The sequence below is a fragment of the Pseudophryne corroboree genome, chromosome 4, assembly GCF_028390025.1.
Source record: "Pseudophryne corroboree isolate aPseCor3 chromosome 4, aPseCor3.hap2, whole genome shotgun sequence".
In the NCBI taxonomy this organism is placed as follows: Eukaryota; Metazoa; Chordata; class Amphibia; order Anura; family Myobatrachidae; genus Pseudophryne; species Pseudophryne corroboree.
Window position 1 is genome coordinate 887,881,470 of NC_086447.1, and position 288,358 is coordinate 888,169,827.

The window sequence follows — 288,358 nt, forward strand, 5'->3', positions numbered from 1 at the left end:
AATAGGCTCCAAACAGCACATGATGCAAAGAAGAAAAAGAGGTGCAATGAGGTAGCTGCGTGACTAAGCTAAGCGACACAAGTGTGCGGCACAAACAACATGGGACGTGCTGGATTTTACCCAGATAAAATACACGCACAATATTGGTGGCACAGGAGAGCGTACCCCTAAATCACCCACACACACACACGGCAAAGCCTGTAAAATTAATTTGGATAATAATAACCCTTTTATTTGGCAGCACAGGCGAGCGTACCCCTACACCACACAGGGCAAACCCTGTAAAAATTATTTGGATAATAATATAAGTAATGTATATAACCCTTTTATTTGGAGTAAATAATATACAGCACAGGTCACCACCACTGGACTGATGCAGCACCACTGGATTGAACTTATACAGCAGTACCCGTGGACTTATACGGCAGTACCCCTGTAGTTGTATGGCAGTGTCAGACAGGATGGCACTTTAAAAAACTAGTCCCCAAACAGCACATGATGCAAAGAAGACAAAGCGGTGCAAGATGGAATTGTCCTTGGGCCCTCCCACCCACCCTTATGTTGTATAAACAGGACATGCACACTAACAAACTAATCATTTCAATGACAGGGTCTGCCACACGACTGTGGCTCAAATGAGTGGTTTGTTTGGGCCCCCACCAAAATAGAAGCAATCAATCTCTCCTTACACAAACTGGCTCTACAGAGGCAAGATGTCCACCTCATCCTCATCCTCCGATTCCTCACCCCTTTCAGTGTGTACATCCTCCTCCTCACAGAGTATTAATTCGTCTCCACTGGAATCCATCATCACAGGTCCCTGTGTACTTTCTGGAGGCAATTGCTGGTAAAGGTCTTCCTGGAGTAATTTATAATTCATTTTGATGAACATCATCTTCTCCACATTTTCTGGAAGTAACCTCCTACGCCGATCGCTGACAAGGTGAGCGCTGCACTAAACACTCTTTCGGAGTACACACTGGAGGGGGGGCAACTTAGGTAAAATAAAGCCAGTTTGTGCAAGGGCCTCCAAATTGCCTCTTTTTCCTGCCAGTGTCTGACATGCCTACTTGGATGCGGTCACTCATATAATCCTCCACCATTCTTTCAATGGTGACAGAATCATATGTAGTGTCAGTAATCGTTTGCAGGTTCTTCAGTCCGGACCAGATGTCAGCACACGCTCCTGACTGCCCTGCTTCACCGCCAGCGGGTGGGCTAGGTAATCTTATCCTTTTCCTCGCAGCTCCAGTTGCGGGAGAAAATGAAGGAGGAGTTGTTGACGGGTCACGTTCCGCTTGAGTTGACAATTTTCTCACCAGCAGGTCATTGAACCTCTGCAGACTTGTGTCTGCCGGAAAGAGAAATACAACGTTGGCTTTAAACCTAAGATCGAGCACGGTGGCCAAAATGTATTGCTCTGATTTCAACAGATTGACCACCCTTGAATCCTGGCAAAGCAAATGAAGGGCTCCATCCACAAGTCCCACATACTTTGCGGAATCGCTCCATCTTAGCTCCTCCTTCAATTTCTCCAGCTGCTTCTGCAAAAGCCTGATGAGGGGAATGACCTGACTCAAGCTGGCAGTGTCTGATCTGACTTCACGTGTGGCAAGTTCAAAGGGTGGGAAAATCTTGCGCAAGATGGAAATCATTCTCCACTGTGCTTGAGTCAGGTGCATTACCCCTCCTTTGCCTATATCGAAGATGGATGTATAGGCTTGAATGGCCTTTTGCTGCTCCTTCATCCCCTGAAGCATATAGAGGGTTGAATTCCACCTCGTTACCACCTCTTGCTTCAGGTGATGGCATGGCAGGGCAGGAGTGTTTGCTGGCGCTCCAGTCTTCGGCACGCGGTGGCTGAATGTCCAAAGTGGGACGCAATTTTTCGGGCCACCGACAGCATCTCCTGCACGCCCCTGTCATTTTTAAAAAAATTCTGCACCACCAAATTAATTGTATGTGCAAAACATGGGACATGCTGGAATTTGCCCATATGTAATGCACGAACAATATTGGTGGCGTTGTCCGATATCACAAATCCCCAGGAGAGTCTAATTGGGGTAAGCCATTGTGCGATGATGTCCCTCAGTTTCTGTAAGAGGTTGTCAGCGGTGTGCCTCTTATGGAAAGCGGTGATACAAAGCGTAGCCTGCCTAGGAATGAGTTAGCATTTGCGATATGCTGCTACTGGTGCCGCTGCTGTTGTTGTTTCTGCGGGAGTCAATACATCTACCCAGTGCGCTGTCACAGTCATATAGTCCTTAGTCTGCCCTTTTCCACTTGTCCACATGTCCGTGGTTAAGTGGACACTGGGTACAACTGCATTTTTTAGGACACTGAGGAAACTTTTTCTGACGTCTTTGTACATTCTCGGTATTGCCTGCCTAGTGAAGTGGAACCTAGATGGGATTTGGTACCGGAGGGACACTACCTCCATCAAATTTCTAAGTCCCACTGAACTATGGCGGATACCGGACGCACGTCTAACACTACCATAGCTGTCAAGGCCTCAGTTATCCGCTTTGCAACAGGATGACTGCTGTCATATTTCATCTTCCTCACAAAGGACTGTTGGACAGTCAATTGCTTAGTTGAAGTAGTACAAGTGGTCTTCCGACCTCCCCTCTGGGATGACGATCGACTCCCAGCAGCAACAACAGCAGCGGCAGGAACAGCAGCAGTAGGCGTACCACTCAAGGATCCTCCGGAAGAATCCCGGTTAGGAGAGGACTCCTCAGTCTTGCCAGTGACATGGCCTGCAGGACTACTGAGGTTCCTGACTGAGAAGGAAGTTGACAATGAGGGAGTTGGTGGTGTGGCTTGCAGGAGCTTGGGTACAAGAGGAAGAAGGGATTTAGGTGTCAGTGGACTGCTTACGGTCTTACCCAAAGTTTCACAACTTGACACTGACTTCTGATGAATGTGCAGCAGGTGACGTATAAGGGAGGATGTTCCTAGGTGGTTAACGTCCTTACCCCTACTTAATACAGATTTACAGAGGCAACACATGGCTTGACACCTCTTGTCCGGATTTGTGGAGAAATAATTCCAAACCGAAGAGGGGGCTTTTTAGGTATTTTGCCCATGCATTACAATGGGCTTATTCATGCCACGGACAACAGGTGTCTCCCCCGGTGCTTGATTAAAACAACCCACATCACCATCAGAATGCTCTTCGTCAACTTCCTCCTCAGTGCCAGCAACACCCATATCCTCATCCTGGTGTACTTCAACAGTGACATCTTCAATTTGAATATCAAAAACTGGACTGTGGGTGCTACTTACAGCACTTGCAGAGGGTGTGCAAATGGTGGAAGGAGCCACCTCTTCCCATCCAGTGTTGGGAAGGTAAGGCATTGCAACCGCCGACACACTTGGACTCTCCTTGGGTATTTGTGATACCATCTCAGAACGCACAGTTCTTTGCTGTGCTTTTGCCAGTTTAACTCTTATCATTTTTCTAGCGGGAGGATGAGGGCTTCCATCGTCATGTGAAACTGAACCACTAGTCATGAACATAGGCCAGGACCTTAGCCGTTCCTTCTCACTCCGTGTCGTAAATGGCATATTGGCAAGTTTACGTTTCTCCTCAGACCATTTAAATTTCTTTTTTGGGGTCTTTTTACTGAACTTTGGCTTTTTGGATTTTACATGCCCTCTACTATCAGATTGGGCATCGGCCTTGGCAGACGATGTAGATGGGATTTCATTGTCTGTGTCATGACTAGTGGCAGCAGCTTCAGCACTAAGAGGAAGTGATTCTTGATCTTTCTCTATTGTATCCTCAAGATTTCTGTTCTCCATTATTTTTCTGGAGTCATATAACAATTTGCGGTACAGGAGAGCGTACCTCTACACCACACAGGGCAAACCCTGTGAAAATTATTTGGATTAAATATTAATAACCCCTTTATTTGGAGTAAATAATATACAGCACAGGACAGCACCGCTAAACTGATATGGCAGCACCACTGGACTGGACTTATACGGCAGTACCACTGGAATTATACGCCAGTACCACTGGAATTATACGGCAGTACCACTGGACATATACTGCAGTATCACTTGACTGGCATTATACGACAGTACCACTGGATTTATATGGCAGTACCACTGGACATATATGGTAGTATCACTGGATTTATACGGCAGTACCACTGAACATATACGGCAGTATCACTGGACTGGAGTTTTACGCCAGTACCACTGGATTTATACGGCGTGACCACTGGACATATACGGCAATATTACTGGAATTATATGGCAGTACCACTGGACATATATGGTAGCTTCACTGGACTGGATTTATACGCCAGTACCGCTGGAATTATACGCCAGTACCACTGGAATTATACGGCAGGATCTCTGGAATTATACGGCAGTACCACTGGATTTATACGGCAGTACCACTGGACATATACGGTAGCATCACTGGACATATACGGCAATATCACTGGACATATACGGCAGTATCACTTGACTGGATTTATACGACAGTACCACTGGATTTATATGGCAGTACTACTGAACATATACGGCAGTATCACTGGACTGGATTTTTACGCCAGTACCACTGGATTTATACGTCATGACCACTTGACATATACGGCAGTATTACTGGAATTATATGACAGTACCACTGGAGATATATGGCAGTTTCACTGGACTGGATTTATACGCCAGAACTGCTGGAATTATACGCCAGTACCACTGGAATTATACGGCAGGATCACTGGAATTATACGGCAGTACCACTGGAATTATACGGCAGTACCACTGCAGTCCAGTACAACTGGACATATACGGCAGTATCACCGGACTGGATTTATATGCCAGTACCACTGGAATTATATGGCAGCAGTGGCGTCACAAGGGGGGTGCGGGGGGTGCGGCCCGCTCCCGGGTGTCACCCGCCGAGGGGTGACACCAAAATGCCAGCTCCTGCTTAGAGACAGGAGCTATGTGCTGCACTGTTACATTATGTGCAGCACTCGGCTCCTGTCACTCTGTAGGAGCCAGCACTGCAAGCACAGCACTCCCCGGGAGTGAGCCTACACCTCCTAAACCCCCCAAGTGACAAAAAAAAAATGGGTGTCGGGACGCAAAGCTCCGCCCCTTCTCAGAAAGCACCGCCCCTTTCCAGTCATTCAAGCAGTGAAAACGGATGCCAGCCCGTGAAGCACCGCCCCTTCTCGCGAAGCCCCGCCCCCTCTTTTGCCGCCGCACCGGGTGTCCAAGAGGTGAGTGACGCCTCTGTATGGCAGTACCACTGGACTTATACAGCAGTATCACTGGATTTTTCTGGCAGTAGCGCTGGACATATACGGCAGTTTCACTGGACATATATACGGCAGTATCACTGGACTGGATTTATATGGCAGTACCACTGGACATATACTGCAGTATCACTGGATTTATATGGCAGTTCCGCTGAACATATACGGCAGTTTCACTGGACATACGGCAGTATCACTGGACATTTACAGCAGCACAGGGACACCACCACTGGACTGATGCAGGATAACACAGCATCACTGCAATGGATTGGACTTATACAGCAGCGCTGGACACATGGCAGCAGAGGACACCACCACTGTGACTGGACTGATGCAGCACAAAACACTAGCACTGTACTCAGTAGCGGATCTTGCCACGGGCAAGCAGGACTTTTGCCCAGGGGGCATCTCCTTCCGGAGGGCAAGATCCGCTGCTGTGCCCCCCGCTGCCCGCTGCCCCTGGCCTCTGTGAAGGGAAACTAGAGTTTCCCTTCGTGGAGAGGTCCTTTACTGTGCGGTGCGCGATGACGTCATCGCGCACCGCACATTAAAGGACCTCTCCACGAAGGGCTTCACAGCGGCCAGCGGTAGCGGCAGTGGGGGGCACATTTCAGAGCGCTACAGTAGTCTGTACAGGGGGCGTAAATGACCACGCCCCCTGTACGAAGCCACGCCCCACATTGCCGCCCGGGGAGCGCAAAGCCCCAGAACCGGCCCTGACTGTACTGATGCAGCACAACACAGCACCACTGGACTGGACTTATACAGCAGCACTGGACACATGGCAGCAGAGGACACCACCACTGTGACTGGATTGATGCAGCACAAAACACTAGCACTGAGGACACAGACACGTCCTCTCTCTACACTCTCCAATGCCGGAGTGAACATGTCAGGGACGTGCGGCTCCTTATATGGAATCCAAACCCCGCAAGAATCCAACAGTGGGATGATGACATTTTGCCTCGTTCTGGTTTCCGAGTCAGGCGGTAAAACCCGAGCCTGACTTGGATACGGGCTCGGGTAGTGAAGTTCGGGGGGGTTCGGTTCTCTGAGAACCGAATCCACTCATCTCTAATTAAAATGATCTAACATTTACATACAACTGGGACCTATTTTCTCCAAATCTCTCTTTCTCTCTCTGCTTCTGTGCACTGTGTAACTAACATCAGGGGATATTTGTTAAAGCTCGGACAGAGATAAAGTGGAGAGATATAAATCCCAACCAATCAGCTTCTAACCTTTTACAGGCGAGCTGATTGGTTGGTACTTAATCTTTCTCCACTTTATCTCTCTCCAAGCTTTGATAAATCTCTCTCATTGGGGTAAGTGTATACAGGGGTCTATTCATAAAGCAGTGAAAAGTGTGGAGAAGTGAGCCAGTGGAGAAGTTGGCAACCAACCAGCATTGAAGTAACATTTATAATTTGCATACTATACAATTGTACGGAGCAGCTGATTGGTTGCCATGGGCAACTTCTCCACAGACTCACTTCTCCACACTTTTCACTGCTTCATGAATAGACCCCTAAGTCTGGAGAAGGGATAAAGAAGTGATAAGTGCAAGGTGATAACGCACCAGCCAGTCAGCTCCTAACTGTCATTTTACAAATCCATAATGATTGGCTGGTGCGTTATCACTAGAGATGAGCGGGTTCGGCTCTCCGGGATCCGAACATCCCCGAACTTCACCTATTTTACACGGTTCCGAGGCAGCCTCGGATCTTCCCACTTTGCTCGGTTAACCCGAACGCGTCCGAACGTCATCATCCCACTGTCGGATTCTCGCGAGATTCGTATTCTATATAAAGTGCCGCGCGCCGCCGCCATTTTCACTTGTGCATTGGAGATTGAACGGAGAGGACGTGGCTATGTTCTCTCCCTTTAAAGCTCCGTAATCTGTGCTCAGTGTGCTGCAAATATCTGTGCTCAGTGTGCTGCAAATATCTGTGCTCAGTGTGCTGAAAATATCTACGTTCTCTGCCTGAAAACGCTCCATATCTGTGCTCAGTGTGCTACAAATATCTGTGCTCAGTGTGCTGCATTGTGGGGACTGGGGACCACCAGTATATAATAATTATAGTAGTACAGTACAGTAGGCCATTGCTGTATCTTGCAGCTCTGTGTCAAGTATACTATCTCTGTGCTGCATTATTGTGAGCAGTATATACTTAGTAGGACAGTGCAGCATTTTGGTGACCAGCAGTATACATATAGTACAGTACAGTAGGCCATTGCTGTATCTTGCAGCTCTGTGTCAAGTATACTATCTCTGTGCTGCATTATTGTGAGCAGTATATATTAGGACAGTGCAGCATTTTGGTGACCAGCAGTATACATATAGTACAGTACAGTAGGCCATTGCTGTATCTTGCAGCTCTGTGTCAAGTATACTATATCTGTGCTGCATTATTGTGAGCAGTATATAGTAGGACAGTGCAGCATTTTGGTGACCATCAGTATACATATAGTACAGTACAGTAGGCCATTGCTGTATCTTGCAGCTCTGTGTCAAGTATACTATCTCTGTGCTGCATTATTGTGAGCAGTATATAGTAGGACAGTGCAGCATATTGGTGACCAGCAGTATACATATAGTACAGTACAGTAGGCCATTGCTATATCTTGCAGCTCTGTGTCACTTCTAGTATCCTGATCAGTGCTCAATTTCTGCTGCATTGTTGTGACCAGTATGTATACTGTACTGTGCGACGTGTGTTATACACCTGGTGATTTTATACATACTGTAATCTGTACTGAGCGATGTGTGAGATACACCTGGGGATTATACACCCTGTATACTGTACTGTACAACGTTTGTGATATACCTGGTGACTATACACCCTGTATACTGTACTGAGCGATGTGTGAGAAACACCATGGGATTATACACCCTATATACTGTACTGTGTGATGTGTGAGATACACCTGGGGATTACACACCCTATATACTGTACTGTGTGATGTGTGAGATACACCTGGGGATTATACACCCTATATACTGTACTGTGCGATGTGTGTGATACACCTGGTGATTATACATCCTGTAATCTGTACTGAGCGATGTGCGAGATACACCTCATAATATCTGTGCTCAGTGTGCTGCATTGTGGGGACCACCAGTATATAATTATAGTAGTACAGTACAGTATGCCACTGCTGCATCTTGCTGCACCGTGTTACTTCTAGTATCCTGATCAGTGCTTAATATATGTGCTCAGTGTTAGTGCTGCATTGTGGTGACCAGTATACTACAGTACAATAGTCCAGTGCTGTTCTCGCTGCTCAGTGTCAGTTCTCCGTAGTATCATCAGTGATCAGTATAATCAGTTCTCAGTATAATCAGTGCGCTGTTAGACGTGTGCCCATTTTCCGCCATTAGTGCAGTGAGATTTAGACAATTGATGAAGTTATTGTGTCCCCGGTACAAAATCCCATCTAGATTCCACTTCACTAGGCAGGCGATAGCGAGATTTTACCAATTAATATCAGTGATTTATAATTATTAATTACAGTGATCTTGCCAAATAATTCCAGTGATTTTGTCATTTTCTTCCAGTGATTTGGACCAATAATACCATTGATTAGAACAAATAATTCCAGTGATTTTGTCATTTTTTTCCAATGATTTGGACCAATAATACCAATGATTAGAACAAATAATTCCTGTGATATTGAGGTGTTTGTGTCGCTTAGCTTAGCCGTCCAGCGACCACAGTGCACCTTTTTTTCTCCTTTCTTTGCATCATGTGCTGTTTGAGGCCAATTTTTTTAAGTGCCATCCTGTCTGACACTGCAGTGCCACTACTAGATGGGCCAGGTGTTTGTTCTGCCCTCTTGGGTCACTTAGCTTAGTCATCCATAGAGATGAGCGGGTTCGGTTCCTCGGAATCCGAACCCGCCCGAACTTCAGTTTTTTTTACACGGGGCCGAGCGACTCGAATCTTCCCGCCTTGCTCGGTTAACCCGAGCGCGGCCGAACGTCATCATCCCGCTGTCGGATTCTCGCGAGGCTCGGATTCTATCGCGAGACTCGGATTCTATATAAGGAGCCGCGCGTCGCCGCCATTTTCACACGTGCATTGAGATTCATAGGGAGAGGACGTGGCTGGCGTGCTCTCCGTTTATAGAGAAGAGAGTGAGACTAGAGTAGAGAGAGACACAGTATTTACTTTAGTAATTTTGGGGAGCATTAGGAGGAGTACTACTACTTGCTGAAGTGATAGTGTGACTGTATATCTGACTTGTGGGGGAGACAGTGGGGAGCAGTTAGAGTCTGAGAGCAGGAGTACATATTTTAACGTACAGTCAGTGCACACTTTTGCTGCCAGAGTGCCACACTGCCATTGTGACCACACTGACCACCAGTATATATTGTGATTGTCTGCTTAGGAGTACTACTTGCAAGTTGCTGATAGTGTGACCAGTGACCTGACCACCAGTTTAATTAATCACCACCAGTTTAATATATATATATATATATATATATAATTGTATATAATATATATATAATTGTATACCACCTACCCGTGGTTTTTTTTTTCTTTCTTTCTTCTTGATACATACTACTATAGTAGCTTACTGTAGCAGTCTGCGGTGCTGCTGAGCTGACAGTGTCCAGCAGGTCCGTCATCAGTCATTACATAATAAATATATATACCTGTCCGGCTGCAGTACTAGTGATATTATATATATATATATATATTAATTTCATCTCATTATCATCCAGTCTATATTAGCAGCAGACACAGTACGGTAGTCCACGGCTGTAGCTACCTCTGTGTCGGCAGTCGCTCGTCCATCCATAATTGTATACCACCTACCCGTGGTTTTTTTTTTCTTTCTTTCTTCTTGATACATACTACTATAGTAGCTTACTGTAGCAGTCTGCGGTGCTGCTGAGCTGACAGTGTCCAGCAGGTCCGTCATCAGTCATTACATAATAAATATATATACCTGTTCGGCTGCAGTACTAGTGATATTATATATATATATATATATATATATATATATATATATTAATTTCATCTCATTATCATCCAGTCTATATTAGCAGCAGACACAGTACGGTAGTCCACGGCTGTAGCTACCTCTGTGTCAGCAGTCGCTCGTCCATCCATAATTGTATACCACCTACCCGTGGTTTTTTTTTTCTTTCTTTCTTCTTGATACATACTACTATAGTAGCTTACTGTAGCAGTCTGCGGTGCAGCTGAGCTGACAGTGTCCAGCAGGTCCGTCATCAGTCATTACATAATAAATATATATACCTGTCCGGCTGCAGTACTAGTGATATTATATATATATATATATATTAATTTCATCTCATTATCATCCAGTCTATATTAGCAGCAGACACAGGACGGTAGTCCACGGCTGTAGCTACCTCTGTGTCGGCAGTCGCTCGTCCATCCATAAGTATACTAGTATCCATCCATCTCCATTGTTTACCTGAGGTGCCTTTTAGTTGTGCCTATTAAAATATGGAGAACAAAAATGTTGAGGTTCCAAAATTAGGGAAAGATCAAGATCCACTTCCACCTCGTGCTGAAGCTGCTGCCACTAGTCATGGCCGAGACGATGAAATGCCAGCAACGTCGTCTGCCAAGGCCGATGCCCAATGTCATAGTACAGAGCATGTAAAATCCAAAACACCAAATATCAGTAAAAAAAGGACTCCAAAATCTAAAATAAAATTGTCGGAGGAGAAGCGTAAACTTGCCAATATGCCATTTACCACACGGAGTGGCAAGGAACGGCTGAGGCCCTGGCCTATGTTCATGGCTAGTGGTTCAGCTTCACATGAGGATGGAAGCACTCAGCCTCTCGCTAGAAAACTGAAAAGACTCAAGCTGGCAAAAGCACCGCAAAGAACTGTGCGTTCTTCGAAATCCCAAATCCACAAGGAGAGTCCAATTGTGTCGGTTGCGATGCCTGACCTTCCCAACACTGGACGTGAAGAGCATGCGCCTTCCACCATTTGCACGCCCCCTGCAAGTGCTGGAAGGAGCACCCGCAGTCCAGTTCCTGATAGTCAGATTGAAGATGTCAGTGTTGAAGTACACCAGGATGAGGAGGATATGGGTGTTGCTGGCGCTGGGGAGGAAATTGACAAGGAGGATTCTGATGGTGAGGTGGTTTGTTTAAGTCAGGCACCCGGGGAGACACCTGTTGTCCGTGGGAGGAATATGGCCGTTGACATGCCTGGTGAAAATACCAAAAAAATCAGCTCTTCGTGTGGAAGTATTTCAACAGAAATGCGGACAACATTTGTCAAGCCGTGTGTTGCCTTTGTCAAGCTGTAATAAGTAGGGGTAAGGACGTTAACCACCTCGGAACATCCTCCCTTATACGTCACCTGCAGCGCATTCATAATAAGTCAGTGACAAGTTCAAAAACTTTGGGCGACAGCGGAAGCAGTCCACTGACCAGTAAATCCCTTCCTCTTGTAACCAAGCTCACGCAAACCACCCCACCAACTCCCTCAGTGTCAATTTCCTCCTTCCCCAGGAATGCCAATAGTCCTGCAGGCCATGTCACTGGCAATTCTGACGATTCCTCTCCTCCCTGGGATTCCTCCGATGCATCCTTGCGTGTAACGCCTACTGCTGCTGGCGCTGCTGTTGTTGCTGCTGGGAGTCGATGGTCATCCCAGAGGGGAAGTCGTAAGCTCACTTGTACTACTTCCAGTAAGCAATTGACTGTCCAACAGTCCTTTGCGAGGAAGATTAAATATATCAGCAGTCATCCTGTTGCAAAGCGGATAACTGAGGCCTTGACAACTATGTTGGTGTTAGACGTGCGTCCGGTATCCGCCGTTAGTTCACAGGGAACTAGACAATTTCTTGAGGTAGTGTGCCCCCGTTACCAAATACCATCTAGGTTCCACTTCTCTAGGCAGGCGATACCGAGAATGTACACGGACGTCAGAAAAAGACTCACCAGTGTCCTAAAAAATGCAGTTGTACCCAATGTCCACTTAACCACGGACATGTGGACAAGTGGAGCAGGGCAGGGTCAGGACTATATGACTGTGACAGCCCACTGGGTAGATGTATGGACTCCCGCCGCAAGAACAGCAGCGGCGGCACCAGTAGCAGCATCTCGCAAACGCCAACTCTTTCCTAGGCAGGCTACGCTTTGTATCACCGGTTTCCAGAATACGCACACAGCTGAAAACCTCTTACGGCAACTGAGGAAGATCATCGCGGAATGGCTTACCCCAATTGGACTCTCCTGTGGATTTGTGGCATCGGACAACGCCAGCAATATTGTGTGTGCATTAAATATGGGCAAATTCCAGCACGTCCCATGTTTTGCACATACCTTGAATTTGGTGGTGCAGAATTTTTAAAAAAACGACAGGGGCGTGCAAGAGATGCTGTCGGTGGCCAGAAGAATTGCGGGACACTTTCGGCGTACAGGCACCACGTACAGAAGACTGGAGCAACACCAAAAACGCCTGAACCTGCCCTGCCATCATCTGAAGCAAGAAGTGGTAACGAGGTGGAATTCAACCCTATATATGCTTCAGAGGTTGGAGGAGCAGCAAAAGGCCATTCAAGCCTATACAATTCAGCACGATATAGGAGGTGGAATGCACCTGTCTCAAGCGCAGTGGAGAATGATTTCAACGTTGTGCAAGGTTCTGCTGCCCTTTGAACTTGCCACACGTGAAGTCAGTTCAGACACTGCCAGCCTGAGTCAGGTCATTCCCCTCATCAGGCTTTTGCAGAAGAAGCTGGAGACATTGAAGGAGGAGCTAACACGGAGCGATTCCGCTAGGCATGTGGGAATTGTGGATGGAGCCCTTAATTCGCTTAACAAGGATTCAAGGGTGGTCAATCTGTTGAAATCAGAGCACTACATTTTGGCCACCGTGCTCGATCCTAGATTTAAAACCTACCTTGGATCTCTCTTTCCGGCAGACACAAGTCTGCTGGGGTTCAAAGTAGAGATGAGCGCCTGAAATTTTTCGGGTTTTGTGTTTTGGTTTTGGGTTCGGTTCCGCGGCCGTGTTTTGGGTTCGACCGCGTTTTGGCAAAACCTCACCGAATTTTTTTTGTCGGATTCGGGTGTGTTTTGGATTCGGGTGTTTTTTTAAAAAAACCCTAAAAAACAGCTTAAATCATAGAATTTGGGGGTCATTTTGATCCCAAAGTATTATTAACCTCAAAAACCATAATTTCCACTCATTTTCAGTCTATTCTGAACACCTCACACCTCACAATATTATTTTTAGTCCTAAAATTTGCAACGAGGTCGCTGGATGGCTAAGCTAAGCGACCCAAGTGGCCGACTCAAACACCTGGCCCATCTAGGAGTGGCACTGCAGTGTCACGCAGGATGGCCCTTCCAAAAAACACTCCCCAAACAGCACATGACGCAAAGAAGAAAAAAAGAGGCGCAATGAGGTAGCTGACTGTGTGAGTAAGATTAGCGACCCTAGTGGCCGACACAAACACCGGGCCCATTTAGGAGTGGCACTGCAGTGTCACGCAGGATGTCCCTTCCAAAAAACCCTCCCCAAACAGCACATGACGCAAAGAAAAATAAAAGAAAAAAGAGGTGCAAGATGGAATTGTCCTTGGGCCCTCCCACCCACCCTTATGTTGTATAAACAAAACAGGACATGCACACTTTAACCAACCCATCATTTCAGTGACAGGGTCTGCCACACGACTGTGACTGATATGACGGGTTGGTTTGGACCCCCCCCAAAAAAGAAGCAATTAATCTCTCCTTGCACAAACTGGCTCTACAGAGGCAAGATGTCCACCTCATCATCACCCTCCGATATATCACCGTGTACATCCCCCTCCTCACAGATTATCAATTCGTCCCCACTGGAATCCACCATCTCAGCTCCCTGTGTACTTTGTGGAGGCAATTGCTGCTGGTCAATGTCTCCGCGGAGGAATTGATTATAATTAATTTTAATGAACATCATCTTCTCCACATTTTCTGGATGTAACCTCGTACGCCGATTGCTGACAAGGTGAGCGGCGGCACTAAACACTCTTTCGGAGTACACACTTGTGGGAGGGCAACTTAGGTAGAATAAAGCCAGTTTGTGCAATGGCCTCCAAATTGCCTCTTTTTCCTGCCAGTATAAGTATGGACTGTGTGACGTGCCTACTTGGATGCGGTCACTCATATAATCCCTCCACCATTCTTTCAATGGTGAGAGAATCATATGCAGTGACAGTAGACGACATGTCCGTAATCGTTGTCAGGTCCTTCAGTCCGGACCAGATGTCAGCATCAGCAGTCGCTCCAGACTGCCCTGCATCACCGCCAGCGGGTGGGCTCGGAATTCTGAGCCTTTTCCTCGCACCCCCAGTTGCGGGAGAATGTGAAGGAGGAGATGTTGACAGGTCGCGTTCCGCTTGACTTGACAATTTTCTCACCAGCAGGTCTTTCAACCCCAGCAGACTTGTGTCTGCCGGAAAGAGAGATCCAAGGTAGGCTTTAAATCTAGGATCGAGCACGGTGGCCAAAATGTAGTGCTCTGATTTCAACAGATTGACCACCCGTGAATCCTTGTTAAGCGAATTAAGGGCTCCATCCACAAGTCCCACATGACTAGCGGAATCGCTCCGTGTTAGCTCCTCCTTCAATGTCTCCAGCTTCTTCTGCAAAAGCCTGATGAGGGGAATGACCTGACTCAGGCTGGCAGTGTCTGAACTGACTTCACGTGTGGCAAGTTCAAAGGGCATCAGAACCTTGCACAACGTTGAAATCATTCTCCACTGCGCTTGAGACAGGTGCATTCCACCTCCTATATCGTGCTCAATTGTATAGGCTTGAATGGCCTTTTGCTGCTCCTCCAACCTCTGAAGCATATAGAGGGTTGAATTCCACCTCGTTACCACTTCTTGCTTCAGATGATGGCAGGGCAGGTTCAGTAGTTTTTGGTGGTGCTCCAGTCTTCTGTACGTGGTGCCTGTACGCCGAAAGTGTCCCGCAATTTTTCTGGCCACCGACAGCATCTCTTGCACGCCCCTGTCGTTTTTTAAATAATTCTGCACCACCAAATTCAAGGTATGTGCAAAACATGGGACGTGCTGGAATTTGCCCATATTTAATGCACACACAATATTGCTGGCGTTGTCCGATGCCACAAATCCACAGGAGAGTCCAATTGGGGTAAGCCATTCCGCGATGATCTTCCTCAGTTGCCGTAAGAGGTTTTCAGCTGTGTGCGTATTCTGGAAACCGGTGATACAAAGCGTAGCCTGCCTAGGAAAGAGTTGGCGTTTGCGAGATGCTGCTACTGGTGCCGCCGCTGCTGTTCTTGCGGCGGGAGTCCATACATCTACCCAGTGGGCTGTCACAGTCATATAGTCCTGACCCTGCCCTGCTCCACTTGTCCACATGTCCGTGGTTAAGTGGACATTGGGTACAGCTGCATTTTTTAGGACACTGGTGACTCTTTTTCTGAGGTCTGTGTAAATTTTCGGTATCGCCTGCCTAGAGAAATGGAACCTAGATGGTATTTGGTACCGGGGACACAGTACCTCCAACAAGTCTCTAGTTGGCTCTGCAGTAATGATGGATACCGGAACCACGGTTCTCACCACCCAGGATGCCAAGGCCTCAGTTATCCGCTTTGCAGTAGGATGACTGCTGTGATATTTCATCTTCCTCGCAAAGGACTGTTGGACAGTCAATTGCTTGGTGGAAGTAGTAAAAGTGGTCTTACGACTTCCCCTCTGGGATGACCATCGACTCCCAGCAGCAACAACAGCAGCGCCAGCAGCAGTAGGCGTTACACGCAAGGATGCATCGGAGGAATCCCAGGCAGGAGAGGACTCGTCAGAATTGCCAGTGACATTGCCTGCAGGACTATTGGCATTCCTGGGGAAGGAGGAAATTGACACTGAGGGAGTTGGTGGGGTGGTTTGCGTGAGCTTGGTTACAAGAGGAAGGGATTTACTGGTCAGTGGACTGCTTCCGCTGTCACCCAAAGTTTTTGAACTTGTCACTGACTTATTATGAATGCGCTGCAGGTGACGTATAAGGGAGGATGTTCCGAGGTGGTTAACGTCCTTACCCCTACTTATTACAGCTTGACAAAGGGAACACACGGCTTGACACCTGTTGTCCGCATTTCTGTTGAAATAGTTCCACACCGAAGAGCTGATTTTTTTGGTATTTTCACCAGGCATGTCAACGGCCATATTCCTCCCACGGACAACAGGTGTCTCCCCGGGTGCCTGACTTAAACAAACCACCTCACCATCAGAATCCTCCTGGTCAATTTCCTCCCCAGCGCCAGCAACACCCATATCCTCCTCATCCTGGTGTACTTCAACACTGACATCTTCAATCTGACTATCAGGAACTGGACTGCGGGTGCTCCTTCCAGCACTTGCAGGGGGCGTGCAAATGGTGGAAGGCGCATGCTCTTCACGTCCAGTGTTGGGAAGGTCAGGCATCGCAACCGACACAATTGGACTCTCCTTGTGGATTTGGGATTTCGAAGAACGCACAGTTCTTTGCGGTGCTACTGCTTTTGCCAGCTTGAGTCTTTTCATTTTTCTAGCGAGAGGCTGAGTGCCTCCATCCTCATGTGAAGCTGAACCACTAGCCATGAACATAGGCCAGGGCCTCAGCCGTTCCTTGCCACTCCGTGTGGTAAATGGCATATTGGCAAGTTTACGCTTCTCCTCCGACAATTTTATTTTAGGTTTTGGAGTCCTTTTTTTACTGATATTTGGTGTTTTGGATTTGACATGCTCTGTACTATGACATTGGGCATCGGCCTTGGCAGACGACGTTGCTGGCATTTCATCGTCTCGGCCATGACTAGTGGCAGCAGCTTCAGCACGAGGTGGAAGTGGATCTTGATCTTTCCCTAATTTTGGAACCTCAACATTTTTGTTCTCCATATTTTAATAGGCACAACTAAAAGGCACCTCAGGTAAACAATGGAGATGGATGGATACTAGTATACAATTATGGACGGACTGCCGAGTGCCGACACAGAGGTAGCTACAGCCGTGAACTACCGTACTGTGTCTGCTGCTAATATAGACTGGTTGATAAAGAGATGTCGTAGTATGTATGTATGAAGAAGAAAGAAAAAAAAACCACGGTTAGGTGGTATACAATTATGGACGGACTGCCGAGTGCCGACACAGAGGTAGCCACAGCCGTGAACTACCGTACTGTACTGTGTCTGCTGCTAATATAGACTGGTTGATAAAGAGATGTCGTAGTATGTATGTATGAAGAAGAAAGAAAAAAAAACCACGGGTAGGTGGTATACAATTATGGACGGACTGCCGAGTGCCGACACAGAGGTAGCCACAGCCGTGAACTACCGTACTGTACTGTGTCTACTGCTAATATAGACTGGTTGATAAAGAGATGTAGTAGTATGTATGTTTAAAGAAGAAAGAAAAAAAAACCACGGGTAGGTGGTATACAATTATGGACGGACTGCCGAGTGCCGACACAGAGGTAGCCACAGCCGTGAACTACCGTACTGTACTGTGTCTGCTGCTAATATAGACTGGTTGATAAAGAGATGTCGTAGTATGTATGTATGAAGAAGAAAGAAAAAAAAACCACGGTTAGGTGGTATACAATTATGGACGGACTGCCGAGTGCCGACACAGAGGTAGCCACAGCCATGAACTACCGTACTGTACTGTGTCTGCTGCTAATATAGACTGGTTGATAAAGAGATGTCGTAGTATGTATGTATGAAGAAGAAAGAAAAAAAAACCACGGTTAGGTGGTATACAATTATGGACGGACTGCCGAGTGCCGACACAGAGGTAGCCACAGCCGTGAACTACCGTACTGTACTGTGTCTGCTGCTAATATAGACTGGTTGATAAAGAGATGTCGTAGTATGTATGTATAAAGAAGAAAGAAAAAAAAACCACGGTTAGGTGGTATACAATTATGGACGGACTGCCGAGTGCCGACACAGAGGTAGCCACAGCCGTGAACTACCGTACTGTACTGTGTCTGCTGCTAATATAGACTGGTTGATAAAGAGATGTAGTAGTATGTATGTATAAAGAAGAAAGAAAAAAAAACCACGGGTAGGTGGTATACAATTATGGATGGACTGCCGAGTGCCGACACAGAGGTAGCTACAGCCGTGAACTACCGTACTGTGTCTGCTGCGACTGGATGATAAATAATGATATAAAAAATATATATATATCACTACTGCAGCCGGACAGGTATATATATTATATAATGACGGACCTGCTGGACACTGTCTGTCAGCAGAATGAGTTTTTTATAGAATAAAAAAAAAAAACACCACACAAGTGAAGTCACACGACGAGTGTTTAACTTTTTCAGGCAATCACAATATAGTATACTACTAACTATACTGGTGGTCAGTGTGGTCAGGTCACTGGTCAGTCACACTGGCAGTGGCACTCCAGCAGCAAAAGTGTGCACTGTTTAATTTTAATATAATATGTACTCCTGGCTCCTGCTATAACCTATAACTGGCACTGCAGTGCTCCCCAGTCTCCCCCACAATTATAAGCTGTGTGAGCTGAGCACAGTCAGATATATAATATATACATAGATGATGCAGCACACTGGGCTGAGCAGTGCACACAGATATGGTATGTGACTGTCTTGTACTCCTGGCTCCTGCTATAACCTATAACTGGCACTGCAGTGCTCCCCAGTCTCCCCCACAATTATAAGCTGTGTGAGCTGAGCACAGTCAGATATATAATATATACATAGATGATGCAGGCATGCAGCACACTGGGCTGAGCAGTGCACACAGATATGGTATGTGACTGAGTCACTGTGTGTACCGTTTTTTTCAGGCAGAGAACGGATATATTAAATAAAACAACTGCACTGCTGGTGGTCACTGTGGTCAGTCACTAAACTCTGCACTCTCTTCTACAGTATCAGCCTCAGGTCAATCTCTCTCTCTCCTAATCTAAATGGAGAGGACGCCAGCCACGTCCTCTCCCTATCAATCTCAATGCACGTGTGAAAATGGCGGCGACGCGCGGCTCCTTATATAGAATCCGAGTCTCGCGAGAATCCGACAGCGTCATGATGACGTTCGGGCGCGCTCGGGTTAACCGAGCAAGGCGGGAAGATCCGAGTCGCTCGGACCCGTGAAAAAAAACATGAAGTTCGTGCGGGTTCGGATTCAGAGAAACCGAACCCGCTCATCTCTAGTTCAAAGACCTGCTGGTGAGAAAATTGTCAAGTCAAGCGGAACGCGACCTGTCAACATCTCCTCCTTCACATTCTCCCGCAACTGGGGGTGCGAGGAAAAGGCTCAGAATTCCGAGCCCACCCGCTGGCGGTGATGCAGGGCAGTCTGGAGCGACTGCTGATGCTGACATCTGGTCCGGACTGAAGGACCTGACAACGATTACGGACATGTCGTCTACTGTCACTGCATATGATTCTCTCCCCATTGAAAGAATGGTGGAGGATTATATGAGTGACCGCATCCAAGTAGGCACGTCACACAGTCCGTACTTATACTGGCAGGAAAAAGAGGCAATTTGGAGGCCCTTGCACAAACTGGCTTTATTCTACCTAAGTTGCCCTCCCACAAGTGTGTACTCCGAAAGAGTGTTTAGTGCCGCCGCTCACCTTGTCAGCAATCGGCGTACGAGGTTACTTCCAGAAAATGTGGAGAAGATGATGTTCATTAAAATGAATTATAATCAATTCCTCCGTGGAGACATTGACCAGCAGCAATTGCCTCCACAAAGTACACAGGGAGCTGAGATGGTGGATTCCAGTGGGGACGAATTGATAATCTGTGAGGAGGGGGATGTACACGGTGATATATCGGAGGATGATGATGAGGTGGACATCTTGCCTCTGTAGAGCCAGTTTGTGCAAGGAGAGATTAATTGCTTCTTTTTTGGTGGGGGTCCAAACCAACCCGTCATTTCAGTCACAGTCGTGTGGCAGACCCTGTCACTGAAATGATGGGTTGGTTAAAGTGTGCATGTCCTGTTTATACAACATAAGGGTGGGTGGGAGGGCCCAAGGACAATTCCATCTTGCACCTCTTTTTTCTTTTTTTCTTCTTTGCGTCATGTGCTGTTTGGGGAGTGTTTTTTGGAAGGGCCATCCTGCGTGACACTGCAGTGCCACTCCTAAATGGGCCAGGTGTTTGTGTCGGCCACTAGGGTCGCTTATCTTACTCACACAGCTACCTCATTGCGCCTCTTTTTTTCTTTGCGTCATGTGCTGTTTGGGGAGTGTTTTTTGGAAGGGCCATCCTGCGTGACACTGCAGTGCCACTCCTAGATGGGCCAGGTGTTTGTGTCGGCCACTAGGGTCGCTTATCTTACTCACACAGCTACCTCATTGCGCCTCTTTTTTTCTTTGCGTCATGTGCTGTTTGGGGAGTGTTTTTTGGAAGGGCCATCCTGTGTGACACTGCAGTGCCACTCCTAGATGGGCCAGGTGTTTGTGTCGGCCACTAGGGTCGCTTATCTTACTCACACAGCTACCTCATTGCGTCTCTTTTTTTCTTTGCGTCATGTGCTGTTTGGGGAGTGTTTTTTGGAAGGGCCATCCTGCGTGACACTGCAGTGCCACTCCTAGATGGGCCAGGTGTTTGTGTCGGCCACTAGGGTCGCTTATCTTACTCACACAGCTACCTCATTGCGCCTCTTTTTTTCTTTGCGTCATGTGCTGTTTGGGGAGTGTTTTTTGGAAGGGCCATCCTGCGTGACACTGCAGTGCCACTCCTAGATGGGCCAGGTGTTTGTGTCGGCCACTAGGGTCGCTTATCTTACTCACACAGCTACCTCATTGCGCCTCTTTTTTTCTTTGCGTCATGTGCTGTTTGGGGAGTGTTTTTTGGAAGGGCCATCCTGCGTGACACTGCAGTGCCACTCCTAGATGGGCCAGGTGTTTGTGTCGGCCACTAGGGTCGCTTAGCTTAGTCATCCAGCGACCTCGGTGCAAATTTTAGGACTAAAAATAATATTGTGAGGTGTGAGGTATTCAGAATAGACTGAAAATGAGTGGAAATTATGGTTTTTGAGGTTAATAATACTTTGGGATCAAAATGACCCCCAAATTCTATGATTTAAGCTGTTTTTTAGTGTTTTTTGAAAAAAACACCCGAATCCAAAACACACCCGAATCCGACAAAAAAAATTCGGTGAGGTTTTGCCAAAACGCGGTCGAACCCAAAACACGGCCGCGGAACCGAACCCAAAACCAAAACACAAAACCCGAAAAATTTCAAGTGCACATCTCTAGTCATCCAGCGACCTCGGTGCAAATTTTAGGACTAAAAATAGTATTGTGAGCTGTGAGGTGTTCAGAATAGACTGCAAATGAGTGGAAATTGTGGTTATTGAAGTTAATAATACTATAGGATGAAAATTACCCCCAAATTCTATGATTTAAGATGTTTTTGAGGGGCTTTTGAAAAAAAACACCCGAATCCGACAAAAAATTTTCAGGGAGGTTTTGCCAAAACGAGTCCGAATCCAAAACACGGCCGCGGAACCGAATCCAAAACCAAAACACAAAACCTGAAAAATTTCCGGTGTACATCTCTTGTTATCACTAGGGATGTGCACCTGAAATTTTTCGGGTTTTGTGTTTTGGTTTTGGGTTCGGTTCCGTGGCCGTGTTTTGGGTTCGACCACATTTTGGCAAAACCTCACCGAATTTTTTTTGTCGGATTCGGGTGTGTTTTGGATTCGGGTATTTTTTTCAAAAAACACTAAAAAACAGCTTAAATCATAGAATTTGGGGGTCATTTTGATCCCATAGTATTATTAACCTCAATAACCATAATTTCCACTCATTTTCAGTCTATTCTGAACACCTCACACCTCACACCTCACAATATTATTTTTAGTCCTAAAATTTGCACCGAGGTCGCTGGATGGCTAAGCTAAGCGACCCAAGTGGCCGACACAAACACCTGGCCCATCTAGGAGTGGCACTGCAGTGTCAGGCAGGATGGCCCTTCCAAAAACTACTCCCCAAACAGCACATGACGCAAAGAAAAAAAGAGGCGCAATGAGGTAGCTGTGTGAGTAAGCTAAGCGACCCTAGTGGCCGACACAAACACCTGGCCCATCTAGGAGTGGCACTGCAGTGTCAGGCAGGATGGCCCTTCCAAAAACTACTCCCCAAACAGCACATGACGCAAAGAAAAAAAGAGGCGCAATGAGGTAGCTGTGTGAGTAAGCTAAGCGACCCTAGTGGCCGACACAAACACCTGGCCCATCTAGGAGTGGCACTGCAGTGTCAGGCAGGATGGCCCTTCCAAAAACTACTCCCCAAACAGCACATGACGCAAAGAAAAAAAGAGGCGCAATGAGGTAGCTGTGTGAGTAAGCTAAGCGACCCTAGTGGCCGACACAAACACCTGGCCCATCTGGGAGTGGCACTGCAGGGTCAGGCAGGATGGCCCTTCCAAAAAATACTCCCCAAACAGCACATGACGCAAAGAAAAATGAAAGAAAAAAGAGGTGCAAGATGGAATTGTCCTTGGGCCCTCCCACCCACCCTTATGTTGTATAAACAGGACATGCACACTTTAACCAACCCATCATTTCAGCGACAGGGTCTGCCACACGACTGTGACTGAAATGACTGGTTGGTTTGGGCCCCCACCAAAAAAGAAGCAATCAATCTCTTCTTGCACAAACTGGCTCTACAGAGGCAAGATGTCCACCTCATCATCGTCCGATTCATCACCCCTTTCACTGTGTACATCCCCCTCCTCACAGATTATTAATTCGTCCCCACTGGAATCCACCATCTAAGATCCCCGTGTACTTTCTGGAGGCAATTGCTGCTGGTGAATGTCTCCATGGAGTAATTGATTATAATTAATTTTAATGAACATCATCTTCTCCACATTTTCTGGAAGTAACCTCGTACGCCGATTGCTGACAAGGTGAGCGGCGGCACTAAACACTCTTTCGGAGTACACACTGGAGGGAGGGCAATTTAGGTAGAATAAAGCCAGTTTGTGCAAGGGCCTCCAAATTGCCTCTTTTCCCTGCCAGTATACGTACGGACTGTCTGACGTGCCTACTTGGATGCGGTCACTCATATAATCCTCCACCATTCTTTCAATGGTGAGAGAATCATATGCAGTGACAGTAGACGACATGTCAGTAATCGTTGGCAGGTCCTTCAGTCCGGACCAGATGTCAGCATCAGCAGTCGCTCCAGACTGCCCTGCATCACCGCCAGCGGGTGGGCTCGGAATTCGTAGCCTTTTCCTCGCACCCCCAGTTGCGGGAGAATGTGAAGGAGGAGATGTTGACAGGTCGCGTTCCGCTTGACTTGACAATTTTCTCACCAGCAGTTCTTTGAACCCCTGCAGACTTGTGTCTGCCGGAAAGAGAGATCCAACGTAGGTTTTAAATCTAGGATCGAGCACGGTGGCCAAAATGTAGTGCTCGGATTTCAACAGATTAACCACACGTGAATCCTGGTTAAGCGAATGAAGGGCTCCATCCACAAGTCCCACATGCCTAGCGGAATCGCTCTGTTTTAGCTCCTCCTTCAATGCCTCCAGCTTCTTCTGCAAAAGCCTGATGAGGGGAATGACCTGACTCAGGCTGGCAGTGTCTGAACTGACTTCACGTGTGGCAAGTTCAAAGGGCAGCAGAACCTTGCACAACGTTGAAATCATTCTCCACTGCGCTTGAGACAGGTGCATTCCACCTCCTTTGCCTATATCGTGGGCAGATGTATAGGCTTGAATGGCCTTTTGCTGCTCCTCCATCCTCTGAAGCATATAGAGGGTTGAATTCCACCTCGTTACCACCTCTTGCTTCAGATGATGGCAGGGCAGGTTCAGGTTTTTTTGGTGGTGCTCCAGTCTTCTGTACGCGGTGCCTGCACGCCGAAAGTGGCCCGCAATTCTTCTGGCCACCGACAGCATCTCTTGCACGCCCCTGTCGTTTTTTAAATAATTCTGCACCACCAAATTCAAGGTATGTGCAAAACATGGGACGTGCTGGAATTTGTCCAGATGTAATGCGCGCACAATATTGCTGGCGTTGTCCGATGTCACAAATCCCCAGGAGAGTCCAATTGGGGTAAGCCATTCAGCGATGATCTTCCTCAGTTGCCGTAAGAGGTTTTCAGCTGTGTGCATATTCTGGAAAGCGGTGATACAAAGCGTAGCCTGCCTAGGAACGAGTTGGCATTTGCGAGATCCTGCTACTGGTGCCGCCGCTGCTGTTCTTGCAGCGGGAGGCAATACATCCACCCAGTGGGCTGTCACAGTCATGTAGTCCTGAGTCTGCCCTGCTCCACTTGTCCACATGTCCGTGGTTAAGTGGACATTGGGTACAACTGCATTTTTTAGGACACTGGTGAGTCTTTTTCTGACGTCCGTGTACATTCTCGGTATCGCCTGCCTAGAGAAGTGGAACCTAGATGGTATTTGGTAACGGGGGCACACTGCCTCAATAAATTGTCTAGTTCCCTGTGAACTAATGGCGGATACCGGACGCATGTCTAACACCAACATAGTTGTCAAGGCCTCAGTTATCCGCTTTGCAGCAGGATGACTGCTGTGATATTTCATCTTCCTCGCAAAGGACTGTTGGACAGTCAATTGCTTACTGGAAGTAGTACAAGTGGTCTTCCGACTTCCCCTCTGGGATGACGATCGACTCCTAGCAGCAACAACAGCAGCGTCAGCAGCAGTAGGCATTACACTCAAGGATGCATCGGAGGAATCCCAGGCAGGAGAGGACTCGTCAGACTTACCAGTGACATGGCCTGCAGGACTATTGGCTTTCCTGGGTAAGGAGGAAATTGACACTGAGGGAGTTGGTGGTGTGGTTTGCGCGAGCTTGGTTACAAGAGGAAGGGATTTACTGGTCAGTGGACTGCTTCCGCTGTCGCCCAAAGTTTTTGAACTTGTCACTGACTTATTATGAATGCGCTGCAGGTGACGTATAAGGGAGGATGTTCCGAGGTGGTTAAAGTCCTTACCCCTACTTACTACAGCTTGACAAAGGCAACACACGGCTTGACACCTGTTGTCCGCATTTCTGTTGAAATACTTCCACACCGAAGAGCTGATTTTTTTTGTATTTTCACCAGGCATGTCAATGGCCATATTCCTCCCACGGACAACAGGTGTCTCCCCGGGTGCCTGACTTAAACAAACCACCTCACCATCAGAATCCTCCTTGTCAATTTCCTCCCCAGCCCAAGCAACACCCATATCCTCATCCTGGTGTACTTCAACACTGACATCTTCAATTTCACTATCAGGAACTGGACTGCGGGTGCTCCTTTCAACACTTGCAGGGGGCGTGCAAATGGTGGAAGGCGCAAGCTCTTCCCGTCCAGTGTTGGGAAGGTCAGGCATCGCAACCGACACAATTGGACTCTCCTTTGGGATTTGGGATTTCGAAGAACGCACAGGTCTTTGCTGTGCTTTTGCCGCAAGTCTTTTCTTTTTTCTAGCGAGAGGATGAGTGCTTCCATCCTCATGTGAAGCTGAACCACTAGCCATGAACATAGGCCAGGGCCTCAGCCATTCCTTGCCACTCCGTGTCGTAAATGGCATATTGGCAAGTTTACGCTTTTCCTCAGACGCTTTTAATTTTGATTTTTGGGTCATTTTTTTACTGACCTTTTGTGTTTTGGATTTTACATGCTCTGTACTATGACATTGGGCATCGGCCTTGGCAGACGACATTGATGGCATTTCATCGTCTCGGCCATGACTAGTGGCAGCAGCTTCAGCACGAGGTGGAAGTGGATCTTGATCTTTCCCTATTTTTTTAACCTCCACATTTGTGTTCTCCATATTTTGCGCACAACTAAAAGCCACCACAGGTATACAATGTAGATGGATGGATAGTATAGTATTACTTATACTTATGGACGACGAGTGCACTGACGACACAGAGGTAGGTACAGCCGTGGCCTACCGTACTGCTGCTTAGTGCTTATATATATGATATACTGTATAACGGACCTGGTGGACAGTGTCAGCAGACTGCTAAACTAGTATGAAGAAAGAAAAAAAAAACACCACAGGTATACAATGTAGATGGATGGATAGTATAGTATTACTTATACTTATGGACGACGAGTGCACTGACGACACAGAGGTAGGTACAGCCGTGGCCTACCGTACTGCTGCTTAGTGCTTATATATATGATATACTGTATAACGGACCTGGTGGACAGTGTCAGCAGACTGCTAAACTAGTATGAAGAAAGAAAAAAAAAAACACCACAGGTATACAATGTAGATGGATGGATAGTATAGTATTACTTATACTTATGGACGACGAGTGCACTGACGACACAGAGGTAGGTACAGCTGTGGCCTACCGTACTGCTGCTTAGTGCTTATATATATGATATACTGTATAACGGACCTGGTGGACAGTGTCACCAGACTGCTAAACTAGTATGAAGAAAGAAAAAAAAAACACCACAGGTATACAATGTAGATGGATGGATAGTATAGTACTACTTATACTTATGGACGACGAGTGCACTGACGACACAGAGGTAGGTACAGCCGTGGCCTACCGTACTGCTGCTTAGTGCTTATATATATGATATACTGTATAACGGACCTGGTGGACAGTGTCAGCAGACTGCTAAACTAGTATGAAGAAAGAAAAAAAAAACACCACAGGTATACAATGTAGATGGATGGATAGTATAGTATTACTTATACTTATGGACGACGAGTGCACTGACGACACAGAGGTAGGTACAGCCGTGGCCTACCGTACTGCTGCTTAGTGCTTATATATATGATATACTGTATAACGGACCTGGTGGACAGTGTCAGCAGACTGCTAAACTAGTATGAAGAAAGAAAAAAAAAACACCACAGGTATACAATGTAGATGGATATATAGTATAGTATTACTTATACTTATGGACGACGAGTGCACTGACGACACAGAGGTAGGTACAGCCGTGGCCTACCGTACTGCTGCTTAGTGCTTATATATATGATATACTGTATAACGGACCTGGTGGACAGTGTCAGCAGACTGTTAAACTAGTAAGAAGAAAGAAAAAAAAACACCACAGGTATACAATGTAGATGGATGGATAGTATAGTATTACTTATACCTATGGACGACGAGTGCACTGACGACACAGAGGTAGGTACAGCCGTGGCCTACCGTACTGCTGCTTAGTGCTTATATATATGATATACTGTATAACGGACCGGGTGGACAGTGTCAGCAGACTGCTAAATTAGTATGAAGAAAGAAAAAAAAAAACACCACAGGTATACAATGTAGATGGATGGATAGTATAGTATTACTTATACTTATGGACGATGAGTGCACTGACGACACAGAGGTAGGTACAGCCGTAGCCTACCGTACTGCTGCTTAGTGCTTATATATATGATATACTGTATAACGGACCTGGTGGACAGTGTCAGCAGACTGCTAAACTAGTATGAAGAAAGAAAAAAAAAACACCACAGGTATACAATGTAGATGGATGGATAGTATAGTATTACTTATACTTATGGACGACGAGTGCACTGACGACACAGAGGTAGGTAAAGCCGTGGCCTACCGTACTGCTGCTTAGTGCTTATATATATGATATACTGTATAACGGACCTGGTGGACAGTGTCAGCAGACTGCTAAACTAGTATGAAGAAAGAAAAAAAAAAACACCACAGGTATACAATGTAGATGGATGGATAGTATAGTATTACTTATACTTATGGACGACGAGTGCACTGACGACACAGAGGTAGGTACAGCCGTGGCTTACCGTACTGCTGCTTAGTGCTTATATATATGATATACTGTATAACGGACCTGGTGGACAGTGTCAGCAGACTGCTAAACTAGTATGAAGAAAGAAAAAAAAAACACCACAGGTATACAATGTAGATGGATGGATAGTATAGTATTACTTATACTTATGGACGACGAGTGCACTGACGACACAGAGGTAGGTACAGCCGTGGCCTACCGTACTGCTGCTTAGTGCTTATATATATGATATACTGTATAACGGACCTGGTGGACAGTGTCAGCAGACTGCTAAACTAGTATGAAGAAAGAAAAAAAAAACACCACAGGTATACAATGTAGATGGATGGATAGTATAGTATTACTTATACTTATGGACGACGAGTGCACTGACGACACAGAGGTAGGTACAGCCGTGGCCTACCGTACTGCTGCTTAGTGCTTATATATATGATATACTGTATAACGGACCTGGTGGACAGTGTCAGCAGACTGCTCAACTAGTATGAAGAAAGAAAAAAAAAACACCACAGGTATACAATGTAGATGGATGGATAGTATAGTATTACTTATACTTATGGACGACGAGTGCACTGACGACACAGAGGTAGGTACAGCCGTGGCCTACCGTACTGCTGCTTAGTGCTTATATATATGATATACTGTATAACGGACCTGGTGGACAGTGTCAGCAGACTGCTAAACTAGTATGAAGAAAGAAAAAAAAAAACACCACAGGTATACAATGTAGATGGATGGATAGTATAGTATTACTTATACTTATGGACGACGAGTGCACTGACGACACAGAGGTAGGTACAGCCGTGGCCTACCGTACTGCTGCTTAGTGCTTATATATATGATATACTGTATAACAGACCTGGTGGACAGTGTCAGCAGACTGCTAAACTAGTATGAAAAAAGAAAAAAACAACACCACAGGTATACAATGTAGATGGATGGATAGTATAGTATTACTTATACTTATGGACGACGAGTGCACTGACGACACAGAGGTAGGTACAGCCGTGGCCTACCGTACTGCTGCTTAGTGCTTATATATATGATATACTGTATAACGGACCTGGTGGACAGTGTCAGCAGACTGTTAAACTAGTATGAAGAAAGAAAAAAAACACCACAGGTATACAATGTAGATGGATGGATAGTATAGTATTACTTATACTTATGGACGACGAGTGCACTGACGACACAGAGGTAGGTACAGCCGTGGCCTACTGTACTGCTGCTTAGTGCTTATATATATGATATACTGTATAACGGACCTGGTGGACAGTGTCAGCAGACTGCTAAATTAGTATGAAGAAAGAAAAAAAAAACACCACAGGTATACAATGTAGATGGATGGATAGTATAGTATTACTTATACTTATGGACGATGAGTGCACTGACGACACAGAGGTAGGTACAGCCGTGGCCTACCGTACTGCTGCTTAGTGCTTATATATATGATATACTGTATAACGGACCTGGTGGACAGTGTCAGCAGACTGCTAAACTAGTATGAAGAAAGATAAAAAAAACACCACAGGTATACAATGTAGATGGATGGATAGTATAGTATTACTTATACTTATGGACGACGAGTGCACTGACGACACAGAGGTAGGTACAGCCGTGGCCTACCGTACTGCTGCTTAGTGCTTATATATATGATATACTGTATAACGGACCTGGTGGACAGTGTCAGCAGACTGCTAAACTAGTATGAAGAAAGAAAAAAAAACACCACAGGTATACAATGTAGATGGATGGATAGTATAGTATTACTTATACTTATGGACGACGAGTGCACTGACGACACAGAGGTAGGTACAGCCGTGGCCTACCGTACTGCTGCTTAGTGCTTATATATATGATATACTGTATAACGGACCTGGTGGACAGTGTCAGCAGACTGCTAAACTAGTATGAAGAAAGAAAAAAAAAAACACCACAGGTATACAATGTAGATGGATGGATAGTATAGTATTACTTATACTTATGGACGACGAGTGCACTGACGACACAGAGGTAGGTACAGCCGTGGCCTACCGTACTGCTGCTTAGTGCTTATATATATGATATACTGTATAACGGACCTGGTGGACAGTGTCAGCAGACTGCTAAACTAGTATGAAGAAAGAAAAGAAAAAACACCACAGGTATACAATGTAGATGGATGGATAGTATAGTATTACTTATACTTATGGACGACGAGTGCACTGACGACACAGAGGTAGGTACAGCCGTGGCCTACCGTACTGCTGCTTAGTGCTTATATATATGATATACTGTATAACGGACCTGGTGGACAGTGTCAGCAGACTGCTCAACTAGTATGAAGAAAGAAAAAAAAACACCACAGGTATACAATGTAGATGGATGGATAGTATAGTATTACTTATACTTATGGACGACGAGTGCACTGACGACACAGAGGTAGGTACAGCCGTGGCCTACCGTACTGCTGCTTAGTGCTTATATATATGATATACTGTATAACGGACCTGGTGGACAGTGTCAGCAGACTGCTAAACTAGTATGAAGAAAGAAAAAAAAAACACCACAGGTATACAATGTAGATGGATGGATAGTATAGTATTACTTATACTTATGGACGACGAGTGCACTGACGACACAGAGGTAGATACAACCGTGGCCTACCGTACTGCTGCTTAGTGCTTATATATATATGATATACTGTATAACGGACCTGGTGGACAGTGTCAGCAGACTGCTAAACTAGTATGAAGAAAGAAAAAAAAAACACCACAGGTATACAATGTAGATGGATGGATAGTATAGTATTACTTATACTTATGGACGACGAGTGCACTGACGACACAGAGGTAGGTACAGCCGTGGCCTACCGTACTGCTGCTTAGTGCTTATATATATGATATACTGTATAACGGACCTGGTGGACAGTGTCAGCAGACTGCTAAACTAGTATGAAGAAAGAAAAAAAAAACACCACAGGTATACAATGTAGATGGATGGATAGTATAGTATTACTTATACTTATGGACGACGAGTGCACTGACGACACAGAGGTGGGTACAGCCGTGGCCTACCGTACTGCTGCTTAGTGCTTATATATATGATATACTGTATAACGGACCTGGTGGACAGTGTCAGACTGCTAAACTAGTATGAAGAAAGAAAAAAAAAACACCACAGGTATACAATGTAGATGGATGGATAGTATAGTATTACTTATACTTATGGACGACGAGTGACGACACAGAGGTAGGTACAGCCGTGGCCTACCGTACTGCTGCTTAGTGCTTATATATATAATATACTGTATAACGGACCTGGTGGACACTGTCAGCAGACTGCTAAACTAGTATGAAGAAAGAAAAAAAAACACCACAGGTATACAATGTAGATGGATGGATAGTATAGTATTACTTATACTTATGGACGACGAGTGACGTCACAGAGGTAGGTACAGCCGTGGCCTACCGTACTGCTGCTTAGTGCTTAATTATATATATAATATACTGTATAACGGACCTGATGGACACTGTCAGCAGACTGCTAAACAAACTAGCATGAAGAAAGAAAAAAAAAACACCACAGTGTTTTTCAGGCAGACAAACGTATACTGGACTGGTGGTCACTGTCAGCAAAACTGTGCACTGTACTCCTGCTATAACTGCTCCCCAGTCCCCACAATTAGGCAGTGTGAGCAGTGCACTCAGCACATATATTATGCAGCAGTGCAGCACACTGAGTGAGCACAGATATGGTGGAGCGTTTTTTTTCAGGCAGAGAAACAACGGATTAAACTCAAAACCCTGCACTGTACTCCCTAACAGCTGCTCCCCGTCCCCAATCCTCCCCACAATTAAAACTAAGTCACTCAGTTTTTTTTTTCTAATACAACGGAGAGGACGCCAGCCACGTCCTCTCCCTATCAATCTCAATGCACGTGTGAAAATGGCGGCGACGCGCGGCTCCTTATATAGAATCCGAGTCTCGCGAGAATCCGACAGCGGCATGATGACGTTCGGGCGCGCTCGGGTTAACCGAGCAAGGCGGGAGGATCCGAGTCGCTCGGACCCGTGTAAAAAAAAGGTGAAGTTCGGGCGGGTTCAGATTCCGAGGAACCGAACCCGCTCATCACTAGTTATCACCTTCCACTTATCACTGGTTTATCACTTCTTTATCCCTTCTCCAGGTTAATACATCTGCCCCATTGTTTGGCAATGTACAGGAGGAGGGGTAGGGACATCAGCCAGTCAGCATCTTACTGTATGTGACGGAGAGAAAACATTTTCTGTTCTGCTGACACCTATCTCTCATGTCACCTTCACACTCGCTAATTAAATCTCTAACCTACTTAATATCTGACTTATTGCTGGCACAAAAAATATTATTATAACATTGAGAGGAAACACTCAGACAACCCCTCCTTTCTTACTAACCTCGTCACTCTACTTCTTCAACTCTTGGAAAGACTTGTTTAGAATGATTACTGCCAGTATCTATTTGCAATCTTAGGTCTGGACTTCTCTCCTGTAGTAACTGTGAAACTGGCCCCAAAGCAACTCAACAGCGTTTAAGGTGTTTTCCAATTGTTTACACTCTCGTAACTCACTTTTGTTTTACTCACCTTCAACCACTAACATCTTGGATACATCTGATAGTAAGAGGTATATTTACTGAAGTGCGGGTTTCATATTGCCCACAGCAACCAACCAGATTCTGCATATCATTTAACTAGCACCTTCTAGAAGATAATAGCTAGAACCTGGTTGGTTGCTATAGGCAGGGCCGGCTCCAGGCACGTTCGACTAGAGCGGCCGTGCAGGGCGCCACCCTTAATGGGCGCCGCGCGCTGGCGCCGCCATCTTTGTGCCTGGAGCCAGCCTGCAGTGCTTCCTGGCCTGAACTCCTGCATACGCGGCTGTGCGGCGCCGGCGTCTGACGTTAGACGCCGGCGCCGGGCAGCGCGCATAGCGCGCACACAGGAGTTTTAGAAGAGCCGCCCGCGTCCTCGGCGGCACTCACCCTCCCGCCACCACCGCAGGTATAATAGTACTTTATGGATCGGGCACATTGTGGGGGCATATCTTGCACTGTGGGGGCATATCTTGCACTGTGGGGGCATATCTTCACTGTGTGGGTATATCTTGCACTGTGGGGGCATATCTTGCACTGTGTGGGTATATCTTGCACTGTGGGGGCATATCTTGTACTGTGGGGGCATATCTTGCACTGTGGGGGCATATCTTGCACTGTGGGGGCATATCTTGCACTGTGGGAGTAATTATGTATCTGGCACTGTGGGGGCATTTATGTATCTGGCACTGTGGGGGCATTTATGTATCTGGCACTGTGGGGGCATTTATGTTTCTGGCACTGTGGGGGCATTTATGTGTCTGGCACTGTGGGGGCATTTATGTATCTGGCACCGTGGGGGCATTTATGTATCTGGCACCGTGGGGGCATTTATGTATCTGGCACCGTGGGGGCATTTATGTATCTGGCACCGTGGGGGCATTTATGTATCTGGCACCGTTGGGGCATTTATGTATCTGGCACCGTTGGGGCATTTATGTATCTTGCACTGTGGGGGCATATCTTACTAACCTCGTCACTCTACTTCTTCAACTCTTGGAAAGACTTGTTTAGAATGATTACTGCCAGTATCTATTTGCAATCTTAGGTCTGGACTTCTCTCCTGTAGTAACTGTGAAACTGGCCCCAAAGCAACTCAACAGCGTTTAAGGTGTTTTCCAATTGTTTACACTCTCGTAACTCACTTTTGTTTTACTCACCTTCAACCACTAACATCTTGGATACATCTGATAGTAAGAGGTATATTTACTGAAGTGCGGGTTTCATATTGCCCACAGCAACCAACCAGATTCTGCATATCATTTAACTAGCACCTTCTAGAAGATAATAGCTAGAACCTGGTTGGTTGGTTGCTATAGGCAGGGCCGGCTCCAGGCACGTTCGACAAGAGCGGCCGCGCAGGGCGCCACCCTTAATGGGCGCCGCGCGCTGGCGCCGCCGTCTTTGTGCCTGGAGCCAGCCTGCAGTGCTTCCTGGCCTGAACTCCTGTATACGCGGCTGTGCGGTGCCGGCGTCTGACGTTAGACGCCGGCGCCGGGCAGCGCGCATAGCGCGCACACAGGAGTTTTAGAAGAGCCGCCCGTGTCCTCGGCGGCACTCACCCTCCCGCCACCACCGCAGGTATAATAGTACTTTATGGATCGGGCACATTGTGGGGGCATATCTTGCACTGTGGGGGCATATCTTGCACTGTGGGGGCATATCTTCACTGTGTGGGTATATCTTGCACTGTGGGGGCATATCTTGCACTGTGTGGGTATATCTTGCACTGTGGGGGCATATCTTGCACTGTGGGGGCATATCTTGCACTGTGGGGGCATATCTTGCACTGTGGGAGTAATTATGTATCTGGCACTGTGGGGGCATTTATGTATCTGGCACTGTGGGGGCATTTATGTATCTGGCACTGTGGGGGCATTTATGTTTCTGGCACTGTGGGGGCATTTATGTGTCTGGCACTGTGGGGGCATTTATGTATCTGGCACTGTGGGGGCATTTATGTGTCTGGCACCGTGGGGGCATTTATGTATCTGGCACCGTGGGGGCATTTATGTATCTGGCACCGTGGGGGCATTTATGTATCTGGCACCGTGGGGGCATTTATGTATCTGGCACCGTTGGGCATTTATGTATCTGGCACCGTTGGGGCATTTATGTATCTGGCACTGTGGGGGCATATCTGCACTGTGAGGGCATTAATGTATCTGGCACTGTGGGGGCATATCTGCGCTGTGGGGGCATTTATCCATCTGGAACTGTGTGGCCATTTATGTAGCTGGCACTGCTGGGGGGCATGTCACGTGTAGCTGGCACTGCTGGGGGGCATGTCATGTGTAGCTGGCACTGCTGGGGGGCATATCATGTAGTGTTCCCGCTAGGCGTCTGTGGCTGGGCAGTGTGTCTCAGTGGTCTACCTGGTGCAATGTGTCTAACGTGCTCTGCCTGGCGCAAAGTGTATAGGAGGTTCTACCTGGTGCAATGTGTATTAGCTGCACTACTGTGTGGTGTAATGTGAATTGCCACTATAATGTGGCTACGCACCTTCCCCACGAAGTAACTCCCCTAAATTTTTGCAGCGCGCCTTCGGCGCGCACTGTCCGTGCTTTAGCGTGTGGAAATGGGAACAACAAGCATTACAATATGTACATCATTTTGCCCACCTAACTTAAAAATGTGCCCTCCCTGTGATCAGCAACCTGCCCTAAAAAGTGAACACTATCATGTGTAGCTGGCACTGCTGGGAGTCATGTCACGTGTAGCTGGCACTGCTGGAGGGCATGTCATGTGTAGCTGGCACTGCTGGAGGGCATGTCATGTGTAGCTGGCACTGCTGGGGGGCGAGACCACGCCCACCTTTTCAGGAGGCCACGCCCACTTTCCCAGGAGCGCGCACGCCGAAGGCGCGCGCATGGGGGTTGAGGGGGCACTTTTAAATTTTCTCGCTCAGGGTGCTAGTAGGCCTGGAGCCGGCCCTGGCTATAGGCAACATCTCCACTTCTATAAACCTGCCTTTTAGTAAATATACATCTAAGTGCTGTCAAAGTCGAGAAATATCATAATACATGTCTTGTACTAACCCCATGCACATGCCTGCTGCTCGTGCACTCAGTCCGCCGTACGTGCACATATTGTTATGCACACCAGTGCCTGCAGGAAAGTACTGGTGTCAGGACTGTTATGCACTCCAGTGCCTGCAGGAATGTACTGGTGTTTGAACTGTTATACAAAACAAATGGACTCACAGACAGACTGGGGAATATGACATAACGTACACAGAAGGTGATAGGGTAACAAAATACACACAAAGTGAACAGAGAAGCCCAGAGGCTAAGGAACTGGGTACCTCCCTTGTATTAGAACTGCTCAGATGGGAAAAGCAAGATGTTGTGTTTTAATACGTAGAGAACCCGAAATGCTGTTGCTAAGGGCAACAGCAAAATCCTAAAGGGTTACCAACGGGTGTGGCAGTAAACTCCTTGGTCAGAGATGGAATGATAGACACAAGGAGAGTCTCCACAATCCTAATTCTCACTTGCAGTGCACAGGTTCAGCTTACTGCCACTAAACTGACCCCTGACACCTAGCACAGTGAGACAGGATTAGACAGGCAAGTCTTAGAATACAGCCGCAAACTTGCTAAGTTCACAGAGTAGTAACAGAACCGCAGCAAGCTAAACGACTGACTCCAGTCTTACTGCTAGGTCTGGATTGGCAGAGTGTAATACCAAATCCCCAGGCCTATTTGCAGTAAGCAACAAATACAAAGCTACACAGTACTGGCTAACTTTCAGAAACTGACTAACCAACAAAGATTCAGCAGCATCTGCTTACCCTGAGAAGAGGCCTTATAAAGCAGGTGCTGTCCACGCCCCACTCAGACCTCACAGACTGTGAGCACAAAAACCAGCACCGGATCCCCTGCCATGCACAGAGCCTATAACCACTGCACAGCAAAAGACCCGAACCGGAGTATCAGCTGCGCTCAGGTTACTCCGCTAGCACTTGTCTCCCGGTTGCCATGACGACGTGGCAGCACAGGGCAGGAGGCCCTAACAGTACCCCCCCTCTGACGAGGGGTCAGAGAACCCCTACCACCGGGTTTATCGGGGAACTGCGAGAAGAAAGAGCGTATCAGTCTGGGGGCATGAAGATCACAACTGCGCACCCACGACCGCTGCTCCTGGCCATACCCCTTCCAGTGCACCAAAAATGACAGCCGACCCCGAACCACCTTGGAGTCAAGAATCCTTTCAACAACAAACTCCCTCTGGCCACGTATCAGAAGAGGGGAAGGTCTTCCACTGGAAGAAGGATTACTAATCGCCCGTTTTAAAAGGGAACAATGAAATGTTTTATTGATACCCAAAGAACGGGGCAGATCTAACTGAAATTCCACCGGATTGATAACCCTGGTGATCTTATAAGGGCCGATGAACCGGGGGCCTAACTTATGAGATGGCTGTCTCAACTTCAAATTCTTGGTAGACAACCAGACGAAGTCTCCTAATTTGAAGCTGCAGGGTCTTTTCCGCTTATCAAAAACCCTTTTGGTCACTAATGACACAGACACAAGGGCTTTCTTCACTTTCCGCCAAATACCTCTAAGGACCGAAACCACAGAGGAACCACCAGGCATGGAGTCCAGGGGGTCAAAAGAATTGGCCTTAGGATGATGCCCATACACACAAAGGAAGGGAGAGATCCCTGTAGCAGAGTGAGCCACGTTGTTATAGGCAAACTCCGCCATGGACAGATGAGCAACCCAGTCAGTCTGACACTTGGAGACATAACACCTGAGGAACTGCTCCAAGGACTGGTTCACCCTTTCAGTCTGCCCATTAGACTGCGGATGGTAGCCCGACGACAAGCTGACAGAAATCTGGAGATCGGAACAAAATGCCCTCCAGAATTTGGCCACAAACTGGGATCCGCGGTCAGAGACCACATCAAGTGGCAACCCGTGGAGACGCACAACATGCAGCATAAATAATTCAGACAGGCGTCTGGCCGATGGCAGCCCAACCAGTGGAACGAAGTGCGCCATCTTCGAAAACCTGTCAACGACAACCCAGATGGCTGTCATCCCCGAGGATTTGGGCAGGTCCACCACAAAATCCATTGAAATGTGGGTCCATGGCTTAGATGGGATAGAGAGTGGATGTAATGGGCCAACAGGAACCCCTCTAGGAGTCTTATTTCGGGCACAGATGTCACATGCCCGAACCCACTGATCCACATCCTTAGCCACCGAGGGCCACCACACCGCCCTAGATAGCAACTCCCGAGTTCTGGCAATACCCGGGTGACCTGCCGACTTCTTGGCATGGAATTCCAGGAACACTCGCTGTCTTAATCTAGGAGGCACAAACAAAAGACCTACCGGAAGGTCTGGAGGAGCCTGCTCCTGTGCTCTAAGGACTAATGATAAGAGGTCCTGGGTAATGCCCACTTTAATACATGATGGGGAAACAATGGGCAACGGCTCCTCGGTGGTCTCCTGGATTGGAGCAAAACTCCGCGAGAGCGCATCAGCCTTGATGTTTTTTGACCCAGGGCGATATGTTATCAAAAAATTAAAGCGAGCAAAAGACAAAGCCCATCGTGCCTGCCTGGCATTGAGACGCTTCGTTGACTCTAAATATGCCAGATTCTTATGGTCAGTGAGAATTGAGACCACAAACTTAGCCCCCTCAAGCCAGTGTCTCCACTCCTCGAGTGCATCCTTAATAGCCAACAATTCCCGGTTACCCACGTCATAATTCATCTCGGCAGGTGAAAATTTACGGGAAAAGTAAGCACAGGGATGAAGGCGATTATCAGACACTCCCATCTGAGAAAGCACTGCCCCAATACCCATCTCAGAGGCATCCACCTCCACCACAAAAGGACGCTCTGGATCTGGGTGTCGCAGCACCTTGGCCGAAACAAATGCCCTTTTGAGACGGGCAAAAGCCGCTTTAGCCTCACAAGACCAGTGAGCAACATCCGCCCCTTTCTTAGTGAGTGCCACCAAGGGCGCCACTATAGATGAAAATCCAGCGATAAATCGTCTATAAAAATTTGCAAAGCCCAGGAAACGCTGAAGCGCCTTCAAACTAGTGGGCTGCACCCAATCCAGGACTGCCTGTACCTTGGAACCCTCCATTTGGAAACCTTCTGGGGAGATAATATATCCTAGAAATGCGATTTGCTTAACTTCAAATTCGCACTTCTCCAGCTTCGCCCCAAGCCGGTGGTCTTTGAGTTTCTGGAGGACTAAGCGTACATGCTTCCGATGTTCCTCCAGGGAATGGGAGAAGATTAGGATGTCATCTAAGTATACAACTAAGAATCTATCCAAATATTCCCTGAGCACATCATTCATGAAATCCTGGAAGACTGCCGGGGCATTACAGAGCCCAAAAGGCATCACCAAATATTCATAATGCCCTGAGTGGGTATTAAAGGCAGTCTTCCATTCATCCCCCTCTCTTATTCGGATTAGATTGTACGCACCGCGTAGGTCAATCTTAGAAAAAATGGTGGCAGTACGAAGCTGGTCAAACAAGACCGAAATGAGAGGCAGTGGGTATGAGTTTTTAATCGTGATACGGTTCAGTTCCCTGAAGTCGATGCAGGGTCGCAACGAACCGTCCTTTTTACCCACGAAGAAGAACCCCGACCCAACAGGAGACTGTGAAGGTCTGATAAATCCCTTAGCCTGAATGTACTCTGCCATAGCCTGAGTCTCAGGACGTGACAGGGAGTACAACCTGCTCTTGGGAAGCTTAGCATTTGGCAACAAATCAATGGCACAGTCATAGGGGCGATGGGGAGGTAGTACGTCTGCAACTTTTTTGGAGAACACGTCCGCAAAATCTGCATAACACCCTGGCAATCCTGGCAAACTTAGCTGCGAGAGCCTGACTGGAAGGCTCAAGCAACTCCTGAAACAATCAGTACCCCAACTAAGAATCTCCCCAGAGACCCAGTCAAATTGAGGATTGTGGGCCCTTAACCAGGGTAACCCCAACACCAATGGGGCAAAAGTACAGACAGTCACATAAAAGGACAATTTTTCAGAGTGTGTGGCTCCAATAAACAAAGAAATCTGGCTAGTGCAAGAGGTAATTTTACCTTGGGATAATGGTTCCCCGTTTAACCCACAAATCTCAATTTCCGATGCCAAGGGTACTAAGGGAACAGAGTGTTTCAGGGCGAATTGGCGGTCCATAAAAACCCCGTCGGCCCCACTGTCCACAAAGGCCTCAGTCTTGACAGTTTGACCGAGGATCTTCAAGGTCACCGGAATGATAAAAGTCTTCTTGGGAAATTCTGACTTCTGGCCTGACAGGATATTTCCCATCACCCTCAGGCCCTGAAGTTTTCCGGCTTTTCTGGGCATGATACTACCACATGACCTTTATTCCCACAGTACAAACACAACCCCTGCTGTCTCCTCCGCGTCTTCTCACGCGAGGAGAGGCGGGTAGCCCCAATCTGCATAGGCTCCTCGGAAAATTCCTCAGAGTCTGAGGTTCCCTTGGGAAGGAAGGAAATCTCAGTCTCCCTTTCAAGCCTATGCTCTCTACGCCGTCTATCCACCCGGATGGATAACTGCATGAGCTGATCCAAGCTATCAGGCAAGGGATATTGTACCAGTTGGTCCTTTATCTGGTTAGAAAGACCTCTTCGGTACTGGTGTCTCAGGGCTGGGTCATTCCACTGGGTATCATGGGCCAACCTCCGAAACTCCGTACAGTAAACCTCAACTGGCCTTCGCCCTTGCTTAAGGATCGAAATCTGAGCCTCGGCTGAGGCCGTCTTGTCAGGGTCATCATACAACATGCCCAGTGCCGTAAAAAAAGCATCAACACTTTTAAGCGACGGACAGTCAGGCTGCAACCCATATGCCCTGACCTGTGGGTCTCCTTGTAGCAAGGAAATCACTATGCCCACCCGCTGAATCTCCGACCCAGAAGACTGAGGCCTAAGCCGGAAGTATAGCTTGCAGCTCTCCTTGAAACAAAAGAACTGCGAGCGATCTCCAGAAAAACGATCCGGGAGATTTACTTTCGGCTCCTTAACCCCTGCAGGTGCTGCTGCTGCGGGAGCTCCGCCAGCAGCCTGGGAGGTGTGCATTTTAATGGACAAATCATTAAATTGTCGAGTCAGGACCTGCACCTGATCGACCACCTGTTGCAACGTATTTTGAGGGGTATGCTCCATATTCCCACAAAATTTCAACAGGAGTATTAGGCTGCTGAATATGTTATGCACACCAGTGCCTGCAGGAAAGTACTGGTGTCAGGACTGTTATGCACTCCAGTGCCTGCAGGAATGTACTGGTGTTTGAACTGTTATGCAAAACAAATGGACTCACAGACAGACTGGGGAATATGACATAACGTACACAGAAGGTGATAGGGTAACAAAATACACACAAAGTGAACAGAGAAGCCCAGAGGCTAAGGAACTGGGTATCTCCCTTGTATTAGAACTGCTCAGATGGGAAAAGCAAGATGTTGTGTTTTAATACGTAGAGAACCCGAAATGCTGTTGCTAAGGGCAACAGCAAAACCCTAAAGGGTTACCAACGGGTGTGGCAGTAAACTCCTTGGTCAGAGATGGAATGATAGACACAAGGAGAGTCTCCACAATCCTAATTCTCACTTGCAGTGCACAGGTTCAGCTTACTGCCACTAAACTGACCCCTGACACCTAGCACAGTGAGACAGGATTAGACAGGCAAGTCTTAGAATACAGCCGCAAACTTGCTAAGTTCACAGAGTAGTAACAGAACCCCAGCAAGCTAAACGACTGACTCCAGTCTTACTGCTAGGTCTGGATTGGCAGAGTGTAATACCAAATCCCCAGGCCTATTTGCAGTAAGCAACAAACAAATACAAAGCTACACAGTACTGGCTAACTTTCAGAAACTGACTAACCAACAAAGATTCAGCAGCATCTGCTTACCCTGAGAAGAGGCCTTATAAAGCAGGTGCTGTCCACGCCCCACTCAGACCTCACAGACTGTGAGCACAAAAACCAGCACCGGATCCCCTGCCATGCACAGAGCCTATAACCACTGCACAGCAAAAGACCCGAACCGGAGTATCAGCTGCGCTCAGGTTACTCCGCTAGCACTTGTCTCCCGGTTGCCATGACGACGTGGCAGCACAGGGCAGGAGGCCCTAACACATTTCCGCAAGTTGCGTAAGATCGCTCCGGCGATCGTGCGCATGATATGGGTATTTATGGCGGAGTTTGTGAGCATGTAGCGTGTTATTAGAACATAGCATATCTAACCCAAATAGTGCATATTGTAGATATAGTTCCCCTAGACCATGTCAGCGAGTATTATTAGTTTAAACCGTTCCTGGACAGAGAGATTCGCCTTTGCATGATAGGAAGGGTCAGATAAAGGTTGGAAGGTGATGTCTAGTATCCAGCTGTAGGGTATTTTGAGGGTAACATTCCGGTGTTAGTTAGAGAAAGATCACTTGCTCCTGCGTATAGTTATGTACAAAAGTAGATTATGAACATTAACTGTATTTACTGTAAATTACATATGCGGCGGGAATCCAAAGGATACCACCCACAAGAGCAGTTGGGAATGACATCGCCCACCTTTTCAAATCCACCTATGACCTTTGCTGTAATGTGGAGACATATCTCTGTGTCCAATGAACAAAGAGATTACAGTGACCATTGTATTGTGTATGCATGTTGTGTATATAATATAAGGACCATTGTTGCCTGGCCGGTCAGAAGACTCTAAACGCTATCTGTATGACCTGCGGAGGACCGAGTTTGGGTTGCGCTTGCGAAACATTCTCACATATGTATATTCTCTGTAGCCATTATTCTGTTTAGATTTACTTGTTAGTCTGTAGTGTATAACTTGTATTGTTTTACCTTTTTGGAATCAATCCACGGTCGCTTTAGAACCCTGTGGTTTAAACTACAAACGGTGTTGTGTTTTCACTTTCCTGCCTGGGCTTTAAAGTAGATTGTCACGAACCTCGGGCAGCGGCGACCGCGCTTGTCCCTGCGGGTGGCCTGGTCTGCCCGGCGCCTCTCTTCCCCTGTCAGTCTCCGGCTTCAGCGGCGGGTCGGCGCTGCTCTCCGGCGGCTTCCCGGAAGCAAGGGCGCCGCCATCACAAGCAAGGGCAAGGAGGCGGAGCAGGTCTGACGTCACCTGCCTGCTCCGCCAATCAGGCTAGGGCGGGGAATTTAAAATCAGATACCAGGCAGAGATCCGATGCCTGAGTATCTTCGTTTCTCCTGTGGAAGCTATGATCCAGAGCTCCCTCGTCCCTGCAAGCATCCTGTGCTTCCAAGCATCCTGTCCCTGCAAGCATCCTGTGCTTCCAAGCATCCTGTCCCTGCAAGCATCCTGTGCTTCCAAGCATCCTGTCCCTGCAAGCATCCTGTGCTTCCAAGCATCCTGTCCCTGCAAGCATCCTGTGCTTCCAAGCATCCTGTGCCTACAAGCAACCTGTGCTTCCAAGCATCCTGTGCCTACAAGCAACCTGTGCTTCCAAGCATCCTGTGCCTACAAGCACCTCCGTGCCTCCAGTTACCTCCGTGTCTCCAAGCACCTCGTGCCTCCAAGCACCTCCGTGCCTCCAAGCACCTCCGTGCCTCCAAGCACCTCGTGCCTCCAAGCACCTCGTGCCTCCAAGCACCTCCGCGCCTCAAGCACCTCCGTGCCTCCAGTTACCTCCGTGCCTCCAGTTACCTCCGTGCCTCCAGTTACCTCCGTGCCTCCAAGCACCTCCGTGCCTCCAAGCACCTCGTGCCTCCAAGCACCCCGTGCCTCCAAGCACCTCCGCGCCTCAAAGCACCTCCGTGCCTCCAGTTACCTCCGTGTCTCCAAGCACCTCGTGCCTCCAAGCACCTCGTCCCTCCAAACACCTCGGTGTCTCCAAACACCTCCGTGCCTCCAAGCACCTCCGTGCCTCCAAACACCTCCGTGCCTCCAAGGGTCTCCCAGCACTCCCTGTACTCCCAGTACCTCAGTGCCTTCAATACCACAGTGTCTCCAATATCTCAGTACCCCAGCCTTCATTATTTCTACAAGTCTTGTCTTACAGGAGACCTACAAGAATTCCTCTGGGCCTCCCGCCTGCCGTCTTAGTTCTGCATGAGGAAGACCTACATCCGGCCATCTCTACTACGACCCAGTGGCGGTTCCTCTTCCCGGTCATCGGAAGAAGCCCCGAGTCCACAACACTCCCAAACCAGGTCAGTGATAGTATACTCAGGCCTCATGGACTCGGGGGATCGGAACACGGACTCTAGTGCCATCCAGAACCTGGCTTCTCGAGTGCAAAGTCAGGAAGCAGCACAAGGTCAGGTGATGCAGTACCTCCAGCAGTTGTCCGGGCGTCTGGATCAGATTCAGGCGTCTCTGGCCTCAGTAATTCCGGCTCCTGTTCCAGCAGTCGCACCAGTTGCCGTTGCCAGCAATGTTCAACCATCGGCCGGTGTCACTCCACGCCTTCAGTTGCCTACTCCGTCCCGCTATAATGGGAATCCCAAAAATTGTCGTGGTTTCTTGAACCAGTGCGAGGTACATTTCGAGCTACTTGCACACAACTTTCCTACAGACCGGTCCAAGGTAGCATATATTATTTCTCTGTTGGAAGGTTCTGCTTTGGATTGGGTGTCTCCATTATGGGAACGATCTGATCCCATGGTTTCCAACTACACCAACTTCATCTCGTCCTTTCGAAGGATTTTCGACGAGCCCGGCAGAATGACCACTGCTTCTTCCGATTTGCTCCGTGTTCGGCAGGGCGCCCGTTCCGTGGGCCAGTACGTGGTTCATTTCCAGACCATTGCTTCCGAACTACGCTGGAATAATGATGCCCTGAGAGCTGCCTTCTGGAACGGTCTTTCCGACCGGCTGAAAGACGAGCTGGTTACTAGAGATCTGCCGGATCCATTAGAAGATTTGATTTCCCTTTGCGTCAAGGTGGATCTTCGGATGCAGGAGCGTGGAAGAGAACGTAACCGTTCGGATCGTTCCAGGTTCCGGAATCCTACTCCTAGGCCGGTGGCCTCACCTAGCTCAGATGAGCCCATGCAAATTAACCGCTCCCGACTGTCTCCGGAAGAACGACAGCGTCGTCGTGAGGGTAAACTCTGCCTTTACTGTGGAGCCGCAGATCATTTTCTTAAATCTTGTAAAGTCCGTCCGGGAAACGGGCAGACCTAGCTTGTTCCGGAGGAGTCAAGCTGGGAGTTACGACAAAAGCTTCTCCAACTTCGGACTGCTTGCTTCCAGTAACTCTAGTCTCCAATTCAGTCTCCAGGTCTTGTGAAGCCCTATTGGATTCCGGAGCTGCAGGGAACTTCGTTTCTTCCTTCTGTGCCCAAAGTTTGGGTTTAAAGTTACGGCCTATCGAGCGGCCAATTTCACTGACGGCTATCAACGGGACTAGAATTTCCAAAGGTCTCATAATGTGGCGCACGGGGCCAGTTAAGCTGCGGGTCGGGGCTCTACATCAGGAAGATTTGGAACTCTTGGTAATCCCAGAAATGCCCCATGATCTGGTTCTTGGAATGCCTTGGCTGAAAAGTCATAACCCCCACATCGATTGGAAGTCGTCACAAATTCTGTCCTGGAGTTCCTTTTGTCACACTAATTGTCTTACTCCTGTTTGTCCGCTCCGTGTTACCTCCAAAACGGATGAAGAGCACATTCCGGAGGCATATCAAGGGTACAAGGACGTATTTTCGGAACAAGCTGCTGACCTGTTACCACCTCACAGGCCTTGGGACTGCCCTATTGACCTTGTCCCAGGGAAGACGCCACCTCGTGGTCGCACATATCCTCTGTCTCTTCCCGAGACTCAAGCCATGTCGGAGTATATTAAGTCCAATATGCTCAAGGGATTCATTCGCCCCTCTTCCTCCCCTGCTGGTGCAGGCTTCTTTTTCGTGAAGAAAAAGGACGGGGGGTTGAGACCATGCATCGACTACCGCGGCCTAAACGACATTACTATTAAGAATAAATACCCCTTGCCACTAATCACAGAGTTATTTGATAGGGTTCGTGGTGCCCGCATTTTTTCAAAACTCGACTTGAGAGGAGCTTATAATCTTATACGCATCCGAGAGGGGGATGAATGGAAGACTGCCTTTAATACCCGAGATGGGCATTACGAATACTTGGTGATGCCGTTTGGTCTTAGTAATGCTCCCGCGGTTTTCCAGGGATTCGTCAACGAAATCTTTCGTGATATGCTGTATCAGAGCGTTGTGGTATATCTGGACGACATACTGATTTTTTCCAAGAATCTTGTCGAACACAGGACTCAAGTCAAAGAGGTGCTACACCGTTTACAAGAGAATCATCTCTACGCCAAGCTTTCCAAATGTACCTTTGAAGTAACATCTATTCCGTTCCTCGGTTATGTCATCTCGGGGACGGAGCTTCGCATGGATCCGGAAAAGTTGTCGGCCATTCGTGATTGGACTCAGCCTCTTTCCCTGAAAGCAATACAAAGGTTCCTGGGCTTTGCGAACTACTACAGGAAATTCATTAAAGGTTTCTCCACCATTGTTGCACCCATTACTGCCCTGACGAGAAAGGGTTCTAATCCTAGTTTGTGGCCTCCGGAAGCCATTGTAGCTTTTTCTCGCTTAAAGTTAGCTTTCACGACGGCTCCAGTTCTCCAACAACCAAATTTCGAGGAACCCTTCTTCTTAGAAGTTGATGCATCTTCAGTCGGGGTGGGGGCTGTCCTCTCCCAGCATTCCTCTGATAAGAAATTACATCCGTGTGGCTTCCACTCTCGTAAATTCTCTCCAGCCGAACGAAATTACTCTATTGGAGACCAGGAACTCTTGGCAATCAAATCTGCCTTGGAAGAATGGAGATATCTTCTAGAAGGGGCTAAACATGTGTTTACCATCTACACGGATCACAAGAATTTACTGTACATCAAATCCGCACAATGTTTGAATCCTCGCCAGGCGAGATGGGCACTTTTCTTTTCCCGATTCTCGTTCATTATCAAGTACCGTGCCGGGACTCTCAATATTAAAGCAGATGCGCTTTCCCGTTCACAGGTTCCCACAGACGAGGATGAACCTCCGGAGCGGGGTTTAATTCTGAATCCAGTTTCTGTCTCTGCTGCTTTAACTACTCCAGCTCCTCCTCCTGGAAGAATGTCCGTACCAGCTAGATTCCGCCCAGGAATACTACGGTGGGTCCATAACTCCAAGTTTTCCGGTCATCCCGGCGCTCAGAAGATGTACAAGTTTCTGCAAAGGTCTTACTGGTGGAACACCATGAGGAAGGATGTACAAGATTGCGTTAATTCATGTCCCCAATGTACACAACATAAATCTCCTCGTCTGCCTCCTGCAGGGTTACTTCGTCCTCTGCCTATCCCTGTGAGACCCTGGACTCACATTTCCATGGACTTCATCACTGACTTGCCCTGTTCCAAGGGTTGCAACACCGTTTGGGTTATCGTTGACCGTTTTTCGAAGATGGCACACTTTGTGCCCTTGACTGGTCTTCCGACAGCACCGAAACTGGCTCTATTGTTTATCCGAGAACATTTTCGTTTGCATGGGTTGCCACAAGAGATTGTTTCTGACCGTGGAGTACAGTTCACCGCCAGGTTTTGGAAAGCCCTTTGTTCAACTCTACACATTAAACTTAAGTTTTCGTCGGCTTATCATCCCCAAACAAATGGACAAACGGAACGAGTCAATCAAGATCTAGAGACTTTTCTTCGGTTGTATCTCTCTCCTTCACAGGACAACTGGGTGGAGTTGTTGCCTTGGGCGGAGTTTGCCCATAACCATTTGTTTCATTCTTCCACTGGGGAATCACCATTTTTCGTCAACTACGGGTTCCATCCCCGTGTTCCGGAATTTCCAAGCCTTCCGATAATAGAGGTTCCTGCTGTAGCGTCCACTCTACGACACTTTGGACAAATTTGGAGAAAGGTTCATGCTAATCTTAAGCAGGTTTCTGTTCGGTACAAGTTCTTTGCAGATAAGAAACGGCAAGCCGCACCTCAATATAAAGTTGGGGACAGGGTATGGCTGTCCACACGGAATCTCCGGTTGAAGGTGCCCACCATGAAATTCGCTCCAAGGTTCATCGGTCCTTACCCTGTGCTACAAGTCTTAAATCCTGTGGTCTGTAAACTGGGTTTGCCTGCCCATCTTCGCATACCTAACGCCTTCCATGTTTCTCTACTCCGTCCCCTCATACTGAATCGATTCCACTCAGCACTCCCAAGGCCAACGTCCGTAGTGGCAGAAGCTGGAGCGGAGTTTGAAATCAAAGCTATTCTGGACTCTCGTTATCTTCATAAAAAATTACAGTACTTGGTGGACTGGAAGGGTTATGGACCTGAGGAGAGAAGTTGGATTGGGGCTACTGAAGTAACGGCTCCTCGTCTGATTCGGATCTTCCACTCCAGACATCCGACTAAGCCCGGGAAGTGTCCAGGGGCCACTCCTGGAGGAGGGGGTACTGTCACGAACCTCGGGCAGCGGCGACCGCGCTTGTCCCTGCGGGTGGCCTGGTCTGCCCGGCGCCTCTCTTCCCCTGTCAGTCTCCGGCTTCAGCGGCGGGTCGGCGCTGCTCTCCGGCGGCTTCCCGGAAGCAAGGGCGCCGCCATCACAAGCAAGGGCAAGGAGGCGGAGCAGGTCTGACGTCACCTGCCTGCTCCGCCAATCAGGCTAGGGCGGGGAATTTAAAATCAGATACCAGGCAGAGATCCGATGCCTGAGTATCTTCGTTTCTCCTGTGGAAGCTATGATCCAGAGCTCCCTCGTCCCTGCAAGCATCCTGTGCTTCCAAGCATCCTGTCCCTGCAAGCATCCTGTGCTTCCAAGCATCCTGTCCCTGCAAGCATCCTGTGCTTCCAAGCATCCTGTCCCTGCAAGCATCCTGTGCTTCCAAGCATCCTGTCCCTGCAAGCATCCTGTGCTTCCAAGCATCCTGTGCCTACAAGCAACCTGTGCTTCCAAGCATCCTGTGCCTACAAGCAACCTGTGCTTCCAAGCATCCTGTGCCTACAAGCACCTCCGTGCCTCCAGTTACCTCCGTGTCTCCAAGCACCTCGTGCCTCCAAGCACCTCCGTGCCTCCAAGCACCTCCGTGCCTCCAAGCACCTCGTGCCTCCAAGCACCTCGTGCCTCCAAGCACCTCCGCGCCTCAAGCACCTCCGTGCCTCCAGTTACCTCCGTGCCTCCAGTTACCTCCGTGCCTCCAGTTACCTCCGTGCCTCCAAGCACCTCCGTGCCTCCAAGCACCTCGTGCCTCCAAGCACCCCGTGCCTCCAAGCACCTCCGCGCCTCAAAGCACCTCCGTGCCTCCAGTTACCTCCGTGTCTCCAAGCACCTCGTGCCTCCAAGCACCTCGTCCCTCCAAACACCTCGGTGTCTCCAAACACCTCCGTGCCTCCAAGCACCTCCGTGCCTCCAAACACCTCCGTGCCTCCAAGGGTCTCCCAGCACTCCCTGTACTCCCAGTACCTCAGTGCCTTCAATACCACAGTGTCTCCAATATCTCAGTACCCCAGCCTTCATTATTTCTACAAGTCTTGTCTTACAGGAGACCTACAAGAATTCCTCTGGGCCTCCCGCCTGCCGTCTTAGTTCTGCATGAGGAAGACCTACATCCGGCCATCTCTACTACGACCCAGTGGCGGTTCCTCTTCCCGGTCATCGGAAGAAGCCCCGAGTCCACAACACTCCCAAACCAGGTCAGTGATATAGATTAACCTGTTTAAAGTGTATAAGCATTGTTAAGGTGTACGCATTGCGGATACTTTGTATCGCCAGCGCTACTAAAGGTTTAAAGGTATAACATCGTTACAGTACTTTGCTGCCAAAGGTTTAAAGTATAAGCATATCATTACATTGTATCATTAACAAGGTTTAAAGGTTATCCATTGTGTGTGCACTCGCTGTGTGTATTCCGTACACTCAGCGCAGCATGCGTACACCACGTGCGTACCACGTGCAAGACTCTGTACGCAAATAGCGTGCAAAGTGCGTAGCACGTGCACGTAGTCTAGCGGCCATAGCGGCTCAACGGTAATAGTGTACAATTATCAGTGCACATGTCAGGAGATCATCTGGCAACAGCAATCAGGCAACACCCGATTGCCGCACCTATATCATATCTCAACTTAATGGATGAATATCATTAAACATTAATGAAGTTGTAGCTGGGACATGGGGGTATGGCTGTGGCATAACCTCAGATGATGATGTCAGACATGTGGACATGACCTCATTATAGAGGTCATGCTCCCAGTCAGCGTCTTTGTACAAAACTGTGTTTCTATGGTCATACTCACTAGGGGTACCTGCTGTGACTTGGGGATATAGCAGAGCCTCTATCCACACCAGCAGATGCCTTACAACTACAGTATGATAAAGCCCAGTTACTTAACCAGTAGAGTGGTTTTATTAAAGACTAAGCAGGTACAGCCGTACTCACTGTTATATGCACTGGTACATTGAGCGTAACTTCAGCGGAGCTGATTGTCATACAGCTCTCCAGCCGTGTATGTAGGTACTGTGTAGAGGTGCATGTTGCTGGAAGGGGCAATGGCCAGATGGGCCAGCTAGGCCACGCTGAGAGACTGGAGCCAGCCGAGCACTCCACTCAGCTGCCCTGCTCACGTAGACAGGAGCTGGTGGAGCAGCTCCACCTTCCAGCGCTCAGTTTGGCCACCCAGCATAGAGAGACACGGGGACATGCCGCAAGGCCTGGCCCCCTTGACTAGTAACACTCATGGGAGCCATGACCACGCCCCTTTTGTGCATGCACAGCTCAATGCCAGGACTGTCAGACAGCCCCAGTCCGTCCCTTACTGGTAGGATGACCCCAGTGGTGTAATAATAAGGGATACTCTGTGTTCTGGTCATAATGTACAAATGAACAGAGAATTATGTAGCTAGAGATATGCGTAGATGTCTGCCTTTTGGTACTAGTTCTAAAGCCATCTTTAAATTTTGGTATTGATCAAAAACGGGTAACAGTCAGGTCATTTTTAGCCGTTTATGTTCCCACATTTACATTGATATAAATAAAATTAATTTACAGCCATTTACAGTGAATTTTCTATTGACCACCTCACTAAACTTTTAATATTTTCACCATTTTCACCAATATCGGCTAAAGGCAGCAGCAAGTTGGCTGGCTTGAATAAACCTCATATAGTCTGAGGATTGTCCGTAAACTTAAACCATAACATCTTAACACTTAACTAGAATAAATAAAGACACGGAGACTTGAATTTGGCAGAAAATGTTATCTATTTATTTAAATAATCCATTAACTGATGAATAATTAAACTAAAGTATGGTGGCCAGAAAGAACGACTAAAACAACCCTATCCCATTAACAAAAAACCTATCTTATAAAAAAACTGACGTAAACCTTCCAACAAACAATAGATATCCGCTCAACCTCCATCTTGACTACCCACCCGTGAACGTGATGAGGCTGCCCCCGCGAAGGTGGTCCAGCAGATGTAATACCAGTCAACGAAGGAGAGCGCACCTAAATACCAACCACCAAACGACCTCCAATCAACTCCTTTAATACAAGAAAAGTTAACTTTCCGTTCTTTCCCGCCACAACAAAACCGTGACAACCCAGACCACGGAAATAGCCAACGCACACAGCACAAGAAAACAAACACAACCAGTAGGGAGGGAGGGTGGGACGATTACAGCAGAAGAGGCTGACCCAGCCCCTTTACCAGGCTTAAAAACCCTTTCTACCTACCCCCAACGTTCACTCCTATTGGCTAACAATAAACTCCCATAATGCCTTACCGTCCTGCCCCTCAGACTAGCTGAGGTTTAACCCACTCCTCTCCTATTCTGTCAATTTGTTCTCCTAAACCTCATATAGTCTGAGGATTGTCCGTAAACTTAAACCATAACATCTTAACACTTAACTAGAATAAATAAAGACATGGAGACTTGAATTTGGCAAAAATTTGTATCTATTTATTTAAATTAACCATTAACTGATGAATAATTAAACTAAAGTATGGTGGCCAGAAAGAACGGCTAAAACAACCCTATCCCATGAACAAAAAACCTATCTTATAAAAAACTGACGTAAACCTTCCAACAAACAATAGGTATCCGCTCAACCTCCATCTTGACTAACCACACGTGAAGGTGATGAGGCTGCCCCCGTGAAGGTGGTCCAGCAGATGTAATACCAGTCAACGAAAGAGAGCGCACATAAAAACCAACCACCAAATGACCTCCAATCAACTCCTTTAATACAACAAAAGTTAACTTGCCGTTCTTTCCCGCCAACAGCGAAGTTCTGCCCAACAGCAACTACGCTCCGCCACCACACCCCTAACCCAAAGAACAAACCACCGAAAACAGATCCTCAAGGAAAATACCTAGATCGCTGCCTAGTCAAATGAACCCCATCCGGTCAAAACAAGTAGAAGAACCGAGACTTGATCCGCTGGTGCCACACCACAGCACCGCCAAGAGCCACCACAAACTTAGCAACTGCGGAATTGACCTTCCGCCGAGAGACATCGATCGCCCTACAGTCCGCAACTCCACGCCAACACAACCGCGGCACTATACAGGACCAGACAAGTCTACAGCCCGGCCAAGCACCCGCGATCACCTGTAAGTCATGAACAATGGCCAAGCTAAGATTCACTGTCTTCCTCTTACCCGGGTCGTTGCCACCCAAGTGTATCACCAACAATCTGGGCAGCCCAAAATGCTTAACCTGCTCCAAAAGGGTAACCTTCAGATCCTGCCACAACATCCCCCTAACTCCTATCCACCTCACGTTATCCGACCTAACAAAGTCAGGAGCCCCCTCCGAAGCCACCAACTCGGCTGCCCAAAAAACATAGGAGTGACCAATCACCCAAACACTAAACTCATCCTTTCGCCAACCTATAAAGGAAAAAACAGACAAACAATTGTGACTATACAAAGGAAAGCAAAAACCCCAGGCCAGAACAGGAACCAACTATTAGAACGAGGATCTGCCAAAAAGAAAAATTGAATAGAGGACTATGAATTTCCTCTCGGACAAGCTTCAGGCCAATCGAAGCAACAAAAAGAAACGGAAAGAAAACTTAAAATAAGAAAAAGGGGAATTGGGGGGGGGGTTTGATAGGGAGTGGAGGTGGGGGGTATGGGGTCACACAGAATAACTCGTCTGAAGGTGAAACGTAAAAACCTGCTGAGGAAGTTGCAATTAGATGTCAATTAGCCGAATTGAATGAATTAAGCCAAATCAGTTCTTCAGTTCAGGCAAAAAATCGCAAAGCACTCCAGACCCCGACTGCCAGCAGTGGCGAGTAGCTTGCCATCCGAGTAGGGAGGACAGGGGAGACAAACAATACAAACGAACAAAGTGAACCGAAACGTAGAAACAGTATACGAACAAAATGTTAGTAGAACAAACAACTCGCTCATGCTACAACGGGCCGAATGTAACGCTTATAAGCCGCCGACTTCCAGCGGCCCAAAGCCTTCATTTCGTCCACTGCGCGTCCTGTAGCTGCTGCGGAAGTGGTGGCCCCAATTCTAAATGAATGCGAACCAAAATCCGGAGGGGAGAGGCCCAAATTGGACAGGCAGCGCCGCATAATCCAAGTAAATTGGTATTTAGTCAATGGAAACCCATCATAGTGCAGAAGCCAAGACCCTTCTAACAAGGGCCTGACCTCCGCATACCGATTAGCCAATGCCACCGGACAACAGGCTCCATTACCTGAAGGTGCCAAAGTGATCCGATGACCTCTACCCATCTGAACAGTTTTGGAGCGGCGCAGCCTGCACAGCACAGAACCCACACCCACGACAACATCCGTGCGCCGCATAATGGCATCCGACTTTTTAGAAGCCGCAACCAACTCAGAGACCCTAAACGCTCCATGGAAAGCCATGGAAAAAGCCAACTGAAACAAAAGCATTTCAAAATGGGAGTCCGCCACCACCCCCATGAGGGAAGAAAGCAGGGACGCATCGATAGGGCACCGACTATCAGGAGGCACCGGCGCAGAGCGCGCCCAACCTTTAAGCGCCTTCGTCAGCAGGAAACTCTTCGTTAAATCCAGAACACCCTTCAACTTTGAATAAAAGGATATTCCAGCGAGGTATCGAGACACCACGGCTCCTCTCAATCTACCCGTCACGAAGAGTTGCCAAACGAAGTCCAGAAACAATCCCTGACCCCTCTTACCTCTAGGCCCTTGGTCACGGGAAAAGTCTTCCCATTCCTTCCAGGCCTGACGGTATCCCGTGAGAGTGGATGGAGCCAAAAATAGCTCGGCTAGCCCTTCCAATCTGCCATGATGACCTGCCAAACATAAGAAGGGCAGGGCAAACCCGCTGAATCAGCCTCCGGGGCCAATAAACGGAACCTATCCCACTGCTCCCTGGACAATGCATCGGCGATCCCATTATCAACCCCGGGGACGTGCTGAGCCCGAAACAGAATATTACATCGCATACAAGTCAGCATGAGTCGCGACAACACCCGGAGGACCCGTAGGGCCTTAGCCCTTAGGTTGTTAACCGCGTGCACGACCCCTAAATTATCCCAGCAAAAAAGAATACTGCGATCGTGAAGGCGCTCCCCCCAAACCTCCAAGACCACCATGATGGGAAAAAGCTCCAGCAACAACAGGTCGCTGGCCAGCCCCTCCCGCGACCAACACTCGGGCCATGAAGCCGCGCACCAAGCCCTGTCGAGATACCAACCGAACCCCGACGAGCCCGCCGCGTCCGTGAACAACTGCAGGTCGAAATTGTCAACGAGCGGGGCCATCCAGATCAGCACACCATTGAAGTCCACCAGAAACTAAATCCACACAGCGAGGTCTCTCCTAATCTCAGCCGAGAAACGGACAAAATGGTGCGGCCTGGACACCCCAGCCGTGGACCGCTCCAACTTCCGACAAAAAACCCTGCCCATGGGAATCACCCGACAGGCAAAGTTCAACAGCCCGAGGAGGGATTGAGCCTCCCGCAACGTCACCTTACGCCGCTCCAAGCACCGCGCTATGGACTCCTGAAGCCTCGCAACCTTGTCCAGAGGCAGCCGGCATGCCCCAGCGACAGTATCGATCTCGATACCCAAAAAGGACAAACAGGAGAGAGGCCCCTCCGTCTTGTCCTCGGCCACAGGAACGCCAAAATGACCCAACAAGGCACGCAGCGAAAACAACAGGAAACCACAGCAAGGAGAATGCGCGGGCCCCATACACAAAAAGTCGTCAAGGTAATTCGCGATCCCGCTACCGCCGCAAGAAAACTCCACACACCAATGTAAAAAGGTGCTGAACTTTTCGAAAAAGGCACACGAAACGGAACACCCCATAGGCAGACACTTGTCTACAAAGTAGTCCTCCCCGACGCGGAAACCCATGAATCGAAACGACTCCGGGTGCAAAGGGAGCAAGCGAAAGGCCGATTCAACATCAAGCTTAGCCATGAGGGCCCCAGGGCCGCAGCCCCGTACCATGCCCAGGGCATCCTTGAAAGACTGATAAACCACCGAACAAGACTCCGGTGGAATTGCATCGTTAACCGAGGACCCCGATGGATAAGACAAATGCTGAATGAGCCAGAACTTACCCGGGGCCTTTTTGGGCACGACCCCCACTGGGGAAATAATCAAATCCTCGACAGGCGGCAGCGCAAAGGGGCCCGCATTTTCTTCCCAGGCGAACCTTCTGCTCGACCTTTTCCCGAAGCATGTCAGGGAAATCCCGAGCAGACTGCAGGTTCCTGGCGGCCCAAACTAAAACTTCCCCCTCCACCGGCAAACGAAAACCCGACGCAAAACCATCATGCAGAAATTTAGCGTCGTCTCTGTTTGGGTACCACCCCAACCATTTGAGCATGGCCCCCAAACGAACCGGGGATGGCACCCTAACTAGCGGCAACCCTCCCAGTTGGTTTTCCGAACGCACCCCCGGCTGCCTTAGCTCCCGGCCGCCCCGCGCGAAAGCAATTGGAAGCCAGGTGTGATCCATTACATCGCAAGCAAAGGTGTCGAAAACGACACCGTTGACCGAGGGGCACCCGGAATTGTTGAACGCGAAATTGTTGAACGCGAAGCACTTCCCCTTATCCGGCGCCTGCTGTGCAGAACGGGCTGCGCTCCAAGGGCGGCGCAGCGCAGCCTCAAAGGCGGGCCGGGACTGATTTGCCACCACGGTCTGAGCCACGGACCCCCCTTTTGCCACCATTTTCATATCCTGCGCCCGTGTGACCCGAAGCCATACCTCCACATCTTTGCACCCGAAGTCAATGATGTGCAGGCAATCGTGCTTCTGACGGAACTGCTTATCATAATGCAGCCATGTATCGTCCTTAGACTGACGCTGCATATCATGCACGAGGTGAATGTACCTGATGACGTTGATGTGCTCATCACGGCGATCCTCCAAGTAGCATGCCGCGAACACGCAGAAATCCGCCAACCAATTGTCGTACGAGCAAAAGGCCTCTACCCCAATACCGCCCTTCGCAAGCGCTTCCTTACCTTCCCTCTTGGTGTCCTCCGTCAATGTGAAAAGGTCAACGTATTCCCCCCGCCTAATCTTCTTCCTGCAACTTTCACGCAACCCCCGCAACACCGCCGTGTAATCGCAGCGAACTACACCCGGCAAATTACGCCGCCTCCTTTCCCTACGGGAACTACTACCGCTCTTCCTAGACTGCTTATCTCGGTGCCGCGCCTCACGCCGCGTACTTGCAAGCCCTCTTTTTAGCCTTCGTGGAGCTACTAGCTGCCGACTGCAACGAGGAAGAAGAGGAAGAAGACCTACTGGACCTACTGCCGGAAGAGGAAGAAGAAGACCCACGAGACACAGTAACTGTATCGGTGTCCCACTCACCGGTTGACCTGCTTCCTGAAGGTGAAACGTCCGCCACGACTGGCTCCTCTTCCCGATCGTCACCCGCATCCGAATCTGAAAAAGAAGGGAAAGCCGCCACGGGTGCCGAAGCCCCACCGGCGGGGATGAAAGCAGATGCCCCTGCGGGTCACAGGGCAGCGCCACCCAGCAATGCAGCGGCGGAGCCCATAGAGCGACACGCCTGGAGAAACTGCACCATGGCGGGGCCAGAAGCACCAGGGAGAACGGCCGCGTCGACCGAATCGGGAGCCACGGAAACGCCACCCGGGGACAAAGCCGACAAAAATGGTGCAAACGCCGCCGTCATCGCCGACATTGCTGCCGCAACGGCAGAGGGAGCCGCAGCCGAAGCCCTAACAGTCCCCCCGCTCCCCGGGTCTGCAGCAGGGACGGCCCTCTCGTCGCTGCCGCGCCGTCCCGGTCGGCCCCGACTGGGACCGGCGCCAGACGGCCTCCACAGACCCGCAATCTCCTGCAATGCGCCAGCCGCCCTCTCACTGCCCCGGCCCCCACTGGCCCCGCCCACCTGGGGAACCGGATGGCCACCATTCCCAGATCGCACCTCCCCTCTCTGGCCCCGCACTGTGATGACAGAAGAATCCGAGGAGCCCCGCCCGCTGGAGCGGGGAGAGCTCCCAGGAAGCACGAGTGCCAGCTGCGGGCGCACGCGTGTACGCGAAACAGGAGCCACCTGCAACCCTAAACAAAATCCCCTCATCATCTGGGGACCCTGGAGCGACTCTCAGCGGTGGAGGGCGCGGGGACCGCGCAAGTGCACGGTCCCAAGCCGCCGCAGCCGGAGAGGGATTCCCGCAAGCGGGCACCCCCACTGGCTCCCCCCTCCGACCGCCCGATCTCATCATCCGCCACCCAGCGCCCCGTCCCTCACCAGCCGCCTCTGCACCGGGAAATCCCCCGGCGCCCGCGGCACAGCCAGCGTGGGAGCAGACGCACACGCCGCCGCGCATGCCCGTGGACGGGCACCCACAGCGGCACCAGGAGACTGAGCCCCGGCCGTGAGCGCAGCGCTCAGGCCCCGGGCCCGAGACGGAGAGGGGGCAGCAGCAGCATAACATGCAGGGGTACCAGCAGAGCGGCGGGGACGGAACATGGCGGCCAGCACAAAATAACCAGGAGGTAATGGGCAACAGAAAGGGGGACACAAGGTGGGCACAATATTAAATGCACCCAGGCCAGGCAAGTGAGTAAAAGCAATAAGGGGCAAGCAGCACAAACACAGGAGAAAGGGGGGAGAGCACTCACCCCTACCACGATTACAGCAGAAGAGGCTGACCCAGACCCTTTACCAGTCTTAAAAAGCCCTTTCCACCTACCCCCAACGTTCACTCCTATTGGCTAACAATAAACTCCGATAATGCCTTACCGTCCTGCCCCCCAGACTAGCTGAGGTTTAACCCACTCCTCTCCTATTCTGTCAATTCGTTCTCCTTATTGCAACTCAACGACAATAACACATGGTGATTTATAAAGGATAAGACACGTGTGAAGTATAGTGGCCCGGCAGTGGCAGATCGGGGGGTAATTTTAGAAAAGAGCACTCATCAACAATGCCCCCCCCAAAAAAAAAAAAAAAAAAGAAGAAGAAGAAAGAAAACAAAGGAAATACAAGTAAAGGAAACTTATCTTGATCTAAAAATCAAAGTACAGGGTGGTCCATAAGTGTGGAAACACCCTTATAAAAAGGACATGAGTAAGAAAATATTAATCCAGTGTCTACCCATGTAATATGGGAGTGAGGGAAAACGCCCCAGAATGGCGGCCAATCACATGTCATACTTGCCGACTTTATGGCTGCTCCCTCCGGGAGAGAGCAGCCAGGTTGGTTCAGTAGGGGGGCGGGCAGTGACGTGACGTGCAGAGGAGGGACAGAGGTGTAATGGGGGCGTGACCGCAGATCGCATCATGTAAGCCACGCCCCCCGCTGTGTAATGCCACTATTACCGGCATTATACAGCAGGGGGTGTGGCTATGATGACGTGATTCAACAAGAATCGCGCCATCGCCTGCCCGGACCGCCCACTTTACTCGCTAAGTGGGCGACAGGGCAGGGGGAACCCCTGAAATCGGGAGACTTGCCTGCTCTTCCGGGTGGCGTGGTGGGTCACCCAATTTCTTTGTTAGTGGTTAAATATTGCACAATGAAAGTGCGTGCAATGGTGAAGGAGGAGCAGCCCCTTGCGACGGTGTGAACAGCACCTACAGGGCATGATGTACAGAATGTAGCAGGTGCGGGGGGGACTGCGGATGGGGTAGGGTGTCTGTAGATGCTGCGGGTGGAGGGGGGGCGGATGCGGGGGGGAAGCCTGGATGGGGAAGGGTCGGGAGGTGCTCCAGGTGGGGGAGGGGCAGAGGAGTGGGGGCTGCAGATGGGGGAGGGGTCTGTAGGCACTGCAGGTGGGGGAGGGGCAGGGGTGCCCCAGGTGGGGGAGGGGCAGGTGCGGGGATGTTGCGGATGGGTGAAGGGTTCCAGAGGTGCTGTGGGATGGGAAGGGGCGGGGGTGCCGGGGGTGGGGTAGGGGGTCTGGAGGTGCTGCAGGTGGGGGATGGGCAGGTGCGGGTGGTGCGGCGGATGGGGAAGGGGGTCCGGAGGTGCTGCAGGTGGTGGTGCAGGGGTGCCGTGGGGGGGGGAGGGGTGGGTGAGGGCAGGGACAGCGGATGGAGGAGGGTGTCTGCAGATGCTGCGGGTGGAGGGGGAGCAGGTGTGGGGGGAGACATATATGGGGGGTGGATGGTGGAGGGGGTCTGGAGGTGCTGTGGGTGGTGGAGGGGTGGGGGAATGGGAGCTGCGGGTGGTGTAGGGGGTCTGGAGGCACAGCGTGTGGGGGAGTGGTGGAGTGCCGCATGTGGTGGAGGGGAAGGTGCGGAGGTGTGGTGCATTGGGGAGGGGTCTGGAGGCGCTGCGGGTACTGTACCTGCCAAAAAGGTAGTTGGAGGGCATGCAGTAACAGGGCCAGGACAGGGGTGACAGGGTCAGCACAGGGGTGACGGGGCCAGGACAGGGGTGATGGGGCCAGGACAGGGGTGACAGGGCAAGGACAGGGGTGACGGGGCCAGGACAGAAATGACAGGGACAGGATAGGGGTGACAGGGCCAGGGTAGGGGCGGCAGGACCAGGATTTGGTTGACAGGGCCAGGATAGGGGTGACAGGGCCAGGATAAGGGTGACAGGGCCCGGATAGGGGTGACAGGGCCAGGATAAGGGTGAAAGGGCCAGGATAAGGGTGACAGGGCAAGGCCAGGGGTGACAGGGACATGACAGAACACAGGGCACGGGAGAGATTGGTATTAAGGACAAAACAGTGGTGACAGACAGATGTGTCTTACCGGAGTCACTGCTGCTGGTTGCTGCTGTTCCACTCCAACCTGTTGGGATCTGCTGCTGGTGGAGACTTGGCATGGCTGACTCTCTCAGGCTGGAGACCTGCTTCCTCTGCCCGTCCGCATTCTTCCCCCCCACTCCTCAGTCACACACCGCGGACCTCGCGCGGCTGCCGGACACTGTGGTAAGGGGAGACTGGGAGTGACTGGTTAGCCCCCAGGAGACACTGCGGCTGGAGGGAGGAGGGGGTCATAGCATGCACGCGGCACGGACCTCGCGGCTGCCGGGCACTGTGGTAAGGGGAGACTGGGAGTGACTGGTTAGCCACCAGGAGACACTGCGGCTGGAGGGAGGAGGGGGTCATAGCATGCACGCGGTGCGGACCTCGCGGCTGCCGGGCACTGTGGTAAGGGGAGACTGGGAGTGACTGGTTAGCTCCCAAGAGATGCTGCTGCTGGAGGGAGGAGGGGTCGGAGCTTGCAAGCAGCGCTGCCCGTCGGCTAAAGTGTGTGAAGGAGCTGGGCGCACCTCACTATTGGTGGCAGCGCTGCAGCTAGCGGTGGGGTTGCCGGGGCTGGAGATAACAGAGGCAGTATGGAACCTGCACAGCGACAGGTGCCCCACAAAACTGCAGCTAAGAAGCGTGGAGTGTGCCAGAAAGTGACGCTCCTCCGCGCCAGAGCGACCCTGCTGAGTTTGCTGATGTGGGGGGTCAAGCACACAGTGAGCTGGTGCCCGTCTGTCTGTACAGCATACCCCTTCACACAACCCCATACCTCCCAAGTGTCCCGGTTTTCGCGGGACACTCCCATTTTTTGGGGTCTGTCCCACTGTCCCACCCGCGGGCCACAGTGTCCTGCGGTGTGGGGGGGGAGTTGGGAAGCTCCTGTACTCGCTGTTCTTCTGCAGAGCAGCGGTGAATAGACGCTGTGCGCATGTGCACAGTGTCTATTTAGTGGAGGGAGAGGGGGCATCAGGGGGTACGGATTAAGGGAGTTCCGGCAGCAGAGCCGGATTAAGGGGTGGCCCAGGGGGTATGTACCGTGGGCAGCAGCCTCCCTGCTTTCTTCTGCCTGTGCGGGTGTGTAGGGCGAGCGACCACCCCCTCTGGATTTACCCCTAGCTGAGGGGCCAAAATCCCATTAAAAAAAAAACAATTCCCGGAATTTGCACAATGGGGCGTGGCCACGTGAGCCACGATTAGGCCACGCCCCCAAACCCACAGCAGGCACAGCAATGAGATAGGGCTCCCCTGTCTCAAGTGCCCTGGGCCCCCCAGACTCATAACCCGCCCCTGGGGGCATGCCAGCAGCTCACAGGGCGCTGGGCATGCCCCCTCACTGACGAAAATGGGGCGTGGCTCGCGATCGTGGGTCCTCCCGTGAAGCCACACACCCTTTGTTATTGGTTACGCCCCCTTTTTGCCACGCATCTGTCCCTCCTTCTGCCTGAAGAAAGCTGGGAGGTATGCACCCCTGTCTGCCTGAAGAAAGTTGGGAGGTATGCACCCCTGCCTGTGCCATGCCCATACCATCTGCTTCTGCTCCTAGTCTCCTATAGATTTGCCCAAATCTGTGACTCATTTGACTAACTCCGCCCAGTGTTATGACTCCGCCCAGCATTAGCAAATGAGGCACAAAGTCACAGATCTGGGCTATTATATAGGAGGTATATAATAATAATTTTATTTATATAGCGCTCTTTCTTCAATAGGACTCAAGGCGCTTAACAGATACATAGCATAATATAGTACAGAAATTATTATGGAAACACTTGAGTAAACAGGAAAGTCTTGAGTCTACTTTTGAAGGATTCTATAGTTGGGGCCTCTCGCACTGTGCGGGGAAGTGAGTTCCATAGAGTCGGAGCCGCATGACTAAAAGCTCGACCCCCAGATGAATTATGGGAGATTCTAGGTACTGCTAAAAGTCCATCATCTACAGATCGCAGTAATCGAATGAGGCAATATGGGGTCAGAAGCTGCTTCAGGTACCTTGGGCCCTGGTCATGTAGTGCTTTGAAACTCAGTAAGCCAAACTTGAAGATGATTCGCCATCCTACAGGCAGCCAGTGAAGGGAGTACCTTTATATGTTTATTTAGAATCAGTATGAGATTCCGATGATCTGGATACCTGCGGTCATAAGACCGACACCGGAATCCCGACAGGCGGGATCCGAAGGCGAGCGCAGTCTCAACAACCCTCTCCCACTCTCTTTCTAAATCACTGTGGAAAATTGCAGCAAGCATACTCTTCCCATCACGTTTCCTAGTGTAAAATGGCAGCTGTGTGGCGCAGGGGCGTAACCTTGTTCCAGTCGCACAGAGGCAAGTTATGGTTTGGTGACACCCCCCCCCCTTCCCCCTTAAAAAGTTGAAACAAATATTTTGGGCTAGATGCATCATCACTTGGAAAGTGATAAAATGGAGAGAGAAAAAGCATGAGCCAATCACCTCCTAACTGTCATTTTTTAAACCCAGCCCGTGACATGTCAGTTAGGAGCTGATTGGCTGGTACTTTCTCTCTCTCCATTTTATCACTCTTCAAGCAGCGATGACGCATCTAGCCCTCTGTGTGTATGTTGGTGTGTAAACACACGACTTACATAATTACAGTATATAGATGGAGCTATCAGCCGGTCTATAGGGATCGGAGCCCGTGGTGAATTGGCATGGTTCCAGCTATGCTGTCATCCGCAGCATGCAGAATCAACATTTACTCTCACAGCAGCGGATGCACCGTCGCTTGTAACAGCACAGACTCCCAGGACAAAGCCGATTACCTCTGCAGCAGCAGCAGCGGGTGAGTCGCAGAGCTCCTTTGGAAGAGCAGCGGTCACACTTGGATCCCGCTGTGAACCGCACAGGTGCTGCTGTACATGCAGGTGCCCCTTCAGGGTTTAGATCCCGGAGGCAGGTGTCTCCATTGCCTCTGGGAGTTACGCCCCTGGTGTGCAGGAAGAAGCAGGTTGCATGCTACCCAATACAAGCACATTTCCGGGAAAAAGTAAATTTTGCCTCATTTTCAGATGGGTTTTGGCGGGAAGATCTGGGTCCTGACTTGCTGCTACCCTGGAATACACAGAGTGGTCAGATTACTAGTAGTTTTGACTGAATAACCTTTTTCACTGCACATAAATCGTCAGTTTGTAAACAGAGCAATATAATTGTTGTTCTAAGCAGCACTTATTACACTACAGCCAGCAAGCTGCGCGGTGATGCAATAGGATCGGTGCGCCGAGTTGCACAAGTCTGCCTCATATACCGCCCAGGCTTGGGGAGCTGGCTCTCTAGTTACAGCGTATTTGGCATTAGCTCCTGCTGTGACATTTACAGCTGCTCGTATCTCCCTGATTCCACATTTGTTTTTGGGATAACATAAATACCGTTACTGATTGCAATCTTATCCGGAGTGTGTTATGAATTCTTACATCTACTGCGCAATCCTCGCTGACTGCTATAGCGTAAATTCAATTACTCTCCCTAAAGGAATGTTATACAGACTGGAAGCAGTAGGAAGCACCATCTGGCCACTCATCTCTGTGTAATGGATTACTTTACTGATAAATGTCATGTATCATAGGGTGGTCAGTAGTGTCATCAACATTCACACAGTTCACACATAACCAGAGCTAGACCATTGTGACTTCTCACTATAGCCGGCCTAGAAATCACCAGACACATATCTGTATCTCAAGCATAATTATTGTGTCCACAGCATTATTCTTATATATATATTGTTGAATGTGTGTAACATTATTGTTTGTCTTTTTTATTTTAGCACTTTGCACTTTGTACAATTTTGGTGCTCTGGTCCCTCCGTATCCACTTGGTGTCCGGGCGCACCGTGATGACGTCACTTTATCGAGCGTGGCGCGCGGACGGCGGGAGGAATGGACGGATCAGTGATGGTATAAAGGTATGTGATGTTTGTTAATGTATTATGCCCTGACGAAAATGTTGAAATAACATTGAAACGTTGGCTGATTGGAGCTGCTTATTTGTCTTTATTGCCGTGAGTGCCGCCGGACGACTTCTATACATGTGTGGGGAACCGTGCAGGTTCTTTATGGAGGGCACCGGCTGTTAATGTTTATTTCATTGGGGAAGGAGTGCCGCTTGACTGTGTTACTATTTCAGCGTTTGATCTTTGGATGAACCGCTTTTGAAGGCACCCTCCGTAATATTTTACCAGCATCAGGTTGTATTGGGTGTTTGCTGCAGCACCCATTGCTACACACTGGGACAATAGATTGGGTGTGCACGTGTGATTTCCTACACACATTCCAGCACTGTGGTTTGCCTTATCCCTGTCAGAATGTCGACTGCTGCCGACATCGATACAGATGCATTACTGGCTGGGTTTGATTTAACCCCAGGAGAGACTTTTAGTTATTCAGATAATGACGCTTTTAACATCCGTTTTAAGGATAATTTGTCAGTGACTGGAGGCAACATTGAGAACATTAATTTGTATAGAGAGCTATTGAAGCTCAAAAAGCGTGAACAAGATTATTACTATCATGGGGTGACACTGTCTGATTACCATCGGGATGGTAAAATACCATGTGGTTTCAGGATAAGGAACATTCCAACTATTGGCAGGCTTAATGCCACTTTCTGCAAGAAATGGATAGCCATTTTAAATAAGTGTTCCTATGATCTCATCTTGTTGGTGATAGAGGAGGTGACGAAAGAGTTAATGACTATCAGGTCCCAAATAGATGAGTTTGAAACCACCCACAAACCTACGTTATTGGCTGATACTACCTCCAATTGGCTGGAACAGTTATCGACACAGGTCGACAAATATCGCAAGGACCTGGTGCAATACAAACGCCTGAAATTGGAGAAGGTGAACCAAGATTACGCCAAGAAACAGGTATATCCCTGGATATCAGGCACCACCCCCTATTCAAGAGCCCCCAGAAAGCGGATGTCCAATCGGTACAATAGGGGCCAATTCGATACCGACACGTCTACAGATGGTACAGCCTCGGCTAGCGAAAATGAGCGTGGCAACATCTCAGGTCGTCACCCTTTAGGGGTTCGGACAAGAGCCCAGATTTCCGACCCAAGCGGAGGTACACGAGGAGGGGGGGCCAAAACCAGAGGTCGTGGCGGAGGACGTCCTCCAGTACAGAAGAGGAGCTGATCATCAACATTTCTGATCGAGTTCTCACTCCGAATGAAAACAAGGTACTGTCTAGAGGTTTGAACTTTGTCCCTACACAGCGGTTCGAACCATTTGGATGGAAAATCGAACGTTACAAATTGAGTAGACTACTACGTCTTAAAGAATATTTCAATTCATCTGATAAAGTGACTGTGACCAGTGACCCATTACCCAGTTTTTTGCATAAAAAATCAGTTTTTGATCCTGGTTCAACAAATGCCGCCATTAAATCCTTTTGTCGTACTATTGACATGAGCATTGATGGCATGTCGACTCCTTCTAAAAATCAGTTCAGTAATTTATCTAAGGAGGAATGGCAGGCATTAATGTTTCTTAGCAAATATGATGACGTGGTGTTCAGACCGGCGGACAAGGGTGGAGCCATAGTCGTGCAAAACACAGCAGACTATGTGTTAGAATTGAATCGTCAACTTAGTGACCATTCCACCTATTGTGTCCTGGGGTCTGATCCCACGTCATCATATAAGAAAGAATTAGATGCTATTTTGCACAAAGCTGTTCTTGATGGTGATATTTCGGTTGATGTGTGTGATGCTTTGAAGGTATCATATCCGATTGTGCCACTGTTGTATTCGATTCCCAAGATACATAAAGACAGATATGCCCCTCCAGCTCGTCCTATCATATCTGCGAGGGGATCATTATTTCAAAAAATCTCTATGTACCTTGATTTCTTTCTACAACCATGTGTGCAGACCCATGATTATTATTTAAAGGATACTACTTCACTCTTGACTAGATTGGCAGAAATTCAGACAGTTCCTCTGGGCTGTCTTTTGGTGACCATAGATGTTAAGAGCCTTTATACGTGTATTCCTCATGACGCAGGCCTGATTGCTGTACAAAAGGTGATTGATAATCATCCCCTGTATAAAGGGCCTTGTGTTGAACTATTCATTCGACTATTGCGTTTGACGTTAGAACGCAATTATTTCATGTTCAACAATGCGTATTATGTGCAGCGACAGGGCTGCGCCATGGGGAGTAATGTGTCTCCATCACTGGCTAATTGCTTTTTGTTTGGTGTAGAAGAAGAACTATTTTTCTCAAAAGAGGAGGTCAAGTCAAATGTATTGTTGTATCTTAGATACATTGATGACTTGTTGCTCTTGTGGACTGGTCCAGGAGAGCAACTGGAATTGTTGATTAAAACTCACAATGAGACCGATTCGCCAGTGAAATTCACCTATACTATGAGTACATCTAGTGTGAACTTTTTAGACGTTAATATCAGCGTCATTGATAATAAGATCCGAACTCAGTTATTCTGTAAATCGACAGATAGGAATAATATACTACTAGCTAGTAGCCATCACCCAGAACCTCTCAAAAGAGGTCTCCCTTTTTCACAGATGCTTCGGGTTCGTAGAATCATCAATGATGAAACACAACTTGAAAGTGCTCTCGATGAGATGGTCAGTAAGTTTAAGAACAGGGGATATTGTCCTAGAGAGTTAGCACGCACCATGAATCGGGTCCTTAAAATTTCCAGATCAGATTCCTTGTTGCCAGTGGCCAGAAACAGTCAGTCAAAGTTTGTTTGGGTTAGCAAATTCAATACTGCAAGCACCAAAATTAATAGGGTGACTAAAGCATTCTGGCCGGTCATTCAATCTGACCCCGCTCTCTCTAAATTACGTGATCAAAGGATAATGCCAGCCTACAAGAGGGGTAGAAATATCCGTGATTATGTGGTAAAATCTGATATTCAATTTCCATCTTCTGTAGATACACAGAATAGATCATTTTTGAATCAACAGCGTAAAGGCTGCTTTAAATGCCTAGGCTGCACTACGTGCAGCCACATGATAGCAGGCGATTCTTTTCATCACCCCTATACCGGTAAAAAGTTTAACATTCGTCACAGAGTCACGTGTAGTACGAAATTTGTGATTTATCTTCTCAGTTGCCCATGTGGGTTGCACTACGTTGGCAAAACTGAGAGTACTTTTTAGGAACGCATGGCGAACCACCGTTCATCGATAAGGGCCGCATTACTGTCAGGGAAAAGTGATTTACCGGTCCCCAGACACTTTGTAGAAGCCCGCCATTCTCTAGCGACTTTACGCCACCGGATAATAGATCATATCCCCCCGTTAAAACGTGGGGGAGATCGGGGTCTGCGTTTGTTACAGGCAGAATCCAAGTGGATTTTCCTATTGGATACTCTGTCCCCCCGTGGGTTAAACGAACAGTTAGGTTTGTCATGTTTTTTATAAAAAATGTGTTCTTGCAACCGTATTTATGATGTATATGTGTATCTTTTGGCGTCAGTTGTGCCTATTGAACATCGTTTTTATGACATAGATTTCTATTTTGCAAATATTGATGAAATCTCTTCTGTTATTATGCATTGCTAACATTAGTGTTATTATGCATTACAGGCAGGCAGCTACAGTGTATCTTGTTGAATGTGTGTAACATTATTGTTTGTCTTTTTTATTTTAGCACTTTGTACAATTTTGGTGCTCTGGTCCCTCCGTATCCACTTGGTGTCCGGGCGCACCGTGATGACGTCACTTTATCGAGCGTGGCGCGCGGACGGCGGGAGGAATGGACGGATCAGTGATGGTATAAAGGTATGTGATGTTTGTTAATGTATTATGCCCTGACGAAAATGTTGAAATAACATTGAAACGTTGGCTGATTGGAGCTGCTTATTTGTCTTTATTGCCGTGAGTGCCGCCGGACGACTTCTATATATATATATATATATATATATATATATATATATATATAAAAACACATTTTATAATAGAATACATACTCAACTTTGATAAAAAAATGTATTGAGCCTTAAAAAGTGATAAAGTGGAAACGGATAAAGAGTGGCTGGTACTTTACCAATCAGCTCCTAACTGTCATTTTTCAAACACAGCCTGTAACATGGCAGTTAGGAAGCTGATTGGCTGGTCATGTATCACTCTTTGGGGGAGATTCAAATGTTTGAAAAGTCAGTTGGGAGTCTGTTTTTTCCTATCTAATAGACAGGAAAAAACAGTCACCCAACCAACTTTTTAAACATTGGAATCTCCCCCTTTATCTGTCTCCGCTTTTTTAAGGCTTAATACATTTGGGCCCCTGAACCAATTGTTTGAGATGCACCCAGTCTTTAAAAAAATACCAATGTTGTTCAGTCCCCATCTGTCTGAGCCCTCAACTTTCCCACCCATTAGTGCTGAGGAGTTTGCTACTGCACAGATTCTATGTTGCTATTCCTCTATGGAAGTTTCATTCCCTGTACCAACATGGCCCCTGAGGCTACTACTGAGCATGTGCAGAGCCATCTCAAGACTGTGGGGCAGATGTATTAACCCGGAGAAGGCATAAGGAAGTGATAAACCAGTGATAAATCCAAGGTGATAAACGCACCAGCCAATCAGCTCCAATATGTAAATTAACAGTTAGGAGCTGATTGGCTGGTTTGTTATCACCTTGCACATATCACTGGTTTATCACTTCCTTATGCCTTCTCCAGGTTAATACATCTGCCCCTGTGTGAGAGTGCCACAGTGGAGTACAATAATCTTCCACTTACCTCCAGTAAAACCCATATTTATGCACCACTACCTGCTACCTACATACACTCATCGGCTGCTGAGCTGTATGACACTCCACTCTGCTCAAGCCCTGCTTCATCTGCAAGTGTGTATAACAGTGAGTACGGCTGTATCTGCATTATCTTTCATAAAACCAGGGCCGCCAAGAGAAATCCTGGGCCCCGGTACAACAATTTTCTGGTCCCGCCACCCCCCTGGAGGGGGTGTGACCACAGCATGCAGGGGGCATGACCACACCTCTTTGGGGGCATGTCTAGCACATCAGAAGCACCCACTCACAGAAGCATGGCATGCCTCCCAGCTAGGACAGTAGAGAGCCTGGCTGGGCCCAGCTACTTTTCAGGGGGCATGGCCAAATCAAAGGAGGCATGGGCCTGGGCCCCCACTGGGCCCCTCCATCAGACCTGGGCCCAGGTAATTTGTACCCTCTAACCCCTCTCTCGGCACCACTGAATAAAACCACTCCACTGGTTAAGTAACTGGGCTGTTTGTAGTTGTAAAGGCATCCGCTGGTGTGTACAGAGACTCTGCTACACTTGCAAGTCTGTAGACACATATTTCCAACAACAGGATTGATCAATTTCCGATCTGGATCTTGTTAATCATAACCAGTGGCATAGTTGTGAGTAAACACATCCTAATGTCAGGCGCCGTCTCAGTGTTTGTCACCAAAATTACTAATGCCGCTGGTATTTCGATTAGAGATGAGCATGGACCGTCAGTGTTTTGATTTTCTGGTTTTGCCAAAACCACCCTCAGTGTTTTGTATTTGTTTTTGGCCAAACCACCATCAAGGGGGAAATGTAACAGGGTGTGAGAATCAGAAAGTGAGAGATTTTGGTAAAATTCTCCTGTTTTTTTTAAAGTGGCAATCGTTTACATTGCAAAATCAACCTGGTTTTGCCATGTAAATGATTGCCACTTTAAAAAAAAAACAGGAGAATTTTCCTAAAATCTCTCACTTTATGATTCTCACACCCTATTACATTTCCCCTCAAGTGTTTTGGATTGAATTTGAATTTGGTTTTGAATTTCTTGATAATTGATAAAGACTATAAATGTGTGGTTTTTTTTTTTTTAGAAAACCAGGTCAAACCAAGTCCAAGCTTCCCTCGGTTCGGAACTCTGATTTAAAATCAGAATCTAAGGTTTTGAATTGCTTGTAAGTTCCTCCCTCATGAGTTCAGCTGCCATTACAGGAGAGTGTGGTCAAATTTAACTGGAAATGACTGGAAATTAATGTTATTGATGTTAATAATACTGTAGGAACAATTTTTATAAATTTGTTAAGAAATCCAAACCAAAACCAAATCCGAATCTGAACCAAAACACTTGCGGGTGCTTTTGCCTAAACCAAAAAATAAAAACAAAACACTGAGGGGGTCCGCGCATATCTGTAATAAAAACAGCTAAAATAATGTAATTTTGATTTATTTTTTCTCCTACAGTATTATCAACATCAATAACATTGAATTCCAGCCATTTCCAGTCAATTTTGACCACACTTTTCTGTGTGAAATGGCACCTGATATTATGAGGGAGGTTCTGAACTGAGGGAAGCGCCAAATCAGGACTCGGTTCTATTGGGTTTCCCTAAAGCAGGGGTGGGGAACCTTTTTTCTACCGAGGGCCATTTGGATATTTATAAAATCCTTCGGGGGCCATACAAAAATTCTCAACTTAAAAAATGACCCTGCCCCCCAGTAGGTCTGCCCCTTAGAGGCACTGTGTGTGCTCGCCGGAGGCGCGCGCACCAAAAAAATGGGTGTGGCCAATTAAAATGGGACGTGATACACATATGCCCCCAATAGTGCAGTGCCAGATCCACAATTGCCCCCACAGTGGCAGGTATACAAATGCCCCCACAGTGCCAGGTATACAAATGCCCCTCACAGTGCCAGGTATACAGATGCCCCCACAGTGCCAGGTATACAAATGCCCCCACAGTGCCAGGTATACAGATGCCCCTCACAGTGCCAGGAATACAGATGCCCCCACAGTGCCAGGTATACAGATGCCCCTCACAGTGCCAGGTATACAAATGCCCCCCACAGTGCCAGGTATACAAATGCCCCTCACAGTGCCAGGTATACAGATGCCCCCACAGTGCCAGGTATACAGATGCCCCCCACAGTGCCAGGTATACAGATGCCCCCACAGTGCCAGGTATACAGATGTCCCTCACAGTGCCAGGTATACAGATGCCCCCACAGTGCCAGGTATACAAATGCCCCTCACAGTGCCAGGTATATAGATGCCCCCACAGTGCCAGGTATACAGATGCCCCCCACAGTGCCAGGTATACAAATGCCCCTCACAGTGCCAGGTATACAGATGCCCCCACAGTGCCAGGTATACAGATCCCCCCCCACAGTGCCAGGTATACAGATGCCCCCACAGTGCCAGGTATACAAATGCCCCTCACAGTGCCAGGTATACAGATGCCCCCACAGTGCCAGGTATACAGATGCCCCCCCACAGTGCCAGGTATACAGATGCCCCCACAGTGCCAGGTATACAAATGCCCCTCACAGTGCCAGGTATACAGATGCCCCCACAGTGCCAGGTATACAGATGCCCCCCACAGTGCCAGGTATACAGATGCCCCCCACAGTGCCAGGTATACAGATGCCCCCCACAGTGCCAGGTATACAATTGCCCCTTACAGTGCCAGGTATACAGATGCCCCCCCGTCCCCGTGCTGCTTACCGCTGCTTCTTTCGGCGGGACACGGGGGAGAACGCGGCTATGTTGGCGGCGGCATGTAGGACTTGAAACCAGCCGCCGTTTCGAGAGCCAATCAGAGCTCGCGGACCGGCAGCCGCGGCTCCTGATTGGCTGCCGGTCCGCGAGCTCTGATTGGTTCACGAACCGGCGGCTGGTTTCTAGTCCTACACGCCGCCGCCGCCATCCGCCACGCTCTCCTCCTGAGTCCCTGTCCTGACAGCTGAGACACGCTGCCGCCGGACTGAGCGGTGGTGTGTCTCACAGAGAAGCGGGTGGGCCGGAGCAAACGGCTTTGCGGGCCTTATACGGCCCGCGGGCTGGAGGTTCCCCACCCCTGCCCTAAAGGGTTCCAAGCCGGGGTCTCAGTTCATCTCAGATTCCCTAAATTCGAGTGAGTTAAGATTTCTAATAAACTGAACCAAGAAAAAAACACAGTTTGTTTCCCCCAGCACCCTGAATGATAGCAGTAACCAGATATTAATCCCATACAATATCTTAGAATTCAGAGATCTCGGTTACATATATCTGCGCAAATGTATGTGTAAGCCCCCAAGCCGCGTCAAGGCTTCTCTGTATATATATTGGGGGTCCCTAGTGCTATATCTAGGTGCAGGGCATGGCACCCAAAAAAAATCAGCATAAACCAGACAGCCCAGGGCAGCATACCAGTGAAAAAAACTATAATGTTAATAGATTAGTGTTTAAGAAGCCGAAGCTATAGAGAAAGTGATACAAAAATCAGATGTAATTAAAATAAGAAATAGTGTTAAAGAAATTAGTGTTTGATAAGTGTTAATGTAAGGGTATGCTACACTAAAGCCATCCAGCTCTGCCAATTCAGGGGCACCACATCCCACACCTCCACAACCCCAATTTGGATCTATGTTTAACCAGCAAGGAGCCACATGATAATGGCTCCCTGCTACAATATATCTAAGCTAAGAGCTACCCACCTTGGAGCAACCCCATAATGCTCCATCTGGCATGTCAAGACCTGCATCTCCTCCTAATGCAATCTCCTCTCTGCCTCTCAGAACAAGCAAATATAGTGGTGGATGCTCAATTAGCTTAGTGATATCATTCAGGTGCTTGAAAGGGAGGGATATTTCTAAGCAAGAAAAAAACACAGTTTGTTTCCCCCAGCACCCTGAATGATAGCAGTCATCTCTAATTCTGATGAGCTGACAGCGTCAAAAACTGAGCCACTCATTGGCTGAAAAAAATTAGTGGCTCTCTCTCCTTCATTCATCAACTTAATTGTCTCCAACCATATCTTCAGTTTACCCACTCCTAGATTCAGTGATTGCCAGCATTAACCAGTGATTTGAACAACAGACTTGTAAACCGGTGACTGCAAAGGGATAGCTGTGGAGTTCAGTCATTGGCAGAGACAATATGAGAATCAGTCAACAAATTTAAAGTGTCTTCAGATGAGTTGAAACTGTACTCCTGTTTCCTAATGGTTGTGATGCATGTTTTTCCAAAGGTGGGACTATGTATCCTACCAGAGAGAGAGAGGGAGAGAGGCATGATTTTCTAAAAGCATTGGATCAGTCTCCAGGACAGGAAGATTTAGAAGCTCATTGCTATCCGGTGCTAAAAAGCAAGAACACCAGAATGCCAGCATTCTATGGTTCCAAAAGTCAAATCTGCTTAGAGGAGAAGGTAATATGATGTTCCCTATGTTCCTGAGAGGAAAGCTGCAGAATGCAAGCAGCAGAAGCATGAGCAGGAGACAGCAGGTGCTGGCTGTCCATTGGCAAGCATGAAGCAGTTGGGGGATAGATGGGGGAAATGATGATATGGGGGGAGATTGGTGGGGATATGGTATTGGGGAAAATTTATGAGACATGATGAGAGGGGGTTGGAAAATATGAAAAGAATTCTAGACATCTTTCTCGGGTGGTGCTAGACATCTCCAACAGGTGGTGCTAGACATCTCCCCCAAGCAGTGCTAGACATCTCCCCCAAGTTGCACTAGACATCTCCCACAGGTGGTGATAGACCTTTTCCCATTTTCTGCTAGACATCAACCCTAGGCGATGATAGACATCTTCCCCAGGGGGTGGTAGATATCTCCCCCAGGTGATGCTCAACATCTCTCCCATGCAATGCTAGACATCTCCCCCATTTGATGATAGTAATCTTCTACATGTGTTTGACATCTCCCCGAGGCAGTGCTAGACATTTCCTACAAGCAGTGCTAGACATCTCCTCAAGGCGATGATAGATATCCTCCACTGGTGGTACTCAACATCTCCCCCAGGTGGTGCTAGATATCTCCTACAGCCTGCCATCTCTTTTGGGAAGTTCCTCTAAACAGCATTCCCCCTTAGCCTTGGGATTCACATCTCCCCCAGGTACTGCTAGACATCTCCTCCAGGTGCTGATAGTCATCTTCTACAGGTAGTGCTTGACATCTCCCCAATGTGATGATAGACATCTTCCCCAGGTAGAAAAAAATAATAAACAGCGCTATTGGTATCCAATAACTACAATCAAGATATTGCAGCATACAATAGTGGCAATTTAATATTCACATATAAAGTACATTAAAAAATGAAATACAGTCTCATAATAAAAACATGTAAAAATAAGTGTATGAGTCAGTTTTAGTATAACAGATTTCTCGGCATAAACATTATAATCCCATAATGGGAAATGAGTGGATAATAAAAAAGGTCTTTACCACTGAGGGTGATAGTCCATCTTATAGGTGAATTACCCGCTCTGTGGTAAATTGCTGGGATCCAATTAGCGATGGTCTGAAACAGTAATAGTGTACAATGCAAAAAGGTATTGTATCACAGAGATTCCACCTAAGGAAATGTAATGTGTATGACTGGGACCAGATATATGTTCTTCAGACGAACAACTTCTTAGCAAATAACAATTATTTCAGATCATTGTTTCTATAAGAGCATAACAAAAATTGACTTTAAAGATCCATGACCTTAAGCAGGTTGGGCATGACTTTACATTGACATTAACCTCTATTCAGGAATGTTGATTGGTATGATGGTTGATGGTCAGGCTTATTGCATAGTTGGGTAGTAACATTAGTGTAGGCCATTAAATTTGCCAGTGGTCCCACCTATGCACCTTAAGCCTAACTGGGCCCCAATAGGATGTTGACTATAAACAATTTTGCCAAAAATGTTATTTCCCTCCAGTAATACATAGTCATGAACCACAGGTGTACATAATGCCTATCATTGTGTCTTTAGGGTATGAAACACATTAGTCATTAAAATCATTTGTTGGACTAAGCCAGTGGTTCACAATCTTTTTTTAATCACGGCACCCTAGAGTATCAGAATTTATTTAACGGCACCCCTAGGCCAAAAGTGTCTTATTGAGAAAATTAGAAAGAAATATTAAATTAAGTAAATTATGTTTATATGTCATCATTAGGTTTAACTGAGTGTTGAGGAACAAGATTTGCTTCTGTTTATCCACCAGCACTCAGCACTGGTTTTGCCAATTACATTAACCAAAAATAATTTTAATTGGTCCTGGACCACCAATACAAGGCACCCTTGCAAGTGCCCATAGGCACACCAGGGTGCCATGACACACAGTTTGAGAACCACTGGACTAAACAATGGTTCTTGAAATGAACGGTTGGACCTGTAAAACCCAGCCTGACACTACTGACCAATTATAATGATACATGATAGAATAAATCAAACCGCATTAAACAATCCAGGTGTGACTTGGATTCCTAGATGACGTCATTCGGAAATGACCTGGATTCATTATTACGCATCTATCCCTAAGTACTCAATAAAATTACAAATTCGGCTGAAATATGAATGTCTTTTTATTTGTAGCATTGGGTATTACATTCATTATTATAATAAGAGACATCTGTAGCTGGCAGCAGAGGACACAGTCATATACAGCTTGTGAATCCCTTTTATTGAATTACTGTGGGATCCCACATACCCCATTTATAACCTGGAACCTCTGAGATGTTTGGGAACATGGACGGCTGCCAGCATTTCTCTCCAGCCGGCTGCACATTCCCACCGCAGTGGCACCGTGACCTCATGCAGCCGAGGATGTAAAGAGCCTGGGACAAGATCTCTTGGGTTTATAATGAAGACTCCAAAGGACATGTTGGACCCCTGCTGGAAGTCTTCACAGAGCCAGAGAAAGCAGAGCCTGATTTATAGACAACATCTTAACATCAATGGGAACCAGTCATGAACTAACGACACCACAGTATTCTTATTACTACATAATATATCTATGGAAGAATGAATCTATCTCTTTATTACTGTGCTGCTACAAATGTCTTTTGAACTTGTCAGATGTTGGAGTAAGGCAGATGTAATTTACAAATTAACTCATGTGATGTCCGTAATTGGTAGCGGAGGACAAAAGATATTCCTGCTGGTAAGAGGTGCAGTTTCCCATTTACTCCCCACTGAAATACAATGTCATAAAATAGCCCTCACTCCATTAACCTGCTGTCTTACTGATCTAATAAAGTCCCAACACTGGTATGACAAAGTGTTCCGGTTGCTTCTTGTGAACTTGTGATGCAGAGGTCCTGGAAATAAGTTACAAGCTATATGGAGTTTAACTCCTTCACAACTGGAAGCAATGTATTTAGAGCAATTCTAATATTCTTACAGAGCCAGGGTGTGGAGTGAAGATAGGATTGCCCAGGGGTTGTCCCAAATGGGTGCAAGGGGGGAGCGACGGGAAACCAGTTTAAAGCAGCCCTTCCAATAGTTCCAGTTTTGATGGGTAAAATGGACTACTGTGTGAACCGAGGCTAATGGTGAATGCTGGTTAGAGTAACTCCCCAAAATAGACGGCAGAATGGGCTAGCAGCTGTCTCTAATTCAAGCCAACTCTCCCAGCCTTGCAAAGCTTCAAATGGTCACTGAAAACTCACCTGTTCATCAAAGCCTACCCTTTCACATAACCTAGTTTCGAGGCCACTCTCCCAACCCACCATCTCAAGCCTTGGCCATCTGTGACTTGCTCACTTCCTACCATCAGGACTTCTTCCGCTTGCTTGCGCCTCATGTCACCTGTCTTTCTCCCCCCACCCCTAGATTGTGAGCTAGTTGGAGCAGGGCCCTCTTCCCTCCTATTATCACAGCCCTCTTCTCTCACATTTCAGTTACAACTCTTTTCTAAGTAGCGAATGTCTATACCTGCATCTCCTCCCTCTCATTGCTGTTTATCTCTTCCAGTGGCTTCCTGCCCCCAGTAGTATAACGACTACTCCTTTGCTTCCGTACATCTCAGCTGTATTGTGTACTGAGAATTGTGTTGCTAATTGTTACCTGGCCTCTGTTTTAGTTTTGCTGTTACTGTAATGTTAAGTCTGTGTACCCTGTACTGCTCTAATGTCTGCACGGCTGGGAGCTTACCATGCTACCATTTGGCTTAGATGGGTAGCCAAAAAATATAGTTAATATCTGTCTCCATCTGAAGGTTTGGGAATTTAAATTCCATATAAACTGACTGAACCATTGGTGGAGCTTAGAAAGAACATCATCAGGAAAACAAACTGTTAAGGGCCCTACACACTTAAAGAATTCCCTTAACGATATGAACATTCTCGTTCATTAATGAATGAGAACTCATTCATATCATATCGTTCAGTGTGTAGGCACCACGATGAACGATGCACGGCCCCGTGCTCGTTCATCGTTGGTGCCGGGTCGCTTATGCATGCAGGCCAATATGGACAATCTCGTCCATATTAGCATGCACTGCTATGGAGCTGGGTCACCTCAATCCCCCTCCCCCCCCCCCGCCGGGTCGCCTGTCGGATGTATCCGCTGTCGGGCAGCTCGACGGCGGATTGCCGAGTGTGTAGGGGGCATTCGTTGGAAAGATATAGAGAAGCCTTGGCAGGAATTTCATTTTAATTGTTACAAGTCTACCTAGCCCAGAGATAAATTGGTCTAGAAATTTAAGGTACACTTTTACAGATGAGAGAACCCAGGGGTAATTTTCTTTGTGGAGAAATCCATAGGATTGATTGGGTAAGAGAGACACCTACTGTAAATATTACATCTTGTCAGCCTTCCAGCCAAAGTTGTAGTTAGATTTTAAAAGGTCCAATTGGGTATTTGGCACAAGAAGGGGGCAAGTCTCCATCATACTAGAATTAAGCTTATCTCCAGAAAGGTTTCCGTCCATTGCAGTGTAAAAAAACCCTACCAAAAATGTCCGCTGCCGAGGAGTAGACGGACGCTAAAGGTCACATTTGATCTCTAGCGCCTGTCTCCTCGGCGACGGGCATTTTAAGAAGGTTTTTTACACTGCTACGGACAGAAGCGTTTCCAGCGAGGCCACACCCCTTTTTGTTTTTTTGTGGGTTGCCTTGAGCAACCACCAGCACAAACATAAATCAGCACCTCTGCTTCTAAGTGTTCTGCTTTTTCTCCTAGCTAGCCCTTTTATTATATGTTCTATCCAGGGCCACTGCGACAATGTACTCAGGGGGCGTAACTGCCGGAGAGGGTGCAGCTAATGGGGGCAGTGTGTTTGAGGCTATAGGGGTATAGGGGCAGCGAGCAGTGCTGCTGAGAGGGGTGGGGACGAGTACTCCTTACCTGGACCTAAGCGGAGGCCCGTCTTTTTACCCCCATCAGGGACAGCTGTGCAGGCACTTTGGGCATAGTATATTTTTACTATGATAGTAAGGAGGGGCCCTGGCCACACCTCCCTGAGATATTATTATTATTATTAATTTTATTTATAAGGCGCTACAAGTGTTTCGCAGCACCGTACACCCGGCAGACATTAGAAGAACATTACAGGGTACACAGAACTTGACAATACAGTAACTGAAAAACTAAAACAAAGCACAGGTAACAGCACCAAAATTCTCGGTACACAATACAGCTGCAATGTAAGGAGGCAAAGACGTAATCTGCACACTACTAGGTGTGGGCAGCCGTTGGAAATGAGTGTGCGAGGTTATGGTGTCAGTGAGTGTGTGAGGTTATGGGGGCAGTGAGTGCGTGAGATTATGAGGGCAGTGAGTGTGTGAGGTTATGGTGTCAGTGAGTGTGTGAGGTTATGGGGGCAGTGAGTGTGTGAGGTTATGGGGCAGTGAGTGTGTGAGGTTATGAGGGCAGTGAGTGTGTGAGGATATGGGGCAGTGAGTGTGTGAGGTTATGGGGGCAGTGAATGTGTGAGGTTATGAGGGCAGTGAGTGTGTGAGGATATGGGGGCAGTGAAAGTGTGAGGTTATGGTGTCAGTGAGTGTGTGAGGTTATGGGGCAGTGAGTGTGTGAGGTTATGAGGGCAGTGAGTGTGTGAGGTTATGGGGCAGTGAGTGTGTGAGGTTATGGGGGCAGTGAATGTGTGAGGTTATGAGGGCAGTGAGTGTGTGAGGATATGGGGGCAGTGAATGTGTGAGGTTATGGTGTCAGTGAGTGTGTGAGGTTATGGGGGCAGTGAGTGTGTGAGGTTATGGTGTCAGTGAGTGTGTGAGGTTATGGGGGCAGTGAGTGTGTGAGGTTATGGTGTCAGTGAGTGTGTGAGGTTATGGTGTCAGTGAGTGTGTGAGGTTATTTGGGGAGTGAGTGTGTGAGGTTATGGGGGAAGTGAGTGTGTGAGGTTATGGGGGCAGTGAGTGTGTGAGGTTATGGTGTCAGTGAGTGTGTGAGGTTATGGGGGCAGTGAGTGTGTGAGGTTATGGGGGCAGTGAGTGTGTGAGGTTATGGGGGCAATGAGTGTGTGAGGTTATGGGGCAGTGAGTGTGTGAGGTTATGGAGGCAGTGAGTGTGTGAGGTTATGAGGGCAGTGAGTGTGTGAGGTTATGGTGTCAGTGAGTGTGTGAGGTTATGGTGTCAGTGAGTGTGTGAGGGTATGGTGTCAGTGAGTGTGTGAGGTTATGGGGCAGTGAGTGTGTGAGGTTATGGGGCAGTGAGTGTGTGAGGTTATGGGGGCAGTGAGAGTGTGAGGTTATGGTGTCAGTGAGTGTTTGAGGTTATGGGGGCAGTGAGTGTGTGAGGTTATGGTGTCAGTGAGTGTGTGAGGTTATGGGTGCAGTGAGTGTGTGAGGTTATGGTGTCAGTGAGTGTGTGAGGTTATGGGGGCAGTGAGTGTGTGAGGTTATGGGGCAGTGAGTGTGTGAGGTTATGAGGGCAGTGAGTGTGTGAGGATATGGGGCAGTGAGTGTGTGAGGTTATGGGGGCAGTGAATGTGTGAGGTTATGAGGGCAGTGAGTGTGTGAGGATATGGGGGCAGTGAAAGTGTGAAGTTATGGTGTCAGTGAGTGTGTGAGGTTATGGGGCAGTGAATGTGTGAGGTTATGAGGGCAGTGAGTGTGTGAGGTTATGGGGCAGTGAGTGTGTGAGGTTATGGGGGCAGTGAATGTGTGAGGTTATGAGGGCAGTGAGTGTGTGAGGATATGGGGGCAGTGAATGTGTGAGGTTATGGTGTCAGTGAGTGTGTGAGGTTATGGGGGCAGTGAGTGTGTGAGGTTATGGTGTCAGTGAGTGTGTGAGGTTATGGGGGCAGTGAGTGTGTGAGGTTATGGTGTCAGTGAGTGTGTGAGGTTATGGTGTCAGTGAGTGTGTGAGGTTATTTGGGGAGTGAGTGTGTGAGGTTATGGGGGCAGTGAGTGTGTGAGGTTATGGGGGCAGTGAGTGTGTGAGGTTATGGTGTCAGTGAGTGTGTGAGGTTATGGGGGCAGTGAGTGTGTGAGGTTATGGGGGCAGTGAGTGTGTGAGGTTATGGGGGCAATGAGTGTGTGAGGTTATGGGGCAGTGAGTGTGTGAGGTTATGGAGGCAGTGAGTGTGTGAGGTTATGAGGGCAGTGAGTGTGTGAGGTTATGGTGTCAGTGAGTGTGTGAGGTTATGGTGTCAGTGAGTGTGTGAGGGTATGGTGTCAGTGAGTGTGTGAGGTTATGGGGCAGTGAGTGTGTGAGGTTATGGGGCAGTGAGTGTGTGAGGTTATGGGGGCAGTGAGAGTGTGAGGTTATGGTGTCAGTGAGTGTTTGAGGTTATGGGGGCAGTGAGTGTGTGAGGTTATGGTGTCAGTGAGTGTGTGAGGTTATGGGTGCAGTGAGTGTGTGAGGTTATGGTGTCAGTGAGTGTGTGAGGTTATGGTGTCAGTGAGTGTGTGAGGTTATGGGGCAGTGAGTGTGTGAGGTTATGGGGCAGTGAGTGTGTGAGGTTATGGGGGCAGTGAGTGTGTGCGGTTATGTGGGCAGTGAGTGTGTGAGGTTATGGGGGCAGTGAGTGTGTGAGGTTATGGGGGCAGTGAGTGTGTGAGGTTATGGGGCAAAAGATGGTGATACCCTTGGCGACGAAAACCCGGCGGCAGGGTCTTAGTACATATATACAGTAATACCCACGAAAATGGGGGTTTTACCGCATTTTCCCTTTAGTACATCCCGCCCATGGTGTCGGTGTGTGAGGTTATGGGGGCAGTGAGTGAGGTTATGAGGGCAGTGAATGTTTGTCAAGCTATGGGGCCAGTGTGTGAGGTTATGGGGGCAGTGTGTGTGTGTGTGTGTGTGTGTGTGGCAATAGGGCCTGCAGGTGTGTGATGCTATGGGGGCAATGAGTGAGTGTGAGGCTATGGAGGCAGCGTGTGAGGCTATGGGGGCAGTGAGTGCGTGCGGCTATGGAGGCAGTGTATATGTGACACAATGCGGGCAGTGAGTGTTTTTGTGGTGGAAGCTGCAAAGGAAGTTCTCGTTCTGGGTTCCACTTGGTCTGCAACTGGTCCTGATTGAAAAGGTTGATCTTAGTAGACCTGAGTCTATCTTTAAATGTGTAACTATGAAAAGTTATAACATAGATTAATAAACTTTACACAAGAAGACTGAATAGATGTGATAGAGATCTCTAGAGATACATTGTGTAATAACCACTGGACCCTAGCTCATGCTGGATACTCTCAGGACTAGATGGCTCATTAGCAATCAATGGTTCTGGTGATTAGCACAGAAAGTAGAAGGCCTGTGGTGCAGTTACAAATGGTTTGACTTATTACTCATTAGTATAATCAAGTAAATGCACCAAAAACATCAACACTGAATACTTGCAGCGTAAGCAGGGCTGAGAGCTGACCCTTAGACGTATAATAATTTGTCTGCCCAGATTCCTGCAGAATACTCTGAGCTATAGTTCAGTTTCAGCCTTTTCCACATATCCCAAGGGACGTTGTGTCTGGGAAAAGCCTTTCTAATAGAGCCAGCGCTGACTCCGGCCATACAGGACATATCCAAGTTAGTAAATTTACCTCCCACACATAGTTCTACCTTTGTCCCTTCCCCTTAACAAACTTTTATTTGAATCCATCTCAAGAGATTTCTGAAGACCTCGTACAGTTCAGGAGAATTCTTTGTTCTTTATTAAGTGTTCTTTGCTTCTCTGTTCATACCCTAATCCCTCATTTCACTGCTGCGGTCAGCATAGATTAGGCTACAAGTTTCTGTCAAGGACGAGAACAACCAATTTCCCACTTTAATGCTGAAATGCACGCGGTCATCAAAATGCAATACAGTATATATTTATGTTTAAGCCCAGATTTAATGAGGGTGCAGATGTGATATATGTTCTAGAACTAAAATTGTAACTACTGTAAACTAAAGTTGAAATAAATGTTCAGATATGTAAAATGTGCAGTTGTTATCTCTAGTTTTTCTTCTTCAGGCTCCAAGCTGTTTATAGCTCCTGACTCGGGAGCATCGCAATGACCCATATTGTTGACATGAGTAAAATCTTCTTATATTGCCTGTTCCCATCTTGACCACCTCTTCAACTTTTCTCTCTCATCAGATGTCGTCACATCTTCATTCATGCATACTGTACCCTGGGAGAGAGGCATCAAGCATCGCATTTTTAATGCAATGCGTCCTGTCACTGATCGCATGCACCGCAGCATTTAGTAACGCTGTATGCATGATGATTTAATTTAAGCAAAGGACAGCTCTCCCGATAAGAGCTATCCTTTGCCGTGTTGGGACTTATGGGTTTTTGACCCTCAAGTCCTTCTGCGCATGCAGGGGACACTGGGAGGGATTAAATTGGATCCCATAGGCTTCTATTAGGCATTGCATACCAGGTTCAAGCTCCAGAATGTATTGCATTCCAGAGCTTGATGCACATGCTCAATGTGGCCAAACCTCCAAAAAAAGGAATTTTTGGAGGTCTGACTGCAAAATTACCTTTGATCCAGCTCCATACCCTTGACCTTGACTCATCCTATATTTCCATCTCTCTCTCCCATTTTGCCACTAAATTCCTTCAGCTGTCTACAGCTGCCTTTCCACTTTTCCATCATCGCACTCCCTACTTAATCTACATCAGTTTGGCTTTCAACCTCTCCACTCCACAAAAACTGCCCCCACTTAAGCCACCAATGACCTTATTGCTGCTAATCTAAAGGCTATTGCCCTTTACTCATCCTCCTGGACCTCTCCACTTCTCTCGACACTGTGCACCTTACCTGTTGGCTTCCCTTAATGGAGTTATCATGGACTATTCCCTCTCTTTAAAATCCTACATTCATTAGCTCTCCCACTCATGCCACTTCCATCTTTATAATATCACTAGGTCAATACTATTTTGCATCATGGACAGTCGTCCACTCGCTGGTCATCTTTGGCTGGACTATTGTAAAATTGCTGTGACTGGCTTTTCCTATTCCCAACTCTTTCCACTCTAATCCAGCATTAGTGCTACTGCTGCCAATCCCTCTACTGGCTCCCCTTCTCGACAAATTGCATATCAAACACCTCACACATATAAAGCCATTGCCAAATCCTCTCCCACCTACATCTTTAATCTCATCTCATCCCACACCACACCCCTGCCTGGCCACTTTGCTCTGCCAGTGATATCTCTTTTCCCAACTGATCACCGCTTCCTTCTCCTGTCTCCACGACTTTGCTCATGATGCTCCTCACCTCTGGAACTTCCTCCCTCTCCATATCAGATGTTCCACCTCTCTCTCTCTCTAAAGTTTCAAACGTGCTCTCAAAAAACATTTATAAACCTAAGCCTACCCTCTCTCCTAACCTACCCCTTTTTGTCCTTGCACACTGACTCACTCATCTGTATCATTCCTGTTTGACAAGCCCTCCCCTATAGAATGTTTGCTCTGATGAGCAGGGTCCCCCTTCCTAATGTATTCTTCCTTTATTTACCTACAACAACTTCTCCTCCCCCTTGGTATTCATTGTGCAATAAATGGCTCTGCACTAGTCTGCTGTGCCCATCAACTATTGTACAAGTTCAGCCAGCGCTGATTTTCTAGTAACTATCTTGTATACAGGGTGATCCAAAAGTCGCAGTACACCCTTTTGTTTCAAAAACTGTGAAGGAAATGGGAAAACAAATGGGAAAACTTAATACTCCAGTAAGATATGGGTGAGGTGGACTATCTTTTAGGGCACAGGTTCTCAAACTTGGTCCTCAGAACCCCAAACAGTGCATGTTTTGCAGGTAACTCAGCAGGTGCACAGGTGTATTAATTACTCACTGACACATTTTAAAAGGTTCACAGGTGGAGCTAATTATTTCACTTGTGATTCTATGAGGAGACCTGCAAAACATGCACTGTGTGGGGTCCTGAGGACCTGTGTTTTAGGGTATGTACTGAACATGGGTATGTACTGAACATGAACATGGGCACCATCTTTAAATCGGCCATTTTGAATCTAAGTCAGTTTTCCCATTTCCTGCACAGTTTTTGAAACAAAAGGGTGTACTGCGACTTTGACAAAAGGGTGTACTGCGACTTTTGAATCACCCTGTATATTGTTTTTGTTCTACTATGTCTGTTACGTTTGTATTCACTTTATGTACTTTTATATTTCTTTTGTATGGCACTGCGGTCCCTTTGTGGCACCTTATAAATAAAAGATAATTTAAATAATATCTTCTTCCCATAGTCTTGATCCTCTCCCTGGCCTTGGAGAAGAATATTACTTGGCTTTATATGAATACAATAAGTTGGCCACATAAATCGTTACCTGGAGTCACAGCCTTTAGTGTTTAGCACTAGACAGATCTCTGGAAAGCGTTCTTACTGCGGGTTTAGTGTCACTGACTTGTCAGCGTAAATAGTTTGTTAGCAGATCTGCAAGTATCATCAACACAAACAGATGTTACAACACATGACAGGAGCACATCTGGCCTCACTCCACGGCTTTGTCTCTGTCCAGTGAGCTGAAAACCGCACCACAGTGAGGTAATGGGAGAGGTCTGAACGGAGCAGGCTATTGGAAGTATACTGGGACACACCCCAAATACATTACACCCCTGGGGCTCAACGTGCCCTTGTAACCGTACACTCCCCACCATCTAACCGGTCAGGTCCCCGGGTGGAGGACACCACAGGGCGCATCTTTCGTACATTTTGACAACATTGTGGTAACTTTCCATGATGTTTCTACATCAGAAAACTCATAAACACATGGTGCAAAGTCAGCCCCAAACTTCTAGGGATCAGTTTCAATTATGGCGCGAATCCGATCTATTGTCCATCAGTCTCAGGAGACCCAACCATCTCTGCACAAAGCACAATAAGGACCAAGAATCCAAGGGGCCCTCAATCAGGAACGCAACACTGAAACCCATAAAAGCCGGACATTCAATGGGCAGTGGCCATAAACCTCTGTAAGCAACATAATAAAATATGTCAATGTAAATAGCTCCTCGGAGAAACATGTGTTTCCAGTTCCATAGAACACATTTGCAGCGGGTCTGAAAGTAAAATCCTGGAAGGATGATGTCTTTCCCTGCACATGACTCTTCGCTGCAGAGCATACATGCAGAAAATAAGGAGAGAAATTTGCAAGCAGGGAGTGAGCAGCAGTGAAACACATGGGATATCCTATGGCAGATTCTGACTTAGTCTATCATCTTAATATAGACCGTCGTCTTGATGGAAGTGAATGATTTTTTCCGAAACGCATTAGTATATGGAGCTAAATGGTGGAATTTGCAGAGGAACGTAAGCATGCACAGGTAGAAGCATACGTGCCTGCTGAAATTTCTTTCCTCTGGGAGAAGTCCGGAGGGGACATTCAGGGCATAGCTGATGGGGCGGGGCCAGGCACTTCAAGTAATTAGGGTCTACGAAGAGGGGTGTGGCCAAAATATTGTAATACTCATAGATTCTTGTTATACAGCAAAACATTTGCACTTCATAAAGGAGGCCCGATGTGTTCTTACCTTTATTGCATGTTATATATGGCATTTGCTTGCTGAAATTGCTGCAGTTACTTTATTTGCAATCACGTACTTGTTGTCAATATTGGGAGAATGTAAATCGGCACTGGGGGTGTGAGCATGTCATGCAGAGGGTGTAAGTGCATGATAGTTAGGTATGGCCTCCCCTACAATAAAACCGCTGACTGCTTTGGTATACCCCATCCCCCTATATAAAACAATACAAATCAGGACGAACCTCCTAATAGCAGGGAACTGGCACAGGCCTCCAAATCTGGCACTGTCCCACCAAAACCGGGCTAGTCGGGGGATATGAAATCACACAACTGATATTGGGCCCGTCATATTATGTTCCTTCAAGCAGTGCCAAATTTATGGGGGACATTTACTAAGCAGTGATAAGAGCGGAGAAGTGAGCCAGTGGAGAAGTTTCCCCATCAACCAATCAGCAGCTCTGTATCATTTTATAGTATGCAAATTATAGATGTTACTTCAGTGCTGATTGGTTGCCATGGGCAACTTCTCCACTAGCTCTCTTCTCCGCTCTTATCGCTGCTTAGTAAAATGTCCCCTTTAGGTCCATATGGGCCTGGTGTTGAAATTTCTGTAGGGCCTATTGTGTGCCTTGGCAAGGGGTGTGAATAGTGATCTGGGGTGCGTGACCAGGGTTGGGGGTGTGGCCTACACAGAGGTGTGGCATGTGCTCCCGTAAGCATCAGTCCTGGAGATCTGGAAGAAATTGCAACCCTTTGCAGCTATTGTGCATTTATGACGTTCCAGGTGGGTGTGGTTAATCAAATCGACAGTATCTAGGTCGACAATGTTTAGGTCGACCACTATAGGTCGACAGTCACTAGGTCGACATGGATGGAAGGTCGACAGGGTTTCTAGGTCGACATGTGCTAGGTCAACAGGTCTAAAGGTCGACATGATGATTTTTTTTGTTGTTGGTGTTGTTTTCTTCGTAGAGTGACCGGGATCCCAAATTAGTGCACCGCGTCCCCTCGCATGGCTCGCTTCGCTCGCCATGCTTCGGGCATGGTGCCTTCGCTCCGCTACCGATTCGCTCGGCACAGATTACCGTTCCAATCGTAGTCCACGTGGATCGTTAAGTATGAAAAAATTCCCCAAAAAATGTGAAAAACTCATGTCGACCTCTAGACCTGTCAACCTAGCACATGTCGACCTAGAAACCCTGTCGACCTTCCATCCATGTCGACCTAGTGGCTGTCGACCTATAGTGGTCGACCTAAACATTGTCGACCTAGATACTGTCGATCTTCAGACCGGATCTCGTTCCAGGTGTGCAAATGGCTTCCTGCAGCCCACCAGACGGGGATCGCAAGATCCCTTCTGACAGAGCAGCCCCATAGCAGTTAATGGAATGACCGCCATCTGAAGATAGTGACAGGCCCTGCAGGTATGATCGGCAGTGATACTTATTCCTAGTTATTACAATGTTTTGGGGAGAGGAAGGACAGGGGAGAGGAAGGACAGGGAAGAGGAAGGACAGGACTCACTAGAGCTAAAGTAAGGGTGTGGGAGAGAGGGAGAGCCTTGTAACTCAACATAATAAAGTTGCCATCATCACTGTACACGCCTGTCTCACTATAGACCAGGAAACTGCACAGGATAAGTGGATAATTCCTCATTCCTTGGACATCAGCAGGGAGGCTTCTCAAAGAACAAAGTAGACTGTATATAAAAACAAACCACAGCTTTCTTTTCTTATGAGGTACTCACATCCACCGGGGACAACAGTAATTGTATAATACGGCTTCAGTATGATTTCCAGACAGTCAGGATCCCGACGGTCGAGATACCGATACCGAAATCCTGACAGACAAAATCTCAATATCAAGCGCAGTGTGTCCCCCCGCAGGATCGCTACCCACGCCACGCTTCGGGCTGGGTGGAAAACTTTGCTCGCAACACTATTATATTCCCCAGCGGGTGGCAATGTGGACCACCACCCTAGTGGGTATACCGGGCGTCAGTCTGAATTTCGACCGCCGGCATTCTTGAATGCTGTCGGGATTCCAGAGTCGGTATTTTGTGCGCCAGGATCCCGACTGTCGGGAACTTAACGGCATCCCTTGTATATTACACCTGAATTTTACTTAAAAACATTTCTTGTTTGGACTCACTGCCGCAATGTATTGTTCAAATATTTATTACGGTAAGTCTCCAACAGGCAACAGTGCTCGGGTTGTAGCTAAATTCAAGTGGGCTAAAGGACCTCTGACATCACAACCATGTGACCCGTGATGGCAGGTGGAGGAGCAAGGTTGGCTCAAGTTGTACCCTCGCGGGCTAACTTCGCTCGCCACACTTCGGACTTCGTTCACTACAGGTTACTTTCCCCAATCCATATCCACGTAGATAGTAAAAGTGCTAGCCCACCAACCGTGTCCCTCTCTCTGTCATCGCCGGTCGCATGGTGGTGACATCAGAGATCCTTTAGCCCACTTGCATCTAGCATCTACTGCAGTGCTCGGGTACAGACATTTAGGCATCGTTGCGACATCATGGTGTCACGTTTCCAACTGTGACACAAAAAGGGCACTGCAGTCCTGCAGCATGCGAGAAAGGTACTGGGTGCTGCTCCCCCTTACGCAAGCTGCTACCTGCTGGCCATGGTGATGACAGGAAAATATTTTTTTACTGTCAACACTGTCTCGGCGCCTCATGCTGGTGATGGGCCTATTTTCATGGGAGGCCTGGAGCTGCAGCTCCATCCGCCTCACTGTTAATCCAGCCCTGCCTTCAAGGACCCCTTGTTGTTGTGAATGCATGTTAGATCAGATTTAGAGTTATATTATACAGTATTAAGAGAATATTATATCAGTTTATGCAGAGAGAGCACATTGGGCCTGATTCAGATGGGGAAGCAGCAGAGATAGCTTTGTATGGTACTGCAGCAGGAAATGTCTATTACATGCAGACGCCTCCTGCTGCAGTAGTGTTCCAAGCATCTCTCACTCACTATTGGGTGGCTTATTGCACCCATGGTGCCGCGCAAGCCTCCTGTCACAGAGGCCGGGAAATCTCCATCCTACTACGGAGATCCCTGGGCTCTTTCCTCACCCTAAGCGCGGGCGACATGCCTCTGTTGCCGTCTCCTCACTGCCCCTCAGATGGCAGTAGACTGCCAATCACTGACAGCCTGCTGCCGTCCTGCTACCTTAATCGCAGGACCTGTTCACACACAGGCAGAATGTGTCCCGTGCATGTGTAAACAAGTACTGATAACCAGGGCCGGGGGGGGTACTGGTACTTTGCGCAGGATGTCGCACCTCAAACCACATCTGAAAAGAAACCTATTGTCATGAAACATATAGAGATATCTAGAGCCTCCAGAGATGAGCGGGAATTACTGCATCATGTGACACAGTTAGGGTCGAGGTATCACTTATAAGCCTGGTAAATGGTGCACGGGATACCCCCATTCAGCTGACAAGGAGCCAAGGCCAATCTGTTTGAAGCTGCCTGTCTGTGACAGGCCTACTGTTCCTAGCGTGCCAGTGTTATATATATGAGTTTATTTCCTGTGCCGTTTCCCATCACCTCACACAGCTGTGGTGCACGGTGCAATTTTGCCGTCACATGTTGCGAGAGTAAAAACGTGTAATAAACGACACTTCCCCAGCATGTGGGGCTAGCATGTCGCTGTGTGTGTATGCTGGCACGGACTTGGTGTTTGGGTTGGCAGTGCCTCCCTCATTACCACCTTATGCGCTCACAAGAGCTGTATACGCCATCCCTGTGGGCCAGTTAGCAGATGCTTCACACTCTCATATTCTTTGAAGTGGCTTTTCCTGCCTGTGTGAAGGTGGAAAAAATGTCTCCTCCTGGGAAATAATCATCCTTAAGTCACTCTGAGCTTGGCCCGGGGGGAAGCGGGCATATTGGTTTATTGCAGTAACCTCAGTGAGGATAAAACGTTTATAGGAAACATATGAAGTTAGCAAGTGATGTGTGTTTTCCTGTAGATGATACAGGTTGCCTGGTGCTGAGTCATGGCTTAGAGAAGTATAACTTCCCTCATTATATTACCTCATAATAATAATTTTGCTGATATAGTATAATACAGAGAATCTGATCGCCAGTATTGGAGGTTTAACCAGTGGTGCGCAGTGAGCATGCAACATAACGTAGGTTACAGGGCGATATTCACCCCTCTCACTCTTGGTCTGACTCTGTGTTGGCCGCAGCTGCGTCTGTAGCTACGGTTGCATCTGCGACTGTATGCGAATGGTGCTACAAGGCCCTTTCCCGGTGGAGATCCGAGCATCCAAATGTCCAAGGACTGAGCGTCCATAGACATAGAAATACTGCTTGGTGTGTCTTTAGATGCCACCATTGGTTGAACCATCGACACTTGCTCCATGCCTATGGCAAGTGCAGAATCTACATCCAAGTATGGCCTCCTAGGAGAGCGGTTCAGCATTTCTGAACGCAACCGTTTTTTCCTGACACGTGTCCAACACTCCCCTAAGGGGTTCACTACGGCTGGCCGGCGGTCGGGCTCCCGGCGACCAGCATACTGGCGCCAGGAGCCCGACCGCCGGCTTACTGACAGCGTGGCGAGCGCAAATGAGCCCCTTGCGGGCTCGCTGCGCTCGCCACGCTACGGGCACGGTGGCGCGCTACGCGCGCCACACTATTTTATTCTCCCTCTATCGGGGTCGTGGACCCCCACGAGGGAAAATAAGTGTCGGTATGCCGGCTGTCGGGCTCCCGGCGCCGGTATACTGAGCGCCGGGAGCCCGACCGCCGGCATACAGAAGAAGACCACCCCCCCTAAGGCGCAAGGTCTCTGTGGGTCATTGCATTTTTAGCCCCCCCCCCCCCCCCCCACCACCGGCTTGTGGCTTTTGTCAGGAATGCAAGTACCCCAGCTGATATTGGAGATATTTGCTGCTGTCCCCCTGTCACACATGGGGCTGATACTAAATATTTGCTGTTACCCTTGGAAAATGGGCGTTTTACAGGGAACAAGCTGCAAACATTTGTTGATAAAGAGGTGGCAGTATTTGATAGAGATTTGCCCCTGGTTATAACAATACAGAAAAACAATGGATCAGCAGCAAATCCTGAAAGAGGGGATCTGGAGACTAACTGCAGGTCTTCTCATCATTCATAAGCAGGGCCGGGTTCCAGGCTGTATACAGAAATCCACATTCCTGTATGAATTGTTTAGATGTCCACACTTTTCTGTTGCTGCTAGAAATCCACTAGTTCTTCACAAACTGAGCTAAATCACTTTGCAAAATATCCGATTAAAGGTTAAAAGCAAAATTTTATTTTGCTTTCCGTAGCCGGCCGATTCAGCAATTAACCTCAGTAAACGTGCAGTGTACACTGTACAATCTGTTTGGCTCAAGATCTACTGAGAGGGACTAAGATAACTGCACTTTGCATGACAAGACAGAATAAAACTATGTGAAATTTACACGTCAACAATGGAATATATTTTCCAAGTAATCTTTCCTGACGGGCAGGTGTATGTAAAGACTTATTGCACCATGGGTTTCCTCCCTCTACATGCCCAATGTGCTACGGGCCCGTGCCCCTCCAGCTTGCCAGGGTAAGTGAACTGCACCCCCCAACAAACACACACACACACCACCTCCACCTGCTCAGGATTTGTTATGTGTGCCTTAAGTGGAGACAGGCAGAGAGACCATTCTGTTCCTACTCGCTCCCATGCTCCATTGCACACAGGGCAGTAGAGAGCCTGGCCGTACCCAGGTACTTCTCATGGGGTGTGGTCTTGCACACTTAGATAAAATACAGAAGAAAATAGTACTTTAAGTGCTTCCCTGACCACACTGCAGCCCTCCATCAGGCCTGGGCCCTAGTAAATGGTATCTGCCCCCTACAGACTTCTGTCTCTCTGTGGATGGTGGCGTTGGGTGGGGGCAGTATGTGCTCTTTAGAGGTGCTGTCCTGAGTGCTGTTAGGGGTGCTGTCCTGTCACTGTGGTGTCCTGTGCTGTTAGTGGTGCTGTCCTGTAACTGTGGTGTCCTGTGCTGTTAGGTGTGCTGCAGCTGTACATGGGTGTTGCTGTCCTGTCACTGTGCTGTACAGGGACACTGTCCTGTATGCTGTTAAAAATGCAGGGGTGTTGTAAAGGTGCACTGGCCCTGCCTTGTATGCTATAAAATTACAGGGGTGTTGCTAAAATACAGGGGTGCTGGCCCTATCCTGTATGCTGTAAAAATACAGGGGTGCTGTGAAAATACAGGGGTGCTGGTTCTGTCCTGTATGCTGTAAAAATATAGCAAATAAAGATACCAAGGTACACTGGCCGTGTCTTGTATGCTGTAAAATTAAAGTGGTGTTGTTAAAATACAGGGGTGCTGGCTCTGTCCTGTATGCTGTTAAAATACAGGGGCGCTGGTTCCGTCCTGTATGTTGTAAAAAATAAAGGGGTTTTGTAAAGGTGCACAGGCCCTGTCTTGTATGCTGTAAAATTACAGGAGTGCTGTGAAAATAAATGAACACTGGCCCTGTCATGTATGCTGTAAAAATACAGGGGTGCTGTTGTTAAAATAAAGGTACTGTCTTGTATGCTGTAAAATTACAGGAATGTTGTTAAAATACAGTGGTGCTGTCCCTGTCCTGTATGCTGTAAAAATACAGGGGTACTGTGAAAATACAGGGGTGCTGGTTCTGTCCTGTATGCTGTAAAAATACAGGGATGTTGTAAAGTTACACTGGCCCTGTCTTGTATGCTGTAAAATTACAGGGGTGTTGTGAAAATAAATGTACACTGGCCCCGTCTTGTATGCTGTAAAATACAGGTGTGCTGTGAAAATAAAGGTACACTGGCCCTGTCTTGTATGCTGTAAAAATACAGGGGTGCTGTGAAAATAAAGGTACACTGGCCCTGTCCTATATGCTGTAAAAATACAGGGGTGCTGTTGTTAAAGTAAAGGTACACTGGCCCTGTCTTGTATGCTGTTAAAATACAGGGGTGCTGTTATAATAAAAGTACACTGGCAATGTCCTGTATGCTGCAAAATTACAGGGGTGCTGTGAAAATAAAGGAGTTCTGTTCTGTGTGCTGTAATAATAAAGGGGTGCTGTCTTGTGAAATGGAGAACAATAATTTGGAGGAAAAAAAAGAGAAAGATCAGGAACCACTTCCAGTTCCTAGTACTAGTGCTAAAGCTGCTGCTTACACATTGACGATGCAATTCCATCAACGTCGTCTGCTAAGGCCGATGCCCAATGTCTTAGAGGGCATGTAAAATCCAAGAAGCAAAAATTAATAACCAAAAAAAAAGAAAGAAATTATTTGATGAGAAACATAAAATTGGCAATATGCCATTCACGACACGAAGTGGCAAGGAAAGGCTAAGGCCTTGGCCTATGTTCATGCCTGGTGGTTCAGCTTCTCATGAAGATGGAAGCCCTCCTCCCTCTCGAAAAAAAAATTAAGCTTATTAAAGCACAGGAAAAAGCAACTGTGCGTTAAGAGATATCACAAATCCCCAAGGAGAGTCCAAGTGTGTCCGCGGTTGCGATGTCTAGGCCTGACCTTCCTAAGTCTGTATAGAAAGAGGAGGCTCCTACCACCATCTGCACTCCCTCTGCAAGTGCTGGGAGGAGCACCGCCAGTCCAGTTGCTGATATTAAGATTGAGGATGTCACTGTAGAAGTACACCAGGATGAGGAGGATATTGGTGTAGCTGGTGCTGAGGAGGAAGTTGACGGTGAGGATTCTGATGGTGATGTGGTTTGTTTGAATAAGGCACCAGTGGTGATAGTTGTTGGCCATGGGATGAAAAAGCCAATTGTCATGCCTGGCAAAATACCAAAAAAGCCAGCTGTTAGGTGTGGAATTATTTCTCCATAAATCCGGACAACAGGTATCAAGCAATGTGTTGCCTTTGTCAATCCATAATTATTATTTATTTATTAACAGTTTCTTATATATCGCAGCAAACTCCGTTGCGCTTTACAACTGGAAATAACAATGATATAACAAAACTGGGTAATAACAGACAGTCATAGAGGTAGGAAGGCCCTGCTCGCAAGCTTACAATCTATAGTGAAATAGGCATGGATACACAAGGATAGGTGCTATCTATATTACATAGTTGTCCGCCAGATTGCAAAGGTTCTTGGTGGGCTGTATGATATGGTCATACAGCAATGATGAACCGGGGTCGAGAGGAAGGGAAAGTGAAGAATGAGAAGATGTGTGGATATGTGTGGACTGTGCAGAGTGAATGCAATTTGATAGGAAGGTTTATGAAAGTTATGTGGGCGGTTCTGAAATTTGATATGCTTGCCTAAAGAGGTGACTTTTCAGGGAGCGCTTGATGGTTTGGAGACTAGAGGAGAGTCTTTTTGTGCATGGTAAGGTATTCCACAGAGTGGGTGCAGCCCAATGAAAGTCCAGCAATCGTGAGTGGGAGTGAGTTATGAGTGTGGATGAGACGCAGATCTTGTGAAGAGCGAAGAGGTCAGGTTGGGAGATATTTTGAGATAAGCGAAGTGATAATAAGTAGTGGTAAGGACATTTACCACCTAAGAACATCCTCCCTTATATGTCACCTGCAGCGCATTCATCATAAGTCATTGTCCAGTTCAGAAACTTTGGGTAATAGCGTAAGCAGTCCACTGACACCTAAATCCGTTCTTACTGTTGTATCCAAGCTCCTGCAATCCACACCACCAACTCCCTCAACGTCAATTTCCTCCTCAGTCAGGAATGGAAGAAGTACTGCAGGCCATGTCATTGGCATGATGGAAGTACTGCAGGCCATGTCATTGGCATGACGGACGAGTCCTCTCCTATCCAGGATTCCTCCGGAGGATCCTTGACTGTAGCACTCAAGGATCCTCCGGAGGAATCCCGGAAAGGAGAGGACGTTGCTGCTGGGCTGTCCCAGCAGCAACAACAGCAGCGGCAGCAGTAGGCGTAGCGCCTACTGCTGCCACTGCTGTTGTTGCTGCTGGGAGTCGATTGTCATCCCAGAGAGGAAGTCAGAAGACCACTTGTATTACTTTAACTAAGCAATTGACTGTCCAACAGTCCTTTGCGAGGAAGATAAAATATGACAGCAGTCACCTTGTTGCAAAGCAGATTACTGAGGCCATAACAACTATACTGGTATTAGATGTGCGTCTGGTATCCACCATTAGTGCAGTGGGATTTAAAGAGTTGATGGACGTACTGTGTCCCCAGTACCAAATCCCGTCTAGATTACACTTCACTAGGCAAGCGATTCCTGGACTGTACAGGGAAAGAAAAGTGTCCTCAGTGTCCTGAAAAATGTGGTTGTACCCACTGTCCACTTAACCATGGACATGTGTACAAGTGGAGCAGGGCAAACTAAGGACTATATGACTGTGATAAACCACTAGGTAGATGTATTGCCTCCCGCAGCAACAACAGCAGCGGCATCAGCATCTCACAAACGCCAACTTGTTCCTAGGCAGGCTACGCTGTGTATCACCGGTTTCCGTAACAGGCACACCACTGACAACCTCTTACAGAAACTGAGAGGCATCATCGCACAATGGCTTACCCCACTTAGACTTTCCTGGGGATTTGTGATATCTGACAACGTCACCAATATTGTGTGTGCATTACATCTGGGCAAATTCCAGCACGTCCCATGTTTTGCACACACAATTAATTTGGTGGTGCATAATTTTTTGAAAAACAACGGGGACGTGCAGGAGATGCTGTCAGTGGCCCGAATAATTGCGGGCCACTTTCTACATTCAGCGACTTCGTGCCGAAGACTGGAGCGCCAGCAAACACTGTTGAACCTGCCCTGCCATCACCTGAAGCAAGAGGTAGTAACAAGGTGGAATTCAACCCTCTATATGCTTCAGAGGATAGAGGAGAAGCAAAAGACCATTCAAGCCTATACATCAACCTATGATATAGGCAAAGGAGGGGGAATGCACCTGACTCAAGCGCAGTGGAGAATGATTTCCGTGTTGTGCAAGGTTCTCCAACCCTTCGACCTTGCCACACGTGAAGTCACACGTGCCACACGAGAAGTTCAGACACTGCCAGCTTGAGTCGGGCCATTCCCCTCATCAGGCTTATGCAGAAGCAGCTGGAGAAATTGAAAGAGGAGCTAAGACGGAGCAATTCTGCTAAGTATGTGGGACTTGTGGATGAAGCCCTTCATTCGCTTTACCAGGATTCAAGGGTGGTCAATCGGTTGAAATCAGAGCACTACATTTTGGCCACCGTGTCATTCCTAGGTTTAAAGCCTTTTCGGCGGACACAAGTCTGCAGAGGTGCAAAGACCTGCTGGTGAGTAAATTGTCAATTCAAGCGGAACATGACCCGTCAACAGCTCCTCCTTCATTTTCTCACACAACTGGGGCTAGAAAGAAAAGAATAAAATTTCCTAGCCAACCCGCTGGCGGTGATGCAGGGCAGTCAGGAGCAAGTGTTGACATCTGGTCCGGACTGAAGGAGTTGCCAACAATTACTGGCATGTCTACTGTCACTGCATATGATGCTGTCACCATTGAAAGAATGGTGGAGAATTCTATGGGTGACAGCATCCAAGTAGGCACGTCAGACAGTCCGTATGTATACTGGCAGGAAAAAGAGGCAATTTGGATGCCCTTGCACAAACTGGCTTTATTTTACCTAAGTTGCCCCCCCCCCCCCCCCCCTCCAGTGTGTACTCCGAAAGAGTGTTTAGTGCAGCCGGTAACCTTGTCAGCGATCGGCGTACGAGGTTACTTCCACAAAATGTGGAGAAGATGATGTTCTTCAAAGTGAATTCTAAACTCCTCCAGGAAGACTTTTACCAGCAATTGCCTCCAGGGACATGAGATGGTGGATTCCAGTGGGGACGAATTAATACTCGATGAGGATGGAAACACTAAAAGAGGTGAGGAATCGTAGGATGAGGAGGAGGTGGACATCTTGCCTCTGTAGAGCCAGTTTGTGCAAGGAGAGATTAATTGCTTTTTTTTTTTTTTTGGTGGGGGCCCAAACAAACCAATAATCTCAGCCACAGTCGTGTGGCAGACCCTGTCGCTGAAATTATTGGTTTGTTAAAATGTGCATGTCCTGTTCATACAACATAAGGGTCGGTGGGAGGGCTCAAGACAATTCCATCTTACACCTCTTTTTTCTTTGCATTATGTGCTCTTTAGGGCCTAGTTTTTATACCTGCCATCCTGTCTACCACTGCAGTGCCACTCCTAGATGGGCCACGTGTTTGTGCCGCACACTTGTGTCACTTAGCTTAGTCATCCAGCTACCTCGGTGCAACCTTTTAGCCTAAAAACAATATTGTGAGGTGTTCAGAATAGACTGGAAATTAGTGGAAATGAATGTTATTGAGGTTAATAATACTGTAGAAACAAAAAAACCCACAAATTCTGTGATTTTAGCTGTTTTTATGTTGTTGTTTTTTAAATCCAGATCCAAAACCAAAACCCGAAAAGGTGGTTTTGGCAAAAGCAATCCAGATCCAAAACACGAACGGAGATCCAGATTCAAAACCAAAACACAAAACCTGAAATTTGTCCGGTACACATCTCTAATTAAAATCAATTAAAAAATTGATAGTCATTGATAAAAATCATAGCTAAAGCAGTTAAAATTATGTAATTTTTGTATTGCAAAATGTGGGATTGAAATCCGATTTTCGAACCGCAGGAAGATCCGAACCAAGTCTCTTGGGAGATTCGGATTCGAACTTGGTTTTAGTTCGGTTTGAATCCACAAAATTTGGGTGGATTCAGATTTCTGGAGAACCATACCGCACATCTCTACCTGGCATCCCCAAAAAATTCAATACGGAGATAAAATCAAAGTGTAAAGCGGCGATTTATTAATGTCACTTTTCGATTTCCTTTCTAGAGTCATCATTTTGCTTAATGTAATGAAACGTTGAAAGTGGAACAGAGAACATATCTCCATGCCGCAACACAGACTCATACTGGCTACAGCTATAAATATCACCTTACCTACTATATCATAATTTAAGTAATAGTTCTTCAATATGGAGGATAAACAATTAAAATATTATTTTTTTTAAATAAAAAAAGTTGTTTGTTGCTTGTTATTTTTACATTTTGTTTTTGAAAAATAGGGGGGGTAAAAATATATAAAAATAGGAGAGATGAGCGGGTTCTGGTTTTACTCGGTTTTAATCGGATTTACTCGGTTCTCAAAACGGCATCTTATTGGCTATCCAAAACAAGAAACATCCGTGAGCCAATAAGATGCCGTTTTGAGAACCGAGTAAATCCGAGTAAAACCGAACCCGCTCAGCTCTAAAAAATAGTTAGTAATGTGGGAATAGACACAAGGGAGGGGGTGATCCGCAGACCTAAATATCCTTACATATCATTAGCCATCGGCGATAGGAACAGTGGGGTGTTTATTCATTGGGAGATGTAACCGTTTACAGTTTACACAGCAGAATGTTAATTGGTAACTTTTGTTCAATCATTCAGTCTGGTTTTCCATTATACATTATCTGTGCTGTATATTTGCCGTTTACTCCATATGATGATGACTGGGGATGATGACGATGTGGAATATATTATCCCAGTGGATATTCCAAGCTGTGTTGAATATATTCGTAGGGTTGTGGCGGAGAACACCGGAGATGCGAGTTGCTGGATGATTTCAGATGGTTTTTTAAAGGGACAATCACTGACAAGGCACTATGGGGGACATTTACTAAGCAGCGATAAGAGCGGAGAAGTGAGCCAGTGGAGAAGTTGCTCCATCAACCAATCAGCAGCTCTGTATAATTTTATAGTATGCAAATTGTAGATGTTACTTCAGTGCTGATTGGTTGCCATGATCAACTTCTCCACTGGCTCACTTCTCCGCTCTTATCACTGCTTAGTAAATGTTCCCCTAATTCTTGTAAGCGCTTGTCTCTTTAAAAAAGCATCCAAGATCGCCCTGCAAGCCGCAGATCCTTTCCATAATCGACCATCTGGGAAAACCCTCTGGTCACGCAGAATGCCCGCCCGAACTGAGACATTGCCGCCATGTTTTCTGCGTCAGGGTCGCAGCTGTACGATGAGACATGATCCAAAAAAGATGTGTTTTTGCCACTAATCCCTGTTACCTCCACGAACGGTCACTGACTGTCAATCATATTATGAAGAAATCATTACTACTTACACTGAAGTAGCTTGCCTCATGCGCGGTGCGGCCATGACACATGCGTCATCAGCTGGTAATGGCCATTGCGTACTTCTCTGAATGAGGCCACATGTCTTTATCATGCCAGTCATTCAAGTTTAAGTTTAGCTTTGGGATTTGTTTAGTAGTTCCCTTTATTAGCAAGTTAGGAGAGAGAGCTAAAGTAGAAGGAGATAAAGTACAAGTCAATCAGCCCCTAACTGCCATGTTACAAGCTGGGTTCGAAAAATGACAGTTAGAAGCCGATTAGTTGGTAGCTTATCTCCATGCACTTTCTCTCTCTCCAAGGCTTAGTACATAGGGCTTGATTCAGACCTGATTGCTGCTGTGCGTTTTCGCACAGTGGGCAAGTATTGATTGACAGCGCATGTGTATGCACCGCAATGCGCATCGCCAAACAGCGACAAGCCGGTGCGAAAATTTCAATCGCACAGCCATTCGTAAGGTGATTGACAGGAAGAGCCCGTTTGTGGGTGGTAACTGACCGTTTTCTGGGAGTGTCAGGAAAAACGCAGGCGTGCCCAAGCGTGTTCAGGGCGGTTGTGTGACGTCAGCTCCGGCCCTGATGTGATCGCACTGTAGGAGTAAGTCCTGGGCTGCGCACAGACTGCACACACTGGAATAAACATTTGATAGTGAGTGAGGTGCTATTGGATTTGCAGCTGTCCGTTGACTGAGGAACATTTTCGCACGGCGTACACGGTATCCGGACTCCAGATCGACAGCAAAAAGGTCGACAAACCTTAGGTCGATGCCAATTGGTCGACAAACCTTAGGTCGACATGGACAAAAGGTCGACATGGACAAAAGGTCGACAGGAACAAAGTCGACATGGAAAAATGTCGACATGGGTTTTTCACGATTTTTTTCTTTTTTGGAACCTTTTCATACTTAACGATCCACGTGGACTACGATTGGAACGGTAATCTGTGCCGAGCGAAGCGGTAGCGGAGTGAAGGCACCATGCGAGGGGACGCGGTGCACTAATTGGGGTTCCCGGTCACTCTACGAAGAAATCGACACCAAAAAAAAAACCATGTCGACCTTTTTCCATGTCGACCTTTTGTCCATGTCGACCTAAGGTTTGTCGACCAATTGGCGTCGACCTAATGTTTGTCGACCTTTTTGCTGTCGATCCTGAGTCCCAGACCCGGCGTACACATGCGATCGCACACTTGCACGGGCGAATTTACACTCGCCACTTGGGCGGCGACTGTCTGATTGCACCGCAACAAAATTTGCAGCACAGCGATCAGGTCTGAATTAGGCCCTTAGACCCCAAAGTCTGTTTCTTTTTATAGTCAGCAGAGGCTGCGGCGGTTGATTGATTGTATTTCTACACAGCCTCTAATAGACACATGAATATAAATCACTTGTCATCGCTCTATACTCACAGATAACTTACAATATTTCCAAAGGAATATTTCTGGGATCATCACATGAAACAATCTTCGGAAATACTGTAAGTTCTCTGTGTTTATAGAGCGAATGACAAGTGATTCATATATTTGTAAGAATTCCATATGCACTTCTGTCAATGAGATGGGATTTCCCTCGCACGCTACTCCCCCCCTATCCTGCCCCAGACACTGGTAATAATTTCATTTTCCAGGTGCTTTGCACAATGCAGCTTCTGTGCCAGGACGGACACATCTCATTTTCCCCCTCCGTTTTACATGTTTCTTTTTAGGACTCATACTCTGGAATAATATTTATGTGAATGAAGAGGGCAAGTTCCCAGACAGATTCTTTTTTTTTTCCATAGAGTCATCCGGCAGGGCAAAAATAGAACAGAAAACAGAATCTCCGGTCTCCTTGGTGAACCTGTTGTCTTACTGGAAGATAGAGTGAGTCACCTCGTGCCACGGAATCTCTGCCAGCTAGCTGTGGTTCATACCAGTCCATAGCACATACGCTGAACGTGTCACGGGGTTTAAGGGACAGTCGGGTGACAATAAACCTAAAATGCATTGTGATAAAACCTGCAAAGGGCACAGAGATAATATATACAGTATTGTGCTGTTGGAAGATATCTTGCCCGCAGGACCACCGAACGATTCATGGTGCCACAAGGCAGCCCGCTGGTAGGTAAGAGTGGAGGACTCTGGGGGTGATTGCATATATCAAACCTTGTAAAGAAGACAAGTTGTCCATCAACCAATCAGCTTCTGGCTATACTATCTGAAGTACATCCTATAAAATGATAGCTGGAAGATGATTGGTTTTTGGGGAACTGTCTACAGCAGCATCCTATATACTAACCCTACTGACAATCAAGCTTAAGCACTTTTAACACTACACTTCTTAAACAAAAAAATATAAAAGTGTTCAGATAACGCTGATGGCATGAACAGTGCACAGAGCCAAATGATGGACAATCAATAGTGAAAGGCACAGCATAATCCCTTTAGGAAGCACTTAGCACTTTGGCAGATGTACTGAGTCCAGCTTGCATATATTTGATGGTTAGTAGTAAGTATCCTAGGGCAGTATATCTAAAGTTTTATGTGTTACAGGGTGTAATATGTGGCACAGTGTAGCCATTAGCTATAAGTATGCCGCTGGAAGAAGAAACTGCTGTGTTAAAAGTCTATACTTATGTCCTGCCGGCCATGGTTGCTGCATGCAATGTATAGTCTCAGATAAAAGGTCACTCACAGATATATCACTGCTGCAGCTGCTCTGGCTATATCATGCTCCTGCCGTCACACACATGGGTTTATCAGAGACTATACATCACTCTGGCGCTACCGCAGGAGGCTAAGCTCAGATGTGCAAGAGCAGGGAATGCGGCGGTGGTGACCATCGGTTGCCCCATGGACCACATATGTAACTGAGCCAGACCCTAGGTGTAGACAAATGCCCTAGGCAATTGCCTAGTCTGCCTATGGCTAGGGCCAGCTCTGCCTGGGTGACAGCAAGGCATATGGACCAGATTATAGATTTAGGAAGCGATTTATCAAAGCTTGGAGAGAGATGAAGTGGAGAGAGATAAAGTACCAACCAGTCAACTTCTTTGGCTCTGTACTCCCGGACGGAGCAGCATTTGAATTTCTCTGTCGGGCGCCATCTAGTGGCAGCCGGCATGCAAAACACTTGAATTCCCCCACAAAGGGGTGAGGAGCAGTGTTAGCCTTTTATTATACAGGATTACATAGCACCGTATGTGTAGAGGGCATTCAATAATAGCAGTAAGGGGGCCCCACATACAAGCAGTGACGCAGCTATTATAGGTACAGCTCAGGATGAGTGGTACTGTACGCACGGGCAGTGGGGTGGGGCCCACACCGCAGACTTACTGGGCAGTGCCATCTTTCTGTTGATGTGCTGAGAATGATGGCACAGGACATAGTTATCTTCTGGGCATGTACCACATTTGCAAAGACCAAATTGCCCGAAAAGGCCATGTACTGTAGATCACACCTGAGTAGAAAGCTGTATGGTCAGTTATGTGGGAATACATCAAACAATCATAATTAAAGTATATTTGTCTTGCACACTCTCTCGCTCAATGGGCCTAATTCAGACCTGATCGCAGCAGCAAATTTGTTAGCAGTTGGGCAAAACCATGGGGGTAATTCCAAGTTGATCGCAGCAGGAATTTTGTTAGCAATTGGGCAAAACCATGTGCACTGCAGGGGGGGGGGGAGATGTAACATGTGCAGAGAGAGTTAGATTTGGGTGGGGTGTGTTCAAACTGAAATCTAAATTGCAGTGTAAAAATAAAGCAGACAGTATTTACCCTGCCCAGAAACAAAATAACCCACCCAAATCTAACTTTCTCTGCACTTGTTATATCTGCCTTCCCTGCAGTGCACATAGGGGGTCATTCCGACCCGTTCCCACGCTGCGGTTCATCGCTGCAGTGCGTATGGGTCAGAAATGCGCATGCGCAGCGCCCGCAATGCGCACGCGTGTCGTTGCCCAGCGACAGCTATTGCCGGGCAACGACCAGAAGAATGAAGAAAGTGATCGCTAGCACGATCGCAAGAAGATTGACAGCGGGGAGGCGTTCCGGGGCAGATACTCACCGTTTCCCGGGCGTGGTAAGGCGAACGCAGCATGTCTAGGCGTTTGGAGGGTGTTTGTCTGACGTAGGGTAAGTAGCTGCAGGGCTAGTCTTCTTTAACACAAAACTTTTTTAGCATAGCATATACACTCCCCCATAGGTGGCGTCTAGTTGATCGCACGAGCAGCAAAAAGTTGCTACGTGCAATCAACTCGGAATGACCCCAATGGTTTTGCCCAAATGCTAACAAATTTGCTGCTGCGATCAACTCTGAATTACCATCTATGTCAGTGATAAAGGAACTGTTTTGTGTTACTGTGTGTCAGAACAAATCATTACAAGAAAAGATCTTTCAATTAAATTTCATGGAATTGTCTGTTTGAGCATCTTAAGACCTGCTCCCCACAACTGAGTAATATTGTACATTAGTGATGTGCCTGTAATATACTAACTGTTCTACACGTTCTTCGCATGGGAGTTTCTGATTTTCACGGTTGTAAATATAAATGAGTGTTAAAAATGTGGTAACTCTATAGTGATGTAAATTTGAGGTCTTAATGTAAGTAAATATTAGTCCATGGTTCTTGGCGTTACCCGAGGAGCACCCGTAGCAAATACGGTAAAAAGTGACAGGACGATTTTTGTAGTTTATTACATTCTACACACTGGAGGTGCAATCCAAATTTTTGATCCAATTATCAGTTTGGGTGTTATCATTCACGCAACGCAATCCACGCATCGGTAATGATGTCATTATGTCATCCCCCTTTTCATCCCCTTAGGGGAGGCTTATTAAAATCCTAATTACGTCGTTTTCCTATTTTCCACCTGGAGAATACCTACAGTACAGTATGTTACCTTTCATCTTCCTAACATATCAGGAAGTAAGAGAATTAGTGATGAGTGAGTGAGTGAGTGAGTGAGTGAGGGCTTTCGCACACACACACACACACACACACACACACACACACACACACACACACACACACACACACACACACACACACACACACACACATATATAATATATAGAAACATAGAATTTGACGGCAGATAAGAACCACTTGGCCCATCTAGTCTGCCCCTTTTTTTTTATCCTTTAGGTAATCTCAACCCTTTTTGAACCTTAATTCTTTGTAAGGATATTCATATGCCTATCCCAAGCATGTTTAAATTGCTCTACAGTCTTAGCCTCTACCACCTCTGATGGGAGGCTATTCCACTTATCCACTACCCTTTCTGTGAAGTAATTTTTCCTTAAATTTCCCCTGAACTTGCCTCCCTCCAGTTTCAGTGTATGTCCCCGAGTTCTAATATTTCTCTTCCTTTGAAAAATGTTTCCCTCCTGAACTTTGTTAAAACCCTTGGTATATTTGAAAGTTTCTATCATGTCCCCCCTTTCCCTTCTCCATACCTCCCAACATTCTGTGGGCTGAAAGAGGGACTCCTGCGCCGCGCGCGCTAGAAAAGGGGGCGTGGCCTAACAAAAAGCATTGCGAGTCACGCCCCCGTTTTTCGCGAGTCACGCCCCCGTTTTTCATCACTAAAGAGGGCATGACGAGCGCTCTGTGAGACGCTGGCATGCCCCCTCTCCCTGTCTTCACTGAATAGACGCTGTGCGCATGCGCACAGCGTCTATTCACCGCTGCTCTGCGATGACAGGAGCCTCCCAACTTCCCCTTCCACACCGCGGGACACTGCGGCCCGCGGGTGGGACAGCGGGACAGTCCCAAAAAAACAGGACTTTCCCGCGAAAATCGGGACAGTTGGGAGGTATGCTTCTCTCCTCCATACTATACATGTTAAGATCTTTTAGCCTTTCTGGGTAAGTTTTGTGATGTAGGCCATGCAACATTATAGTTGCCCTTCTTTGTACACTCTCTAATGTATTTATATCCTTCTGGAGATATGGTCTCCAGAACTGGACACAGTATTCCAAATGGGGCCGCACCAATGACCTATACAGTGGCATTATTACTTCTCTTTTCCTGCTACTGATTCCTCTTCCTATGCAACCAAGCATCTGACTTGCCTTTCTCATTGCTTTGTTGCATTGCTTTCCTGCCTGGTCAATGACCTCAAGAGAGCTGGGACCACAGTCACAAGGTTACCATTAGTAACACACTACGTGAAATCCTGTAGCGCCCCAAAAGGTCCCCCTGCTTAAGCCAGCACATGTCCACATGCACCCGTCTAAAGTATGCCAGTGACCATGTGGATGATCCAGAGGAGGATTGGGAGAATGTAATGTGGTCAGATGAGAGCAAAATCTAACTTTTTGTCATAAACTCCACTCGCCGTGTTTGGAGGGAGAAGAATGAAGAATGGCATCCCAAGAACACCATACCCACTGTGAAGCATGGGGGTGGAAACATCATGCTTTAGGGCTGCTTTTCTGCAAAGGGGACATAACGACTGATTTGTATTAAGGAGAGGATGAATGGGGCCATGTATCGTGAGAGTTTGGGCAAAAACCTATTTCCCTCAGTAAGAGCATTGAAGATGGAACGTGGCTGGGCCTTCCAGCATGACAATCACCTCAAACACACCGCCCGGGCAACTAAGGAGTGGCTCCGTAAGAAGCATTTCAAGGTCCTGGAGTGGCCTAGCCAGTCTCCAGACCTCAACCCAATAGAAAATCTGTGGAGGGAGTTGAAAGTCCGTGTTGCCCAGCGACAGCCCCAAAACTTGACAGATCTAGAAAAGATCTGCATGGAAGAGTGGGCCAAAATACCTGCTACAGTGTGTGCAAACCTGGTCAAGAACTACAGGAAACGTTTGACCTCTGTAATTGCCAACCGAGGTTATATTACAAAGTACTGAGTTAAACTTTTTGATTGTCCAAATATTTATTTTCTGCAAGAATATACAAATAAATTGTTTAAAAATCATACAATGTGATTTCCTGTTTTTTTTTTTTCAGATTCTGTCTCTCACAGTTGAAGTGTACCTATGATGGAAATTACAGGCCTCTCTCATCTTTTTAAGTGGGTCAACTTGTACAATTGGTGGCTGTCTAAATACTTTTTTGCCCCACTGTATTTATATATATATATATATATATATATATATATATATATATATATATATAAAGTATATCTGGGTCCGGCACTCCACCTGTATACCTGGGATACTTTGCCTGGGTGCCTTCTATGAGAGGACATCACCTCTCCAACATACACACCAACAGTAGCGGCACTCCAGGACAACCAATAGATTTCAAAATATCTGTGTTGTTTTATTGCATATCATCAGCGGTTTCCATGCCAACACAGCTGTTTATGTTGGCATAGAAACTGCCCTGTGTGTCTCCCCTGGACTTCCTGTCGCCACGGGTTACGAGCGACGCTACTTCCGGATCCGGTGGGTGACGTGACCGGAAGTGCGTCAGATGACGGCCTGGAGGACGGGCGGGAGTCGCAGCGGGCAGGACTGAGGACGGTAAGGTATAAATTTCACTTGTTTAATGTGTCATATTATCCTGAAGACGGGGGTAACACCCCGAAACGTTGATGATATGCAATAAAACAACACAGATATTTTGAAATCTATTGGTTGTCCTGGAGTGCCGCTAATGTTGGTGTGTATATATATATATATAGAGAGAGAGAGAGAGAGAGAGAGAGAGAGAGAGGAGAGAGAGAGAGAGAGAGAGAGAGAGAGAGAGAGAGAGAGATATGCGTTACTATTTTGACCACTAGATGGCAAACTCACACTGTGCTGGAGGCAAATGTGTACACAGGAGACTGGGACGAATAATGGATTATGAATTTTATTACTGAAAAAGAAAACTCCCCTGAATTTCGGAACAGAAAGTAAGTTACAGTTTTGTGATTTCAATTGTAAACATTCAGTTACAACAGACCTTGGAGAATATTTATTATAAATTGCAGGCAGCCACCGAAAATTCTTTCTGTCTTTGTATATTCAAAGGAGACTTAATTCTGCCCTTAATCATGCGGAAACAGCAATTCCTGCATATTTTAAGGGCAGATTTGCTTAATAACTACTACATGGTCACATTATTATGACCACCTCCTACATTTGACGTCAGCAGTGCGTAGCCCATGAAGTATGTCACGTGTCGTGCGCTGGCTTGGTGGGTACATAAGGCGTGTGATAGGCCGTCTGCACACATATCACTCGTTGCTGTCATGGGTAAAAGGGGGAATTTATCCGAGTTGCAAAAAGAGATGATTATCGGCTTCCGGCCCAAGGGTTGCGGTATTTCTGACACAGCGCAGTGTGTGAACTGTTCCCGTGCTGCTGTGGTGACGGTGTATCGTGACTGAACAAATGGCACCATTGCCAATAACTGACATGGAAACTGCGGAGCACCACCTGCCATTGATGTGAGAGGTGAACGTCGGCTACGAAGGTGCGTGAGGGACGGCCAACATGATAGAGTGGAGCAGCTCACCATTCAGAATTAACCTGGGGGCTACCAGACGTGTGTCTAAAATTGACAGTTCAGCCCGTCCAGCGGCTGTCCGTGCTGCACACGGCGGTTACTCTTCTGGCTATTAGCTGGTGGTCATAATAATGTGACTTAACCCTATAGATCCCTTAGCACCAATATATTGCCTGACCTCTTCACTGCTTTTCACAGATATAAAACTCTGCAAGACATTTACAAAAATTTACGCTACATCACTTAACATTCTAGCATGCGGCAGTATTGGCTTTATTTGGTGCCCAGCAGTTATCTCTTGATAAATAGCCCCCCAAAAGCATTCCTGATGGAGGCAACATGCAGAGATGCAGAATGCTACTTTTCAGGGCTGTAGTGGTAAATGTCATGAATTGGCCCCATAGAGTCAGGAAGGGAGTGGCATGAAAAGTCACCATCAGAACATTAACAGTCTGAATGTCGGCACCACAAGGTCGTTAGGCTCCCAACATGGTCAACAGGACCAGCAAAAAACAATATTTGAATAGTTCAATTATAATCAGTGCAGCTGTATAAGGACTTGAGGGTAAGGGAAAACAAAGAGGAAACGGTGTATACATTATTTAAATCTAACTTCCATAATTACCATTGACATTACATTAATATATGAATAGCAACCCCCCCCCCCCCCCCACACACACACACACACACACCAGATACAATATAGAGCAGCACAACCAGGACTCAATGTTCACCATACAGTAAATAGAGCATCCTAGTGACCGCCATACAGTAAATAGAGCATCCTAGTGACCGTCATACAGTAAATAGAGTATCCTAGTGACCGTCATACAGTAAATAGAGCATCCTAGTGACCACCATACAGTAAATAGAGCATCCTAGTGACCACCATACAGTAAATAGAGCATCCTAGTGACCACCATACAGTAAATAGAGCATCCTAGTGACCACAATACAGTAAATGGAGCATCCTAGTGACCACCATACAGTAAATAGAGCATCCTAGTGACCGTCATACAGTAAATAGAGCATCCTAGTGACCGCCATACAGTAAATAGAGCATCCTAGTGACCGTCATACAGTAAATAGAGCATCCTAGTGACCGCCATACAGTAAATAGAGCATCCTAGTGACTGTCATACAGTAAATAGAGCATCCTAGTGACCGTCATACAGTAAATAGAGCATCCTAGTGACCGTCATACAGTAAATAGAGCATCCTAGTGACCGTCATACAGTAAATGGAGCATCCTAGTGACCACCATACAGTAAATAGAGCATCCTAGTGACCGTCATACAGTAAATAGAGCATCCTAGTGACCGCCATACAATAAATAGAGCATCCTAGTGACCACCATACAGTAAATAGAGCATCCTAGTGACCGCCATACAGTAAATAGAGCATCCTAGTGACCACCATACAGTAAATAGAGCATCCTAGTGACCGTCATACAGTAAATAGAGCATCCTAGTGACCGTCATACAGTAAATAGAGCATCCTAGTGACCGTCATACAGTAAATAGAGCATCCTAGTGACCACCATACAATAAATAGAGCATCCTAGTGACCACAATACAGTAAATAGAGCATCCTAGTGACCGTCATACAGTAAATAGAGCATCCTAGTGGCCACCATACAGTAAATAGAGCATCCTAGTGACCACCATACAGTAAACACAGCCTCCAGTGACTGTCATATAGTACACATAGCAATGGATCACAGTCATCACCATAAAATACAGTCCTGATGTCCCTGTTCTCTTTTTTTGCATTTTTTCAGTACAAGTACAGTATACTAGATATGTGTGCATAGCATTTGATAATGCAGACTCCTGGGAAAATAGGCCATTATCCAGAATTGCGTCCACTTCCCTAGCGCAGTAGGTGTGGCCTTCCTGACATGATTCACTATGAATTGTATCATCATGGAACTGCGCCTACTGTACATTGAGGTTTTCTGTGGAATTGCGCACCCTAGGCAGGGTTATGAAGACACATACTGTGAAACAGCCCTGTCCCCTCCTCTGCACAATTGCCCCTTCAAGGGATTTAAAAAGTAGGGAAGTACAGTGCCGCAGCAGGAAGCCAATGTACCCACACCGCCCTCTGTATATCTAATATCATAACATCACAGAAGAGGCTGCCTAGGCTAGGGTCCTGCATGCCGGATATGTACTAAGAAAGCATCAGGCAGCCCACAGACTCCAGTTCTGGGCACCCTGCAAGCCAAATACAGGTTCTCCTCTGCCTGCGGCGGTGTTAGTGTATGGGACTGCATCCAGGACCGGGGCTGCCAGGATATCAGGATATCTCCTGCATGGATCAGTATGATTTACCGCCGGCCGGGATTCCAGCTGTCAGTATACCGACAACGGCATCCCTGCCGCCAGTATACCGGCAGCGGGGTGAGCGCAAAGAGTCCCCTTGGAGGCTCTGCGGTTCTCTGCACTTGCCACAGGTTCTATTCCCATTCTGTGGGTGTTGTGGGCACCCACGAGTGGGAATAGCCCCTGTTAGCCGGGATTCCGGCGTTGGTATCCTGACCGCCGGGATCCCGACAACTGGCAAATGAACTGCAGTATGGGCAAGGCAGTACGGACGGTGTAATGGTTAGCATTACTGCCTCACAGCACTGAGGTCATGGGTTCGATTGCCTCCTCTGTGTGTGGAGTTTGTATATTCTCCCCGCACTTGCGTGGGTTTCCTCTGGGTGCTCCGGTTTCCTCCCACAATCCAAAAATATACTGGAAGGTTAATTGGATCCCAACAAAAATTAACCCTAGCGTGAATGTGTGTGCATGTGATAGGGAATATAGGTGGTCATTCCGAGTTGTTCGCTCGCTAGCTGCTTTTAGCAGCAGTGCAAACGCTAGGCCGCTGCCCTCTGGGAGTGTATCTTAGCTTAGCAGAAGTGCGAACGAAAGGATCGCAGCGCTGCTACAAAAAAATTGTGCAGTTTCAGAGTAGCTCGAGACTTACTCCTAGCTAGCGATCACTTCAGACTGTTTAGTTCCTGTTTTGACGTCACAAACACGCCCTGCGTTCGGCCAGCCACGCCTACGTTTCCCCAGCCACTCCTGCGTTTTTATCTGGCACGCCTGCGTTTTTTCACACACTCCCCGAAAACAGTCAGTTACCTCCCAGAAACACCCACTTCCTGTCAATCACTCTGCGGTCAGCAGTGCGACTGAAAAGCGTCGCTAGACCTTGTGTAAAACTGCATCGGCTTTTGTGAAAGTACGACGCGCATGTGGATTGCGCACCATATGCATGCACAGAAATGCCGATCTTTTTGACTGATCGCTGCGCTTTGAACAACGGCAGCTAGCGATCAACTCAGAATGACCCCCCATAGAGTGTAAGCTCCACTGGGGCAGGGACTGATGTGAATGGCCGAATATTGGGGCAGATGTATTAACCTGGAGAAGGCATAAGGAAGTGATAAACCAGTGATATGTGCAAGGTGATAAACACACCAGCCAATCAGCTCCCATATGTAAATTAACAGTTAGGAGCTGATTGGCTGATGCACTTAACACTGCTTTATCACTGGTTTATCACTTCCTTATGCCTTCTCCAGGTTAATACATCTACCCCATTGTCTGTAAAGCGCTGCAGAATATGTGTGCGCTATATAAATAACTGGTAATAAATAAATAAATAATAAATCCCTCCTGCATTACCATGATAATGAATAGCCCCAATGCTTCCATTGTACAAATGTAAGTGAAATTAGTATTTTTACTTAAAGGATGAAGAATGGGCGCTGTAATGATCTGAACCAGAGGACATTTTACGTACCTTATATGAAAAAAAATTTTTTGATAATAAATAGGTTGCTACAAGTTGTGTTTTGCAACACTATTATTACAAAGTTGCCATTAAAAAATCTGCAGAGTAAAAGTGCAGATAAAACATCAGAGCACAAGTGTTGGGAGTCTTCACTATTATCTTCTCTGGACAAACCCAACGTAAGATGGGAGCTCCTGTAACTGAAAGGTCTCAGTCTGTGTGATGAAACTACCAGAGAGTCTAATTATTAGAAATTCATCCGTGTTCTCCTACGTGGCACACTTACAAGGCTTCCTTTGTGTACAGACAGATACCACAAAAGCATTCTTTCATGGCTTGGCAGCGTTTGAGAGTGAGTACTGTTCCGTTAGGACTGCTGTATATTATATATATAATCATTAAGAGAAACAGAACAGTTTAATGACAGTCTGGGCTGACGTCTCCTCTGATTGGCTGCTCTATAATCTACAGCCTTCTCATTTTATTTTATTATCCTTAATGTTATGGCATATGTAATGTTGTGACAAGCTGGTTGCATAATAACTGCTATTAAATACCACCAACATAGGGCCAAACAATTCGCTTACCATATAACCTTGGTTTCCGTGCCAGTAAAGATGTCTCTGACTTGGGACTTTGGAATTGCTGACAGTGGATTGGAGAAAATGTGTCGGACCGCGTTTACGATGAGCAAAGGATGCGCACCACACATCACCCTCCCATCACTCTATAAGGTGCACTCCTACTGTTCTGCAAACTCAAAGTGTGCCCAAGTGTGGAGGTTTGTAGAGCGGTAGAAAGATTTAAAAAATGCACTGCGCAAATGCTACTTCTATTGACCAGTCCTTACATTGGTGCACTTTTCCACTGGTTTCCATTATAAGGGTGTATTCAATTTATGTCGGATCTTTTCTGACGGAAATGATCCGACATTTGAGTATTCAAGTAGCGGCTAAATCCTGTTGGATTTGGCCGTTCCCAACAATGGGGGTCATTCCGAGTTGTTCGCTCGCTAGCAGATTTTAGCAGCATTGCACACGCTAGGCCGCCGCCTTCTGGGAGTGTATCTTAGCTTAGCAGAATTCCGAATGAAAGATTAGCAGAATTGCGAATAGAAAATTCATAGCAGTTTCTGAGTAGCTCGAGACTTACTCCTACACTGCGATCAGCTCAGTCCGTTTCGTTCCTGGTTTGACGTCACAAACACGCCCTGCGTTCGGCCAGCCACTCCCTCGTTTCTCCAGACACTCCGCACACTCCCAGAAAATGGTCAGTTTCCGCCCAGAAACACCCACTTCCTGTCAATCACACTCCGATCACTTCAACGATAAAAATTCTTCGTTCGGACGTGAGTAAATCTACTAAGTTTTGTGCTAAAATACTTAGCGCATGCGCACTGCGTACCATGCGCATGCGCATTTTCAGGGCAGTTTCTTGGGGCAGGCGCCGTGGCACTAACTGTGGCTCCCTGCTTCCCCCTCCTATTTCTCCCAGAGTAACCCGCTCGGGGGGCGGAGTTTCACGGAATGACGCGTTTGCGTCGTTACGTCACGACGCAACCCCGTCACTCTGCGAAACCCCCCCCCCCGAGCGGGGTACAGAGTGGCATCCAAGTTAGGAAGAGGGAAAGGTCGCGGCGAGGAGCGACTGGTGAGGCGGGCCGAAGAGCGGTAATCGCCTCTGTAAGTATTCTCTCTCTCTCTCTTTCTCTCAATGTGTAAAATGGGGACACCTGCCGTAATGTGTGAAATGGGGACTCTTGCCTGCCGTAGTGTGGGGATTTAATGTATCAAGGGCATTGCGGTGTGTGGCATAATATGGTGCAGGGGGCATTACTGTGTGGGGCTTAATATGGTAGAATTTTTTTTTCCTGTGGTGGTCGTGATCTGTTGGAGCAGGGTCAAAAACTGGATTGTGAGGTAGTCTTTTCAGACGAGGCCATGCCCATTTAAATGAGGCCACACCCATTTAGATGAGGCCACGTCCCCTTGCCGGTTGCGCGCGCAAGGTTTTTTTTATCTAGGTGTGTGTGTGTGTGGGGGGGGGGGGCACATTTTTTTATGTCATGGGGGGGCGCATTTTTAAATCTCGCACTGGGAGCCAAATTGGCTAGAAACAGCCCTGCGCATTTTTGCCTTAATCGCTCCGTTGCGAAAATCGGCAACGAGCGAACAACTCGGAATGACCCCCAATGCCAATCCGACTTTTTTTAAAGTCGGATTGGCATTGTCGGAAACGGGTCAAAAACATGTTGGATTTGGCCGCGATTCCAACAAAACACGTGGATCTGAAGCTATTCCGCCGATCCATGTGTTTTCCGAGAAGCCAGAATTGCCGACTCGTCGGAAAAACGGCAGGAGGATTGAATAGGTCGAATCATGATTCAACCTTAAAAAGTCGGAAACTGACGTCTTTCCGACAAGACGGCAGTTCCGACTAGAATTGAATACTGCCTTCCAATTTTCTCCAGATATACTGTATGGGTTTAGCCTTATTTACAGTATGACTTAAATAATATGGCATTTATTACATAGCAGACTTTTGTGTATTTTTTATATTGAAAAATATATTTATTCTGTGCCGAGTGTGCCGAGAAAATATGCATCTCCACAGAAGAACATCTGGAAGGTGCAAATGTGTCCAGCTAGAAGTAGAGGAGGAGCCCTCATCTCCGCCAACCCGGAGCTGATGCCAAATGTAAGTGGTTTTAGCAAGTGAAAATGCTTCTACTCCCTATAATGTGTCCCCTCTATCTTTTGCCCATACCGACCAATAAGCTTCTCGCTATCATAGAATATAATTGATAAATGTTAGCTATAAGTTGATCAGTTGCTGTGGTAACTTCTCCGCTTGTCCTCTTTAGACAGTAAGATATATCTACACAGTGTCGGTCTGGGGCATGAAGGGCCCACCGGGGGAATGCTGTTGTAGGGGCGCATGCTTAAGGGTGTGGCCAGGCTCCAGTGGGGGTGTGGCCGGCCAACATAGAGGTTTGACTAACCATTACAGAGTACATGTTCTGTGCCCCTTGATAAATATATAATAAACCATATTCTTGTGATGTATAATGTAACATATGTATAATGCACAACTCAAGTGCACCTGGATAAAGTCTGGAAACTGATCCCCAGAGAAGGAGGAGGGCCCACAGGCAGAGGGGCCCACCAGTGGTTTCCCCTGTTCCCCTGTGAGCCAGTCCGACCCTGTATCTACAGTTATGTCTGACTCAAATTCAGGCCCATTGACTCTACCACTTATTATACCACCAGCTTCTCACTCACTGGTTACCAGCAGTGCCTCTACACAGGGCTGCCATCAGAAACTGTGGGGCCCAGGACTGACGAAATAGACAGGGCTCCTCCCTCCCCCCAAAAAAAGATTCGGCCTCACTGCTCCACCCCTATGTGATGTCATACTGTACATCATGATGTTACATATAGGTGGAGTGTTACAGACCTACAGGAGCGGTTCACAGCGATCTGATGCGCAGATAAGGCTTGTTTTAATAAGAGCTCCCTGCGTATTAGCCTGCTGTTCATTCACAGACTGGTACCGCTCTACAGGTATTGGTTGTAGGAGCCAAAGGTGGGCCCCCCTGTCTGCAAGGGCCCAGGACACAAGTCCCCACAGTCCCCCCCTGGTAGCTGCCCTGCCTCTATATATTGCACCATTAGCACTGCACACATTGGGGGGAATTCAAAATGAGACGAGACTTACTGACCATGGTCTTGATCAGCATTGCTCCAATATGATTATTCCAACTGCACTGTCCCAGCCCTTTGGCTGCCAAAAGAAGGATACGTTGCTCACATGCTACAGTACAATGGGATTAGAAGAATGTTTGCTGTGCATATCGTATGGTGCAAACATGGAAAAACAGGAGATGCCCTATTAAATATACATCAATATGTAGATATTCTTTGAAACTGACTGGTGACTGAGTTAGTGTATAGCTGAATAGCGTGACTGTTTACTTAACTGCTAGAAGTGGTTTAATAGGAGATTAGGTGGTGGGATCAAAGCTTGGGGGAGATAAAGTACCAACCAATCAGCTCCTAAAGGACGTTTTTCAAACACAGCCTGTAACCTGGCAGTTAGGAGCTAATTGGTTGGAAGTTTATCTCTCTTTATCTCTCACCAAGCATTGATAAACCTACCCATAGGATGGAAACAGGGCAGAAGAAGGTAAAACAATTTCTATTATCTTACATAATGTTTTATGCGATCCAAACTGATACTGTCCGGAGGAAAGCTACTGTATGGGTTGTGTGTTGGCAGTCACATAGGATTGTGCTGTAAATCCTGTACAGATTACTGTTACCTCCAATAATCAGTAGACAAGACACAGCGGCGTTTGCTGTACTCTGTGATCGGGAGGTCAGTAAGAGAACATATGTGATGAATTTACTGAACTCTACAGGGGAGTGTTGGGGCACTTGAATAGAGAGTAGGGGACATCGCTAGAGATTTGTGTACAGGTGCAACAATGGTGCAGTAACTATAGCAACTAACTAGGTTTCCAAACTGGGCGCCGCAGCTTCCTGGGGTGCTGCAGTACTGTCATCGGGGTGCCACAGCTTGTGGTCTAAGGAGTCTGATTTATTAAATGTATTCTTTTCTTTAATTATTTTATTTGTACATGGTGTGAGAGGGGTTGGGGGGGAGTTTTCCTGAGCGGGGGAGAGTGCGGGCGTACTGGAGCTGTCAGTGGAAAGCTACAGACAGTGAATGGCAAGGCTGCCTGTTGCTGATTGGGGTCCCACAACTTACTTCCTGGCTGATCTGAGGAGCTGAACGGCGCTGACTATCACAACTAAACGTAAGTAAGGTGGGGCTGTATAGATAACTATAGTATGGGGAATGGGCCGCATAAGGAACTCTTGGGGGGCTGCAATGAGAGACATGTAGAGGGCTGCAATGGGAGAGTCACATGGAGGGGCTGCAAGAGGAGACATGGAGAGGGCTGCAAAGGGAGACACATGGAGGGGGCTGCAATGGGAGACACATGGAGTGGGCTGCAATGAGAGTCATGGAGAGGGCTGCAATGGGAGAGTCACATGGAGGGGCTGGGGGCTGCAATGAGAGACATGTAGAGGGCTGCAATGGGAGAGACACATGGAGGGGGCTGCAATGGGAGACACATGGAGTGGGCTGCAATGAGAGTCATGAAGAGGACTGCAATGGGAGAGTCACATGGAGGGGCTGGGGGCTGCAATAAGAGACATGGAGAGGACTGCAATGGGAGAGACACATGGAGGGGTTGCAAGAGGAGACATGGAGGGGGATGCAAAGAAAGAGACATGGAGGGGCTGCAAGAGAAGAGACATGGAGAGGGGTGCAAAGGGAGAGACACATAGAGGGGGCTGCAATGGGAGACACATGGAGGGAGATGCAATGGGGGAGACATGAAGGGGGATGCAAAGGGAGAGACATGGAGGGGGATGCAAGGGAAGAGACATGGAGGGGGATGCAAGGGGAGACACATGGAGGGGGCTGCAAGGAAAGACACATGGAGGGGGATGCAAGGGAAGACACATGGAGGGGGATGCAAGGGGAGACACATGGAGGGGGATGCAAGGGAAGACACATGGAGGGGGCTGCAAGGGAAGACACATGGAGGGGGATGCAAGGGGAGACACATGGAGGGGGATGCAAGGGGAGACACATGGAGGGGCTGAAAGGGAAGAGACATGGAGGGGGATGCAAGGGAAGAGACATGGAGGGGGATGCAAGGGGAGACACATGGAGGGGGCTGCAAGGGAAGAGACATGGAGGGGGCTACAATGGGAGATACATGGAGGGGGCTGCAAGGGGAGACACATGGAGGGGGATGCAAGGGGAGACACATGGAGGGGGCTGCAAGGGAAGACACATGGAGGGGGATGCAATGGGAGAGACATGGAGGGGGATGCAAGGGGAGACACATGGAGGGGGCTGAAAGGGAAGAGACATGGAGGGGGCTGCAATGGGAGAGACATGGAGGGGGATGCAAGGGAAGACACATGGAGGGGGATGCAAGGGAAGAGACATGGAGGGGGATGCAAGGGGAGACACATGGAGGGGGCTGCAAGGGAAGACACATGGAGGGGGATGCAAGGGAAGAGACATGGAGGGGGATGCAATGGGAGAGACATGGAGGGGGCTGCAAGGGAAGACACATGGAGGGGGATGCAAGGGAAGAGACATGGAGGGGGATGCAAGGGGAGACACATGGAGGGGGCTGCAAGGGAAGACACATGGAGGGGGCTGCAAGGGAAGACACATGGAGGGGGATGAAAGGGGAGACACATGGAGGGGGATGCAATGGAAGAGACATGGAGGGGGCTGCAATGGGAGAGACATGGAGGGGGCTGCAATGGGAGAGACATGGAGGGGGCTGCAAGGGAAGACACATGGAGGGGGCTGCAATGGGAGAGACATGGAGGGGGCTGCAATGGGAGAGACATGGAGGGGGCTGCAATGGGAGAGACATGGAGGGGGCTGCAATGGGAGAGACATGGAGGGGGCTGCAATGGGAGAGACATGGAGGGGGATGCAAGGGGAGAGACATGGAGGGGGCTGCAAGGGGAGACACATGGAGGGGGCTGCAATGGGAGAGACATGGAGGGGGCTGCAAGGGGAGAGACATGGAGGGGGATGCAAGGGAAGACACATGGAGGGGGCTGCAAGGGGAGACACATGGAGGGGGCTGCAAGGGGAGACACATGGAGGGGGCTGCAATGGAAGAGACATGGAGGGGGATGAAAGGGAAGAGACATGGAGGGGGCTGCAAGGGAAGAGACATGGAGGGGGCTGACATGGAGGGGGCTGCAATGGGAGAGACATGGAGGGGGCTGCAAGGGGAGAAAGATACATACATACATACCATCTACAGCCTGTACCTGTTAGTAAACCTCAGTGACGTGCGGTGAGGTTAATGACTGGGGAGGCACTAGCTATCATTAGAGTCGGATTTACACACATTTTATATATATATATATATACACATACAGTGGTCGTAGTGGAAATTTTGAAGTGGGGGTATGCAAAAGTCAAGGACGTAATTATGCGCGCGCTCCAGAAAAGGGGTCATGGTCACACAAAAGGGCGTGTCCAGTGTAGTAGAACCCCTTATACTATCTAGTACTGGTGCCCCTTTCACCTTATAGCACACGGTACAAGACGAAATTCACATTGTAGCACACTGAATGAGCCGAAACTCACCTTGTAGCACACTGAATGAGCCGAAATTCACATTATAGCACACTGACTGAGCCGAAACTCACCTTGTAGCACACTGAATGAGCCGACATTCACATTGTAGCACACTGAATGAGCCGAAATTCACATTATAGCACACTGACTGAGCCGAAACTCACCTTGTAGCACACTGAATGAGCCGACATTCACATTGTAGCACACTGAATGAGCCGAAACTCACCTTGTAGCACACTGAATGAGCCGACATTCACATTGTAGCACACTGAATGAGCCGAAATTCACACTGTAGCACACTGAATGAGCCGAAATTCACATTGTAGCACACTGTATGAGCCGAAAATCACATTGTAGCACACTGAATGAGCCGAAATTCACATTGTAGCACACTGAATGAGCCGAAATTCACATTGTAGCACACTGAATGAGCCGAAATTCACATTGTAGCACACTGACTGAGCCGAAACTCACCTTGTAGCACACTGAATGAGCCGACATTCACATTGTAGCACACTGAATGAGCCGAAATTCACATTGTAGCACACTGACTGAGCCGAAACTCACCTTGTAGCACACTGAATGAGCCGACATTCACATTGTAGCACACTGAATGAGCCGACATTCACATTGTAGCATACTGAATGAGCCGAAATTCACATTGTAGCACACTGAATTAGCCGACATTCACATTGTAGCACACTGAATGAGCCGAAATTCACATTGTAGCACACTGAATGAGCCGAAATTCACATTGTAGCACACTGAATGAGCCGAAATTCACATTGTAGCACACTGACTGAGCCGAAACTCACCTTGTAGCACACTGAATGAGCCGACATTCACATTGTAGCACACTGAATGAGCCGAAATTCACATTGTAGCACACTGAATGAGCCGAAATTCACATTGTAGCACACTGAATGAGCCGAAATTCACCTTGTAGCACACTGACTGAGCCGAAACTCACCTTGTAGCACACTGAATGAGCCGACATTCACATTGTAGCACACTGAATGAGCCGAAATTCACATTGTAGCACACTGAATGAGCCGAAATTCACATTGTAGCACACTGAATGAGCCGAAATTCACATTGTAGCACACTGACTGAGCCGAAACTCACCTTGTAGCACACTGAATGAGACGAAATTCACCTTGTAGCATACTGAATGAGCCAAAATTCACATTGTAGCACACTGAATGAGCCGAAATTCACATTGTAGCACACTGAATGAGACGAAATTCACCTTGTAGCATACTGAATGAGCCGAAATTCACATTGTAGCACACTGAATGAGCCGAAATTCACATTGTAGCACACTGACTGAGCCGAAACTCACCTTGTAGCACACTGAATGAGCCGAAATTCACATTGTAACACACTGAATGAGCCGAAATTCACATTGTAGCACACTGAATGAGCCGAAATTCACCTTGTAGCACACTGAATGAGCCGAAATTCACCTTGTAGCATACTGAATGAGCCGAAATTCACATTGTAGCACACTGAATGAGCCGAAATTCACATTGTAGCACACTGACTGAGCCGAAACTCACCTTGTAGCACACTGAATGAGCCGAAATTCACCTTGTAGCATACGGAATGAACCGAAATTCACATTGTAGCACACTGAATGAGCCGAAATTCACATTGTAGCACACTGACTGAGCCGAAACTCACCTTGTAGCACACTGAATAAGCCGAAATTCACATTGTAGCATACTGAATGAGCCGAAATTCACATTGTAGCACACTGAATGAGCTGAAATTGTGACAGCAGGGACAGCCAGAGTGACGACAGGGAGAGAGAGAGTGACGACAGGGAGAGAGAGTGATGATAGTGACGACAGGGAGAGAGAGTGATGACAGGGAGAGAGAGTGACTACAGTGACGACAGGGAGAGAGAGTGACGAAAGGGAGAGTGACGACGGAGAGAGAGAGAGAGTGATGACGGAGAGAGAGAGAGAGTGACGACAGGGAGAGAGAGTGACGACAGTGACGACAGGGAGAGAGAGTGATGACAGTGACGACAGGGAGAGAGAGTGATGACAGTGACGACAGGGAGAGAGAGTGACTATAGTGACGACAGGGAGAGAGAGTGACGAAAGGGAGAGTGACGACGGAGAGAGAGAGAGAGTGATGACGGAGAGAGAGAGTGATGACAGAGAGAGAGAGAGAGTGACGACAGGGAGAGAGAGTGACGACAGTGACGACAGGGAGAGAGAGTGATGACAGTGATGACAGGGAGAGAGAGTGACGAAAGGGAGAGTGACGACGGAGAGAGAGAGAGAGAGTGATGACGGAGAGAGAGAGAGAGTGACGACAGGGAGAGAGAGTGACGACAGTGACGACAGGGAGAGAGAGTGATGACAGTGATGACAGGGAGAGAGAGTGATGACAGGGAGAGAGAGTGACGACAGTGATGACAGCAGGGAGAGAGAGTGACGACAGTGACGACAGGGAGAGAGAGTGACGACAGGGAGAGAGAGTGACGACAGTGATGACAGGGAGAGAGAGTGATGACAGTGACGACAGGGAGAGAGAGTGATGACAGGGAGAGAGAGTGACTATAGTGACGACAGGGAGAGAGAGTGACGAAAGGGAGAGTGACGACGGAGAGAGAGAGAGAGTGACGACGGAGAGAGAGAGAGTGATGACGGAGAGAGAGAGAGAGTGATGACGGAGAGAGAGAGAGAGTGACGACAGGGAGAGAGAGTGACGACAGTGACGACAGGGAGAGAGAGTGATGACAGTGATGACAGGGAGAGAGAGTGACGACAGGGAGAGAGAGTGACGACAGTGATGACAGGGAGAGAGAGTGACGACAGTGACGACAGGGAGAGAGAGTGACGACAGTGATGACAGGGAGAGAGTGACGACAGGGACAGCAGGGAGAGAGAGAGTGACAGTAGGGACAGGGACGGTAACGACAGGGAAAGAGGTGACAGCAGAGGAACATTACCTCATTTGTTGCTGGTGGCTGGCAGCGGTGATCTGCTGGTGGCTGGCGGCGGACAGGGGACTCAGGTCTGCGCCCCTCTCCCCAGGTATACGGCCAGGCTTCCTCTGGTCAGTGCTGCAATCTCCTTCTGGGATGCGGGTCCCTGCGTTGCAGTGAGAGACGGCGTCAGCTCCTGTGTGTGTGTGGGGGGGGGGGGGGGGCGAAGGGGTGCGCTCATTATAACAGCGGGATCGGGGGGACGGATGTGCTGTCACTTTAACAGCGCGTCCGGGCGGGGGGGGGATCTGGAAATGCGGTTACTTTTACAGCTGGTCTGGGGGAGGGGGGTGTGCGGCCACCTTAACAGCGGGTCGGGGGGGGGGGGGGGGGTTGTCGGGAGATGCGGCTACTTTAACAGCTGGTCCGGGGGCGGGGGGGGTATGCGGCCACCTTAACAGCGGGTACGGGGGCGGGGAGGCGGCAGGAGGGTGTGCAATCCCTATACCAGCGGGTCCGGGATGCAGGCGATGGCCAGCCAGCGTTAGGGCTGTAACACACACTCCGGTTTTTCCCGGATGGCAAAAAGCCGGACAAACTTTGTCCGGCTTTTTGCCATCTGGGAGGAACCGGCAGAGTCTGTCACACAGGACGGCTTTGAGCCGTGTGTAATGCTGTGCGCATGCGCAGCATTAGACACGGCTTGGAAAAAAACGTTATGTGTGAAAGCTCCCCTTCACACACACGGTTCACTGGTAGCAAATACGGCCCGGCAGCCAGACCTTCCGGTGGATAGTTCCGGCTGCAACCCGGCAGCCGGGCCGGGGCCGTGCAGTGTGAAGGGACCCTACCCCTCACACTGTTCATTACAATGCCGGCACGGGAAAAAGCCGTCCGGCTTTTTCCCGGCCGGCAAAAGCCGGGAAGTGTGTTTTAGCCCTTAATGTTTCCTAACGCGGTGGCTCGGTCTCTTCCTGGATGGTCACATGACCGAGGTCCCCAATCACAGCTCCAGCCTGTGTGAGGCATGCCTCACTTGGATCTGTTTTAACTGCTGTGATAGGCCGCTGTGTATCCTCTCCTCCTCCACAGCCAGCGCTGCAGCAGTTCCCAACTATGAGACGTGAGGCAGAGCTATTGATGCCTCACATCTCATTTCTCCCTTCAGATCCACAGTGATCCTAAAACCTGCAGAGTTTTTACTATACAAATGATCACTTTAATACAAAGAAGATGATTATTTGTTATAAATATCTTCTTTGTATTATTCTAATCATTATATAGTCAAAACTCTGGAGAATGACAGGGAGAATGACAGGTGAGGCTCTGCCTCCCCTGACTGCACGTCCCTGGTAAACCTGTGTTACATGCTACAATTTCTACTTGGTTCATAGACCAACTCCATTGTTAAATGAAACTGCTGTGTGTGGACGTATCTCCATTCACACACCCACTGTGCATCCACCACTGCCAAACTCTGACAACAATTATAACCGGATCATCAGTCAGTGTTTAGTTGCCATTGGCAATAAAGAATGAGCGCAGATGGAGTTAATCGTTTCGTCTTGTGGAATGTCCAAAATGTACAGTGATTACAACCAAAAGCTAAACTCTACTGATTGACTTTCTGTAGGAAAATGTTTATTTGTAAAAGTGTCCTTCAAAGCCAAACTACAAGATCATACACAGAACTACAAATACAACAAAACACAACTGCCAACTGTGCTCGTGCAAAGGGCGGTAAATCTTCTGCAAGTTGCGTTTTTACCTGGCGCAAGTGTACTTACATCCAACTGTACACTGGGTTCCGTGCTGCTTATTTAATGCTCTAATGAAAGTCAATGCAGAAAGTTTTATTGCTCCTGATTTACTGTATCCTGTGAACAGTTGTGATTACTTTCTGCAGCATATGTAGTGTTGTTTGCTTTTAATTGAAAAGTTATGCGCAATCAGAAAAACAATTTACCTTTTGGTCCTTTCTATGGTACATCTGCTGTGTAACTGTAATATGCAGAGTATTCCTGTACGTGCTGCAGAACTAATCACACAATACGGAACTGAGTTATATACCATGATTTCCTTATCCGTACAGTGGCCCTCATTCCGAGTTGTTCGCTCGGTAATTTTCTTCGCATCGCAGCGATTTTCCTCTATTTGTGCATGCGCAATGTCCGCAGTGCGACTGCGCCAAGTAAATTTGCTATGAAGATTGGTATTTTACTCACGGCATTACGAGGTTTTTTCTTCGTTCTAGTCATCGGAGTGAGATTGACAGGAAGTGGGTGTTTCTTGGCGGAAACTGGCCGTTTTATGGGAGTGTGTGAAAAAACGCTACCGTTTCTGGGAAAAACGCGGGAGTGGCTGGAGAAACGGAGGAGTGCCTTGGCGAACGCTGGGTGTGTTTGTGACGTCAAACCAGGAACGACAAGCACTAAACTGATCGCACTGGAAGAATAAGTCTCGAGATACTCAGAAACTGCACAGAGAAGTCTTTTCGCAATATTGCGAATCTTTCGTTTGCAATTTTGATAAGCTAAGATTCACTCCCAGTAGGCGGCGGCTTAGCGTGTGCAATGCTGCTAAAAAGCAGCTTGCGAGCGAACAACTCGGAATGAGGGCCAGTGACGGCATTCGTGCCATATGAACCCCTTAGGGTCACAGCCTGAATTACTTGTACATATGTTAATAGATGCATATAAAAAGTTTAGTCTGATTTTTTGTGTGTGTGTGTGATGAGTCCTGAATTATCCTAGGGGGTAATTGTGAGTAGGGAGCAAAGCAAAAATGATTCGCTAATACCCTTTTCACACATAAAACACTTGTTTTTGCACATGAGCACGCATCAACCTGGGTTTTCTGTACGGTATGTGTTAAAAGGGGGGACCTGGACTGCACATCCTATTACTAAATTACTTCAATTATACTTCATGTTAATTGTGAGGGTTTAGTTCAATTATTTTTACTATCAGTGTTCTTAGTGCTAGGAGTGTGCATCTGCATCTCTCTTCCTCCTGTACTGTATGTGTAAAAGAAAATGACCCGGGATGACTTGGGTCAGGCTGAGCCATGAGAATATGGTGGATTGTTAGACCTGGCAAAGTCCCAGGTCACATGTGCAAAAGGGGTATAACCAGGGGTTATAGTGCACCAAGCTGAAAGTCACCACGCCTTCCACATCAATAGATGTGGTAAGTGGGCAGTGATACACTAGCACTGCCTCCCCCTGTCCCCCTCTGGGCACTGTGGTGGTGGTTGAAATGATGCGGTGACGTCTTGGGTGCACGTCTAGCTGTGGCTGTGCTACCGCGGGAGGAGGAGCTGCCAGGCAGAGCCCTGAGACATCACAGGACCCTTGTGGATGCCGAAATCTGTGACAGCGGAGGAGTGTAAGAGAGGTAAGAAAGAGCAGCATGAGGGGAGCACATGAGGGGATATAAGCTGCAGGGGGTGCTACATGAGGGGTGATAAACTGAAGGGGCGGGATCAGTATGAGATTCTGGCAGTTGGGATCTCGGGCAGAAGACCGTCACCAGGATCCCGACAGCCGGGATCCTGGCGGCAAGTGCAGTGTGTCCCCTTGCAGGCTCACTACGCTCACCGCGCTTCGGGCATGATGGCGACTTTTGGCCGCCACATGGTTCTATTCCCCCTCGGGTGGTGGCATGGACAACCACCCAAGAGGGGAAACCAGCCAGCAGTCACGACTCCAACTGCCGGTATTTCAGCTGGTGTCAGGATTCCGGCATCGGCGTCCTGACTGCCGGGATCCTGACAGGCAGTCAATTGACTGCCTCCTGAAGGGGCTGCCACATGAGTGGAGATAAACTGCAGGGGGGAGCCTCATGAGGGGAGATATGCTGCAGGGGGAGCCACAATAGGGTAGATATGCTATGAGGGAAGCCACATGAGGGGAGATATGCTACAGGGGGTGCCAAATGAGGGGATATATGCTGCAGGGGTGCCACTTGAGGGGACATAGGCTGCAGGGGGTGCCACATGAGGGGACATATGCAGCAGGGGGTGCCACATAAGGGTAGATGTGCTGCAGGGGGAGCTGCATGAGGGGAGATATGCTGTATGAGGGGTGGAGCCACATGAGACGTGGTAAGCAACATGAGAGGGGAGAGCCAGATGAGGGGAGATAAGCTGCATGGGGGAGCTACATGAGGTGAGATAAGCTGCACTGAGGGGGAGCTGTATGCCTGGAGATAAGCTGTTTAGAGGGGAAAGAGCTTCATTAGAGGGGAAAATCTGAGGTGCAATAGCTATGTGAATGGGGAAAAAATAAGATTTTAAACCTACCGGTAAATCTTTTTCTCGTAGTCCGTAGAGGATGCTGGGGACTCCGCAAGGACCATGGGGATAGACGGGCTCCGCAGGAGACATGGGCACTTTAAAAAAGTCTTTAGACCTTGGTGTGCACTGGCTCCTCCCTCTATGCCCCTCCTCCAGACCTCAGTTAGAGAAACTGTGCCCAGAGGAGACGGACAGTACGAGGAAAGGATTTTGTTAATCCAAGGGCAAGATTCATACCAGCCACACCAATGACACCGTATAACTTGTGATAAACTACCCAGTTAACAGTATGAAACAACATAGCATCAGTTCAGGACCGATGCAACTATAACATAACCCTTATTGAAGCAATAACTATATACAAGTATTGCAGAAGTAGTCCGCACTTGGGACGGGCGCCCAGCATCCTCTACGGACTACGAGAAATCCACGAAGGAAAACTAGACGCTAAGCGTCTAGTTCCCTTCGTGGAGAGGACCTTTGCTGTGCGGTGCGCGATGACGTCAACGCGCACTGCACATCATTACAGTTAAGGTCCTCTCCAGGAAGGGAAAGTAGACGCGTAGCGTCTAGTTTCCCTTCACAGCGGGCAGCCCACGAAGGGAAACTAGACGCGTAGCGTCTAGTTTCCCTTCACAGGACAGCGGGACAGCGGGCAGCGGGGGGCACCACAGCAGCAGCGAATCTTGCCATGGTGCGGCGCCCTCCGGATGGCGCCGGCGCCCTCCGGAAGGCGGCGCCTCGGGCAAAAGTCCTGCTTGCCCGTGGCAAGATCCGCTACTGATAACATGGTATCCTTATCTAAGGTTTCAATCTCTGCTGATAAGGTATCTGTCCACGCTGCTACAGCGCTATAAACCCATGCCGACACAATCACCGGTCTGAGTAGTGTACCAGAATGTGTGTAAATGGACTTCAAGTACTTTTACTGCATGCTATCTGCAGGATCCCTGAGGATAGCTGTTAAGTCAGCGCTACCTTTTGGGTAAACGTGACAAAGCTTTGTCCACCCTAGGGGAAGATTCCCATCGTATCCTGGCCCTAGTAGGGAAAGGATACTCCCTGAGAATTCTCTGTGGGAATCTGCAGTCTCTTGTCTATCTTATATATATATAAAACATGCCCAAAGAGACATTAGTCTACTGGGTTCTAGAGTCAACGCTATGTCGATTTCTGCTAGAAGTGTCCTGTGGAACATGCAATGGACAGGTGATGCCAACTAAAAGAGGCATATGGAAGGTTTACCTTACAAGGCTGAGGAATTGTGTGGAGAAGGGCTCTCGGACCTGGTCTCCACAGCTATAGCTGGTAATTCTGATCTTTTGCCTTATATTCCCTCACAGCCTAAGAAAGCACGACATTGTCAAATGCAGTCCTTTCGGTCGCAGAATAATAAGAAAGTACGAGGAGCGTCCTTTCTTACCAGAGGTAAGGGTACAGGGCACAGCTAGTTCCCAGGAACAGAAGTCCTCCCCGGCCTCTACTACATCCACCGCATGTCGCTGGAGCTCCGCTAAGGGAGTCCGCCCCAGTGGGAGCACGTCTTCGACTCTTCAGCCACATCTGAGTTCACTCACAGGTGGTTCCCGGGGCAATAAAAAATTGTTTCTCAGGGTTACAAGCTGGATTCGAAAGGTACCTCCTCGCCGGTTTTTCCTTATCGGACCTACCGGCTTCTCCCCCAGGAAGGCAGATAATATTAAATACAATTCACACATTGTATCTCCAACAGGTGGTGCCTTCCTCCTGCAACAAGGAAGGCGATATGACTCAACCTTGGCTGTAGTCCCGAAACCGTACGGTTCGGTCAGACCTATTTTTAAAAATTAAAATCTCTGAACCTATACGGGAAAAGGTTCAAATTTAAAGTGGAATCGCCCAGAGCGATCATCGCCACTCTGGAAGGGGGGGATTTGATGCTGTATCTAAACATAAGGGCTGCATACCTTCATGTTCCCATTTATCCACCCCATCAAGCGTACCTGACAATTGCGGTACAGGATTGTCATTACCAATTTCAGGGTAATTGGCGGTAATAATGGTGCTCCTCCAAGGAGTCACGGTTGTCCCATACTTGGACGATCTCCTAATAAGGGCGAGATCAAAAGAGCAGTTGTTGAACAGCGTGTCACTTTCGTTGAAGGTGTCACAGCAACACGGCTGGATTCTCAATTTCCCGAGGTCACAGTTGGTTCCTATAACTCGTCTGCCCTTCTTGGGTATGATTCTGGATACAGACCAGAAATGGGTTTACCTTCAGATAGAGAAGGCCCAGGAACTCATGACTCTGGTCAGGGACCTATTGAAACCAAGACAGGCGTCAGTGCATCACTGCACTCGAGTCCTGGGAAAAACATTCCCTTCAGCAGGTTCCATGCGAGGACTTTCCAATGGGACCTACTGGACAAGTGGTCCGGGTCACATCTACAGATTCATCAGTTGATCACCCTATCCCCCAAGGCCAGGGTATCTCTCCTGTGGTGGCTGCAGAGTGCTCACCTTCTAGAGGGCCGCAGATTCGGCATTCAGGACTAGATCCTGGTGACCGCGGACGCGAGCCTCCGAGGCTGGGGAGCAGTCACACAGGGAAGAAATTTCCAAGGTCTTTGGTCAAGTCAAGAGACTTGTCTTCACATCAACATATTGGAACTAAGGGCCATATACAACGCCCTAAGTCAAGCGGAGACCTTTCTTCGCGACCAACCGGTTCTGATCCAGTCAGACAACGTCACCGCAATAGCTCATGTAAACCGCCAAGGCGGCACAAGGAGCAGAGTGGCGATGGCGAAAGCCACCAGAATTCTTCGCTGGGCAGAGAATCATGTAAGAGCACTGTCAACAGTGTTCATTCCGGAAGTGAACAACTGGGAAGCAGACTTCCTCACCAGACATACGTCCTGGATAGTGGAGACTTCATCAGGAAGTCTTCGCACAGATTGCAGTTCGGTGGGGACTGCCACAGATAGACAGGATGGCGTCCCGCCTCAACAAAAAACTGCAGAGTTATTGCGCCTGGTCAAGGGACCCTCAGGCAGTAGCGGTAGACGCCCTAGTGACACCGTGGGTGTTCCAGTCAGTCTATGTATTTCCTCCTCTTCCTCTCATACCCAACGGTTGAGAATAATAAGAAAAAGGAGGAGTGAGAACACTCCTCATTGTTCCAAATTGGCCACGAAGGATCTGGTATCCGGATCTGCAGGAAATGCTTACAGAAAATCCGTGGCCTCTTCCTCTAAGGCAGGACCTGTTGCAACAGGGCCCATGTCTGTTCCAAGACTTACCGCGGCTGCGTTTGACGGCATGGCGGTTGAACGCCGGATCCTAGCGGAAAAAGGCATTCCGGATGAGGTCATTCCTACGCTGATAAAGGCAAGGAAGGACGTGACATCTTAACATTATCACCGTATCTGGCGAAAATATGTTTCTTGGTGTGAGGCCAGGAATGCTCCTACGGAAGAATTCCATCTGGGCCGTTTCCTTCACTTCCTACAAACTGGAGTGAATTTGGGCCTAAAACTTAGGCTCCATTAAGGTTCAGATTTCGGCCCTATCCATTTTCTTTCAAAAAGAGTTGGCTTCTCTACCAGAAGTTCAGACGTTTATAAAGGGAGTGCTGAGTATTCAGCCTCTTTTTGTGCCTCCGGTGGCACCTTGGGATCTTAATGTGGTGTTAAGTTTCCTAAAGTCACACTGGTTTGAACCACTTAGAACGGCGGAGTTAAAATATCTCACGTGGAAGGTGGTCATGTTATTAGCCTTGACTTCGGCTAGATGTGTGTCAGAATTAGCGGCTTTGTCACATAAAAGCCCCTATCTGGTTTTCCATATGGATAGAGCAGAATTGCGGACCCGTCCACGATTTCTGCCGAAAGTGGTTTCATCTTTTCATATGAACCAACCTATTGTGGTGCCTGTGGCTACTCGTGACTTGGAGGATTCCGAGTTGCTTGATGTGGTCAGGGCTTTGAAGGTTTATGTAGCCAGAACGGCTAGGGTCAGGAAAACAGAGTCGTTTTTTATCCTGTATGCATCCAGCAAGCTTGGTGCTCCTGCTTCAAAGCAAACTATTGCTCGCTGGATCTGTAACACGATTCAGCAGGCTCATTCTGCGGCTGGACTGCCGCTGCCAAAATCAGTTACGGCCCATTCCACTAGGAAGGTGGGCTCTTCTTGGACGGCTGCCCGAGGGGTCTCGGCATTACATCTTTGCCGAGCGGCTACTTGGTCAGGTTCAAACACTTTTGCAAAGTTCTACAAGTTTGATACCCTGGCTGAGGAGGACCTCTTGTTTGCTCAATCGGCGCTGCAGAGTCATCCACACTCTCCCGCCCGTTTGGGAGCTTTGGTATAATCCCCATGGTCCTTACGGAGTCCCCAGCATCCACTAGGACGTTAGAGAAAATAAGATTTTACTTGCCGGTAAATCTATTTCTCGTAGTCCGTAGTGGATACTGGGCGCCCGTCCCAAGTGCGGACTTCTTCTGCAATACTTGTATATAGTTATTGCTTCAATAAGGATTAAGTTATGGTTGCATCAGGGTTTGACCTGATGCTCTGTTATTTGTCATACTGTAAACTGGTTGTTATCACATGTTATACGGTGTGATTGGTGTGGCTGGTATGAATCTTGCCCTGGATTACCAAAATCCTTTCAGCTCTTCTGGGCACAGTTTCTCTAACTGAGGTCTGGATGAGGGGCATAGAGGGAGGAGCCAGTGCACACTAGAACCTAAATTCTTTCTTAAAGTGCCCATGTCTCCTGTGGAGCCCGTCTATCCCCATGGTCCTTACGGAGTTCCCAGCATCCACTACGGACTACAAGAAATAGATTTACCGGTAAGTAAAATCTTATTTTATTCCTGATACAAATGGTCATATACTGTATTAATATTATTATTACTAAAATAATGTGAAAAAGGGTGTTTTCACACACTTTTCACATTATTTTAGTTTTACTGGAATGTATTAAAGAGCTTTTAGGGCAGTTTTCGTGAAAAACTACTCCAAACCCTTTATTTCATATTTGTTTAGGGATCAGATCCAGTGGCAGTTGCAGCAGAGTCCAGAATTTAAATAGGGGAACCACACCAACTGCAGGTGAGTCCCAGCAGGTTTATGTGTGGCAGTGTTTGGAGTGGCAGCATTGTGCGGCTCCCCGTATTTGAATTTTGGACTGTGCCACTGCTACAGCCCCACCTCTGGAGCCGCCATTGGTCAGATCATATTTCCCATACTTAGTTTACTAAAATAAAAATGTGAAAAAATAACAGAGGCAGCCCTGTGATAATAAGAATTTACTTACCGATAATTCTATTTCTCGGAGTCCGTAGTGGATGCTGGGGTTCCTGAAAGGACCATGGGGAATAGCAGCTCCGCAGGAGACAGGGCACAAAAAGTAAAGCTTTAGGATCAGGTGGTGTGCACTGGTTCCTCCCCCTATGACCCTCCTCCAAGCCTCAGTTAGGATACTGTGCCCGGACGAGCGTACACAATAAGGAAGGATTTTGAATCCCGGGTAAGACTCATACCAGCCACACCAATCACACTGTACAACCTGTGATCTGAACCCAGTTAACAGTATGATAACAGCGGAGCCTCTGAAAAGATGGCTCACAACAATAATAACCCGATTTTTGTAACTATGTACAAGTAATGCAGATAATCCGCACTTGGGATGGGCGCCCAGCATCCACTACGGACTCCGAGAAATAGAATTATCGGTAAGTAAATTCTTATTTTCTCTATCGTCCTAGTGGATGCTGGGGTTCCTGAAAGGACCATGGGGATTATACCAAAGCTCCCAAACGGGCGGGAGAGTGCGGATGACTCTGCAGCACCGAATGAGAGAACTCCAGGTCCTCCTTAGCCAGGGTATCAAATTTGTAGGATTTTACAAACGTGTTTGCCCCTGACTAAATAGCCGCTCGGCAAAGTTGTAAAGCCGAGACCCCTCGGGCAGCCGCCCAAGATGAGCCCACCTTCCTTGTGGAATGGGCATTTACATATTTTGGCTGTGGCAGGCCTGCCACAGAATGTGCAAGCTGAATTGTATTACACATCCAACTAGCAATAGTCTGCTTAGAAGCAAGAGCACCCAGTTTGTTGGGTGCATACAGGATAACAGCAAGTCAGTTTTCCTGACTCCAGCCGTCCTGGAACCTATACTTTCAGGGCCCTGACAACATCCAGCAACTTGGAGTCCTCCAAGTCCCTAGTAGGCGCAAGGCACCACAATAAGCTGGTTCAGGTGAAACACTGACACCACCTTAGGGAGAGAACTGGGGACGAGTCCGCAGCTCTGCCCTGTCCGAATGGACAAACAGATATGGGCTTTTTTGAGAAAAAACCCACCAATTTGACACTCGCCTGGCCCAGGCCAGGGCCAAGAGCATGGTCACTTTTCATGTGAGATGCTTCAAATCCACAGATTTGACTGGTTTTAAACCAATGTGATTTGAGGAATCCCAGAACTACGTTGAGATCCCACAGTGCCACTGGAGGCACAAAAGGGGGTTGTATATGCAATACTCCCTTGACAAACTTCTGGACTTCAGGAACTGAAGCCAATTCTTTCTGGAAGAAAATCGACAGGGCCGAAATTTGAACCTTAATGGGCCCCAATTTGAGGCCCATAGACACTCCTGTTTGCAGGAAATGCAGGAATCGACCGAGTTGAAATTTCTTCGTGGGGCCTTCCTGGCCTCACACCACGCAACATATTTTCGCCACATGTGGTGATAATGTTGTGCGGTCACCTGCTTCCTGGCTTTGACCAGGGTAGGAATGACCTCTTCCGGAATGCCTTTTTCCCTTAGGATCCGGCGTTCCACCGCCATGCCGTCAAACGCAGCTGCGGTAAGTCTTGGAACAGACATGGTACTTGCTGAAGCAAGTCCCTTCTTAGCGGCAGAGGCCATAAGTCCTCTGTGAGCATCTCTTGAAGTTCCGGGTACCAAGTCCTTCTTGGCCAATCCGGAGCCATGAGTATAGTTCTTACTCCTCTACGTCTTATAATTCTCAGTACCTTAGGTATGAGAAGCAGAGGAGGGAACACATACACCGACTGGTACACCCACGGTGTTACCAGAACGTCCACAGCTATTGCCTGAGGGTCTCTTGACCTGGCGCAATACCTGTCCCGTTTTTTGTTCAGACGGGACGCCATCATGTCCACCTTTGGTATTTCCCAACGGTTCACAATCATGTGGAAAAACTTCCCGATGAAGTTTCCACTCTCCCGGGTGGAGGTCGTGCCTGCTGAGGAAGTCTGCTTCCCAGTTTCCACTCCCGGAATGAAACACTGCTGACAGTGCTATCACATGATTTTCCGCCCAGCGAAAAGTCCTTGCAGTTTTTGCCATTGCCCTCCTGCTTCTTGTGCCGCCCTGTCTGTTTACGTGGGCGACTGCCGTGATGTTTTTCCCACTGGATCAATACCGGCTGACCTTGAAGCAGAGGTCTTGCTAAGCTTAGAGCATTATAAATTTACCCTTAGCTCCAGTATATTTATGTGGAGAAAAGTCTCCAGACTTGATCACACTCCCTGGAAATTTTTTCCTTGTGTGACTGCTCCCCAGCCTCTCGGGCTGGCCTCCGTGGTCACCAGCATCCAATCCTGATTGCCGAATCTGCGGCCCTCTAGAAGATGAGCACTCTGTAACCACCACAGGAGAGACACCCTTGTCCTTGGATATAGGGTTATCCGCTGATGCATCTGAAGATGCGATCCGGACCATTTGTCCAGCAGATCCCACTGAAAAGTTCTTGCGTGAAATCTGCCGAATGGAATTGCTTCGTAGGAAGCCACCATTTTTACCAGGACCCTTGTGCAATGATGCACTGACACTTTTCCTGGTTTTAGGAGGTTCTTGACTAGCTCGGATAACTCCCTGGCTTTCTCTTCCGGGAGAAACACCTTTTTCTGGACTGTGTCCAGAATCATCCCTAGGCACAGCAGACGTGTCGTCAGGATCAGCTGCGATTTTGGAATATTTAGAATCCATCCGTGCTGTTGTAGCAGTATCCGAGATAGTGCTACTCCGACCTCCAACTGTTCCCTGGACTTTGCCCTTATCAGGAGATCGTCCAAGTAAGGGGTAATTAAGACGCCTTTTCTTCGAAGAAGAATCATCATTTCGGCCATTACCTTGGTAAAGACCCGGGGTGCCGTGGACAATCCAAACGGCAGCGTCTGAAACTGACAGTGACAGTTCTATACCACGAACCTGAGGTACCCTTAGTGAGAAGGGCAAATTTGGGACATGGAGGTAAGCATCCCTGATGTCCCGGGACACTATATAGTCCCCTTCTTCCTGGTTCGTTATCACTGCTCTGAGTGACTCCATCTTGATTTGAACCTTTGTAAGTGTTCAAATTTTTTTAGATTTAGAATAGGTCTCACCTAGCCTTCTGGCTTCAGTACCACAATATAGTGTGGAATAATACCCCTTTCCTTGTTGTAGGAGGGGTAATTTGATTATCACCTGCTGGGAATACAGCTTGTGAATTTTTTCCCATACTGCCTCCTTGTCGGAGGGGAAACCTTGGTAAAGCAGACTTCAGGAGCCTGCGAGGGGGAAACGTTTCGACATTCCAATCTGTACCCCTGGGATACTACTTGTAGGATCCAGGGGTCCTGTACGGTCCCAGCGTCATGCTGAGAGCTTGGCAGAAGCGGTGGAAGGCTTCTGTTCCTGGGAATGGGCTGCCTGCTGCAGTCTTCTTCCCTTTCCTCTATCCCTGGGCAAATATGACTCTTATAGGGACGAAAGGACTGAGGCTGAAAAGACGGTGTCTTTTTCTGCAGAGATGTGACTTAGGGTAAAAACGGTGGATTTTCCAGCAGTTGCCGTGGCCACCAGGTCCGATGGACCGACCCCAAATAACTCCTCTTCCTTTATACGGCAATACACCTTTGTGCCGTTTGGAATCTGCATCACCTGACCACTGTCGTGTCCATAAACATCTTCTGGCAGATATGGACATCGCACTTACTCTTGATGCCAGAATGCAAATATCCCTCTGTGCATCTCGCATATATAGAAATGCATCCTTTAAATGCTCTATAGTCAATAAAATACTGTCCCTGTCAAGGGTATCAATATTTTTAGTCAGGGAATCCGACCAAGCCACCCCAGCTCTGCACATCCAGGCTGAGGCGATCGCTGGTCGCAGTATAACACCAGTATGTGTGTATATACTTTTATATGATATTTTCCAGCCTCCTGTCAGCTGGCTCCTTGAGGACGGCCCTATCTATAGACGGTACCGCCACTTGTTTTGATAAGCGTGTGAGCGCCTTATCCACCCTAAGGGGTGTTTCCCAACGCGCCCTAACTTCTGGCGGGAAAGGGTATACTGCCAATAATTTTCTATCGGGGGGAACCCACGCATCATCACACACTTCATTTAATTTATCTGATTCAGGAAAAACTACAGGTAGTTTTTTCACATTCCACATAATACCCTCTTTTGGTGGTACTTGTAGTATCAGAAATATGTAACACCTCCTTCATTGCCCTTAACGTGTGGCCCTAATAAGGAATACGTTTGTTTATTCACCGTCGACACTGGATTCAGTGTCCGTGTCTGTGTCGACCAACTAAGGTAAACGGGCGTTTTAAAACCCCTGACGGTGTTTTTGAGACGTCTGGACCGGTACTAATTGTTTGTCGGCCGTCTCATGTCGTCAACCGACCTTGCAGCGTGTTGACATTATCACGTAATTCCCTAAATAAGCCATCCATTCCGGTGTCGACTCCCTAGAGAGTGACATCACCATTACAGGCAATTGCTCCGCCTCCTCACCAACATCGTCCTCATACATGTCGACACACACGTACCGACACACAGCACACACACAGGGAATGCTCTGATAGAGGACAGGACCCACTAGCCCTTTGGAGAGACAGAGGGAGAGTTTGCCAGCACACACCAAAAAACGCTATAATTATATAGGGACAACCTTATATAAGTGTTTTCCCTTATAGCATCTTTTTATATATTTCTAACGCCAAATTAGTGCCCCCCCTCTCTGTTTTAACCCTGTTTCTGTAGTGCAGTGCAGGGGAGAGCCTGGGAGCCTTCCCTCCAGCCTTTCTGTGAGGGAAAATGGCGCTGTGTGCTGAGGAGATAGGCCCCGCCCCTTTTTCGGCGGGCTCGTCTCCCGCTCTTCAACGGATTCTGGCAGGGGTTAAATATCTCCATATAGCCCCCGGAGGCTATATGTGAGGTATTTTTTGCCAAAAAATAGGTTTACATTGCCTCCCAGGGCGCCCCCCTCCCAGCGCCCTGCACCCTCAGTGACTGCCGTGTGAAGTGTGCTGAGAGGAAAATGGCGCACAGCTGCAGTGCTGTGCGCTACCTTAAGAAGACTGAGGAGTCTTCTGCCGCCGATTCTGGACCTTCTTCTCTTTTCAGCATCTGCAAGGGGGCCGGCGGCGAGGCTCCGGTGACCATCCAGGCTGTACCTGTGATCGTCCCTCTAGAGCTAATGTCCAGTAGCCAAAGAAGCCAATCCATCCTGCACGCAGGTGAGTTCACTTCTTCTCCCCTAAGTCCCTCGTTGCAGTGATCCTGTTGCCAGCAGGACTCACTGTAAAATAAAAAACCTAAGCTAAACTTTTCTAAGCAGCTCTTTAGGAGAGCCACCTAGATTGCACCCTTCTCGGCCGGGCACAAAAATCTAACTGAGGCTTGGAGGAGGGTCATAGGGGGAGGAGCCAGTGCACACCACCTGATCCTAAAGCTTTACTTTTTGTGCCCTGTCTCCTGCGGAGCCGCTATTCCCCATGGTCCTTTCAGGAACCCCAGCATCCACTAGGACGATAGAGAAAATAATAATAACAACGCTGTCCTGGTTCCATTCTCTGCTCTGACAGGCAGAGCATAGTCGGGAACAGGTGCCTGTGATCAGCCATGTGTGCCTAATAAGACTATAGGGTGATCACCCCCCAAAAAAACTTTGTTTTTTTTCAAAGTCACTTACAGCCCCCCAGGTGCAGTGATCTCTGTCCCGTTGAGGTCCTCAGTGCCTCTGGTCATTTGCTCACTGGCATCCTGCACTGTGACCCCGGCACCTCAGTTTAGAGCACAGACATCAGATGTCGGGGTAACAGTGCAGGAAGGGATCGGTATGGGATCCCAGGGTGTTGGATGCTGGCTGTCACTATACCGACGGGGGCATACTGTCCACCAGAATGCCGACAGCAGGGTAAGCGCATTGAGGCCCCTTGGGGGCTCTCTGCTCTTGCCACGCTGCGGGCACAGTGGCTCGCTTTGCTCGCCACAGGTTGTATTCTCCCTCTATGGGTGTCGTGGACACCCACAGAGGGAAAATCACCTACCTCGACAGTATTTCAGCAGTGGCATTGTACCCCTGTATGTATTTTGGCGTCGGCAGGGCCGGATTAACAATGGGGCGGATGGAGCTGCAGCTCCAGGCCTCCCCATGAAAATAGGCCCACAGGAGATTGGCAGCATTGACAGGAAAAATAAGATTTTACTCACCGGTAAATCTATTTCTCGTAGTCCGTAGTGGATGCTGGGAACTCCGTAAGGACCATGGGGAATAGCGGCTCCGCAGGAGACTGGGCACAATTAAAGAAAGCTTTAGGTCACCTGGTGTGCACTGGCTCCTCCCACTATGACCCTCCTCCAAGCCTCAGTTAGGACACCGTGCCCGGACGAGCTGACATAATAAGGAAGGATTTAGAATCCCGGGTAAGACTCTTACCAGCCACACCAATCACACTGTACAACTCGTGATACAATACCCAGTTTAACAGTATGAAAACAACTGAGCCTCTCAACAGATGGCTCAACAATAACCCTTTAGTTAACAGTAACTATGTACAAGTATTGCAGACAATCCGCACTTGGGACGGGCGTCCAGCATCCACTACGGACTACGAGAAATAGATTTACCGGTGAGTAAAATCTTATTTTCTCTGACGTCCTAGTGGATGCTGGGAACTCCGTAAGGACCATGGGGATTATACCAAAGCTCCCAAACGGGCGGGAGAGTGCGGATGACTCTGCAGCACCGAATGAGAGAACTCCAGGTCCTCCTCAGCCAGGGTATCAAATTTGTAGAATTTTGCAAACGTGTTTGCCCCTGACCAAGTAGCAGCTCGGCAAAGTTGTAAAGCCGAGACCCCTCGGGCAGCCGCCCAAGATGAGCCCACCTTCCTTGTGGAATGGGCTTTTACTGATTTAGGATGCGGCAGTCCAGCCGCAGAATGCGCCTGCTGAATTGTGCTACAAGTCCAGCGAGCAATAGTCTGCTTAGAAGCAGGAGCACCCAGCTTGTTGGGTGCATACATGATAAATAGCGAGTCAGTTTTCCTGACTCCAGCCGTCCTGGAAACATACATTTTCAAGGCCCTGACTACGTCCAGTAACTTGGAGTCCTCCAAGTCCCTAGTAGCCGCAGGCACCACGATAGGTTGGTTCAAGTGAAAAGCTGATACCACCTTAGGAAGAAACTGGGGACGAGTCCTCAATTCTGCCCTATCCATATGGAAAATCAGATAAGGGCTTTTACATGACAAAGCCGCCAATTCTGACACACGCCTGGCCGAAGCCAAGGCCAATAACATGACCACTTTCCACGTGAGATATTTTAGATCCACGGTCTTAAGTGGCTCAAACCAATGTGATTTTAAGAAACTCAACACCACGTTGAGATCCCAAGGTGCCACTGGAGGCACAAACGGGGGCTGAATATGCAGCACTCCCTTCATAAACGTCTGAACTTCAGGCAATGAAGCCAGTTCTTTCTGGAAGAAAATCGACAGAGCCGAGATCTGTACCTTAATGGAGCCTAATTTCAGGCCCATAGTCACTCCTGTTTGTAGGAAATGCAGAAATCGACCTAGTTGAAATTCCTCTGTTGGGGCCTTTTCGGCCTCACACCAAGCAACATATTTCCGCCATATGCGGTGATAATGCTTTGCAGTTACATCTTTCCTGGCTTTAATCAGCGTAGGAATGACTTCCTCCGGAATGCCCTTTTCCTTCAGGATCCGGCGTTCAACCGCCATGCCGTCAAACGCAGCCGCGGTAAGTCTTGGAACAGACAGGGCCCCTGCTGCAGCAGGTCCTGTCTGAGCGGCAGAGGTCATGGGTCCTCTGAGATCATCTCTTGAAGTTCCGGGTACCACGCTCGCCTTGGCCAGTCCGGAACCACGAGTATTGTTCTTACTCCTCGTTTTCTTATTATTCTCAGTACCCTTGGTATGAAAGGCAGAGGAGGGAACACATAAATTGACTGGTACACCCACGGTGTCACCAGAGCGTCCACAGCTATCGCCTGAGGGTCCCTTGACCTGGCGCAATATCTCTCTAGTTTTTTGTTTAGGCGGGACGCCATCATGTCCACTTGTGGACGTTCCCATCGATTTACAATCAGCGTGAAGACTTCTGGATGAAGTCCCCACTCTCCCGGGTGGAGGTCGTGCCTGCTGAGAAAGTCTGCTTCCCAGTTGTCCACTCCCGGAATGAACACTGCTGACATGGCTAGTACGTGATTTTCCGCCCATCGGAGAATCCTTGTGGCTTCTGCCATTGCCATCCTGCTTCTCGTGCCGCCCTGTCGATTTACATGGGCGACTGCCGTGATGTTGTCTGACTGGATCAGTACCGGCTGGTTTTGAAGCAGAGGCCTTGCCTGACTTAGGGCGTTGTAAATGGCCCTTAGTTCCAGAATATTTATGTGTAGGGAAGTCTCCTGACTCGACCATAGTCCTTGGAAGTTTCTTCCCTGTGTGACTGCCCCCCAGCCCCGAAGGCTGGCATCCGTGGTCACCAGGACCCAGTCCTGTATGCCGAATCTGCGGCCCTCTAGAAGATGGGCCCTCTGCAGCCACCACAGCAGAGACACCCTGGTTCTTGGAGACAGGGTTATCAGGCGATGCATCTGAAGATGCGATCCAGACCACTGGTCCAACAGGTCCCACTGAAAGATTCTGGCATGGAACCTGCCGAAAGGAATTGCTTCGTAAGAAGCCACCATCTTTCCCAGGACCCGCGTGCAGTGATGCACCGATACCTGTTTCGGTTTCAGGAGGTCTCTGACTAGAGATGACAGCTCCTTGGCTTTCTCCTCCGGGAGAAACACTTTTTTCTGGACTGTGTCCAGGATCATACCCAGGAACAGTAGACGTGTCGTCGGAACCAGCTGTGATTTTGGAATATTCAGAATCCAACCGTGCTGGTGTAGCACCTCCTGAGATAGTGCTACTCCCACCAACAACTGCTCCTTGGACCTCGCCTTTATTAGGAGATCGTCCAAGTACGGGATAATTAAAACTCCCTTTCTTCGAAGGAGTATCATCATTTCCGCCATAACTTTGGTAAACACCCTCGGTGCCGTGGAGAGTCCGAACGGCAGCGTCTGGAATTGGTAATGGCAATCCTGTACCACAAATCTGAGGTACTCCTGGTGAGGATAGTAAATCGGGACATGCAGGTAAGCATCCTTGATGTCCAGGGATACCATGTAATCCCCCTCGTCCAGGCTTGCAATAACCGCCCTGAGCGATTCCATCTTGAACTTGAATTTTTTTATGTATGTGTTCAAGGATTTCAAATTTAAAATGGGTCTCACCGAACCGTCCGGTTTCGGTACCACAAACAGTGTGGAATAGTAACCCCGTCCTTGTTGAAGTAGGGGCACCTTGACTATCACCTGCTGGGAATACAGCTTGTGAATTGCCTCTAGCACAGCCTCCCTGCCTGAGGGAGTTGTGGGTAAGGCAGATTTTAGGAACCGGTGGGGTGGAGACGCCTCGAATTCCAGTTTGTACCCTTGAGATACTATTTGCAGGATCCAGGGATCCACCTGTGAGCGAGCCCACTGATCGCTGAAATTTTTGAGGCGGCCCCCCACCGTACCTGGCTCCGTCTGTGGAGCCCCACCGTCATGCGGCGGACTTGGAAGAAGCGGGGGAGGACTTTTGCTCCTGGGAACCTGCTGTTTGTTGCAGCCTTTTTCCCCTACCTCTGCCTCTGGACAGAAAGGACCCGCCTTTTCCACGCCTGTTTTTCTGAGTCCGAAAGGACTGTACTTGATAAAACGGCGCCTTTTTAGGCTGTGAGGGAACATGGGGTAAAAATGCTGACTTCCCAGCAGTTGCTGTGGAAACTAGGTCCGAGAGACCATCCCCGAATAACTCCTCACCCTTATAAGGCAAAACTTCCATGTGCCTTTTTGAATCTGCAGCCCCTGTCCACCGGCGAGTCCATAAGCCTCTCCTAGCAGAAATGGACAGTGCACTTATTTTAGATGCCAGCCGGCAGATCTCCCTCTGTGCATCTCTCATGTATAAGACTGAGTCTTTAATATGCTTTATGGTTAGCAGAATAGTGTCCCTGTCTAGGGTGTCAATATTTTCTGACAGGGAATCTGACCACGCAGCGGCAGCACTGCACATCCACGCTGACGCAATAGCAGGTCTAAGTATAATGCCTGAGTGTGTATATACAGACTTCAGGATAGCCTCCTGCTTTCTATCAGCAGGCTCCTCAGTGGCGCACCCAGGGGGGGGGTTTCCGAGTACCCAGAAACCCCCCTCCACTAAAAAAAAAAAAAAAAAAAATTTTTTTTTTTTTTTTAGCTGCATGAGTATTATTAATGACTGTCTAGCGTCCTCTGCAGCCTGCTGTCTTCCTGGTGGCACTTGCAAGTGCAATAAAAGTTTACTTTAATTTAATTATAGTACATATATATCCATGTGCCTACATATATACAGATGTATATACATACATACATACATACATATAAACACACACACACACATATGATATATATATATACATGTGTATATATATATGTGTACTGTATGTGTGTGTATATATATATATATATATATATATATATATGTATGCATGTTTAATATGCTATGTATATGTGTATATGGGTTCACTACGATCTCCCGGCGGCCGGCCTCCCGGCGACCAGCATACCGGCGCCGGGAGGCCGGCCGCCGGCTTACCAACAGTGTGGCGAGCGCAAATGAGCCCCTTGCGGGCTCGCTGCGCTCGCCACGCTACGCGCGCCATACTATTCTATTCTCCCTCCAGGGGGGTCGTGGACCCCCACGAGGGAGAATAAGTGTCGGTATGCCGGCGGTCAGGCTCCCGGCGCCGGTATGCTGGTCGCCGGGAGCCCGACCGCCGGCATACTGAAGACCACCCGTGTTTATGTATGTGTGTGTATGTGTATATATATATATATATATATATATATATATGTGTGTGTGTAGATATATATATATATATATATGTGTAGATATATATCTATATATATACACATACACACACACAGACACACTAGTTTTACGGACCCAGCATATACTGGGTCACCTCAGTCCCCACCCCCGTGATTGGCTCCGCCCAGTTCTGGAAACCCCCCCCATGCAAATCCTGCGTTTGCCACTGCTCCTTGAGGGCGGCCGTATCCGGAGACGGTAGTGCCACCTTTTTAGACCAACGTGTGAGCGCTTTATCCACCCTAGGTGGTGTTTCCCAACGTGACCTATCCTCTGGCGGGAAAGGGAACGCCATAAGTAACTTCTTAGAGATTACCAATCTTTTATCAGGGAAAGCCCACGCTTCTTCACACACTTCATTTAATTCTTCTGATGGGGGAAAGACTACGGGTAGTTTTTTCTCCCCAAACATAATACCCTTTTTAGTGGTACCTGGGTTTATATCAGAAATGTGTAACACCTCTTTCATTGCTTCAATCATGCAACAAATGGCCTTAGTGGACATTAGACTAGACTCATCGTCATCGACACTGGTGTCAGTAACCGTGTCGACATCCGCGTCTGCCATCTGAGGTAGCGGGCGTTTTAGAGCCCCCGATGGCCTTTGAGACGCCTGGACAGGCACGAGCTGAGAAGCCGGCTGTCCCGCATTTGGCATGTCGTCAAATTTTTTGTGTAAGGAGTCGACGCGTGCACGCAATTCCTTCCATAAGTCCATCCACTCAGGTGTCTGCCCCGCAGGGGGTGACATCCCTTCTATATGCAACTGCTCCGCCTCCACCTCAATATCCTCATCAAACATGTCGACACAGCCGTACCGACACACCGCACACACACAGGGAATGCTCTAACAGAGGACAGGACCCACAAAAGCCCTTTGGGGAGACAGAGTGAGAGTATGCCAGCACACACCAGAGCGCTATATAATGCAGGGACTAACTTAATTATGTCCCCTATAGCTGCTGTTATATATACTGCGCCTAAATTTAGTGCCCCCCCCTCTCTTTTTTACCCTTTTCTGTAGTGTAGACTGCAGGGGAGAGCCAGGGAGCTTCCTTCCAGCGGAGCTGTGAGGGAGAAATGGCGCCAGTGTGCTGAAGGAGATAGCTCCGCCCCTTTTTTGCGGACTATTCTCCCGCTTTTTTCTGGATTCTGGCAGGGGTAATTATCACATATATAGCCTCTGGGGCTATATATTGTGGTATTTTTGCCAGCCAAGGTCTTTTTATTGCTGCTCAGGGCGCCCCCGCCTAGCGCCCTGCACCCTCAGTGACCGGAGTGTGAAGTGTGTATGAGAAGCAATGGCGCACAGCTGCAGTGCTGTGCGCTACCTTGGTGAAGACTGATGTCTTCTGCCGCCGATTTTCCGGACCTCTTCTTGCTTCTGGCTCTGTAAGGGGGGCGGCGGCGCGACTCCGGGACCGAACACCAAGGCCAGTTCCATGCGGTCGGTCCCTCTGGAGCTAATGGTGTCCAGTAGCCTAAGAAGCCCAAGCTAGCTGCAAGCAGGTAGGTTCGCTTCGTCTCCCCTTAGTCCCTCGCTGCAGTGAGCCTGTTGCCAGCAGGTCTCACTGTAAAATAAAAAACCTAAATATATACTTTCTTTCTAGAAGCTCAGGAGAGCCCCTAGTGTGCATCCAACCTCGGCCGGGCACAAAATCTAACTGAGGCTTGGAGGAGGGTCATAGTGGGAGGAGCCAGTGCACACCAGGTGACCTAAAGCTTTCTTTAATTGTGCCCAGTCTCCTGCGGAGCCGCTATTCCCCATGGTCCTTACGGAGTTCCCAGCATCCACTAGGACGTCAGAGAAAATGTTTTCCTATCACATGCTGCCAGCGTCCGTCCTCCCAGGCCCCTATGAAAACCCACTTGAAGCATTAAAAACAGCGGTGCAGTGAGGAGCTCCCCAGCCCTTCCTGCACCGCATGACATCACATAGGTTCCACCCTTGGGGCGGAGCTAGGGGCGGAGCCATGGTAGATGTGAGGATGATCTGAAACTACATCTCCATGAACGGGTTAGGTAAGGCGGCTCGCGGCTGGCGCTGATTTTCCTGCTCAGCGAGTCTCATTTACAGCTTATCTTGGCAGCAGCATTTGGTTGTTTCAACAGTGTACTGTGAGCGCATCAACCTTCGCTGCAGAGAGGACACTGGACCATACTTACCTACCCTCCCGCATTCAGCGGGAGGTTCCCGTTTTTTAACTGAGCCTCCCGCTGCCCCGCATACCGTCCCTGTCCTCCCGGTTTTTCACTTTTTTTTTTGTAAATACGGACTGCGCATGCGCCTGTCCCAAAGTGCCGGTGACGGAGGCGGAGCCTGCACAGCATGCTGCAGTCACGGTGGGAGGCGGAGCTCTGATTGGCAGGACCGTAGAGCAAGTTTGGGTGCCCCTAGGGTCCAGCTCTGGTGGTGGTTTGTGGCACCCGCCAGCGGCACTGCATTTGTGCTGTTACACGCCGCTGCCCGTCTAAGCAGAGATCGGGCAGCAGCACGCAGGACAGCTCACACAGCTGAGCCTGCAGCGGGAGGAAGCGCCAGGGTGAGAAACTAGATGCTACCGAAGCACCAGGGGCCGGCTAGCAGTAGTATAAACTAGAGATGAGCGCCTGAAATTTTTCGGGTTTTGTGTTTTGGTTTTGGGTTCGGTTCCGCGGCCGTGTTTTGGGTTCGAACGCGTTTTGGCAAAACCTCACCGAATTTTTTTTGTCGGATTCGGGTGTGTTTTGGATTCGGGTGTTTTTTTCCAAAAACACTAAAAAACAGCTTAAATCATAGAATTTGGGGGTCATTTTGATCCCAAAGTATTATTAACCTCAAAAACCATAATTTACACTCATTTTCAGTCTATTCTGAATACCTCACACCTCACAATATTATTTTTAGTCCTAAAATTTGCACCGAGGTCGCTGTGTGAGTAAGATAAGCGACCCTAGTGGCCGACACAAACACCGGGCCCATCTAGGAGTGGCACTGCAGTGTCACGCAGGATGTCCCTTCCAAAAAACCCTCCCCAAACAGCACATGACGCAAAGAAAAAAAGAGGCGCAATGAGGTAGCTGTGTGAGTAAGATTAGCGACCCTAGTGGCCGACACAAACACCGGGCCCATCTAGGAGTGGCACTGCAGTGTCACGCAGGATGGCCCTTCCAAAAAACTCTCCCCAAACAGCACATGACGCAAAGAAAAAAAGAGGCGCAATGAGGTAGCTGTGTGAGTAAGATTAGCGACCCTAGTGGCCGACACAAACACCGGGCCCATCTAGGAGTGGCACTGCAGTGTCACGCAGGATGGCCCTTCCAAAAAACCCTCCCCAAACAGCACATGACGCAAAGAAAAAAAGAGGCGCAATGAGGTAGCTGACTGTGTGAGTAAGATTAGCGACCCTAGTGGCCGACACAAACACCGGGCCCATCTAGGAGTGGCACTGCAGTGTCACGCAGGATGTCCCTTCCAAAAAACCCTCCCCAAACAGCACATGACGCAAAGAAAAAAAGAGGCGCAATGAGGTAGCTGTGTGAGTAAGATTAGCGACCCTAGTGGCCGACACAAACACCGGGCCCATCTAGGAGTGGCACTGCAGTGTCACGCAGGATGGCCCTTCCAAAAAACCCTCCCCAAACAGCACATGACGCAAAGAAAAAAAGAGGCGCAATGAGGTAGCTGTGTGAGTAAGATTAGCGACCCTAGTGGCCGACACAAACACCGGGCACATCTAGGAGTGGCACTGCAGTGTCACGCAGGATGGCCCTTCCAAAAAACCCTCCCCAAACAGCACATGACGCAAAGAAAAAAAGAGGCGCAATGAGGTAGCTGACTGTGTGAGTAAGATTAGCGACCCTAGTGGCCGACACAAACACCGGGCCCATCTAGGAGTGGCACTGCAGTGTCACGCAGGATGTCCCTTCCAAAAAACCCTCCCCAAACAGCACATGACGCAAAGAAAAAAAGAGGCGCAATGAGGTAGCTGACTGTGTGAGTAAGATTAGCGACCCTAGTGGCCGACACAAACACCGGGCCCATCTAGGAGTGGCACTGCAGTGTCACGCAGGATGTCCCTTCCAAAAAACCCTCCCCAAACAGCACATGACGCAAAGAAAAAAAGAGGCGCAATGAGGTAGCTGACTGTGTGAGTAAGATTAGCGACCCTAGTGGCCGACACAAACACCGGGCCCATCTAGGAGTGGCACTGCAGTGTCACGCAGGATGTCCCTTCCAAAAAACCCTCCCCAATCAGCACATGATGCAAAGAAAAAGAAAAGAAAAAAGAGGTGCAAGATGGAATTGTCCTTGGGCCCTCCCACCCACCCTTATGTTGTATAAACAAAACAGGACATGCACACTTTAACCAACCCATCATTTCAGTGACAGGGTCTGCCACACGACTGTGACTGATATGACGGGTTGGTTTGGACCCCCCCAAAAAAAGAAGCAATTAATCTCTCCTTGCACAAACTGGCTCTACAGAGGCAAGATGTCCACCTCATCTTCACCCTCCGATATATCACCGTGTACATCCCCCTCCTCACAGATTATCAATTCGTCCCCACTGGAATCCACCATCTCAGCTCCCTGTGTACTTTGTGGAGGCAATTGCTGCTGGTCAATGTCTCCGCGGAGGAATTGATTATAATTCATTTTAATGAACATCATCTTCTCCACATTTTCTGGATGTAACCTCGTACGCCGATTGCTGACAAGGTGAGCGGCGGCACTAAACACTCTTTCGGAGTACACACTTGTGGGAGGGCAACTTAGGTAGAATAAAGCCAGTTTGTGCAAGGGCCTCCAAATTGCCTCTTTTTCCTGCCAGTATAAGTACGGACTGTGTGACGTGCCTACTTGGATGCGGTCACTCATATAATCCTCCACCATTCTATCAATGTTGAGAGAATCATATGCAGTGACAGTAGACGACATGTCCGTAATCGTTGTCAGGTCCTTCAGTCCGGACCAGATGTCAGCATCAGCAGTCGCTCCAGACTGCCCTGCATCACCGCCAGCGGGTGGGCTCGGAATTCTGAGCCTTTTCCTCGCACCCCCAGTTGCGGGAGAATGTGAAGGAGGAGATGTTGACAGGTCGCGTTCCGCTTGACTTGACAATTTTGTCACCAGCAGGTCTTTCAACCCCAGCAGACCTGTGTCTGCCGGAAAGAGAGATCCAAGGTAGGCTTTAAATCTAGGATCGAGCACGGTGGCCAAAATGTAGTGCTCTGATTTCAACAGATTGACCACCCGTGAATCCTTGTTAAGCGAATTAAGGGCTGCATCCACAAGTCCCACATGCCTAGCGGAATCGCTCCCTTTTAGCTCCTTCTTCAATGCCTCCAGCTTCTTCTGCAAAAGCCTGATGAGGGGAATGACCTGACTCAGGCTGGCAGTGTCTGAACTGACTTCACGTGTGGCAAGTTCAAAGGGCATCAGAACCTTGCACAACGTTGAAATCATTCTCCACTGCACTTGAGACAGGTGCATTCCATCTCCTATATCGTGCTCAATTGTATAGGCTTGAATGGCCTTTTGCTGCTCCTCCAACCTCTGAAGCATATAGAGGGTTGAATTCCACCTCGTTACCACTTCTTGCTTCAGATGATGGCAGGGCAGGTTCAGTAGTTTTTGGTGGTGCTCCAGTCTTCTGTACGTGGTGCCTGTACGCCGAAAGTGTCCAGCAATTTTTCTGGCCACCGACAGCATCTCTTGCACGCCCCTGTCGTTTTTTAAAAAATTCTGCACCACCAAATTCAAGGTATGTGCAAAACATGGGACGTGCTGGAATTTGCCCATATTTAATGCACACCCAATATTGCTGGCGTTGTCCGATGCCACAAATCCACAGGAGAGTCCAATTGGGGTAAGCCATTCCGCGATGATCTTCCTCAGTTGCCGTAAGAGGTTTTCAGCTGTGTGCGTATTCTGGAAAGCGGTGATACAAAGCGTAGCCTGCCTAGGAAAGAGTTGGCGTTTGCGAGATGCTGCTACTGGTGCCGCCGCTGCTGTTCTTGCGGCGGGAGTCCATACATCTACCCAGTGGGCTGTCACAGTCATATAGTCCTGACCCTGCCCTGCTCCACTTGTCCACATGTCCGTGGTTAAGTGGACATTGGGTACAACTGCATTTTTTAGGAGACTGGTGAGTCTTTTTCTGACGTCCGTGTACATTCTCGGTATCACCTGCCTAGAGAAGTGGAACCTAGATGGTATTTGGTAACGGGGGCACACTGCCTCAATAAATTGTCTAGTTCCCTGTGAACTAACGGCGGATACCGGACGCACGTCTAACACCAACATAGTTGTCAAGGACTCAGTTATCCGCTTTGCAGTAGGATGACTGCTGTGATATTTCATCTTCCTCGCAAAGGACTGTTGAACAGTCAATTGCTTACTGGAAGTAGTACAAGTGGGCTTACGACTTCCCCTCTGGGATGACCATCGACTCCCAGCGGCAACAACAGCAGCGCCAGCAGCAGTAGGCGTTACACGCAAGGATGCATCGGAGGAATCCCAGGCAGGAGAGGACTCGTCAGACTTGCCAGTGACATGGCCTGCAGGACTATTGGCATTCCTGGGGAAGGAGGAAATTGACACTGAGGGAGTTGGTGGGGTGGTTTGCGTGAGCTTGGTTACAAGAGGAAGGGATTTACTGGTCAGTGGACTGCTTCCGCTGTCACCCAAAGTTTTTGAACTTGTCACTGACTTATTATGAATGCGCTGCAGGTGACGTATAAGGGAGGATGTTCCGAGGTGGTTAACGTCCTTACCCCTACTTATTACAGCTTGACAAAGGGAACACACGGCTTGACACCTGTTGTCCGCATTTCTGGTGAAATACCTCCACACCGAAGAGCTGATTTTTTTGGTATTTTCACCTGGCATGTCAACGGCCATATTCCTCCCACGGACAACAGGTGTCTCCCCGGGTGCCTGACTTAAGCAAACCACCTCACCATCAGAATCCTCCTGGTCAATTTCCTCCCCAGCGCCAGCAACACCCATATCCTCCTCATCCTTGTGTACTTCAACACTGACATCTTCAATCTGACTATCAGGAACTGGACTGCGGGTGCTCCTTCCAGCACTTGCAGGGGGCGTGCAAATGGTGGAAGGCGCATGCTCTTCACGTCCAGTGTTGGGAAGGTCAGGCATCGCAACCGACACAATTGGACTCTCCTTGTGGATTTGGGATTTCAAAGAACGCACAGTTCTTTGCGGTGCTTTTGCCAGCTTGAGTCTTTTCAGTTTTCTAGCGAGAGGCTGAGTGCTTCCATCCTCATGTGAAGCTGAACCACTAGCCATGAACATAGGCCAGGGCCTCAGCCGTTCCTTGCCACTCCGTGTGGTAAATGGCATATTGGCAAGTTTACGCTTCTCCTCCGACAATTTTATTTTAGGTTTTGGAGTCCTTTTTTTACTGATATTTGGTGTTTTGGTTTTGACATGCTCTGTACTATGCCATTGGGCATCGGCCTTGGCAGACGACGTTGCTGGCATTTCATCGTCTCGGCCATGACTAGTGGCAGCAGCTTCAGCACGAGGTGGAAGTGGATCTTGATCTTTCCCTAATTTTGGAACCTCAACATTTTTGTTCTCCATATTTTAATAGGCACAACTAAAAGGCACCTCAGGTAAACAATGGAGATGGATGGATTGGATACTAGTATACAATTATGGACGGGCTGCCGAGTGCCGACACAGAGGTAGCCACAGCCGTGAACTACCGCACTGTACTGTGTCTGCTGCTAATATATAGACTGGTTGATAAAGAGATAGTATACTCGTAACTAGTATGTATGTATAAAGAAAGAAAAAAAACCACGGTTAGGTGGTATATACAATTATGGACGGGCTGCCGAGTGCCGACACAGAGGTAGCCACAGCCGTGAACTACCGCACTGTACTGTGTCTGCTGCTAATATATAGACTGGTTGATAAAGAGATAGTATACTCGTAACTAGTATGTATGTATAAAGAAAGAAAAAAAACCACGGTTAGGTGGTATATACAATTATGGACGGGCTGCCGAGTGCCGACACAGAGGTAGCCACAGCCGTGAACTACCGCACTGTACTGTGTCTGCTGCTAATATATAGACTGGTTGATAAAGAGATAGTATACTCGTAACTAGTATGTATGTATAAAGAAAGAAAAAAAAACCACGGTTAGGTGGTATATACAATTATGGACGGGCTGCCGAGTGCCGACACAGAGGTAGCCACAGCCGTGAACTACCGCACTGTACTGTGTCTGCTGCTAATATATAGACTGGTTGATAAAGAGATAGTATACTCGTAACTAGTATGTATGTATAAAGAAAGAAAAAAAACCACGGTTAGGTGGTATATACAATTATGGACGGGCTGCCGAGTGCCGACACAGAGGTAGCCACAGCCGTGAACTACCGCACTGTACTGTGTCTGCTGCTAATATATAGACTGGTTGATAAAGAGATAGTATACTCGTAACTAGTATGTATGTATAAAGAAAGAAAAAAAAACCACGGTTAGGTGGTATATACAATTATGGACGGGCTGCCGAGTGCCGACACAGAGGTAGCCACAGCCGTGAACTACTGTACTGTGTCTGCTGCTAATATATAGACTGGTTGATAAAGAGATAGTATACTCGTAACTAGTATGTATGTATAAAGAAAGAAAAAAAAACCACGGTTAGGTGGTATATACAATTATGGACGGGCTGCCGAGTGCCGACACAGAGGTAGCCACAGCCGTGAACTACCGCACTGTACTGTGTCTGCTGCTAATATATAGACTGGTTGATAAAGAGATAGTATACTCGTAACTAGTATGTATGTATAAAGAAAGAAAAAAAAACCACGGTTAGGTGGTATATACAATTATGGACGGGCTGCCGAGTGCCGACACAGAGGTAGCCACAGCCGTGAACTACCGCACTGTACTGTGTCTGCTGCTAATATATAGACTGGTTGATAAAGAGATAGTATACTCGTAACTAGTATGTATGTATAAAGAAAGAAAAAAAAACCACGGTTAGGTGGTATATACAATTATGGACGGGCTGCCGAGTGCCGACACAGAGGTAGCCACAGCCGTGAACTACCGCACTGTACTGTGTCTGCTGCTAATATATAGACTGGTTGATAAAGAGATAGTATACTCGTAACTAGTATGTATGTATAAAGAAAGAAAAAAAAACCACGGTTAGGTGGTATATACAATTATGGACGGGCTGCCGAGTGCCGACACAGAGGTAGCCACAGCCGTGAACTACCGCACTGTACTGTGTCTGCTGCTAATAATATATAGACTGGTTGATAAAGAGATAGTATACTCGTAACTAGTATGTATGTATAAAGAAAGAAAAAAAAACCACGGTTAGGTCACTGGTATATACAATTATGGACGGGCTGCCAAGTGCCGACACAGAGGTAGCCACAGCCGTGAACTACCGCACTGTACTGTGTCTGCTGCTAATATATAGACTGGTTGATAAAGAGATAGTATACTCGAGTCGTAACTAGTATGTATGTATAAAGAAAGAAAAAAAAACCACGGTTAGGTGGTATATACAATTATGGACGGGCTGCCGAGTGCCGACACAGAGGTAGCCACAGCCGTGAACTACCGCACTGTACTGTGTCTGCTGCTAATAATATATAGACTGGTTGATAAAGAGATAGTATACTCGTAACTAGTATGTATGTATAAAGAAAGAAAAAAAAACCACGGTTAGGTCACTGGTATATACAATTATGGACGGGCTGCCGAGTGCCGACACAGAGGTAGCCACAGCCGTGAACTACCGCACTGTACTGTGTCTGCTGCTAATATATAGACTGGTTGATAAAGAGATAGTATACTCGTAACTAGTATGTATGTATAAAGAAAGAAAAAAAAACCACGGTTAGGTGGTATATACAATTATGGACGGGCTGCCGAGTGCCGACACAGAGGTAGCCACAGCCGTGAACTACCGCACTGTACTGTGTCTGCTGCTAATAATATATAGACTGGTTGATAAAGAGATAGTATACTCGTAACTAGTATGTATGTATAAAGAAAGAAAAAAAAACCACGGTTAGGTCACTGGTATATACAATTATGGACGGGCTGCCGAGTGCCGACACAGAGGTAGCCACAGCCGTGAACTACCGCACTGTACTGTGTCTGCTGCTAATATAGACTGGTTGATAAAGAGATAGTATACTACTAATATTATATACTGGTGGTCAGGTCACTGGTCACTAGTCACACTGGCAGTGGCACTCCTGCAGCAAAAGTGTGCACTGTTTAATTTTAATATAATATTATGTACTCCTGGCTCCTGCTATAACCTATAACTGGCACTGCAGTAGTGCTCCCCAGTCTCCCCCACAATTATAAGCTGTGTGAGCTGAGCAGTCAGACAGATATATATAATATTATATATAGATAATAGATGATGCAGCACACTGGCCTGAGCCTGAGCAGTGCACACAGATATGGTATGTGACTGACTGAGTCACTGTGTGTATCGCTTTTTTCAGGCAGAGAACGGATATATTAAATAAACTGCACTGTGTGTCTGGTGGTCACTCACTATATAATATATTATGTACTCCTGGCTCCTGCTATAACCTATAACTGGCACTGCAGTAGTGCTCCCCAGTCTCCCCCACAATTATAAGCTGTGTGAGCTGAGCAGTCAGACAGATATATAATATATATAGATGATGCAGCACACTGGCCTGAGCCTGAGCAGTGCACACAGATATGGTATGTGACTGAGTCACTGTGTGCTGTGTATCGCTTTTTTCAGGCAGAGAACGGATTATAAATAAAAGTGGTGGTCACTGGTCACTATCAGCAAAACTCTGCACTGTACACTACTGAGTACTCCTAATGCTCCCCAAAATTAGTAAATCAAGTGTCTCTCTAATCTATTCTAATTCTAAACGGAGAGGACGCCAGCCACGTCCTCTCCCTATCAATCTCAATGCACGTGTGAAAATGGCGGCGACGCGCGGCTCCTTATATAGAATCCGAGTCTCGCGATAGAATCCGAGCCTCGCGAGAATCCGACAGCGTCATGATGACGTTCGGGCGCGCTCGGGTTAACCGAGCAAGGCGGGAAGATCCGAGTCGCTCGGACCCGTGAAAAAAAACATGAAGTTCGTGCGGGTTCGGATTCAGAGAAACCGAACCCGCTCATCTCTAGTATAAACATGCCACTCTGTTTGGGCGGCCGCTGGCGGGGCAGTTCAGTAAGCTGATGTGAGCCAGCAGCAGCGGGGAGCGCCAGAACGGATGCGCGCCTGACGCTCCCCGCTGCTGCTGGCTCACATCAGCTTACTGAGCTGCCCTGCCAGCGGCCCCCCAAACGGAGCGGCATGTTTATACTACTGCTAGCCGGCCCCTGGCGCTTCCTCCCGCTGCAGGCTCAGCTCAGCTGTGTGAGCTGTGCTGAGTGTAAAACCTGCCAGAGTGCGGAAGGGAGGAGGGGGGAGAAGGAGGAGAAAGGCTGCCTCTAACGCTAACTTACTGGACCGGGTGCTGCCAGTAACAAATCTCGGCTCTGGTCCTGGGTAAGGGTTACATGCCCAGATGCAGAAGCTCCTCCTCCCTTGGGCACTATGCTGTCAGCCAGCCACCATGTCCCGCCTAGATCCTCCTGACTATGACCTGGGTCCGCCGGCCTCCCTCAGTGACACCCTGCAGCTCACCCCGATGTTGATTGGACACAGTGTGGTGAGTAACCTGGTAGCCCTGTCGGTGACCCCCTACCTGTGTGTGTAACCCCCTGTACCCCCTACCTGTGTGTGTGACCCCCTGTACCCCCTACCTGTGTGTGTGACCCCCTGTACCCCCTACCTTTGTGTGTGAGACCCCATGTGTTTGACACCCTGTACCCGCTACCTTTGTGTGTATGTCACCCTGTACCCCCCTACCCCAGTATGTGTGACACCTTGTACCCCCCTAGTCCCCCCGGTGTTTGACACCCTGTACCCGCTACCTTTGTGTGTATGTCACTACCCCCATCCCCCGTGTGTGATACATGGTGTGTGATACCCTATACTCCGTAACCCTCCCCCCGTGTATGACACACTGTACAGCCTCTACCTCTGTGTGTCACCCTGAACCCTTCAACCCATTCTCAGGGGTAATACGGGTGATTATATTTTTGATTTGTGAGAGTTGGTAAATTTGCTTTTTTATTGTAGTTAGTCCCCAACCTTCCTCTCCCTACTCATGCCTTCTGTCTGTGGTTCCCAGTCAGCAACCCCCAACTCCTCTGTCCCCTGGTCACAGCCAATCACTCCACACCCTTTGCACCCCCGGTCAACATCCATCACCCCAAAATCTCTGCCTCACAGTCACAGCCCAGCACCCATAATCAAAAATATTGTCACCTCTATCCCCCGGTCACAGAAACCTCTGCCTCACAGTCACAGCCTGTCACCCCACACCCTCTACCCCTGCTCACAGGCTATCACCTCACACAATCTGCCACCCGCTCACAGCCTGTCACCCCACACCCTCTACCCCTGCTCACATGCTATCACCTCACACAATCTGCCACCCGCTCACAGCCTGTCACCCCACACCCTCTACCCCTGCTCACATGCTATCACCTCACACAATCTGCCACCCGCTCACAGCCTGTCACCCAACACCCTCTACCCCTGCTCACATGCTATCACCTCACACAATCTGCCACCCGCTCACAGCCTGTCACCCCACACCCTCTACCCCTGCTCACATGCTATCACCTCACACAATCTGCCACCCGCTCACAGCCTGTCACCCCACACCCTCTACCCCTGCTCACATGCTATCACCCAGTGCCGTTTCTAGCGGCGGGCGAGCCGTGCAACCGCACGGGGCGCCCGCCGTGGCACTTTGTGACCACTGCTCTCCTCCCTCTCTCTCCCCCCGAGCGCTCCTGCTCGGGGGGCGGGGCTTCGCGGAATGACGCGTTTGCGTCGTGACGTCATGACGCAAACGCGTCATTTCGCGAAGCCCCGCCCCCCGAGCAGGAGCGCTCGGGGGGAGAGAGAGGGAGGAGAGGAGGACTGGAGATAACCATCGACAGAGGAGGCGGCCGGCGCGCGGGACCCGAAGAGCGGCAAGTTGTAAGTATTCATTCTCTCTCTCTCTCTCTCTCTCCCCCCCCTCCCTCCCCCCACTTGACACCTGCCGCACTGTGTAAAATGGGGATACCTGCCGCACTGTGTAAAATGGGGGCACCTGCCGCACTGTGTAAATGGGGATACCTGCCGCACTGTGTAAAATGGGGACACCTGCCGCACTGTGTAAAATGGGGGCACCTGCCGCACTGTGTAAAATGGGGGCACCTGCCGCACTGTGTAAAATGGGGGCACCTGCCGCACTGTGTAAAATGGGGGCACCTGCCGCACTGTGTAAAATGGGGATACCTGCCGCACTGTGTAAAATGGGGGCACCTGCCGCACTGTGTAAAATGGGGGCACCTGCCGCACTGTGTAAAATGGGGGCACCTGCCGCACTGTGTAAAATGGGGGCACCTGCCGCACTGTGTAAAATGGGGGCACCTGCCGCACTGTGTAAAATGGGGGCACCTGCCTGCCGCACTGTGTAAAATGGGGACACCTGCCTGCCGCACTTTGTAAAATGGGGACACCTGCCTGCCGCACTTTGTAAAATGGGGACACCTGCCTGCCGCACTTTGTAAAATGGGGACACCTGCCTGCCGCACTTTGTAAAATGGGGACACCTGCCTGCCGCGCTGTGTAATATGGGGACACTTGCCTGGTGTAATGTGTAAAAAGGGGACTTTTTTATTTTTATTTTTTCCCCCTGTGGTGGGTGTGATATCAGACGAGGCCACGCCCACTGTAATGAGACCACGCCCATTTCAATCAGGCCACACAGCCTTGTCGGGAGCGCGCGCGCCTTCTTTTTTTCTGGCTATATGGGGGGGGGGGGGGGGCACGCAATTTTTTTTTTATAGCAATGGGGGGGGGGGGGGGGCGCATTTTGAAATCTCGCATAGGGAGCCAAATTGTCTAGAAACGGCCCTGCTATCACCTCACACAATCTGCCACCCGCTCACAGCCTGTCACCCCACACCCTCTACCCCTGCTCACATGCTATCACCTCACACAATCTGCCACCCGCTCACAGCCTGTCACCCCACACCCTCGACCCCTGCTCACATGCTATCACCTCACACAATCTGCCACCCGTTCACAGCATGTCACCCCACATCCTCTACCCCTGCTCACAGGCTATCACCTCACACAATCTGCCACCCGGTCACACCCTGTCACCCCACACCCTCTACCCCTGCTCACAGGCTATCACCTCACACAATCTGCCACCCGCTCACAGCCTGTCACCCCACACCCTCTACCCCTGCTCACAGGCTATCACCTCACACAATCTGCCACCCGCTCACAGCCTGTCACCACACACCCTCTACCCCTGCTCACAGGCTATCACCTCACACAATCTGCCACCCGCTCACAGCCTGTCACCCAACACCCTCTACCCCTGCTCACATGCTATCACCTCACACAATCTGCCACCCGCTCACAGCCTGTCACCCCACACCCTCTACCCCTGCTCACATGCTATCACCTCACACAATCTGCCACCCGCTCACAGCCTGTCACCCCACACCCTCTACCCCTGCTCACAGGCTATCACCTCACACAATCTGCCACCCGCTCACAGCCTGTCACCCCACACCCTCTACCCCTGCTCACATGCTATCACCTCACACAATCTGCCACCCGCTCACAGCCTGTCACCCCACACCCTCTACCCCTGCTCACATGCTATCACCTCACACAATCTGCCACCCGCTCACAGCCTGTCACCCCACACCCTCTACCCCTGCTCACATGCTATCACCTCACACAATCTGCCACCCGCTCACAGCCTGTCATCCCACACCCTCTACCCCTGCTCACATGCTATCACCTCACACAATCTGCCACCCGCTCACAGCCTGTCACCCCACACCCTCTACCCCTGCTCACATGCTATCACCTCACACAATCTGCCACCCGCTCACAGCCTGTCACCCCACACCCTCTACCCCTGCTCACATGCTATCACCTCACACAATCTGCCACCCGCTCACAGCCTGTCACCCCACACCCTCTACCCCTGCTCACATGCTATCACCTCACACAATCTGCCACCCGCTCACAGCATGTCACCCCACATCCTCTACCCCTGCTCACAGGCTATCACCTCACACAATCTGCCACCCGCTCACAGCCTGTCACCCCACACCCTCTACCCCTGCTCACATGCTATCACCTCACACAATCTGCCACCCGCTCACAGCCTGTCACCCCACACCCTCTACCCCTGCTCACATGCTATCACCTCACACAATCTGCCACCCGCTCACAGCCTGTCACCCCACACCCTCTACCCCTGCTCACATGCTATCACCTCACACAATCTGCCACCCGCTCACAGCCTGTCACCCCACACCCTCTACCCCTGCTCACATGCTATCACCTCACACAATCTGCCACCCGCTCACAGCCTGTCACCCCACACCCTCTACCCCTGCTCACATGCTATCACCTCACACAATCTGCCACCCGCTCACAGCATGTCACCCCACATCCTCTACCCCTGCTCACAGGCTATCACCTCACACAATCTGCCACCCGCTCACAGCCTGTCACCCCACACCCTCTACCCCTGCTCACAAGCTATCACCTCACACAATCTGCCACCCTCTCACAGCCTGTCACTCCACACATTTATCTACTTGACACAGTACATCGCCCCACAACCTGTCCCCCTGTCACAGTCCGTCACCCCACAACCTCTGTCTCCCAGCCTGTTACCACACAACCTCTGATACTTTTAAAGATATTTTGTGTGAATCTGGCATTTTAGTGTAGTTTTTTTATGGTGTTTTATGTTCACTTGGTATTTTCAGTGGATCTGGATGTTTTCAATGTATTATGTGGATGTGGTATTTTCAGTGTATTTTAATTTGGATGTATCTTTTTTTTTTAATGTAGGCCAGAGTTTCACATACTCCGCCATCCAGTCCAGGTTTTAAGGATAGCCATGCTTGAGCACAGGTGACTTAGGGCCTAATTCACACCTGATCACAAAAGCAAAATCTTTCTCTCTCTTATGGGCAAAACCATGTGCACTGCAGGTGGGGCAGATGTAACATGTGCAGAGAGAGTTAGATTTGGGTGGGGTATATTGTTTCTGTGCAGGGTAAATACCGGCTGCTTTATTTTTACACTGCAATTTAGATTTCAGTTTGAACACACACCACCCACATCTAACTCTCTCTGCACATCTGCACATCTCTCTGCACATCTGCTCCACCTGCACTGCACATGGTTTTGCCCATTAGAGAAATTTTTTGCTGTTGCGAACAGGTCTGAATTAGGCCCTTAATTAGTAACTCAGTCAATTTGATTTAACTATCTGGACACAAGCATGGAAATCCTGAAAACCTGGACTGTAATGTCAGAGTTTGGGAAACTCTGATGGGACCCATATTAGCGGTGTCATCAGTTCAAATTAAAGGTGATGAGATCAATCATTACTCTTCAAATCGATGGCGCGCCGCTGTGGCTACATCTCAAGCTATTTTCTGCTGGCTGCGCACAGCATGCTGGGAGGAGGGACGGCATTGTCTGCTAGGGGCACCAACAAAAATCTCGCCTAGGGCATCAAATTGTCTAGGGCCAGTTCTGCGGGTGGGGCTCTGATATGAGTGACAGCGCTGCTGGGTACGTGAGGGTATTTTTAACTTGTTGTAGTTCCTCTCTGTGGAAGCCGGAGTGACAGAGAGAGGCGGGAGGAGAAGCAAGACAACCTCTGGGACCTAGGTGAGGAAGCTATGCAGGATGATATAATAGGTATATTATAGTGCGTAGGGTACAGAGAGTATATACAATATATAGATATTATATCACCCTCTGTACCCTACTCGCTATATACATATTATATTACTTTGTGGTATGCTGCTCTTCGTACTGTAGCCACTGCAGGACACACTCCTTAGTGGAAACAGACACGCCCATGGCTGGAGCTAGACACGCCCCTTTGGCTGGAACATGACACGCCCTCTCAACGGCGCTCCTTCAATCTCCCTGAAACTACTTTTCAAAAGTAGGCAAGTATGCACTGGACTGAGGAGAAAGCAGGATGCCTGTCATACTTTGTAGTGTCCCGCAGCTGATTTAATAAAAAAGTTTTTTTTCATTGTTATAAAAAAATGCTATGCGATGTGTGCGCCACTGGGGACTTGCAGAGGCTATGTTACAGCACTGCCCACAGAGCTCCTACATCCTCGTGGTGGCCCCCCTAATAGGATTAACATTGATCTTCAACAGGTGAAAGGAAAGTAATAGAAATAAACAGCAGTTTGTGATTGCCTTAGTGGGGATGGAGGGAGAAGTATAATGAGGAAAATGCTATTTGGAACAATTGGGTTAGCTAATTATGGTTAGACGCTCTCTGTATTATATGGCGTCACTGATGCTCTCTGTGTTATATGGCGTCACTGACGCTCTCTGTGTTATATGGCGTCACTGACGCTCTCTGTGTTATATGGCGTCACTGACGCTCTCTGCGTTATATGGCGTCACAGAGGCTCTCTGCGTTATATGGCGTCACAGACGCTCTCTGTGTTATATGGTGTCACAGACGCTTTCTGTATTATATGGCGTCACAGACACTCTCTGTATTATATGGGTCACTGAAGCTCTCTGTATTATATGGCGTCACAGACACTCTCTGTATTATATGGGTCACTGATGCTCTCTGTATTATATGGCGACACTGGTAATCTCTGTATTATATGGTGTCACTGATGCTCTCTGTATTATATGGTGTCACTGATGCTCTCTGTATTATATGGGTCACTGATGCTCTCTGTATTATATGGTGTCACTGATGCTCCCTGTATTATATGGCAACACTGGTAATCTCTGTATTATATGGGTCACTGATGCTTTCTGTATTATATGGGTCACTGATGCTCTTGTATTATATGGCGACACTGGTAATCTCTGTATTATATGGCGTCACTGATGCTCTCTGTATTATATGGGTCACTGATGCTCTCTGTATTATATGGGTCACTGATGCTCCCTGTATTATATGGCAACACTGGTAATCTCTGTATTATATGGGTCACTGATGCTTTCTGTATTATATGGGTCACTGATGCTCTCTGTATTATATGGCGTCACTGATGCTCTCTGTGTTATATGGCGTCACAGACGCTCTGTGTTATATGGCGTCACTGACGCTCTCTGTGTTATATGGCGTCACTGATGCTCTGTGTTATATGGCGTCACTGATGCTCTCTGTGTTATATGGCGTCAATGACACTCTCTGTATTATATGGCGTCACAGACGCTCTCTGTGTTATATGGCGTCACAGATGCTCTGTGTTATATGGCGTCACAGACGCTCTGTGTTATATGGTGTCACTGACGCTCTCTGTGTTATATGGCGTCACAGATGCTCTCTGTGTTATATGGCGTCACAGATGCTCTCTGTGTTATATGGCGTCACTGACGCTCTCTGTATTATATGGCGTCACTGACGCTCTTTGTGTTATATGGCGTCACTGATGCTCTTTGTGTTATATGGCGTCAATGACACTCTCTGTATTATATGGCGTCACTGACGCTATCTGTGTTATATGGCGTCACAGATGCTCTCTGTGTTATATGGCATCACTGACGCTGTCTGTGTTATATGGTGTCACAGATGCTCTCTGTGTTATATGGCGTCACTGACGCTCTCTGTGTTATATGGCGTTACAGATGCTCTCTGTGTTATATGACGTCACTGATGCTCTCTGTGTTATATGGTGTCACTGATGCTCTCTGTATTATATGGCGTCACTGATGCTCTCTGTATTATATGGCGTCACTGATGCTCTCTGTATTATATGGCATCTCAGATGCTCTCTGTATTATATGGCGTAACTGATGCTCTCTGTATTATATGGCGTCACTGACGATCTCTGTATTATATGGTGTCACTGACGCTCTGTATTATATGGCATCACTGACGATCTCTGTATTATATGGTGTCACTGACGCTCTGTATTATATGGCGTCACTGAGGCTCTCTGTATTAGATAAGCTGAAGGCTGCATAAGCCTGAGGCCATATAAGAGCCCAATTTTTTGTGATTGGTTGTTTGTAACTAAGCAGTTGCTAGGCAGATCAGTGTGTTCTTGGGTATTTTTCCTATAGGATTATAGGGCTGTCCATCAAGGGTTTAGGGGTTGGTCTTGGAATAATATATAAGCCGTGGTCATGTGCCTCAGACTTCCTCTTGCCATTTTGGAATGGCCCAGGAAGGCTGAGTACTGATTGCTTTATAGGTTGTTCATATTTATTTAATTTGTGGTGTCCTCATTGCAATGTTTCCCCCACCATCCCCCTCCCTCCCCCCTCCCCTACCCCCCTTTCTACTTGCTTTTCTTTCAAGCATGGTGCTTGTGGCTCCTGTTCCCCCCGCTGCTATGCCTCGTCCACCGGGTCCTCTTCCCCCCCACCCGTCTCTTAGCTGCAGCCTGATAGCGCCTTATGGCCTGCCGCGCCGGACAGAGCGCGGCGGTGTCGGACCGCTGCGGCCACGCTTCTCCCCCTGCTGCTCGTCCGTGCGAGGGACACGGTGCCCCTACCGCAGCGGTCGATGGTGTTTTGTTCGGCCGCGCTCCCGGCTATTGTCTCCCCTGCCCCTGCATCCCGCTCTTGACAGCGGGTCCCGGCGGGGTCGCGATGCCGCGGTCCGCGCCTCTCCTCCGTCTGGAGGGAAACGGGCGCCCCTGCCGCGGCTGCCGCAGGCGTGGGGCGGACGCGGGTGGTTTCCCCGGCGCCCGCGACGCTGCGGATTCCCCTCTCCTCGCGCGGCGTTTCCAAGCGCGCCGCTCTCCCCTCACCGCTGGCGGCTCCGGCGCCCACGTGGGCCTGTCGTCCCTTGGCTGTATGCGGGGAGGGTGACGGGCGGCGGCTTGTGTGGGCTGGAACAGCGCGTGGGAAGCAGCCGCTCCCTGCCTTCCTGGTAGACGGTGCCTGGGTTGGGGTTTACGGCTCCCCCATGCGGGGGGGGGCATGTTATTATGGCCGAGGGTGGGTACGGGGGGCCGGACGCTCTGGGTTTGGTGGACGGGGGTCCACGTTTTTTCCTCCAGGGCCCGCGGGGTGTTGGCGACCTCTTTTTGGGGTCGCCTGCCGCGGGGCTCAAGCCGCGGTCCCACCTGTGGGCCCCTGCTCCCTGGGGCTGCTTGGTTGATTGCCCCCCCATGTGGTACAGTTCACGGGTGTCGCCTCCTTCCCACAATTTGCGCCATGTGCGGCGGTTTCTGCGTCCGGGGTCCTTACCCTCAGGTTACTTCAAGGGTCCTCGGGTCTCCACCCCCCTCCCCCCGTCCTTTACGGGTTCATAGCTCGGTAATGCCTCAGCGGCCGCGGCCCGCGTGCCCGGTTTTTGGCCCTCCTGGCTTCCGGCCTACACCATTGGGTCATTCCGTTTAGCCGGGCTTCCCCTCCTGCCGCGTGTTCCTCCCTCCCATCTGGGTGTTTTCCCTCGCCTCAGCCCGCTGTCCAAGGGTTGCAGCATTCGTTTGCCCCCGCTTGTGCCTCCTGTTTTCTGTGTTTATGCGCGGGCGCTTCCTGCGCTTGTTGTCCCCTCTGTTTCGTCCGCACAGTTGTCTGCGAGTCCGGGGAGTCGGTGGATTCATCGTGGAGGGATCGGTGACAAAGTAGGGATGCGGCTTCAACGACAGTGGATGACACAACGACAGGGTCGTGGCGGTGGAGCCGGCTGATGGTACTCCACGTCCTCCAGACACCGGTGAGCATGCTGTTGTTTATCATTACTTCTTGTACCTTCTTGTAGCGTTTTCCTCTGGTTCTCCTGGGCGCCCGCGTTAGTTGGCTAGGCTCATTGCGCGGCGCGTGGCGTTTGGCATCTCGGAAAGGCAGGGCGCCGACGGCTACTGTTTCCTCCGCCCCTTGCGGTTCGCGGAGAAGGCGGACGGTGGGGGGGATTGGGGAGACGGCTTTCCGTATTTTTCATCTGTGGTTACGGTTTTTGGATTTTACAGCTTGTTGCACCGGGTCGCGATCCGACGCGTATCCCCACATGGTGCAGTTTTTGTGGCAGCGCACGCAATTTTAATCCTAGGTTTCCGCTTGGGGAGATTACGACGTGAAGTCCATCGTGATCGGGGTGGGAACGTCGTTTTTCCTTGGATTTGGGGTTGGGGGTCCCCCGGCAGGCCGGACCGCACAGTGGGGTCCCAGGTCGCAGGCCCCTCGCAGTTGGTATTTCTTTTTGCGTTCCTTGGTAGGGGTGGGGTTTTTTCGCTTGTGGCGGGGGCAAGTATACCACAGGCGTCCACTCCGTTTTCGTCACTCACGCAAATTGGTGAGGCCGGTCGCCCGTCCCGTGTCGGTGCCCCAGCCACAAGTGGGTAACCTGCCCGTGGTGGCGCGCCGGCGTTTTAGGTCCGGTCACGCTGTCCCGCATCAGGTCCGGCGGAAGGGGGACGCAGGACCGGCATGGGGCTCGTGTGGGCTCTATGCCGTTTTTTCCTGTCTTCACGACTTGTCTTCCCTGTTGGGGTTGGTGCCCAAGGACCCTGGGCTAGTTCCGCCTTTTCCTACATTTGTCTTATCCTCATGGGGTTTCTTTTCATGCTCCGTTTCCTAGGCCATGCGCGGGGTGAGTATTAGTCTTTTAGGGACTCTGCGTTTTGTGTCGTGAATATGGGCAGGGTACCCCCTTTTTGGCTAACTTATACGTTGGGTCGTGTTTTCGCCTCTTCCCTTGCGCCCTTATCCCCTGCAATTTTTCGGGCCGCGATTGGGTGCCAGTTTTATGCGGACGGGTGCGGTCCCTGGGTTCTCTGTCTCATGTGCCTCTTTGAGAAATGCGGCACTTTCTTGCGTTGGTGCATACTGTCCGTCTTCGCCCCCCCCCCTTGGTGTTGCTCGCTACCGGTGCTATTTTCTCTTCATGGATCTGGGAGGCATTTCGGTTTACAGCTATCCTTCTGTAGGTTGCCAGGTCTTGTTCAGGGTCCTGGGTGTGCCCGTTGCCCCGGTGTGCTGCTGGTGCCCTACCGGTTGCCTGAGTTTTCAGGGTTTGGCACTGGGCACAATGGCGGGTTGCTGTCGCCTCCCCGCTGACACGTTACCGACACTTTTTGGGTTTTATTAACCACTGCTTGGGTCGACGCGAAGTTTGGTTTTAGAGGTTGCAGTCGTCGTTCAGCTCCCCCCCCTTTTTGCAAGCAGGTTTATCCCCAAGGGTGGCATAGTTTGCAGGAAACCTACGGGCCGCTGCGGGGTCGGCCAGGTAGCGTCACACAGCTTCCCTTCCCGCGGGATCAGAGATGTTTTCGTGGTTTTGGTTTTCATTCCTATAGTCTTGTTACGGGGAGGTTTTTCGGGCCTCCTCCTCCTTGTTCCCTCCGGTCCCCCTAGGCTTTGCGACCGTTGCGACTTCTGTTTGTCTGCGTGCGGCGCAGTTTTACCATTGTGCGCACGGAGTCGGAATGGGTTTGCGGATGCTTTGTCTCATTTCAGTTTGATAAGTGCCGTGAGTGGGTTCCGGGGGTGGGGACATAGGTTTTCTCATGCCCGTCTTCTGTCGGGCGGATTATACGGGTGGCTACTCGGACTAGGTATGCGTTGGCTCCTTACTTGTGTGGGGCGTCTGCTGCGTCCTGGTGTTTTTTCAGTAGGTTGGATACAGCGGGTGTGTCCCTGGTAGACGGTTTGATGGGTTTCGTGTTCGAGCGTTATCTGGGAGGTAGGTCCAAGGCAGCCATGTATCCTGCCCTTGCGGGCTTTTCCTTCCGTTCTAGGCTGCGCAGGCTGGTGGACCACGCCTGGTCTTTCGCCCCTTTCGGGGGCGCTTAAGGGTTGGGGTTAGGGTGCGCCCCGCGCCTGCGGATAGCCGTAGGCATGCTACGTGGCAACTTTTGGCGGAGTTGCTGGGTGTGCTGCCTCCTGTCGCCGAGTTGGTGTTGGAGGTGGCCCCTGTTTAGATTAGCCTTTGCTTTGGCTTTCTTCTGTGTTTTGCGGGTAAGCGAGGGGTGGCGAGCAGCAGGCATTTCGGGATTCCGGGGCCTTTCTCTGCGGGTTGCAGGGTGGTCGGTTGCTCTGCAGGATGGTGTGATCCAAATCGGATCAAGCAGCTGGGGGTCGCTGGGTGTCCTTGGAGGCCCAGGAGGTGGTGGGTGTCTGCCTGCTGCGCCTGGCGCATGAGTATAGATGGGCCTCCGGGGGGGCGACCAGTTGCTGATACAGGCGCTCGCTGGTCCTCTCACTAATGTACAGTGTTGCTGCTGTGTTTTGGTTCGGTACCCATTCCTTGCGGAATGGGGCGGCTGACCATGCGGCAGCCACAGGGTCCGCCACGGCAGCTCTTCAGGAGCTGGCCCATTGGCGGTATACTTCTTGGGTCCTATTCCTTGCGGATGGGGGAGGCTGCCATGCGGCAGCCACAGGGGCCTCCACAGCAGCTATTCAGGAGCTGGGCCTTTGGGGGTATACTTCTTAGGTCCTATTCCTTGCGGATTGGGGTGGCTACCAGGCGCAGCCACAGGGTCCTCCTCGGCTGCTGTTCAGGAGCTGGCCCGTTGGCGGTATACTTCTTAGGTCCTATTCCTTGCGGATGGGGGAGGCTGCCATGCGGCAGCCACAGGGGCCTCCACAGCAGCTATTCAGGGGCTGGGCCATTGGAGATGTACTTCTTAGGGCCTATTCCTTGCGGATTGGGGTGGCTACCTTGCGGCAGCCACGGGGTCCTCCTCGGCAGCTGTTCAGGTGCAGGGCTGTTGGGGGTATGCTTTTTATAGGTCCTATTCCTTGCGGACTGGGGCGGCTGACCATGCGGCAGCCACAGGGTCCTCCACGGCAGCGGTTCAGGAGCAGGGTCGTTGGGGGTATGCTTCTTGCAGGTCCTATTCCTGGCGGATTGGGGAGGCTACCATGCGGCAGCCACAGGGTCCCCCTCGGCAGCTGTTCCAGTGCTGGGCCGTTGGAGGTATACTTCTTAGGTCCTGTTCCTTGTGGATTGGGGAGTCTGCCATGCGGCAGCCACAGGGTCCTCCACGGCGGCTGTTCAGGAGCTGGGGCGTTGGAGGTTTACTCCTTATAGGTCCTATTCCTTGCGGATTGGGGTGGCTGCTGTGCGGCAGTCACAGGGTCCCCCACGGCAGCGGTTCAGGAGCTGGGGCATTGGGGGTATACTTCTCAGGTCCTATTCCTTGCGGATGGGGGTGGCTATCATGCGGCAGCCACAGGGTCCTCCGCGGCAGCTATTCAGGAGGTGGTCCATTGGAGGTATACTTTTTAGGTCCTATTCCTTGCGGATGGGGGTGGCTGCCGTGCGGCAGCCGTAGGGTCCCCCTCGGCAGCTATTCAAGGGGTGGTCCATTGGAGGTATACTTCTTAGGTCCTATTCCATACGGACGGGGGGGCTACCATGCGGAAGCCACAGGTTTCTCCGCGGTGGCTATTCAGGAGGTGGGCCGTTGGAGGTATACTTTTTAGGTCCTATGCCTTGCGGATGGGGGTGGCTACCGTACGGCAGCTTACTATAATACTGGTCGCACAGGTAAATTCATATTTAGTAAATGACCCCCATTTTTCAAATTATCAAAGATATTCCTTATATTCTTCCAGAAATTGGGGGGCTGATTAAAGGACTGCCGAAAGGAGAGTTCCTACGTATAAAGAGGAATTGTTCCGAAAAGGACACCTTCCAAACGAGGGCTCAACAGTTGAGTAAGAGACTTAGGTCCCGGGGATATAGTGGAAGATCTACTAAACGAGCCTATCAGGAAACTAAGACATATACAAGAGACCAACTGCTTATACCTAAGGTTAAGAAGAAGGAATAGGAAAAAGTTAGATTCATTGGCACATTCTGCCAGGAGTGGCAGGATGTCCGGGGGATCCTGCAGAAACATTATGAAATTCTCCGTACTGACCCGGATTTGGACATAATCTTGGGGGAGAATATCATTGTTAATTGGAGAAGGTCCAAAAATCTCAGGGACATACTAGTCCAAAGTCACCTGGAAACCATCAAAAAACCTCTATATAATAAGAAAGGATCCAGTAAATGTGGCACATGCAAAGCATGCTCCATGATGGTTAACACAATGGAATAAACTGATAAATTCCACAGGATCTGGCAAATTGGAGAATATATCAATTGTGAAACCCCTGCTGTGATATATAATTTAAGATGCCCATGCAACAAAAATTATATAGGGAAAACTAAAAGACCCCTGAAGAAGAGACTACTTGAACACTTGGGAAGCATAAGGAATGCGAGAAGGGACAAAGAAATGATGAAGACACTCACACCTGTGGCCCGACATTTCTTAAAGCATCATCAAGGCAATTCTAGAGGCCTGACAGCCTTTGGTATGAAGAAAATCACCTTGAATATTAGAGGAGGAGATATCGATCGGGAGCTCCTCAAACAAGAGACAAGGTTGATTTTCCTAATGGATACTCTGACACCGAAAGGATTGAATGAAGAAAACAACTACACATCCTTTTTATGATCCCTGAACTATTTTGCTCTTTATACATAATTTACACCTGCCCGGGATGACCCAATCATACCCAGGATAATTTTTATCATGGGCATACATACATGTGGGATCTTAGAAATTATTATTAAAGATATACCCAAATATCTCTCTCCAAGCTACAATATAGGGGTTGCTTCCTTTTTCTCCATTCACAGTTAACAGACATATGCCCAGGATGACTTCAAAACTGTAGGCACTTGAGTAGCCTTATACTCTATCAAATATAATTGAATACTCATTATTAGTTTTATTTTTGTTTGACTTTTTCACCCTACACATTTATTTTATTTGATTTGGTCACCTTTGTTATTCGCGTTATTTAAATAAAATAATAATTATTTTTATTTATGCACATGAGTTTCACTAAATAGTCATAATTGTCACTATAATTTTAAGATATGAGAGATGGTTCTCGAATATTATTCACCTCACTCTGCTCCCCAACAGGAGAGCAGCTCTTTCAATTTTATCAATTTTATTTATTTTTCATATATCCCAGATTTTCTGTGATGCGAGGGATTAAATAAATATGATAATCTGTTATTCACATAATCCAACGAATAAGATACATTCGTTGGTCAAATACCACCCTACACTTGTTCACATTCCTTATACACTTTAATAATTTGCTTTTTTAGAAGGAGCATTTATGTTACACTTTTGGTTAAATTCACCTTACATAATTATGTATACATTACATACTTACCTGATTGGATTAATATTTACCACTGATTCATTAATCATTACTATTTTATTGGCTGGGTGAATAGGAGATCCATTATCTGTATGATAGTACAGATGGTATGGCATGAAGATAAATATGTGAAGCTCCCAATTATGTATTTATCAATGCAGTCTCTATATATATTTAACAAATATTAGACTCAACATCAATTTGACTGAACAATATAGAGATTCATAAATTCTGATTTAATCTAGAAATATTCCCTTATTCAGGTGTTCTGACACTTTAAATTCTGTATAGATCTATTGAAATGTATGGAGAGGACACAAATTGATTAACCTGGTCTGGGAAGACATAATAGATGTGTTATCAGTGATCCATTAATTAACCTGGATGCATATATTCAGTATATGGGAGAGTAAATTCAGATAGATAAGGACATAGACAATATGAAGATTGCAAACTCCGGGATCTCATGTTGCCAAATAGGTACCATCCGCTGGATGTAACACATGTAATTATGTGTTTGAAGCACTGCACATCACGGATAGGTACTCGATGGATTTGGTCTGAATAATTTAGTTCTCATAGTGACTGTGTTGGATTGATTGGTCTAACCTGAAAAGACAGCATAGAAAGCTTCAGTGTATGCTGATCACGTGACCGGAGTGTCAGCATGTGAGATGGCATAACATGATTGGATATCTGATACTGAGTCTGACAGGCGGTTCCCATTGGTGGAAATACAATTATTGCTGGTATTTAAGGACAAACTGGGAGGCAATCTGGTTCTGCCTCTGTGGAAGCAAACAGCGAAGCGTGCGTCAGGTTAGCTGCGCACTTTAGGTAGTCACCGGACAATGCTCAGCTAGATAGATTAGGAAAAATGTATACTGAAGCTGAGAGTGTCTGATCTGTGTTAGCTGTGAGGCTTATCTAAAGCATACAATACTAATAGCTGCTAACAGAATGCTATACTGTGCAGGTAATTGCCATGTGTAATGAACCATACTGAACCCTATACTAAGGCAGTACACTAAGGTTCTAATCCATATGGTCAATAGACATTTAATGTGCATATGTATCTATATCAGAAATCATTGATTTTGCAAGTGTTTCAGTTCAGGCAAAGTGTGGGAGTTACAGGGAGGAAATTGCACAACTAGATGCTGATGATAATAATTCACCATGCCGAAATAACAGTGTATTATGAATGGTATTAAATGGTGTTCACAAGGCTGAATAATAAAGCCCTGATACGCACACCAAAAGATGTTTAATGTGTATATAACATCCACATCAAAAATTATTTAATAAAAAGCTGGATGTGTGTCAGGATATTAATGACACATTTTACACTCACATTAACTCTATAGTGATCGCAGACCCATTCACAGCAAGTGCTATATACTCACTGTATATATAATCCTCCCAAATAAAAGGGCAGCAGAGGGCGCCTAATATACTTAGGCACCTGGTGTAAGACTCACTATCATATACACACCTTGAAGGCTTAACATGATACATTAACGAACCATGTTTATATTGATACTTTGAGCCTACATCCAAATAAGAGTGTGTTGAGCCCTTAACATCCCTATTATAACACAGAGGAATAAACCACTCTTATGATCCGAATTAGATCACTAAACATCTATTTGAATATAAGGATCCCAAGGGAACAAATATACTGTACAACAATATCTGGTTAAAAAGATTTCTGATCATTTATTATCATTAATTGTCACAGCTCTCTATGAGCCATAGCGAAGCTATGATAAAATCTTGTGACAAGTAAAAGATTGGATACTGTCAGAGCTTAATAACTGTTTCCCTTTAGTGGATACATTTGTATCTGAATGTTTCATATGCTCCTTTCTCAGTGGATACAACACTGCTCATGGAGCTAGAACACACAGACATTACTGAGACCTTATGACTGAGCTTGTATATTAACTCTGAGATACAGAGAGACACAGTACACATTTAGCATTCTGATCAGTTTATTGAGAGACAATTCAGCAAAATATATAGTAAATCATTAGCACCACATAAGGTGATATCTGGAATTTGGTTTCAACGATCCCACATCTGGAATCCTGGGAAGGAATACAATTAATTTGTGGGACATTTATTCTTGCAGCTTTCTCGGCTATCTAAAAAGTGTAATATAACACACATAGACACGGAATATTTTTGACACACTCGTGACCATCTATAGATTTTGCTAGCAATACATGAGCGAATACGGTGACATCTAGTGCGCAGCACTTTTATTTTAAACACTATTTCTTTTCTATTTACACGATTCTACTTTCCTTTTAATATTCGCTGGTTTTAACATGTAATTCAATAAAAGTTATATCTTAATACAAGATAGTGTGCACCACCATAGGGCATTTCGAATTCTTTCTTTTCTTTTTTTCTTACCGTACGGCAGCCACAGGGTCCTCCACGGCAGCTATTCAGGAGGTGCTCCATGGAGGGATGCGTACTATAAGCCGTCTGCATGTGGATAATGTTTAGTTGCGCCTGTTGCGCTAACCCAAAAACGTGTTTACCCGTCGGTTTTTGAACGGGTAGCGTTCAGGAATCGAGGGTGTGAAGTGAATTTTTACATTTTTCTCCGAGGGGGCCTAATTACAATTGGCTCATCAAAGGTCCACGGGAGGTTTTTTGAGTTTTCTCCTTCACTTGGGTTGATTCGGTTTTCTGTCATTTGGTTTTCCTATGTGATGTATGTCAGTGTGATGATTTTAGGGTGTTTTTCTTTTGCAGCCGTCGATGTTTTGAACAGGAATGGCTGGGTTGGCCACTCTTACCTTTTTGGGCGGCAGGGCATTACTTGGCGCGTAGGACAGCTGATGTTCTGGGTTATGGCTTTTAGGTGGTCAGGCATCCTCTGCTTGTACTGCGTCAGCCGCAGTTTCGACAAGGGGGGAAGGGGTTCATCTTCTCGGGCTGGAGTGTTGTAGGTTTTTCTTACCTGGGGTTTTGGTCCTTTCAGTTAGCTTTCTTGTTTTCTTGGTTTTTATTGGTTTGGATGGCGGGGCGGTTTGTTAAACCTTTGTGGTGGGAAGTCGCTACCAACCAGCGGTCAGATGGGCATAAGTGGTCATTGTGGGGCACCCTCTTTAGAAGGACCAGTGGCGTAACTACTGCCCCCGCAGTCCTCGCGGTGGCTTGGGGGCGAGGGGCTGCGGGGGCGCCACTGACTTAGAACAGATTGACATGCGGACGAGCGTCCGCATGTCAATCTGCGGTCTCCTCTCCCTCCCTGCTGTGTTGGAGGGACACGGAACGCACATCGCGCGTCTCTCCTGTGTCCCTCCCTGGCTCTCCCCTGGCCGGTCTAAGGAAGTGCCGTTCGTGAGCTCTGATTGGCTCACGAACCGGCACTTCCTTTATTAGACCAGCGGGGGAGAGCCAGGAGGGACACAGGAGAGATGCGCGATGCGCTCCGTGTCCCTCCAACACATGGAAGGGGGGGGAGCAGGCACTTGGGGCATATATGGGGGGGTGGGAGCAGGCACTTGGGGCATATACCTGGCACTGTGGGGGGCAGATCTGGCACTGGGGGCATATACCTGGCACTGTGGGGGCAGATCTGGCACTGGGGGCATATACCTGGCACTGTGGGGACAGATCTGGCACTGGGGGCATATACCTGGCACTGTGGGGGGAAGATCTGGCACTGGGGGCATATACCTGGCACTGTGGGGGGCAGATCTGGCACTGGGGGCATATACCTGGCACTGTGGGGGGAAGATCTGGCACTGGAGGCATATACCTGGCACTGTGGGGGAATATCTGGCACTGGGGGCATATACCTGGCACTGTGGGGGAATATTTGGCGCTGGGGGGAGCAGGCACTGAGGGGGCATATGTGGCACTGTGGGGGAATATTTGGCACTGGGGGAGCAGGCACTGAGGGGGCATATGTGGCACTGGGGGGGGTATATGTGGCACTGGGGGCATGTACCTGGCACTGTGGGGGAATATCTGGCACTAGGGGCATATACCTGGCACTGTGGGGGAATATCTGGCACTGGGGGCATATGTGGCACTGGGAGCATGGCCCTAGCAACAAGCACTACCCCCTAGCAACGAGCATGACACCCAGTGCATGAAACCCCTGGCAACGAGCATGACACCCTGAGCATGAAAACCCCTGGCACCGTGCATGGAACCAAGAGCATGAAACCCCTGGCAACGAGCAGGTAATTTAAAAGTAATTAGAAGCTTTACTGTAGAACTTAATGTGTAATGGGCATTACGGTGTGTGGCATAATGTATCACGGACATTGCGGTGTGTGTCATAATGTATCAGGCATTACGGTGTGTTGTATACTATATCACGGGCATTGTGGTATGTGGTATAATGTCTCAGGATCATTGTGGTGTGTGTCATACTGTGTCACAGACATTGTATGTGCTATAATGTATCAGGGGCATTGCAGTGTGTAGCATAATGTATAACGGGCATTGCGATTCCTGTCATAATGTGTCACAGGCATTACGGTGTGTGGCATAATGTGTCTGGGGCATTACAGTGTGTGCATATTGTGTCATGTGCATTATTGTGTGTGGAATAATGTCTAAGGGCCATTGCAGTATGTGGAATAATGTATACTGGGCATTACTATAAGGAGGAAAAATGACAAATAATGTAAGGGGCATGAATCAGGATTATTTTTCTTTCCTGTGGTGGCCAACGTCTGGGCGTGCAGGTTGCAAAACTGGGGTATAAGGTAGTCTTTTCCTGCAATGCCACGCCCTCCACGCAAAGCCACGCCCATTTGACAAAGCCACACACCCTTTTTGCCGGCGGGCGCCGCCGGCGCGCACATTTTTCTAGCTTTGCTAGTGCCAATTTTTTTGGCTTGGGGGAGAAAAATTTCTAGTTACGCCACTGAGAAGGACGACAGGTGTGTCCTTACCTTGCGGTTGGACATTTAGACGTTCCCCTGCGGGAACCGAACGTTTGCCAGAGAAAAAAGTGGTGAGTCCTGCACAATGCGGGTTATGCAGGGAGGAGGCGGGGTTTGGGTACTCCCTTCCTTGGTGGTTGGATTTCATCCAAGGGACTGGAGCTGGTGTCTGGAAGCGACTGGTACTTTGCCATCCTCCAATATAAAATCAATTTAATTACAATTATAGTTTAAAGAACAGGTCAGCGATCAATAAATATCGTCTGACCTTTAACTACAGCTAACCGTGTCCATGTCGTTATTTTAGTGTGTCGTTATTTTAGTGATAAGCTAGCTTAAAGAAGTGTTTATGTCAATCGCAATAAAATTATGGGCGCCTTAGATAAGCTGAAGGCTGCATAAGCCTGAGGCCATATAAGAGCCCAATTTTTTGTGATTGGTTGTTTGTGACTAAGCAGTTGCTAGGCAGATCAGTGTGTTCTTGGGTATTTTTCCTATAGGATTATAGGGCTGTCCATCAAGGGTTTAGGGGTTGGTCTTGGAATAATATATAAGCCATGGTCATGTGCCTCAGACTTCCTCTTGCCATTTTGGAATGCCCTACCGCCTGCCCTGACTAAATTTTTTCCTACATCTTGTCTTTCTCGGTGGGCTCTTGACAGCCAGATTGGCGGGAAGTCGCTACCAACCAGCGGTCAGATAGGCATAAGTGGTCATTGTGGGGCACCCTCTTTAGAAGGACGGCAGGTGTGTCCTTACCTTGCGGTTGGACATTTAGACGTTCCCCTGCGGGAACCGAACGTTTTCCAGAGAAAAGAGTGGTGAGTCCTGCACAATGCGGGTTATGCAGGGAGGAGGCGGGGTTTGGGTACTCCCCTCCTTGGTGGTTGGATTTCATCCAACGGACTGGAGCTGGTGTCTGGTAGCGACTGGTCCTTTGCCATCCTCCAATATAAAATCAATTCAATTACAATTATAGTTTAAAGAACAGGTCAGCGATCAATAAATATCGTCTGACCTTTAACTACAGCTAACCGTGTCCGTGTCGTTATTTTAGTGTGTCGTTATTTTAGTGATAAGCCAGCTTAAAGAAGTGTTTATGTCAATCGCAATAAAATTATGGGCGCCTTATATGGCATCTCAGATGCTCTCTGTATTATATGGCGTCACTGATGCTCTCTGTATTATATGGCGTCACTGACGCTTTCTGTATTATATGGCGTCACTGAGGCTCTCTGTATTATATGGCATCTCAGATGCTCTCTGTATTATATGGTATCACTGATGCTCTCTGTATTATATGGCGTCACTGATGCTCTCTGTGTTATATGGTGTCACTGATGCTCTCTGTATTATATGGTGTCACTGATGCTCTCTGTATTATATGGCGTCACTGAGGCTCTCTGTATTATATGGCGTCACTGAGACTCTCTGTATTATATGGCATCTCAGATGCTCTCTGTATTATATGGTATCACTGATGCTCTCTGTATTATATGGCGTCACTGAGGCTCTCTGTATTATATGGCGTCACTGAGGCTCTCTGTATTATATGGCATCTCAGATGCTCTCTGTATTATATGGTATCACTGATGCTCTCTGTATTATATGGCGTCACTGAGGCTCTCTGTATTATGTGGCGTCACTGAGGCTCTCTGTATTATATGGCGTCACTGAGGCTCTCTGTATTATATGGCATCTCAGATGCTATCTGTATTATATGGTATCACTGATGCTCTCTGTATTATATGGCGTCACTGAGGCTCTCTATTATATGGCATCTCAGATGCTCTCTGTATTATATGGCGTCACTGATGCTCTCTGTATTATATGGTATCACTGATGCTCTCTGTATTATATGGTATCACTGAGGCTCTCTGTATTATATGGCGTCACTGAGGCTCTCTGTATTATATGGCATCTCAGATGCTCTCTGTATTATATGGTATCACTGATGCTCTCTGTATTATATGGTGTCAAAGTCAGAAAAATATCTCTATGCACACTACCATATTTGCACCTCACACAGGTCCGTGCTGCGCATGCGTACGCTCTCCCGTACGTGCGCATACTCACAGTCGCGGGCACCCGCAGGCGCACGGTATGCGTATTTACGGTAGAGTTTATGTGATCGTAGCGTGCGACTCAATCGTTACATATTTTCACTATATAATGTATTTTGTAGATCATGGTCCCTTTGATAGATTCTGAAAGTTTAGTTAATATAGCATGTTCCTGGACAGAGAGATCCCTCTTTGTTTGATACAAAGGGTCAGACAGGAGTAGTACAGTGGTGTTTAGTATCCATCGGAAGAATATTTAATTAGCAATATTCCGGTGTTGGTTTGAAGCGGATCAATCGCTCGTGCGAATAGTTATGGGCATAAGAAGTTTATGAACATTTACTGTATTTGCACTTTATTACCCATGCGGCGGGAAACCCAGTTTCCCTCCCACCTGAGCTGTTGGAAATAGTCACAGCCCACCTGTATGAATCAACCTATGACCTTTTGTTATAATGCGAGGAGAAATTCCTGTGTCCAATGAACAATGAGATTGTAGGGACCATTGAATTGTATTGTGTGTGGGGCATAAATAGGCAGGCCGATCACATCCAGCTCACTCTTCAACGGTTATCATTGCTGAAAATCGGGAGCTGGATGTCCAGAGGCGCATGCGATCGTTTCCTTTGTGCGTAAGTTTTTCTCCGTAATCATACTGTTTCTCTCTTGTTATTATGGGCCATATCTTTCTCTCTCTTCTCTTTCTCTCATTTTCTCTTAAACTTAATTGTATTGTATTTACTGTGTAGTTATCTGGTTAGTTAGTCTATGTTATATTGTAGTGTATGATTTGTATTTGTATTAATTCTTTTGCAAGTATATCATTCAAAATATATATATATTAGGCGTTGGACCCTAAGCACGGTATCTGTGTATTTCTTATAGCGTTAAGTATTCTCAGAGCGTCGGTGACACTCAAACTGCTTTTAAGTTAGTAAGGTTATACTGTGTTGCATTTACACCATATCACTACACAAAGGGTTTGCTGCATAATACACTGTTTATGGTTTAGATATAAAGGTTTAACATTGTGAGCGTCTGCGCCGCTGGTGATCTCCTCGTGGTCTCGAGCGTTCGCATCGCTATAGCGAATCATTACGGTAGTCGGCAGCCAATAGCATGCCTGCCAGTGATCTCTTGGCCATGAGCGAACGTAACGCTTGAGCGTCTCGACCACGGCTAAGCGATTGTTACGCAACGTGCGTACCCTTACGGTACTTCATACGTAGATAGCGTACAGTGTTCTTAGACCTCATAAAGGGTATTATATAAGATAAATATTTAGCTTTATCAATTGGCGGCTCGCCCGTCCTTCACATATCTGCACTAGGTAGATACAGCAGACATTATCCATCAGCAAAGGGCGGGAGATTATATTCCTCGTAGTGCTGTCGGGATAAGCGTCTGCTTCGCTTAGTAAAGGGTGCTGAAGGAATCCGGGACCGGAGGTAAGAACAAAACGATAGTGTCTTTCTTTTAAAACTGTTTATTTTTCTGTCTTGCGTACACACGCACGCACATATATATCTGCATTTCTTTTTCATTTGTGTATTTTCGTATATCACTCTCCTGTTTGCCTTTTTATAATTGATAAACGTGTTCAGAGAGATTTGCCGCTATTTCATAAGTTAAAGAGTAAAGGTAATACAGTTAAGGTATAGAAATACACACAGCTCTACCTAAAGGTAAAAGGAGAGATTGGTGTGGTGTGCGGTAGATGATCAAGGATCATCTACATTGATAAAACATGTTAGTTGTGTTACGGTGGACAAAGACTGGTGTACACGTGTCTCTAACAAAGGGAGAGACTCGCGTATGCAAAGGCCGACGCACGCAGCGTAAATTACGCAACGGAGCGTCTGGGTACGCCCATGTAACTCAGGTCACACGATAGTGGTGATTTTTAAATAGCGCAACAGGCGATAAGTAGCGCAAATCTATTTTAAATTCGAAATTTAAATTAATAGATCCTTCTCCTAATTTGTAACACATCTGGTCTAAAGAGAAATTTCTGCGCAGAAATAGAAATAGAAACAAAAGTGTACATGTGGTGAGTGAGTGTGTTGTATACAATTTTACAGGTTGAACCACAAGAAGTCGAGTTCTCGCAGAGGTACAATACGTGTAAGTGACATGCACGGTGGCTAGGGAGGCATCCTTGGTTAAACAAAATTTGAGCATTAGAGTGTAGCAGACCAGGAGGTCATACTGTAACAGACCAGGAGGTCTAGGTACAGCAGACAAGGAAGTCCGCTATAGAGTCCACAGGCACTACACCGAAAAAAAGGTTGGTGCAAACACCCATATAGGCCATACAAGCTCGCTGAAGGAATTCGCAGCCGCAATTTTCGATTCCACTAGTCGCTCCGTACATAAGATTAGTTGCTTATGTGCTGAACGATTGTACCGCACGTAATTGTGTGCATTAGTAAACCTGACCAGTACCATTTACGTACCAAAGGTCATAAACGCTATTTGTACATTCTGACGTGATTTGTGTAATTTTTTATTTTTAAAAAGGGAAGTTCGCTGGTCACTCAGGAATTATCCAACGACCTCACCTTTACTGGAAAGGGTTAATGCTCTGCGGATCACACTCACATGTTCCAGTAAACAAAGGTTAATAGGTGCCCTGGGTCGAGTACGCCAGCACCATATCGGTGTGATCAGGTCGTATTGGTCGGCGTGGGCAGAGTGAGTAAGGTGCTCGGTAAACCTTACCGTCAGCCTATCGTGAATATCCTGGTTTTTTGTAAGGTTCCGTAACACCTGCAAATTATGGGGGCCAGTTGTTCAGGAAGGGGGCGATCAACCTCGGTTCGGGTTGATTCCATAAACCGACCAGTCGGGTCGGCAAGGTACGTAATGTGTGAGAAGTACGGGAGTCACACAGAAGCGTTATGTGGTGAATGGGAGAGAATGACAGTACATGACGGGGAGAAATTCCCCAGAGTAGGTAGCTTCAGCCCAGAAGTGTTAACGAATTTAAGGAGAAGGATATGTCTCATTAAATCAGCAAAGAGACGAATCAAGCATTATGATTATTTGCAGTTGTGGCAACAGGAGGGTGACATACAGAGAGGATTGGCTCAGGCGGCGGGATCTGGCTCTATCAAGAAATTGATAGCCACGGCCCCACCACCACCATACATACCAGGAGAGAAATTGGTTGCGGAGAATGACGCACTAAGGTGTAACAAACAAACACTTAGCAACTGTGTAAATGTTAAAGATAATGTTAACCTATTAACCAATGCAAGTATTAACCCGTGCAAGTTGTACCCTGTTTTGAACTTTCCTCAGGAGTGTGATCAAGAAGACGAATCGGCAACAATTTCAGCGCTCTCTCTAGCAGCCACCATAGCAGAGACCACAGTAGGCACAGCTCCACCCACGAGATTAGTAACAAAGGCCCCTAGCGGAGGGATAGGTGAGGTCGTATCTACAGGTAAGTACGGCACCATACACTATGCTGAAGCCATTTCACCACAGGCTGTAGAACCCACACAGAGTGATGTTGTTAGAGTTAATCCTGTTAGGGTAATAGCTGTTCCAAATGGGAAAACTGACACATCAGGAGTCACCCCTGTGAGGAACATTGCCATGTATAGCCCATTTTCCAGAATGGAATTAAGGACCATAGTGTCTGAATTCCCTGACCCTAGAAAAGACTTAGTTGCCAGCCAAAAATACATCAGAGACCTAGGTAACACGGTAGAGCCCAACAACAAAGACTGGCAGATATTGCTGAGAGCATGTTTACCCTCCAATGTTGACGCAACTCAATTTTTAACTGACTGTGGATTAGATCAGGATGTACCTTTTACAGATGTGTACAACAAAGACAATGTAAAAAGAATAAGCTTACAGTTAAAAGAGTATTTCCCAGCGGTAGTTAAATGGAACAAGATATTCTCCATTAGACAAAAGGAGTCAGAAACAGCTGCAGAGTATTTTCACAGAGCATTATCAGAAATGGCAAAATACACAGGCATAGAGGACATTAAAACAAACATAAACCATCGAGAAGTAGCAGTATCGGTACTGATGGATGGTTTAAAAGAGTCATTGAAAACTAGGGTACAGACCACACAACCATGTTGGCGAGGTCTGTCTGTGGCTACTTTGAGAGAGGCTGCTATTGATCACGATAGGAACATCACCAGACACAGGGAACAACAAAGTGATAAGTTAATGGCAGTAAGTATACAGGCCCTGACCACAAAACAGCCTGTGTTAACATCACCAAACCCTGTGGGTAAGTCAAATGTGGTAACATGTTATTTTTGTCACAAACAGGGACACTTTGCACGAGACTGTAGATCGAGAAATGTACAAAAATCTTATCAACCCCCTAGACAACGACACGACACACGACATTGGGAGCAGGGTCCGCAGAAACGGAGTTATGAGCCACATGCTGGGGAAACAAAAAGATACCCCCCGAACAGAGATTGGCAAGCCTCTGGGAGTTCCCATTTAACCCCTTCACAGGTAGTTGCTGCCAGCGGAATTCAGGGAGGTCACCATACCCAATAGGGGTGTGGCCATACCTGTAATCTGCAGCCAGTAAAATTGATTGCAAGTCTTGGGAGTGAACCTGAAATTGCAATCAATGTAGCTGGTAAATCATTGAACTTTCTTGTAGACACAGGGGCGGCCAAATCAGTGATAAATTCGACAGTGGGCATGAGAACCACTGGTAAAACAATTCCAGCCATAGGAGTAACGGGAGTAGTCCAGCATTACCCTGTTAGCAAACCAGCAGAGATTACAATAGGGCCGTTACATACCAAGCATTCCTTTTTGCTGGCTGCATCGGCACCGACCAATCTCCTGGGTAGAGACTTATTGTGTAAAATGGGGTGCGTCATTTATTGTACTCCTGAAGGTGTATTCTTGGACATACCTGAGAATCACGCTCAGGAAGTGCGAGACATGTTAGATTCCCCATCAAAATTAATGTCACATACCATTATGACAAATAGGACTCCATCCCAAGTAGAAGAAATGACATCTCAGATACCAGAGTCACTTTGGACAAAAGATGGACAGGACACTGGATTAATGGCAAACGTAGCTCCAGTAGTTGTACAAGTAAAAGATGGTAGGATAGCTCCAAAAATCCCACAGTACCCTCTGAAGCCAGAGGTGGAGTTAGGAGTTTACCCAGTAATAGAGCGCTTGCTACAACAGGGCATTCTGGTAAGAACGTCCAGCACTGCCAATAGTCCCATCTTCCCTGTGAAAAAGAGTGGGGGGAGGGGTTACAGGCTAGTGCAGGATCTAAGGGGGATTAACAAAATAGTTGAGAGTCAGTTCCCCGTAGTGCCAAATCCAGCTGTCATCCTAATGCAAATCCCTCCCACTGCGAAATTTTTCACTGTTATTGACCTCTGCTCCGCTTTCTTTTCGGTACCTCTGCACCCTGACAGTCAATATTTGTTTGCATTCACATACAGAGGAGTCCAATACACATGGACTCGATTACCACAAGGATTCATAGATAGTCCAAGTATATTTTCCCAGGCTTTGCATGATTGTTTACAGTCTTTCCAACCAGAGAGTGGATCAGTATTAGTACAATACGTGGATGATCTACTACTGTGTTCTGATTCATTGGAAGCATCCCTGAAGGATACGAAACAGCTCCTGTTTCATCTTTCAGACACTGGACACAAGGTTTCCAAAGACAAGTTGCAATTATGCCAAACTAAGGTAAAATATTTGGGACACTGTCTAACACAAGGACTGAGACACCTGACCGCTGATAGAATTCAAGCAATTAGAGACATGACTCTGCCACAAACCCAGCAGCAGATCAGAACATTCTTAGGAATGTGTGGGTATTGCCGTAATTGGATCCCAGGATTTTCCATTCTGGCGTTACCTTTGCAGGAAATGGTCTCCTCAAACAAACCTGATCGGATTTCGCATACAGACGAGTCTGAGACAGCATTTGAGAGACTTAAGCAGTGCCTAACGCAGGCACCAGCATTAGGTATGCCAGACTATGGGAAACCCTTTGAGCTATACGGAACAGAAAGTGCTGGTTGCGCGGCAGGCGTACTAACCCAAAAGCACGGTGATGCCAGCAGGCCAGTAGCATATTACAGCGCTCAGCTAGATACGGTAGCGCGATCCCTCCCCACATGCTTGCGAAGCGTTGCTGCGATAGCATTGCTAGTAACGAAAAGCGAAGACGTCGTGCTAGGTCATAACCTCACAATTCATACACCACATGCAGTGTCAGCCTTGTTAAATTCTGCCCAAACCAGACATGTCTCATCAGCGCGGTTTACAAGATGGGAATTGGCACTAATGGCCCCCGTAAACATCACCATAAGGAGATGCAGTGCATTAAATCCTGCAACATATCTCCCGGGTGTGCCTGGACAGGCACAAAGGGTGGAAGATGAGAGTGGTGGGGAAGGAGGATTTAATACAAAGGAAGACACTCATGATTGTATGGAATATTTGACCCAAAATTTTACCGCAGGGCCTGACATCAGTGACAACCCACTGGAAGATGTAGAACTTACGTTCTACACGGACGGTAGTTGTCATAGACAGTCAGACTCGGGAGACTTGTGTACTGGATACGCAGTCATAGATGACCAAGGCACCATAGAAGCGGAACCGCTAGGCCCACCTCACTCAGCCCAGGTTGCTGAACTAGTCGCCCTAACCAGAGCATGTGAATTGGCTAAGGGCAAATCAGCCAATATCTACACCGATTCTAGATACGCATTCGGGGTAGTCCATGATTTCGGAGCCCTATGGCGCCTCAGAAATTTCATGACGGCAGCTGGTACACCGGTAGCGCATGCAGCTCACATCAAAAGGCTTCTAACAGCGATACAGGAACCCGACAGAGTGGCTGTTATCAAGTGTAAAGCACACACATATAGCCAGGACCCAGTATCACTTGGTAACAGCCGAGCAGACGAAGCAGCTAAGTTAGCAGCTGCTACCCCCAGACAGACAGACACCACACAACTGATGGTATTTAATACCATCAACACACAGAAGTTGTGTGAAATGCAAAATTTGTGTTCCACACAGGAAAAGGCAGTCTGGAAGGCAAAAGGATATGGCCAGGAGTCCTCAGGACTCTGGACGGATGGACATGGTAAACCAGTGGCCCCCAGGGCATACCTTCCATGTTTAACTGAAGCAGCTCACGGGCTGACTCATCTGGGCAAGGAAGGGATGTGCAAGTTGGTAAGAGCATATTGGTGCGCCCCAGGATTTTCATCCCATGCGAGTAAGAGAGCAATGTCATGCCTTACCTGTCTGAGAAAGTACATCGGAAAGGCAATACCAACAGAACCATCCCATATCCCACCTGCAGGCGGTCCTTTCCAGGTAATACAGATTGACTTCATTCAATTACCCCCTTGTCGAAATTTGAAATATGTACTTGTTTGTATAGATGTTTTCTCAAATTGGGTTGAAGCATTTCCTGCGGCCACAAATACCGCTATGTTTACTGCTAAGAAAATTGTGCAGGAATTTGTATGTAGATATGGTATCCCTAGAATAATTGAGAGTGATAGGGGTACCCATTTTACAGGTGATGTCTTTCAAGGAATGTGTAAGTTGATGGGAATTGATAGCAAGCTGCACACTCCATACCGTCCACAGGCGAGTGCGAAAGTGGAAAGAGTGAACAGCACTATTAAAAATAAACTGAGTAAAGTTATGGCAGAGACAGGATTGACATGGCCAGAAGCCTTACCCATTGTACTGTACAGCATCAGAACCACTCCCAGGTCCCCTCTTAATCTGTCTCCTTTTGAAATCTTGTTTGGTCGACAACCGCATGTTATGATTAACCCTCAGGATGATTTGAAGTGTAACAATGAAGTGACTGTAAAATACTTGATTAACATGAGTAAACAGTTAAGGAATCAAAATGATAATCTGAAATTGGTGATTCCTGATTTACCAGATAGTAATTGTCATGACATTGAACCTGGGGATTATGTAATGATACAGAATTTTCTACGCTCAGGTTGCCTTATTGACAGATGGGAAGGACCATACCAGGTCTTATTGACTAGCACTACAGCATTGAAGGTTGCTGAGAGAGAGACTTGGGTTCATTCGTCCCACTGTAAGAAGGTCGCTGATCCAGAGAAGTCCTGTGATAAGGAACAGACGGTAGAGGTTGTATCACTGGAGTGTCTGTTCCAGGAGGACTAAGGCGGCACCTGAGCATCGAGAACCACAAGATCAAAAGCAGTTGTCGATCCCCTGTTCCCTTTTATTGTTTTTCTCCACTTCCCATCCCCTCTCCCTCAAATTATTTTTTCCCCCTTCTCATTCTTCTTCGTCTCCTTCTAAGATGGACTTGCCTCAAGAGACTGTGATCCGGATTTTCCTGTTGACCATGATGTTGACCAGAGCAGTCTGTTCCGGCGAGAGTACCATGGAGTTCGAGAGAGGTTCTGGAATGGGTTCTGATGACAGAGATGGAGGCGTAGTTTTCCGAGAACAACATAATCAACAAGCAAAGGCGAGTATCAGAAAACGATCCGATAGCATTCACCATAGAAGGAATTGTGAAGGATTGTTAGCTGAAGAAAACTGTGTCTGTAGGCTCTGTGACAATGTAGTGGAGGATGGGTGCATTAAGAAATGCCAATCCAGTTTTAATATCCATATGGACCGGCATCCCTTGAGTGACTATCACTCTTTAGTGGGTAGTGTGTTAAATAAAACAGATTGTTGGGTATGCTCTCAAGTACCTCAAGGTCATAGCAAATCAGGGCTAGTACCATTTCCTTTAACGATAGGGGAGGTACTTGAGCTAAGTGGTGGGAGGCCGGTGGACAGGAGGTTTAATATCTCCAGCCCTCCTAGTTTGAAGCTCCACCAATACCATGTGGATAGGTCCCTATTATGTTTTAACATCTCCAATCCCCGAAAGCCGGGAAATTGGGAAGTGTCATGGAGTAACCAAACCATGACCTTTTCGCATAGAGCAGATAGAATGCCTACAGATACAGAGCTTATACGCCACATAGCCAGTAGAGGAAAATCTTTCCGGTATAGGTACACCCTAGAAAGTAGGATTACGAGAGTTGGAGAGGTATCACCAGGATACTGTGCACATATCGTACAACCTGATACGTGTACTAAGCAGATGGAAGAATTAGGGTTAGGAGATTTCACATGGAAGGTGTGCAATATGGTTATGTCCTACTCCGTCCCATATGTTCTCCCCGATGATGCATATTTCATATGCGGGAGAAAGGCGTATAAGTGGCTTGCCCCAAACTCTGAAGGATTGTGTTATATTGGAAAAGTATTGCGTGAAGTAATGACTGTATCACATGACAAAATGAAAGACATACACCGTATTGCCCAAACTCCTTATACTCATACTCATTACGAGCACATCGTTAAACGGCACCTGATAGAAAGAACAGAGCACCCGGCCTCTGACATGATCAGTGAATCCACCGGGATTCAATTCTTAATCGCGTTAGATATCACTCGCACTGCTAGAGGAGTGCTGAACTATAGATACATCTCTGCGCTTGCAAATTTGTTAGATAATATCACTGAAATGTATGATGACACGTTTAGGTATACTGGAAGGGAACTTCAAGCTTACAAAACAGAACTAGTCCAGCATAGAATGGTTCTTAATTACCTCACAGCAGTAACAGGCGGATATTGTGTCACACTGGCAACACAATACGGCGTGAAATGTTGCACATATATTACGAATAGCACCGAGGACCCGGTCGAGGTCATAGACCAAAAGATGGACGACATTCTCCAACTAAAGTGGGAATTTCGCAGAAGACACAATCTCACCCTTGCTGCTGTGAGTAATGAGCTGACTAGTTGGGTGTCATGGTTGAACCCGCGAAATTGGTTCTCCGGTTTAGGAGAATGGGCTCAAGGAGTTATAATGGATGTTGGGAAGTTTCTCCTATGTATCTTAGGTGTTGTCATATCAATTGGTTTGATATTTAGATGCGGTCAGGCTTTAATGAAGTGCAAACATCGTACCAGAGTAATGAGTCTAAGGAGTGAGGAAATTGTAATTCCAATGGATGTGATTTATGACCCAAATGTAGAAACAAGGATGTGATGAAAATGTGATTTCTACGGTCCGTTTCTTTCACCTGTTTTTCCGTTTTCCTCCAAGGTAAAAAGACCCACTTGGACGAGGAATTTGATGAGCCGATATACAGACAACAGATGGATTAAAAGAAGAAGTTTTGACAACCTTATACACAGATTTGATGAACTTTGCCATAGATCCCCAGTTTCCCTAGAAATTTTAAAATTACGCTAGCCCAACATTTTTTGTAAATCTATGGACATTGACAGCTTTTGCTCGCACCTAATGGGCAAAAGCACAAAGAAGACTGCATTCAACAGACACCTAACAAGACCTCAATCGACAAATGTTCATTAACCTGACATAGAATACCACTGCATTTACCGTAATTATGTCTTTTCTTCATCTCTACAACCTTCAGGTAATTACACACATAGTATAGGGAATACAGGCACAGATATCAGCAATCACATATTCCCCCATTCATGTATCATCAACTAAAATGTGCTCCCCATTTTTGTTACAACCAAAATCCGAAAAGAGCTCGGTAAAGTTTGACAGCCCATCCACAGACCCGTACCACGGGATAAGAAGGAATTCAAATGTATACTTCGCAATACCTCGAAGCTTGATTTAAAACACGTACGGCACGATGATACATGACCCCCAAACATGGACTCATACACACATGCTTCTGCTATCTCACTAGGTCATACCCTCTTCACACCTACTCCTCTCTCCTCCCTTACCCAACCATGTAAATGTATTAACCCCTGACATATATTTTTCTCTTTTTGAAATGTTTTCAGGAAGTGGCAGTTATTATTGACTGCCAAAGGGTGGACTGTCAAAGTCAGAAAAATATCTCTATGCACACTACCATATTTGCACCTCACACAGGTCCGTGCTGCGCATGCGTACGCTCTCCCGTACGTGCGCATACTCACAGTCGCGGGCACCCGCAGGCGCACGGTATGCGTATTTACGGTAGAGTTTATGTGATCGTAGCGTGCGACTCAATCGTTACATATTTTCACTATATAATGTATTTTGTAGATCATGGTCCCTTTGATAGATTCTGAAAGTTTAGTTAATATAGCATGTTCCTGGACAGAGAGATCCCTCTTTGTTTGATACAAAGGGTCAGACAGGAGTAGTACAGTGGTGTTTAGTATCCATCGGAAGAATATTTAATTAGCAATATTCCGGTGTTGGTTTGAAGCGGATCAATCGCTCGTGCGAATAGTTATGGGCATAAGAAGTTTATGAACATTTACTGTATTTGCACTTTATTACCCATGCGGCGGGAAACCCAGTTTCCCTCCCACCTGAGCTGTTGGAAATAGTCACAGCCCACCTGTATGAATCAACCTATGACCTTTTGTTATAATGCGAGGAGGAATTCCTGTGTCCAATGAACAATGAGATTGTAGGGACCATTGAATTGTATTGTGTGTGGGGCATAAATAGGCAGGCCGATCACATCCAGCTCACTCTTCAACGGTTATCATTGCTGAAAATCGGGAGCTGGATGTCCAGAGGCGCATGCGATCGTTTCCTTTGTGCGTAAGTTTTTCTCCGTAATCATACTGTTTCTCTCTTGTTATTATGGGCCATATCTTTCTCTCTCTTCTCTTTCTCTCATTTTCTCTTAAACTTAATTGTATTGTATTTACTGTGTAGTTATCTGGTTAGTTAGTCTATGTTATATTGTAGTGTATGATTTGTATTTGTATTAATTCTTTTGCAAGTATATCATTCAAAATATATATATATTAGGCGTTGGACCCTAAGCACGGTATCTGTGTATTTCTTATAGCGTTAAGTATTCTCAGAGCGTCGGTGACGCTCAAACTGCTTTTAAGTTAGTAAGGTTATACTGTGTTGCATTTACACCATATCACTACACAAAGGGTTTGCTGCATAATACACTGTTTATGGTTTAGATATAAAGGTTTAACATTGTGAGCGTCTGCGCCGCTGGTGATCTCCTCGTGGTCTCGAGCGTTCGCATCGCTATAGCGAATCATTACGGTAGTCGGCAGCCAATAGCATGCCTGCCAGTGATCTCTTGGCCATGAGCGAACGTAACGCTTGAGCGTCTCGACCACGGCTAAGCGATTGTTACGCAACGTGCGTACCCTTACGGTACTTCATACGTAGATAGCGTACAGTGTTCTTAGACCTCATAAAGGGTATTATATAAGATAAATATTTAGCTTTATCAATGGCGTCACTGACGCTCTCTGTATTATGTGGCGTCACTGAGGCTCTCTGTATTATATGGCGTCACTGACGCTCTCTGTATTATATGGCATCTCAGATGCTATCTGTATTATATGGTATCACTGATGCTCTCTGTATTATATGGCGTCACTGAGGCTCTCTGTATTATATGGCGTCACTGAGGCTCTCTGTATTATATGGCGTCACTGAGGCTCTCTGTATTATATGGTATCACTGATGCTCTCTGTATTATATGGTATCACTGATGCTCTCTGTATTATATGGCGTCACTGAGGCTCTCTGTATTATATGGCGTCACTGAGGCTCTCTGTATTATATGGCGTCACTGAGGCTCTCTGTATTATATGGCGTCACTGAGGCTCTCTGTATTATATGGCATCTCAGATGCTATCTGTATTATATGGTATCACTGATGCTCTCTGTATTATATGGCGTCACTGAGGCTCTCTGTATTATATGGTATCACTGATGCTCTCTGTATTATATGGTGTCACTGAGGCTCTCTGTATTATATGGCGTCACTGAGGCTCTCTGTATTATATGGCGTCACTGAGGCTCTCTGTATTATATGGCGTCACTGAGGCTCTCTGTATTATATGGCGTCACTGATGCTCTCTGTATTATGTGGCGTCACTGATGCTCTCTGTATTATATGGTGTCACTGATGCTCTCTGTATTATATGGTGTCACTGAGGCTCTCTGTATTATATGGTGTCACTGAGGCTCTCTGTATTATATGGCGTCACTGACGCTCTCTGTATTATATGGCGTCACTGATGCCCTCTGTATTATATGGCGTCACTGAAGCTCTCTGTATTATATGGCATCTTAGATGCTCTCTGTATTATATGGCGTCACTGATGCTCTCTGTATTATATGGCATCTCAGATGCTCTCTGTATTATATGGCGTCACAGATGCTCTCTGTATTATATGGCGTCACTGATGCTCTCTGTATTATATGGCGTCATTGGTGCTCTCTGTATTATATGGGTCACTGACTGATGCTCTCTGTATTATATGGCGTCACTGATGCTCTCTGTATTATATTTCGTCACTGAGGCTCTCTGTATTATATGGCGTCACTGATGCTCTCTGTATTATATTTCGTCACTGAGGCTCTCTGTATTATATGGGTCACTGATGCTCTCTGTATTATATGGCGTCACTGATGCTCTCTGTGATATATGGCATCACAGACGTTCTCTGTATTATATGGTGTCACTGATGCTCTGTATTATATGGCATCTCAGACGCTCTCTGTATTATATGGTGACACTGTTGCTCTCTATATGGGATCTAGCCATATACAGAGCATCAGTGTGCGCCAACTACATGGAACTGCTGCAATGCCCAGCCCACATGCTCTGTAGTCCAACTACACATGACTGCTGTCCTGATTACTGCACTACTGCAATTTGCTTCAGGAAACTGCTGCGATCTATTTCGGGTGAATGGCTCAACCCTAGAATAGTCCATTTGAACACCTTGGGATACAAATTAAAAGTGCAGATTACTGTAGGTGCTTTTGTATGCCATTAACCATACCAGGACCCTATATTCATTGCTTAAGATGGCTGACATTTTTTTAGGTTAAAAGATAAATTCATTACCACTTTTATGACCAAATGTTATTTTATTTGTTCAATGCACTATGTCATATATTTGTTATTACTGTTTACATAATTGTAACATTTTATAAACAAACATATCTTGAGTTTTACTCATATTACTGTATCAGACATTTTACTTTTTTTGTCGCATTAACAAGCGGCATTTCCTTTTGTTCATTTGTAGACTTTCACATTACACTGTTAATTTAAGTATAGTGGGGAAGGCAATTGAGGTGATTGTAGAACGGTACTAGCCACAGTCCATAACTCAGACCACAGCCCCTTTTCAGAACACATCACTAGTCACACACCCTGCGGCGGCAAACAATAGGCCCTTGAGAAATTTCAGCTCCAGGCCCATGTGGACCTTAATCTGGCACTGGGCGTCGGTATTGCGCCCGCCAGGATCTCAATGGGCGGTATGTTAAACACATACCTGCAGGAAGCCAGCAATCAGGTGACCGGAATCAGAGGAGTGCACCAGGACAACCATCAACAGGTAAGTGCAGGAGGGAACAAAGTCAGGTTAACAATGGGGCAGATGGAGCTACAGCTCCAGGCCTCCACATAAAAATAGGCCCATCGTGGGGCGTTTTAACAGAGGAGGGGGCCCGTGTGCATCTCTGTGTGGGCCCCCTCCTCTGCACGTCGCAGTAGTCTCTGGCATTGTGCCGGAGTCTACTGCTCATGCGCAGGTCTCCGGAAACATAGCATCCACCATGTTCCGGAGAAAAATTTAGCTACTGCGCTTGCACAGTGGCCATTTTGGTGGTGATTTTCACAGCGACAGCAGCGCCCGACGCTGGACTCCGGAAATGTAATGTATTAAAAATGGGTGCGGTGTGGGCCCCCCCTGGACCCAGGGGCCCGTGTGCACCACACACACTGCACCCATTATAGAAACGCCAATGGCCCCATCATAATGGCAGCATGTTGATGACCAGACACCCAGCTGTCGACACAGCCAGGCATAAATCATAAGTATTAGAATTGTCTTACTAGTTTTCTCAGATATCTAAGCTACTTTTATATTTTTATACAGATGTATGGGTTCAAATTTTCCCGGATTTACCCAGATCTCAAAATGGCATCTAATTGGCTCTCGGGTGTCACGTGTTTTGGATAGCCAGTAAGAAAACTCTGAATAAATCTGAACTCGCATTCATTTTGGTGTTAAATAAAAACGGAACCCGCACATCTCTAATTTTTATGTACTTAGGGAAACAGTGAAGCCGATGGTGTAGGAGGTGTACACGCCCACATGGCTCTGGTCACACCCAAACACACACTGATCACAGCTCCTCTGCATCTCACAATAGGCCCTTGAACATTTTCAACTCCAGGCCCATGAGGCCCTTAATCCGGCCCTTGGAGGGAAGGGTACCCAGTGGTGTCGGCGGCACATGCGCATGCACAGCACATCCTCCGGGTATTTTTTATGAAGAATACCCTGATAATGCTGCAGAGGATATTTGCAGGGACAGAACTTATCTCAGCAGCTCTGTCCCTGCATGCGATAATTGATTCATCCCTGCGATGTATTCAATTATCGTATTGCGGATCGGGGCAATTTTATCACATCCTATACACATCTGGCAAGCGGATTGTGATAAATCTAGTGATGTGCACCGGAAATTTTTCGGGTTTTGTGTTTTGGTTTTGTGTTCGGTTCCGCGGCCGTGTTTTGGGTTCGAACGCGTTTTGGCAAAACCTCACCGAAATTTTTTTTGTCGGATTCGGGTGTGTTTTGGATTCGGGTGTTTTTTTTTCAAAAAACCCTAAAAAACAGCTTAAATCATAGAATTTGGGGTCATTTTGAACCCATAGTATTATTAACCTCAATAACCATAATTTACACTAATTTCCAGTCTATTCTCAACACCTCACACCTCACAATATTATTTTTAGTCCTAAAATTTGCACCAAGGTCGCTGGATGACTAAGATAAGCGACCCAAGTGGCCGACACAAACACCTGGCCCATCTAGGAGTGGCACTGCAGTGTCACGCAGGAAGGCCCTTCCAAAAATACTCCCCAAACTGCACATGACGCAAAGAAAAAAAGAGGCGCAATGAGGTAGCTGTGTGACTAAGATAAGCGACCCAAGTGGCCGACACAAACACCTGGCCCATCTAGGAGTGGCACTGCAGTGTCACGCAGGATGGCCCTTCCAAAAAATACTCCCCAAACAGCACATGACGCAAAGAAAAAAAGAGGCGCAATGAGGTAGCTGTGTGACTAAGATAAGCGACCCAAGTGGCCGACACAAACACCTGGCCCATCTAGGAGTGGCACTGCAGTGTCACGCAGGATGGCCCTTCCAAAAAATACTCCCCAAACAGCACATGACGCAAAGAAAAAAAGAGGCGCAATGAGGTAGCTGTGTGACTAAGATAAGCGACCCAAGTGGCCGACACAAACACCTGGCCCATCTAGGAGTGGCACTGTAGTGTCACGCAGGATGGCCCTTCAAAAAAATACTCCCCAAACAGCACATGACGCAAAGAAAAATGAAAGAAAAAAAGAGGTGCAAGATGGAATTGTCCTTGGGCCCTCCCACCCACCCTTATGTTGTATAAACAGGACATGCACACTTTAACGAACCCATCATTTCAGCGACAGGGTCTGCCACACGACTGTGACTGAAATGACTGGTTGGTTTGGGCCCCCACCAAAAAAGAAGCAATCAATCTCTCCTTGCACAAACTGGCTCTACAGAGGCAAGATGTCCACCTCATCATCATCGTCCGATTCATCACCCCTTTCACTGTGTACAGCCCCCTCCTCACAGATTATTAATTCGTCCCCACTGGAATCCACCATCTCAGGTCCCCGTGCACTTTCTGGAGGCAATTGCTGCTGGTGAATGTCTCCACGGAGGAATTGATTATAATTCATTTTAATGAACATCATCTTCTCCACATTTTCTGGAAGTAACCTCGTACGCCGATTGCTGACAAGGTGAGCGGCTGCACTAAACACTCTTTCAGAGTACACACTGGAGGGAGGGCAACTTAGGTAGAATAAAGCCAGTTTCTGCAAGGGCCTCCAAATTGCCTCTTTTTCCTGCCAGTATACGTACGGACTGTCTGACGTGCCTACTTGGATGCAGTCACTCATATAATCCTCCACCATTCTTTCAATGGTGACAGAATCATATGCAGTGACAGTAGACGACATGTCAGTAATCGTTAGCAGGTCCTTCAGTCCGGACCAGATGTCAGCACTCGCTCCAGACTGCCCTGCATCACCGCCAGCGGGTGGGCTCGGAATTCTTAGCTTTTTCCTCGCACCCCCAGTTGCGGGAGAATGTGAAGGAGGAGCTGTTGACGGGTCACGTTCCGCTTGACTTGACAATTTTGTCACCAGCAGGTCTTTGAACCCCTGCAGACTTGTGTCTGCTGGAAAGAGAGATACAACGTAGGTTTTAAATCTAGGATCGAGCACGGTGGCCAAAATGTAGTGCTCTGATTTCAACAGATTGACCACCCGTGAATCCTGGTTAAGCGAATGAAGGGCTCCATCCACAAGTCCCACATGCCTAGCGTAATCGCTCTGTTTTAGCTCCTCCTTCAATGTCTCCAGCTTCTTCTGCAAAAGCCTGATGAGGGGAATGACCTGACTCAGGCTGGCAGTGTCTGAACTGACTTCACGTGTGGCAAGTTCAAAAGGTTGCAGAACCTTGCACAACGTTGAAATCATTCTCCACTGTGCTTGAGACAGGTGCATTCCACCTCCTTTGCCTATATCATGGGCAGATGTATAGGCTTGAATGGCCTTTTGCTGCTCCTCCATCCTCTGAAGCATATAGAGGGTTGAATTCCACCTCGTTACCACCTCTTGCTTCATATGATGGCAGGGCAGGTTCAGGTGTTTTTGGTGGTGCTCCAGTCTTCTGTACGCGGTGCCTGTACGCCGAAAGTTGCCCGCAATTCTTCTGGCCACCGACAGCATCTCTTGCACGCCCCTGTCATTTTTTAAATAATTCTGCACCACCAAATTCAAGGTATGTGCAAAACATGGGACGTGCTGGAATTTGCCCAGATGTAATGCACGCACAATATTGCTGGCGTTGTCCGATGCCACAAATCCCCCGGAGAGTCCAATTGGGGTAAGCCATTCTGCGATGATCTTCCTCAGTTGCCGTAAGAGGTTTTCAGCTGTGTGCATATTCTGGAAAGCGGTGATACAAAGCGTAGCCTGCCTAGGAACGAGTTGGCGTTTGCGAGATGCTGCTACTGGTGCCGCCGCTGCTGTTCTTGCAGCGGGAGGCAATACATCTACCCAGTGGGCTGTCACAGTCATGTAGTCCTGAGTCTGCCCTGCTCCACTTGTCCACATGTCCGTGGTTAAGTGGACATTGGGTACAACTGCATTTTTTAGGACACTGGTGACTCTTTTTCTGAGGTCTGTGTACATTTTCGGTATCGCCTGCCTAGAGAAATGGAACCTAGATGGTATTTGGTACCGGGGACACAGTACCTCAATCAAGTCTATAGTTGGCTCTGAAGTAACGATGGATACCGGAACCACGTTTCTCACCGCCCAGGCTGCCAAGGCCTCAGTTATCCGCTTTGCAGCAGGATGACTGCTGTGATATTTCATCTTCCTCGCAAAGGACTGTTGGACAGTCAATTGCTTACTGGAAGTAGTACAAGTGGTCTTCCGACTTCCCCTCTGGGATGACCATCGACTCCCAGCAGCAACAACAGCAGCGCCAGCAGCAGTAGGCGTTACACTCAAGGATGCATCGGAGGAATCCCAGGCAGGAGAGGACTCGTCAGACTTGCCAGTGACATGGCCTGCAGGACTATTGGCTTTCCTGGGTAAGGAGGAAATTGACACTGAGGGAGTTGGTGGTGTGGTTTGCGTGAGCTTGGTTACAAGAGGAAGGGATTTACTGGTCAGTGGACTGCTTCCGCTGTCGCCCAAAGTTTTTGAACTTGTCACTGACTTATGATGAATGCGCTGCAGGTGACGTATAAGGGAGGATGTTCTGAGGTGGTTAACGTCCTTACCCCTACTTATTACAGCTTGACAAAGGCAACACACGGCTTGACACCTGTTGTCCGCATTTGTTATGAAATAATTCCACACCGAAGAGCTGATTTTTTTTGTATTTTGACCAGGCATGTCAATGGCCATATTCCTCCCACGGACAACAGGTGTCTCCCCGGGTGCCTGACTTAAACAAACCACCTCACCATCAGAATCCTCCTTGTCAATTTCCTCCCCAGCGCCAGCAACACCCATATCCTCATCCTGGTGTACTTCAACACTGACATCTTCAATTTGACTATCAGGAACTGGACTGCGGGTGCTCCTTCCAGCACTTGCAGGGGGCGTGCAAATGGTGGAAGGCGCAAGCTCTTCCCGTCCAGTGTTGGGAAGGTCAGGCATCGCAACCGACACAATTGGACTCTCCTTGGGGATTTGTGATTTCGAAGAACGCACAGTTCTTTGCTGTGCTTTTGCCAGCTTAAGTCTTTTCATTTTTCTAGCGAGAGGCTGAGTGCTTCCATCCTCATGTGAAGCTGAACCACTAGCCATGAACATAGGCCAGGGCCTCAGCCGTTCCTTGCCACTCCGTGTCGTAAATGGCATATTGGCAAGTTTACGCTTCTCCTCCGACAATTTTATTTTTATATGAGGTGGAAGTGGATCTTGATCTTTCCCTATTTTTTTAACCTCCACATTTTTGTTCTCCATATTTTAATGCGCACAATTAAAAGCCACCACAGGTATACAATGTAGATGGATGGATAGTATAGTATTATATTACTTATGGAGGACGAGTGACGACACAGAGGTAGGTACAGCCGTGGCCTACCGTACTGCTATATATAATATACTGTATAATAATAACGGACCTGGTGGACACTGTCAGCAGACTGCTAAACTAGTATGAAGAAAAAAAAAGCCACCACAGGTATACAATGTAGATGGATGGATAGTATAGTATTATTATATTACTTATGGACGACGAGTGCACTGACGACACAGAGGTAGGTACAGCCGTGGCCTACCATACTGCTATATATATATATAATGTATAATAATAACGGACCTGGTGGACACTGTCAGCAGACTGCTAAACTAGTATGAAGAAAAAAAAAGCCACCACAGGTATACAATGTAGATGGATGGATAGTATAGTATTATTATATTACTTATGGACGACGAGTGACGACACAGAGGTAGGTACAGCCGTGGCCTACCGTACTGCTATATATAATATACTGAATAATAATAACGGACCTGGTGGACACTGTCAGCAAACTGCTAAACTAGTATGATGAAAAAAAAAGCCACCACAGGTATACAATGTAGATGGATGGATAGTATAGTATTATTATATTACTTATGGACGACGAGTGCACTGACGACACAGAGGTAGGTACAGCCGTGGCCTACCGTACTGCTATATATATATATATATATATATATATATATAATGTATAATAATAACGGACCTGGTGGACACTGTCAGCAGACTGCTAAACTAGTATGAAGAAAAAAAAAGCCACCACAGGTATACAATGTAGATGGATGGATAGTATAGTATTATTATATTACTTATGGACGACGAGTGCACTGACGTGATGACACAGAGGTAGGTACAGCCATGGCCTACCGTACTGCTATATATATATATATATATACTGTATAATAATAACGGACCTGGTGGACACTGTCAGCAGACTGCTAAACTAGTATGAAGAAAAAAAAAGCCACCACAGGTATACAATGTAGATGGATGGATATTATAGTATTATATTACTTATGGACGACGAGTGCACTGACGACACAGAGGTAGGTACAGCCGTGGCCTACCGTACTGCTATATATATATATACTGTATAATAATAACGGACCTGGTGGACACTGTCAGCAGATTGCTAAACTAGTATGAAGAAAAAAAAAGCCACCACAGGAGTGTTTTTCAGGCAGACAAACGTATACTGGACTGGTGGTCACTGTCAGCAAAACTGTGCACTGTACTCCTGCTATAACTGCTCCCCAGTCCCCACAATTAGGCAGTGTGAGCAGTGCACTCAGCACAGATATATCATGCAGCAGTGCAGCACACTGAGCACAGATATGGTGGAGCGTTTTTTCAGGCAGAGAACCAACGGATTAAACTGGTGGTCACTACTATTATAATCAAAACCCTGCACTGTACTCCCTAACAGCTGCTCCCCGTCCCCAATCCTCCCCACAATTATAACACTAAGTCACTCTGTGTCTTTTCTACTACAACGGAGAGGACGCCAGCCACGTCCTCTCCCTATCAATCTCAATGCACGTGTGAAAATGGCGGCGACGCGCGGCTGCTTATATAGAATCCGAGTCTCGCGAGAATCCGACAGCGGGATGATGACGTTCGGGCGCGCTCGGTTTACCCGAGCCACACGGGAGAATCCGAGCATGGCTCGGACCCGTGTAAAAAGGCTGAAGTTCGGGGGGGTTCGGTTTCCGAGAAACCGAACCTGCTCATCACTAGATAAATCTGCCCCAAAGTTACTTACTGGTTTGTTTTTTTTGCTTGTCTTCCACCTTGAATTAGCCACTGATATATAATACCGCTTTAAGATCGCAAATGCCGGGTCGCAGCCAGGAATCGGAAACGGGTTCTTCCCTTGTGCGACCCGTCATACGACCGTTTTCAACTGAGGGTTGTTATCGGGGGACGGGGACAGAGGCGGCGCTGGGCGATGAGATCATCCTTGCGCCACCTCTCCCTACGCTGTAAACGGGTCCCGGGTCGCATCGAACCGGGTAACCCGTTCACACTGCACCTGACTCGGTAATAACCTAGGAATAACACTGCTTTATTCCGGGATGAATCACCGGGTCAGGCGATCCGGGAATTCGGGACTGACACTTTCACACCGCACAGCGACTCGCGTCGATACCAGGTTATTTGACTTTAAAAAGTCTACATTACAAAGGTCAACACACAAATTGTCAACATAAGATTTTTTAAATCTTTATCAGCTTTTTCATCATTTAACAACCACATGGACTACGATTGGGAACCAGAGCCTAGGAGCGGCACCTGCTGGGGGTGGTACAGCATTCTCCCCCACCAAACCAGAGGAGCAGCAGCACAGCAATCCCCTCCCCCCTCCTTGTGGCGGGGCTAGCAGGGCAGGCAGTCACCCCATCAGCGCCATCAGCGGCCGCCTGTTGACCACAGCTGTTCGTCACCCACTGTGGACGCCTCCTACTGCCCCCCCCCCCCTCGTCCGGCCGCTTCCCTCGTAAGCGCTCTTAAAGGGGCATGCACACCAATTTTTGGGGTTACCACAAAAGCAGATGATGCAAGCAAAAGGGGGAAAAACAAGGGAATGGGAACCGCAAAGAGCAGAGCCAGGGTAACACAGATGTGCATTTTATGTGTGCATTGTGTTTGTGTGCTGGGTGTTATTTGGGTTTGTGGTATTGTACAACTGGCTGTTGCAGCTGGTGTGGTGAGACCAGGCTCAGGGCTTTGATGTGGTGCAGCGACCTCAGTTTACTCCATTCAAACCGATGACTTGTAAGGCAGAACTCTTTTTCATTCTACTCCTCTTTATCTAGTACAGTATGTACAGAAGCTCCGGGTGGTGTTTGGCACTTGCCTATATTTCCCACTGCTGCAGGATTCTTGTTAGCAGTAAACAGTAATTGAAATCATATCCCCAGTTTAATAGGGATGTATATTAAATCCTGTTTTTTTTTTTCATTCTCTTACTGTCCAATTAAAGGTGTGCTCTCAGCTCTCTGTGGATTGCCAGAAACGTTTCTAATTACGGCACGTTTTTATTCCCCTGCTTAGAGAACAGTAGCAGACTCAGGAGTCTATTTATGCAGTGTGCACTTAGTAGAAATCTGTATCGCCCTTATCGCAGCAATACAGATTGTGGTAACATCACAATAGACTAATCCCCAATTGCTTCCTTTACGTCACCTGCAGCCTAATGTGGTCTTACACATGCCCATGTTAGTTTGACCAGACAGGGGGGGTCATTCCGAGTTGTTCGCTCGCAAGTGAATTTTAGCAGATTTGCTCATGCTAAGCCGCCGCCTACTGGGAGTGAATCTTAGCATCTTAAAATTGCGAACGATGTATTCGCAATATTGCGATTACACACCTCGTAGCAGTTTCTGAGTAGCTTCAGACTTACTCCTACACTGCGATCAGTTCAGTCAGTTTCGTTCCTGGTTTGACGTCACAAACACACCCAGCGTTCGCCCAGACACTCCCCCGTTTCTCCAGCCACTCCTGCGTTTTTTCCGGAAACGGTAGCGTTTTTTCCCACACGCCCATAAAACGGCCTGTTTCCGCCCAGTAACACCCATTTCCTGTCAATCACATTACGATCGCCAGAACGATGAAAAAGCCGTGAGTAAAATTCCTAAGTGCATAGCAAATTTACTTGGCGCAGTCGCAGTCCGGACATTGCGCATGCGCATTAAGCGGAAAATCGCTGCAATGCGAAGATTTTTACCGAGCGAACAACTCGGAATGACCCCCAGGGATGTAGTTCTGGTTGTGCAGCTTGGATTGCTCTATCACAAAGGTTCTTAAACTCGGTCCTCAGGACCCCACACGGTGCATGTTTTGCAGGTCTCCTCACAGAATTACAAGTGAAATAATTAGTTCCACCTGTGGACCTTTAAAAATGTGTCAGTGAGTAATTAATACACCTGTGCACCTGCTGGGTTACCTGCAAAACATGCACCGTGTGGGGTCCTGAGGACCGAGTTTGAGAACCTGTGCTCTATCAGATGCCAGGAAGCATAGTCAAGTCTCTCAGAGGCTTCCTATGGTCACCTCCTGGGTAATGACACGTTTCATGCTAAATCAGGGCTCCGTCTCCCGATTTATCATGCCAGGGGCACATGATCATGCCCCTCCCTCTACCCACTTCTACTGCCCCATGCACCCCACCTCGCTAACCTGGCTGTCCACTCCTGACCAAAAGTTGGCACATATGCTTTGGAGATCCCCATTGCCAGGTATAGTTTAGGGCCAACAAAACTTTATAATGCTTCTTAAATAGAGATACAGCAGCTGTCCCTAAAGAGGTCTAAGGGGATAGCATAATGAAGCGCTAAATATGTGAGCACTGGATAGATCTCGATTTTTTTCTGGTGTTAACCTTTTCAAAAATTCATTCTGCTAATTATTGGGGGCCGAGTGTTTTTAATTCACCGCTAGGTGCACGGAGCAATTCATCATTAATCCGGCGTGGAGACAGCTGATCCGGTAATCAGCTGTCCTGCAGATGTTATCACCGCTACTTTGGTAGCTACTTTGGTTAATTTTCATCTTCTTTTCTATAAACTTGGAGATGATGAATAGACCCCAAAATTGAGAACTGGTGATAAAAGCCTTTTTTTGCGGTGAAAATACAGGGAAAGGACTTTCCTCACCTTCAAAAATAGGCCACTAATAAGTCTTTCTTTTCTTTTTCGTATTAGAGAACATGGGTAACAGCAAAAATTAAATGTACTATTTAAAAAAAATTGTTGAATGTGAATAGATGTAGGTGGAGTTGCGGCATCACTAAGGCCCATTAAAAGTGTATTTAAGAGATTAAAACACAGAATGAGGAGGAAATTAAATATGTATGGTATTGTATACAAGTGATGTTAACGGCTGCACAGACAGTGTAATGGTATTACCGCCTCACAACACTGAGGTCATGAGTTCAATTCCCACCATGGCCCTAACTGTGTGGAGTTTGTATAGTCTCCCCGTGCTTGCGTGGGTTTCCTCCGGGTACTCCGGATTCCGCCCACAATCCAAAAATATAATGGCAAGGTAATTGGCTCCCAACAAAATTAACCCTGGTGTGTATGTGTGTACATGTGGTAGGGAATATAGATTCAGTGGCGTAACTACTGCCCCCGCAGTCCTCGCGGTGGCTTGGGGGCGAGGGGCTGCGGGGGCGCCACTGACTTTGCACAGATTGACATGCGGACGAGCGTCCGCACGTCAATCTGCGGTCTCCCTCCCTGCTGTAAGGACTTGGAGGGACACTGAGCGCATAGCGCGTCTCTCCTGTGTCCCTCCTGGCTCTCCCCCGGCCGGTCTAATAAAGGAAGTGCCGTTCGTGAGCTCTGATTGGCTCACGAAGCGGCACTTCCTTTATTAGACCGGCCGTGGGAGAGCCAGGAGGGACACAGGAGAGACGCGCTATGCGCTCAGTGTCCCTCCAACACAAAGGTGCGGGGGGGGGGGGAGGGGGGAGCAGGCACTGGGCGCATATACCTGGCACTGGGGGCATATACCTGGCACTGTGGGGGAAGATCTGGCACTGGGGGCATATACCTGGCACTGGGGGCATATACCTGGCACTGTGGGGGTAGATCTGGCACTGGGGGCATATACCTGGCACTGGGGGCATATACCTGGCACTGTGGGGGAAGATCTGGCACTGGGGGCATATACCTGGCACTGGGGGCATATACCTGGCACTGTGGGGGTAGATCTGGCACTGGGGGCATATACCTGGCACTGGGGGCATATACCTGGCACTGTGGGCATATACCTGGCACTGGGGGCATATACCTGGCACTGTGGGGGAAGATCTGGCACTGGGGGCATATACCTGGCACTGTGGGGGTAGATCTGGCACTAGGGGCATATACCTGGCACTGGGGGCATATACCTGGCACTGTGGGGGAAGATCTGGCACTGGGGGCATATACCTGGCACTGGGGGCATATACCTGGCACTGTGGGGGTAGATCTGGCACTGGGGGCATATACCTGGCACTGGGGTCATATACCTGGCACTGTGGGGGAAGATCTGGCACTGGGGGCATATACCTGGCACTGGTGGCATATACCTGGCACTGTGGGGGAAGATCTGGCACTGGGGGCATATACCTGGCACTGGGGGCATATACCTGGCACTGTGGGGGTAGATCTGGCACTGGGGGCATATACCTGGCACTGGGGGCATATACCTGGCACTGTGGGCATATACCTGGCACTAGGGGCATATACCTGGCACTGTGGGGGAAGATCTGGCACTGGGGGCATATACCTGGCACTGTGGGGGTAGATCTGGCACTGGGGGCATATACCTGGCACTGTGGGCATATACCTGGCACTAGGGGCATATACCTGGCACTGTGGGGGAAGATCTGGCACTGGGGGCATATACCTGGCACTGTGGGGGTAGATCTGGCACTGGGGGCATATACCTGGCACTGGGGGCATATACCTGGCACTGTGGGCATATACCTGGCACTAGGGGCATATACCTGGCACTGTGGGGGAAGATCTGGCACTGGGGGCATATACCTGGCACTGTGGGGGAAGATCTGGCACTGGGGGCATATACCTGGCACTGGGGGCATATACCTGGCACTGTGGGGGTAGATCTGGCACTGGGGGCATATACCTGGCACTGGGGGCATATACCTGGCACTGTGGGGGAAGATCTGGCACTGGGGGCATATACCTGGCACTGGGGGCATATACCTGGCACTGTGGGGGAAGATCTGGCACTGGGGGCATATACCTGGCACTGGGGGCATATACCTGGCACTGTGGGGGTAGATCTGGCACTGGGGGCATATACCTGGCACTGGGGGCATATACCTGGCACTGTGGGGGAAGATCTTGCACTGGGGGCATATACCTGGCACTGGGGGCATATACCTGGCACTGTGGGGGTAGATCTGGCATTGGGGGCATATACCTGGCACTGTGGGCATATACCTGGCACTGTGGGTATATACCTGGCACTGGGGCATATACCTGGCACTGTGGGGGAAGATCTGGCACTGGGGGCATATACCTGGCACTGGGGGCATATACCTGGCACTGTGAGGGTAGATCTAGCACTGGGGGCATATACCTGGCACTGTGGGGGAAGATCTGGCACTGGGGGCATATACCTGGCACTGGGGGCATATACCTGGCACTGTGGGGGTAGATCTGGCACTGGGGACATATACCTGGTACTGGGGGCATATACCTGGCACTGTGGGGGAAGATCTGGCACTGGGGGCATATACCTGGCACTGGGGGCATATACCTGGCACTGTGGGGGAAGATCTGGCACTGGGGGCATATACCTGGCACTGGGGCATATACCTGGCACTGTGGGGGTAGATCTGGCACTGGGGGCATATACCAGGCACTGGGGGCATATACCTGGCACTGTGGGCATATACCTGGCACTGGGGGCATATACCTGGCCCTGTGGGGGAAGATCTGGCACTGGGGGCATATACCTGGCACTGTGGGGGAATATCTGGCACTGGGGGCATATACTTGGCACTGTGGGGGAATATCTGGCACTGGGGGCATATACCTGGCACTGTGGGGGAATATTTGGCACTGGGGTGGAGCAGGCACTGAGGGGGCATATGTGGCACTGTGGGGGAAGATCTGGCACTGGGGGCATATACCTGGCACTGGGGGCATATACCTGGCACTGTGGGGGAAGATCTGGCACTGGGGGCATATACCTGGCACTGGGGGCATATACCTGGCACTGTGGGGGAAGATCTGGCACTGGGGGCATATACCTGGCACTGTGGGGGAGCAGGCACTGAGGGGGCATATGTGGCACTGTGGAGGAATATTTGGCACTGGGGGTAGCAGGCACTGAGGGGGCATATGTGGCACTGGGGGAGGGGTATATTTGGCACTGGGGGCATGTACCTGGCACTGGGGGCATATACCTGGCACTGTGGGGGAATATCTGGCACTGGGGCATATGTGGCACTGGGAGCACGGCACTAGCAACAAGCACTACCCCCTAGCAACGAGCATGACACCCAGTGCATGAAACCCCTGGCAACGAGCATGACACCCAGTGCATGAAACCCCTGGCAACGAGCATGACACCCTGAGCATGAAAACCCCTGGCACCATGCATGGAACCAAGAGCATGAAACCCCTGGCAACGAGCAGGTAATTTAAAAGTAATTAGAAGCCTTACTGTAGAACTTAATGTGTAATGGGCATTACGGTGTGTGGCATAATGTATCACGGACATTGCGGTGTGTGTCATAATGTGTCGGGCATTACGGTGTGTTGTATACTATATCACGGGCATTGTGGTATAATGTCTCAGGATCATTGTGGTGTGTGTCATACTGTGTCACAGACATTGTATGTGCTATAATGTATCAGGGGCATTGCAGTGTGTAGCATAATGTATAACGGGCATTGCGATTCCTGTCATAATGTGTCACAGGCATTACGGTGTGTGGCATAATGTGTCGGTGGCATTACAGTGTGTGCATATTGTGTCATGTGCATTGTTGTGTGTGGCATAATGTCTAAGGGCCATTGCAGTATGTGGAATAATGTATACTGGGCATTACTATAAGGAGGAAAAATGACAAATAATGTAAGGGGCATGAATCAGGATTATTTTTCTTTCCTGTGGTGGCTAACGTCTGGGCGTGCAGGTTGCAAAACTGGGGTATAAGGTAGTCTTTTCCTGCAATACCACGCCCCTTTACGCGAAGCCACGCCCATTTTAACGAAGCCACACCCCCTTTTTGCCGGCGCGCGCCTACGGCACGCACATATTTGTCCCTTTGCTAATGCCAATTATGGGGGGTATGGGGGGGGGGGGGGGCGCCGAAGGATTCTTTGGCTTGGGGGAGGAAAATTTCTAGTTACGCCACTGTATAGATTGTAAGCTCCATTGGTTCAGAAACCAATGTAAATGACCATATATTCTCAGTAAAGCGCTGCGGAATATGTATGCTCTATATAAATAACTGACAATTCCTGGGTAGTCACTGGTATTCAGTTGGTGCTTGGAGATGATGTCATCTCTAAGTGCTACTGTTCCTGGCCAATCAATTTTTTTACGGAGTGACCCGGGTCATCAAGACCCTGTTGCACCTTTCAGACCTAAGCCTGGTCATCTACCTGGGTTGCAAAAATCCTGATAGAGAGCAGGTAGTGGACCTGGAAATGTCAAACCGGGTAGACCCTTTCAGACATAAGCCGGTCCTAGGTTGATGCGCGTTCACATGCAGATTTTGGGCTTATGTCTAAAAGGGGTACTAGTGCGTCTTTAGGTGCACCATCGATTGCATCATTGAAACTTGCATTAGCCCTATGTCTGAGTATGGCCCCCAATATAAGCATTTGAGCGTCTCTGTATGCAACTGCTTTCAGTGACATGGCCGCGACATTCCCATAGCACGCCCGATTATTATTATTATTATTATTACATTTTATTTATAAGGCGCCACAAGTGTTTCGCAGCGCCGTACAAAGGACAGTACAGGGAGACAAAACATAGCATTACAGTAAATAGATAACAAAAATAGTTTACAGGTAACAAGGAGCACCACACATTCTCAAGACATAATACAGCTAAGATGTAAGCAGTGAGGGAGTGATCATCGTATTACTAGGAGCTGTCGGCCATAGATAGAGATGAGCCTTTACCAGCAGGAGAAAGAGCGGGTAAAGATGGTCGCTGAGTAGGGGAGAGCTGTGAGTGAAATGTGTCAAGAAGAGGGCTTAGATAACAAGAGGAAAGAGGGCCCTGCTCTGAAGAGCTAACAATCTAGTGGGAATGGTCGACAGACAGATGACATGAGGTGCAAGCTAGCGGGAGGTGGCCTGATGTCAGTATGCAAGCAAAGCTGAGATGTTCAAGGCATGAGGCAGGATGATGGAGGAGCGGCCTCAGGATTAGATGGATCATCCCCGTGCAGCCACTAAGCCACCTCCCTGTCACCACGCAAGAATGCCCACCACATTTTGACAACATTTCTGAGACTGTGCATCTCTTGTGCACCTCGATCACACCTGTGACTCTGCACACGTTATCTGGATACATGCACATAGCGACGCATTGCCATAAGAAAAAAATCTGGATCCGACATCGCCAATACATGCAACTCAGAATAACACCCATTATCCATCACTGCAAATTATTATCAGTAGTAGAGGTCCATGCCTCCCAGCTGTCCTATAGCGATGGCCGTCAGTCATCAATGGTAACAACTATCAATGGTTTGCAACCAATGGTTCTCCATCATTGATGGTAGAGATGTTTTGTTTTTTTCTCTGTGCAGGGGACAATTCACAGCTAGTCTCCTCCTGCTTCCCTGATTGGCCCGTTACCTGCCATTTCCCACTGCAGGAATGTCCATCAGTGGGTGAAAACCATGGATGGTTCTCTGTAGATGGCATCATGCCGTGGACGTTAAGCACTGATGGCACCATCAATGGAGACCATGGATGGATAACCCACCGATGACTGTCCAAATTTTAGCTAGTCATTCCCTAATTCCAGGCCTTCAAAGGGGTGTGGCTTATGGGGAAGTAGGTGGTGCTTAACCAAAAGTGTGAGGGGTTAAGTGCATTGGGAGGGAAGCTTGTGTAAATTGGGGACATGATTTGTGGCTCACTGATTTTGCCTACATAACTGTTCTGTTCGGCAGTATAGGCGATGCCATGCATTTCTATAAAATCCCACAGGACGCCCATGGTGACTTCAGATATCTATATAATAGAGTGTGCATTATTATCCCATGCACAGTATAAATAAGCAGAAGTCTATGGACTGGGTAGGTAGACTGTAGCTGTCAGTGACATCCCAGTTGAAGCAGCAAGTTTCCCCTTGTCAGATGCTAATGTAAAGGCTTATCTGGGATAGCCACATGGCTGTACATCTGTATCCTGCATTACAATATACAGTGACTCCAAAACAATTTCCCATCTGCTGTGTGTATTGAGTTTATTTACATAAGTCAACTTGTTGAATATAAAACAACAGAATGAAGTTAACGAAGACAGCAGTGACATGTATCTCACAGAACATGTGTCCACCATACCCCTCCAGGAAATGCAGCTCAGAGGACTCTTTAAATGAAAAGTGTATAAATGTAGAGGCAGTAAAATTGGTACCCGATAAAAGTTTGGAAAACCTTTGTGAATTGTTTTCACCTGGATCTACAGTTGTATCTAATTATTTACTGTTAATGTGTAATTTAATAAAGTAAGAGAGGTAATAGCTTGGGCTATGGATGGGTGGAAAGGTTATACAGTCCTGTGTGAGATGGGATTTCTCCTGTTAGCTGCAGAGGCAGACATTTTGCTGATTGAACAAATATTCCCAGGTGCAGCCTTCCATTCGCTAGGAACCAGTGACATCACTGAGAAAGCAGCCTATCCATTCACTAGGTACCACTGACACCACTGAGAATGCAGCCTATCCATTCACTAGGAACCAGTGACATCACTGAGAATGCAGCCTATCCATCCACTAGGAACCAGTGACATCACTGAGAATGCTGCCTATCCATTCACTAGGAACCACTAACACCACTGAGAATGCTGCCTATCCATTCACTAGGAACCACTAACACCACTGAGAATGCAGCCTTTCCATTCACTAGGTTTCCAATTACATCATTGAGAATGCAGCCTATCCATTCACTAGGAACCACTGACACCACTGAGAATGCAGCCTATCCAGTCATTAGGAACCACTAACACCACTGAGCAGTGGCGTAACTAGTGAAGCGATGAATCTGCCGGTTCATGAGCCAATCAGAGCTCACGAATGGACACTTCATTTAACAGACACGCCGCTGCCGCCAGAGACGCAGGAGGGACAAACAGGAGAGGCACGCGCTGTGCCCTCCGTGTCCTTCCCAGCAGAAATCAGTGGCGGCGGCTAAGCCGCCCCGCAGCCCTGGGCGCCTCCAAGCGACCGTAGTGGCTGCAGACCCCTAGTTACGCCACTGCCACTGAGAATGTAGCCTATCCTTTCACTAGGAACCACTAACACCACTGAGAATGCAACCTATCCAGTCACTAGGAACCACTAACACCACTAAGAATGCAACCTATCCTTTCACTAGAAACCAGTGACATCACTAAGAGTGTAGCCTATACATTCACTAGGAACCACTGACACCACTAAGAGTGTAGCCTATCCATTCACTAGGAACCACTGACACCACTAAGAGTGTAGCCTATCCATTCACTAGGAACCACTGACACCACTAAGAGTGCAGCCTATCCTTTCACTAGGAACCACTAACACCACTAAGAGTGCAGCCTATCCTTTCACTAGGAACCACTAACACCACTGAGAATGCAGCCTATCCTTTCACTAGAAACCAGTGACATCACTGAGAATGCAGCTTATCCATTCACTAGGAACCACTAACATCACTGAGAATGCAGCCTATCCTTTCACTAGAAACCAGTGACATCACTGAGAGTGCAGCTTATCCATTCACTAGGAACCACTGACACAACTAAGAGTACAGCCTATCCTTTCACTAGGAACTAGTGACACCACTGAGAATGCAGCCTATCCTTTCACTAGAAACCAGTGACATCACTGAGAGTGCAGCTTATCCATTCACTAGGAACCACTGACACAACTAAGAGTACAGCCTATCCTTTCACTAGGAACTAGTGACACCACTGAGAATGCAGCCTATCCTTTCACTAGGAACTAGTGACATCACTGAGAAGGCAGCCTACCCAATCACAAGTGGATTGACCAATGGTACAGGAGGCCCAATAAATGTTAAGCTCAAAAACTGTGTGTGCAGTAGGTGATAATACAACTTTAATTCTGCTCTACAACAGAAAGGCGAAACTCTGTGTATTTTCCAGGCAAGGGGTTAATACAGGACTGTTCAATCAAAGTCACCGTGCTACACGTGGCAAGCTGAGACTGAAATGTCTGCTCCCTGACCTGTATTGTAGACCTACTTTTATCCCCCTTGACACATTGGCAGATTCACTTTGTTGACATAAACAGGGATTAGGAGACTCAGATGTTGTGATGTCTTCCTGTGATCAGTAATCACAGGGGGGCACGGACCAGTATGAGTGTGAACAAGCCAAACCGCATTCGCGTGCCTGTATTGAGATGTGAGATACAGCTGCTGTGCAGAAGCTGGTCCCTGGGCATTCAGCCAGACCATAGTCAGTGAGAGCCACAGATTTACCATTAAACGCACTGTTACAGTGAGGAGGCGGATAATTAAAGAGGACGATCAAAGATATTTTTCTTCTACAATTACCTTGTTGTATCTCTATTAAAATAACTGGAATACCAATAATGCTTTCATTTTTCCATATTTTATACTTATATTTTCGGATACTATAAAGGCATCGTTTTGTTTTATTTTACATGTAAACGTTTATTGGTTTGTTATTTTTCAAGAATAATAAAAAAAAGAAAAGAAATAATATCTAGGGGTCTAGTCATTATCCCTTAAATTCTACAAAAGTCAGTGAAAAGTAAAATTTTACATAGGTAGAAGTACAGGGAAGTGCCAAAAGCCATGGGATAGCAGTATGTAAAGTTAATGGCAGGTGGTTACCATACTGTGACGTCTTGGAAATGACAAGACCTGCATCAGTTGTAATCAGAAATCGCGTGAGTCAGTTTGAACACCGGCTAGGCTGCTCGTGGCAAGGCAACATTAATTATTGGAGTTAAAACAAGGCATTGTATTGGGTGCCTGACTGATGGGACATTACATTTCCAAAGTTGTGAGGACATTCAACATTCCTTGATCTACAGTGTGACGTGTGTACTGGGAATACCTCATGGAAGGCTTTACTACCCACCGTGGACAATGCAGTGGTCGACCACAGGTGTTTAATGATCTGACCAGTGGCACCTGGCCAGAATTGTCCATGGTAACAGACAAGCGACACTGGCTCAAATTACATTCAATGCAGGAGGTACCAGATGCATTTCCACCAGGCCAGTGCAGCGTTCTTTAGCTTCCATGGGATATGGGAGCAAGACAATACTACGACACTGGACATAGTGCCTCACCTGGGCTCGTGATGGCTACTGGACAGTGGAGGACTGGCAACATGTGGCATGGTCCGATGCATCACTGTTCCGGTAGGTTCGGATTGATAGTAGGGTTCAGGTATGTTGTAGACCCCATGAAGTCATGGACCCCAGTTAACAACAGGGCACCGTGCAGGCTGATGGGGGTTCCATAATAGTGTGGGATGTGTTCACGTGGCATGGGTTGGGTCAGCTGGTCACACTTACCTGCAGCCAAGGGGCACCGATAGGTGAGCTGTTCGGTGATTCAGTCATCTGTTCCTGTGCTCCTGCTCTGTGACCCTGGTCTTCTGATCCATGCAGTAAACTGAGATGACGACTGGGATTTCACAACATCTCAGTTCACTTTACAGATCAGATAACTGGGTGTTACAGAGCAGGAGCACAGGATCAGATGACCGGATCACAGAGCAGCTCACCGATTACAGGTCCCTGGCTACAGTAAAGTGGGTTTTTGGGTGTTTTTAAATTCTTTTTTTTTTGTTATGTGTGATCAGCCTGTGGTCCATCAGACACATATGGCCAATCACAGAAGTCTGCTCCAGAAGTAGTGAGATGTGGGAAGCCTGCATAACGCCATCTGAATATGGTGTTATTATCGCAGGGCTCTCACTGGTATTTTTTCTTAAAATTAGATTTTAGTAAATTTGAGCAAATCACATATTCCATTACAAAGATGGGAAACTGCTTACATCAATAATGGGAATTTAAGGGTTTGGAGAAGAATTGTTCGAATTTTCCTCCAATTGCTGTTTCATACTGTACATTCCTGTGATAATAAATAATATGAAAAGCAGTGCCTACGCATTATTTTGGGGCTGAAATATGGGTGCATGCTTCGAGCTTTGGAAAATATACAGTAACTTTGTGCCTGATAGCTAAAGCCATCATTAAAGGACGTTGGCTGTTACAGCCTATGGGTTACTTTCTGAAAAAAAAAAAAAAAAAAAGGGTCAATCCCCATAACTTGTCCCTTGCACATTTTCAGACCAATAGCCACACATGCACAATTTTAACCGCCAGTTCAAAAAGCAGGAAGTAAAGGCGTCGCCAGGCCACTAGTTTATCAGGAAGCTATTCCTGCAAGAAGAAGAATGAAGAATCCCAGGATACCTAACTTCAGGTAAGTAGGGAAGATGGACACTAATAAATCTTGCCCATAGTGTTTTAGGCACTTGCTAACCATTGATGCCCTAGGCAGCCAGCAACAGTAGGTTTGTCTAATGATAGCACCATACCTGACCAGCAAATCATATGGCTGCAAACTCAAAGGCACAGTAGGCGAGATCAGTGCCAGACAAATACAAAAGTACGTGCCTCAGGGAATTATCGAAATCCAGGAAGCTAGTACATACAGGGCCGGATTAAGCCTTGGGGATGCCTGGGGCACTTTAGACAGGGGGGCCCTGATGGAAGGTGGTGGATGTATATTAAATTTATGCATATCTCCCAGCATTTCCCATTCCAGGAGGGACAAAATGCTCTCTACCTGGACTTCTTACTTAATATATGATTGGCGTCACCTGTGTTGAACTATTTAGTTGATAAGAAAGGTACTTCAACACAGTTGATTGCAATCATAAATTAAGATTGAAGTACAGGTAGAGAGTATTTTGTCCCTCCTGGAATGGGTCATGATGGGAGATATAGATAATATAGATTGTGTATATTAAATTTAAACCAATGGTGTATATTAGTTTTAACTAACAGTTTAATAATGCCTGGGCACTGTTTATAGCTCCACCTAATTGAAAGACAACTATTTTATAAACTTTTCTTGTAGTTGAACAAAGACAACTTAACCTTAAAATACACATAGAAAAATAAAATAATTGCTCTTGTCACATGCAAGAATAGCAGCAGCATCTGTACTACTTACACACTGGGACAGGACTCAGGAGGACTATCTGTGTGTGTCTCTATCTCTAGACCCAAATGGTTTAGTTGCATAACAGTTTACACAGGACTCAGACACCCATGGGGGGAGGAGGAGAAGTTGAGATCCCTGTGTCACTTATAGCTCTCTCCACCCTCCTATCTCTCCTCTGGTCAGAAAGCTCTGTCGGTAGCTCATGAAACATGATATTCCTGTGTCTGTACCTGCAGTGTATACTATCCTTCTCACATTATGGCTGCTGGTTCAGCTGCTGCTTAAGAGGTAAAGCTAGTGATGTCTGTGTGCTCTGGTCGGCAGGCCCCCTGACAAAGGGGGGCCTGGGGTACAGTATGCCCTGCATCCCCCCTTTAATCTTGCTATGAGTACGTAGCACCCTTATCAAACCTTAAATGTGTGGTTTGGATTTGTGTAGACTCATATCCCCAATCTTTTACCCACAAGCGTTCCTGTGATGCCAGCCCATCTCAGAGCCCCAGAATGTGCCATTGTACCTGTGCCTACCAAGTGCTCACATCCAGCTGCCGAACCCAGCATGTGATTCGCTGCATCTGGTGCAGCCTTACAGTAATATACAGAAATGACCCTTTGGGTTTATTATGTGCACTACCAGATTAAAGGTGGAATTATTATCATTGCTCCCTACTGTATATACAGATGTGACAATAGCTCACACATTTAGCCCTCAGGAATGAAGGCGATATTGTCCTCGTGGCTTTAGACACACAACATTCCAATTTATATCCAGTGGGGAAAAATACATTCTCGGTGTAATATGTGTTTTACATTTTGTCTTCTTCTGCAGTCAGGGGACAATTTGTGCAGTGAGTGTGGTGTGGTAGGACTGAATCCATCCAGTAGGGATCCCTCCTGTCACCCCCAGATTTCTACACGGGATAGATCAATATAAAGGGCTCTGTCAGAACACAATGAGGGGCCTATTCATGATCACTAATGGGCCAGTGGCACTTGTGGAAATGCTAATTTCTAGTAACAGGCCCATTCATTATAATGGGCCCAACATTCAGCAAATTCCAAAACCTGAAAAGTTTGCCCAGCTCCTTCCTATGGAAGAAGGTCCTGGTTGGGAAGAGATATACCTTCCCTCTGCACTGCATGCCCCCAGGAAGCTTGCATGTGTAAGCTCAGTTTATACATGTGCACTAACACTGACGTGTAAAGTTCCTCTGCTAGTAAACTAGCAGTGGTATCGGCAGTGGTAGGGATTGTAAGGAACGCTGCTTTTCAGAATAGCTGACCCTGCACAGTATCAATATTGAAGTGCTCCGGAAATATGCTATCTGGTGCCACAGTTCGTAGGGAGTCAGATAATAATATATCAGGGCCTCTTCTGATTATTCCAACTCCCTGATATTTAATTTACTAAGATTTGCCCAAAAAATGACATTGATTATGGCTAATAGACTTTTTCCTGGAGTTGACAAAAGCATCATCAGTCTGCTTCTTACAGTCTGAGGACCAGGGAAGCCATCAGGGGGGAACTGTGGGGACTGGTGTCCTGGGCCCTTACAGAGAGGAGGGCCCACCCCTGGCTCCTACCGCCAATACCTGGAGAGCTACAGCAGGCTGTAAAACAACAGCGAGCTGATACACAGGGATGACTTCTTAAAACAAGCCTTCAACTGCGTATCAGCTCCCTGAACTGTTCCTGTTGATCCACAATACTCCGCCTATATGTAATATCACAATGTATGACATCACATAGGGGTAGAGCGGTGCAGCAGAATCTTTTTTTTTTTTTTTGGGGGGGGGGGGGGGCGCAGAGGGGCCCTGCCATTTTTGTCAGTCCAGAGCCCCATAATTTCTGATAGCAGCCCTGCCGAGGACTGTTACCTGCAGTGTATTGTGTTATTCTAGTAACAAACATTGGGGGTCATTCCGAGTTGTTCGCTCGTTAATTTGTTCTCGCAACGGAGCGATTAGTCGCTAATGCGCATGCGCAATGTCCGCACTGCGACTGCGCCAAGTAAATTTGCTATGCAGTTAGGAATTTTACTCACGGCATTACGAGGTTTTTTTTTCGTTCTGGTGATCGGAGTGTGATTGACAGGAAGTGGGTGTTTCTGGGCGGAAACAGGCCGTTTTATGGGGGTGTGTGAAAAAACGCTACCGTTTCTGGGAAAAACGCGGGAGTGGCTGGAGAAACGGAGGAGTGTCTGGGCGAACGCTGGGTGTGTTTGTGACGTCAAACCAGGAACGAAAGTGACTGAACTGATCGCAGATGCCGAGTAAGTCTGGAGCTACTCAGAAACTGCTAAGAAGTGTCTATTCGCAATTCTGCTAATCTTTCGTTCGCAATTTTGATAAGCTAAGATTCACTCCCAGTAGGCGGTGGCTTAGCGTGTGCAAAGCTGCTAAAAGCAGCTTGCGAGCGAACAACTCGGAATGACCCCCATTGCTCCTTGGTGAGAAGTTAGATGGAGGTTCTTGAGCAAGTCTGAGTCATTCCTTGCACAGGTTCCTGACCCTCAGTTACTTGCACAGTGGTTACAGTTTGTTGCTGAGCAAGGAATGCATACACTCCGCATTCTTCTTACACAGTTGAACTTATCCGTATTATCATGTTATGTTTATCTGAAAAGACTTTCATAAGTACTGAGAGCACTGACAATCTTATCACTGTGACATTAGTTAGAGTGATAAAATACGATAACACAATTTTTCGATGCTGGTCCTTATGTTGTAAGTACAGTAGTTATTTCAAAGTCCTTGGTCTGACCTTGTTCCCTCTCAGAAGACACATCAAAAGGGGTCTGGTCCCAGCTGTAGCTCTGTTTTAGTGTCTGAGAAACATAGTCTCTCATTTCTCAGTCTGGGTGAATTACCATAAGTAACGGCTTCTATTGTGGTAACCAGAGCCGGAATAAGGGGGGGGGGGGGAGGTCCGGGGGGTACGTACCCCTACCACACCACAGATCGGATCTCTCTTCCGATCCGGTCTGTGGTGCTGTGTTCCCCGGCTCCCGTCCTCACTGCAGCTGAGCGACGGCTCAACTGTCCAATAATGTATGAATGAAGCAGCCTGCCCCTGCAGCATGTGTGCCCAGCCAATGACTGAGCGGCAGGCTGCTTGATTCATACATTATTGGACAGCTGAGCCGTCGCTCAGCTCAGCTGTCCTGTCTGTGTGGCAGCTGCTGCAGTGGGGACGGGAGTGCAGGGCAGGAGGTCCGCCGTGTGCTGCTTGGGGAGGCAAGTTTTATTAAGCTGCTGCTGTATGTATATATATATATATATATATATATATTAGTGATGTGCACCTGAAATTTTTCTGGTTTTGTGTTTTGATTTTGGGTTCGGTTCCGTGGCCGTGTTTTGGGTTCGAACGCGTTTTGGCAAAACCTCACCAAATTTTTTTTGTCGGATTCGGGTGTGTTTTGGATTCGGGTGTTTTTTACAAAAAACCCTAAAAAACAGCTTAAATCATAGAATTTGGGGGTCATTTTGATCCCATAGTATTATTAACCTCAATAACCATAATTTCCACTCATTTTCAGTCTATTCTGAACACCTCACACCTCACAATATTATTTTTAGTCCTAAAATTTGCACCGAGGTCGCTGGATGGCTAAGCTAAGCGACACAAGTGGCCGACACAAACACCTGGCCCATCTAGGAGTGGCACTGCAGTGTCAGGCAGGATGGCACTTCAAAAAAATAGTCCCCAAACAGCACATGATGCAAAGAAAAAAAAAGACGCACCAAGGTCGCTGTGTGACTAAGCTAAGCGACACAAGTGGCCGACACAAACACCTGGCCCATCTAGGAGTGGCACTGCAGTGTCAGACAGGATGGCACTTAAAAAAATAGTCCCCAAACAGCACATGATGCAAAGAAAAAAAGAGCTGCACCAAAGTCGTTGTGTGACTAAGCTAAGCGACCCAAGTGGCCGACACAAACACCTGGCCCATCTAGGAGTGGCACTGCAGTGTCACGCAGGATGGCCCTTCCCAAAAATACTCCCCAAACAGCACATGACGCAAAGAAAAAAAGAGGCGCAATGAGGTAGCTGTGTGACGACTAAGCTAAGCGACCCTAGTGGCCGACACAAACACCTGGCCCATCTAGGAGTGGCACTGCAGTGTCACGCAGGATGGCCCTTCCAAAAAATACTCCCCAATCAGCACATGACGCAAAGAAAAAAAGAGGCGCAATGAGGTAGCTGTGTGACGACTAAGCTAAGCGACCCTAGTGGCCGACACAAACACCTGGCCCATCTAGGAGTGGCACTGCAGTGTCACGCAGGATGGCCCTTCCAAAAAATACTCCCCAAACAGCACATGACGCAAAGAAAAAAAGAGGCGCAATGAGGTAGCTGTGTGACGACTAAGCTAAGCGACCCTAGTGGCCGACACAAACACCTGGCCCATCTAGGAGTGGCACTGCAGTGTCACGCAGGATGGCCCTTCCAAAAAATACCTCCCAAACAGCACATGACGCAAAGAAAAAAAGAGGCGCAATGAGGTAGCTGTGTGACGACTAAGCTAAGCGACCCTAGTGGCCGACACAAACACCTGGCCCATCTAGGAGTGGCACTGCAGTGTCACGCAGGATGGCCCTTCCAAAAAATACTCCCCAAACAGCACATGACGCAAAGAAAAAAAGAGGCGCAATGAGGTAGCTATGTGACGACTAAGCTAAGCGACACAAGTGGCCGACACAAACACCTGGCCCATCTAGGAGTGGCACTGCAGTGTCACGCAGGATGGCCCTTCCAAAAAATACTCCCTAAACAGCACATGACGCAAAGAAAAAAAGAGGCGCAATGAGGTAGCTGTGTGACGACTAAGCTAAGCGACCCTAGTGGCCGACACAAACACCTGGCCCATCTAGGAGTGGCACTGCAGTGTCACGCAGGATGGCCCTTCCAAAAAATACTCCCCAAACAGCACATGACGCAAGGAAAAAAGAAAGAAAAAAGAGGTGCAAGATGGAATTGTCCTTGGGACCTCCCACCCACCCTTATGTTGTATAAACAGGACATGCACACTTTAACGAACCCATCATTTCAGCGACAGGGTCTGCCACACGACTGTGACTGAAATGACTGGTTGGTTTGGGCCCCCACAAAAAAAGAAGTAATCAATCTCTCCTTGCACAAACTGGCTCTACAGAGGCAAGATGTCCACCTCATCATCATCGTCCGATTCATCACCCCTTTCACTGTGTACATCCCCCTCCTCACAGATTATTAATTCGTCCCCACTGGAATCCACCATCTCAGGTCCCCGTGTACTTTCTGGAGGCAATTGCTGCTGGTGAATGTCTCCAAGGAGGAATTGATTATAATTCATTTTAATGAACATCATCTTCTCCACATTTTCTGGAAGTAACCTCGTACGCCGATTGCTGACAAGGTGAGCGGCGGCACTAAACACTCTTTCGGAGTACACACTGGAGGGAGGGCAACTTAGGTAGAATAAAGCCAGTTTGTGCAAGGGCCTCCAAATTGCCTCTTTTTCCTGCCAGTATACGTACGGACTGTCTGACGTGCCTACTTGGATGCGGTCACTCATATAATCCTCCACCATTCTTTCAATGGTGAGAGAATCATATGCAGTGACAGTAGACGACATGTCAGTAATCGTTGGCAGGTCCTTCAGTCCGGACCAGATGTCAGCATCAGCAGTCGCTCCAGACTGCCCTGCATCACCGCCAGCGGGTGGGCTCGGAATTCGTAGCCTTTTCCTCGCACCCCCAGTTGCGGGAGAATGTGAAGGAGGAGATGTTGACGGGTCGCGTTCCGCTTGACTTGACAATTTTCTCACCAGCAGTTCTTTGAACCTCTGCAGACTTGTGTCTGCCGGAAAGAGAGATCCAACGTAGGTTTTAAATCTAGGATCGAGCACGGTGGCCAAAATGTAGTGCTCTGATTTCAACAGATTGACCACCCGTGAATCCTGGTTAAGCGAATGAAGGGCTCCATCCACAAGTCCCACATGCCTAGCGGAATCGCTCTGTTTTAGCTCCTCCTTCAATGCCTCCAGCTTCTTCTGCAAAAGCCTGATGAGGGGAATGACCTGACTCAGGCTGGCAGTGTCTGAACTGACTTCACATGTGGCAAGTTCAAAAGGTTGCAGAACCTTGTACAACGTTGAAATCATTCTCCACTGCGCTTGAGACAGGTGCATTCCACCTCCTTTGCCTATATCGTGGCCAGATGTATAGGCTTGAATGGCCTTTTGCTGCTCCTCCATCCTCTGAAGCATATAGAGGGTTGAATTCCACCTCGTTACCACCTCTTGCTTCAGATGATGGCAGGGCAGGTTCAGGTGTTTTTGGTGGTGCTCCAGTCTTCTGTACGCGGTGCCTGTACGCCGAAAGTGGCCCGCAATTCTTCGGGCCACCGACAGCATCTCTTGCACGCCCCTCTCGTTTTTTAAATAATTCTGCACCACCAAATTCAAGGTATGTGCAAAACATGGGACGTGCTGGAATTTGCCCAGATGTAATGCACGCACAATATTGCTGGCGTTGTCCGATGCCACAAATCCCCAGGAGAGTCCAATTGGGGTAAGCCATTCTGCGATGATCTTCCTCAGTTGCCGTAAGAGGTTTTCAGCTGTGTGCGTATTCTGGAAAGCTGTGATACAAAGCGTAGCCTGCCTAGGAACGAGTTGGCGTTTGCGAGATGCTGCTACTGGTGCCGCCGCTGCTGTTCTTGCAGCGGGAGGCAATACATCTACCCAGTGGGCTGTCACAGTCATGTAGTCCTGAGTCTGCCCTGCTCCACTTGTCCACATGTCCGTGGTTAAGTGGACATTGGGTACAATTGCATTTTTTAGGACACTGGTGAGTCTTTTTCTGACGTCCGTGTACATTCTCGGTATCGCCTGCCTAGAGAAGTGGAACCTAGATGGTATTTGGTAACGGGGGCACACTACCTCAAGCAATTGTCTAGTTCCCCGTGAACTAATGGCGGATACTGGACGCACGTCTAACACCAACATAGTTGTCAAGGCCTCAGTTATCCGCTTTGCAACAGGATGACTGCTGTGATATTTCATCTTCCTCGCAAAGGACTGTTGGACAGTCAATTGCTTACTGGAAGTAGTACAAGTGGTCTTCCGACTTCCCCTCTGGGATGACGATCGACTCCCAGCAGCAACAACAGCAGCGCCAGCAGCAGTAGGCGTTACACTCAAGGATACATCGGAAGAATCCCAGGCAGGGGAGGACTCGTCAGACTTGCCAGTGACATGGCCTGCAGGACTATTGGCTTTCCTGGGTAAGGAGGAAATTGACACTGAGGGAGTTGGTGGTGTGGTTTGCGCGAGCTTGGTTACAAGAGGAAGGGATTTACTGGTCAGTGGACTGCTTCCGCTGTCGCCCACAGTTTTTGAACTTGTCACTGACTTATTATGAATGCGCTGCAGGTGACGTATAAGGGAGGATGTTCCGAGGTGGTTAACGTCCTTACCCCTACTTATTACAGCTTGACAAAGGCAACACACGGCTTGACACCTGTTGTCCGCATTTCTGTTGAAATACTTCCACACTGAAGAGCTGATTTTTTTGGTATTTTCACCAGGCATGTCAATGGCCATATTCCTCCCACGGACAACAGGTGTCTCCCCGGGTGCCTGACTTAAACAAACCACCTCACCATCAGAATCCTCCTTGTCAATTTCCTCCCCAGCGCCAGCAACACCCATATCCTCATCCTGGTGTACTTCAACACTGACATCTTCAATTTCACTATCAGGAACTGGACTGCGGGTGCTCCTTTCAACACTTGCAGGGGGTGTGCAAATGGTGGAAGGCGCAAGCTCTTCCCGTTCAGTGTTGGGAAGGTCAGGCATCGCAACCGACACAATTGGACTCTCCTTTGGGATTTGGGATTTCGAAGAACGCACAGTTCTTTGCTGTGCTTTTGCCGCAAGTCTTTTCTTTTTTCTAGCGAGAGGATGAGTGCTTCCATCCTCATGTGAAGCTGAACCACTAGCCATGAACATAGGCCAGGGCCTCAGCCGTTCCTTGCCACTCCATGTCGTAAATGGCATATTGGCAAGTTTACGCTCCTCCTCAGACGCTTTTAATTTAGATTTTTGGGTCATTTTTTTACTGATCTTTTGTGTTTTGGATTTTACATGCTCTGTACTATGACATTGGGCATCGGCCTTGGCAGACGACGTTGATGGCATTTCATCGTCTCGGCCATGACTAGTGGCAGCAGCTTCAGCACGAGGTGGAAGTGGATCTTGATCTTTCCCTATTTTTTTAACCTCCACATTTTTGTTCTCCATATTTTGCGCACAACTAAAAGCCACCACAGGTATACAATGTAGATGGGTGGATAGTATACTATTATTACTTATACTTATGGACGACGAGTGACGACACAGAGGTAGGTACAGCCGTGGCCTACCGTACTGCTATATATATAATATATACAGAATAATAATAACGGACCTGGTGGACACTGTCAGCAGACTGCTAAACTAGTATGAGGAAAAAAGAAACACCACAGGTATACAATGTAGATGGATGGATAGTATAGTATTATATTACTTATGGACGACGAGTGCACTGACGACACAGAGGTAGGTACAGCCGTGGCCTACCGTACTGCTGCTTATATATATAATATACTGTATAACGGACCTGGTGGACACTGTCAGCAGACTGCTAAACTAGTATGAAGAAAAAAAAAACACCACAGGTATACAATGTAGATGGATGGATAGTATAGTATTATATTACTTATGGACGACGAGTGCACTGACGACACAGAGGTAGGTACAGCCGTGGCCTACCGTACTGCTGCTTATATATATATAATATACTGTATAACGGACCTGGTGGACACTGTCAGCAGACTGCTAAACTAGTATGAAGAAAAAAACAACAACACAGGTATACAATGTAGATGGATGGATAGTATAGTATTATATTACTTATGGACGACGAGTGCACTGATGACACAGAGGTAGGTACAGCCGTGGCCTACCGTACTGCTGCTTATATATATAATATACTGTATAACGGACCTGGTGGACACTGTCAGCAGACTGCTAAACTAGTATGAAGAAAAAAACAACAACACAGGTATACAATGTAGATGGATGGATAGTATAGTACTAGGTGCTTCATCGCGCCCTACGGGCGCTCTTCACACCGTCGGAAGGGGCTACGCCCCCTTAACCCCTGCACGCCTTTCTGGGGTTCAATATATGGAGTATTACCTGCATTCCTAGTTTTGTTAGTGTTTGAATATTGCACAATGATAGGGCGTCCGATGGTGAAGGGGGCGTAGTCCCTTGCAACAGGAAGGGGTTTGGGGAGTGGGGACCGCGGATGGGGGAGGGGGTATGAAGGAACTGTGAGTGGGGTAGGAGCCGGGGTGTCGCAGGTGGGGGATGGCAGCTGCAGGGCTGTTGCGGATGGAGGAGGGGTTCCGAAGGCGCTGCAGATGGGGAAGGGGTGGGTGCGGGTGTGCAGTGGATGGGGGAGGTGTCCAGGGGGCGCGGTGGGTGGGGGAGGGGTGGATGCGGGGGTAACATGGGTGGGGGAGTGGCGGGTGCGGTGCTGTTGCGAATGGTGTAGGCGATGCGGATTGGGAAGGGCCTGCTGCGTGGGTGGGGTAGGGGATCCAAAGGTGCAGCGGGCGGGGGAGAGCCAGATGCGGGGTGTGGCGGATGGGGGAGGGGCTGCTACAGATGGGGGAGGGGTTTGGAAGACACTGCGGGTGGGGTAGGGGGTCCGAAGGCGCAGTGGGTGGGGGTGCCACGGGTGGTGGAGGGGCAGGTGCGGGGGTTTGCGGGGGATGGGGAGGGGTCCAGGGGCGCTGCGAAAAAATGGGCGTGGGCACACACCAGAAGGGGTGTGGCTACGCTCCAGAAGGGGTGTGGCCACTGAAAATGGCCCACAGTGCCAGTTACATTGCCCCACGGTGCCAGATACATTGCCCCACGGTGCCAGATACATTGCCCCACGGTGCCAGATACATTGCCCCACGGTGCCAGTTACATTGCCCCACTCAGTGCCGGATACATTGCCCCACTCAGTGCCGGATACAATGCCCCACTCAGTGCCGGATACAATGCCCCACTCAGTGCCGGATACAATGCCCCACTCAGTGCCGGATACATTGCCCCACTCAGTGCCGGATACATTGCCCCACTCAGTGCCGGATACAATACCCCACTCAGTGCCGGATACAATGCCCCACTCAGTGCCCGATACAATGCCCCACTCAGTGCCGGATACATTGCCCCACGGTGCCGGATACATGCCCCACGGTGCCAGATACATGCCCCACGGTGCCAGATACATGCCCCACAGTGCCAGTTACATGCCCCACAGTGCCAGATACATGCCCCACAGTGCCAGATACATGCCCCACAGTGCCAGATAAATGCCTCACAGTGCCAGTTACATTCCCCACAGTGCCAGTTACAGTGCCCCACAGTGCCAGATACATGCCTCACAGTGCCAGTTACATTCCCCACAGTGCCAGTTACAGTGCCCCACAGTGCCAGTTACAGTGCCCCACAGTGCTGGATAAAATGCCCCACAGTGCTGGATACAATGCCCCACAGTGCCAGTTACATGCCCCACAGTGCCAGTTACAGTGCCCCACAGTGCCAGTTACAGTGCCCCACAGTGCTGGATAAAATGCCCCACAGTGCTGGATACAATGCCCCACAGTGCCAGTTACATGCCCCACAGTGCCAGTTACAGTGCCCCACAGTGCCAGTTACAGTGCCCCACAGTGCTGGATACAATGCCCCACAGTGCCTGTTACATGCCCCACAGTGCCAGGCCCCCCGTGCCGCCGCCGGACCCCCGTCACTAACCTCTTGTGAGGGGAGGAGAGCGCAGCGCAGCGCAGCGCCTCTCCTTCCCCTTGCTGCTCCAGGTCTCTGGACGCCGGCGGCTGTCTGGCGCCGGTTCGCTAGCCAATCAAAGCTCGCGGACCGGCAGCCAATCAGGAGCCGGTCCGCAAGCCCTGATTGGCTAGCGCCGGAGACCGGACACGGCAGCGCTGCTAGTGCTCCCAGCGGCGGTGAGGGGAGGGAGAGACGCTGCGCTCTCTCCTCCCCTCACATTTAGGGTTAACGGGGCGATTGGGGCATGATGCCCTGGACGCCGGCGGCGCCCCCCCTCTCCTGGGCCTGCCAGGGCGCCCAGGGCACCCGCCCTACCCTAGTTACGCCTCTGGTGAGGTATATGTGAGGTATGTGTGAGGTATGTGTGAGGTATGTGTGAGGTAAGGATGTGCGGGTCGTGGTGGCCACTAACCTCCAGGCTGCTGCTGTGAAATGGTGACTGCAGAGGGAGGTAGCTCAGACCCAGCAGCAATGGGTCGTGGTCAGCATTCCCTCCTGGCCCCGTTCCGCCGCACACTGTCCGCCCCGTCTGACGGGCGTCATTCCTCCATCCTGCATGGCAGCGTCAGCTGCTGTGATCGCGGAGCATAGGTAAGCGTCCGGAGCCCTGTGGGCGGGCAGGCATGGTGTTTCCCTGGAGAGGTGCGGCGCGCGTCCTTAGGCTGCAGACGGAGGGAGCTCCGGCCCAGCAGCAATGTTGATTAGTGCGTGTCCCGTCCTGGCGCTGTCCCGCTGCACATGCTCCGCACCGCTTGCCGCTGAGCATGGCAGCCCTTGTCTGTATGCTGCAGATGCTGATCTAGCAGTGCCTGAGCTAGCGCCCTCTCCCTGGGGTGTGGGTGTCAGGCGGCAGGTATGGTGTGTAGGTGCGAGAGGAGCTGCGGGCGGCGACTCGCTGTCTGCAAGTACCCTCCATATAAGCGCTGTTCCCCTCCCTGCAGATAGTGTCAGTGGCCGTGGTGTACTTTTGCTACTGGTGGCCAGGGCCGGTGCTAGGGTGTTCGGCGCCCCCCTGCAAACTATGAATTTTGCGCCCTCCCATATTCCTTTGTTGTGCATCGGGAAAAGTGGTGTGGTCTCACAACTAAGGGGCATGGCCACACAATAGTACCCCCATTTAAAATTACGCCACAATGTAGCACAATCTTATTCATCTTATACGTAATGCCCCACCCGTAGTAGTAGCGTCCATATACGTAATGCCCCCCCAATAGTAGTAGTGTCCTAATACATAATGCCCCCCCAGTAGTAGTAGCAGTTATATGTAATGCTCCCCAACAGTATTAGTAGCGTCCTTATACATAATGCCCCCCCAGTAGTAGTAGCATCCTTATACATAATGCCCCCCCAGTAGTAGTAGCATCCTTATACATAATGCCCCCCCAGTAGTAGTAGCGTCCTAATACATAATGCCCCCCCAATAGTAGTAGTGTCCTTATACATAATGCACCCCCAGTAGTAGTAGCAATTATATGTAATGCCCCACAACAGTAATAGTAGCATCCTTATACGTACTGCCCCACCCGTAGTAGTAGCGTCCTTATACGTAATGCCCCCAAGTAGTAGTAGCAGTTATATGTAATGCCCCTCAACAGTAATAGTAGCGTCATTATACGTAATGCCACCCCTGTAGTAGTAGCATCCTTATACATAATGTGCCCCCAGTAGTAGTAGCATCCTTATACATAATGCCCCCCCAGTAGTAGTAGCATCCTTACATGTAATGCCCTCCCAGTAGTAGTAGCACCGTCCTTATACATAATGCCCCCCAGAAGTAATAGAGTCCTTATACATAATGCCCCCCCCAGTAGTAGCGTCCTTATATGTAATGCCCCCCAGTATTAGTAGCCTCCTTATACGTAATGTCCCCCTATAGTAGTAGCGTCCTTATACGTAATGCCCCCCCTAGAGTAGTAGCGTCCTTATACGTAATGCCCCCCCAAAGTAGTAGCGTCCTTATACGTAATGCCCCCCCATAGTAGTAGCGTCCTTATACGTAATGCCCCCCATAGTAGTAGCGTCCTTATACGTAATGCCCCCCTATAGTAGTAGCGTCCTTATACGTAATGCCCCCCTATAGTAGTAGCGTCCTTATACGTAATGCCCCCCCTATAGTAGTAGCGTCCTTATACGTAATGCCCCCCTATAGAAGTAGCGTCCTTATACGTAATGCCACCCCTATATTAGTAGCGTCCTTATACGTAATGCCCCCCTATAGTAGTAGCGTCCTTATACTTAATGCCCCCCCTATAGTAGTAGCGTCCTTATACGTAATGCCACCCCTATATTAGTAGCGTCCTTGCATGTAATGGCCCCCCCAGCAGTGGCGTCCATAAAGTGCGCACACACAGACATACCTCACACACACACAATTCACACATATATACAAACACACACACCCCACCATATATACACACACACACACACACACACACACACACACACACACACACACACACACACACACACCCCACTATATACACACACACACACACACATTTCTCTCTCACCCTCCACTTACCAAGTCTGGCTGGCCGTCACTGCAATGCTGATTCCACCACTGTTCAGCGTCTGGTCCTGTGTAGCTCCGCCCCTCTATTCCATGTAGCTCCGCCCCCTCATGACGCCATAGCTCCGCCCCCTTTTCGGGCCCCGCTCTGCACAGCACACAGCCCGCTGTCACAGGTGATTTGGGGTGGGGGGGGGGGGGGGGACAGGCACAGCAGCCGGCAGCTAGTGGCCATCCTCACCTCCTATACTGTAAGGTAGGGTCTTGCACCTGACTGCTGCTGGCGCTGGGTATGGGGTAGCTCCCTGCAGCGGATGCAGTTGACTCCGCCCAGATCTGTGACTCCGCCCAGCGTTACGAGCACAGAGTCACAGATTAAGGCAAATATATAGGAGATTATATTACTTATGGACGATGAGTGCACTGACGACACAGAGGTAGGTACAGCCGTGGCCTACCGTACTGCTGCTTATATATATAATATACTGTATAACGGACCTGGTGGACACTGTCAGCAGACTGCTAAACTAGTATGAAGAAAAGAAAAAAAAACACAGGAGTGTTTTTCAGGCAGACAAACGTATACTGGACTGGTGGTCACTGTCAGCAAAACTGTGCACTGTACTCCTGCTATAACTGCTCCCCAGTCCCCACAATTAGGCAGTGTGAGCAGAGCAGTGCACTCAGCACAGATATATATCATGCAGCAGTGCAGCACACTGAGTGAGCACAGATATGGTGGTCGGAGCGTTTTTTTCAGGCAGAGAAACAAAGGATTAAACTCACTGGTGGTATAATCAAAACCCTGCACTGTACTCCCTAACAGCTGCTCCACGTCCCCAATCCTCCCCACAATTATAACTAACTAAGTCACTCTGTGTTCTACTATAACGGAGAGGACGCCAGCCACGTCCTCTCCCTATCAATCTCAATGCACGTGTGAAAATGGCAGCGACGCGCGGCTCCTTATATAGAATCCGAGTCTCGCGAGAATCCGACAGCGGGATGATGACGTTCGGGCGCGCTCGGGTTAACCGAGCAAGGTGGGAGGATCCGAGTCGCTCGGACCCGTGTAAAAAAAAGGTGAAGTTCGGGCGGGTCGGATTCCGAGGATCCGAACCCGCTCATCACTAATATATATATATATATATATATATATATATATCTGCCTTCTCTTTATTAGGGGCCCCACTGTCTTAAGTGCCCCCGGGCCCCCCATGGTTTTAATCTGGCTCTGGTGGTAACCTAGACGCAGAGAACTTCCTATACTGTGCTAACCAGATAAGGAATAAAAATGACAGGCCCATTACATAGATAGGACACTAGGGAGCCTGGAAAACCAACTGCAATAACCAGTAACTACAGAAGTGTGGGTTATGGGTATTATAACACCTTCCATATATGGGATGCGGCTAAGATGCCGGCTGTCGTGATCCTGGCAGTCGGGGTGCCGGCACTAGAATCCCGGCAGTTGTCAGAATGCAGACGCTGGAGTCCCAACAGGATCAGGAAGGAGACCGATGCCGGGACCTTGACAGCTGGCATTTCCTCACCATAATTATTCTGGGCGGGTTAGGGCTGGGTTTGGGGGACGGGGGATAGGTTTAGCAACACTGGGGAGAGGTTGGATTTAGGCACTAAGGGGGGAAGGTTAGGGTTTGGCTGTGGGATGGGGGGTGTTAGGTTTAGGCACTACCTGGGGGGAGGTTAGGGTTAGGCACTAAGAGGGAGTTTATGGTTAGGCTGCGGGATAGGGAGGGTTAGGTGTTAGGGGATGGGGGGAACAGCCTTACTGCCTCCCTATTGGGATTTCAACTATCAGGATGACGGCGTCGATATCCTGACCACCGGCAAATCACACTGAACCCCATATATAGGTAATAAGAACCACAGAAACAGTGGATTTGTATTTATATTTCATATTGAGAAATGAACCAATCTCTCCAAAACACAGGAGCTGACAGAATAAATTGTTAGTCACCTGGAAATATCCATTGACTGATAGTGACAGCTGCAGTAGCCAGAGAGAGCCCATGGAAGCTCAATGATACGTGAGTATGCAAAACCAATACAACTGAGGATGGCACTGCACACTATGGGGGTAATTCAGACGTGATCGCACACTAGGTTTTTTCGCTGCACTGTGATCAGGGCTGAACTACGCATGCGTATGCAGCGCAATGCGCAGGCGCATTGCACGGGTACAAAGCGGATCGTTGCTGTGTGATGGGTTTTATGAAGGATCCATTTGCACAGTCGAATGCAAGAAGATTGACAGGAAGAAGGCGTTTGTGGGTGACAACTGACCATTTTCTGGGAGTGTTTGGAAAAACGCAGGCGTGTCCAAGCGTTTGCAGGGCGGGTGTCTGACGTCAGTTCCGGGACCGGACAGGCTGAAGTGATCGCACAAATATTTTTTGTACCACCCGGCTGCACATGCGATCGCACACTTGCAAAGCAAAAATACACTCCCCTATGGGCGGCGACTATCTGATCGCAGCAGTGCAAAAAAACCCTAGCGGGCGATCAGATTTGAATTAGGCCCATTGTAATGAAGAACTTGATGGCAGAATCAAACAGTCAGGACACTTATAAAATATATAAGTTGTATATCGGGGTGTAGAGTGTAGAGTTGGATCTTGAGCCAGAGGCACCAACAGGCTAAAGCTTTGACTGTTTCCAGGATGCACTGCACCGCATCCTCTATAACCCCGCCTCCGGACACTGGAGCTCAGTTTGTAAATTGGTGCCTGCAGAGCAGGTCACTTAACAGGGGGGCTGCGCTAGGCAGCCCTGAAAAGAGATTTTTCATAGAAGATTCTTCAAGGGCTGCAGCACTTTTATGTCCTAGTTACATACTGTGCTGCGGGTCCAACACCTCCACAGCAGTGCCGCATAATCCCGCTGCCCTAGTTCCCGGGTACTTGCGGCGGAGGCGCTCTGGTTTCCAGGCGCACGCCGCTAGCGCTATCAAGGATCACGTGGCTGCTTCCTAGGGAGGAGGTAAGAGGGTTCCCCAGGTGGGACCTGCTGAAATCGCGTTCCGGTTGCGGTCTTAGGAGACGGACCGCGACGCTGGCGTGGACACTGTGGCCATACAGGGACCCCGCTATATCCACCTGGGCAGGGAGCACATGTCAGATTTCACAAAAATCCTTTTAACAAGGCTCCACAGTACCCGGTGGTGAGGACCAGCATAGGGGATAAGGCGCAGACCTGTAGCCACTCCCCCAGCTCCGGGCGCCATCTACTGCTGGTGTTCGCTCCCTGGAGCTGCTCATCACTCTCCCTCACTCGCTGACAGAGATTTTGCGCCATCTTTCCAAGTAGCTGCGGCTGATCTCCGGGACTGCAGGGCACTGTCTCCTCTGTAAATCCACCTGCTTACTCAGTGCTGTGCATTTACAGTCACTTAAGTATTCTATATGTCATTGTAGACAGTTAGTTAAAAACAAGTGTACTTCAACCTGAATATTTAGTACAGTATTCTGAGATTTACATCCAGTATCTGACTGTGCATTGTTATATCTATATATATATATATGCATATATGTAGTTTTACTAGTCCAGTGCAATTTTAATGTTTGTCTGAATTAAATTCTGCATTGTAACTGTGACTGGGTGTGCCTACATCTGTTGTGTGGATTTCACTCCTCAAGTATCACACCTATTGCTATCACTGTATTCTGTACCCTGGGGGGCTAGGTGCATCAGGGTCTCATATATAGTGTTACACAGTATATACTGTTTAGTGTGTTTTACTGTGTATTTCAGTCACCTCATACCGCTTTAATTATCTGTTTGTGTCCTGTATTTACTGTCACATAAATCAGGGGATTATGTAACTTGTCTGGCTCTATTGTACTGTTACGTTCTACGGATGCATGTACTATAATGTCTGCCACACAGGGCGGGAAATCCACGAACGCTTCTGCATCATGCAGTGCTTGCACCAAGGATGTACCTGAGAGGGAAGTTGTAACTGATGGTTTGTGTACTGGGTGCCATACATTTCCCAGTCAGCCCACAGCCCCTGTAGCCAATCAGGAGCCACCTTGGGCAGCTTTCTCAAGTATGCTGATTAAGCTTGTCACACGTCTTACGCCCCCAGTGGGACCTCCTGTGCCACTGCAGCCACATATCGTCCCGGTAGTTAATCTGCCCTGGGCGGACACTCTGTCTACCCAGATACCACAATGAAATCAATCTTTGGTGAGACAAAAGCCCTCTGGGGTCAAAGGGTAATCTAAGCGGTCCGCTTCCTCCTCACAATCCACTAATATTTCAGATAATTCTTCTGATGAGGATGGGGACTATACTGATCCGTCAGACACTGATACAGTTGCTTCTGACGAGGAACCTACCAGGTTGATGTTCCTGACCTAATGGAGGCTATTAAGCTGATTCTACAAATTGATGAGGTAGATCCCACTACAGCGTCTAAGAAAACTGATAAGTTAAAACGTCAGAAGGTTGCTAAAGTAGTCTTACCACATTCTGACCATTTAATCGACATATATGTCAGGAATCCTGGTCTTCTCCAGGAAAGAAATTCTCCCTGTCTAAGAAGATGTTAGCTCGTTATACTATCCCTGCGGAGTTGAGTAACAAGTGGGAAACTCTACCACCGGTGGACTTTCATGTTGCTCGTCATGTGGTGTCATCTACTCTGCCTGTCACCACTGTCACTTCACTGAAGGAACCGGCAGATAAGTGTCTGTAGGGATGCCTGAAGTCTTTTTACTCCTTTACCGGTGCTGTACATAGACCCACTATAGCAGCCTCCTGGGCCTCAAAAGGAATTGAAGCATGGATTCAGGCATTGGAGGAAGAGCTACTTCAGGATATATCTGACACTGCCAGACAATATCTGTCTCAAATTACCTCCCACTATATTCAGGAGGCGTCCTCTGAGACAGGTGTAATGGCAGCCAAGGCGCCTTGAGTCCTATTGGAGAAAGAGCGCTATATAAATAAAATTATTATTAATTATTATTATTACATCTATACTGGCTCGCCGAATTCTGTGGTTGAGGTCCTGGAAGGTGGACCTGGACTCCAAAAAGACTTTGGAGGTGCTCCCTTTTAAGGGAGACATTCTATTTGGGGAGGATCTGAACAAGATTGTGACTGACTTGGCGACTGCTAAGACGGCGTTTCTCCCAAGTACTAATCCTTCTGCACCGAAGGCTAAGAGTACCACTTTTCGTTCCTTTCGACCTCCAGGGAAAGCAAAGGTTCAGGCGTATCCAAGACAGGCTCATGCTTCCAAAGCTACTAAGCCCAAACCCAAACAATCCTGGGCTGCCCGTCAGCGTGCTTCCAAACAAGACAAGCCTGCTGCATGACGGGGCGGGCCTCCCCCTGGGGCATCCTAGGGTGGGAGGCCGACTTCTGCAATTCGCCCAGGTCTGGTTAAGGACCACTTCAGATGCCTGGGTGCGGGAAGTTGTTTCTCACGGGTATGCAGTCTCTTTCAAGAGACGTCCCCCTCGCCAGTTCTGCACGACGGTTATTCCTTCCTATCCGTTGAAAGCTCAGGCTCTACACCTGGTTGTACAATCCCTCCTGGACACAGGAGTGGTAGTACCGGTACCTCTGTCCCAGAGAGGCAGAGGATACTATTCGACTATGGGGGTCATTCCGACCCAATCGCTCGCTGAAGTTTATCGCAGCGCAGCGATCGGGTCGGATCTGCGCACGCGCCAGAACATGCTGGACGGCCAAAGGCCGTTGTATTGTAGCAATTGCCTCTGCCTGATTGACAGGCAGAGGCGGTCGCTGGACAGGAGGGGGCTTGACGGCAGTGTTAAGCCGCCGTTTAGGGGGTGCCGTCCGGCCAAAGCAGGTGTGGCCGGATTGTTGGGGGGGGGAGGGCCGTGGCGTCTGCGTGACAGCACACGCAGCCGCTGCGACCCGGGCAGTGAGGAGGCTCTCCTGGCCAGCCGCAGGAGCTGCGCTGGCCGGGAGTTACTCCTGAAGTGCAAAAGCATTGCCGCTGTGCGATGCTTTTGCATTTCTGCGGGGGGGGGGGGGGGGGGAGGGCGGCACTGACATGCAGGTTGGACTAGCCCTATGCGGGGCGTCCCCCCGCATGTCTGAGTGCCTGATTGTAGCTGTGCTAAATTTAGCACAGCTACGATCAACTCGGAATGACCCCCAGTGTTTCTAGTCCCGAAACCCAGTGGGTCCTTAAATAACTGAACAAATTTGTGAGAGTGTCCAAATTCCATATGGAAACTCTGTGTTCTATTGTTCTGGCCATGGAACCCGAAGACTATGGTATCCCTAGACATACAGGATGCTTACCTGCATATACCTATTGCCATATCGCATCAGCAATATCTGTGGTTTGCTATTGGCAACCTGCATTATCAATTCCAGGCTCTGCCATTTGGACTGGCCACGGCCCCTCAGATTTTCACCAAGGTCATGGCCGTGATGATGGCCATTCTCCACCTTCAGGGAATTAGGATCCTGCCGTATCTGGATGACTTGCTGATCCCAAGAGGTTCTCCTGGGTCATCTGAAACTGACGGTCCAATTCCTACAAGCTATTCAATTGGAAGAAGTCCTCGCTGGTTAATGCTCGGTGCATGGTGTACCTAGGGGCACAGCTGGACACACACAGCCAGCGACTGTTTCTGTCTCCAGAGAAAGTCCTGAAACTTCAGGACAGGATCAGATACCTCCTTTCTCGCCCAAGAGTGTCGATACACTCGGCGATGCAAGTACTAGGCCTCATGGTGTCGGCTATTGACATTGTAGAGTACGCTCAATTTCATTCCTGCCCCCTGCAGAGGTTGATCCTTTCCAAGTGGGATGGCCTGCCTCATCGGATCAGGTCTCAAATGATCTCCTTGACTCCAGAGGTTCATCTGTCACTGAGCTGGTGACTACAGGACCAACAGTTGAGCAAGGGCCGTCCCTTCTAGATCCCCAACTGGGTCCTACTGACTACGGATGCCAGTCTGCGGGGTTGGGGCATGGTGCTAGAGCAACACACTCTCCAGGGTTGGTGGGCCAAGGTGGAATCTCTCCACACAATAGACATTCTGGAATGTGCGCAGTGTTCAATGCCTGGACTCTTGCCCTGCCTCTGATACTGAACAGGCCTGTTCAAGTACAATCAGACAACGCCACCACAGTGGCATACATAAATCATCAAGGCAGCACTCGAAGCCGCATGGCAATGAAGGCATTGTCAAAAATCCTTTGTTGGGCGGAACGCCATCTGCCAGCAATATCGGCAGTGTTCATTCCCATAGTCTTCAACTGGGAAGCGGATTTCCTCAGTCGTCAGGACGTACACGCCGGAGAGCGGAGTCTTCATCATGAAGTCTTTCAACTCCTAGTGGACAAGTGGGGTGTCCCAGATGTAGACGTGATGGCGTCTCGACACAATCAGAAAGTTCCGGTGTTCGGATCAAGAACAAGGGATCCTCAAGCAGCGTTCGTGGACGACCTGGCAATTCCTAAGAACTTTCGGCTGCCATACGTGTTCACTCCAGTGTCACTCCTGCCCAGGGTACTTCAGAAGTTCAAGCAAGAAGGAGGAATACTACTTCTAGTCGCTCCAGCGTGGCCCAGACGGCATTGGTTCTCAGACCTGCAGGGCCTATCGATTGAGTGTCCTCTTCTACTTCCTCAACCCCCAGACCTTCTCGTTCAGGGCCCTTGTGTCTACCTGGACCTGGCCATGGCAGTCTTTGAAGGCATGGCTCTTGAAGCTTCACTCCTGAGGGCCAAAGGATTCTCTGAGGTGGTTATCCAAACTATGCTGAAGGCCCGCAAACCGGCTTCGGCACGGATTTATTATAGGGTCTGGAATTCTTACTTCACTTGGTGTGCTGCTAAGAATTACGATGCATACAAATTCAGAACTACCAGACTTTTGGCTTTTCTGCAACAAGGCCTAGACTTAGGCCTTCGTCTGACCTCCCTCAAGGTTCATATATCTGCCTTGCGTCTATTCCTGACATTCATACTTTCACTCAGGGGGTTTTACGGATTCAGCCTTCCTATGTCTCTCCTGTGGCTCTATGGGATCTGTCTGTTGTCTTGAATGCCCTACACGAGTCTCCATTTGAGCCTCTTGAGTCTGTGGACCTTAAATGCCTTACGCTTAAGGTTGTGTTTCTGCTGGCTATTGCCTCTGCTAGGAGGGTGTCGGACTTAGGCGCTTTGTCCTGTCGTCCACCCTTTCTGATTTTTCACCATGACTAGACAGTTCTTAGAACTCGTCCTGGTTATCTACCTAAGGTGGTGTCATCTTTCCATCTTAACCAAGAGATTGTGGTTCCGGCTTTTATCTCTTCTGGTTTGTCTTCCAAAGAGCGGTCTTTGGATGTGGTACGGGCTCTCCGTATTTACGTGGAGAGGACTGCCTCTCCCAGGAGGTCTGATACCCTTTTTGTACTGTTTGGTTTTCACAAACGTGGCTGGCCTGCGAATAAGCAAACCTTGGCCAGATGGATTAGAATGGTGATTGCACAAGCATATGCACAGGCTGATTTTCCAGCTCCTGCTGCTATTAAAGCCCATTCTATTTGGTCTGTTGGACCTTCTTGGGCGGCCTGTCGAGGCGCGTCCGCTGAACAATTGTGCAAGGCGGCTACGTGGTCCTCCGTGAACATGTTAATTAGGTTCTATGCCTTTGATACTTCCGCCTCCCAGGATGCTTCCTTTGGACGCCGGGTTCTTGTGCCTGCTACTGTGCATCCCCTCCCATGAGGAACTGCTTTTGGACATCCCGGATGTATTCCCTGTGGAACACAGTGTACCCCGCTGCAAAAAAGCAGATTTATGGTAGACTTACCATAGTTAAATCTCTTTCTGCAACGTACACTGGGTTCTACAGGGTGCCCACCCTGACGCACTTAGCTTCTTTGGGTTTGTATGGCATTAGCCGCTGGTCCTTTCTCCTGTCTTGAGAATGTGGTTCTATGTGACTACATCTGCCGTATCTTTTACCTGCTACTGCATTGGACTGGTTAACAAAACTGAGCTCCAGTGTCCAGAAGCGGGGTTATAGAGGAGGCGGTGCAGTGCATCCTGGGAACAGTCAAAGCTTTAGCCTGTTGGTGCCTCTGGATCAAGATACAACTCTACACCCCAAAGTATTCCCTGTGGAACCCAGTGTACCTCACAGAAAGAGATTTAACTATGGTAAGTCTACCATAAATCTCCTTAATTGACTAACAGAAAAAGGAGCAAAAATTTTACATACATATCAGTGATAATGTAAAACACAATAATATATATATATACATTATAAGTGTGCTTAGTAGATTCCTGCTTCTGGGAAAATAAATATGAATGTATATATGACTCTGTGCGGGCTGCAGAGATGTATTGAAGTGGGTTATAGGTATAATGTCAATCAGTAGCAGTAATACAACATTGGGGGTCATTCCGAGTTGATCGCACGTAGCAACTTTTTGCTGCTCGTGCAATCGCTTGTGCAGCCCTGCTATGCTAAAAAAGTTTTGTGTAAAAGAAGACTAACCCTGCACTTACTTACCCTGTGCGATGAATCCAGCGATGAAGGTCCCGGAATTGACGTCAGACATCCGCCCTCCAAACACCTCGACACGCCTGCGTTCGGATCTCCACACCCGGAAAACGGCGAGTTGACGCCCCGATCCGCCTCTCGCCTTTTAATCTTCTTGCGGTCCGCGCTGCGACCGCTTTCTTCATTCCCGGCGTCGTTGCCCAGCGACTCCCGTCGCTGAGCAACTATGCGCCTGTGCATTGTGTCCGCCGCGCAGAACCGACCCGTTCACACCACTGCGATGAACCGCAGCATGCGAACGGGTCGGAATGACCCCCATTGTGTGGAGACTGACTACCAGTCAGTTCCGATGTTGCTCAGGTTCTCCTATACAGAAGATCCCCTACGTAGGCAAATGCAGGGAGAGGTTCCAGTTGCCTGGAAACCCCACCCCCACCCAGCCCTCGCCATGACTACAATAGTAATAGAATATTTATAATTTTACTAGAGCTGTATGTTTTAAGAATCTCCTCAGTATCACAAATGAAATACCTAGCACCACCTGTGAATCTTTTAAAATATGCCAGCATGTGATGAATAAAAATGTGCACCAACTAGGAGATCTGGAAAACATGCACTTTTTGGGGTGCACTGCTATAGACCATCAGTATTATTAATTCATAATACTGTATAACATACTGTATCCACTATACAGTATAAGGAGACTAACGTGTATTTATTTATATGTCCAGGTTCTTCGGCCACTCCAATGTTCCGCAGGGGATACTGTAGCTTACTGTAATTGTTGGTCCTGTAAATACTGTATCTGACGTATTACATACTGTACAGTGCACTTTGTATGAGGCAGATGATCCTGCATAGGATGGCCACACTCGATCTAAAATCAAGCATTTGGAAACCCCCCTCACAAGATCCTGCATTTGCCCTTGTCTTAGATGTGCAGTCCTGTTTGCTGGGGATGTAGTTATGTTACTGGCAGTCAGGAGACCGCCGGTCACATTACCTACCCCTACATCCCGCCCCTCATAATTCCGACGGTCGGCATGCCGACAAACAGGGACTATTCCAACTCGTGGGTGTCCACAAAACCCATAGAGTGGGAATACATAGAAACATAGAAACATAGAATTTGACGGCAGATAAGAACCACTTGGCCCATCTAGTCTGCCCCTTTTTTATTTTATCCTTTAGGCAATCTCAACCCTTTTTTAACCTTGATTCTTTGTAAGGATATTCATATGCCTGTCCCAAGCATGTTTAAATTGCCCTACAGTCTTAGCCTCTACCACCTCTGATGGGAGGCTATTCCACTTATCCACTACCCTTTCTGTGAAGTAATTTTTCCTTAAATTTCCCCTGAACCTACCCCCCTCCAGTCTCAATGTATGCCCTCGAGTTCTAATACTTCTTTTCCTTTGAAGAATGTTTCCCTCCTGAACTTTGTTAAGACCCTTTATATATTTGAAAGTTTCTATCATGTCTCCCCTTTCCCTTCTCTCCTCCAAACTATACATGTTAAGATCTTTTAGCCTTTCCGGGTAAGTTTTGTGATGTAGGCCATGCACCATTTTAGTTGCCCTTCTTTGTACACTCTCTAATGTATTTATATCCTTCTGGAGATAGGGTCTCCAGAACTGGACACAGTATTCCAGATGGGGCCTTACCAATGACCTATACAGTGGCATTATCACTTCTTTTTTCCTGCTACTGATTCCTCTCCCAATGCAACCAAGCATCTGACTTGCCTTTCTCATTGCTTTGTTGCATTGCTTTCCTGCCTTCAAGTCACTTGAAATAGTGACTCCTAAATCTCTTTCCTCCTCAGTAGTTTCCATTATAGTACCCTTGATACTATACTTAGCCTTTGGGTTTTTGAGACCCAAGTGCATGATTTTGCATTTTTTAGCATTAAACTGTAGTTGCCACGTTCTTGACCATTTCTCAAGCCTACCTAGGTCATCAATCATTTGTTTGACCCCTCCCGGTGTGTCTACCCTGTTGCATATCTTTGTATCATCTGCAAAAAGGCATATCTTCCCTTCAATACCATCTGCAATGTCACCAACAAAGATATTAAAGAGAACTGGACCTAGTACAGATCCCTGGGGTACTCCACTGGTAACATTTCCCTCCATAGATTGCACTCCATTAACTACAACTGTCTGTTTCCTATCCTGCAACCAGGTTCTTATCCATTTCACTAATTTATAATCCACCCCCAGGCTTTCAAGTTTATTTAGCAGTCTGTGATGTGGGACAGTGTCAAATGCCTTACTAAAGTCTAGATATGCTACATCTACAGCTCCCCCTTGATCCCATGATCCAATAGACCCCATGGCGACCGCAGGTCGCCACAGAGCCAGCAGTATGGCAAGCGCAGCGAGCACACAAGGGGCCTGTTGCGCCTGCCCATCCGCGCCCCCCCCCCCCCCCCCCACACACACTCCTTCCCCCGCCGGCATTCTGCAGCCAGGATCCGAATAGAAAAGGAGGAGTGTGTGAAGAAGATGGCGCTACAGTTTCTATATTGTGGCAGGAGAGGTACTTTGCCACCTGTAAGCTACACACAGGGTCCTGGGGGTGGATGGGAAGTGTGGATGGACCAGGTTCCCATCCATTTGGCCCAGACCAGGTCTTATAGGCTTCTTAGCCCAAGAAGCTGCTTCATCAGCCAGCACCTGGGTGCTGGGTTTAAAGCAGAGTCTCTCCCATGAGTCAGGGCTCCTGAAGGCAGTTAGTGTCCAGGTGATAGGCCTGCTAGGGACAGTGGGTTCTGGAGGGCTGGGCCACTAGTGTCAGGATGCCGGGACCTGAGCGGTTCCTTATTAATACCCCTTTTCCACTAGCTTTTAAAACACGGGTAAATGCGCGGGGGCGTGCATTTACCCGTGTTTTTCCTCTGTGGAAAAGGGTCCCCCTGAAAATTCCCGGATCAAGTGATCCGGGAATCCTACCCGAGTAGCTTGCCGTGGCAACACGGCTCCCGTTCACAGTGTATAGGAGGGCAGCACTGGGAGATTCTGTGATCTCCCAGTGCCGCCCCTGCCGCGTCACTAGCATCGTCACCAACCCGGCAATATGCCAGGTTGGTGAGCGCTGTGAGAAAGGGGGCTGTAGCACGGGTCGCAGCCGTGTCAGGCAACACGGCTGTGACCCATGCTACAGTGGAAAAGAGGTATAAGTAAGAGGGAGTGAGGCAGGGCCTAACCTCTCTGGTAGTTTATACTAAAGACAGTGATCTTTGTTTTATGTATATCTTTGTTTTTGAGCTACCTGAATAAAAGGTATTTGTTGTTTTTGCACATTACGGCGGACAGATTCCCCTTTTTACACATTACGGCAGACAGATTCCCCTGTTTACACATTACGGCAGACAGATTCCCCTTTTTACACATTACGGCAGACAGCGTGCCCTTTTTACACATAACGGCAGACAGCGTGCCCTTTTTACACATAACGGCAGACAGCGTGCCCTTGTTACACATAACGGCAGACAGCGTGCCCTTGTTACACATAACGGCAGACAGCGTGTCCTTGTTACACATAACGGCAGACAGCATGCCCTTGTTACACATAACGGCAGACAGCGTGCCCTTGTTACACATAACGGCAGACAGCGTGCCCTTGTTACACATAACGGCAGACAGCGTGCCCTTATTACACATAACGGCAGACAGCGTGCCCTTGTTACACATAACGGCAGACAGCATGCCCTTGTTACACATAACGGCAGGCAGTCCCCCTAGAAAGAAAGAAAGAAAGAAAGAAAGAAAGAAAGAAAGAAAGAAAGAAAGAAAGAAAGACAAAGAATGAATGAATTATACTTACTGTCTCCGCTGGCTCAGGCTCCTCGATGCAGCAGCAGCTTCTAGCAGAGATCACGATTCCCGGGCAGGAGAGGAGGAGGAGGGAGGTGGAGGAGGGAGCCGCAGCAGCGCTGTGTTATTGGTGGAGGCGCTGCTGCTGCTGTCCCAGCCCTTCACCATAGGCTGTCCTCCGCCGCTGTGAATGCTGGGATGCGCTTCACAGCGGCGGAAGACAGCCTATAGTGAAGCAGAGGGACAGCAGCAGCAGCGCCTCAACCAATAAAACAGCGCTGCTGCGGCTCCCTCCTCCACCTCCCTCCTCCGTCCCCCCGTGTCCGCTGCGCTCCTCTTCTCTCCTCTCTGGGTGGCTGTGTGCTGCGGGCAGTGACTCATTACATGCTTTGGGCCCCTGGACAGTGGCGGGCCCCAGTGCAATGCACTGGTTGCACTGGCGGTAGTTCCGCCTCTGGCTCCAACACCTCAGGTCAGGAATTATGTGACACTATTAAAGCCCTACAGTTGGAGAGTGAAGTGGAGAGCTTATTGGGGAGTAATCCAGATCTTGGGGAAGATTTTAGCATGGAACTTTTTTTTGTTGGTGTCACACGATAGGTGACCTCGAAAGCAATGTCCAATTAAAGGACCAGGAGCTAGGAGAGCTTAAGGAAAAATGTGATTTCCTTCAAGAGCAGGTGAACACCTTAACGCAAAAGCTGGAGGAGCAGGAATCTCTTTTGTCTGACTCTCTGACCAAATTGGGAAGGAGTAGAGATTGCCAAGCTCTCAGGCCAGGTGTCAGAGTTGCAGAAAACCTTGGCAAAGGCTAAACCCAGATCTGAAAACTTTGTAATACATAGCCAAGGACTATTAGAGGAAATCTCCTGTGACCAGACACGATATGGGAGTTTGGTGCTGGCCAATAAGGCTCTGTCGCAAGACTTGGCGGAGCTTCAGGAGGAGGTTTCTAAGCTAAAACCATTTGGCTATGCCTAGTTTCAGTTCAGACACAGGCGTAGCTACACCAGTTGCTGAAGACGTTATGCCAAAGGTTGGGTCAGAGACATTATCAGCCGAAGTGGAGATGCCATCTTCGGGGGAAATTATGCCAATGGTGGTGCAGGCTGCGGAGGAATGGTACCATACTGTAGTGGAACCCGGCTATACTGGATTCCCTGTTCCAGCCAGAAGGAAAAGGAAAGTTGAGCCAGAGCTGCCAGTGCCTAAGGCCTGGAAGGCTCCCTGCTAAGCCACTAGTAAGGCCATCTGCCTGGAAAGTGGAAATGAGGGCCCTTCCTCAGAGGTAGAGCATCTACAGGCACTACTGTCCATTCAGTTGGTATGGCCGTTTCAGAGCATGAAGGAAGCTGCAGCCATTATTGCACAGCGCACAAAAAATCCATGGGAATTTTTCAAGCAGCAAGAGAGAGCCACATCAGATGGCAGTGTTTTGTTGTTAACCCCTAGGATGGCAGTGAGAAATTCCTCCGAAGCAGGACCACCTCATTCTCCGGAAAAAGAACGTTGTAGTAGCTTGGGTGAAGAGTGGAACAAAGCCCTGAGTTCAGTGGAACCTGTTCAAGATGGAGCATGGCAGCCACAGGGGCTCACAGAAGATGTGTTTATGGAAACACGAGATGAGGATGTGGGATTCCCAGCTGCTCCTCAGTTGACAGGGAGTGAGGAGGAAGCGGCAATGGAGCTGGGAGAGGTTGACATGATGTCAAGTGATCATCCACTTCCAAAACAAGAATCCTCTAATCTGCTGGATCAGTGGCAGAATGATGAACCCCAGGAATCTACCTGGACAGATAGCAATTTGATGACTATTCAAGAGCCCATCCTAGAACAGGAAGTCTTATCTGAGTTGGAGATAGCTTCTGTTGAGGTCTTGGAAACCCAGGTTCCTTCTCCTGTTGACACGATGTACGTTCAGAAGTCAATCACAAAAGGAACGTTCAGAAGCCCCCGGTTCTGGATATCCAGTACACATGTGAGACTTTCTCAGATGAATCACAGACAAAGACCGTACCTTTGGAGGTGTCTCACCCACGTGAGCTAGTTATGGCTGAGCTAGTGGCAATACAGGAGTCTACTTCCGAAGTCATTCAGGAACCTGATTCTGAAGGGGTTTCCCTCGTGTATGAGGAGGATAAGGTCCAAGATTTTGATCTTGGGGTTGTTGCACCCCGGCATGATCAACCACAAGAGGTTCAAGATCCAATTTCTGAACTGGGACAGTTCATAAAGGACACACTAAGCAAGGAGCAAGAACCTGTCTCAGAGGAATCGGTGCAGAGTCCCATTTCTGAGGTTCCTCTACCCAGGAAGAGTTCTCTATATGAGACACGAGAGCTGGAAAACTTGAGGGGAGAGTTCCAAAAGCTGGCCCTAAGTAACAGCAAGCTAAAAGAAGTAGTGAATGAGATTCCTGAACTACGGAGTCGAATAAGAGACCTGGACAAGAGAATCAAAATGGGTTATGTGCCGGTCATAGAACAGCAAGAGTCGGTGACTAGGGTCAAAGATGGGAGATCGGAGGACGAAGCAGTACGTTAATGAAGAAAATGTTATCCAAGCCGGAAAGACTGAAGGTAGCACTAAAAGTTCAACAAATGAAAGGACTTTCTGTGACTCGGGACCAATGCCTCACTCTGAGGGAAAGGGTGGGGGCAAAGTTGGACCATGACCTCAGAACAATTAAAGTCAGGGCAGATACTAGGTGTTAACGGTGCCAAGAGCTTGGCCATAAAAGGTGGAATTGTCCATATAGGCCAAGACCAGTGAGGGCCGGGGTGACTACTAGGCCCATAGTGAACTTAAAAACCTTCCCCAGTCCAGAGTTGGTTAATGTCAGGTGTCATAAACAACCAGAAAAGAATGAAGCGACTTCCTCAGTATCCAGTAAATCCGAGCCCGATAAGGGAAACATCCCTAAAGGTGGAAAGGTGAAGAGAAGGGGAAGTTTAGTGGGCAACAGGAAGTTGTCCATTAAAACGACCACTTCGGCCACTATGCTAAAGTGGAGGGAAAGGGAAGGTGGCACAGTGGAGTCGGTGCCACCAAGCACCAACCTTTAATGGAAATAGTTTCCAAGGCCAGTTAAAAGGGCCTCGGACGTGTACTTGGGAGAGAAACTTGGGACCCAGGTGTATGGGCCCAAGTTATGTCCCAAAGATTTGTCAGCCCAAAATAATTGGCAAATATGAAACCTTGCCAATGTCACATGCCGCTTTTCTGAGCCAGGAAAAGCTGAGGGAAAGGGTATGTGGCAGGAGAGGTACTTTGCCACCTGTAAGCTACACACAGGGTCCTGGGGGTGGATGGGAAGTGTGGATGGACCGGGTTCCCATCAATTTGGCCCAGACCAGGTCTTATAGGCTTCTTAGCCGAAGAAACTGCTTCATCAGCCAGCACCTGGGTGCTGGGTTTAAAGCAGAGTCTCTCCCATGAGTCAGGGCTCCTGAAGGCAGTTAGTGTCCAGGTGATAGGCCTGCTAGGGACAGTGGGTTCTGGAGGGCTGGGCCACTAGTGTCAGGATGCCGGGACCTGAACGGTTCCTTATTAAGCAAGAGGGAGTGAGGCAGGACCTAACCTCCCTGGTAGTTTATACTAAAGACAGTGATCTTTGTTTTACGGATATCTTTGTTTTTGAGCTACCTGAGTAAAAGGTATTTGTTGTATTTGCACAAGCCTGGAGTCGGTCGTTGGTGAATTTTTGTAGCAGTGCACATTCTAGCAAGTCTCCTGTTACAATATATATATATATATATATATATATATATATACATACCAAAGAACCCGGCACTCACTGTGGAGAATTCCAGTTAAGGTCTGCGGTGCCTTCCATAAGTCCTGGAAAGACCTGGATACAAATAGCGGAAATGGCGGCACTCCACAGACTTCAACCGATTAAAACAGCTTTTACTTTATTGCGTCCGATAAAGTAAAAGCTGCTTTAATCAGTTTGAAGTCTGTGGAGTGCCTCCATTACCGCTATTTATATATATATACACTGCTCAAAAAAATAAAGGGAACACTAAAATAACACATCCTAGATCTGAATGAATGAAATATTCTTATTAAATACTTTGTTCTTTACATAGTTGAATGTGCTGATAACAAAATCACACAAAAATTATCAATGGAAATCAAATTTATTAACCCACGGAGGTCTGGATTTGGAGTCACACTCAAAATTAAAGTGGAAAAACACACTACAGGCTGATCCAACTTTGATGTAATGTCCTTAAAACAAGTCAAAATGAGGCTCAGTAGTGTGTGTGGCATCCACGTGCCTGTATGACCTCCCTACAACCCACATAAGTGGCTCAGGTAGTGCAGCTCATCCAGGATGGCACATCAATGCAAGCTGTGGCAAGAAGGTTTGCTGTGTCTGTCAGCGTAGTGTCCAGAGCATGGAGGCGCTACCAGGAGACAGGCCAGTACATCAGGAGACGTGGAGGAGGCCGTAGGAGGGCAACAACCCAGCAGCAGGACCGCTACCTCCGCCTTTGTGCAAGGAGGAACAGGAGGAGCACTGCCAGAGCCCTGCAAAATGACCTCCAGCAAGCCACAAATGTGCATGTGTCTACTCAAACGATCAGAAACAGACTCCATGAGTGTGGTATGTGATAGAGATGTGCACTTGAAATTTTTCGGGTTTTGTGTTTTGGTTTTTGGTTCGGTTCCGCGGCCGTGTTTTGGGTTCGACCGCGTTTTGGCAAAACCTCACCAAATTTTTTTTGTCGGATTCGGGTGTGTTTTGGATTCGGGTGTTTTTTTCAAAAAACACTAAAAAACAGCTTAAATCATGGAATTTGGGGGTCATTTTGACCCCAAAGTATTATTAACCTCAAAAACCATAATTTCCACTCATTTTCAGTCTATTCTGAATACCTCACACCTCACAATATTATTTTTAGTCCTAAAATTTGCACAGAGGTCGCTGGATGACTAAGCTAAGCGACCCTAGTGGCCGACACAAACACCTGGCCCATCTAGGAGTGGCACTGCAGTGTCACGCAGGATGGCCCTTCCAAAAAACACTCCCCAAACAGCACATGACGCAAAGAAAAAAAGAGGCGCAATGAGGCAGCTGTGTGAGTAAGATAAGCGACCCTAGTGGCCGACACAAACACCTGGCCCATCTAGGAGTGGCACTGCAGTGTCACGCAGGATGGCCCTTCCAAAAAACACTCCCCAAACAGCACATGATGCAAAGAAAAAAAGAGGCGCAATGAGGTAGCTGTGTGAGTAAGATAAGCGACCCCAGTGGCCGACACAAACACCTGGCCCATCTAGGAGTGGCACTGCAGTGTCACGCAGGATGGCCCTTCCAAAAAACACTCCCCAAACAGCACATGACGCAAAGAAAAAAAGAGGCGCAATGAGGTAGCTGTGTGAGTAAGATAAGCGACCCTAGTGGCCGACACAAACACCTGGCCCATCTAGGAGTGGCACTGCAGTGTCACGCAGGATGGCCCTTCCAAAAAACACTCCCCAAACAGCACATGACGCAAAGAAAAAAAGAGGCGCAATGAGGTAGCTGTGTGAGTAAGCTAAGCGACCCTAGTGGCCGACACAAACACCTGGCCCATCTAGGAGTGGCACTGCAGTGTCACGCAGGATGGCCCTTCCAAAAAACACTCCCCAAACAGCACATGACGCAAAGAAAAAAAGAGGCGCAATGAGGTAGCTGTGTGAGTAAGCTAAGCGACCCTAGTGGCCGACACAAACACCTGGCCCATCTAGGAGTGGCACTGCAGTGTCACGCAGGATGGCCCTTCCAAAAAACACTCCCCAAACAGCACATGACGCAAAGAAGAAAAAAAGAGGCGCAATGAGGTAGCTGTGTGAGTAAGCTAAGCGACCCTAGTGGCCGACACAAACACCTGGCCCATCTAGGAGTGGCACTGCAGTGTCACGCAGGATGGCCCTTCCAAAAAACACTCCCCAAACAGCACATGACGCAAAGAAGAAAAAAAGAGGCGCAATGAGGTAGCTGTGTGAGTAAGATAAGCGACCCTAGTGGCCGACACAAACACCTGGCCCATCTAGGAGTGGCACTGCAGTGTCACGCAGGATGGCCCTTCCAAAAAACACTCCCCAAACAGCACATGACGCAAAGAAAAAAAGAGGCGCAATGAGGTAGCTGTGTGAGTAAGCTAAGCGACCCTAGTGGCCGACACAAACACCTGGCCCATCTAGGAGTGGCACTGCAGTGTCACGTAGGATGGCCCTTCCAAAAAACACTCCCCAAACAGCACATGACGCAAAGAAGAAAAAAAGAGGCGCAATGAGGTAGCTGTGTGAGTAAGATAAGCGACCCTAGTGGCCGACACAAACACCTGGCCCATCTAGGAGTGGCACTGCAGTGTCACGCAGGATGGCCCTTCCAAAAAACACTCCCCAAACAGCACATGACGCAAAGAAAAAAAGAGGCGCAATGAGGTAGCTGTGTGAGTAAGCTAAGCGACCCTAGTGGCCGACACAAACACCTGGCCCATCTAGGAGTGGCACTGCAGTGTCACGCAGGATGGCCCTTCCAAAAAACACTCCCCAAACAGCACATGACGCAAAGAAAAAAAGAGGCGCAATGAGGTAGCTGTGTGAGTAAGCTAAACGACCCTAGTGGCCGACACAAACACCTGGCCCATCTAGGAGTGGCACTGCAGTGTCACGCAGGATGGCCCTTCCAAAAAACACTCCCCAAACAGCACATGACGCAAAGAAGAAAAAAAGAGGCGCAATGAGGTAGCTGTGTGAGTAAGATAAGCGACCCTAGTGGCCGACACAAACACCTGGCCCATCTAGGAGTGGCACTGCAGTGTCACGCAGGATGGCCCTTCCAAAAAACACTCCCCAAACAGCACATGACGCAAAGAAAAAAAGAGGCGCAATGAGGCAGCTGTGTGAGTAAGATAAGCGACCCTAGTGGCCGACACAAACACCTGGCCCATCTAGGAGTGGCACTGCAGTGTCACGCAGGATGGCCCTTCCAAAAAACACTCCCCAAACAGCACATGATGCAAAGAAAAAAAGAGGCGCAATGAGGTAGCTGTGTGAGTAAGATAAGCGACCCCAGTGGCCGACACAAACACCTGGCCCATCTAGGAGTGGCACTGCAGTGTCACGCAGGATGGCCCTTCCAAAAAACACTCCCCAAACAGCACATGACGCAAAGAAAAAAAGAGGCGCAATGAGGTAGCTGTGTGAGTAAGATAAGCGACCCTAGTGGCCGACACAAACACCTGGCCCATCTAGGAGTGGCACTGCAGTGTCACGCAGGATGGCCCTTCCAAAAAACACTCCCCAAACAGCACATGACGCAAAGAAAAAAAGAGGCGCAATGAGGTAGCTGTGTGAGTAAGCTAAGCGACCCTAGTGGCCGACACAAACACCTGGCCCATCTAGGAGTGGCACTGCAGTGTCACGCAGGATGGCCCTTCCAAAAAACACTCCCCAAACAGCACATGACGCAAAGAAAAAAAGGCGCAATGAGGTAGCTGTGTGAGTAAGCTAAGCGACCCTAGTGGCCGACACAAACACCTGGCCCATCTAGGAGTGGCACTGCAGTGTCACGCAGGATGGCCCTTCCAAAAAACACTCCCCAAACAGCACATGACGCAAAGAAGAAAAAAAGAGGCGCAATGAGGTAGCTGTGTGAGTAAGCTAAGCGACCCTAGTGGCCGACACAAACACCTGGCCCATCTAGGAGTGGCACTGCAGTGTCACGCAGGATGGCCCTTCCAAAAAACACTCCCCAAACAGCACATGACGCAAAGAAGAAAAAAAGAGGCGCAATGAGGTAGCTGTGTGAGTAAGATAAGCGACCCTAGTGGCCGACACAAACACCTGGCCCATCTAGGAGTGGCACTGCAGTGTCACGCAGGATGGCCCTTCCAAAAAACACTCCCCAAACAGCACATGACGCAAAGAAAAAAAGAGGCGCAATGAGGTAGCTGTGTGAGTAAGCTAAGCGACCCTAGTGGCCGACACAAACACCTGGCCCATCTAGGAGTGGCACTGCAGTGTCACGTAGGATGGCCCTTCCAAAAAACACTCCCCAAACAGCACATGACGCAAAGAAGAAAAAAAGAGGCGCAATGAGGTAGCTGTGTGAGTAAGATAAGCGACCCTAGTGGCCGACACAAACACCTGGCCCATCTAGGAGTGGCACTGCAGTGTCACGCAGGATGGCCCTTCCAAAAAACACTCCCCAAACAGCACATGACGCAAAGAAAAAAAGAGGCGCAATGAGGTAGCTGTGTGAGTAAGCTAAGCGACCCTAGTGGCCGACACAAACACCTGGCCCATCTAGGAGTGGCACTGCAGTGTCACGCAGGATGGCCCTTCCAAAAAACACTCCCCAAACAGCACATGACGCAAAGAAAAAAAGAGGCGCAATGAGGTAGCTGTGTGAGTAAGCTAAGCGACCCTAGTGGCCGACACAAACACCTGGCCCATCTAGGAGTGGCACTGCAGTGTCACGCAGGATGGCCCTTCCAAAAAACACTCCCCAAACAGCACATGACGCAAAGAAGAAAAAAAGAGGCGCAATGAGGTAGCTGTGTGAGTAAGCTAAGCGACCCTAGTGGCCGACACAAACACCTGGCCCATCTAGGAGTGGCACTGCAGTGTCACGCAGGATGGCCCTTCCAAAAAACACTCCCCAAACAGCACATGACGCAAAGAAGAAAAAAAGAGGCGCAATGAGGTAGCTGTGTGAGTAAGCTAAGCGACCCTAGTGGCCGACACAAACACCTGGCCCATCTAGGAGTGGCACTGCAGTGTCACGCAGGATGGCCCTTCCAAAAAACACTCCCCAAACAGCACATGACGCAAATAAAAATGAAAGAAAAAAGAGGTGCAAGATGGAATTGTCCTTGGGCCCTCCCACCCACCCTTATGTTGTATAAACAGGACATGCACACTTTAACCAACCCATCATTTCAGTGACAGGGTCTGCCACACGACTGTGACTGAAATGACGGGTTGGTTTGGACCCCCACCGAAAAAGAAGCAATTAATCTCTCCTTGCACAAACTGGCTCTACAGAGGCAAGATGTCCACCTCATCATCATCCTCCGATATATCACCGTGTACATCCCGCTCCTCACAGATTATCAATTCGTCCCCACTGGAATCCACCATCTCAGCTCCCTGTGTACTTTGTGGAGGCAATTGCTGCTGGTCAATGTCTCCACGGAGGAATTGATTATAATTAATTTTAATGAACATCATCTTCTCCACATTTTCTGGAAGTAACCTCGTACGCCGATTGCTGACAAGGTGAGCGGCGGCACTAAACACTCTTTCGGAGTACACACTTGTGGGAGGGCAACTTAGGTAGAATAAAGCCAGTTTCTGCAAGGGCCTCCAAATTGCCTCTTTTTCCTGCCAGTATAAGTACGGACTGTCTGACGTGCCTACTTGGATGCGGTCACTCATATAATCCTCCACCATTCTTTCAATGGTGAGAGAATCATATGCAGTGACAGTAGACGACATGTCCGTAATCGTTGTTAGGTCCTTCAGTCCGGACCAGATGTCAGCATCAGCAGTCGCTCCAGACTGCCCTGCATCACCGCCAGCGGGTGGGCTCGGAATTCTGAGCCTTTTCCTCGCACCCCCAGTTGCGGGAGAATGTGAAGGAGGAGATGTTGACAGGTCGCGTTCCGCTTGACTTGACAATTTTGTCACCAGCAGGTCTTTGAACCCCAGCAGACTTGTGTCTGCTGGAAAGAGAGATCCAAGGTAGGTTTTAAATCTAGGATCGAGCACGGTGGCCAAAATGTAGTGCTCTGATTTCAACAGATTGACCACCCGTGAATCCTTGTTAAGCGAATTAAGGGCTCCATCCACAAGTCCCACATGCCTAGCGGAATCGCTCCCTTTTAGCTCCTCCTTCAATGCCTCCAGCTTCTTCTGCAAAAGCCTGATGAGGGGAATGACCTGACTCAGGCTGGCAGTGTCTGAACTGACTTCACGTGTGGCAAGTTCAAAAGGTTGCAAAACCTTGCACAACGTTGAAATCATTCTCCACTGCGCTTGAGACAGGTACATTCCACCTCCTATATCGTGCTCAATTGTATAGGTTTGAATGGCCTTTTGCTGCTTCTCCAACCTCTGAAGCATATATAGGGTTGAATTCCACCTCGTTACCACTTCTTGTTTCAGATGATGGCAGGGCAGGTTCAGGCGTTTTTGGTGGTGCTCCAGTCTTCTGTACGTGGTGCCTGTACGCCGAAAGTGTCCCGCAATTCTTCTGGCCACCGACAGCATCTCTTGCACGCCCCTGTCGTTTTTTAAAAAATTCTGCACCACCAAATTCAAGGTATGTGCAAAACATGGGATGTGCTGGAATTTGCCCATATTTAATGCACACACAATATTGCTGGCGTTGTCCGATGCCACAAATCCACAGGAGAGTCCAATTGGGGTAAGCCATTCCGCGATGATCTTCCTCAGTTGCCGTAAGAGGTTTTCAGCTGTGTGCGTATTCTGGAAACCGGTGATACAAAGCGTAGCCTGCCTAGGAAAGAGTTGGCGTTTGCGAGATGCTGCTACTGGTGCCGCCGCTGCTGTTCTTGCGGCGGGAGTCCATACATCTACCCAGTGGGCTGTCACAGTCATATAGTCCTGACCCTGCCCTGCTCCACTTGTCCACATGTCCGTGGTTAAGTGGACATTGGGTACAACTGCATTTTTTAGGACACTGGTGAGTCTTTTTCTGACGTCCGTGTACATTCTCGGTATCGCCTGCCTAGAGAAGTGGAACCTAGATGGTATTTGGTAACGGGGGCACACTACCTCAAGAAATTGTCTAGTTCCCTGTGAACTAACGGCGGATACCGGACGCACGTCTAACACCAACATAGTTGTCAAGGCCTCAGTTATCCGCTTTGCAACAGGATGACTGCTGTGATATTTCATCTTCCTCGCAAAGGACTGTTGGACAGTCAATTGCTTGGTGGAAGTAGTAAAAGTGGGCTTACGACTTCCCCTCTGGGATGACCATCGACTCCCAGCAGCAACAAGAGCAGCGCCAGCAGCAGTAGGCGTTACACGCAAGGATGCATTGGAGGAATCCCAGGCAGGAGAGGACTCGTCAGAATTGCCAGTGACATGGCCTGCAGGACTATTGGCATTCCAGGGGAAGGAGGAAATTGACACTGAGGGAGTTGGTGGGGTGGTTTGCGTGAGCTTGGTTACAAGAGGAAGGGATTTACTGGTCAGTGGACTGCTTCCGCTGTCGCCCAAAGTTTTTGAACTTGTCACTGACTTATTATGAATGCGCTGCAGGTGACGTATAAGGGAGGATGTTCCGAGGTGGTTAACGTCCTTACCCCTACTTATTACAGCTTGACAAAGGCAACACACGGCTTGACAAATGTTGTCCGCATTTCTGTTGAAATACTTCCACACCGAAGAGCTGATTTTTTTGGTATTTTCACCAGGCATGTCAATGGCCATATTCCTCCCACGGACAACAGGTGTCTCCCCTTGTGCCTGACTTAAACAAACCACCTCACCATCAGAATCCTCCTTGTTAATTTCCTCCCCAGCGCCAGCAACACCCATATCCTCCTCATCCTGGTGTACTTCAACACTGACATCTTCAATCTGACAATCAGGAACTGGACTGCGGGTGCTCCTTCCAGCACTTGCAGGGGGCGTGCAAATGGTGGAAGGCGCATGCTCTTCACGTCCAGTGTTGGGAAGGTCAGGCATCGCAACCGACACAATTGGACTCTCCTTGTGGATTTGGGATTTCGAAGAACGCACAGTTCTTTGCGGTGCTTTTGCCAGCTTGAGTCTTTTCATTTTTCTAGCGAGAGGCTGAGTGCTTCCATCCTCATGTGAAGCTGAACCACTAGCCATGAACATAGGCCAGGGCCTCAGCCGTTCCTTGCCACTCCGTGTGGTAAATGGCATATTGGCAAGTTTACGCTTCTCCTCCGACAATTTTATTTTAGATTTTGGAGTCCTTTTTTTACTGATATTTGGTGTTTTGGATTTTACATGCTCTGTACTATGACATTGGGCATCGGCCTTGGCAGACGACGTTGCTGGCATTTCATCGTCTCGGCCATGACTAGTGGCAGCAGCTTCAGCACGAGGTGGAAGTGGATCTTGATCTTTCCCTAATTTTGGAACCTCAACATTTTTGTTCTCCATATTTTAATAGGCACAACTAAAAGGCACCTCAGGTAAACAATGGAGATGGATGGATACTAGTATACTTATGGATGGACGAGCGACTGCCGACACAGAGGTAGCTACAGCCGTGGACTACCGTACTGTTTCTGCTGCTAATATAGACTGGATGATAATGAGATGAAATTAATATATATATATATATATAATATCACTAGTACTGCAGCCGGACAGGTATATATATTTATTATGTAATGACTGATGACGGACCTGCTGGACACTGTCAGCTCAGCAGCACCGCAGACTGCTACAGTAAGCTACTATAGTAGTATGTATCAAGAAGAAAGAAAAAAAAAAAAAACACGGGTAGGTGGTATACAATTATGGATGGACGAGCGACTGCCGACACAGAGGTAGCTACAGCCGTGGACTACCGTACTGTGTCTGCTGCTAATATAGACTGGATGATAATGAGATGAAATTAATATATATATATATATAATATCACTAGTACTGCAGCCGGACAGGTATATATATTTATTATGTAATGACTGATGACGAACCTGCTGGACACTGTCAGCTCAGCAGCACCGCAGACTGCTACAGTAAGCTACTATAGTAGTATGTATCAAGAAGAAAGAAAAAAAAAAAAACACGGGTAGGTGGTATACAATTATGGATGGACGAGCGACTGCCGACACAGAGGTAGCTACAGCCGTGGACTACCGTACTGTGTCTGCTGCTAATATAGACTGGATGATAATGAGATGAAATTAATACATATATATATATATAATATCACTAGTACTGCAGCCGGACAGGTATATATATTTATTATGTAATGACTGATGACGGACCTGCTGGACACTGTCAGCTCAGCAGCACCGCAGACTGCTACAGTAAGCTACTATAGTAGTATGTATCAAGAAGAAAGAAAAGAAAAAAACCACGGGTAGGTGGTATACAATTATGGATGGACGAGCGACTGCCGACACAGAGGTAGCTACAGCCGTGGACTACCGTACTGTGTCTGCTGCTAATATAGACTGGATGATAATGAGATGAAATTAATATATATATATATAATATCACTAGTACTGCAGCCGGACAGGTATATATATTTATTATGTAATGACTGATGACGAACCTGCTGGACACTGTCAGCTCAGCAGCACCGCAGACTGCTACAGTAAGCTACTATAGTAGTATGTATCAAGAAGAAAGAAAAAAAAAAAAACACGGGTAGGTGGTATACAATTATGGATGGACGAGCGACTGCCGACACAGAGGTAGCTACAGCCGTGGACTACCGTACTGTGTCTGCTGCTAATATAGACTGGATGATAATGAGATGAAATTAATACATATATATATATATAATATCACTAGTACTGCAGCCGGACAGGTATATATATTTATTATGTAATGACTGATGACGGACCTGCTGGACACTGTCAGCTCAGCAGCACCGCAGACTGCTACAGTAAGCTACTATAGTAGTATGTATCAAGAAGAAAGAAAAGAAAAAAACCACGGGTAGGTGGTATACAATTATGGATGGACGAGCGACTGCCGACACAGAGGTAGCTACAGCCGTGGACTACCGTACTGTGTCTGCTGCTAATATAGACTGGATGATAATGAGATGAAATTAATATATATATATATATAATATCACTAGTACTGCAGCCGGACAGGTATATATATTTATTATGTAATGACTGATGGCGGACCTGCTGGACACTGTCAGCTCAGCAGCACCGCAGACTGCTACAGTAAGCTACTATAGTAGTATGTATCAAGAAGGGGAAAAAAAACCACGGGTAGGTGGTATACAATTATGGATGGACGAGCGACTGCCGACACAGAGGTAGCTACAGCCGTGGACTACCGTACTGTGTCTGCTGCTAATATAGACTGGATGATAATGAGATGAAATTAATATATATATATATAATATCACTAGTACTGCAGCCGGACAGGTATATATATTTATTATGTAATGACTGATGACGGACCTGCTGGACACTGTCAGCTCAGCAGCACCGCAGACTGCTACAGTAAGCTACTATAGTAGTATGTATCAAGAAGAAAGAAAAAAAAAAACCACGGGTAGGTGGTATACAATTATATATATATTATATACAATTATATATATATATATATATATATATATATATATTAAACTGGTGGTGATTAATTAAACTGGTGGTCAGGTCACTGGTCACACTATCAGCAACTTGCAAGTAGTACTCCTAAGCAGACAATCACAATATATACTGGTGGTCAGTGTGGTCACAATGGCAGTGTGGCACTCTGGCAGCAAAAGTGTGCACTGTACGTTAAAATATGTACTCCTGCTCTCAGACTCTAACTGCTCCCCACTGTCTCCCCCACAAGTCAGATATACAGTCACACTATCACTTCAGCAAGTAGTAGTACTCCTCCTAATGCTCCCCAAAATTACTAAAGTAAATACTGTGTCTCTCTCTACTCTAGTCTCACTCTCTTCTCTATAAACGGAGAGGACGCCAGCCACGTCCTCTCCCTATCAATCTCAATGCACGTGTGAAAATGGCGGCGACGCGCGGCTCCTTATATAGAATCCGAGTCTCGCGATAGAATCCGAGCCTCGCGAGAATCCGACAGCGGGATGATGACGTTCGGGCGCGCTCGGGTTAACCGAGCAAGGCGGGAAGATCCGAGTCGCTCGGACCCGTGTAAAAAAACCTGAAGTTCGGGCGGGTTCGGATTCCGAGGAACCGAACCCGCTCATCTCTAGTATGTGAGCCCGACGTTCACAGGTGGGGGTTGTGCTTACAGCCCAACACCGTGCAGGACGTTTGGCATTTGCCAGAGAACACAAAGATTGGCAAATTCGCCGCTGGCGCCCTGTGCTCTTCACAGATGAAAGCAGGTTCTCACTGAGCACATGTGACAGGCGTGACAGAGTCTGGAGACGCCAAGGAGAACGTTCTGCTGCCTGCAACATCTTCCAGCATGACCTGTTTGGCGGTGGGTCAGTAATGGTGTGGGGTGGCATTTCTTTGGGGGGCTGCACAGCCCTCCATGTGCTCGCCTGAGGTAGCCTGACTGCCATTAGGTACCGAGATGAGATCCTCAGACCCCTTGTGAGACCATATACTGGTGCGGTTGGCCCTGGGTTCCTCCTAATGCAAGACAATGCTAGACCTCATGTGGCTGGAGTGTGTCAGCAGTTCCTGCAAGACGAAGGCATTGATGCTATGGACTGGCCCACCCGTTCCCCAGACCTGAATCCAATTGAGCACATCTGGGACATCATGTCTCGCTCCATCCACCAACGCCACGTTGCACCACAGACTGTCCAGGAGTTGGCGGATGCTTTAGTCCAGGTCTGGGAGGAGATCCCTCAGGAGACCATCCGCAACCTCATCAGGAGCATGCCCAGGCGTTGTAGGGAGGTCATACAGGCACGTGGAGGCCACACACACTACTGAGCCTCATTTTGACTTGTTTTGAAGAGAGTATTGACTGCATAGGAGAGGAAAGGGTTAAACATCTGGGGAGGGGTGGACCTAGCTGTAAGGAAAGTACAGCCTTTGAGGGGGAGGGCTTGATATATATAGGGAAGGTGAAGCCATTTTAAGTCTCTTGGTGACTCGGTTTGGTGAGTGCTGCAGTGCCAGCAAAAACTGTTGTTTCCCTTGTCTCTTGCTTGCACATTGTTTATTCAGAATCCGTGGCTGCTCTCCCCCCCTATCTATACCTCTCACCTGGTCTGCCTGCTGACATGGCTGCTAGGCCCCGGCGAGTGTTAAGGGCCCCGGCTCGTTTCAACAGCTCGGATGTCCGAGCGGGCCCTGAGGAGGCGGTGGGTGGCCTGAGGGACGGGGCTCCGTCCTCTAGGGCCTCTACACCCACGGCCGTAGGCAGCGGGGGCCGGGCGGGCTCGCCGCCGGGGGGCCAGGAGCATTTCGGCAGGACGAGGGTGGCGTGGGGGACCGGTCGTCCCTTCAAGCCACCCGAGGACCAGTGGGCGGCGGCCGTCCCCTCCGGGAGCCGCCGTACCCGGGAGCAGGTCGGGCGCCCGCGGGCGCGCGCATGCGCGCTACGGTGAGCGCCCGGCAGCGGCGGAAAGCACCTCTCCTTCCTCGCCGCGGCCGAGGGTTCGTGCCGGGCGGGGGGAGAGGGCTGGTGCGGGAGCAGGCGGTCGCCGCGCGGGGCCTATGCAGGAAGCCCGCGCGGCGGCCGAAGAGGAAGAGCATGGCGGCAGGCCGTTGCCGGGAGGACGTGGGACGCGCGCCCGAGGCGCGCGCGCGCCCACGCTCGTTCCGCAAGCTGCAGGCCGCACACGTGCGCGCGCAGCAGAGCCCCCTGCAGACGTATCACCCGTTCCTTCTCCCCGTATGCCGGCAAACGGCAGGGGGAGGGAACACATGAGGGGGGTGCAGCGTACGCCTCAAGTTGGCGACGCTGGGCGCATGGTGGCGACAAGGGGCAGTAGGGGTGCAGCACCAGCGGCAAGGGATGGCCGGGGCCAGCGGGCGGGTGCGCCCTCCGCGGGCCCGGTGGCACGCGGGAGAGCACGCACGGGGGGGCAGCAGTTCCCCGTGGATACCGCGGGTCACAGCAGGCCCCGCGGTAGGCTGGAAGACAGGGAGTGGGTCAGCGGCCGCAGGGCCGCGGCACGGGCCGCTGAGCCCGACAGTGGGTCCTCCGCGGGGTCAGGGGATTTTTCTGCTTCCCCAGAAAGGGAGGAAGCAGGCTCTGCAATTGAGAGTGGCAGAGCCGTCAGGGGTGCCCTTGCTTTTGGCTTAGAGCACGACGAACAGGGTCCCCGGGGCGCATCAAGCAGTCAGCGGGCGCGGGCTCGCGCCCAACCAAGGACCGGCCACCCATCGGGCGGCGGTTCCGGGCGTCGCGCCGCGCGGGATGGGGGCCAGTCTGCGGGACGCAGAGGGTCTGGCGACCGTAGAGCATCAGCGGCACAGCGAATAGCACGGGCCTGCCGAGAGCTGGGGGCCGCCGCGGCGGAGCTTGAGCTGGGACCAGAAAGGGAGCGGGGGCGCACAGTCACCGCGCATTCCGCACGGGGTGCCCGGCGTGCGCCACAAGCGTGGGCCGGGCCCTCTTCTGTTTTGTCTTCCACAGAGGACCGAAGCGAAAGAGATGGGGCGGACTCCGTGGCGGACGAGGATTGGCTGGAGGATAACGAAGGATCCGGGTCGGAGAGGTCGATAGCATCCGGTGAGTTGGTGCAATCTGTATCGGTTTCCACCACTAGCTCGAGTTCGCGAAGCTCTTCTTCCTCCGCGTCCTCCTCTTCTTCAGCGTCGCAGGCGTCCGACGCGGATAGCACTGCTAGGGCAAGGAAGGAGGCCGAGAAACTTGCCAAAAGAGCGGCAAGGCAGCAGAAGAGGCGCAAGCGACGCAGGCGAATGAGTGTAGAGGAGCGTAGGGCAAAGAAGCGGCGCGATCTGCCGGGAGTAGTGCGCTGCGAATACACCGCAGTTATGAGGGGGCTGCGAGATAGCTGCCGCAAGAAAATATGTAGGGGTGACTTCGTGGACTTATTCGTCTTGACGAGGGCCATGAAGAGGGATTACAAAGCGGCGGCCGCTAAGACAGGCATGGGTACTGAAGCTTTCCGGTCTTTTGATAATTGGCTGGCCGGTTTTTGGGTGTTTGCGGCATGCTATTTGGAGGATAGGCCGGAAGAACACATGAATATCATCCGGTACCTTCATCTAGTGCATGACATGCAGCGCACGTCCGCAGGCTCGGAATGGCGCCAGTACGACCAAGAGTTTCGGGAGAAACAGGATGGGCTGCGGGTTATGGATTTTGGTTTCAAAGACGTGGAGGTCTGGCTCAAGGTGACCCGGGCGTCACAACAAGAGGCGGAGCCCCAGAAACAGGGGACAGGGGTGCGTCGCGCGGGGTCATCAGCCCAGGGGGCGGCCGCGGACGGAGGAATGGCCAGGACAGGCGGGTTGGCCGCTCGCGGGGGCGGGCGGTCTGCCACTCGGGGGAAATGCTTCGCATTTAACAGCGGAACATGTTCCTATGGCAAGCAGTGTCGGTTTCGTCACTCCTGCCACCATTGTGGGGGAGCCCACCCAGCCTCCTCCTGTTTCAAAGGGGGGCGACAGGGAAGCAAGGGGAAGCAGCCTTACTCTAAGCAGACCGCGAGCGGGACCGCTCAGCAGAGCCCCAACGCCAGTTAAGTTGGCAACGATGGGCAGATGGCTGCATATGTATCCAAATAGAGATGATGCTAAGTTTTTGTTAGACGGTTTTAAGTTTGGTTTTCGCTTGCCTGTTGCAAGCGAGGTATCAGTGCGGGCGCAGAGAAATCTCCAGTCAGCGCGGGCATTGCCTACCGTCCTGCGGGAGAAAGTAGATAAGGAGATCAGGTTGGGCAGGATGGGGGGGCCTTTTAGATCACCCCCGGTGGATGACTTGGTCATCTCCCCGGTCGGGGTGGTTCCGAAGAAGTCCCCGGGCGCTTTTCGGCTTATACAGCATCTGTCTTACCCGCCGGGGGCTTCGGTCAACGACGCAATACCACCGGCCTTTTGCTCGGTGGTGTATCAGTCATTTGACGAGGCGCTAGAGATGGTCCGCAGCTACGGGAGCGGGGCCCTCATGGCTAAGATCGATGTTGAGTCAGCCTTTAGATTATTGCCATTGCATCCTGACTCATTCCGCTTCATGGGTTTCCGGATTGGGACGGAGTATTTCATCGACAAATGTCTGCCGATGGGATGTTCCGTTTCATGCTCATTTTTCGAGCGCTTTAGCACTTTTCTTCATTGGTGTGTGGAGTCGACGTCAGGCGGCCACGGGGTTGCACATTACCTCGACGATTTCCTATGCGCAGGTCCGGCGAACGACACGAGGTGCGCCGATTTGTTGTTTAGCACCCAGGCTCTCTTTTACCACTTCGGTGTTCCTGTAGCCGAGGACAAAACGGAAGGTCCTGACTCCTGTTTATCGTTCTTGGGGATTGAAATCGACACAGTGGCGGGGGAGTGTCGCTTGCCTCAGGACAAAGTGTCGAAGCTCCGCGAAACCATTTGCCGGTTCAAAGGCTCGCGTAAGGTCACGCTGCGTCAGGCGCAGTCCTTGCTGGGCATGCTTAACTTTGCTTGTCGGGTAATTCCGATGGGCAGGGTTTTCTGCCGGAAGCTCGAAAGGGCAACGGCGGGGTGTGCCAGGCCTCATCATTTCGTTCGATTGTCCTCTGAATTAAAAAGGGATCTGGCCGTATGGGCGTCGTTCCTGGAGGATTTCAACGGTGTGAGCATATGGCAAGCGCCAGCCGTAGGCAGCGACCGATTGCAGCTGTTTACCGATGCCGCAGGTGCCTATGGATTTGGTTGTTTTTTGGAGGGATCGTGGTGTGTGGCAGCTTGGCCGGAAAGCTGGCATAGGGAGGGTCTTACAAGGGATCTGTTGCTACTGGAACTTTTTCCCATTATGGTAGCCCTGGAAGTTTGGGGAGACCGGTTGGCTAATCGCAGCATAGTTTTTAGATGCGACAATCTGGGCGTAGTGCATGCGATTAATAACCAGAGGGCGAAATCGCTAGTGGTTCTGAGGGTGCTTGGGCACTTGCTTTTGACATGCTTGCGTAGGAATCTATGGTTCCGGGCGCAGCATGTTCCCGGCTTGGAAAACGAAATCGCAGATGCATTGTCGCGGGGACAGTGGGAGAGGTTTTGGGTTTTGGCACCCGAGGCCGAAAAGCAGGGTTTTCACTGTCCTGATTATGTTTGGCAGGTGATCGGGCCGGATTGGAAGGTCTAGCGTTGCGGTCTGTAGCGCCGGCCACGCTCAAGGCGTACGGACAAGCATGGAGCGAGTGGGAGGCGTTTGTTCAGAGTCGTCAACATCAAGGTAAGAGCAAGCATCGGCTGATGCTCTCTTTTATGTGGCAGCTCTACGTTTCGGGTAGGTCGCGAGCGGTGGTGGCCCGGTACTTAGCTGGCGTCTCATTCTTCTGCAAGCTGCGAGGCGTCCCGGATGTAACAAAAAGTGAGGTTTTACGGAAGGCTATGAAAGGGTGGGCGCGAGTTGCGCCGACACCGCCGGATAGTAGGCGGCCCATCGATGCGGCTTTGTTGCCGGCCGTCATCGAGGCAGTGGGGCGAATAGCGTCGTCCAGGTTTGAGGCGCTTTTGTTCCGTTTAGCCTTCTCGATGGCTTACCACGGGGCCTTTCGAGTTTCAGAATTGGTAGCGCCTTCCAAGAGGTCGGAATCGCGCATGCTGGTCGGGGACGTAGTAGTGGGTGAGAGGTCCTTGCTGTGCAGATTGCGGCGATCCAAGACGGATCAAGTGGGCAGAGGGCGCTGGGTTACGATGGTTCCGGCGCTAGAGGTAAGCGTTTGCCCAGTGGGTCTGGCAATGCAATATCTGGGAGTACGACCCGCTAAGGAGGGGTCATGGCTATTGCACTATGACGGGCTGCCAGTCACAAAATACCAGTTCCGGTGGATGCTGGGTCGCTGTCTTACGGGCTTGGGCCTCTCGCCTGCTGCTTTCGGTACCCATTCCTTTCGGATAGGCGCGGCGACGTCGGCAGCTGCGGCGGGTTTCTCCGGAACTGAGATCCAGGCGGTAGGGCGATGGAAGTCGTCCAGTTATAAGCGATATATTCGCCCTGTCACTTGAGAGGGCGCCCGGCGCTGGGGGCATTGTTAATTGCAATTCGTTATGCTGTTTCAGTTCTGTGTTTTCATGAATTTGTGCGTTTGTTAATGTTTGTTCCCCCGTTTTTGTTATCCTACTCAGGGATTAGCTACTCGCCGTTGCTGGCATGAGCCGGCAGCGGGGGTCTGGAGTTATTTGCGATTTTTTGCCTGACTTGACGGACTGAATTCTAATCTATAATTCGGCTATTTGGTCTAATCAGAGTCCCTCAGCAGGTCTTTACGTTCACCTCCAGCTGAGTTATTACATGTGTTTCCCGTTTTATACCCCCCCCCCCTTTTTTATTTCGTTTGTTTTATTTGATTTCCCCCTTTGTGTCTTTAATTGCGTTTAAAATTGGCAACGAAACATGGTGCAGTCGGCTAGGCCGTGACTGCTGCAATGGCGAGATCTAAAGTTTTTCTTTTTGGCAGATCCTTCAGTATAAACATTAAATACGCCTCTTAGTAATCAATTCTACCCCTCTTTTTTCCCTTCAGGATGGTTCGAAGACTGTTTGCCCATTTGGGTGGTTGGCCACTCTTACATTTACTGGGCGGCCAGGTTTGTGGCCTCGGAAGGGTCTCAGGCATTGTTTGGATCTCAGGGTGTCAGATGGCTCGGCTGGTGAGGAATGATGTGGGGTGAGCTGAGGAGTAAGTTAGTGAGTCAGGCCAGAGAGCATGGAGTCCCTAGGGTTTTGGTTGTCCATCTAGGTGGCAACGACTTGGGGAAGAGGACATCCTTGGAGCTGCGGTGGGCCATGATACAGGATCTGGCAAGTGTGACCGTGCAATGGACCAATTGTGTGTTGGTTTTTTCCATGATGGTGCCGAGATTGTGTTGGAGGGGTGTGGCGGATGGTCGCCGGATTGATGAGGCCCGGAAAAAGGTGAACGGAGCTGTGGCAAAGTGGGTGCTGTCCCACGGTGGGAGGGTGGTTCGCCACCCGAGGATACGGTTCAGAGACAGCCACCTTTTCCGGCGCGATGGAGTACATCTATCCAATGAGGGGATGATGTTGTTTCTGGAGGATCTAGGTTTCGCTTTGCAGGAGTTAGGGTAGGTTTATGGTGGCGGTGCGAAAGATTTTTGGAGATGAGTCTTTCGCTATTGGCGGAAAAGAACGTCAGTTTCGTATGGTAGAGAAAACTGTAGTGTTTTACAGTTTGTTGTGGTTTAGGTGCACTCACCTCCATCGACTTATGGCCGCTTGACCACCCATCCGGGAAGGCAGCGGCAGGGCACCCAGGAGCGGTGGGTAGTCACTGTGGGGGTTGAGTTGTCACCTATTACCGGTTTATGGTAAGCTTTTAGTAAATTCATAGGATTTAGTTATTTAAGTTAATTTAGATTAAGGAGCCGTTCTTTTGGGCCGCCACCATATGCCAGCTGGAGCGGCATATTAAATTAATCTCTTTTATTACAGGTTTCCCAATGGTTAGGGACAAATAAATAGCTAGCAATTTTCTGCCAAATTCAAGTCTCAGTGTCGTTATTTCTGGTTATGCTTGTGAATGCTTTACTTTCAAAGAAAGGGGTCCACCAATTATCACTAAGATGTTTAGAAGAGAGTATTGACTGCATAGGAGAGGAAAGGGTTAAACATCTGGGGAGGGGTGGACCTAGCTGTAAGGAAAGTACAGCCTTTGAGGGGGAGGGCTTGATATATATAGGGAAGGTGAAGCCATTTTAAGTCTCTTGGTGACTCGGTTTCCCACCCACCCGCCCTGGTAGTTGGAAATAGTGGCACGTGGTGCTGTGGCTCTAAGTTGTTGGCTGTTTTATCGTTGGCTATTTATTGGCGGAAAAGAACGGCAGTTTCGTATGGTAGAGAAAACTGTAGTGTTTTACAGTTTGTTGTGGTTTAGGTGCACTCACCTCCATCGACTTATGGCCGCTTGACCACCCATCCGGGAAGGCAGCGGCAGGGCACCCAGGAGCGGTGGGTAGTCACTGTGGGGGTTGAGTTGTCACCTATTACCGGTTTATGGTAAGCTTTTAGTAAATTCATAGGATTTAGTTATTTAAGTTAATTTAGATTAAGGAGCCGTTCTTTTGGGCCGCCACCATATGCCAGCTGGAGCGGCATATTAAATTAATCTCTTTTATTACAGGTTTCCCAATGGTTAGGGACAAATAAATAGCTAGCAATTTTCTGCCAAATTCAAGTCTCAGTGTCGTTATTTCTGGTTATGCTTGTGAATGCTTTACTTTCAAAGAAAGGGGTCCACCAATTATCACTAAGATGTTTAAAGGACATTACATCAAAGTTGGATCAGCCTGTAGTATGTTTTTCCACTTTAATTTGAGTGTGACTCCAAATCCAGACCTCCATGGGTTAATAAATTTGATTTCCATTGATCATTTTTGTGTGATTTTGTTGTCAGCACATTCAACTATGTAAAGAACAAAGTATTTAATAAGAATATTTCATTCATTCAGATCTAGGATGTGTTATTTTAGTGTTCCCTTTATTTTTTTGAGCAGTATATATATATATATATATATATATGTGTATATATATATATATATACACACACACACGCACACAGTATAAATATAGAAAGGCAGCAGTACTCAGAACTGTTTTCAATATTCAAATTGTATTAATTTGTATTAATGCCGACGTTCTGGGGCTCAAACAGACCTATGTGGCGCTTGAGCCCTGAAACGTTGGCATACTTTTGTAATATTTTGTAACGTTTTAATACAATTTCAATAATGAAAAAGTTATCTGAGTGCCGCTGCCTTTCTACATTTGTACTACACCACTTCCGAAGGGCACCGAAGTCTATATTTCTGCTGGTGGGTGGAGTGCCAGACATACTTATATATATATAATAAGTGAGACACACAGCATTATTACACAAACACAGGCATCGTACTTACAAACAACACACACACATATACACGTATACAGAGCATACATACTGTACCATATATACATACTTACATACTGTACATACATACCAGGGCCGTAACTACGTGTGTGCCAAGGGGGCTTGGCACACAGCGCAGTTGCCCTGGGGGCGCAACGGCCAGCGGCATGTAATGAGTCAAATTGACTCATTACATGCCGCCTCTGTGTGCGCCGTGCGCCGCACTGGAGGAGAAAGACCAGCGCCGGGTTCAAGGAGGAGGAGGGAGGGGGAGCAGTGAGCCGCAGCAGCGCTATTTGATTGGTAGTAAGCGCCGCTGCAGCATCCCCCTCTCCTTCTGTATTGGCTGCCCGGCGCTGCTATGGATGCTGGGATGCGGTTCCTTCATCCCAGCATCCACAGCAGCGCCAGGCAACCAATACAGAAGGAGAGGGGGATGCTGCAGCGGCGCTTACTACCAATCAAATAGCGCTGCTGCGGCTCCCTGCTCCCCCTCCCTCCTCCTCCTTCTCACCTCACACAGCCTGCACCGAGAGGGAGCTGCACGAGGAGCCTGTCAGCGGGGAGAAGGTAAGTATGTCTCTCTCTCTCTCTCTCTCTCTCTCTCTTTCTCTTTCTCTCTCTCTCTCTCTCTCTCTCTCTCTCTCTCTCTCTCAGCGGGACACCGTCTGCCGCAATGTGTAAAAAGGGGGACTGGCTGCCGTAATGTGTAAAAAGGGGGGGTCCTGGCTGCCGCAATGTGTAAAATGGGGTCCCTGCTGCCGCAATGTGTAAAATGGGGTCCTGGCTGCCGCAATGTGTAAAAAGGGGGACTGGCTGCCACAATGTATAAAAAGGGGGTCTGGCTGCCACAATGTATAAAAAGGGGGTCTGGCTGCCGCAATGTGTAAAAAGGGTGCCTGGCTGCCGCAATGTGTAAAGAGGGGGCCTGGCTGCCGCAATGTGTAAAGAGGGGGACTGGCTGCCGTAATGTGTAAAAAGGGGGGGTCCTGGCTGCCGCAATGTGTAAAATGGGGTCCTGGCTGCCGCAATGTGTAAAATGGGGTCCTGGCTGCCGCAATGTGTAAAAAGGGGGACTGGCTGCCACAATGTATAAAAAGGGGTCTGGCTGCCGCAATGTGTAAAAAGGGTGCCTGGCTGCCGCAATGTGTAAAGAGGGGGCCTGGCTGCCGCAATGTGTAAAGAGGGGGACTGGCTGCCGTAATGTGTAAAAAGGGGGACGCTGTCTGCTGTAATGTATAAAAGGGGCTCTACCTGGTGTAGTGGCGCTACTGTGCAGCGTAATTTGAATAATGTAGACTACTGTGCACCGTAGTATGAATTGCTGTTATTTTGTGGCCACGCCCCTTCCCCGTGAAGCCACGCCCTTATAAATTTTTCGCGCGCCTGCGCCGCGCACTGCCCCTGTCTTACATGGGGGGGGGGGCGCCACCGTCGTTTCTTGCACACAGCGCTAAAATGGCTAGTTACGGCACTGATACATACACACAGCATTCATTACACATACTGTAGCATACACATTACTGATTGCAGCTTGTCCTTTGATGAGTGCAGTTGCGGACCTCCTTCCGTTCTCCCGCTCCTTGGTGCCGGGCTGCTGAATGGTACAGATCCTTCTTCCATTCTGAACTTCTTGTTCCCTCTGGGTGCTTTGCCTGTGCTGGTTGCGCACTGCCCAGCCAACCGGCCGTTCTGCAGCCAGCGGTTCCTTTCCTAAAAGCCACAGTGCTGACAGCTCAACAGGCAGGAAGTGTCCGGCAGCTCTGATGGCGGGGGTGCCGCGGCTGGTGCAGACGGAGACAGCATTGTCTCCGTCTCTGCACCAGCCGCGGCACCCCTGCTCTCAGAGCTGCCGGACACTGCCTGCTGGCAGCTCTGGAAAAGTTTTTTGGTCCATCAGGGGGGTTTCTGGGTAACCAGAAAACCCCCCTGCGTGCGCCACTGAAAAGGAAGGCGATCTAAGATCTACATATACTTATCCTCAAGGATCAGTGATGAACCCTCTGTCCAAGGATAGTCATCTTCAGTCAATTGATCTGACTCTCAAGGGTACATGGTACATGAGGGGGAAATAATATAGTGTATTCATTTTCAGATGGATGTTTTGTATATTGCTTGGTGATCAATAGGTAATAGATTTTTTCTTGCTTTATAACTGAGGTGGCATGTCGGGATGCTGAGCGCTGGGATCCCGGACGCCGGTAATGTGATACACACCCGTTTGCTGCTGCTCTGGAATCCAGTTTATTGCGCAGTTCACTGAGAGTAGACTGCAGATACTGTACTTATGTGGCTGCCGTAGCATCCAAATGCAGTGTTACTGAGTGTAAGGTATAACCTCAAATGTTGCCAAATTATGACTCAACTGAGGTGAATGAAGGGTCTATATCATATAAGAAACACATGGCCGTCAGATTTAGGTAGCTGCCTAAGGGCACCGACACCAGGCGCTGCTGAGTCTGATAGGAAGCAATGACACTGATGGTGGCCACAACTCTTAGGTATATGTATTGTATATTTGGGGGGTTGGGGTGGGAGAGGTTGGCTAACGTAGACAAAGTAGTGCAACTCTTGTGCAAATATAATACAATCCATCATTGATCTGAGATTTAAGGAATGGTGCAACATCTGAGAACAGTACAGGCTGTCCAATAGGAGGAGAGTCTATTCTAAAACACAGTGAAAATTGCTGTTCAATCCATGTATGACGGAGGCGGTTGTCCAATGGATAGCTAGCTCATACTGCAATCATTTACAATCCATAAGAAACAGCACGGCAATCATTTGGCTGCATAATACATTCTAGGCAGAAGTTTACATATTAATACTGGGAATATATGAACTGCATATTGAAGCAAGAACTTATATTCTGCTCTTATCATGGAGGAAAATATCAATATTGAGCAGACATAAATATCATAAATGACATTAATGGAAACACATTAAGGCGCTCATTTATCAATGAGTGATAAAACTCACTGTGAAAGATAAAACTGGTTGAGTATGATAAATGGTGCTGCAGCCAATCAGCTCTCAACTGTCATGTGTTCAGCTCCTGTCATATGTTTAGCTCCTAACTGTACTGTGTTCAGCTCCCAACTGGCATGTGTTCAGCTCCCAACTGGCATGTGTTCAGCTCCGAACTGTCATGTGTTCAGCTCCCAAAAATCATGTGTTCAGCTCTCAACAATCATGTGTTCAGCTCCTAACTGTCCTGAGTTCAGCTCCCAACTGTCCTGTGTTCAGCTCCCAACAATCATGTGTTCAGCTCCTAACTGTCCTGAGTTCAGCTCCCAACTATCATGTGTTCAGCTCCCAACTGTCGTGTTCAGCTCCTAACTGTCCTGAGTTCAGCTCCTAATTGTCCTGTGGAAGTCATTCCAACCTGGTCGCAGGCAGGCTATTTTTTGCACTGCTGCAACCACGTAGTCGCCGCCTACAGGGGAGGGGGTTAGGGCTGTGCAGGGCTGCATTCGCTTTTGCAAAGAGCTGCACAAACAAAAAGTTTGTGTAGTCTCTGCACAGCTCAGGACTTACTCACCCGCTGCGATGGTCTATCCAGTAGCTGACTTCAGGAACCCTCCTCTTCAACGGCTGGGCACGCCTGGGTTTTTCCGGGCACTCCTCGAAAACAGTGAGTTGCCGCCCAGGTCAACTTTCTGCCTGTCAATCTTCTTGTGTTCGCCGCTGCAAACAGTTTTTTCATAAGGTCCGTCGCTCCATGGCGACGGTCGTCACCGGCGACCGACGCACCTATGCATTGCCGCCCGCTGCGTATGTGCAGTTCAGACCTGTTCGCACGGCTGTGAGAAATTGCAGAGTGCGAATGGGTCGAAATGTCTCCCTGTGTTCAGCTCCCAACTGTCATGTGTTCAGCTCCCAACTGTCATGTGTTCAGTTCTCAACTGTCATGTGTTCAGCTCCTAATTGTCCTGTGTTCAGCTCCCAACTGACATGTGTTCAGCTCCTAACTGTCCTGTGTTCAGCTCCCAACTGTTATGTGTTCAGCTCCTAACTGTCATTTGTTCAGCTCCTAACTGTCCTGTGTTCAGCTCCTAACTGTCATGTGTTCAGCTCCCAACTGTCATGTGTCTGTAATGTGTTTGAAAAATAACAGTTGGAGTTGATTGGCTGGAGCACCATTTATCATACGCAACGAGTTTTATCACTCACAACAAGTTTTATCACTTATTGATAAATAGGCCCCTGAGGGGGAGATGTACTAAGCAGTGAAAAGAGTGAAGAAGTGAGCCAGTAGAGAAGTTGCCCATGGTATCCAATCAGCTGCTCTGTATAATTTTGTAGTATGCAAATTATAAATGTTACTTCAATGCTGATTGGTTGCCATGGGCAACTTCTCTACTGGCTCACTTCTCCACTCCTTTCACTGCTTAATCAGGTTATAGATACATTATTCCAGTGTAAAACTTTATATTGTTAATAAATGTTCTACTTCATCAGAAATAAGAATATAAATAACAATGAGTATGATTATACTAAAAACATGATATAGCTGTGCAGATAACCCTTGTTATATAATGATTTTGGATATATTAACCAGACCAGTCCACCTTTTAGATTATTTAGGGGCAGAGATGTCGGAACGGTGGGGGGCAAGGGGACAGCTCGACCCCCCCAAACCTAGAGAGGCACTGGCCGATGTACAGGAGGAGCGATGTGCGGTCAGTTGAAAGACCGCACATCACAACCTACATGCAGTTAGTGTATTGCAGTCCAGCCAGCAGGGACCAAGCAACCCTCCCCACCCCCGACTCCCAACAGAGCAGAGCCTGATTCGTGGGTGTTAAGGAGGCGTGGCTTAATGCTGAGGAGTGCCCGCCTCCAGGAGAGACCTATGGCAGGCTTTGCTGCTGACTGCTGCTGAGTAATCAATTAGGTAGTGTCTCTCCCCGGCTCGCTCCACTCCATCTCTCTCTCACAAACACTTCTCTTGCGCCTCTCCCTAACACTCTTGCTCCTCTCTCTCTCTCCCTCTCTCTCCTCCTCTCTCTTACTCCCTAACGCTCTCTCTCCTCCTATCTCTCTCTCTCCCTAACGCTCTCTCTCTCTTCTTGCTCCTCTCACTTGCTCCTCTCACTCCCTAACACTGCCCCTCTCTCTCCCTGAAACTATCTCTCCCTGACACTTGGTCTCGCTCTCTCCCCACCGTGCTGCCGCCTTTATTTTTTCCTACACTACCGCCTCCTCTTCCCTCGTTGCTCCACCCCCAGGGACACCAAAATCAGTATCTAATTTTGCCCCCCCCCCCCTCCCCAGTGTTCTGGGGGGCTGTTTACAGGGTATTTAGGATCTATTCTGACGCCCCTGTTTAGGGGGTATTTATCAAAGTTTGGAGAGAAACAAAATTGTGAGAGATAAATGTGGTAATTTACCATGGCTAATTGAATCTGGATCAGATAGTGATATGGGCTGGTGTTCATAACAATAATCCCCCACAAACCTTATTTCTGTCGGATCCTCTGTTTGTTTTTTCTTGAAGTATAAGGGTTTCTTCTTTGACATAAGGGAGATGATTTCGATCTGAGGCTATAGCCAGTGTTGTACTGTTCTAATACACATATCAGCAAAACTGTCACAGTTTCCTTTCCACAGATTAATGTAGGTTTTATGCTTTGTGCAAACACTAAACTTGTACACTTACTATCAACACTGACCTGATACAACATAGATACTATGCTGCTTATGTACTTACACTGAGTTTGCACTTCTTTAATACTTTGTGTCTACTGTGAGTTCTTGCAACTTTCTGATTAACACATTGTGTATCCAGTGTGAGCTTACCTATGAACTAATTGATTACAAAGAAGTCACGGTTGTTCAATACTTGTTCTGTGTAGAAAACTCTGAGAATTAACAACATTTTTTTTTACTATTAATACTCTTTCATATTGTCTCCATTGCCTTTGATCTTATTAGGGGTTTACGCAGGGCTTAACGTAGTCCTGGAGAGGTGGTGGAACTCATATACCCCACCACCTACCCCCCCAGCCCTCACATTAAACAGTGTGCTAGTGTTTTTGGCACCCCCCCCCCCCCTGCAAACTATAAATTATTGCCCAACTGTACTTCCCATATTTTCTAAAGTGACATTGATCTCACAAAGCAGTGTGATCACACAATAGTACCCCCAATTCAAATTACACCACACAGTAGCGCAATCTTATTCACATTACGCTGCATGTAGTGCCCCTGATTCATATTACACCACATAATAATGCTCCTTATGATGTTTACATCACTCAGTAGTACCATTTAATCCCATTGTGCTACACAATGGTACCCTTTATACACGTTATACCACACAGTAGTGCCCCTTATATTTAATGCCCAAAGTAGTAGTGCCCCATATACACAATTGCCGCAGCAGTAGTGCCCCTTACCCATAATGCCCACAGTTGTAGTACCCTTACACATAATGACCACAGAAGTGCCACTTATACACAAAATGCCCACAGTAGTAGTGCCACTTATATACAGAATGCCCACAGTAGCAGTGCCCCTTACAAATGCTGTCCAACAGACACAGAGTCTGTAAGTACCAGGAGAAGTGCGCTGTAGATGGAGGAGGACCATGTAGCCACCAGGACTTGAGGAAGGGGGAGGTGGCTGCAACTCATCAGTAAAACTAGCATCGCCTGCATCATCGATTGATCTAAGTTATGAGGCAGACTTTTCTGTTGGAATTACTGTGCTAGGCACATAAGTGTGCGCAGGGGGGGTGCCTGGTGCGCACAGGCACCCCCTAATGTCTGGCACCCCAATCTCACATGCCTGATGCAGCGATCGCCGTGCAGGCTGATTACTTTCAACCTCTGCGTTGCACCCTGTCAGGCAGAGCCGGCCATAGGCATAGGCAAACTAGGCAATTGCCTAGGGCATTTGATATGCCTAGGGGCATCAGCAGCTTCCGCTGATTAAAATGATATGCGGCATGCCTATATTCTGTGTGTAGCATTTCATATGCAGATACAGCCACAGTCTCACACAGTATATAGGCATGCTGCATATCATTTTAATCAGCAGAAGCTGCTTGTGCATCCTAGCCACATAGCAATGCAAACAAGATGCGTTTTCAAAAAAAAAAAAATGTGCCCGACGTTAGCATTGAGGCAAGATTTATGAGGACACATCTGTATCCAAGCAGAGGCAGAGATCACAGTGTTAGTGGCAGTGTGAGTGCTGTGTGCATGTGAGTGGGTTGGTTGTGCAGTAGTGTTCGGAATATGTGTAAGGAGCATTATGTGTGTCATGTAAAAATTCATTAATAATGTGCAACATATGTGTAAGGGGCACTATGTGTGTCATTATGTGTATAAGGGCATTAATAATGTGCGGCATATGTGTAACAGGGTACTACTGTATGTGTGTCATTATGTGTATAGGGGCACTAACAATGTGCAGCAAATGTGTGGGGGGCACTATGTGTGTCATTATGTGTATATGGGCATTAATAATGTGCAGCATATGGGACATTATGTGTAAAAGGGCATTAATAAAGGTTGTCATAATGTGTAAGGCGCATTATGTTTATAAGGACATTAATAATGTGTCTCATAGGTGTAAGGGGCATTACTGTGTGGCATTATGTGTATAAGGTGCTCTACTATGTGGCGTTGCGTATAGAAAGGGCACTACTGTGTCATCTAATGTGAATAAAGAGCAATAGGGTGTGGTGTAATGTGAATAAGGAGCAATTCAGTGTGATGTAATGTGAATAAGGGGCTCTACTGTGAGGAGTAACGTTTAAGGTAAAGTGATACTACTGTGAGATGTAATATGAATTATGGACACTATCGCATGATCAAATGTGAATAAAGTTGCAGTACTGTGTGGTGTAATTGGAATTGGGGTTACTATTGTGTGGCTATGCCCCTTGCCAGCAAAAACACACCCCTTTTTGGGCTGTGCGCCAAATGTGCGAACTGTTTTTATTTAAAATATAGGGGGTACAAACACCAAAATAAGGACTGCCATGGGTAAGGGGTGATGGTGCTGGGAAAGGGGTGCAGGGTCACAGGTGGAACCAGCGGCAGTGCTAGGGGGCACCAGCCAAAATCTTGCCTAGGGCATCATATTGGTTAGGGCCGGCTCTGCTGTCAGGACTGCATTACTGACCGGACGCCTGGGTTAATCAAGGGTGCCACTGCCACCGGCTTTCAAACTCCCGGCTCCACCTCCATGTACAAAAACAGCGTGATTTGATTACATCATGCTGCCCACACGCCCACCCGTCGCCTCTCTCCTTCTATGCTATGCCAACGCCAGCAACTGATGAGGAAGCCAGCATTCCTCTTAAGGAGAAAAATTCAATACTGGCAGGTGGTCGGCAGCAGCATTGACATGTCACTCATTTTTCCAGCAGCAGCAGTACTAGTCTGCGACTGTCAGTGTCAGTGAGTGAGTGACTGACTTGTAAGTAAGCTGCTGCAGCTTACAGGGGAAAGAGGGGGGAGCCAGACCAGGCTGAGGAGGAGCAGTGTAATTACAGTGAGTGCCATCAGGGGTGTTTGTTTGGTGCACACCACAACATCTGACAATGTATCTGCTTTATTAGTATTGGTAAAAGAATGTATATTTTATATTGCGTTGACTGTCAATAGATGGTGCTAGACACACCCCTCCGACGGTGCACCCCCTAATAAAATGTGCTGCGCACGCCTATGGCTAGGCAATGGTGGAGGTGGAACTAGTTCCACCTATCATTAACCCCTGGGTTTACGTTGTAAATATTATTTTTCGCGCCAGATGAATTTTGCCTCTTTGACTAATTGCACCCTAATGCTAATTACGGGCCTAATTCAGACCTGATCGCAGCAGCAAAGTTGTTCTCTAATGGGCAAAATCATGTGCACTGCAGTTGGAGTAGATGTAACATGTGCAGAGAGAGTTAGATTTGGGTGGGGTGTGTTCAAGCTGAAATCTAAATTGCAGTGTAAAAATAAAGCAGCCAGTATTTACCCTGCACAGAAACAATATAACCCACCCAAATCTAACTCTCTCCATCTGCCCCACCTGCAGTGCACATGGTATTGCACATTAGAGAACAAATTTGCTGCTGTGATCAGTTCTGAATTAGGCCCCATATACGGATTCAGTATGATTTACCGGCGACCATAATGCCAGCTGTCAATATACCGACAGCGGCATCCTGGCCGCCAGTATGCCGGCAGCAGGGCGAGCAAAAGGAGTCCCCTTGCGGGCTTGCTATGCTGCAGGTTCGGTGGATCGCTGCGCTCGCTACAGGATCTATTCACACTCTATGGGTGTCATAGACACCCATGAGTGGGAACAGTCCTGTAGTGCCAGTATTCCGGCAAATTAAACGTATCCCTTGTATATAGTAGCACGCACTAAACTGATTTAGGGCAAACTAACCACGGCAAAAAAAACGTCTGGATACCTAATTTTTCTAAAAGGAGAAATATAAGTTTTAATATATTAATCATATCGATATACACAAATAAAAAAGTCACCCAAGTAGGAATCTTGAGGACATTACGAGCACGTCGACATGGGTCAACATTATGGCCACGTCAGCATTCTCATGTCAACACCATGAATTTCAGCATTGTGATTGTAGAAACATATATACCAAATTGAAATGTCATTGGCCTCTGAGCGGCTCAGTGTGTTTAGATTTATGTTACTCACAGTGTCCATTATATCCAGATATAGAGACGAGTGATGGATTCAGGAATCTTAATCATGGCAACATCTCAACAGAGATAAGAGGACGGGATTGTAATGGGCTTCAGGAATTATTTGAATGAACCTGATACATCAACAGCGTCCGGGAATTCTGGGCCGTATTTATCAGGATTTAGCAGGTTAATAAGAGGCCGGATAGGTTATTACCCGTCACTGATGACCAGCTGGTGACCCATCAAACATTGCTGTCTGTACTTTGTGTTCTGTGGCTTGTGTATCTGGCCTCTGACAATATTTGAGGAAGATTAGAAGGAAATGAGATAAAAGGGATATGTAGGATCTGAAATCCGCAGGATGATATATTTCTGCTGCGTCACAATCTATTCTCATTTCTTACCAGCGTTCTAATTTAGATGGTTCCCAAAGGAAGAGAAGAGATTACAGCGTGTGATAACCGAGACAGCTCTTGATGGAACTGTAACTGGTATCGAAGAAGAAGAAGAAAGTTCCATATCAATTAGAAACTTCCCAACAGGGTTGAAATAGGTTATCTTTGTCAGAATTATTTTGACCTCTTGTCATGCTAACATTACATAGACTCAGGAACCTGGCCTGAAGTCGCTGACCTACATTCATTGCAAAGGGCAGCTCAGGGACAGGAAGCACCCGTGACGGCTCTTCTGCCCCATTTACATTACTCCAGACCTTGGTCGTGGGAAAGCAATGTCATTCACTTCCTTTATCCATTCCTTATGTCATACTCACCATTTACCACAAGGCCACGTCCCGACGTTAGTATGGTGAGAGGATTATCGCACCTGAATCAGGTAGACAAGATCCTGGGTGCCACAGCAAAGTCCAAAAGTCATTTGCAGTGGTTCATAGAGAAGACCAAGAATCCTGTGGTAGGGCGGGAATGAGATGCAGTGACATCTTGACTTCTTGAGGCGACATCTGTCTAGTGTCTACTTCCCACTAGGGATGGACATGATTCAAAATCATTGATGGTTTATGGGCGATGTAGAATAGCTTTGCCATCAGTGGGGGAGACCCAGATGGTTTCTTTCCATTGATGGCAAAGCATTACCAAATAATATTTTTTTTTAAAAAAGGTGCTGAAGCACGTAGCATAGCTCCACCCCTGATACCTGTGAAGCCCCTCCCCATCTTCTGAGTGGACCATGGGCCAGTCAGTGAAAAAACAGGGATGACAATTGGTTGTGGAAACCAATGATGTTCATCCACTGCACTGCATACTTGGCAACCATCGATGGTTACTTATCATATTGCCATCGATGGCAACCACATCAATGGCCATCCCTACTTTCCACGGTGCGCAGAGGGGCAGCAGAGAGAGGAGGACCGGTGCAGATGCCGGATTACACAGTGGATGGGACAAAACAGAATAAATGGAGTGCGGTGGGGCGGAGGAGTTTGGTCAGGTCAGGGATCACTGGGCCTGGGGCTGCTCAGCTGACAAATTAAATAAATATAGGACAGGTTCAATTAGCTCAGCCCTGAGATATTCAATTATGTAAGAAGCATATAAAATGCATTTCACACTATCATATCCTCTGAAGCTTCCAGGCCCCACGGCCATTCGCTTTATTCAACCCAGTCATATTGAGGTCCTTGCTCTCGAACGTCCAAAAATGTCAAATAACAGTTTTCAAGGGACAACATTTTTTGGTGTGCTATGGGCACCATCACCCCCATTTGTGCTCTACCATGGCAAGGCCCCATCTCAGAGCAGCTCTGCGTAATGTGGGGTGGGGGGTCTGATTAGACCTGCATTAGGACAAGTTGCGTCATCTGATGTGGTTTTTGTTTTGCCATGACACAATACATACAGTGGGGCAAAAAAGTATTTGGACAGTCACCGATTGTGCAAGTTGACCCACTTAAAAAGATGAGAGAGGTCTGTAATTTCCATCATAGGTACACTTCAACTGTGAGAGACAGAATCTGAAGAAAAAAAAACCCAGGAAACCACATTGTATGATTTTTAAACAATCAACTTGTATATTCTTTTGGAAAATAAATATTTGGACACCTACCAAGCAGCAAGATTTCTGGCTCTCACAGACCTGTTACTTCTTCTCTAAGAAGCTCTTCTATCCTCCACTCGTTACCTGTATTAATGGCACCTGTTTGAACTGGTTATCTGTATAAAAGACACCTGCCCACACCCTCACACAGTCAGACTGCTACCTATCCACCATGGCCAAGACCAGAGAGCCGTCTAAGTACACCAGGGACAAAATTGTAGAGCTGCACAAGGCTGAGATGAGCTACTCAACAATAGGCAAGCATCTTGGTGAGAAGAGATCAACTGTTGGCGCAATTATTAAAAAATGGAAGATCACTGACAATTTCCCTCGACCTGGGGCTCCATGCAAGATCTCACCTCGTGGGGTATCAATGATCTTGAGAATGGTGAGGAATCAGCCCAGAAATACATGGGGGAACTGGTCAATGACCTCAAGAGAGACCACAGTCACAAAGGTTACCATTAGTAACACACTACGTCGTAATGGATTGAAATCCTGCAGCGCCCGTAAGGTCCCCCTGCTTAAGCCAGCACGTGTCCAAGCCCATCTAAAGTTTGCCAGTGACCATCTGGAGGATCCAGAGGAGGATTGGGAGAATGTAATGTGGTCAGATGAGAGCAAAATCAAACTTTTTGGTATAAACTCCACTCGCTGTGTTTGGATGGAGAAGAATGATGAATGGCATACCAAGAACACCATACCCACTGTGAAGCATGGGGGTGGAAACCTCATGCTTTCCTTTGGGGCTGCTTTTCTGCAAAGGGGACAGGACGACTGATCCGTATTAAGGAGAGGATGAATGGGGCCATTTATCGTGAGACTTTGGGCAAAAACCTCCTTCCCTCAGTAAGAGCATTGAAGATGGAACGTGGCTGGGTATTCCAACGTGACAATGACCCCAAACACACCGCCCGGGCAACTAAGGAGTGGCTCCGTAAGAAGCATTTCAAGGTCTGGAGTGGCCTAGCCAGTCTCCAGACCTCAACCCAATAGAAAATCTGTGGAGGGAGTTGAAAGTCCATGTTGCCCGGTGACAGCCCCAAAACATGACAGATCTAGAAAAGATCTGCATGGAAGAGTGGGCCAAAATCCCTGCTACAGTGTGTGCATACCTGGTCAAGAACTACAGGAAACGTTTGACCTCTGTAATTGCCAACCGAGGTTATATTACAAAGTATTGAGTTAAACTTTTTGATTGTCCAAATATTTATTTTCCGCAGAAATATACAAATAAATAGTTTAAAAATCATACAATGTGATTTCCTGGGTTTTTTTTTCTTTCAGATTCTGTCTCTCACAGTTGAAGTATACCTATGATGGAAATTACAGACCTCTCTCATCTTTTTAAGTGGGTCAGCTTGCACAATCGGTGGCTGTCCAAATACTTTTTTGCCCCACTGTACGTGGATCATAGAGGACATTTTGCACTGGACTGAGTGCGTAATAAATGGGCAAATGATGGTGTTTGGGGAAGTGTTTATTTAACATAATATATTTTTATATGGTGCGTCTTGTCTTTCTTTTATTTATTTTTTTACATGTGCCTTGATGTCTGAGCATGCTTGCACTTGTGGTCCTCCAAGTGCCATCATGCCCTGGCAGGCTTGCTGGTGCCAGTAGTTCACCTGTAGAAACAATATTATGTTGGAGGAAATAGCTCTGCACTGTCTCCTCTGTTGCTGCCGGGACACCGTACTGCCGCAGATGCATCACTGCAAGGCTTCCAATCCAGCCGGCCTGATACTGCTCATGTGCAGCTTGTCCGCCTGTCTTCTAGCTCCATCCTCCATTGAGGAGGGACGTGTCACTGAGTCTCCTCTGCGGAGAGTGTGAGCAGCGCTAGTCACTGTGTCACCACAGCTAATTACACTATATACCTGAGATCATCAGACTGGCCCACCGGGGTACAGGGGGGTACCCCTCCATGGGCCCCAGTGGCTGAGGGCCCATCTTCCCCTCTAGGGATCAGGTTGAATTACACATTATACATAAGGTACATTATACTGCACAGGACTAAGGTATTTTCTACAGTGCATTGCATCAGGTACAGTATCACGCATGGGCTAGCTGCTTTTACTGGGTATGGATCATCAGATCTACTTAACAAAGGTCTACAGTCCTTAGGTCAGCCACTATTGGTCGACATGCATTAGGTCGATGGGGTCAGAAGGTCGACACATGAAAAGGCAGAGCTAACAAAAGGTTGATCGTTTGAAACTGTCGACGCGCCATTGTTAAAAAAAACGAGTTTTTTGGTAAGAACATACCTTTGTTAAAACTCTTTCTGCGAGGTACACTGGGCTCCAGAAGGAATGGACAATGGGGTGTAGAGTAGGATCTTGATCCGAGGCACCAACAGGCTCAAAGCTTTGACTGTTCCCAGAATGCATAGCGCCGCCTCCTATATCATCCCGCCTCCCTGCACAGGATCTCAGTTTTTAGTTAACCAGTCCAATGCAGTAGCAGGAAAAGAGACGACAATGGTTAGTAGCCACAACACTGCATTCTCACGACAGGAGATGTGTCAGCGGCTAATGCCATACCAACCCAAAGAAGCTAAGTGCGTCAGGGTGGGCGCTTTGTGGAGCCCAGTGTACCTCGCAGAAAGAGTTTTAACAAAGGTAAGTTCTTACCATAAAACTCGTTTTCTGTTGCGGGGTACACTGGGCTCCACAAGGAATGGACAATGTGGATGTCCTAAAGCAGTTCCTTATGGGAGGGGACGCACTGTAGCGGGCACAAGAACCCGGCGTCCAAAGGAAGCATCCTGGGAAGCGGCAGTATCGAAGGCATAGAACCTTATGAACGTGTTCACAGAGGACCACGTAGCCGCCTTGCACAATTGTTCAAGGGTCGCACCACGTTGGGCCGCCCAAGAAGGTCCAACAGACCGAGTAGAATGGGCCTTAATGTGATCAGGAGCAGAGAGACCAGCCTTCACATAAGCATGTGCAATCACCATTCTAATCCATCTGGCCAGAGTTTGCTTGTGAGCAGGCCAGCCCGTTTGTGAAACCCAAACACAACAAAAAGAGAATCAGATTTCCTAATAGGAGCAGTTCTCTTCACATAGATACGGAGAGCCCGTACCACATCCAAAGACCGCTCTTTGGGAGACAGATCAGGAGAAACAAGTGCCAGAACTACAATCTCCTGATTAAGGTGGAACGAAGAAACCACCTTAGGTAGATAGCCGGGACGAGTCCTAAGAACCGCCCGGTCACGGTGAAATATCAGATATGGGGAACTACAGGACAAGGCACCCAAATCCAACACTCTTCTAGCTGAATCAATAGCCAGCAGAAACACCACCTTAAGGTAAAACCACTTAAGGTCAGCTGAACCAAGAGGTTCAAATGGAGACTCTTGTAACGCCTCCAAAACCACCGACAAGTCCCAAGGAGCCCCAGGCGGGACATAGGGAGGTTGGATACGCAACACGCCCTGAGTAAAGGTATGCACATCAGGTAAGGTCGCAATTTTTCTCTGAAACCACACCGACAAGGCAGATATTTGAACCTTGAGGGAGGCCAGTCCAGGCCCTGCTGAAGAAAAGCCAACAACTTGGCTATACTAAACTTGGAAGCGTCATAATCATTAGATGCGCACCAAACAAAGTAAGAATGCCAGACCCTATAGTAAATCCGAGCCGAAGCCGGTTTCCGGGCCCGCAACATAGTTTGAATGACCGCCTCAGAAAACCCTTTAGCCCTTAAGACGGAAGCTTCAAGAGCCACGCCATCAAAGACAGCCGGGCTAGGTTCTGGTAGACACAGGTGCCCTGAATGAGGAGGTCTGGGCGTTGTGGAAGTAGAATTGGACGCTCTGACGCTAGGCCTTGCAGGTCTGAGAACCAGTGCTGTCTGGGCCACGCTGGAGCTATGAGAAGCAGAATTCCTTTTTCTTGCTTGAACTTCCGAATTACCCTGGGCAGGAGTGACACCGGAGGGAACACGTACGGCAGTCGAAACCTCCACGGTACCGCCAGCGCATCCACGAATTCTGCTTGAGGATCCCTTGTCCTTGATCCGAAGACCGGAACCTTGTGATTGTGTCGAGACGCCATCAGATCTACGTCTGGAAGGCCCCACCTTTCCACTAGGAGTTGAAACACTTCTGGATGGAGGCCCCACTCGCCGGCATGCACGTCCTGACGACTGAGAAAGTCCGCTTCCCAATTCAGGACTCCCGGAATGAATATTGCCGATATGGCCGGTAGATGGTGTTATGCCCACTGTAGAATCCGTGAGACTTCCTTCATTGCTAGGCGGCTTTGAGTGCCGCCTTGATGATTTATGAAAGCCACTGTGGTGACGTTGTCCGACTGTACTTGAACGGGACGGTTCTGAATTAAATGCTGGGCTAAGTTCAAGGCATTGAAGACTGCCCGCAACTCCAGAATATTGATCGAGAGGAGGGACTCCTCCTTGGTCCACCGCCCCTGAAGGGAGTGTTGCTCCAGCACCGCGCCCCAACCTCTTAGACTGGCATCTTGCGTCAACAGGACCCAGTCGGATATCCAGAACGGACGGCCCCTGCACAGTTGTTGGTCCCGGAGCCACCAGTGCAGCGACAGACGGACCTCCGGAGTTAATGAGATCATTTGAGACCTGATCCGGTGAGGCAGGTTGTCCCATTTGGCTAGAATCAGCCTCTGGAGAGGGCGAGAGTGAAATTGAGCATACTCCACCATGTAGAATGCTGACACCATGAGGCCCAGCACCTGCATCGCCGAATGTATCGACACTTGCGGACGAGATAGAAAGCAACGAATCCTGTCCTGACGTTTCAGGACTTTCTCCTGAGACAGGAACAACCGCTGGTTGTGAGTGTCCAATAGTGCTCCCAGATGCACCATGCTCTGAGCAGGGATCAGGGATGACTTCTTCCAGTTGATGAGCCACAGTAAGGCTATGGCGTAACCTCGAGTGACGACTTCCCGTACCCTGGCATCTGAAGTGGTCTTCAACCATTCCCGGGTATACCCTAGAGGGAGGCCCGCCCCGTCATGCGGCAGGCTTATCTGTCTTGGAAGCTGGCTGACGGACCGCCCAGGCTCTTTTGGGCTTAGGCGTACCAGGTTTGGAAGTGCGGGCCTGCTTGTTGTACGCATGACCTTTTGCTTTACCTGAAGGACGAAAGGGAGTACCTTTAGCCTTCAACACAGAAGGAGCAGTACTTGGCAGACAGGCAGTTTTGGCAGTAGCCAAGTCAGCCACAATCTTATTTAAATCCTCCCCAAACAGAATATCTCTCTTAAAAGGGAGTACCTCCAGGGTTTTTCTAGAGTCCAGATCCACAGACCAGGATCTCAGCCACAATATCCAGCGAGCCAGGACTGACGTAGTAGAGGCCTTGGCTGCCAGGATACCGGCATCAGAAGCCGCCTCTTTAATATAACGAGAAGCTGTGACAATATAAGACAAGCATTGTCTAGCATGGTCAGAGGAGATTTCAGCATCTAACTCCAAGGCTCATGCTTCAATGGCCTCTGCAGCCCAAGTAGCTGCAATAGTGGGCCTTTGTGCAGCACCCGTGAGGGTGTAAATCACTTTCAGACAACCCTCCACACGTTTATCCATAGGCTCTTTTAGAGACGTGACGGTGGTGACCGGTAGAGCTAAGGAAATCACCATCCTAGCCACATGTGAGTCCACTGGAGGAGGCGTTTCCCAATTCTTAGACAGCTCCGGCGCGAGGGGATAGCGAGCCAGCATCTTCTTTTGAGGCACAAACTTCGTACCCGGGTTTTCCCAGGGTTCCTGACGTATATCAATTAGGTGGTCAGAGTGAGGTAAAACTTGTTTAATCACCTTCTGACGCTTGAACCTATCTGGTTTCTTAGGAGGAACGGATGGCTCGGGATTATCCGTAATCTGTAAAATTAATTTAATAGCCTCCAAAAGATCAGGAACATCCACATGTGAACCACCCTCCCCATCAGCTGTATCTGAGTCAGAACCTGTGGGGTCGGTGTAAGTGCCGTCTTCATCCGACGAGGTGTCAGTGACAGCAGTGGATTGTGAGGAGACAAGCGCTCGCTTAGAGGACCCCTTGGACGTAGGCGAGCGACGGTCAGACTTTTTAGTAGTCAGGGACTGGTTCAACTTCTTTATTTGAGCAGATAAATCATCCGCCCACGGCGGGTTAGCTGCAGGGACCACAAACGGCTGCACCGGCATTGGGGGTCCCATAGGGGGTGTTAGTTTATGAACTAGCGTATGCAGAAGCGTGGCAAAAGCGGCCCATGGCGGGTCATTATTTGCCCCCGTTGGCACCGTCCCACTGGGGGCCAAGGAGCCCCCAGAACCAGAGCCCAAAGCTGCTATATTCTCCTCATAGGTATCTGCGGCTTCAGCAACACCGGCAGTGTGTTCAGCCCCAGAACCGTTACCCTCAGAAGCAGACATGATATAACTTACAGTATCAGGTAACACAGTACAATTTGTCAGCAGCACAATACCTCTTACCCAAACCCCTGCACAGTGTAGTCAGCACCAGCAGAGATAAAGGAGAGATATGGTGACTAAATCACAGAGAAAAATACGTAATACAGTATATCTTTGTGAAAATCCTATATTAGATAAAACCTGACGCACCAAGCCCCCTCAGGTTATAGAATATAGGGATAGCAGGTTGAGTGAAAGACACAAAATGGACACCACTCAGCTATCAAATGCACACACAAATAGTCACAGTATGTACAATGCAAAGGTTATTACTAACAATAATACTGCACTGGACTAGCTTACACAGCTACAGTATATAACAGTAGATATAACAGTACACAGTAAGAACTGGATGTATATCACAGGGTAATTGTACAAGGAAACCCTGACTAAGTGCACTCTTTCTTAACTAACACTGACTAAAAAAGGCAGGTATAATACTTAAGTGTCTTGTAAAGTCACAGCACTGACAACCAGGCGGCTTTACATAGGAGGATTTGCCCAAGCATTCCCAGGAACAGTGAGCTGAGGGATAATGGCGCCGCAGGCACTGCCAGGGAGTGAGGGAGAAACAGATATGCAGCTCCAGGGCGGGAACATTTGCAGAAAATGGCGCCCTGGGGCTGGGGGCGGGGCTTCAGGTCCAAGTTCTATCCCCCTGCTGGCAAAACCACCGGGTACTGCGGGCTCTAATAAAACGGTTTATAGAGAAAACCTGACCTGTCCCATGCCCTGGTGATCTAGTGGGATCGCCTGTACTGCCACAGTGTCCACCGCCAGCACGCACGGCCCGCCTCCCACTGACCGCGCTGGATCGCGATAAAGATCGGGTCCTGCAAGCGGGACCCACTTACCACCTCCCGAAGCGAGGCCACGCGATCCCGGTGAGCCCCCGTCATGTGTGCCTGACAAGAAGAAAACCGGAGCCTCCTGCTGTAGTTACCCGGCAACCAGGGCTCGGGAGTGTACAGCGCCGCTGGGGAGAGCCGGAGCTGCAGCCGTGAATGTCCACTGACATGTAACACTGCTGCTGCCCTTGAAGTCTTCACTTTTTTCCTCAGAAAAAAAGCTCTTCTTAGGGCTGCTTGGAGCAGCCCCTCTGTTAAGTGCCTGCTACTGCAGCACCAACTACAAAACTGAGATCCTGTGCAGGGAGGCGGGGTGATATAGGAGGCGGCGCTATGCATTCTGGGAACAGTCAAAGCTTTGAGCCTGTTGGTGCCTCGGATCAAGATCCTACTCTACACCCCATTGTCCATTCCTTGTGGAGCCCAGTGTACCCCGCAGCAGAAATGTTGGTATTGTTTTCGCCGTCAAAGAATATGGAGCCCCAATTAGTGTACTGTGTCTCCTCGCATGACGAGTGAACTTAATATTCTCAATCGGATTCCACGTGGATGTTGAAGTATGAAAAAGTCGATTAAAATGATGTATCGACCATGTGTGTCGACCATTTGCACCAGTCGGCCTTTTGTACCTGTTGACCATAAGCACTGTCGAACTTTTACATGTCGACCTAGTGCCTGAATACCGTTTCTACTATATATATTTAGCAAGGGGCCCAGACCATGCACTCTCTAATGGTTAGCCAAGCCTCTGTGATGGCTGGACACATCCCTAAGTATGGGCCCATACCACTGCATTCCTCCGCTGGGCCCTTTACACCCCAGTCCGACATTGTATAGACTCCACTGCCACCACTGTGTATATACACAGATGAGTGCCTCATTATACAGAACACCACCCGTATTAATCCCCACACATTCCTGGCTGGATCTGTTGCACCTGTATTGCTTTATTGTGCACTTCTTGCATTAACCCTGTGTTATCCTGCAACCTGGAACCTCCAACTGTACCCGATTACAATAACAATAACCCCACATTGTCCCCAACAGGAAAAAACAAATACAAATTGCAGGTCTGTCCCCTATAGCTCCATCGCCCTATAGCTCAATAGCTTAATGTCGTTATCTAATTGACATGGTAAAGCTTGCATCACAAATAATAATATATGCATTTTTTTTTAACTCCATTAGAAAAGTGATAGGCGCTCCTGGGCGGAGACTGCGAGGTGGCTAGAAGTGAATGCAAAACGCGTCTGTCTCATGGGCGCACTTTGTGAGTGTCAGGGGCATGTCAGTGATAGCGGCTGCAGACTCACAGTCACAGCCGTAGGAGGCCAGAGTCAGACGGTGAGACTGCATAGCGCTGATGCAAGTTTCGATGGTGCTACCGATGTTAGTGTATAAGGATGCACAAATTGGCATTAAAGAGTGCATGGACGCCGAAAGTGTCTCAATAGCTGCACATTTGCTGCACGGGAGTTCATAGACGTATTTTTATAACCTCGCAGATGGTCACTTTGCGTGCGAAGGCCCTTATTGAGTCTATGCCCCCACCTGTTTGTTATAATGGACGTCACAGCCTCCCATCATCCATGGGATGGCCTGAAAGCACTTAATAGTTGACCAAATAATGCCAGTATAGTATAGTAATGGTCTGCTCTGCATGTCTGGCCCTGCTTCCGAGTTTAGAAGTGACAAAGATCATGACTTGTTTCCTGTGACTTCTGCTTATGTCATAGTGTTGTCTCTACTATCTGTCACCATGTAATAAGATGAATCCGTGTCAGGGGCTCGCCCTGACTGCTCTGCCAGTAACAGTGAGACAGTGATTCAGTTAATCACTGGAGATGATTCTGTGAGCATGTCTGATATTCTAAGAACAGGATTAGCCTCCCTGGAGATGTCAAGTACAGGACCTTTCTGTTATGGGGAACACAGTGTTCAGCAGATAAGAAACTACAAACAAGTGAAATCAGATCACAGAGATCTGGAGAGATGTGAAACGAGTTCACGGCTATAAATAATAAACATCTAATATGTAATCAGTTAAAGTAGTTACACATAATCGCGCTGTGGCTCCAAATGGAACATTCACAGTTCGGAATTCACTTATCTACTGAATCATTCGTTTAGTGTAAATGCTTTTGTTATTGGGGGGGTTTTCTGATGCCCAGTTGATATGTTTTTACAGCATTCTATATATTGTAGTAAATAAATGGAAATGAGCTGCACAGATATTGCGGATTCACAGACGCAGGCTGCCTGGGCCCAGGCTGTTGTGCCTAAGCGTAGAATTGGGCTCTTCTTTGCTTTCACGTTATTGTTATAATGAACTTCACAGTGTCAGTCAGTTTCCCAGCATTGCTGGAATTATACAGAGACCAGTCACATCCACCCGGAGCTGTGCATGCAGCTCCTACTACTGTACTGGTAAACGGCCAGTATACACAGTCATCAACTACCCAATGAATGATCATTAAGGCAAAGTGTTGCTGGCTTTGGATGAATACAGACTAGGTACCTGTGAGGACCACTGGCCGGGGGAGCTGTATGCAGTAGATCTGTGACACAAGCATAGAGCATATACAGGTTGAGTATCCCATATCCACATATTCCGAAATACGGAATATTCCGAAATACGGACTTTTTTGAGTGAGAATGAGATAGTGAAAACTTTATTTTTTGATGGCTCAATGTACACAAACTTTGTTTAATACACAAAGTTATTAAAAATATTGTATTAAATGACCTTCAGGCTGTGTGTATAAGGTGTATATGGAACATAAATGAATTGTGTGAATGTACACACACTTTGTTTAATGCACAAAATTATAAAAAAAATTGCCTAAAATGACCTTCAGGCTGTGTGTATAAGGTGTATATGAAACACAAAAGCATTCTGTGCTTAGACTTAGGTCCCATCACCATGATATCTCATTATGGTATGCAATTATTCCAAACTACGGAAAAATCCCATATCCAAAATACCTCTGGTCCCAAGCATTTTGGATAAGGGATACTCAACCTGTACCGTATATATTAGTCTATGTGACACAATGTAATACATTATACTCTTCCTTCCTCTTCACACTATTGTGGAACAGATTTATCAAGCCTTGGAGAATGATACATTGCACGGTGATAAAGTACCAACCAATCAGCTCATAACTGTCATTTTTCAAACACAGCCTGTAACATGGCAGTTAGGAGCTGGTTGGTTGGTACTTTAACACCGTGCAAGATATCACTCTCCAAGGCTTGATAAATTTAGACCAGTTGTAAGGGAACTTACTTTTCAACAATTATGTTTTATTTTGTCCATCTTTTCGTAACTATTTGCTATGAAGTGCACAAATGAACAAAGCCACTTACTAACCTAAAAAAAAAAATACACAAACATAAAAAAACAACAAGTAACTTAAACGTAAAGGTGTGTACACACGGTGAGATAAAGCTGTAAGATTTTGACTATATAGTCAAAATCTTATAAAAGTTAGTGCATATCTCAAGGTGTTAGCCACCTTGCGATACCGATTCGATCCCGATGCGTGCTCCCGTGGGGTCGGGATCGTAAGACTAGATAGACTGTGCAGGCAAGTCAATCGTGTACTACCTAGTGTACGACCTAGTACAAAGTATAGTCAAAATTGGCACTCAGGGGGACATTTACTAAGCAGTGATAAGAGCGGAGAACTGTGTCAGTGGAGAAATTGCCCCATCAACCAATCAGCAGCTCTGTATAATTTTATAGTATGCAAATTATAGATATAACTTCAGTGCTGATTGGTTGCCATGGGTAACTTCTCCACTGGCTCACTTCTCCGCTCTTATCACTGCTTAGTAAATGTACCCCTTTGTCAAAATCATACATAGATAAAATCGAAAGTACAGATAGTCTAAATCTGTGCTATCTGGGCTCTGGGGGGGTTCAAGGGAAATCGCATCATCAAAATCGGGCATAGCAAGGATCTCACCCTGTGTCAGAGCTGGATTAAGGCTTTGGGGGGCCTGGGGTACTTACAACAGGGGGGCCCTAAAATTTAATATTAAAATCGTAATTACTACAAAGTATAATATAAATATACACACATATGTATATATATATATATATATATATATAATATATTATTTATATATGTATATATATATAATATATATATATATATATATATATATACCTAGAACCTAAACTTTAACTATAGCCACACTTACTTTCTTTGGACAGCTGTCACTCAGCTGTCCTGTGTGCAGCGCCGGTTTTTGGCGGTGGGGAGCCGAGACAGGCAGCGGGGAGCCGGGACAGCCAGTGTTGCGGAGAGCTCAGCGGCACCAGTGTTGTAGGTGTCTGAGAGCTGGCTGATAATGGGTGCTGGGCTGGCTGCTGCCTCCACGGAGTCCACGCGCGGCTGTCCTCCCTCCTCCTTCCCTGCAGCCTGCGCGCCCAGCGGCAACCAATGACTAAGCCGCAGGCTGCTGCTCCTCACGTTATTGGACAGCTGAGCCGTCACTCAGCTGTCCTTCCATCACAGGTCGTGAAGTCAGTGGAGCCGCCACCGGGAGCCAGAGCCGCCAGGGACAGCAATCGCTGAGCTGCCCTGCCGCTGCGTGTGGCGCCGGCGGGAGCGCAGTGCAATACCGCAGATCAGATCTCTGTTCCGATCTGTGGCGGCGATAGGGGGCCCTTTGAAAAAAGGGGGCCCGGGGTCCTTATCCCCGGGACCCCCCTCTTAATCCGGCTCTGCCCTGTGTACACACCTTAAGTATGAACTAAAAGATTTTGTTTCAAAATAACTGCATTATAGATGTTTTACATACAGTATGTAAGAAGAAAACCTTTTCACCCTGGAAACTCCAACTGGAAAATTATAACAGAGTTAGTAAAGACTCGACCTGGAACCCCCCATGTCCAGAATGAAACCAGCAGACTTACGTCTCTGCCTGCTGTCTCCTCAGACAGATTCATATCTGCTCGGGCTGTTGCTATAGGTTTGGCAGCGACTGCTGTGCAGTATGCGCTCCTGCTATTCAGACATTCAGACCCTTAATTCAAAGCACCCATGAGGCAATATTTGCCCACATTAAGTCTGGTGCTGGCCCCAATAAAAGCTGCACAAAAGGGGATCACGGGGAAAATTCATGGAATTGTTAAGGCAAATATTTGCCTAGAATGGAAATGACCCTGTATTAGGGAATAAAGACGCCTTTGACTTTGACGCGAGGGGAGAGTGAGCGGGATAATCTGGCTGTGGAAGCTGGTTTTGTGCTGGTTATGATTTACAGCCATTGTGGGGCCTATAAACTTTACATTTACATTGAAGCATTTATTTTGATATAGCATTGTTAGTGTTGGTAATGACTCAGCTCGTCCTGATAAAGACTAACAATAACAATGCTGTGGAACATATGCTTGTCTGAATATAAAGAATCATTCCTATGGCTGCTGCTGAAGGGTAGTGTTTATGGGGTCTATTTACTAAGCTTGGGACAAAGATAAAGTGGATGGAGACAAAGTCCCAGCCAACCAGCTCCTGTCATTTTTCAAACACAGCCTGTGACATGACAGGAGCTGATTGGCTGGTACTTTATCTCCATCCAATTTATCTCAATCCAAGGCTTAGGCTACTACATTACCTGATATTGGAAATAGGACACACAAATGGTGCACACACTACTAGTACACAAACAGTTGTGAGAACACTAGTACACATGCAATGGTTAGCACACTTCTACACATACAGTGGTGAGCACACTACTAGTAGACATACAATGGTGAGCACACTACTAGCACATATACAGTGGTGAGCACACTTCTAGTACACATACAGTTGTGAGAACACTAGTACACATGCAATGGTTAGCACACTTCTACACATACAGTGGTGAGCACACTACTAGTAGACATACAATGGTGAGCACACTACTAGTAGACATACAATGGTGAGCACACTACTAGTAGACATAAAATGGTGAGCACACTACTAGTAGACATACAATGGTGAGCACACTACTAGTAGATATACAGTGGTGAGCACACTTCTAGTACACATACAGTTGTGAGAACACTAGTACACATGCAATGGTTAGCACACTTCTAGTACACATACAGTGGTGAGCACACTACTAGCACATATACAGTGGTGAGAACACTAGTACACATGCAATGGTTAGCACACTTCTAGTACACATACAGTGGTGAGCACACTACTAGTACACATACAGTGGTGAGCACACTACTAGTACACATACAGTGGTGAGTACACTACTAGTACACATACAGTGGTGAGCACACTTCTAGTACACATACAGTGGTGAGCACACTACTAGCACATATACAGTGGTGAGAACACTAGTACACATGCAATGGTTAGCACACTTCTAGTACTCATACAGTGGTGAGCACACTACTAGCAGGTATACAATGGTGAGCACACTACTAGCAGGCATACAATGGTGAGCACACTACTAATAGGCCTACAATGGTGAGCACACTACTAGTAGACATACAATGGTGAGCACACTAATAGTAATCATACAATGGTGAGCACACTACTAGTAGACATACAATGGTGAGCACACTACTAGTAGACATACAACGGTGAGCACACTAATAGCAATCATACAATGGTGAGCACACTACTAGTAGACATACAACGGTGAGCACACTAATTGTAAACATACAATGGTGAGCACACTAATTGTAAACATACAATGGTGAGCACACTACTAGTAGACATACAACGGTGAGCACACTAATAGCAATCATACAATGGTGAGCACACTAATAGCAATCATACAATGGTGAGCACACTACTAGTAGACATACAATGGTGAGCACACTAATAGCAATCATACAATGGTGAGCACACTACTAGTGGACATACAATGGTGAGCACACTACTAGTAGACATACAATGGTGAGCACACTAATAGCAATCATACAATGGTGAGCACACTACTAGTGGACATACAATGGTGAGCACACTACTAATAGACATACAATGGTGAGCACACTAATAGCAATCATACAATGGTGAGCACACTACTAGTAGACATACAATGGTGAGCACACTACTAGTAGACATACAACGGTGAGCACACTAATAGCAATCATACAATGGTGAGCACACTACTAGTAGACATACAACGGTGAGCACACTAATTGTAAACATACAATGGTGAGCACACTAATTGTAAACATACAATGGTGAGCACACTACTAGTAGACATACAATGGTGAGCACACTAATAGCAATCATACAATCATGGTGAGCACACTACTAGTAGATATACAATGGTGAGCACAATACTAGTGGGCATACAATGGTGTGCACACTACTAGTGGACATACAATGGTGAGCACACTACTAGTAGACATAAAATGGTGAGCACACTACTAGTGGGCATACAATGGTGTGCACACTACTAGTGGACATACAATGGTGAGCATACTACTAGTGGCTGCTACATCGGAGCACTTTTTATACAGGAGCGGGCAAGTTGCGCAGGACTTAACGTGACTTCAGCAACATTGTAAGAGGACACATCTGTTCCGTACAGAGCTGCAAAATACATGTAGGAACAGTATAAAAGTATTATACAATTATTCTAACCATAAAGTATATCAGACTGAATTGCACGTGAGCTATACATATGTTACCGAATCGGCCTCTTTTTTTGTTCAGCACCAGAGATTGGAATATGGCTGTAATGAGTCTGCCCTCTGGCAGATTAACCTCTCAGCTTGCAGTGTGAGAATTTACAACGAGGCTCCCGTCGGAGCTGCTAGGAGGCACTGCCAGGTCACAAGCTTTCCGCGAATTGTTGGGTTTCTATGGAGTTACTAATATTCACACTGGGCTGCGCAGCTCACAGTTTACTGTTTGATGTATGGGATCCTCCAGACAAAAACGTTTCATTTTCTGCCAGGTTCTTGCAGAATAGACTCTCAGACTGATTAATAGAACTCCTCGGGCCGCAGAAATGAGCAGAAGGCTACAAAAGTCCTTCTGTGAATGTCAGTACACATATACACGTGTATAAACTTTATGTCATATGTGTGAATCATACAATATAATTGGAAAATATACACCAGGTTGCCTCTGGACAAAATATTAGGCCCTTACACCAACATTTCCTAATAGGCTTTTTCACAGTACAGGTTGAGTATCCCATATCCAAAATGCTTGGGACCAGAAGAATTTTGGATATCGGATTTTTCCATATTTTGGAATAATTGCATCCCATAATGAGATATCATGGGGATGGGACCTAAGTCTAAGCACAGAATGCATTTATGTTTTATATGCACCTTATACACACAGCCTGAAGGTCATTTTAGCCAATATGTTTAATAACTTTGTACATACACACAATACATTTATGTTTCATATCATATACACCTTATACACACAGCC